The sequence below is a fragment of the Urocampus carinirostris genome, chromosome 10, assembly GCF_059441175.1.
Source record: "Urocampus carinirostris isolate Australia breed hairy pipefish chromosome 10, RoL_Ucar_1.0, whole genome shotgun sequence".
Lineage (NCBI taxonomy): Eukaryota > Metazoa > Chordata > Actinopteri > Syngnathiformes > Syngnathidae > Urocampus > Urocampus carinirostris.
The window spans coordinates 31627473-31915830 of record NC_142358.1 but is presented as its reverse complement, the minus strand read 5'-3'; the positions used below and the strand labels follow the sequence as shown (position 1 = coordinate 31915830).

The 288358-nt window shown below is 40.7% G+C and overlaps 4 protein-coding genes, 1 long non-coding RNA gene and 1 pseudogene across 10 annotated transcripts; 4 read left to right on the top strand and 2 right to left on the bottom strand.

The window, feature by feature from the left end:
* The first annotated feature begins 22772 nt into the window (after positions 1 to 22772).
* Positions 22773 to 22910, top strand: LOC148358754 (U2 spliceosomal RNA; annotated as a pseudogene).
* A 4092-nt stretch (positions 22911 to 27002) lies between these two features.
* On the bottom strand, positions 27003 to 83975 carry LOC148358753 (uncharacterized). Of its 2 annotated transcripts, XR_015851586.1 has the most exons (4): positions 83784 to 83975; positions 83578 to 83629; positions 29516 to 29725; positions 27003 to 27543 (listed from the first exon to the last, which is right to left on the bottom strand). It is a non-coding gene; the product is annotated as an uncharacterized LOC148358753 (long non-coding RNA). The 2 variants fall into 2 exon arrangements; XR_015851587.1 differs by lacking the exons at positions 83578 to 83629; positions 83784 to 83975 and adding an exon at positions 30367 to 30487.
* Positions 83976 to 142298: 58323 nt separating this feature from the next.
* ccnl1a (cyclin L1a) lies at positions 142299 to 154842 on the top strand. 2 transcript variants are annotated; one of them, XM_088345172.1, is made up of 10 exons: positions 142299 to 142645; positions 142847 to 142921; positions 144663 to 144832; positions 148195 to 148315; positions 148396 to 148460; positions 150534 to 150633; positions 150699 to 150803; positions 150872 to 151125; positions 151872 to 151970; positions 153912 to 154842. In XM_088345172.1, exons 1-10 carry the CDS (start codon positions 142400 to 142402, stop codon positions 154366 to 154368), a joined length of 1692 nt encoding a protein of 563 aa, XP_088201298.1. In that variant the 5' UTR covers positions 142299 to 142399; the 3' UTR covers positions 154369 to 154842. The 2 variants fall into 2 exon arrangements, with proteins under 2 accessions (XP_088201298.1, XP_088201299.1); XM_088345173.1 differs by having other exon boundaries at positions 142300 to 142645; positions 144723 to 144832.
* An 11760-nt stretch (positions 154843 to 166602) lies between these two features.
* Positions 166603 to 271951, bottom strand: veph1 (ventricular zone expressed PH domain-containing 1). 3 transcript variants are annotated; one of them, XM_088346356.1, is made up of 16 exons: positions 271820 to 271927; positions 253797 to 253874; positions 253369 to 253731; positions 252997 to 253215; positions 249741 to 249915; positions 228870 to 229033; positions 226748 to 226957; positions 219736 to 219956; positions 217509 to 217709; positions 215094 to 215479; positions 207442 to 207581; positions 207196 to 207330; positions 197361 to 197478; positions 176034 to 176170; positions 168097 to 168150; positions 166603 to 168025 (listed from the first exon to the last, which is right to left on the bottom strand). In XM_088346356.1, the coding sequence occupies exons 3-16, from the start codon at positions 253504 to 253506 to the stop codon at positions 167843 to 167845; spliced, it is 2481 nt and encodes an 826-aa protein (XP_088202482.1). In that variant the 5' UTR covers positions 253507 to 253731; positions 253797 to 253874; positions 271820 to 271927; the 3' UTR covers positions 166603 to 167842. The 3 variants fall into 3 exon arrangements, with proteins under 3 accessions (XP_088202482.1, XP_088202480.1, XP_088202483.1); XM_088346354.1 differs by lacking the exon at positions 253797 to 253874 and having other exon boundaries at positions 271820 to 271951; XM_088346357.1 differs by lacking the exon at positions 253797 to 253874 and having other exon boundaries at positions 207442 to 207530; positions 271820 to 271951.
* On the top strand, positions 239489 to 246042 carry ptx3a (pentraxin 3, long a). Its single transcript, XM_088346375.1, has 4 exons — positions 239489 to 239828; positions 241659 to 241818; positions 241993 to 242405; positions 244328 to 246042. Exons 1-4 carry the CDS (start codon positions 239690 to 239692, stop codon positions 244993 to 244995), a joined length of 1380 nt encoding a protein of 459 aa, XP_088202501.1. The 5' UTR covers positions 239489 to 239689; the 3' UTR covers positions 244996 to 246042.
* Positions 271952 to 273877: 1926 nt separating the features above from the next.
* On the top strand, positions 273878 to 287962 carry LOC148358749 (lysosomal amino acid transporter 1 homolog). 2 transcript variants are annotated; one of them, XM_088346371.1, is made up of 8 exons: positions 273878 to 274055; positions 274174 to 274553; positions 279115 to 279244; positions 279585 to 279672; positions 279998 to 280107; positions 282581 to 282682; positions 284118 to 284303; positions 284488 to 287962. In XM_088346371.1, exons 2-8 carry the CDS (start codon positions 274351 to 274353, stop codon positions 284605 to 284607), a joined length of 939 nt encoding a protein of 312 aa, XP_088202497.1. In that variant the 5' UTR covers positions 273878 to 274055; positions 274174 to 274350; the 3' UTR covers positions 284608 to 287962. The 2 variants fall into 2 exon arrangements, with proteins under 2 accessions (XP_088202497.1, XP_088202498.1); XM_088346372.1 differs by having other exon boundaries at positions 273878 to 274553; positions 284491 to 287962.
* Positions 287963 to 288358: the final 396 nt, after the last annotated feature.

Sequence of the window (288358 nt, the reverse complement as noted above, 5' to 3'; positions counted from 1 at the left end):
AACTGAAATTTTAATATACTATTGCACGAAACTGTGAACAACTCGGGGCAGTTTTTCTAAGCACTGTGTTGTAATTATTATTTTGGGCTGATGGTAATTCAGCTCTTTTCTTTTCAAAGTCTCTATTAAATGTTTTACCCTATCACTACATTGATATCAATGACAATAAAGGCCATAGATATTCCAATTCTAATATTTACAGACATTGGCCTTCTGACCTTCATGCTTAATGTCTTAATACTTGCAGTTCTGACTACTGTAAGGGAAGACATACTCAAAGCTTAACATTTCCCTCTCTTGTTTATCTGATTTTCAGCAAAACCACAGTGTCCAGGTCTTAATTTCGGAAATCTGACAAACCTACTGTTGACGCAAACTGTATTTATCGGATTGAGTTTGTTTGCGTGCGCTATGCTAGATTGGGTGCGGGCGCTCGCACGCATGTTTGGTCAGTTTTTTGGTCAGACGCTTTGGTCACGGAATGCATGTTTGGGCATACTGTAGTTGGCTGGAGTTGGGAAGAGAGGGGGGTAGGGTTAGGACGGGCACACTGTATAATGCGTATTCATGTGTGTGTCTGGTGTCTGAGCATATATGTGCACGTGCCGGTGACCCACTTTTGGTGTTTTGATGATCCAGATGGATCACGGCATCTGTAGGCGAGGAGGCGGAGGTGGACAACGGAGAAGAAGAGGAAGAAGTGGGAAGGGGAGACAACAAAAGAGGAAGAAAGGAACAAAGACGGATAAATAGAATGTTTGCATGCGAGTGCAAGAGTAAGATGTTGTATGTGAGAGTTGGTACGATTTACTTTTTAAATGGTATGTTTGTCATACCAATACTTGAAGTATGATCTACTTCTCAATTGGCCTGTTTGAGAGGTAATTCATACTTGCTCTCACAAATAACATCATACCGTCACGCATGCACAACTATACTCTCATACAGACAGTCCCTCATGCAACAACCTTACTATACTTTCTCACACATAATATTACACTCTCTTTCACATACTACTACACTAACACATACTTCGATACTATCATACACACACTCCAATGCTTTCACACACGTACTTCTATACTCCCACACACATACTGCTATACTCCCGCTCACACACAATTTTAGACTCTCACACACACTATCATGCTCTCTCACACACTACGAGACTCCAACACACACACTACGATAGACTCTCACACACGCAATTATAACTTTTCCCGCACACTACAATTATTTTTTCACACACTACAATAGTCTTTCACACATACTTCTGTTCTTTCATGCACACTATTATTCTTATACACATGTACTACTATACTCCCACACACATACTGCTACCCCCCACTCACTACTATCACACTATCACACTCACTATTAAACCCTCTTACATAATACTATGCACTACTGTAGACTCTCACTCAGAGTATTATACTCTTTCATACGCACCATTGTTTTACCCATCCTATTAAAATTGCTATTACTTGTGGGTTTTTTCACAACCTAAACCTAACATCCTAAAACCTAGCCTTAACCTTTAAAAATAGCATTGTAAATGTGAGACCTGGCCATGATATATGTGAGGCCAGTTGAGAGGAAAATCCTACTTTCTCTCTCATATGACATCATACCATCACACGTGCACAATTATACTCTCATACATACACAGTCATACCCATTCAACAACACTACTATACTTTGTCACACTACTTTTATACTCTCTTACATACACTACCATACTCTCTCATATTTACCTGTATGGTCTGCATTTATATAGCCTTTTTATGTCACTGAAGACCTCCTAAAGCACTTTACAATGTGCTTCACTCTTACCAATTCTCTCTCTCTCTCTCTCTCTCTCTCTCACACACACACACACACACACGCACACAAACACACACCACTTTTGACTCTCACACACTCTATTATACTCTCTTCCACAAACTACCATTATATCTCACACACAACTATACTCCGTCACACGTACGTGTATTCTCTCATACACAATACTAACCTTTTACACACATACTACTATACTCCCACACACATACTGCTATACCCCCCACAGACTACTATAGACTCTCACTCTCACTATTATACTCTCTTACACGCACCAAACCGGGCCTTGACTCTTAAAAATACAATGGCAATGTGAGGCCTGTCCATATTATATGTTAGGCTGTTTGAGAGGAAAATCATATGTGCTCTTACATATAACATCATACTGTCACGCATGCACAACTGTAGTCTCATACAGACCCTCACACAAATACTGCTATACACACTCACCACCATAGACTCTCACATACACTATTACAATCTCTCACCCACAATAATAGACCCCCCACAGACACACAACACTATAGACTCTCACACACATTATTATACTCTCTCTCACACACTGCTATTCTTTTTCACACACTACTATACTCTCTCACATATACTTTTATTTTCTCATGCTCACTACTATGCTTTCACACACCTACTACTATACTACACAGTTTATCGGCAGAAGAGGAATGCGCGCACACTCGATCCGGGGATCGATGGTCGCTGAAGTAGAGTGAAATCAGAAGTAAGGAGTGGTCAAAATCAAACGGATCAGGCCGAAAATAAAACAGGATCAAAACACAGGCAAAAATGGAGATTCACAGGACTTGGCATGTCACACAGAGTTTAGCAGGAGTTTCGCAGACCCTCTGACACCAGGGGCCAATTGGGCGCCGTGGCAACCGTGACAGAACCTGGCGCCACACGCCGGGACCAAATGGGCGTCATGGCAACCATGACAACTATACTCTCTATTTCACACTACTCTCACACATGTTACTATACTTTCATTCGTACACTAATATACGTTCACACACATACTACTGTACTCTCACCATACTACTATGCTGTATGTCCACACACACACTACTATTCTTTCTCACACACCATTAAAAATGGCTATTACTTTTGGGGGTTTTTCACACCTCACCTCACACATCAGTGCTGTTTTACTTTGGGTACTTTTGCCAACCATGGCGATCGATGCACGCTGAGTGTATAGGTTTTGCAGTTTGACGTCGAACTAGATTTGCTCTCAGTAGTATGTGTAAGAATTTAGTACATGTAAGAAAGTATAGTAGTATTTGTGTGACAGCATAGTAGTGTGTGTATGAGAGTATCATGGTATGTGTGAGAAAGTATAGAAGCGTGTGTGTGAGAGTATAGTGGTATGCATGAAAGAGAATAGTAGAGTTTGTGTATGGGTATAACTGTGTTTGAATGAGAGTATAGTTGTGCATGTGTGAGAGTATGATGTCAATGTGAGAGCAACAACGATTTACTTCTCAAACCACCTCTCATATGCGCATGCTACCTCCCACCCCCGAGACGGCGGGAGTAGACTTTTCAGACGGACACACACAGACAGTCAGGGAGTTAAAAAGGCATCATGTAAATTAATGATGTTTTTCATGGCGGCAAATAGACGGAAAGCGCCCATTCCGTGCCCCCACCTGCCTCCCACTCTCACCTAAATGTCTCACATCAGGCGAGAGGTAATATCAGCATGTTTAATTGATGGGGCATGGAGGCATTGTGGTGATAACATGGATTCTGGAAAGAGTCCAAGTTCCTGGTCACGCACGCTATTTACACGCCCATGCACAAACATACACACGCATGTCTTATAGACATCCGTACAGTGTGGCAATATACCTGAAAGATAGTTTTAGGCTAGTTTTAGGCTTAACTTGTAGGTTGTTTGCTCAGTGATGAACCACTCTGTCAAAGCTTGAAATTGTTACAGAACTGAAGTGCCTATTAAGCTGTGGTTAGGGTTTTTTTTTCCTAATTTCTCAAATTTTATTGATTGTAGCATATTGAGAAGCAAGGAAAAAAAGAAAAAGAAACTGGTAGGGGTGGTTATCTAGCTGATAAGAGCAGGGCTTTAATGAATGAATGGCTTGACTTGCTGATAGCTTGCTGTTACAATCAATAATTCCATTGTTTGGGGTATAAGGTGCACGCCAAATCACAGTCCTAGGCATTTCTGACTCTTTTTGGGAGATTGATACAGAGGAGGGGAGTCATTAAGTGACCAAACCCCCCAATTCCAACCCTCAATGCAGAGCAGGAAGGCAATGAGTAGTATGTTGTAAGTCTTAGGTATGACTCGGCCGAGGCTTGAACCAGCGACCTCCCAGTCTCGGAGCGGGCGCCCTACCATCTAGAGCTGGTATAAGTTCTGTATCTTACAACCGACTAAATAAGCCCCAAAAATGTTAATATTATGGGACAAAATATATCAGGAAATAAAAAATGGATATCTTGTGAAAGGACTTGTAAGAACAAACGACGTTTGTAGACTGTACAACCTTTGCAATAGTACATGAGTCAATTCATTCAAAAGAGAAAAATAATTTTACATTGCCGGAAACTCAGCAAAATGTAACTTGATGTCAAGTTTTGGACATGTTTGATAATGAATTATCTTGCCACAGTTGGGTTTATGGTTGCTCACTGTTGTTTCAAGCGTTGCTCACCGACTTTGTGTGAACGCTCAGACCCGTGGAAAATTAGAGGGAACATTGGCAGTAACACGTTACTGTACGCGTTTCCGGGGAAGTAATTGTGTTACACCCAACATTGTGCATGGGGATTCCCAGTGAGGTCAAAGTCAATCACAGGAGCGCTTATTTACATGAATATATGTTTCATTCTGCTGTGTAAAGTCTCCTTCTGGTGCATTGCCAGTTTTGTGAGTGTGCTCAGGCTTCTCTAAGAGTGTGTGTCTGTCTGTGGCACGACTCGGCCCCCAGGTCACTCAAATGTTGTGCATCGTCCCCATGTTGTCTGTCTTCATAACCACATCACTTGCACGAAGAAGCATCCCACCACGCACATTTTCATACATAAGCATTTTTGGAGGGCTTCACTCGCAGCTAATAAACATTGTTGCACTTACACAAACTGACACACACTATTTTGCTGGGTGGACGCCTGCAGGATCCATGTGGACATCTGCACAATAAACACTAAAGCCCCTCCTCCCCCGAGTCCCAAATTTTGCCCAAACGAGCACGCACTGATGTTCCCTCTCAAGCGTGGAGCATACGGTATACACGCTAACTTAACTCATGACATTTTTACAACATTCTTTGGCAAAGTAATGTGATAGGCAGTTTTTTGTCCCTCAATCAAAATTACGCACTTTCTTCAATTGAGTCAAGATTTAAGCCCAGAAGCTTTGACTGTGACTTGTGGATTCTGGTATAATGTCATGACCAGAACGGAATCAGGACCCAGTTGCGTAACGTTTACCACCAGTTTATTGAAAGAAAGAGGAACGGCTGCGCTCACAATCCGGTGTTCGCTGGACGCGGGGAGCAAGTCGCTCTCGCACTCGGATTGTGATCCGAATACGGAAGAGGATCTTTCGTAGCGAACGATAGCGGTGTCGGGGACGGGAAAATAGGTCGGGAGCCGGGACAGGGAGAGCAAAAATGTGTTCGGGGTCGGAAACGAGTCGTACGCCAGGACGGGGGGGGGCAGACGTGGTCGGGATCAGGACTGGGTTTAAATAGGGACAAGGAGCCAATCAGAACCCGCAGCGGTTAGTGCCAAATGAGCGAGCACAGGTGATTCACATCGGTAATCATGACATATAATACTTGGACCGGATACCGGAAAACCCACAAACGTTTTTTTTTAGTAATGTTAATAGCTGTATTAAAATTACACAAATTTGTTAAAAACAACCAGAAACACTGGTATTATGCACAGTGTTATGTTTTACTTTTACCCCTCTCATCCTGTTTATAACTAACAAAAGATACATTTTGACCATCTGAAATAATGTAAGTGGCAAATCAATGGAATAAAAATTACAAAATAAATTAATAATAGGCAAAGTTTGTTTATTTAGTAGGGGTTTTCATTTTACTTGTATTTTTCTTATAATAATTATTTTAACTGTTATTATTTTACATTTCCACCTTTATTAAGCTATTCTCAACTCATTCGAATTGCTAAGTTGCTTCTAAACAAAAGAATAATAATTGTAAATGACTGAAAATATCTCTTAGTCCGTTTTTTAAGATTAATATAAGCTTGTTTTGCATTAAAATAAGAAATATATATCATTTGAAAATATGTAGGTTATCTGATAGTAATGTAATTAAATTTAATTTAATAAAAAAATACAATAAAAGTAACATTTACAATATTTTTACTCAAAAATATGCCTATTATTGTATGAAATATTTCTTTCTTTTGTGTGTATTTTTTACACATTCAAACCATCCACAAAACTAAAACAAGTGTTTAAGTAAATAATAGAAATAGATATATAAAAAAATAAATATTAATAATATATGCATTCAATAAATTACAGTAATAACCAAGTTTACTTATTTTACTGCAATTTTTGAATTCAACATTTTGCTGTGAACACACATTACATATTATAAATGCTTTTTAAAGGGACAGTAATATTTAGGCCTTCCCACTGTTTGTAGTATATATATATATTATTCCTGATTTGAGAACAAATACCTTTAATGGCCATATCAGCTTAAACAGTAATTATATGGTGGACCTGTATATTTGTGCCAGTGTATATTTCCAAAGGTAAGGGTGGGAAAAATATATATCCACTATTGTCCGCCGTGTCCACAAACACTCACCTTTACAGGTCCCCACTTCCTGTCAGCCTGCGTTTGTTACGCCCCTTCTTTTTAATTCGCCCGTCATACATATCAGAATAAGTGTCCAAAATAAATACAAATAAATACATTACAAAAATATACAGTTGCAAATACATATTATACATGGTTACACATATTTACAAAAAAAGACGGTACACCGAGAGAGTTTTCAAAGCTTTAATAATAATAATAATATAACTACAAATATAACTTTCATCCGGGCAGTTAATGGTAGCAACACGCTAGCAACACGCTCGCAACACAGTAAACGGGTCTGTTAAAAAAACATACCGTACTTGTAAAAATCACGGTAAACCGTCCTCATCCTTCCTCCTTAGAACTGAAGCCATCAAAGTCGTCTTCCTCAGTGTCGGAAAGAAACAATGTCATATAGACGTCGTCCCACGCTCCCATCCACTCCTGATTCGTTGCCCTCCTCTCCGCAGCAGAACGGCTTTTCGGAACCCGTTGGTGATAGTGGAATTTTTGATGCTGCCCCACGCTGTCAGGATCCACTCGCAGACTTGCGAAAAAGTTGCCTTTCGCATACGGCCAGTTTTAGTGAAAGATTTCTCGCCGCTAGTCAAGCCAAGAAATTGCAGTCTTCCTCGGCGCATATAGTCCACCGGTCTAAATCTTACCTTTTGTACTCGAGCGCCGCTGGCGGCCGTTAGGAAAATTGCATAAATTGGCCGCATTACTGAATAAGCCACAGGGTTGAAAGTCTGGGGAAAAAGTAGCGGCTTATTGTCCGGAATTTACGGTAATTATAGGGATGAAATTGTCGGCAGTACTCTTTTGCTTTCCAGTGAAAGCTATGACTCTAGCGCTTAAATCCCTCTTATTTAGAAGACCAGCGCCGTGGCTCCTCATGGTTGACAATGAAGGTAGCAAGATTGAAACACTTAAAAGTATAGTTACCTTCTTCAAGGGGAATCGATTAAACAGAGCTGTGATTGCTCAAGGGTACAACATCATTGTGAAACTCCTTCACTCTTATCCCTGCAATTACGAGATGTTCTTGGCGTCCTCCGCAGCCTCGTTTGCCCGAACATGATGTGCTGTGGGATTTTGTACATTTTTTTGTCTCTCTCCTCCAGTTTTCTCACGTTTACGACAGTTTCCATGGGGAAACGGAATGGCGATTCTTTTGTTGTCCTCATTCGATCCAGAAAAAAAGAGATTGCCATGCCCTTGGAACATCATATGATTGCAGCTTTACTCTTCTTCAAAATGAGTTAAAAGGTACTCCCAGTACAGTTATTTTTTCTTAATTAGGCACAGGACATTTAGTGATCCTCTCCACAATTATTCAAATATGTTGCAATATATTCCACGAACTTGAGAAATGTTGTCTTAAAGTTAACAATTTGAGCAAATCCCACCAACAAAGTGGTTCTTAAATATCGTAAAATCCGGACTATAGAGCGTAAAATCCAGACTATAGAGCGCACCTGATTATAAGCCGCACCTGATTATAAGCCGCACGCACTACATCTTACGGGCATTATTGGTTTTGTCCTCACACAAACCACACCTGTATATAAGCCGCATGCGCCCACATTAAAACATGTAGCAAAGTCAAAAGCCTATCCCAAATTTGACTAGGTGCTGCGATTGTACCTATAAATATAGTAGACAATCCAAACACCACAATCGACAACATGAATGGAAAATCTCATCTCATCTCATCTCATTAGCTGCACCGCTTATCCTCAGTAGGGTCGCGGGGGTGCTGGAGCCCATCCCAGCAATCATCAGGCAGTGGGCAGGGGACACCCTGAACTGGTTGCCAGCCAATCGCAGGGCACACGGGGATAGACAACTCACTCGCTCATTCACACCTAGGGACAATTTGGACTGGCCAATTCACCTGAAATGCATGTTTTTGGAATGTGGGAGGAAACCGGAGTGCCCGGAGGAAACCCACGCAAGCACGGGGAGAACATACAAACTCTGCACGGGAAGTCTGGAGCTAGATTTGAACCCACGCAGGAGGTTCCCATGACTTGAACTGTGCCGCACATGCGCCAACCACTGCGCCGCCGTGAATGGAAAATGATACCTGTAATTAGAATTTAATGCAGTCCGGGTCCCGTTGAAAGTAATCCAATGAAAAAAATGTATATTTCCAAAGTTAAGGGTGGGAAAAATATATACCGGTATACACTATTGTCCGCTGCAACAACAAACAGATTTAACTCAGCTTCACCTCACTTCCCGTCAGCCCGCGTTTGCTCCGCCCCTTCTTTTTGATTCGCTCGTAGAAAACATATCACAATAAGTCTCTAAAATAAATACATTACAAAAATATACAGTTGCAAATACATATTATACATGGTTACACATATTTACAAAGAAAGACGGTACACGGAGACAATTTTCAAAGCTTTAATAATAATAATATCATTTTCATCCCAAACCGTGCCTGTGAAAGATACCAACGCGCTACTGATAACACGCTCGCAGCACATCATGCATATGTGTTAAAAAAAAGCTCTACCACAACTGCGAAATTCACAGTTAGCCGTCCTCATCTTTCTCCTTATAACTGCCGCCATCAAGGGCGACTCCCTCATTATCAGAAAGAACCTTTGTCAGACTGACAATTCGTACGCAAACTAAGAGGATGCCGTCTTCCTCGGCGCACTTATTCCACCGGTCTAAATCTTACCTTTTGTACTCGAGTGCCGCTGGTGGCAGTTAGAAAAATTACATAAAACGGCCGCTTCACTGAATAAGCCGCAGGGCTGAACATTTGGGAAAAAAGTAGCGGCTTATAGTCCGGAATTTTCGGTAATAGAGCGAGCCCCCCTGGAGGGGCTTGAGGCTCTGTGAAAGGGGCATGTTGTACTTCAGGGATATTTTTTTTTTTAATATTTTAACCGTCCTAGAATGAAGTGCAATTGCACCTCCACTACACTAGGGGGCAGTGGCATGCTCATTTGGGGATGGAGCGTGAAAGGTTTTCCTTTTCCTAGGTGGGGGCGTGACATTATAGAGAAGCACTGCATTGACACTATATGTTGGGGTCAGAAACAGACGCGATTGCAGTGAACATTTAATCATATACTTCTCATTTCTGCCAGGAGGTAAATGATTGTGGCTTTTCATTTGTGTTTTCAGCCGCATGTAGCGCAGTTGGTAGGATTTTGACCGGCAAGCTCTTTGGTAGTGTCCGGGCGGCCGAGGGCTTTCCTGTTTTGTTTTCTCCGGGTTGGTGCTCGTTTTTTGCTAAGATTGAATTGGGCCCTATATACGTCACTCTAGACACGGTGTTTTTAAAATATTGCCTTACAATATGAAAGAAAATCCTGCCGATCTATCTATCAATTCCTCATTGGTCCCGTTTGTTTTTATGAAAAAATATGGGCTGTTAAAGTGGATGAGAACTCTGCAGAGGAATCTTTTTTTTAAAAAGACCAAAGCTAAGTACAGTGGAACCTCGGTTTCGAACGCCTCTCAGTTCGAACAAATCGGTTCTCGACCAAAAATTTCGAGAAATTCTTGCTTCACTTTTCGTTCAAAAAATCGGGGTTCGAACGCCGGTACGCTAGGGGCGATGCTGAGCGGCGTGCGGGTGTAGATTTCCCCCACCCCTCGTGAAGAACTGTTGTCACGTGAGCACGCACTTCTTTTTGCTTTTGTTTTGAATATCGGTGAACAGAGTGTTTTAACCCCTAATTATGCCTCGGAAGAAGTTCGGTGCAAGCAGCAAAGTTGCTACAGGTGAAAAAAGAAGAGTGGTGCGCACAACTATTGCATTTAAGAAAAAAATAATAGCAAAATATGAAGAAGGTGTGCGAGTTTCCGATCTTGCTATACATACAGCATGGCTTCTGCTGAGCACCACAAAGGTAAGAAATCCTATTCATAATTCTTTTCTTTATCCTTTAACCGCTCACCACTTGTTGTGGAGACCCGGGTGCTAAATGATGTGTAAACGACCTGATTTTTTTATTTTTACACGTTCATGTTAGCGTAATCTTTTGTACGGAAGATTACGATAATACGAACGTACGATTAGCCTGGGTTAGCTTCATGTTTACGTTCTTGCTAAACATTCAGGGTGTTGGAACGGATTAAAACGATTACATTACTTTTAATGGGAAAAACGATTTTCCGTGATCGACCGAATCGGTTTTCGAACAGGGTTCTGGAACGGATTATGGTCGAGAACCGAGGTTCCACTGTAAAGACGTTTTTAGCGGGGAAACCTCCAGACCAAGAATTTGAAGAACGTTGTTAAGTGTAAAAATTCCACTGACAGCGGGAAGACAGATGAGCTTTATGTGTTTTTATTTTCCATTCCTGGTGTGAAACAACCTCTTTTTCATTGTGGTCTATTATCTTGTGTGTCATGCAAGCTGTTATCAGGAAAATGTGTAAACAAATCAGGTAAATGTGAAGACAGCACACGAAACACTGTCATCATTTTGAAGGTTAAAATGTTCAATTACTCTCTATATGCACACAGTTAGTGTGGTAAAAGGAAACTCCTTGGAGGTCTATCTTTGCTGCAGAGAATTAGAGATATAAATACACAACTATAAAACTTCTCTAATATTGTCCCCTTCTTTTTAGGATATTGAACTCCACATTGTGTCATGATTTACCCATTGCTCTCACCTGTGCCCACTCCAGCCCCAGGTGCTGCTCGTTTCCTGATTGGTTCCCCTGCTATTTAAACGAATCAGTCTCATTCACACCTGGTCAGTCCGTCTGCAAACCTCAGCGCATGCAAGGCAAGTACTTTTGACTCCGGCTCCTGTTTTGATCCCGACCTGTTTCCTGTATCGATCCCGATCCAAGCTCTGTTTTCCTGTCCTGGCTACCCGTATCCTGATTCCATTTTCTGTATCGACCCCCGATCCAAGCTTCGTTCTCCTGTTCCGGCTACCCGTATCCTGACTCAGTTTCTGGTATCGATCCCTGATCCCTGGCTTCCCGCTTGTCCCGGCTTCCCGACTTGTTCCAATCTCTGACCAGGCTCTATCTCCCGTCCTTGCTGGCCCACTTGTTCCGATCTTCGACCATGCTTCGTTCGCCAGGGCTTCCCGCTCTTCCTGCCCAGCGAGCACCAGATTGCTGCCTTTTTCCCCTCGCCCTGACTTCCCCGATCCCTTAATAAAGTATTACGTGAAACGTTACACATTTGGGTCCCCTACTTGTCAAGCCAAGTTGTTTCCCTTTGTCCAGCTCCTCATAGTTTTCAGTATCAGTTAATTCCATCCGGGCGGGTTTGGCCACCTTTGTTTAAGACTCATGTCGATGGAAGCTGAATGTAAGGCATTTTTGTTCCTGCACCAAACGACTTTATCAGTAGTGCCCTAACATCATGCGTAATTGTTCCTTTAACTTACCTTTTACATTTTCTATTTCAACTCAATGTTATCTGTTCTATTAAAGCATAAAAATACCCAATCGGCAGAAAATGGTGTCTATTATAAATTTATTTTTCTTCTATTGCTGCATTTTACTTGTTTTAATCCTAAAATAAGAAGAATACTTGAAAACAAAATACGCAAAATCAACTATCACAGATGACATTTTCTTTTTCATATCTTAGCAGAATCCATCCATCCATTATCTGCACCGCTTTTCCTCAGTAGGGTCGCGGGTGTGCTGGAGCCCATCCCAGGTATCTTAGGGCAGGGGACACCCTGAACTGGTTGCTAGCCAGACAACTCATTCGCTCAATTACACCTAGGGTAATTTGGACCGGCTCCTTAACCTGACATGCATGTTTAGGGAATGTGAGAGGAAACCGGAGTGCCTGGAGGAAACCCACGCAAGCCTAGGGAGAACATGCAAACTCCACATGTGGAGGCTGCGGTAGCTGGAGTTGAACCCTGAACCTCTGCACTAACCACCCAACTGCAGTGCCGATTCTTTGTAGAATATAATTCATTAAACCCTGCCCACTGCCCGGAGATGGCTGGGATGGGCTCCAGCCCCCCCCGCGACCCTGATGAGGATAAGCGGTACGGCTAACGAGACGAGACTAACAATTATGGCCCACCTGCCATATCACACTTCTTGATTATTTTAAAGGAACTTGGTGTATTATTGATAATGGTTAAAAAAAAAAACGCTATTTATTAAAAATCAATATTAATTGAAATAAAAAAAATGAATTATCATAAAAACACGCTTTTTTTTTCAAGATACTCATATTTCGATAAATGTGTTGCTAATAGTACCCCTAAAAACAAAAACTTTGTCAAAGGTTGGCCCAAAAAAAAAAGTGAATAAAAATGTTGCGGTTTGGTCACTCTGAGTCACCATGGTCTGAATTCTTCCTTGTGATTTGTAGCACTCGTTTTTCGGTTGCTCTACACAACACAGCGACATGAAGTGGTCAAATACTACACAGTGTCCCTTCAATATTTAAATATTAAAATTTTACTAGAGAAACAATAGTACAAACATATATTAATGCCCGAGTGTGTAATATTTGACCACTAGATGGGATGGTATTGTGTAATGCATGCGAAAACCAGTAGTACAGAGTACAGCATGGAAGCAAATTGCCAGACAAATATGGCGGCAACCTTAGGTTGGGATTCCACTCCAAAAGAAAGACTATTTTCTCTCCCTATGATTTTTTTTAATCAAATTAATGTTGGTACCATATTTAAGGTATTTTTGCCCAGTATTCCAATCAATGTTTTACTGAATTAAAGTTTTTTTGTAGCACTAGAGTACTGAATATTACACCCTGTCGCTTTATAATTGTCATGATTACTCATTACACTCACCTGTGCCCGCTCGTTTGGCACCAGCTGCTGCTGGTTACCTGATTGGTCCCCTGTCCTACTTAAGCTCAGTCCTTTCACTCGCCTGTTGTCAGCCCGTCAGCGAACCTGTTTTCACAAGGCAAGCATTTTTGACTCTGACTCCCGTCGAGACCGTTTTGTCACCCGTTTTCCACTCGTCCGTTCCTCATTTCCCAGTTTGTCTCCTGCTACGACCCGTTTTTGACCCCGACCACGTTTTTATTTCCCGTCCCGGCGAACAACCTGTTTTTCAGTCTCCCGCTCCGGAAGATCCACTTCTGCATTCAGACCACGCTCCAATCCCGTGAGCGGCTTGCTTCCTGCGTCCGAGCACCGGGTCGCTGGCACTGCCTTTCCTCTATATTTCAATAAACTTGTCACGAAACGGACCGGGAAGCAGGCAGTCGGAACTCATATTCGTAGACGATCTGTCACTTTAATTAGGAAAGAAAAGTTGTCCAACACACTAACGGACCGAAAACAAAACAAAACAGGTTCAAAGGCAATCAAAATTACAAACCAGGAGTTACTCAGATCAAACGGGCATAAACAGGGTTTCTTTGGGGGTTAAACAATGATCTGGCAGCGGGCAGTTCCAAAAGAAGCGCTTAAGTACTCCATAAGCAATCAGTCCAATGCGTCTCAGCCGGTGTCAAGGGGCGGGGCCAGCTGGGCGCCATGACAACCAAACAGGACATGACAAAACATGTGAGTAACGTTACGCATCTGGGTCCTACTTCTGTTCTGGTCGTGACAATAATAGGAAAACTAATAAAAATTCTCAAAATTATATTCATCTTTCTAGAACACAGGTGTCAAACAGGCGGCCCACGGGCCAGACCAGGCCCGCCAAGGGATTGAATCCGGCCCGCGAGACAACACTCAGAGAAGAACAAGAGAAAAAACAAGCTGCAGGTTGAAATATGTCAACTTGATGTTGTCAAAGCCAGGTCCCTCTCACAAAGACACTGTACTTGTATTTATTTCTATCTCTCTGTCTCTCTCTGTCTCTCTTTCTCTGTCTCTCTGTCTCACTTGCTCTCTCTCTCTCTCTCTCTCTCTCTCTCTCTCTCTCTCTCTCTCTTCTCTCTCTCTCTGTCTCTCTGTCTCTCTCTCTCTCTCTCTCTCTCTCTCTCTCTCTTCCACACCTTTTCTCCCACTCTCTGTCTCTGTCTACTTCACTCTCTGTGTCTCTCTTTTTCTTTTCCTTTGTTGCTCTTTGTCTCTTTCTCTCTCTCTATCTTTTTAACTTCTATTGCTCTAACTTAATTTTTCCTTTTCTCTGTTTTGTCTTTCTCTCTTCCTACCCTCCGCGCTTTTTTTCTCTTTTCTCTCCTTCTGTCTTTCTATTTCTCTTTGGATTTCTTTCTTCCTCTCCATTTCTTTCCCCCTCTCTCACGACTTCTCTTTTTATCTCTTTAGTTTCTCACGCTCTCTCCCTCTCTCTCTTTCTTTGTCCCGCCCTCTCTCTTCTTTTCCGTCCTTCTTTCTCTTATTTCTTTATACCTTTTTTTCTTTCTCTTTAACCTACTAGTCCGGCCCCCAACAGAATGTTTGTTCTATCGTGTGGCCCCCGACCTAAAATGAGTTTGACACCCCTGTTCTAGACTATCTATATAAATAGATGGTGCTTTTTAATGCTACGCATAAAACCTCAATACTATGTTTGTTTGTTTTTTTTGTCAAAATTTTTGTTTTTTTAATATTATGAGTTTGATGTACTATGAGGGTTTTTCATCAATATCAACAACTTTTACTTCGGCACTATGCAGCATCACTACCTATTATGTTGTTAGATCATAGACATGTGACGTTGGTCTGTTATCGTGTGTACGGTAGCGTGGCTGGGCCAATCCACTATCTGCTGTAATGTAAGCTGCTTACTTGTCTTGTCCGCCCGCTTGCTAGCTCTTCATTGAGCCTAAAGCACATGCAAGGCACAAATAAACACATGGTGTGCGTGGTTGTGCTATGGGGCCAAGCACAGGTCAGCGTGTTAAAGTTCAGCCGGAGATAATGATGCATGGTACACTGTTACAGTGAAGTGCGAAAACACTTCATACTTTGACAGTTGTGGTTGTTTTTTTAAGGGACACTGTGTAATATTTTACCACATGCCGCTGTGTATTGTATTGCAACTGTAAACATGTGTTCCAAAGGACAGGGAGGATCACAAACTACGGAGACTCGATGTGACCAAACAACATCATTCTACTCCAGCATTTCACACGGTTTTGGAGGGTACCTGTAGTAAAAAGATGGCGGCCAATCATGGATAGGATAGGATTTTAAAAAAAAAATGCATGTATGTATTACAGTGTATGTATTATCTCATCTCATTAGCTGCACCGCTTATCCTCAGTAGGGTCGCGGGGGTGCTGGAGCCCATCTCAGCAATCATCGGGCAGTGCGTAGGGGACACCCTGAACTGGTTGTCAGCCAATCGCAGGGCACACAGGGACAGACAACTCGCTCATTCTCACCTAGGGACAATTTGGACTGGCCAATCCACCTGAAATGCATGTCTTTAGAATGTGGGAGGAAACTGGAGTGCCCGGAGGAAACCCACCCAAGCACGGGGAGAACATACAAACTCCGCACAGGAAGTCCGGTAGCTGGATTTGAACCCACACAGGAGGTTCCCAAGACCTTAGAACTGTGCCGCACACGCGCTAACCACTGCGCCGCAGTGCTGCCTTTATGTATTTTTGTTAATAATTAAATTTTAGTTTTTTTATTTGATTGAATAATGCTTGGGCAGTGGTTAGCGCGTGTGCGGCACAGTTCTGAGGTCATGAGATCGAACCTCCTGTGTGGAGTTTGCATGTTCTCCCCGTGCTTGTGTGGGTTTACTCCGGGCACTCCGGTTTCCTCCAACATTCCAAAAACATGCATGTCAGGTTAATTGGCTGGTCCAAATTGTCCCTAGGGGGGAATGAGCAAGCGAATTGTCTGTCCCTGTGTGCCCTGCGATTGGCTGGCAACCAGTTCAGGGTGTCCCCTGCCCACTGCCTGAAGATAGCTGGGATGGGCTCCAGCACCCCCGCGACCCTACTGAGGATAAGCGGTGCAGATAATGGATGGATGGATGAATAATGCTTTTCTTTTACCACCAGGGCGTGTTAAATACGACACAACTGGTTTCCAGTCGCAGGGCACACAGAGAAAGACAAGTCACCCGCTTATTCACAACTAGGGACAATTTGGACCGGCCAATTAACCTGACATGCATAATTTGGTTGTATGCGAGGACACTGGAGAACCGGGAGGAAACCCACAAAAGCACGGGGAGAACATGCAAACTCCACACAAAAAGGTTTGATCCCATGACATAAGAACTCTGCCACACAAACGCTAACCACTGCGCTGCCCTGCTGCGCTGCATTTTAATTGTTCAATAAAAAAATGGAAAAAATGTGGGCACTTTCTAATTCTAATTACAAACTAACTCAAGGGGGGAATGGTTCAATTATTCAATGATGATAATGTAAAAATTAAAAAAAAGGATAAAGAAAAGAATTATGAATAGGATTTCTTACCTTTGTGGTGGTCAGCAGAAGGCGCAGGTGGACAGTGGGGTATTCCCTAGCAAGATCAGACACTCGCACACCTCCTTCATATTTTGCTATTATTTCTTTCTTAAATGCAATAGTTGTACGCACTACTTTTCTTTTTTCACCTGTAGCAACTTTGCTGCTTGCACTGACTTTCTTCTGATGCATGATTAGGGGCTAAAACACTTCGTACACCTATATTAAAAGCGAAAGCAAAACAAAGCAAGTCCGCACGCGATAACAGTTGGTCAGGAAAAGAGCGATCTACACCCGTACGCCGCTCAGCATTGCCCCCTAGCGTACGCACTCACGCATTACCGGCGTTTGAACTCCGATTTTTTGACCGAAGAGCGAAGCAATAATTTCTCGAAATTTTTGGTCGGACTCCGATTTGTTCGAACTGAGAGGCGTTCGAAAACCGAGGTTCCACTGTAAATGCAATCGATTCATCTATGTTTACATTTTGTCTTTTTTTTCTCATTTATTTATTTCAGTATCTATTTTGTTTAGTATTCACGTATTTTCATTATTTTCTATTTTAATCAAGAAAAACGTACAATTTTACTATGGTGGTAGTGTTTGTTTGATTGTTTGGATCCCTTATACCACTTGGGTCATAGGGGCACCGTTTTACTGTGGTGTGTCGTAGGCAACTACAGCCTGGTGGCGCCCATACCTCTCCAGGCCAACATATGTTTCCATTGTACATGTTTTTGTTTATATTGAATTGCTGTATCATGATACAATTATTGTCACGTTGCCACATTTAAGCCCAGGAGATGCGAATTGGCACTGTCCGTTTTATTGCCCAGCAATTAATAGTACCTCCTGGAGGCTAACAGCGGGAACAGAAGGTGACAATGGGCTCCATGAAGGGCACATGGCTCAAGCGAGAGCCAATTTATCGGCGTGATGGATACGCGATACCAAAATGCCACGGACTGAAGTTTCCTTCGACACCCGCACCTCCACCTGTTTATCCCGAAGCGCCGTCAGTCATGTTTGGTGGAAATAGACAATGAGCAAAGTGACTAGCAAGCGCGGGCGGGCTGGCGGGAGGCGGCGTGCATGCGGGTGATAATGAGGATGCTCCAAATAGCTGCCTGCTCAGCAGGAGCATGACTCTTGTTAGGGAAGATGTGTCTATAATTGATAGCAGTTCCTTTCCCCTTTTCAGATGATATTTTGAGAGATGATGTAATTGTACTACACCAAGGAAACCCGTGGACTATGGTGGTCCCGGCATATCCGCTTCCGTGACATATTTTGTCGAGAGAACATGAATCGGTTTGGTTTGGACCGTGTTCAATTTTAGGTCGTTTGTAACGACACTCGAGCTGTCATCATGGGCTAAAAATGGTATCTCTTTATCTTTGACCCCTTTTTTTCCACACAACAGGGTCAAAATATTAGCAATTGACAAAAGGATGTGTTGTTCAGCACATAAAAAGGAATTGTGGATTTTGTCACGTTCTGAGAGGCAAATAAACAGAGGCTCGGTATTATTGGTGCTATTTTAGGTCAGTAGACAGGAAATTAGTTTGTCGAAAAGGATGCTGGAATAAATACAATTTGTTTCTGTTTAAAAAGACTTGAGGCTCAAAAAATAAAGATTTAATTGGTTGCTAAACAATGTTCCCTGTAATTTTCCACGGGTCTGAGCGTTCACACAAAGTTGGTGGGCAACACTTGAAACAACAGTGAGCAACCATAATCCCAAGTGTGGTAAGATAAATAATTATCAAACATGTCCAAAACTTGACATCAAGTTCCATTTTGCTGAGTTTCCGGCAATGCAAAATTATGTTTCTCTTTTGAATGAATTGACTCATGTACTGTTGCATAGGTTGTACGGCCTACAAACGTTGTTTGTTCTTACAATTCTTTCACAAGATATCCATTTCTTTTTTTTTCCTGATATATTTTGTCGCATAATATTAACATTTTTGGGGGCTTATGTAGTCGTTTGCAAGATACAGAACTATAATTAGTCACATTTCTTAGTGGAAGTACAATGTTGGCAACAAGATTCACTTGATACAATTTGAAATTATTTCAACGCAACGCAAACTTTTTCTTCTTTTTTCCGTGTTTTTTCTACTATTTTTAATTCCTTTAAAAAAAAAGTCTCATTGTGTTTATTTTTTCCGAACTGTTACTTTTTTCTTTTTGTTCTCCATTTACTTTTTTTCCTACGTTTATTTCTTTTCTATTTTTCTGGCTTTTTTCTAATATTTTTCTCTTCCTTTTCTTTCTTTTTTTCCCAGCTCTTCACTACTTTTTCATTTTGGTATCTTTTTTTCTTTTTTGTTCTATTCCCCCCTTCTTTTGAGTCATTTTGTACATAGTTTTAGATAATATTTGGTCATGTTGGGATTAAAGAAGCAAAAACAACCTGAAGAGCCGTTTAGGACCCGAAAGAGCCGTTTCCTTTTAGTGAGCCGAGCCGAAGAAGCCGGTTCTCGACAACCTCTACTAACTTTACTTTTCAAATTGTTCGACATTGACTTCAAAATACCGGATTTAGGACACAGCGTCAGGGGAACCCGTGTATTTTTACCTTTATGCACTGTAACTTTGACTTAAGTCGCTGCTTTGAGACTGAGAGGTTCGGGTTCGCGCCCCGGCCGAGTCATTCCTAAGACTTAAAAAGTGGTCGGCGGCGCCCTCTCTTGGCTGCGGCTGCATCGGGTCAGATGCAATCGACATTTCGTTCTGTGTACATTGTTACACAGAATGACAATACAAGGAAATTATTATTATTATTATATTCTTAATTAGTAATTTTGAGCCCTGATTTTTGTGCATTGGCTAGATTTTCTTGTGCGCTGAGAATGTGCGAGCAGTGCGCAATAGTGCACGCACGCAGTTTAGAGGAAACACTGTTGGTAAATATTTTTATGATTCCCTTTGGGATTAGAATGGTATTCTTTCCAGTTTACTTTCTGTTTTTAATGCATTCTTTACTTTTTTTTCCCTTGCATTAATTATCATCTCTTTCCAAGCCAAGAAGTGGAATTTTTCTTCCGAACTCCACAATAATTGTTTCACTTTGACGATTAGCTTATTTATTTACACTGAAATCTGGCGAACTCTTCTTGGGACATTAATCGTGCCGTTGCTGTCAACGAGACCTTTTGCGTGATTTTTGTTATTACTTCTATTTACTGTTGATGATGACATCAGTCGCAGCCTGGAAATCCTGGAAGCGGCATTACCTCATGTGTGACCCCTTCTTAAGGTTTCTTAATTTTCTTCATGCTGAAGGATATTGTAATGTTGGTCTCTGCAGACTTTTAGACTTTCTTGGATTAAGGGTTACACCAAAAAGTGGAAAAGTGACTTGACTGTCAAGAGCAGGAATAGGATCAGGACCCAAACGCTTGACGTTTTCTCACAAGCCTTTTATTTTTCGGGAAATAGGGAGTCATGCACGTTGGGCAGCGGTCTGGCGTGGAAAGACAGGAAGCCAGAGACCGGCAAGATCGATTCCAATTGCCTGAGCAGATATAGAACAGATGGGGTCGATACCGGACGGGACGGGACAGACAGGAATGATAATGAAACAGGATACCAAAATAAACAGGACAAACTAGACGGGGACAAAGACTGGAGAGAATAATAAACAAGACAAAAATAGACAGGAACGAAACTGGAAACCGATATTTAACAGTACAAAATCACGGGAACAATACCTGACAGGAAATACCAACAGGAAAACAGGACCGAGTCAGAACCCACGTCTTGCGGGACAGAGGTTTGTTGACGGACTGACAAAGGAAAAATTAGAGCACTCACCTAAGAAAGACGTAAAGCCAATCCGTCAATGAGCAGCAGCTGGAACCACACGGGCGGGGCCAATTGGGCGCCATGGCAACCGTGACATTGACCTGACATAATAGCATGACTCTCCTCCACATTTACTCATGCATTTGTGAGTATGGGTAAAAAAAATGCTGCAGCGAGGCTTTTAACCAAGAGAAGAAAATTTGATCACATTACCCCGATTTTAGCTAACCTACAATGGCTCCCTGTTGCCTTAAGACGTGATTTCAAGGTTCTGTTGGTATTACACAAAATCATACATGGACTTGCTCCCTCATATCTTTCAGATTTCATTTCCCCCTATATTCCGGTCCGGAGCCTTTGCTCTGAAAATGCTGGTGTACTCGGGATCCCAAGGGCCAAGAAGAGATCCGCAGGTTCGAGAGCGTTCTCCATTCGGGCCCCGGTGCTGTGGAATGCTCTTTCCCCTGAGATTCGATCTGCAGTCTCAGTGGAAATGTTTAAATCTAAGCCTTAAACACACTTCTATTCTATAGCATATGAATAACCTATATTGTATGGTGACAATATCTGTGTATCTGTGTATTATTTGCCCTCATGTAGGTTTCAGGTGATGGTGTCATAATAGTCTGTGGTTTGCAATAATCTGTTGTCTATACAGCCCTTTGAGACTCTTTGTGATTATGGACTATAGAAATAAACATGACCTGAATTGACTTGGCTAAGGTATAAACATGTGTGCCTATCTGTTCTGACGATGACTACAACTACCAGACAGGATTTTCTGCTACCCCACTAAACCCAGCATTGTAATTTTACAACATTCGTATGAAACTATGCAAAATGATATATTTTCTATGTTAACATTTTACTTGCATCTCTAAAGGCTTCCAATTTATGACATCATGAATGAATGAATGAAAACTTTATTCGAACATCAAAATAAAAAACAGAACAAAAACAGTAACTCAACAACAAAATAACGTTACATATTATGTTCAAACAGGGGTAGTAAGAAGCAACTCATCTCACAGTTCCCATTGTTTTTTAATATTTGGGTCTTAAACTACCGTAAATTCCGGACTATAAGCCGCTAATTTTTTCCCAAATGTTCAACCCTGCGGCTTATTCAGTGATGCGGCCAATTTATGTATTTTTTCTAACAGCCGCCAGCGGCGCTCGAGTACAAAATGTAAGATTTAGACCGGTGGAATATATGCGAGTGTGTTGCTAGCGTGTTTTTGAATAGAGGAGCGTAGGACGACGTCTATATAACAAAGTCTCTTTCCCATACTGGGGAAGACGACTTTAATGACGTCAGTTATAAGGAGGAAGATGAGCACGGTTTCCCATGATTTTTACAAGAATAGTATATTTTTTAACAGACCCGTTTCCTTGTGTTGCGAGTGTGTTGCTAGTAGCGTTTTGCTACCCTTCACAGACACGGTTTGGGATGAAAGTTATAATATTATTATTAAAGCTTTGAAAACTCTCTCGGTGTACCGTCTTTCTTTGTAAATATGTGTAACCATGTATAATATGTATTTGTAATTGTATATTTTTGTAATGTATTTATTTTAGACTTATTCTGATATGTTTTCCACGGGCGAATCAAAAAGAAGGGGCGAATACAACGAGGGCTGATGGGAAATGGAGTAAAGGTGAGACGTGTTTGTGGACGCAGCGGACAATAGTGGATATATATTTTTCCCACCCTTACCTTTGGAAATATACATTTTTTTTCCTTGGATTATTTTCAACGGGACCCGGACTCTGCAGGTCTGCGTCATATTTTAAGTACCGGTATCATAATACGTTCAATTTGCCGGCTGTTGTTTTTGGACTGTGTACTTCAAGTGACGGTCCTTGTTTCTCTTCATTTCGAATAAATCTTTCGCCAGAGTTTAAACTCAAGGAAGTGCAACGGAATGGCTTGGTGACTTTGATGTGCTAGGTCCTTAGCTTGGCCCTTTTGTGTACTTTCTATGAAGTCACCATCTTTGATTTTTGCATTTCGGAGATGGAATATGAGCTTGCTCTGTCCACTCCACGCATCGGCCCGGTATTGCAGTACCTCCGGGAACGGTGCATTCGCAATGATCGCAGCATGGCTTTAGGACTAGGACCTTAGCTTGGCCTTTTGGCTGAGAGTAAGTGTCCCGGCTCCTAGGCTTTGTAGCGTATTATGAACTGACCGATAACGGATAATGGATAATGAATAACGAAGATAGATCAATAACCCTTAAACCCCCCCCCCTTAGCTTCGGCCCGGTATTGCAGTACCTCCGGGAACGGTGCATTCGCAATGATCGCAGCAAGGCTTTAGGGCTAGGACCTTAGCTTGGCCTTTTGGCTGAGAGTAAGTGTCCCGGCTCCTAGGCTTTGTAGCGTATTATGAACTGACCGATAACGGATAATGGATAATGAATAACGAATATAGATCAATTTTTACGGTACATCACCCTTTGATTTTCCTTTTTAACCGTTGCTTATCGTATTTATCCAAACTGTTTTTTAGTGTTTCCCTTTGTATATGACTATGATGCTCTCCGTGTGATCAACAAGGGTGTGTGAGCTCAGCACACACTTGCACCTGCCATCGTTGCACACAACAAACAACGGATTAGGCAGTTACGAAGGACGAAAAACTAAAAAATAGTAGTGTGCGTGTGAGAGCGTGGGCCAACACACATATGCAAAGACGGGTACTCAAAGACACGTACTCAAACACACGTATGCATACACAAACACAAGCGCACACCCAGGGTTGGAAAGATAAGATGCTCGCAGGTGCAAGAAACAGACAAAAAAAATCAACGGCGAGTGATGGATGACGAACACTGAAGTGCTCAGATGTAAGTGTAAGGGCGGCAAATTACCAACACACTCATGGTTTGGTTTCATTTTCTGGTTTCCACTAGCAACTGCAAAAACAGGCAGGGCTCCGCCTTAGGTTGAGTGCCTGCTAGGTATTAGGTGTCAAGGCGTAGGCATGACGGGCATGTCTGAAAGACGAAGGACAACCAAAGGAATCCGTTTGATGTGATGTCCTTTATTTTCCTAGCAGTAAAAGAAACAACGGCCCAAGCGGCCACCTTTCGGTGTCGTTTGCACCCGGTAACGGCCCGCTCGACGTTGCCGTGGGCCTCCTGACGACAACATAAACACAACAATGCAATCTGTGTGCGCTGTTGACATGCAGACAATCGACAAAACGACAGGGGACCATAGCAACGGATCCATACAGACCAAACACAGAGACCGATCCGCTTTTTGAATATGGTTATGGATCGGCCTTCTCAGGCCAGTAAGGTTAGAGCACTTAAAATATTTAAGCCACATTTAAAGCGGCAGTGCTTATTATTCAGCACCTCCCCTCCTTTTGCTGCAATCTCAGCAACTCGTCTTTTTATGTATGTTTCATTAAGTTTTGCACATCTTGAAACAGAAATATTTTCAGATTCTTTCTTACAAAAGAGCTCAAGTTTGGGCAATGGTTAATGTTGCCAATTAAATATGCTCGACATTGAATGCAACAGGATTAGAGCCTGGATCACGGCAATGACAGCACCGTTGATGACATAGATAGATAGATAGATAGATAGATAGATAGATAGATAGATAGATAGATAGATAGATAGATAGATAGATAGATAGATAGATAGATAGATAGATAGATAGATAGATAGATAGATAGATAGATAGATAGATAGATAGATAGATAGATAGATAGATAGATAGATAGATAGATAGATAGATAGATAGATAGATAGATAGATAGATAGATAGATAGATAGATAGATAGATAGATAGATAGATAGATAGATAGATAGATAGATAGATAGATACTTTATTCATCCCCGCAGGGAAATTCACATTTCCAGCAGCATCCCTTCGCTGAGAACAATACAATATAAGGCAAAAGGAATACAATATACAAATACCCAATGTGACGTGCTAATACCCACTGTAGCGTGTTGTATAGAGTATTTAAATAGTGCTACATAAAATACACACTGCAATAAAAGTACGGTAATATGCAATATAGGGGGTGTGGTTTAATGTGGGCCTTTACTCCGCCGGGTGGAGTTAAACAGCCTCATGGCAAGAGGAAGAAAAGATCTCTTCAGTCTGTCCGTGGAGACAGCCTCTGGTGTACTTGAGAATAATCCACTGGAAGCAATTTATTGTTACAGGGGCCAAGGTGACAGGCCTGTAATCATTAAGGCAGGTGGGAGATGTCTTTTTCTGTACTGGGACCATCGTGGAAGATTTGAAACTCACTGGAACCTTGGACAGCTGCAAGGACAGGTTGAAAATGTCCAGGAACACTCCTGCTAGCTGGTCAGCGCACTTTCTCAGAGTTCGACCTGACATCCTGTCCGGTCCTGCAGCTTTGGGGCTGTTGATTCTCTTCAGGGTGAATGTCACCTGATGCAGCTGCAGTACGAGGAGTTGATGATGCTCCTTTACAATAAAGCTGCATCACTGTCCCTTTAAGCTTTCATCAGAATTCCTGACCTAGTTTTACTGTTTTTTCTGATCACTAGTGTAAATTATATAGCAACCACTCGTGGTGTAAATGATTTCATTCATTGATAAATAAAAAACACTTAAACAATAAGAAAAAAACCCTCACAGTTATTAACAAATACAAACATTTCTAAAATACTCAAGGTCTAGGTTTGAAAATGGCCTTTTTAATAGCTTATTTTTAGATTAAAGAAAATAAAAATCATGCATGGAAAAAGCAAGTTTGTCTTCAAGTATTGATGTCAAAATAATGAATTTTTTTTCACCAATAGGCATGGTTATGGAAAAACACAAAGATACAACAAGTGCAAAAATATATTAAAAAAATATAAATATATAAATATGTTTTTTTTTTCTACAGAATAAAATGTCTGAGTGGGGGCTTGCCCAAGACTAAGGATTCCATACTTTTTGCTTGAGGGTTGAATCAGCGCTGTCGCCCCCGCACACAATACCATTTTCAAAGATGCTTAAAGTTGTGTCAATCACATTTTTGGGATCAAGTGACCATTCAAAAGGTGCATATCGGTTACTTAAGCGTTTACGTTTTCTGCGGGTGGGAAGAAAAGGCAAAGTCCGACATACTATCTTCCCCTAGGAATATTGGAAATACCTTAAACATACATTTCATACATGTTATATTAAATCCAACTTCATAAATACAAAAACTGGGGATAGGATCCTATATAAAACTGTTTGTTCTTAACCTGGTCCCAAGAAATTAAAGGTAGGGGAAGTAAATTCAAAATATTCTATTTGCTGACGCCATCCTTTGGCTGAAATTATCCTTGCAGACTTTTGGACACAAAATGTCATTCTGGGCATATTTTTACATAATATTTGGTCATGTTGGGATCAAAGAAGCAAAACCAACCTGAAGAGCCGTTTAGGACCCGAAAGAGCCGGATCCTTTTAGTGAGCCGAGCCGAAGAAGCCGGTTCTCGACAAACTCTACTAACTTTACTCAACTTCGTTCTACTTCGACTCGACTTCAAAATACCGCGTTTAGGACACAACGTCAGGGGAACCCGTGTATTTTTACCTTCATGCACTGTAACTTTGACTTAAGTCGCTTCTTAATTAGTAATTTTGAGCCCTCATTTTTGTGCGCTGGCTAGATTTTCTTGTGCGCTGAGAATGTGCGAGCAGTGTGCAATTGCGCAAGCGCGCAGCTTAGAGGGAACACTGCTCCCAGGTCACCCAACGTAAAAGTAAGTAGCCTACATAGCAGAATAATTTTTTGGCAGACGATGAGCAAAAAGTGTTTTTACCGTTAAATGAACAGAAGATGGGTCGTCGGAGATCGTCTGGGTGTTTATCAAGGCAGTTCACAAGTGATCTTGGAACCATCTGTCTGCCAATTGAAGCTAGACAGATGATGACTGATGCAACAGGACAGTGCCCTAAGGGACATTTTTTTTACAACCGAATGGCTTAAACTGAGAAAAGTGTCATCTACAAAAGCCTTGTCAGAGCCTTGATCTCAATCTTAATCACATGCTATCAACACATACTCAACTAACCCTTGAATTCACCCTTGATACGGAAATATTACACACCAGGGATATTTTAAAATGTGTCCTGAATTTGGAGTTTGGATCTGAAGCGCCAATGATATCGTCACGACCAGTACGAAAGTAGGACCCAGATGCGTATCACTAATCACAAGTTTATTGAGGTATAGAGGAAAGGCAGTGCCCGCGATCCGGTGCTCGCTGGATGCGGGAAGCAAGCCCCTCACAGAATCGGGCCGTGTTCCGAATGCGGAAGTGGATCTTCCGGAACGGGAGATCGTAGTGTAGTAGACGAAAAAAACAGGTCGTTAGCCAGGACGGGAGAGCAGAACGTGGTCGGGGTCAAAAAACGAGTAGTTAGCCGGGACGGGAGATCAAAACGTGGTCGGGGTTTAAAAACGGGTCGTAGCCGCAGACAAACACGGAAATCAGGAACGGATGGTTGGAAAACGGGTTAAAAACGGGACCGACGGGAGTCAAGAGTCAAAAAGGCTCGCCTTGTGGAAACAGAAGTTCGCTGACGGACTGACAACAGGCGAGTAAAAGGACAGAGCTTGAGTAGGATGGGGAACCAATCAGAAAGCCAGCAGATATTTATATTAAAATGTTACTTAAGAAGGCTTACCACAAGTAAACAAGTCCCAGACTTATTCCAGCAAGTATCAGGAAATTCAGATGGATTCTGTAAAACATCAAACATACTGTTTCAATATTTGGGGTAGTTTTAATTTTGAAATCCATAAACATTCGTCAACAATCAAATACATTCCACCAGAATCCATTCGCAAAGCTTATTTTATCTTTTGTCAAATGCCAAAGCGCATGCTTTAATCTTCTTTAACGCAAGAGTCAAAGCAACTTTAGTGCTTTGTCTTTTCAGTAAAAGCCTACCTACCTACCTACCTACATAGCTACCTGATCCGCCTAAAACATTTGGGGAGAAAACGAGAAAATAATATTTATGTGCTAGACTTTTGCTTTATCTTATTTCATATTTTTGCAGTGCAATATTAAATATCTTAATCAAACAAAATAAATTATTTGATGTAATGTTGATAACTGTTATAGTGGACACCAAAAGAGACAGTATTTGTTGGTAATTTCGATTATCATACTTCACTGTTGTTATTTATGTACTGTCATTGTCACTATCCACAGACATGTTGCTCTTCTTTGACATCCACACCCTTAAGGGGGAATCTGCTTTTTGTAACCAATGAGATTTAATTGAAGACCGGGTTCAGTTGATCGCTTTTAGGACAGACTTTGATCTATTTTCTACTTATTTTGAGTAACCACTAAACTGTAAATGTATTACCGTATTTTCCGCACTATAAGGCGCACCTAAAAGCCTTTATTTTTTTCAAAAGCTGACCATGCGCCTTATAATACAGTGCGCCTTATTTATGGATCAATTTTAAAATTGCAAAGTTTTCCAACTAACTTGCAGCCGCCGACTCGATTTTCCCCCGAACGCCAAGTAGTACGCGGTGTATGCTGGGATTTATTTACCGGCGTTTCATTGGCTAACCAATGTGTCAATCATCATTTGAATCAATCACTATTGGCTAAAGTTATTCGGAGGTCAAGGGGCGGATTCTTTTTATCATTTACAGGCTGGCATTGGCTTAAACGGCAACACAAAGCCTGCAATTGGCCAAAAAAGATGAATGTTAATGGCACGTGGCTGACGGCATAGAGAAAGCATTTTTTTCTATTCTGTATTTGAAATTATTTTATTCTCCTGGATTTACTACCCTCACGGATATAAGAGGACATTGGCTGCACATTATTATGAACACAACGATTTCGGTGAGCTACTTCGGGTTTTATATTGTCCCTGTATCTTGTTTCAGACTGAACTCGATGTTTCTGTGATAAGCGGTGCAGATAATGGATGGAATGGAGTGTCTATTTTTAAATTAAACTCAATTCCAAGTGTTTATTGTCATATGCACAGTAAAGTTGCGAGCGAAAAAGAAAATAGTAACTCAGGAATGGTTGGCATTTCTTGAATCCCAAGACTTTAACCTTCCGAATGATGGAACGATGCATTTGAGTGACATCGTACGGACACCGCATCCGCACGTGTTCTCGACACGTATTTGCGTCTTTGCAAGCTTTGGGAATGTTAAGGGGGTAATAAGTTGGACTTAACTATCTGACTGTTTTGTCCACATTCCCATTGTAGCGCCTTATAATCCGGTGCGTCTTATCTATGTCAAAAATTGGACCAAAAACTATTTTTTCGGGGTGCGCCCTATAACCCGGTGCGCCTTATAGTGCGGAAAATACGGTAATTGTACTACCTCATCTTGCATATACATGGAGAAAATTGTCTTACTTCTAAGGTTAAATGTTGCAGTTATCTGGGTGATCACTGGAAAGATTGTCAAAATACTAAACAATGGTGAATTTTCTTTGCAAAGATCAAATTGAACAGTTATCTGCAGAACACTAGACAAGATCTCGGGACACACTAGTGTGCCCCGGTACTCTGGTTGAAAGATAATGGTCCACACCATATTTTTAGGATAAGGACTTGGTTTGAGAAATAAGGTTGGACTTATGTTACTTTTAGGGTTAGGATTAGTGATCATTTGTGATGTTAAGGGTGTGTCAGGATCAGAACGGAAAAATTGCGTAGCGTTTACCACAAGTTTTATTGAAGGAAAGAGGAAGGGCTGCGTCTACGATCCGAGACGTCGCTCTCGTGTCGGATTGTGATCCGAACGAGGAAATGGATCTTCCATAGCGAGCGATGGCGGTGTCAGGGACGGAAAAACGGGTCGGTAGCCGGGACTGGGAGAGCAAGGCGTGGTCGGGGTCGGAAACGGGTCGTAAGCCAGAGCGGGAGAGTAGACCTAGTCGGGGACAAAAACAGGACATAAGCCAGGACAGGGAGAGCAGACGTGGTCAGGAAAAAAACAGGTCGTAGCCGACAGATGGGAGCAAAAACGGGACAGGAGGGAGTCAGGGTCGAAAAAGGCTTGCCTAGTTTACACAGAGGTTTGCAGACGGACTGACAACAGGGGAGAGACAGGACTAGGTTCAAATAGTGACAGGGAGCCAATCAGAACCCGCGGCAGTTGGTGCCAAATGAGCGGGCACAGGTGAGTCACATCAGTAATCATGACAGGTTGGCGTATTGGGATAGGAAATGCTCAGTGTCAATGGGATGTCTCAATTAGGTTAGACAAACAAAACTGTGAGTGTCAAGTCAATATATTTTAAAATCAGTATGGAAAATGTCCTTGGACTACTTGATGCATGCAGGCACCATATCTTTGACGCTTATATTAAAGTAGAGTGGCTTTAAAATTTTAAGGTGTACTGTATTTTGCTAAAAAAACGTTTTGTGGAGGGGAGTGCATCACGCGAGGCACTAAGAATGGCTTGAGCACTTGTGCGTGTTTCTAGTAATCCCGTGTTTGATTGCGTGTGTGAATTAGAGGCCATGCTGGTGTGTTCCGACAAAATAAGTGTGCGTGCAACAAAAGCTTACCCGATGCCGTGTCTCCGACGTGGCCAAAAGATAGAAACGGTAAGAGTTGTACTCGGCGTGAGCATCGCTGCCTGTCTCTTTGTATATTTGCTACTTTCTGACTGAGTTTGCCCTGTGTGTGTGCAAGTATTGTGTGTGCAATATAAAATGTGTGTATTTGTGCGTGCATGCCTTTGCTTTTCAAGTGATGGCAGCCCAGACTCCCACTGTTCACCCATCTGTCCCCACCAGTCCAGAAGCGAGATCAGAAAGAACACTGTCTCGAGAACTGTGTGTGCGTGTGAGAGTTTGTGTGATTGTACGGGGCTGTTTGAGAAGTAAATCATACTCTAACACGTGCACAACTTTACTCTCATACGGATACATTCATACAGCATGCACAAACACAACTATACGCTTTCATGCATACTACTATACTCTCATACACACACTGCTATAGTCTCTCACACATTCTTCCATACTCTAATAATACACACACGACTATACTCTCTCACACATACTCTCATACACACACTATAATACTCTGTCATACAATGCTATGCTCTCGTACACACTACTACATTGTCACACACATGCTACTTTACTCTCTCACACATTTATTTTAATTTTTGTTGTTGCTAAATGAAGCTATGAAAATCTATACTATTGCACGAAACTGAAAATATAGATAGATAGATAGATAGATAGATAGATAGATAGATAGATAGATAGATAGATAGATAGATAGATAGATAGATAGATAGATAGATAGATAGATAGATAGATAGATAGATAGATAGATAGATAGATAGATAGATAGATAGATAGATAGATAGATAGATAGATAGATAGATAGATAGATAGATAGATAGATAGATAGATAGATAGATAGATAGATAGATACTTTATCCATCCATTCACACTTCCAGCAGTATCCTTTTGTTGTTTATTAACAGATTAACAGGATGGCCTCAGGGTGCTGTGTTGCAGTTAGCAACAGCGGAGTGGATGACGTCACACGCTAGTTCAAAAGTTCGATATCCCTGCAGCAGATGGAAATCTTTGTGCCCATGGTTACACCACCTTGTGTTCACATTTATAGCGAGTCCACCTCCTCTCCGCTTCCCGCAGGCTTTTGTGTTTCTGTCCCTAACAGCGCTGAAGTCAGGTAGCTCCGGGTAGGTCCGGGTAGCTCCGGGTAGCTCCACGTTAGCGTCCGGGATGCTAGACGTGAACCACGTTTCCGTAAAACACAGCAAACTGCACTCCCTGTACGCTTTGATGTTTTTCACCAGCACAGTCAGTTTGTCAGTCAAATTTGGTAGAGAGTACACATTTACCATGATTATTATTATGATTATATGGCATGATTACTGATGGGACTCACCTGTGCCCGCTCATTTGGCGCCAACCGCCGCGGGTTCTGATCGGCTCCCTGTCACTATTTGAACCCAGTCCTGTCAGTCCCCTGTTGTCAGTCCGTCTGCGAACCACAGTGTATACTAGGCAACCCTTTTTCGACCCTGACTCCCGCCTGTCCCGTTTTTGCTCCTGTCTGCCTCCGGCTACGACCTGTTTTGATCCTGACCACGTCTGTTCTCCCGTCCCAGCTTACAACCTACGTCTACTCTCCCGTTCTGGCTTACGACACGTTTTCGACCCCAACCACGCCTTGCTCTCCCAGTCCCGGCTACCAACCAGTTTGTCTGTCCCTGACACCGCCATCGCTCGCTACGGAAGATCCACTTCCGTGTTCGGATCACAATCCAAGTACGAGAGTGACTTGCTTCCCGCGTCCAGCGAACACCGGATTGTAGGCACAGCCCTTCTTCTTTCCTTCAATAAAACTTGTGGTAAACGCTAAACAATTGGGTCCTGATTCCGTTCTGGTCCTGACAGGTACCTATTCTTACGGGCTTCGTTTGTTCCAGGATCGTGCTCATACTTCGAATTGCTCAAGTAACTAGTACATTTTCCCCTATATATGATTCCGTTCTGGTCCTGACAATATACCATGTGACTTATTACGATGCACTATTCTTTTTCATTGCAATATTATTATAACTTACGCTAGACTACTAAGCACTATTTTGTAATAATTTTTTTCCTATTCATCCAGATAGTCTTTTAAATACCGTATATGTTTTTCCTTATTACCGTACATGTTTGACCCTGGAGTTTCATGTCTAATTTTTGCATACAATGTTTCACAACGTTGATATCAATGACAATAAAGACAATTCAATGCAATACTACTATACTGAGATCAACTCCTGTTTGACATCAAACTGTACAACATATGCACAGAGATGGTCACCATGGTTACCAAAAGTCCCCAAAGTAAAACAACAGTGAGGTGAGGTGATCATTAGACTAGGTGTAAAAAAAGCCCGATTGTGATTGCAAATTTTAATGGTGTGTGAGAAAAAAAATTGTAGTTTGTGAGCGATAGTATATCAGTATGTTTGAGTATAGTAGTATGCATGTGAGAATATAGTAGTATGTGTGAGAAAGCACGCTATCATGTGTATGTGAGTATGTTAAAATGCGTGTGAGAGTATAGTAGTATGTGTGTGAAAGCATAGTATTGTGTGTATGAGAGGGTCAGCATGAGAATCGTATTCATTACTGTGCTGTTACAACAAATTAGGGTTGCACTCCGGTTGCCAATGTACTGTCGACAATATAAAAAATAATAGAAAACTATAGAGTATACAGTTTTCACCTCTATAGTAGTATGTGTATGAAAGCACATACTATTGGGCGAGAGTATAGACATATGTGTGTGAACGCATAGGAGTGTGTGCGTGAGAGTAGAGAAATATAGGTTATGAAAGCATAACAGTAGTCTGTAGTCTGTACTGTAGTCTGTACAGCCCTTTGACCGCTATACAAATAAACATGACTTGACTTAACTTGACTTGACTAGTGTGTATATTACAGTATAGTAGTACGCGTGAGAGTATTTTAGTGTGGATTTAAGAGTGTAATACGTAGTGTGTGTGAGAGTATATCAATATGTGTGATAGTAGTGTTTGTGCATCAGTAAGACTGTGTCTGCATGAGAGTATAGTTGTGCACAGGGTTGGGTAGGGTTACTTTAACTTGATTACTTTCAATTACTTTTGGATTACTCCAATACCAAATATCCTAATAAAAGACAAAAGAAACTAAACATGAATAAAATTACTAATTTTGTGCAGGCTTGGGGAGTAACGGAATACATGAAACGGCAAAAATGATGTTGGCATGCTGTTTGGATTTATTTTCATTTTGTTTCTGTCGCATTTTATGTTAGTTTTGCCAGAGATCAAAGAGATCAAAGCCAGGAGAGAAAGCTTACCACGTGTTGTGAGTCATCATTTTATTTATATTTAGTTTCTTCTGTCTTTTATTAGCATATTTGGAATTGGAGTAATCTAAAAGTGATTAAAAGTAATCAAGTTAAAGTAACCCTACCCAACCCTGTCTGTAGTCTGTACTGTAGTCTGTACAGCCCTTTGTCCGCTACACAAATAAACATGACTTGACTTAACTTGACTAGTGTGTATATTACAGTATAGTAGTATGCGTGAGACTATTGTAGTGGGGATTTAAGAGTATAATAGTGTGTGTGAGAGTATATCAATCTGTGTGCTAGTCGTGTTTGTGCATCGGTAAGACTGTATCGGCATGAGAGTATAGTTGTGCATGTGCAAGAGTATTATTTCATATGTACGTGTGAGAACAAGTACGATTTAACTCTCAAACGGCCTCTCATGTGTTTGCACGAATGCATGAGCGTATTTTCGGCAGAAAATCTGCGTGCACTTTGAGCTGCGTTTGAGCTCCCGTTCCCAGGGCAGCGACAGTCTGTGGAATAACTAGGTAGCACGGTGCCAGCGAGTGCGTGCCGGATTAGAGTACCCCCTACCAGCAGCCCAAATCAACTGCCTCATCGGGACATGTCAAGTACAAACACACACACATTTACAACGGAAAATGTCATGCACACATTCATTGTCACGCTCGCGCATCAACAATGCTGGCATGACAAAATATGGAGTTCACGCGGTCGGCCGGGTGAAAAACGTTTGCTTTCTGGAGAGGGTACAAGAATGTGTGAGTTTCTTCTTTGTGCGCCTATGCATGTATTAGGTTTTGTGCTGAAAAAAATGCAAAGATTAACTCATTTGAAAGGCTTATCTTCAGCACAAAGCTGAATAGCAAATGTGTGTCGTGACATCTGGTTGTTATCGTTTTACATCTGTGCTAAATTACAATAACCCTTAACGTCATTGTGATTTGGAGGACCCTGAAATTTTGGCACGCCCATCTGCTTCTGGTGCGATTAGACCGATAAATGAAAACTCTAGAGCCATTAACACTAATTGTATTTGACTTTTCATTATTTCTTTCGATTTTTGTTCAGGATTAGAACGGAGACAGAACCCACTTGCGTTACGTTTCTCTCAGTTTTATTGGGAAGAAAAGAAAGGATTGCACGCACGATCCGGTGATCGCTGGTTGCGGGAAGCAGGTCGCTCTGAACGCGGAAGTGGCACTTCCGTGGCGAGCGATGGCGGTGTCGGGAACCGGAAAAAACGGGTCAGTAGCCGGGGCAGGAGAGCAAAAAACTTGGTCGGGATCAGCAACCATTTGAAAGCCAGGAGAGGAGAGTAGACGTAGATCAAAAAAACGGGTCAAGGGAAACAGACAGGAGCAAAAACAGGAGTGAGTCAGGGTCGAAAAGCTTGCCTAGAGTAAACTGAGGTTCGCAGTCGGACTGACAACAGGTGACAGATGTGGGTTTAAATAGTGACGAAGAGCCAATCAGAGTCCGAGGCAGTTGGCGCCAAAGGAGTGGGCACAGGTGCATCACATCGGTAATGACAGATTTTATCATTTTTGTTTTCTGAGAGCTTTTTGCATTTGTAAGTACTTGAAAATGTTTAAATGGACTCTGTAAGAATTGAACACTAGATGTTGTTGAATTGTTGTCGTGCAAGTGTAAACGCGTGCTACAAAAAACAATTAGGTTTGTGAACTAAGGAAACTTAAATCGACCAAAAAAGCATAAAATGAATAACACATTCCACTGTGTTTTGCAATAGAATAGTGTTTAAGTTTTTTGGTAAAATAAAAAATGTAATGGTCATGATTACTGACTAGCATCACCTGTGCCCGCTCATTTGGCACCAGCCGCTGCGGGCTACCTGATTGGTTCCCTGTCCTTTTTTAAGCCCAGTCCTGACACTCTACGGTTGTCAGTCCGTCAGCAAACATCCGTTGTTACAAGGCAAGAATTTTGACCCTGACTCCCGCCTGTCCCGTTTTTGCTCCCAATTTGTCTCCGGCTCCGACCTGTTTTTGATCCCAACCACGTCTGCTCTCTCGTCCCAGCTTACGACCCGTTTTTGATGCTGACCACGTTTTTGATCTCCTGGCTATTGACCTGTTTTTCCGTCCCTGACACCGCCATCTCCCGCTACGGAGGAACCACTTCCGTATTCGGATCAAGATCCGATTGTGTGAGCAACTTGCTTATCGCCTCCAGCGAGCACCGGATCGCGGGCGCTGCCCTCCTCTTTCTATCAATAAAACTTGTGGTTAACGTTACGCAATTGGGTCCTGATTACGTTCTGGTCGTGACATTAATGAATTCATCTGTATTGAGGTAATCTAATGCAGCAGATGGTCGATATGACTTCTTATTTTAATAATTATTTTTCATTAAAAATAATTGAAAAAAACAAAACTATCAATCATAAAATACTGATTTGCCTTTTTTATTTATGATATCTATCTTACCTAAGAGTAGCTAGAAATCATTAAAAAGGGCAGTTCATTGCACATTTCTAAACAGACTTGTCTCATCTCATCTCATCAGCTGCACCGCTTTCCTCAGTAGGGTCGCGGGGATGCGGGAGCCCATCCCAGCAATCATCGGGTAGTGGGCAGGGGACACCCTGGACTGGTTGCCAGCCAACCGCAGGGCACACGGGGACAGACAACTCACTCGCTCAGTCACACCTAAGGACAATTTGGACCGGCCAATTCACCTGAAGTGCATGTTTTTGGAATGTGGGAAGAAACCGGAGTGCCCGGAGGAAACCCACGCAAGCTCGGGGAGAACATACAAACTCCGCACAGTAAGGCCGGGAGCTGGAGGTTCCCACGACCTCAGAACTGTGCTGCACACGCGCTAACCACTGCGCCGCTGTGCTGCTAAACAGACTTGTGTTTTTAGTGAAATCATTATTTTTTTTTATTTTTTAATACGTGTGTTTTTTCAATCATTCATTAAATGAAGCTCAGGAGGTAGAGTGCTCGTCTTGGGATCAAGGGATCCCAGTTCGAATCCCGGCTCGTCCGTGTTACATGTCGAAGTGTCCTTGGGTAAGACACTGAACCCCTAATACCCCCAATAAGCAGGTTAGCGCCTTACATGGCTGCACGGCCGCTATTGGGAAATGTGAAGCACACTGTAAAGCGCTTTGGGAAGTCTTGGTTTGAAAAGCGCTATATAAATGTAGATCATTTCATTTCATTTCATATTTTTACGGACACTTGTATGCGTGTGTGCTGGTGTTGTAAGGCGGATTCAGTAGAGGACACCACGAGAACTTTAAAGGGTAAAGTGTGGGCGTGTGGATTGTATATAAAGCCTGCTTCCTATTATCAAGTTTGCCTTATGTGTTTGGTAGAGTGGTACATCAACGAACTTGTGCAGGAGAAGAACTGACAGCAGAGGAATTGAAAGAACTACAGTCGATTCAACATACAGGGGTGCTTCAAAAACAGCTAAGAGTCAGAAGAACCACAGAAGCCTGAGTCTACAAAGGAGATTAGAGAGATGCTTGCTAAGTGGGAAAAAGTTGCTCCATTCTTTGAAAACAAAAATCCAGAAAATTGGCAAATGGTTGTGAGACAGCTCTTTTCGGCGACACCTGCCTGGCAATTCCCTAACATTTTGAAGCGGATGTCATGATTATTGATGTGACTCATCTGTGCCCGCTCATTTGGCACCACCCGCAGCGGGTTCTGATTGCCTCCCTGTCACTATTTGAACCCACTCCTGTCAATCCCCTGTTGTCAGTCCGTCTGCGAACCACAGTGTATACTAGGCAAGCCTTGTCCGACCCTGGCTCCCACCTGTCCTGTTTTTGCTCCTGTTTGTCTCCCGCTACGACCTGTTTTGATCCCGACCACGTCTGCTCTCCCAGCCTGACTTACAACCCGTTTCTGACCCCGACCACATCTTGCTCTACCAGTCCCGGCTAGTGACCAGTTTTCCGACCTTGACACCGCCATCGCTCGCTACGGCAGATCCACCTCCGTGTTCGGATCTCAATCCGAGTACGAGAGCGACTTGCTTCCCGCGGCCAGTGAACACCAGATCGTGGGCGCAGCTCTTCCTCTCTCTTTCAATAAAACTTTTGGTAAATGTCACGCAAGTGGGTCCTGTTTCCATTCTGGTCCTGACAGGGGAGGCAGAGACAAATATACAGGCATCGTTTTTTATTCAAGGTATCTGTTGAAAGTGATAATGTTGCGAGTCGAGCTAAATGGGCAAAAGAGAATGATGGATGAAAACTAAAATTGGCAAAAAAATATGTGCTGTTGAGAAAAATGTGTTCACGTTCATTTAAAGTTACAGTAACTTTAATTTTAAGTGTACAGTAAGTGACTACCTATCATCAAAAGTCACGCCCTGTCACTTATTCCGTTTGGTTGATGGTCGGTTGTTTGTTTGTTTGTTTGTTTGTTTGTTTGTTTGTTTGTTTGTTTGTTTGGTTGGTTGGTTGGTTGGTTGGTTGGTTGGTTGGTTGGTTGGTTGGTTGGTTGGTTGGTTGGTCGGTTGGTTGGTCGGTCGGTCGGTCCGTTGGTCGGTCGGTCGGTTGGTCGGTCGGTCGGTTGGTCGGTTGGTTGATTGGTTGGTTTAGCAGTGAGGTGTAAAATATTGGCCACAGTAGATGTTATTTTAGGTGAAAGCCATTGATGAATGTAACTCAAAGAGTATATTTAGGCACTTTTCCACTAACACCAGCCTGCCGTGCCTCGCCTTGCCTTTTTCGGTTAACCATCATGCAAAAGTACCTGGTTCTTGGTTCCTGATACCACCTCTGTCAAGGTATCAAAACAGGGTCCTGGGGACTAAAACGTCAAACCAGTCACTGCCAACCAATGATTGGTCAGAGAGCTTCACACCTCACCTGCATCCAAAACAAAGCTGCCATTGTGTGTCCTTGTATTACCTGAGCAAAATAAACAATTTTTTAGCTATGCCTGGCATGTAATTCTGCCCTGTGAATGATGGCGAGGTGCAGTCGATGAACTAATAGTTCGAACAAGCAAGAGGTTAAGCTAATATTGTAGCTATGAGCTAACATTTTGAATGTGTGTTTAATTGTATTTGTTACGATACAGTGTTGACCTTTTCCTGTGGCCATTAAATCTAATTTTATGAGCAGATTACCGGGCTCCACTTCCATCCATCTATTATCTGCACCACTTATCCTTTGTAGGGTTGCAGGGGTGCTGGAGCCCATTCCAGCTATCTTCAAGCAGTGGGTAGGGGACACCTTGCCAGTTGCAGGGCACACAGAGACAGACATCTCACTCGCCCATTCACACCTAGAGACAATTTGGATCAGCCAATTAACCTGAAATGCATGTTTTTGGAATGTTGGAGGACACTGTAGTGTTGGTTTAAAATCAGGTAGTTGTGTAATTGTAATCCTGTGCAGTCTTTTGAGACATATTTGTGATTAAGGGCTACATAAATAAATGTGACTTGACTTGACTTGACTGGAGGAAACCCACACAAGCACGGGGAGGACATGCAAACTCCCAGAGTAAGGCTAGTAGCTGGATTTGAACCCATGACCTCAAATCTGTGCCATGCGTGTGCTAACCACTACGCTTCCCTGCCACCCTGCCACTACCTTACAGATAAAATGAGTCAGTTTAAGTCCAGGCACCATTTTTTTTAAGCTTGAATTATACTATCATCTAAAATTAAGGTATATACTCTAATTTAGCCTACTCACTTTTTAAGTGGAGTCATCGCAAGAGTAACTCAACCTTTGGAATTTTTGTTGTCGTGGGATGAATCTACAAGTCCTAACAACTGCTAAAGCCAAGTGGAAAGACAGACGCGATGTGCAGGTAATCATCGAAGAAGGGGATTAAGTTGTCGACGCTGCAAGCTGTTAATTGTTTACAAACCATCAATTTTGACGTTTTTTTTCTCCGTCTCAGCACTTTATCGTCCTGACAGATTGGGCCTGTATCTATTCTTCATTTAGGTGCTGCCAAACCACTTGATATATGATGTCGGCAGGGTTGGGTAGGGTAACTTTAACTTGATTACTTTCAATGACTTTTGGATTACTCCAATACCAAATATGCTAATAAAAGACAAAATAAACTAAATATGAATAAAATGATGACTCACAACACGTGGTAAGCTTTCTCTCCTGGCTTTGATCTCTTTGATCTCCGGCAAAACTAACATAAAATGCGACAGAAACAAAATGAAAATAAATCCAAACAGCTTGCCAACATCATTTTTGCCGTTCCATGTATTCCGTTACTCCCCAAGCCTGCACAAAATTTAGTAATTTTATTCATATTTAGTTTATTTTGTCTTTTATTAGCATATTTGGTATTGGAGTAATCCAAAAGTATTTGAAAGTAATCCAGTTAAAGTAACCCTACCCAACCCTGGATGTCGGACATCAAAAACCTGGCTCTCGTGACCTGATGTGCCCAGTTCCCTACTCTCCACACGCACGGACAAAAACGTACATCCCTTTGTTTCTGATCACCTTAAAATCACAAATATCCGCTCAAACTTGCTTAGCTCTTCAAAACGGTGCTCTAACCTTGCATGCCCATGTTGGGAAAATTTCGCCAAGTGCACCCCTCTAGGTATTCTTTGCAAGTTTGCACACTAATGTTACTTGTGTTGGCGCTTCAACACATTCAGCTTGTGTGTGTGCCTATTTGGAAACGGTGCAGTTTGCTCATAGCAACGTGTTCCTTCAAATGAGGCCTCAGAGTAACTGAATGTTCTCTTCTAGTACTGACTTCTGCGACCTCAGTGTGTCAGCTTGTGTGTTCACGTGTGTGTGTCCAAGAAAAATTGTGACCACTGGTGTTTCACAGGCATGATGTGTGCAAAATCAAACTCCAGCCTGGTAGACGTTGTTGCATTCATACAAACTAAACTAACTTTCTATTCCAATACATTGGCAAACTATTGATAATCTCAAAGGAAAAGTTGGTTGTTCATGTGAAATATGTTTCAATGTGGGGGTCATGTATTTTTAACTTGGAATTCTAATGCGTATCTCAGTGTTCTCGTTTGCCCGCTTCCCTGCGTCCTAGGCGCATAATTTTTTCCTGGGGACGCATAGGTTCAAATCAACGTGTGTCCCCGGGACGCAACCTTTTTGACACCAAGCTGTCATTATCACCCGATTACTTTTTTTTTTTAACAAAGATTTACCGCACTCCAAACTTTTTGTTAGGCAGATCCGCCATTGTTGTTTTGGTCTCGCGGTTCGAGTTTTCGTCTGCACGCCGATCTCGGCAAACGAGATCTCGTTGCCTCGAGATTACATCATTGTTGTGGTGGTTGTTGTCGAGTGAAGGTGAAAATCAACACAAAATTGGTAATTTCTTCAGTGTCGGTAATAAGTCGAAACATAATGCAGAAAGTGATAACAACGGCAATAATTCCGGCACGAAAAAACGGCGGAGAAATTCTTCAGAAGATCGCGGAGGCAAGGAAAACACGTGTGTTGAAGCGAACAATTCAAAGAAAGAAAATAAACAAAAGAATACTCCTAGCAAGAAGAGGACTTTTCTGCCAAAATTGACTAAATTATAATCCTGGTTACGCTATGAGGAGGATGATAATGGATTGGACCTTGAGAAGCCATTATAACTGTGGCGAGACAGCAAACCACGAAGAATATATGAAAAATCTGCTAACTTGCTTTGTATTACCAATTAACTGTGATGATTAAAACGGCATGAATATACAGTATAGACTAATATTTCAGCAATATTATTTTGTATAATGTACAATATTTTTGTGAACTAAAAAATCTGAAGTGATAACTGCTTTGTATTACCAATTAACTGTGATGATTAAAACTGAATGAAAATATAGATTAATATTTCAGTAATATTATTATGTATAATGTACAATATTGTGAACTGAAAACTCTGAAGTGGTAACTGCTTTATATTACCAATCATTTGTGATGATTAAAACTGAATGAAAATACAGATTAATGTAATTATCCATCCATGCATCCATTATCTGCACCGGTTATCCTCAGTAAGGTCGCAGAGGTGCTGGAGCACATCCCAGCCATCTTCGGGCAGTGGGCAGGGGACACCTTGAACTGGTTGCCAGCCAGTCTCAGGGCTTAATATAATTATTTCAGCAATATTATTTTGTATAATGTACAATATTGTTGTGAGCTGAAAAATCTTGAAGTGATAACTGATTTGTATTACCAATAAACTGTGATGATTAAAACTGAATGAATATATAGATTTATATTATATATTTGTTGCCGATTTACAATTTCAACCTCGATAACACTAAATTTTGGGGACCCATAGATCTCTGTTGGGACCCATAGGTTTTTGAGCATGCGAGTCCCCGAAACCCATCACTTTTCAGAGGTAAAATGAACACTGATTTCTGAATAGAAACATATTAGATAAATACAGCCTTATTCAATATGGGGATATATGTAGTCATTATATGGAGCTCATTAACAATGAGCAAGGGTCTCCAACATGGTGCCCAGGTAGCCCCTTAATAGCCCCTGAGTAGCCCGCGGACTGGTATTGAAAATAGCTGACCAGTGATGGTTTATAGCGATTTGCTTGAAAAATGTATTTTTATTTGGCATTCAAAATCATTGACATGATTAGTGGATTTAAAAACAATGTTTTAGTGTATGACTGTTTATTTTAACCCCACTTCCAATCATTATAGCCTGGTAATAGCACAAAAATAACATTTTAGCAATGTACTCATAAAATTATTTGCGATTTTAGAAATTAATTTCAAACTGGTAGCCCTTCGCACTAATCAGTACAGAGGCTCCCCTTCTTACGACCATTCGACTGATGAAAAACAGGTGATACATTTTTTCGGGATGTCGAAAAATACCCGGACATTTCTGTAAGTTAGATTATCTATTGTGTGCACCTTTTTCCGAGTACAGGACATTACTGTAGTGCTTCTTTCCGCCGCTATCGGCATGTGGCGCTGTGAGAGCACACCCAGCATCCACCCCGAAGAAGAAATCCGGCTTCCTCTTCCTAGTTCGTATACAAACATTCTATACTGTATCTCCAGCACAGTAAGAACTTTGACATTTTTATTGTTTAATATCTCGTGCAACCATTCAAAATGGTTGGTGTAAAGTGTAAAGAAGAGGCAAGCTGTTTCTTTTGAAATGAAAGTGGAATAAGAAAGATTGATGCGGTTGAGAAATGTTTGGATCGCTTTTCTTCGCCCACTTTCTACCACAGAGGAGGATGTCGCCTAACTCTTGAAGCCCATCTTCCACAAGTGAGTTGAACTTCCTTGCACAGCATATTATTTTATGAAATGTTTACTTTTTAGTACAAAACAATACAAGTTACTTATACAAGCCTTAAACATTCTTATATAAACCTTAAACATGCACTCCATACAAAATATAGCACTGAAGGAACTTACGATCAAATTCAACTTACGAACGATCATTCTTAAGTAAAGCAGTGTCTGTAATTAAAAAGTACCTCTCAGGGTGAAAAATGTTGGCGACTGCTGGAGTAGACAGAGTAAAAATTTCAGTTTATTTTATCTATACTTGCATTTTGCAGCTAAAGTTTTTTGCAGTCTTCTCAAAACAAAACAACATTTTTGAAATACAAAAAAAAAGATGTATTTTTATATGTCTCATCCAATGTCAAATGGTTCACCATGCACATTTTGATTTAAAAAAAATCACGCATTTGCTTTATTTGAATTAAAAGTTGTTCAAAAAATCATCGTGTGTGTTTATATTTCAGTACAAAAACAAGAGGAAAATTGACGAAAATGTACAAATAAGTGGAGAACAATTATGATCGCATTTCATTTCATTATGATTTTGTTTAGTTTATCACCTTTTTGATCAGAATAATTGGTCCCAAGAAGGTAAATGTTAAGGGGAAGGAAAAGTGGAAAATAGTGATAAGAACGATCGAAATCATAAGTACATTTGTACAAGTGTCTGCCATCAAAGTGCTGCTTAAAGGTACAGTATATGGTTTAAAATGTTATTATTGTTATCATTAATAGTGGTATATCTTTTTTATCTACATATGGGATAAATTATTGCATTTTCCTAATATTTGAAACCAGAGGATTGAAATACATCCCGGCAATGGTATTGCTGACACGGTATATGTGCAGATCTGCCAGTTCCCAATTGTTATCTTTTCTTTGTGTTCACTCAAAAGATTACATGTCAACTGATGAATACACGTTGCGTAAATATCTCTTTTGTACCTTTGCATGTATGTTTATGTCTATTTACATTCAGTAAGTACACATGTACTGTGAGCATCTCTGTTTTTACATACTCACATCATTGCCGTCTATGAAATAAACATTTCCTCTGGGAATCTAATTGCCAGACAATGCAATAGGAGCAAGCAAAGCACACATGGATGAATCTGAGATGCTGTTAACAAATGGTACACGTATTTCTCTACAGTAACATCTGAATGAGGGATCGAACAGATGGGGAAACATCGCAAACAAACAGAAAGATAAGCAGGCACCGAATTAGAACCTATCTATCTATCCATCTATCTATCCATCTATCTATCCATCTATCTATCCATCTATCTATCCATCTATCTATCCATCTTTCTATCTATCTATCTATCTATCTGTCTATCTGTCTGTCTGTCTGTCTGTCTGTCTGTCTGTCTGTCTGTCTGTCTGTCTGTCTGTCTGTCTGTCTGTCTGTCTGTCGGGAAACGGACCTGGAAGCAGGAAGTCGGAACTCATATGCGTAGACGATCTGTCACTTTAATTAGGAAATAAAAGTTGTCCAACACACAAATGGACCAAAAACAAAACAAAATAGGTTTAAAGGCAATCAAAATTACAAACTAGGCATTACTCAGATCAAACAGGCATGAACAGGTCTTCAACAAGGTAAAGCAATGGTCTAGCAACGGGCAGTCCCAAAAGGAGCGTTTAAGTACTCCACCAGCAATCAGTTCAATGCGTCTCAGCCGGTGTCAAGGGGCGGGGCCAGCTGGGCGCCATGACAACCGTGCAGGACATGACACTATCTATCTATCTATCTATCTATCTATCTATCTATCTATCTATCTATCCCTCAAGAGGGGTGATCGACAGCAAGACAAACACATACAATAACAAAGAAAATAAAAAGGGGGAAAAAAAAGCAAAAAACACACACAAATATTTTTGGACCATGGCCAACCCAATTGCCAAACACCCAAACAAGTTAGGCACCTCGCCACCTAAGTTGGTCATGCTTTCGTCCCTCCAGATGAAATGGGACACCAGAAAGCGGCCATGTCACTCGGGTCAGGGTGACACAACACACTCTTTTGTCAACAGCAGCTTTCACTGGTTTACCCCTGCCGCATCATCCTTAAGAACGCGTCCACAATCCCACTATCCTTTCACAACACCTCTCCACTCCTTTCTATCACCAACAAAAACTCTAGCTTCCATTATATTTAGACCTCTTTCCTGCAGAATTAGAACCACACATCAATATTCCACACACAAATACCGTTTTGTTTTTTTCTAAATTCCAGAATGTGAATTATTTTTCCCATGTGGTCTTCATTTGTGAAGCCCGAGAAGAACAAAACAGATTGCAGTGTCTAACTCAGAAAAGGATTTTGTTGGAGAATAATTATACAGTATTGTGGCCTTGGGGACCAGTAACTACTGTCTTCTCCCTTTTAAAACATCACCAAGTCTGCTGAAGCAACTGAGGATTATCCACACTTTTTTTGAAGAAAGTGTTTCAAAGAATGTGTTAAGGAGAGTTTTCCCTGAATAATTTGTCTTACTTTTGTGGCTTTTCAGAGCCATGCTTTTAACGAAGGATGTTGTTATCTGCTGGCATGAAAATAAAATGTTTTCTCTTTCATACTGGTTGCAATTTATAATGTGATGCCACCTTCATAACATCCTAATGGGCAATTACATACAGTCAGGGGAGGAAGGTGAGGCTGTGACCAGGGTCACCCCAATTCTTTATGAGGCCCAAAGCAGACTATGATTTGGGGGCTGCCTATTACTTGATCATTTGCATACCTAAAATAACTCATTCCGTGTGATACTCTGTCATTACCAATACACTTAAAATAATAGATTCGAGATGTTTCTGTTGGAGTTAGATTGTTATACGCAGTCGTTATGGTGGGGAAGATACTGTAAATGAGGGCCCAAAAACATCTTATTTCTCAGTGTTACGTGAAAACGTATATATACGATGGAAAATCCAGTTCATAAGCAGTCGCAGAGGCTACCTTTAGCTTACCTGCTAGAGAACGCTCACAGTTCATGACTGATAATTGCCAGAATCAGGCAAAAAAAGGAAATTGTGCTGTATGTTTTGATTACCGATATGCTTCACCTGCCTTGGACTCTGATTGGCTCCCTGTCACTATTTAAACCCTCGTCTATCTGTCCCCTGTTGTCAGTCCGTCTGCGAATATCAGTTTACTCTAGGCAAGCTGACTCACTCCTGTTTTTGCTCCCATCTGTTTCCCGGCTTTTACCCAATTTTTTGATCTTGATCACGTTTTTGCTTTCCTGTCCCGGCTACTGAGCCGTTTTTTTCCGTTCCCGACCCCGCCATCGCTTGTGACTTTGAACTTTTTCATATCATGTCAAGCAACTCAGAATCTCTGAAAAACAAACAAAATGTTAATTAAAAATATTGACTTTTCAGTGCAACAATAAATAAGTATAAACTTTACCTGTGTTATGTCAAACAAATTATTGAAAACAAAGGAAACATAACTTAAAATATTTACATATGTACAAAAAAGATAAAGTACAAAACCATTTTAACCTCCTTTACACCCAACAAATTATAAGTCAACAAACAAGATCCCTGAATAATACACAGCCCGCCACTGGTTTTTATGACTTCATCTGGGGAAAATGTGCTTGTTACTCGAGCAATTCCAGCTATGAGCACAATCTTGGAATGAATGTAGCTCGTAGGAATAGGTACCTGTCAGGACCAGAACGGAATCAGGACCCAATTGCGTAACGTTTACCACAAGTTTTATTGAAAGAAAGAGGAAGGGCTGCGCCCACGATCTGGTGTTCGCTGGATGTGGGAAGCAAGTCGCTCTCGACCCGGATTATGATCCGAATACGCAAGTGGATTTTTCGTAGCGACTGATGGCGGTGTCAGGGACGGAAAAACAGGTCGGTAGCCGGGACAGGGAGAGCAAAAACGTGGTTGGGGTCGGAAACGAGTCGTAAGCCAGGGCGAGAGAGTAGACGTAGTTGGGATAAAAAAATGGGTCGTAAGCCGGGACGGGGGAGCAGACGTGGTTGGGATCAAAACAGGTCGTAGCCGGACACAAACAGGAGCAAAAACGGGACAGGCGGGAGTCAGGGTCAAAAAAGGCTTGCCTTGTAATAACAGAGGTTCCCAGACGGACTGACAACAGGAGAGTGACAAGACTGGATTCAAATAGGGACAGGGAGCCAATCAGAGCCCGCAGCGGTTTTGGCGCCAAATGAGCGGGCACAGGTGAGTCACATCTGTAATCATGACAGTATCACTGTTTTCAAATAAAATAGAAAAATAAATATGAGAAACAAATGTGTCAGCAACTGGGTCCACCCTGCATAATACATACAGTAAGAAACATCTAACTTTCAAATTATTTACTAAATCAAAACAGAATGTTGGCACGAACATCCGAAATGCAAAACCTCTTAAGTTGCTGACAACCCAAAGTTGAGCTAACCTCCATCTGACCTCATGGGTGTGTTTTCTCTCCGCTTGCATGTTCTCAACAGCTGCCAAGTGTTTGTGTGTGCGCCAGCATGCAAGTGTGGCTTTGGCAGAGGCAAAGAAAAAGTTTGGATGATCATGTTTTCTGCGGCATATCCTATTATTAAATTAAACTTTCTCGCTGCAGCTTCCCACAGAGTCAGCATAATTATGGTTGGTAACGGCATTGTCGGCCCAATTTGGTCTGCAAGAACTTGACTCGAACACACACAGACTTGACCTCATAGCCATCAAACGCGTTTGGGAAGAACTGGAGCAGAGATTGTGAGCCCAGCCCATAACGTACAACGTACCGCAGTATTCTTTCTGTGAATGAACAGAACATTTCCAAGATTCTCTTGAAAAAAGTTGCAAGTTGTTGCGGTTTCGTTGACAAAAAAAAAAAAAACAGTCGGAAGAATGCAACATCCAATGGAAAGCATCTATCCGAGTGAAAGTATCGTGCTCTTCTTGTACATAATTTTACTCATTTAAAAGTTGTTCTGAATTATTCTATGATTTATTTCAGGAAGTACTTATAGTACAATAAGAATTCAGAAATAAGGATATCCAAAAAGCAAGAATTATTAGAAATAAATATGTAAATGTGATATTCTAAAATGAATTTTGAAATAGTACAAAATACACTGAAATATGATTAGAAAGTAATACAGTACATGAAAAAAATGTTTTATTATGATACATGAAAAATGAGTTAAAATATGCCTAAACATACTTAAAATGAGTACATTTTGGGGGATTATTGAATATTTTTATATTATATATATATATATATTGTGCAATAATGTGTTACATGTTTATCTGGAGTGGAAAAAGATTTACAAATTTAAAAATCATTAAAATATGCAGCAAAAACATCTGCGTTAGATCGTTTTTCTAATTTTAAAGATTTGTGTGTAACAAAAAAAGGAGAACAAATACTGCAAAAATAATACCTCTAATTAAATTATTTTTTTTCTAATTTGCATTAACACAACATCAACAAATTTAGCTGTATTTTTAAGTGTCAAATGTTGAATTTTAGACCTTATTGTCTTTTTTTTTTTTTTTTCACCATGCCCGGTTTCTTTTCTTTTGTTTCAGGTTTCAGTTTGTTCGGAGTTTGTACCTTTTCTCCCATTATTTTCTATTCCCGGTTTTGGACATTGTTTTTGGTTTGGACTTTTTCAGCTTTGATTTTGTGCTCCCTTGTTCGTTTGCTACTTTGTTCCTTGTTTTGTTTACAAATACTCTTCTTACTTTGAGCACCCCTGCCTCAGTCCCTGCCTCCTCCATAGGAGTCCGCCCGCAAAAACCTAACACTGACTTTTAGGTTGTAAGAATGCAGACTTGTCAGTCTCGCATACGTCATAAACTGATATGGGTGTTTGCCTACAATCAAACTGTAATCCCCTCCTGTCACTATTGTGTGACATCAGAAAAGAGGCGAAGACTCTGAAAAATGCGGTGGGAACATGGCTCATGTTGCTGTCGTTAGCGATTAGGTGGGGTGCACTCAAAAACGAATTGTAGGGCGTGGAATTTACAGAAGAGTCGTAATAAAACCGGGTTTCATTGTGTGAAATCGTCAGGAGCTGATTCGCACGTCTCATATGAAAAGTGATGAACAGAGTGTTAATACTCAGTCATTTTCGGCAGATTTGGGGAGTGAGGACAGATGGATGACGTTGAAAGCCCATGGCTGTTGCGTGACTAGGAGTGTATGATTCCGTGCTTGTGTATGTCTGAGTTTGTGTGACCTACCCTTGAACTGTAGCCATCTGCCAGCACTTTGGCCTATCCTTAAAACTGCCAAATATGCTATCTACGTCCTCGGAAGCCATATTTGCGTATGCAGGTTTACTATGGCAACAGTATCCCAAAATATTTAATATGTTGCCAGACAACTCGAAGGAACACATTGTCTTTCCCTATTTGTATTTTGCTGTCCATCCAGATAAATGGACAGCCCATATTCCCAAAAGGGAGCAATCAATATTATTTTAGAATATATACTGTGGCCCCTCAACATACGAGCTACTTGAATTACAAATATTTGAAGTACTTCAAAAATTTTGCCCGACATAATGATGTAAAGAATTTCCAATTCAAAGAGTACCTTAACCGGGGTCTCCAACATGCCTGCAGGCAGCAGGGAGCCACCTAAGACCACTTGAGTAGCGGACTGTTTCTTCAAATATATCACGGGCAGGGTTGGCTAGGGTTACTTAAACTGGATTACTTTCAATTACTTTTGGATTACTCCAATACCAAATATGCTAATAAAAGACAAAAGAAACTAAATATAAATACAATTATGACTCACAACACGTGTTAAGCGTTCTCTCCTGGCTTTGATCTCTTTGATCTCCGGCAAAACTAACATAAAATGCGACAGAAACAAAATTAAAATAAATCCAAACAGCTTGCCAACATCATTTTTGCCGTTCCATGTATTCCGTTACTCCCCAAGCCTGCACAAAATGTAGTAATTTTATTCATATTTAGTTTATTTTGTCTTTTATTAGAATATTTGGTATTGGAGTAATCCAGTTAAAGTAACCCTACCCAACCCTGATCAGGGGTCATTATGATTTTTGGGGTATTTGGTTTATGAAATGCGTGATGTTTAATTGAGGTCACAGCCTATTTCAACCTTGAATCATTAATATCTGGTAAAAAAATAACATTAACTTAATAATATGTTATTTTAGAAATGCATATAAAAATGGTAGCCCTTCATGCTAACCAGTAACAAAAATATAGCACTCAGCTTCAAAAAGGTAGGGGACCTGTGATCAATTCCAAAAATAGCTGTCAATTTGATATTGATTCATCAATTAGTTGGTGTACTTTTAAAGACAATTCATCTCTATCTCTTTGACAGAGTTTTTGCTTAGGTTATTTCCGTTAAAGCTAGCCGGGCTAGCTGGTGTTTTGTTATTGTGGAGTCTTAAAGCTTCACGCGCAGTTTCTCGAGATATTAATGAGTATTTCTAAAGGGCGCATTGTCCTGCTTTGTGTGTGTGTTTTGCTTCACCCTCAAGAACTCATTCATGTCACAGTGACCAGAAAGCAATTATCTTCTGCACTGTGAGGAGGGCCTTGTTGGCTTCTCTATCCCCGGAGGGAAAGTGAACAAGCCACAGTGGAAGAAAAAAGAGAGTTAAAAGAAAACAAAGCCCTGCTTATATGTGAGGGTAAAGAGGGAAATAATTGCGAGGACCTGGTGAAATTAGGAACCATAGAGAGGGGAGTAGCGAGAGATGGGAAGGGAAAACACACTGCTAGGCAGAATGTCAGTCTGACATTGAGGGCTCCAAAAAGCCAATGTGCCCTTACCGCCTTGAAGGACCCTCACACACAACACTCACAGTAGACACACAACACTCACAGTAGACACAAAACACTCAGCAAACATCCTCACCACTGACTGACGTCTCCAGTCAGAAAGTTCCTTGATAGAGACAAAAAGGTTTGAATATGTCGAACTCGCTTGTTGGTTTGGACCAGTTGTTTTTCAAATAGTGGAGTGGGGCCTCCTGAGAGTGCGCGAGGCTCTGTCAAGGGGTCGCAAGTGCGTTGACTTATGGGAATTTTTTTTTAACGTTCTAAGAATAAAGTGCAATTGCACATTCACTACACTAGGGCGCAGTGGCATTCTCATTGGCAGTGTTTTGTGTACAATTTATCCTCAACACACTGTAGACTTAAGTGTAAACACGAAATGTGACAGAGGCTCAAGTGAACCCATGAAAAATATTTAACATGGATGCGGAGGGAGTCAAAAAGAACCGGGGTAAAGAAACAAACAAAATTCCCCTCCTGAAACTAAGACAAGCGTCGCACTGCACTGAAAACACAGAGGGAGATGAGCAAAGACTGTGTTTGCTACGTTAAGAATGTTAGCAGCGGAAGCACGAAGCCAAAAAAATGAAACTCTCACTGAGAGACATCACAACCCAATCACGCTATAGAATGCTTGATTTAAAAAAAAAAAAAATTCAGCCAAGCTGTGCCAAAGGGCCTATTTTTGGCATGGAGAGGTAATACCACAAAATCAAGCAATTGTTTTTATGTCAAGTCAAGTCATGTTTATTTGTATAGCCTTTAATCACAAGGAGTCTCAAAGGGCTGCACAGACCACAGATGAGTGCAAACTACAGACTATTATTACACCATCCCCAGATCCAAAACCTACATGAGGGCAAGGAAAAACTCAAAAACCTCAGCATGACACTTACAATATTATGTGATTACTTAAAAAAAAAATTGTGGGGGTGTGAGATCTTCTCCTCCGAGTGGGGGTGCATCAAAAAATAATTGTAAAGCACTAATTTAGACCAATGAGTGTCAAACATTTATTCCATTGGGGCTGATCAGGCCCACCAGCGGATTCAATTAGGCCCGCGAGACAATGCTGAGGGATGCACAAGAGGAAACTAGACCACATCTCGTCAAACAGCGGCCTGTAGTTTTAGATATGTCCACTGATGTTACCAAAGTCAGGTCCCACACCCAAAGCAAACCACACACTGTAGCTGTACGTCTACTACCATTTATCAACCAGAGAACATTTGAGGAAACAACTCAATATCACCTGACCTCCATCATTCTGCCACTCTGTCTATCATCTAATTCAGACTCAAAACCTACCTTTTCAGACTTGCGTATATATCCTGAACTGCTTCACACGGTGGCCCCATTTCAACTATTTTGAACTCCCGAATTTACAGCAAAAGAGCCAACATCATCGTATACGACTCCTCTCACCCCACCCACTACCCTTTGACCTGTTGTCTTTTGGTCGGCACTACACGTCCCTTAAAACAAGGATTAAGAAGCTCAGACAGTTCCTTCCTCAGGGACATTACCACTTACTTTTCTTTTTACAAATAAACAGTTGATAAACACTAAACGAGATTAAATCTTAGTGAAGGGGGAACAAATATTTTTGTTATCGAATTTTGATTCAGTGATGAATTATAATCTTAATTTCATTATGAGGATCCAAAAGACCCCTAGCCCTACAGCTTAAGGACACTTTTTATGCCATTTGTTTGGCAGTATGGCCCCCATGTGAGTGTTTTTCCCACCATGTGGCCCCTGAGATAAATTTTGTTTGGCACCACTAGTTTAGATGAACAAAAGATGAAAATCAATCACACAGCCTTCGTCAGTTGGCACAGGTAGCAAAGCTAGCGGCTTTTCTGCGGTCACAGTTCTATTGATGCCAAACAAGATCACTCAGATCTGAGTGAGAAACAACAGGATGTCTTTGCAATGGGACCGGGCCTGGGACTGAATGTTCCTGTCCGCTGGTTTTGCTAGGAAGTGTAATTTCCATTTCATTGGCAGGGTTTTCATTTTTTTGGGTTCTGTTTTTTCAGAAAGGGTTATTTTAAACCACTGGAGGGTTTGTGAGCGTCTTTCTTGGTAGTGTTCAAAGGCGTTACCATTTTTCTCCAAATTCAAATAACAATTTCACAGAATATCATAACTTTCTAGACAACATTTACAAACTGAAGACAAATTTTGTTGTTGTTGTGGAAATAGTACAAACTGAAAAAAATTAAAATATGTATATACCTTTATCAAATGCACAGCAAAAACAGTGTGTACGGAGATGTAGTGGCACAGATTATGTACTATGGACATCCCAACTTTCAATTTTCAACTTTATTGTCAAATATGCTCTATGCACAAAATACAGCACAGGTTTAATGACCTCCTTCTCCCTGTGGTCAAACACAAAATAAATCAGACACAAATACAAATAAGAAGGAACAAGAAAAAAAGCATGCATAAATGTATTTTAAAAAAATCTAAGGTTTTTGAATAAAAAGTGTTGCAAGGTAAAAAAAAGGTGAAAAGAATAAGCTGGAATCTAAATAGAGTACTTTTGCATTGATTTGGCAAATCACAGCTCAAAGAACATTGCAAGTTGAATCATGTTTATTTGTATCGCCGTTAATCACAAGGAGTCTCAATGGGCTGGCTGCACAGTTCACAGATGAATGCAACCACAAACTATTATTATACCATCCCCTGATCTAAAACCTACATCAGGGCCAGGAAAAACTCAAAATCCTCAACATGAGGAAAATGAAGAAACCTAGAGAAGGGACCGCACATGAGGTAATCCCCTTTCCAGGATGACCAGGCTGCAACAGATGTTGCAATAACAAATAATACACAGATATTGTCAATATGAAATCTGGGTCATTCAGAAAACAAAGAATATACTGTAAGTTTGTTTTAAGCCTAGATTTAAACAGTTCCACTGAGGTTGCAGATCAAATTCCAGGGGCAGAGCATTCCACAACATCGGGGCCCGAAGGGAGAACGCTTTGGAACCTGGGGTTCTCTTCCTGGTTCTTGGGATCACGAGTAGACCAGCATTTTCAGAGTGAACAAAAATTGGAAGCAAAATGTTCATGCCTGAGAAGCAGCTAATTTTGTTCTATTTATATATTACCTTTATTATTCCCCCCCATGTATTGCAAAACATATTTAAATTTATTATGCAAATTAATTCAAAATTGCAGTTAGAAAAGAAAGATGATAAATAGAAAATATCTGCAAGTGAAACGAGAATTTGAAATAAAACAACAATTAAAGTGAGAAGTAAAACTATCTGCGGGAGACTTTCAGATTATTTTGGTAATTTTAAGCATTTTTAGTACAAATAACGGAAAACACATTATCGTAATAACTACTAGTTAGTCGCTGCCACAGTTTGAAAATCTGCACAGTTGAAGGTTTGAATTTACATTCATTTTATACTGGTTATGAAAACACCTATAATGCAAAAACGGTAAAATCGTAAAAAGTAAACTGTGATACAGAGAGGTACACCTTTTTTTGCATTTTGCAGATTTTACATTGCCCCCTTGTGGTTATGTTAGCACGCATCAGAATGAGAAGCACATGTCCATTGAGTTGGAGCATAAACTGCAGTGTTCATTTGACCCGTGAAAAGTGATGGGTCCCGGGGACTCGCATGCTAAAAAATCTATGGGTCCCAACAGAGATCTATGGGTCCCCAAAATGTAGTGTTATCGGGGTTTGAAATTGTAGATCGGCGACAAATATATAATAAATCTATATATACATTCAGTTTTAATCATCACCGTTTATTGGTAATACAAATCAGTTATCACCTTAAGATTTTTTAGTTCACAACAATATTGTACATTATACAAAATAATATTGCTGAAATAATTATATTAATCCATATTTTCATTCAGTTTTACTTATCACAGTTAATTGGTAATACAAAGCAGTTATCACTTCAGATTTTTCAGTTCACAATATTGTACATTATACAAAATAACATTGCTGAAATATTAATCTACATATTCATGCAGTTTTAATCATTACAGTTATTTGGTAATACAAAGCAGTTATCACTTCAGTTCATATATTCTTTGTGGTTTGCTGTCCCGCCAGAGTTGTAATGCCTTCTCAAGGTCCAATCCATGATCATCCTCCTCATAGCGTAACCAGGAATATAATTTAGTCCACTTTGGCAGAAATGTCCTTTTCTTGCTAGTATTCTTTTGTTTATTTTCTTTCGTCGAATCGTTCGCTTCAACACACGTGTTTTCCTTCCCTCCGCGATCTTCCGAAGAATTTCTCCGCTGTTTTTTCGTTATGTTTCGACTTATTATTGACACTGAAGAAATTACCAATTTTGTGTTGATTTTACTTAGCCTTCACCTTCACTCGACGACGAGCACCACAACAATGACGTAATCTCGAAGCAACGAGATCTCGTTTGCCAAGATCAGCGTGCAGACGAAATCTCGAACCGCGAGACCAAAACAACAATGGCGTATCTGCCTGACGAAAAGTTTTGAATGCGGTAAATTTTTGTTAAAAAACAAAGTATTCGGATAATAAAGACAATTTTGTTTCAAAAAAGTTGTATCCCGGGGACGCCCGTTGATTTGACACTATGCGTCCCCAGCAAAAATGATGCGTCTAGGGACACAGGCAAACAAGAACACTGAAACTGTAATAAAATATCACACTAAACTGTACATTGACTTTTTGCATTATACAAAAATATGTTTTTGTGGTATGAGAGCTGGAATATATTAACACAGATTGACTTGTACTTGCCCGTATGCAAAAAATTTCTGTTGAGGGCAGAAAGTACACTGGCGTGACTTGGAACTTGAGTGCCTTTCGCTCGCGTGATGTGCACTTGTGCCTCAAGCTGCACTAAATCCGGCGGAGGCCGGCAAGTCGTCGGCCTCACACAAAGCCCAAATGTTGCCGTTCAGCATTTCTCTCAAATCTGTTTTAGTTTTTCTTTTTAATAAACATTTACCGTGTCCCGCAACCCGCTCGTGTAACGAGAAAACAACACCGGGGAGAAATGTGCTCGACACCAGTTTACAGATTACCTCATAAAGTATTACAAACGAGCCCTGTACATGCATGACTTGAATTTAGTTGGCATCGTAAATCCATCTAGGTGGGAAATTCTGTCCACAGTGATAAATGTGGATGTGAGGGAGGGGGAAACGGTAGCTGCTCAGAAGCTACGCGGCAACAAAGCCTGTCAGACTTCGGTGTTGTATTTCACCCCCCCCTGCCTGGATGTGGTCCTTTTACTGCTGCTGCCTCACTGAGTGTGCTCCATCTCTTCAATCCTGCTGTTTTTTATTGCTCCTCTCCCACACCTTTTGTCGGGGTTTGTATTCCAACGTCTCGTGTTTGACTTTTCCTGCTGATTTTGTACCAAACGGTTTTATGGAGGACCAGTCCTTCTGTATGTATAAATAAATAAATAAATACCTACAAATATATGCCATGTAAATAAATTAACACATAAATCAGGTCATACGTAAATATATGACAAAAATGCTATTTATTCATGTTTTTAAGCATTTTATCTTTTTTTGTCATTTGTTTTCTCATTTATTTTGTCATATATTTTGTCTCGTATTTTGTCAAAACACAAGGTTATTCAAGAAAGGTCAAACTGAGCTTTTTACCTATAGCCGTTTCGCTCATCACAGAACAACTAATGAGTGAAAAATTAAGGCAACTAGGCTTCATTTGAATAATGTTTTTGTGACAAAATATACAATAAAATATAAATAAATAAATATATATTTGATTTTTTTAATTTTCATCTGGGTGGTTTTTTTTTTTATCTAAATTTTTTTAGTTTTTTTTCTTAATTTTTGTCCTTTTTTAAACACATTATCCTGTAAGAGATATCCAGTTTTTGGGTTAATTACTAATAGCCACATTTTTTAGTATTTTAAAGAAAAAACACCAAATTAGGGGATATTTATTCTGAAAAATACGACCTGTGTTTTATTTTGTTTATTCTTAATTGATTTAAAAAGGGTGCTCTCGAATGTTTTTTTTCATACATTTTCTTAGAGGAGAATGAGCTACTTTTGGCTCTATTCTTTTATTTTTTCCCATATTTGAGTGGCTTAAGTGTGAAGTACATTGTAAAGCGCTTTGGGAGGTCCTCATTGACTTGAAAAGCGCTATATAAATGCAGACCATTTCCATGACAAACTACACGACAAAATATACGCCAAAATACACTACAAAATATACAAAAACACGTGAAAAAAAAACGTGACAATCGCACAACAAAATATAAGGGATGACAAAATAAAATATAAGACAAAATACACAACAGAATACATAACAAATACAAAGCAAAATACAGGACAAAATAAATGACAAAATACTCGACAAAATACAAAGCAAGATGCGAAGCTTCATGATTTTTATGATTATTAAATTGCGTCAGACCTATTAAGAATTTAATACAAGACAAAATACATGACAAAAAACTCCAAAATATACACAGCAATAGAAATAATCAAATATGTGACAAAATACACAAAAAAAATACATGAGAAAATAGAGGATATAATATATGAGAAAACACACAACAAAATTTCCGAGAAAATTCATGAGAAAATGCAGGACAAGATATACGACCGTCACGATTGCCCATTGCCTTCACCTGGGTCCGCTCGTTTGGCGCCAGCTGCTTCTCATTACCTGATTGGCTCCCCTCCTATTTAAACTCAGTGCTCCCATTCACTCCTGGTCAGTCCATACTGCCAGCACCCAAACAGACGGTGGACCCAGACGCGTAACGTTTTCACACAAGCTTTATTTTACGGTAACGGGGCAGTCATGCGCGGGAACACAAACGCCAGATATTCAGCGATCGCTGGGCAGAAGTAGTGAGACAGAGAAGTGAGGCGCGGGAAAACAGGAAGCCAGGGGCAGACGAGATCGAAACCGGACGGGCTCGATACCAGAAACAGGATAAATGAGCAGATACCGGACAGTATAGGACAGATGGGATTGATACCAGTTACAGGATACACGAGCAAGATACCGGACAGGACGGGACAGACGGGATCGTTACCAGATACTGGATACAACAGCAAAATACCAGACGGGACGGGAACCCCTGCCCACTTCCCGAAGATGGCCGGGATGGGCTCCAGCACCCCTGCGACCCTACTGAGGATAAGCGGTGCAAATAATGGATGGATGGATATATATTATATATATATATTGGGCATTTTTTATGTGTTCATTTACTCATATGGCATATATTTGTAGGATTCATATGGCAGGATCGGTCCTTCATACTGTTTCTCTTTCGTATTGGGTTTTCCTTAACCTAAGTGCAAAGTAAAAACGCTACTGAAAACTCAGCTTGCTGTATCTTTTAGTTTAGTTTTTTTCATTACTCTGTAAATCATGCCTTATAACAGCCTCTGGTGACAAGTCTGCTTTAGAGGCGGTGTAACTTATACCGTGTGTGTTTGGAAGTGCTGAGAGATGACTTGGAGCATTCCAGTGTGCAGTTTCACTAGAAAAAAACGAGTGCCGTTTCACAAGAAGACGCATCCAACTTGGCAGCTGATGTAAGCGCGTACAGAATGTGAAAATGCCGACACACACGAACATGAAAAACATGCACATGAAAAAACATGCACATGAAAAAACATGCACGCTTTCACAGTTGGTAGCACAGGTGGATCGCGGTATGCAGAATGTGCCGGGTGAGGAGCAGGTCAGGCCACTGTGTGCTTTTCCACAAGCAGTTGAATGTTTGTTATTACCTCACTCCCTGCCCCGAACAGGAAGTACAGATATTTCCAGTATTGCTCTGATGCAGTGGTCGGCAACTGCTGGGCCGTGGACCGGTGTAAAAATGTAATGTAATACCACAAAACTTGTATTTCAGGCTGATACTAATTGATGTAGGGGATCTGTAAACCATGAACAAGTTTGCGTATTTGACTCTTGAGTAGTCCCGACGGATCACCACCTTATCGTGGAGGGGCACTTTGCGCGACCCCTAGAGCTATGTCGGCGGGAGTCTCATACTCCTGGTAGGGTTACCCAAGCCGAACAGGTCAAAGGGTAGAGTCCAGACTAAGAGTGATCCCAAAAGCTGGTGGCGGCACGCTTTGAGGCGGTTTCCCACAGACCCGGATCCCGGCAGCCGCCTGCAGTTGTAGGAAGATGCCGGTTGTCTAGGGTCTCCCTTGCCACTGGAACCATCTTCTTTACAATCAAGATAGTGGCGTTGGGGAAAGCGCACCCTTTACGCCACTTTAAAAACCCTCTTTGCGCAGGTATCCTCTTTTACCTGAGTCTCCGACCACAATCCAGGATCGGACTGTTCAAACATCAGCAGACAGATAAAAGAAGATGGTCATCATCGAATCGATGGACAACCCCAACAAGTCACAAGACCAAACACAATTACGAGTAGAAGTACTTTTAAATAGGACAGGAAAGGTACTGAGACTAAGTATTGGTGCTGATATGTAGCCTGATCTTTACAATTACAGAGAACTCTCGGTTTTTGCAGTTAACAGGGACTGGAACCAGCCGTGAAAAGTGAAAATCCGCGAAGTAGCTACTCACCTTCATAAAAGGTTTACACTTACCTTGAGATTATGTCATTACCCACTGAGAATTCTCGACTCTCACATTGACTGTGCATGCCTAAACTGGCGGTTTGACTGACAGCTTACAGAAGCCTATAGCACAGACAGTCACACCCACCCAACACAGTGCGCCCTCCCTAATCTTTCCTTCGCTGTCTTCTGTCTATTAGAAACACAATGACATCAATGAAAATAAAGACCCATCAATTAAATCAACAATTCACAAAGGAGTGAACCAGTGATAACCGAAGCGTGAAGTCGCGAGGAGTCTCTGTATTGGCTTGATTAATTTAGAATGAGATATATTGTAGATAATCAATTGATTAATTGATAGATTTGTCCAAACTGATGTCAATATCTGTCCCCTACCATCCCCAAATTGTTGTTTACATATCTTTATCATATCATATTTTAGGAGAGGATAATGGACACATACTGTATGTACTTTAAATAGCAATTGATATCTGCATGGGTTCTACAAAAACTCATATACAACCTTCAGTGTTTCAAAAATATTGATCCCGATAAAACCTTTTTTGTTTTCTTTTAAATAAAACAGTTTTCCTGATTTTCTATTTTTGTATTATTCAATTTCCTGGTATCAGCTTAATTTTGATCATCAATCAATCATGAGAAAAATTCACAACTTCTTCAGAATTTTTTGCACTAAAGGGACAGTGAGTAAAGTTTGACCTCTAAATGTTGCTGTATAGTGTAGTGAAGCAAAACGAGTGCTAAAATCTACAGACAATCTACAAATAACTACACAATCCACATCATTCTTTTTCATTTTTTTTGCACCTGTAGCAGCAAGATGACGAACAATCTTATGTCAAATAAATGCCAATTTCTTGACCTACGGGTATTCAATAAACAGTTCATGTATCTTGTCATTAATCCATTTTGTTTTCTTTTAAAATGAATTTAGTTATTTACCACTAGGAAGCACTAAATAATACACAATGTCCCTTCAGGAAAAACACTCGATTAGGAAGTTTTCCTTTAAATAATTTGATCATTCAAATGTGTCAAAATTTCCTGAGATATCAATATATACTCAAGATTTGAGTAATTGTTTTTAAAAATTGTGGGGAAAACCTGCAAACTATTTTAATTTTACTACTTTTTTTCAATTAAAATCTGTTAGAGTTTCATATCAAATATTTAACTAACATCAAAATATTCAAATGCCTAGACAAAATAAATATCTAACCCCCAAAAAACACTTCACGTAGGCCTTTGTAATACTGATACTATTTATAGATGACAAAACCTCATTTTTCCATCAATATCAATAGAAATGTCAAACACTTCCAACGTGCTCTCACACCCTGGCAGGAGTCCGCGTTGCCAGATCCTCGCTCCCACAAACATCCCCCTACTTGGTGAGGGAGTCAATGTAAAATGTTGCCTCTATCTGCTTATCAAAGCATTTAAGGACTACTTGACCTAACTGACTGCAGATGAAGAACTCATTTGCTCGCTAATGTTTCCTCCCTCTCCCACTTTAAGTTCATCACCGCCTCCTTCTTCTCTCCTACACTTTGTGGGTTGTACCAAAAGCTTTTTGTAGTCCTTATCCTGTTTCATGATGAGCACCTTCATTGAGATATATAGTGAAGTTTCTTGGACTACAGGGTGCGCCTGTTTAACTCATTCAGTGCCAGGAGAAAAATAAAGTATGTTTTTACCTTTTTTCGTTGTGAATAACAGTTAAACATTGCTAAGTTTCTTGAATGGTCACGTTTCCAAGAAAACTTCCAAGAAAAATGGCTTTTTGTGAATAGAAGCATTTCAAGCAGAACTTTCACTTTAGTGCTATTTTTGCATTTGTGATTCCTCCAATATCCAAACAATGTCTTCCATAAACACAACACCTTGCTTGCAAAATAAGACTTTATTGCAAGTAACGTATGCATGTGCAAGCACTAACTCCTCAGCGCCTGATGTTTCCGGAGACGTGATTACACAATTTCTGCGATTCGAGGGCCGCCCAGATGGTTTCAATCGCTGAATAAAGGAAGCAACACCAGAAAGTGGGAGCTCCTTTATGTGTGGACAAAGATCTGATCAATGCCATTTCTGCAATCTAGTGGGGATTTGTCATACTGATATAAATCCCAGAAGCTTGATACAGGTGCATCACATCGGTAACGTCAAAGTCTTTAGAATAGATTAGAAAGAAAACCAGCAACATATTGTTACAATTGGCAATCAGGAACAATGCTTATAAAAATGTATTTATATATTATAGCACTGAATTAATCAAAATCTGCATGCTCAATCTCTAAGAACAAAACTCAACTCAACAAGGTAATAAATGCTTTACAAAATCATTTGACATTATCCTCTTTAACATTAATTGTAGAACTTTACAACTTTTCCTTTGAAAAGTAAAAATGTATTTTGTCAAGACTAAATGGGCTACGAAGTAGGGAAAAAAAGCGGCCTTTGAGCTCAAAAGCATTGCAATAGATGTGTTTTATACAGTATTTTACACTGGTTTGTGTATAAGGATAGGAAAGACATGTTGCGGTTGAGAAAAGTAAAGTCATTTACCGGACAGTGTAAAGTGCCTTTGAGCCTTTGGTGTCTCATAGAGGGTGGCCTGGCGTCGTCCCTGCCGCAGGGTTTCTTTTTTTTACAAGGATGTGGGAGAAGATGTTGTTCGTATTGTGCGATTTCATACTTAAAGTTCGGCAACAGGATGATTTTTTCTCGTGTGATTTGGGATATAGTGTCAGTGTTGTTTCTTGCGTTGCCTGTCCGTGCCACGGAGCAAACGCCTACCCAAAGCAACTGCCGGTTGTCTCATCTCATCTCATCTCATTAGCTGCACTGCTTATCCTCAGTAGGGTCGCGGGGGTGCTGGAGCAAATCCCAGCAATCATCGGGCAGTGGGCAGGGGACACCCTGAACTGGTTGCCAGCCAATGGCAGGGCACACAGGGACAGACAACTCGCTTGCTCATTCACACCTAGGGACAATTTGGACCGGCCAATCCACTTGAAATGCATGTCTTTGGAATGTGGGAGGAAACCGGAGTGCCCGGAAGAAACCCACGCAAGCACGGGGAGAACATACAAACTCCGCACAGGAAATCCGGTAGCTGGATTTGAACCCACACAGGAGGTTCCCGAGACCTTAGAACTGTGCCGCACACGCGCTAACCACTGCGCCGCGCCGCCCATCTGCCTGTTGCCACGATGTATAATCACAGAAAATAAAATAAATTGAATTTATCAATGAAATATATATAGATTTTATGCAAGAAAAAACATGTACTATTTCCTCACATTTTGCATGTTTAAGAATGTCTGACTACCTTTGAAGCAGCAGTGTTTAAAATGTAGCAAATATGCAGCGACTTCTGGTATGGAAATTACGATACTGCATTACCGTAAATTCCGGACTATAGCCGCTACTTGTTTCCCTAACTTTCAACCCTGCGGCCTATTCAGTGATGCGGCCAATTTATGTATTTTTCTAACGGCCACCAGTGGCGCTCGAGTGTTGCTACCATTAACTGCCCTGTCACAGCCACCGTTTGGGATGAAAGCTATGTTATTATTATTAAAGCTTTGAAAACTCTCTCGGTGTACCGTTTTTCTTTGTAAATATGTGTAACCCATGTATAATATGTATTTGCAACTGTATATTTTTGTAATGTATTTATTTGTATTTATTTTAGACACTTATTCTGATATGTTTTGCACGGGTGAACGAAAAATGAGGGGCGGAACAAACGCGGGGTTCCGAGTTTAAGTGGGGACCGCTAAAGGTGAGGGACAAACAAGGAAAGAAGAGGGGGTAAAAAGTTGGTTAAAGAAAAAGGAGTTGCGTGAGTAAATGTGTTCATCTGATATATTTTTCCCACCCTTACCTTTGGAAATATACACTTTTTTCCTTGGATTACTTTCAACGGGACCCGGACTCTGCAGGTCTGCATCAAACCTTAAGTACGGGTATCATTTTCCGTTCATTTTGCCGGCTGTGATTTTTGGACTTTGGACTTTAATAAAGGACATTTAGTTTCAATCGCGGGACTTGAAGTCGGGTTTGGGTTATTTTGTGTTTGTGAGACATGTTTAAATGTGGGCGCATGCGGCTTATATACAGGTGCGGCTTGTGTATGTACAAAATCGGTTTTCCTCTTAAAATGTGGTGGGTGCGGCTTATAATCAGGTGCGCTCTATAGTCCGGAATTTACGGTAATTATTTGTATTTGTCTGGCTATTAAAAAAATGACACTGAGTAAACGGTGTACAATGGAACTGTATGTGTGTGTGTCTTTGTGTGTGAAATGTGCATGCATGTACACCCAAGACAGGGATAAGAGTCACAGACTGAGAGGATGGTAGGGTGGTTTGCAGCCGCACGCAACCCACCCAGACATATGGACATATGCTATAGGGAGAATCAGCCTTAAGGTCATGTTGCATCATGTGAGAATGCAGAGGATGATAAAGGAGGAGGAGTAAGGTGGAGGCTCAAGTCTGGGACTTCACACTGTGACAAGGAGTAAATAGGCGCCATCTTGAGTGTCTGCAAGTTAATCTCTACGTTACAGTACCGTGTATAATAGCGCACACATCTAAAAAGTGTTCGGTTCAATATTGGATGTTTTCTGCAATGGACAGTTGCTGTTAAGAAAACAAATAATATACAGCTTTTGAAATCCCAGTTTAAAAAAAAATAATGGGTCATATTTGATGGCCCAAATAACAACGGATACATCAAGAATAAAATTAACTATTGACTTGTGATTCATATTGTGATACCAGGTCCCTACTACAACCTTTTTCAGTTTCTTAGCTCTTCAGGGGCAGCACGGCGGCGCAGTGGTTAGCGCGTGTGTGGCACAGTTCTGAGGTCATGAGATCAAACCTTCCTGTGTGGAGTTTGCAAGTTCTCCCCGTGCTTGCGTGGGTTTCCTCCCACCATGCATGTTAGGTTAATTGGCCGGTCCAAAATTGACCCTAGGTGTGATTGAGCGAGTGAATTGTCTATTTCTGTGTGCCTTGCGACTGGCTAGCAACCAGTGTGTTCACTCACCGCTGCCCGAAGATAGCTGGGTTGGGCTCCAGCACCCCCGCGACCCTAGTGAGGATAAGCTGTGCAGATAATGGATGGAACTTGGTATGATGGATGGCAAATAGTTGTGTTCATTTTAAGATTTATTCCTGGATCTTGTAAAAAATAAATGAGAGATATATCAGCCATTGTGATGTGCTAAATATTTTTTTAAAGAATTGTATAGTACATTTTTGTTCTTATTTTGTTAAATAAAGAAAAAGTAAATAATTCAAATCATACTTAAAATGTTTTGGTTTTTTTATCCAATAGAGTAACACTGTTTTAGTCCATTATCCATCATCCTACATGATTGGTTGATTTTTTTATTCTATTTTATTTTTAGAGAAATGGAATTTTTAAAAAATACATATGTCATAAATGGCAGCGAGTTTGCCCATTTTGAGATACATTTTTCAAACTAGTAAAAATAATTCTTATGATGAAAGACATATCATGATATGTTACATCATTTTGTAACAAAAATAATCTTATTCTACACCCATTATCCATTTTCTGTGCTGCTTATCCTCACTGGGGTCGCAGGGGCGCTGGAGACCATAATTCAAATTATACTTGAAATGTCAAACCTTTTCTTCTCGTAGAGTAAGGATGTTTTGGTACATCCAACTCTCCATTAATCTTTAATCTTACCTAATTGCCTTTTTAGTTTTTTTTATCTTATTATCAATTCCAAGAGAAATCTAAAAAAATTGTCTTTAAAATCAGATAAATATATTTTTTATACATGCATATATATATATATATATATATATATATATATATATATATATATATATATATATATATATATATATATATATATATATATATATATATATATATATATATATATATATATATATATATATATATATATATATATATATAGTAAATGGCATATAATTAGAGCCATACTACATAATTTTGTATATATATTTTTCTTATTGTACGTTTTTATATTTTTCTTGTTTTATTAAATAAATACATGAGACCTATAGTGAACAATTAAAATGATACTGAAGCCCCTTATTGGCTTCGATTTAAAGACCATCTATGAAAGCAAGTGATGCAAGTGATGTACAATGTGTTATTGAAAAATACTCAAAATTGTTTTTCCTTAGTGATTTAGGATGTAGTATCAATATTGTCACATGTTGCTACCCATGCCAAAGTCTGGCTTATTTCCAAAGACCGGAATGAGACTTTTCACCAACAAAACAACGGCGACCAGATGATGAGCGTGCTGTTCCTGAGTCAGATCAGGAGGGTTCTTCTCCAACTGGTAGCCATACAAACCAGTACTACACATTTGATGGGGAGGGGGCAACCCCCCACGCAAATGAACGGCCTTTAGTGCACTGCCAGGCTGTGCTTGCCCAAGACATACCACAGGAAATGGTGCCCAGACAACACTGGTGGTTAATGTGTATAAAAACATGTAATGTTTTCCTACTGTTGGAAGTGTAGGGAAATTCATAACAATTACTTTTTTTTAAATGTAATTCGCAGGATTTTGTCGAGGTCTTGGCAGGCCATTTTGACTGTGTATTATTTTCCATGCAATGGAGTAAGAATGTTTTGGTCCGTCTGTCCATCCATCCCACCATCCATGCATGACAAAATGGTTGTGGAGATCCTTATGCCTTGCATCGCAAGTAAAGACTCACATGCTCACCATTAATCCTTTGATGCTGGCAATTTTGTTTGAATTCATTCATGGGGGGAGCTTTCGCATTTGAAGTGGGGGAATACTAGCAACAATATTAATGCCGTATATGATAAGAGGTTTCTTCCACCATGACGTAAAACGCTGCAAATCCAACTCCTAGCGGGTGTAATCAGGCAGTGATCTGACCCACGTGTGGCAGCCAGTCGTGCAAAGTCTAGACTGAAGTCCAGATGGGATGACCGAGATGATCGGCTCACCCTGCTTTCACTGTCCAGTCCATCATGATTGGTTGTCTGTTCACCAGTCTGAAGTAGAGGTTCAGATCAGACCTAAATAAATATTCCAGCCTGACCTGGCCCGGCCCGTGGGTATATGAGCCTGAACCCACCCTAACCCGACTAATTAACTCAATTTGAGGGTGCCCAAAGTAAAGCCGAAGTTTTAGTGCGCGCTTCGGGTTTATCTGAGGCCGAGTCTTTTAAATCAAGTGTGCACGTCGAAGTGCGCATTTCAGCGAGGTTACACTGAAATGAAACTGAACGAAATCTTCTGCAAATTACAAGATGTAAATAGTGAAATATTTGGCTGAAGAGCAGAAAGTTTGTAAAATTTGTAAGCTCTAGGCGAGAAGCGGAAATGACATATGACGTGAGGCACGTAGAGGTGGAAAGAGGAAGTGGCGCATCTTATACCATGACACAGAGAATGAAAATGTTTAGGGATTTAGTGATTGAGTTAAACTGCTAGTATGGTAAGCATGTTTTATATGATAGTTATCTGAATAATACAACTTGAGTGCCAACCCTCATGTAAAAATATTGTGACTTCAGAAAAATATGACTCAAGTAGAAGTAAAAAGCAGTCATCTTAATATTCATCTCATCTCATCTCATTAGCTGTACCGCTTATCCTTATTAGGGTCGCGGGGGGGCTAGAGCCCATCCCAGCCATCTCCGGGCAGTGGGCAGGGGACACCCTGAACTGGTTGCCAGCCAATCGCAGGGCACACGGGGACAGACAACTCACACGCTCAGTCACACCTAGGGACAATTTGGACCGGCCAATTCACCTGAAATGCATGTCTTTGGAATGTGGGAGGAAACCGGAGTGCCCGGAGGAAACCCACGCAAGCACAGGGAGAACATACAAACTCCGCACAGTAAGGCCGGTAGTTGGATTTAAACCCACGCAGGAGGTTCCCATGACCTCAGAACTGTGCCGCACACGCACTAACCACTGCGTCGCCGTGCTTCCTCATCTTAATATTAATTTGATTAAAAGTAAGTGCAGGCTGTGCAGATCTTCCACAAAAAAAGAAAAAACGTCAAGAACATAGCCTGGACTGGCGCAGCCCTGCTTAATGATTGACATTTTAAGGCTAAACCCGACCTGAGCCCAAGCCCAAGATCTTACCTCTCGTCCGAATACTCTCAGCCGTACAATCCATCATATCACTCCCATAGACTTCCAAACCTTTTAGTACCCATCAAAATCCCCGATTGTTTGTATGTCGTCTGTGTTGCCGGAGCAACTGCCTACCCTTTTGCCTCCCACCTTGGCGTTCCCCACCTGTCGTGTTTTTGTGTCGCCGGCCCATTGCCATAGAAACGCGTGCAGGCATATCTGAGGGGCAGTAAGGACAGCTAGCAGCAGCTGCGGAATCTCTCTGATCCTGCGTGCAATCTGATCAGCGTGCCAGCCAGCCACTCAATGGCAATTTGTTTGTCGTGACCACATATATCGTGCCTGCTTTACCCCTGCGTTGACTTTCGCTAAGGCACGAGCATCCTTATCCTTAATTTGTTTATCCTTTCACCTGGGTCTTGTATTTGCGGCCTACGTGGACCTAATGGGACTAATGCTACTTTCCAGAACGGCTTTAGGGCATGGATGCAAATCTTACTGATAAAGATTTTTAGACCAAATGGGTGACACTTTCGTAAAAAACTGTTTCAAGTAGCAGAATGGGGGCGGCAGTAGCTCAGGAGGTAGAGCGCTCGTCTTGGAATCAAGGGATCCCAGTTCGAATCCCGTCTCGTCCGTGTTACATGTCGAAGTGTCCTTGGGTAAGACACTGAACCCCTAATACCCCCAATAAGCAGGTTAGCGCCTTACTTGGCTGCATGGCCGCTATTGGGAAATGTGGAGCACATTGTAAAGCGCTTTGGGGAGTCATTGACTTGAAAAGCGCTATATAAATGCAGATCATTTCATTATTTCATTTCAGAAAAGCAAAAAGGTACAGTGATCCCTCGTTTTTTTAGGGGACATTGCATCCTCAGTAGTGCCCCGACGACCCAGCCGGTTAAGGGAGGGTCAACTGTGATAGGCAAAACCCGTAAAGCAGAAATCTTTAGGGTTTTTTTTGCAATCATTGTTGTAATTTTGCGGTGGACCCAATTGCAGCAAGCCTGATGCATTGCAAGGTGCTAAAAAAAGATAGCATTTAACAAAAAATCAACAAAGTAACAAACAATTGTTCAAAAACAACAATAAAACTGTCTGAACTAGAAAGAATAAAACAAACCCCAGAAAGCATTATGGACTGGAGGAGGTGACGGTGGAAAATGAAATTCAACTGACCCTCGGTGCTGTCTAAATGTCTTTATGAAGGGTCAGGCTAATTGGTAAAAAAGTGTGATCGAACGCACCTCTCCTAATTACCAACGAATTAGGCTCCTTCTGATGGACAGAGGCGTGGCAGACCCTAACAATTATTATACAATTAAATACTTGACACCAAAAACTAAACCCTATTCACAAGCTATATCGTTTGTTTAACAAATAAAAGTAGTTTACTTTACTAACATTTTTTTTCTACAAATAATGTCTGTACTGTCAAATTATCACTAAAACTTGAATAATTTAATTGAACAGTAGAAAATGAATAGTTGAACAAATCTAACTCAGGTGTATTTCATCTTGGCTCCAATCTGTAGGGTTTTCTTCTTCGGAAGTCTTCAATGCAGGTTTGTTTTTTGACATAATATTGGTAAGGACAAAACAATGATTGCTCGATATTAGTGGGAGCTCGTCACCTCTGTCCATGACAAATTTACCGACATGTGACCAATGTTCCCTCTAATTTTCCACGGGTCTCAGCGTTCACACAAAGTCGGTGAGCAACGCTTGAAACAACTGTGAGCAACAGCAACCCCAAGTCTGGCAACTAATCCATTATCAAACATGTCCAAAACTTGACATCAAGTTATATTTTGCTGAGTTTCCTGCAATGCAAAAAATGTTTGACTTTTGAATGAATTTACTAATGTATTATTGCAAAAGTTGTACGGCCTACAAACGTCATTTGTTTTTACAACAATTCTTTCACAAGATTTCCATTTCTTTTTTTCCTGGTATCTTTTGTCGCATAATACTAACATTTTGGGGGACTTATTTAGTCGGTTGCACGATACACAACTGTATTTAATCATCATTTTTGAGTGGAAGTACAATGTTGCCAACAAGATTCACTTGATATAATTGGAAATTATTTGAATGCAACACAAACTTTTTCTTCTTTTTCCATTTTTTTTTTTTTTAAATTAATTCCTTTAAAAAAATCTCATTGTGTTTATTTTTCCGAGCTGTTACTCTTTTCTTTGTGTTCTCTATTCACTTTTTTTCCTTTGTTTCTTTCTTTTCTTTTTTCTGGCTTTTTTTCTGAATTTTTCCTTCTTTTTTCTCAGCTTTTCACTACTTTTTTCATTTTGGTATTTTTTTCTTTTTTGTTCTATTCCCCCCTTCCTTTAAGTCATTTTGTGCATAATTTTACATAATATTTGGTCATGTTGGGACTAAAGAAGCAAAAACAACCTGATGAGCCGTTCAGCACCCGAAAGAGCCGGTTCCTTTTAGTGAGCCGAGCCGAAGAAGCCGGTTCTCGAAAAACTCTACTGACTTTACTCAACTTCGTTCTACTTCGTGTTTGACTTCAAAATACCGCATTTAGAACACAGTGTCAGGGAAACCCGTGTATTTCTACCTTCATGCACTATAACTTTGACTTAATTCGCTTCTTAATTAGCAATTTAGAGCCCTCATTTTTGTGAGCTGGCTAGATTTTCTTGTGCGTGGAAAAGCTCTAGGTAGTGCGCAATTGCGCACACAAGCAGCTTCGAGGGAACATTGCGCTGGATATATTGTGCGCTGAGAAGGTGCAGGCGGTGCGCGATTGCGCAAACATTGCATGTGACCATCCATTACAATGGGAAATGTATGAAACTGCTCATCAAAGGGTCCTATTCACAAATGTTTACGAAACATGAAATTTAACCAGATTTTTCACTTACTGTACGTAATGTAAATTTATGCAAGCTGTTTTACGTATATGTACGTACGGTATTAAACTGAAACATTATTGACGCAAGGGTCGAGAAGAGGCAGAGTGACCAATAAGCCACTCAAAATACAGAACACAATGTTATGTTAAGTCATGTTTATTTTTATAGCCCTTAATCACAAGGAGTCTCAAAGGGCTGCACAGACCACAAACTATTATCACAGCATCCCCTGATCTGAAACCTACACGAGCGCAAGGAAAAATTCAAAAACCTCCATAGGAGGAAAATGAAGAAACCTTGAGAAGGGACTGCACATGAGGTAATCCCCCTTCCAGGATGACCAGGCAGCAATGAATGTTGCAATCTCAAATAATACACACATCCATTATCTGCACCGCTTATCCTCAGTAGGGTCGCGGGGGTGCTGGAGCCCATCCCAGCTATCTTCGGGCAGTGGGCAGGGGACACCCTGAACTGGTTGGCAGCCAGTTGCAGGGCACACAGAGACATACAACTCACTCGCTCAGTCACACCGAGGGACCATTTGGACGGGCCAATTAACCTGAAATGCATGTTTTTGGAATGTGGGAGGAAACCGGAGTGGCCGGAGGAAACCCACGCAAGCTTGGGGAGAACATGCAAACTCCACACAGGAGGTTCAATCTCATGACCTCAGAACTGTGCCGCACACGTGCTGCCTATAATACACACACATTGTCAATATTAAATATAGGTCATTCATCAGCTAAAATCCTCAAAGTGGCATAACGGTGAAAAGTAAACCTCAAAATAGCAAGAATTACTGTTATGGAATGATAAGGATTTAAAAAACATCAATCTCAAATGTTTCCAATAGAGTTTTTACACTCTCTTGTGAGGTGTCAAAAATTAACGGTGGGGTGCGGTATTGGAAATTTTATGGCTGCAATCATGACTTTAGGCCAGGAGATGGCAGCAAAGTAAAACATATTTCACGGAAAGGAACACGATTTTTTAGATGCACTTGGAAAAAAACTCTTCTTTTTTTAATCTTTTTGGGGGTTTGTTCCGCCGTGAAAAGGCCTGATAAAACAAGTTAAAAGCAGGTAGGCAAAATTGAAAATAAAGCATAAAGGCTCTTAGAACTCAGTTGGGCATTGTTAACACAAACTTGATAGAGAAAATACTGAACTGACAACTCAAACAAGGCTCCCACCCTTTAACTTTTTCACAAAAGTGTAATCAAAGAACTTTTTTAAAATGTTACACCTGTCCTGTGATCCAGTCACCTGACATATGCTAAAAGACATGATAAGCAATTATATTTTGTGGGATATTTTAGTGAACATTGATATGAAAGAATGCAGCAATACACAAATATAATTACACGGAATATTACAAATGAGTTAAATTTGTTCCAGGATCAAGTTTGTATTTAAAATTTGTCATATCGCTAATAAATTTTCCTGATTAGAAATAACTGAAAACCAGTTAATTGTCATGATCTGCCCATAGCCCGCACCTGTGCCCGCTCGTTTGGCTCCAGCTGGTGCTCGTTTCCTAATTGGTTCCCCCCCTATTGAAACTCAACACTTTCATACACTCCTTGTCAGTCCGTCAGCGAACCTCTGCACATGCAAGGCAAGCATTTTTTGACTCTGGCCCCCGTCCGACCCATCCTATCCTGTATCCTACTCGTCTGCCCTTCACTTCCCGATCGTCTCCGGCTACCTGACTTGATCTCTTCCTCCGACCACGCTCCGATCTCCCGTCCCTGCTGCCTGGCTTGTTTTTGCTCACCGACCACGCTCCGATCTCCCGTACCAGCTGCTTGACTCATTTCCGCCCTCCGACCACGCTACGATCTCGTGGGCTTCCTGCTTCTCCTGTCCAGCGATCACCGAATCACGGGCGTTTGTTTTCCCACGCCTGGGTTCTCCGCTTCCGCAATAAAGCTTGGTGGTAAACGTTAAGCGTTTGGGTCTACCGTCTTTTCTGGTTCTGACATTAATGTGATCTCAGCCACCCAAAATCGTCCATGTTAATGAATAGCTATAAAACACATTAATTACTAAAAACACATTCAAATAGGATGGGCAGCACGGCGGCGCAGTGGTTAGTGCGTGTGCGGCACAGTTCTGAGGTCGTGGGAACCTCCTGAGTGGGTTCAAATCCAGCTCCCGGCCTTACTGTGCGGAGTTTGTATGTTCTCTCCGTGCTTGCGTGGGTTTCCTCCGGGCTCTCCGGTTTCCTCCCACATTCCAAAAACATGCATTTCAGGTGAATTGGCCTGTCCAAATTGTCCCTAGGTGTGACTGAGCGAGTGAGTTGTCTGTCCCCGTGTGCCCTGCGATTGGCTGGCAACTAGTCCAGGGTGTCCCCTGCCCACTGCCCGATGATTGCTGGGATGGGCTCCAGCATCCCCGCGACCCTACTGAGGATAAGCGGTGCAGCTGATGAGATGAGACATTCAAATAGGAACAGTACATGAAACTAAGGTAATAAGATAGATTAGACGATATCAACATAATGGAATGTGAGTTTATTATGAATACTTACTATGGAGTTGGTCGTTGCTAACAAAGGGGTTAGGGAGCATAAGAGAGCACGAAAAAACAACAACACACGTAGAAACAACAACACAAGATTGCGAGATCAGGTCTGTATGCTGGTCGTGAGCAGCAGTGTTTGCGTATTTCGGACATGTTTTGCTCAAAAGACATCTTGTAACTCAAATTTCTCTTAACTATAGTGGATTGTAGTTAAGGAGGCCACATTTCAAAGATAGCAATAGTCTTCCCCTTGTTCTTCACCATCTGTTTAAAAGGTTTGTCATCTTGGCTGTTAGTCTCGGCTGCTGTCATCTTCAATATTTTCTTCTACTTGGCCACCTTCTTCTCCTACAGTTCCATCTTTTTTTACCAGTCGATAAACCCCGCACAATTATTGGGAATGGTTGAAAGATTAAAAGTGAAACAACTCAATAAAGACCATCCGCAAGTGGAAATTGTTCTTTATCGAAATCATTCAAATGCGGCTCGTCTTTAACGAAAAACTATAATAGAACCGCTGCTATTGTACCGTCAGCAAACGAAGAAGGACGCGGATCAATCAACGCAGGCGAAGAACAAACTGAACCGATGGATTAGAGGGGGTCGAGGGACGGATGCTCACAGAGCGGGACGAGAGATGAAAGAGTAGATGATGAATGAGAGGGAGGTCAAGAGAGCAAGAGCGAAGGGGTTGAAGTGATTGATGTGATACAGCTTGTTTTCATAAGGGCCACAGACTGCTCTACACTTGGCCGCGTCAACCTCAAAGCGCGTCGTTTGTACCACCGGGACTGGCTGTTACATTACAGACCGTACTATCTATTTATCTGCTATATCATGCTTTTGAGATAGACTGTGATTAAAGCTGTATTAACTTGAAAATGGACCATATATCGTTTTAGTATTACTTATCCTGCTCAAGGGGATGAGGAGAAACAATAACTTTTACCCCCTTTTTAGTAACTACATGTTATGCCGAGAAATGCATCCCTTACCTCGTTTTATCTCACTTTTCGGGAATGTAATGGCGAACCTAAAACAAAAACCACTTTGTCATGCATTTGTTGGGAATGTAATCGAACGTTAATGCACACCGTATATAAATCACTTTTGAGAACTGTTGGGCACTCTACCATAAAGCTTATTATGCTGAAATAAGCTTTATGGTACAGTGCATAACAGTTTCAATACGAGCGATTTGAATAGAAAAAGGCAAAATAAACATCTGCTCAAAAGTGATTTGTATAGGGTGTGCATTACCGTTCGATTACATTCACAACAAATACAAAGACGAATGGTTTAAGTTGTATTACATTCCCAACAAATGCAAGACAAAGTGGCTTTGGTTATATGTTCGCCATTACATTCCCGAAAATTGAGATAAAAGTGAGATAAAACGAGGTAAAAGTGGTTATAGTAGCTAGGGGATGCAAATCTCGGCAGGGATGCATTTCTCGGCATAACACCGGTCAAAAAATTGTCAGGAATCAAAGTCAATCCCTATGTACTTGTTCTATATCAACTATATTTCAGAACACATGAGTATCCTGCAGACAGATTCGGAAAATACCTCACCCGTGATTGGTCATAGATAGATAGATAGATAGATAGATAGATAGATAGATAGATAGATAGATAGATAGATAGATAGATAGATAGATAGATAGATAGATAGATAGATAGATAGATAGATAGATAGATAGATAGATAGATAGATAGATAGATAGATAGATAGATAGATAGATAGATAGATAGATAGATAGATAGATAGATAGATACTTTATTCATCCCCATAGGGAAATTCCCACTTCCAGCAGTATCCTTGTGTTGAAAATAATACAATAATAAAGTAAAAGGAATATAATACATAAATACCCAATGTAACGTGTTGATATAGAGTATTTAAATAGTGCTACGGAAAATACACACTGTAATAAAAATAGGGTAATATGCAAATGTGGGGGTGGGGTTTAATATAGGCTTTTACTCCCCCGGGTGGAGTTAAAGAGCCTCATGGCATGAGGAAGAAATGTTCTTGTCATGTCCTGCACGGTTGTCATGGCATCCAGCTAGCCCCGCCCCTTGACACCGACTGAGACGCATTGAACTGATTGCTTGTGGAGTACTTAAACGCTCCTTTTGGGACTGCCTGTGGCCAGACCATTGCTTTACCTTGTTGAAGACCTGTTCATGCCTGTTTGATCTGTTTGTAATTTTGATTGCCTGTAAACCTGTTTTGTTTTTGGTCCATTTGTGTGTTGGACAACCTAATTAAAGTGACAGATCGTCTACGCATATGAGTTCCGACTTCCTGGTTCGTTTCCTGACAGATCTCCTCAGTCTCTTCGTGGTACAAAACAGTGACAGCAGTCTGTCACTGAAGCTACTTTCCTGTTTGGAGATGATGCTGTGTAATGGATGTAATGAATTGTCCATGATTGACCGCAGCTTGTTCAGTGCCCGTCTCTGAGCTACAGTTGTCAGGCTGTCCAGCTCTGTGCCCACAACAGAGCCCGCCTTCCTCACCAGTTTATTAAGACGAGAGGCATCCTTCTTCTTAGCACTGCCTTCTAATTATTACAACCTGGTAATATCACATAGTAAACACAAAGTAATAACATAGGTTGTTATTTTAAAATTGTATATCAAAATACACCAATCAGTATCAAAAAGTATCAACTTTAAAAAGTTTATGAACAAGATCCTGGATATAAGCGGTTGGCATGGGTATCCTTCGCAGTGTGGCTGGGCTCTCCCTTAGAGAGAAGTTTTACATATCAGTCACAAAAAAATGTTAAACGTTCAAGATACTTTAAAAAACATTTTCAGAAACCGGTTAGAAAAATACTTAAAAAGATGAATACCTAAATAATAAAACATATAAAAAAGAAATATCAATACAGTAAAATTTTTAATTAAATGGGTTTGGTGTGCTCCTGTATTGAACAAATCAGGTAATAACACTTGTGTCATGACTACCGATGTGAATCACTTGTGCCCGCTCATTTGGCGCCAACTGCCTGGGACTCTGATTGGCTCGGTGTCCCTATTTAAACCCACTCCTGTCTGTCTCCTTTTGTCAGTCCGTCTGCGAACCTCAGTTAACACTAAGCAAGCCTTTTTCGACCGTGACTCCGACCTGTATTTTGCTCCCGTCTGTCCTCTGGCTTCGACCCGTTTTTGATTTTGACCACGTCTACCCTCCTGTACCAGCTTTCAACCTCTTTTTGTCCCCGACCATGTCTTCTCTCTTTTCCTGGCTTACGACTCGCTTACGACCCCGACCAAGTTTTTGCTCTCCTGTCCCGGCTACGGACCCGTTTTTCCGTTCCCGACACTACCATCGCTCGCCGCGGAAGATACACTTCCCGCGTCCAGCAATCACCGGATCGTGGGCGCAACCTTTTCTCTTTATTCCAATAAAACTTGTGAGAAACGCAACGCAAGTGGGTCCTGTCTCCGTTCTGGTCTTGACACTTTAATGTTTATCATACCAATAAACACAGAAAACTTCCAAATTTTTCCACAAACCAAATACTATTTTTATTCATATCTCTAGTAAAGGTGTGAACATTTGTGTCGATAGTAAAACGTGGAAAGTAATACGTATAAACTTTTTGGCTTTGTTAGTTTCTCTCTTTATAGGTTAACAAATACTCACAACAGATCGTATGCATATCTACTTGTCGTCAGGAGTCTGAACACCTGTGTCCCAATTTTACGAGACATTCTTCAACTGCGTCTAATTACATAGATATTTTCTTCCCCGTCTCTGATGACGGCAGAGAAAACAGTCTGAAGATGGATGTTTGATTCCTCAGTGCGTATGTCATCCACAACAGCTGATTAACGGTTTTCACAGACAGCCGACTGTTGCAGGTATGCGCCCTTCTGCAAGCTATAATTTGAGTGATGCATGATGCTGTGCTGCCATCGCACAAGCGAGATTTATTCTAGCCGTAAGTTAAATTTGACACAGCTATTACATTTACTCTCTTAGACTGGCAGATTGTATTTTTTTCCTGGCACAATCTATTTTGTGTTAGTCATCCTGTGTAGTGATCAAAATGATTTAGAAAACATTGTATCAAAACCTAGAAAGTCTGAGAAAAACATTTTGATGTCCTGAGCAAAAACGGGATCGTTGTAGTCCTTTCTAGGATCTAGGATTAATTGTCTGTCAGCATTGTTTTAGATCAAGGGTGTCAAACTCATTTTAACTCGGGGGCCACATGATAGAACAAACATTCTGTTGGGGGCCGGACTAGTAGATTAAAGAGAAAGAAAGAGAGATAAAGAAATAAAAGAAAGAGGGAGGGAAAAGGAGAGAAGGCAGGACAAAGAAAGAAAAAGAGAGAGGGGGAGAGAGGGGGAGAGACAAAAGATAAAAGGTCGTGAGAGAGGGGGAAAAGAAAGGGCGAGGAAGAAATTCAGAGAGAAATAGAAAGACAGAAGGAGAGAAAAGAAAAAAGAAAGCGCGAAGGGTATGAAGAGAGAAAGAGAAAAGAGAGGAAAGGAGAAAAGGAAGTTAGAGCAAAAGAGGTTAAAAGAAACAGAGAGAAAGAGACAAAGAGCAACAAAGGAAGAGAAAAAGAGACACAGAGAGTGAGAGAGAGAGAGAGAGAGAGAGAGAGAGAGAGAGAGAGAGAGAGAGAGAGAGAGAGAGAGAGAGAGAGAGAGAGAGAGAGAGAGAGAGAGAGAGAGAGAGAGAGAGAGAGAGAGAGAGAGAGAGAGAGAGAGAGAGAGAGAGAGAGAGAGAGAGAAATAAATACAAGTACAGTGTCTTTGTGAGAGGCATCTGGCTTTGGCAACATCAAGTTGACATCTTTCAACCTGCCGCTTGTTTTTCTCTTCTGCTTCTCTGGGTGTTGTCTGGCGGGCCGGATTCAATCCCTTAGCGGGCCTGATCTGGCCCGCGGGCCGCCTGTTTGACACCTGTGTTTTAGATCATCTTTTAGTGCTTGCAACGTGTGTTGAATTTAACATTACGGGTGTCCAATATATGGCCCAGGGGCAATTTGTTACCGCTTGTCCGTAATTAGATGGCCTACATTTCGGGCAGCATTAGCTCAGGAGGTAGAGCGCTCGTATTGGGATCAAAAGATCGCAGGTCGAATCCCGGCTCTTCCATGTTATTTGTCAAAGCGTCCTTGGGTAAGACACTGAACCCCTAATGCCCCCAATAAGCAGGCTGGTGTGTGTGAATGGGTAAATGTGAAGCACATTGTAAAGCGCTTCATTGACTTGAAAAGCGTTATATAAATGCAGATCATTTCATTTCATTTGACTAATGTGTTTTCACGCCCATTAGGCGCACAAAAAGGTTTCAGACTTTCTTCAAATTATAAAGTGGGCTCTATCAGGCAATGCGCCCTGTCTCTCATTCAGGGGGCAGACATTGACCAGCTTGGTGGACTTAGGGTTCAGCGCCTGCTCCCGAGACTATGAGGTCAGAGATTCAAGCCTTAACCTAGTCAAGACTCACAACATTTTTGGGAGAAATACCATGTTTTTGAGAGATGTTCACATTTCTCTTTAATGTGACTCTGCGTCTCCGGTGACTTTCAGGCATCTCTTGTTTGATTATCATTATAGCCCACTTGCATGAAAGTCAATGCATCGTTAGAAGAAGTGCTAATGGATGCTAACACCGTAGCGTATCTAGAAATTTGAATATACCAGGGGTTGCTAACCTATTGTTCGCAAGCCATATATGGTTCTTCTCTTGAGTACATATAAAATGCTACCTATGCAAACCTGTGAAGCTTCTCTGTCAAGGCAAAGTGCTCCCTCCAGTGTATAAAGGGCACAGTCTTACATATAGTTTACGATGAGGGTGTCACACCAACAGACCCCATTTTGGCTGGACGTCGCCAAAGAATCCTTCATATGGAAGCTCTTTAAATGATGTGTGTTCATGTATGTAAGACACTTTATGATAAAAAGACAAAACGAACTGTTATCACCCCGAAACGCTAGCCAAGCACATGTTGTGGTAAATACACTTGCATTTGTAGAATAGATTTGCATACATGTAGAAATTTAGAAAGACTTGCTTACAGTTGTGGGAAAAGGTCGGGTAGACATCCTTGAAGATACTCTTGGCAGACATTAAGTTTCCTTGAAGATAGCGTGCAAGGGACGGGACGCTCTGTACTTGATACGTGATACAGGACCGCCTTTTGGGGTGTACTCAATCGAAGCCTAATCGTCACTACCAGCTTTAAATACATTGTCATGTTCCCAGCTCTCTGAGATCTTCATTGACGCATCAATAAAGTGACATCTCCCTCCGAACGAGGCTGGCTCCTGTCCATTTTTCCTTATCCACATATGAGAAGACTTTTCTCTCGATTATCGAACCTCCAATTTCTCCAACACACACAGAACGGGGAGCGGTAGGGGTTGGTGGAGCTATGTACACACAGCAAGCTCCTCTTTGTCTGATACACGCCCACTGCGCTGAAGGGAAATACATCCATAAACTTTTCGTTTGCAGGTTTTTGGTACATATTTACAAAAGAACTTTGCTTGCACTTTGTTTTCAAACCATTTATTCTAAAAAAAAAAATAAGGTCAATGATCTCAAATAACTGTGGGAGGGAGAGACCTTTAAAGTGGTATATTTGTTGATATGGGACACAAGCTTCGGCATTATTTCATACGTTTTATCAAATCATTGCACACAGTAAAATAAAATGTGCTGAAAAATTAATTTTTGGCTGGTGAGTGGGTTTGGCAGTTTTGTTGAATTTTGTCTTAAAATATATTGTATGACTGTCTCTGAAATAAAAAAATAAAACATTTTGCTATTATGGCTCTTTGGGTCAAAAAGGTTCCTGACCCCTGATGTAGACTAATCTAAAAATGTTGCTTAATATTACAGGAAATGTTTTTATTTTCATGGAATTGAGATAAGCAAGGAAGAGAAAGAGTAATAGTAGGTGATAGTTAGTGCCAGGCAGTTCGGGATTTCCCATTTCCAAACACATCAGACAACAACATGAAAAGCTATCATTATAATTAATGGAATAAAATGAAGTGACATATTTGAGTAAGTCCAGCGAAGTAAAAGGTACAAATGAGTGCACGTATGAAGACGATGGACCGCGAAAACAGACTGCGTGTTTGTGAAATCAGACATGCAAGCACTCTCGTTGCATATCCTCATTGCATGTGATCGCAAGGTCATGGGGCTAGACAGCCAGCCGCACACACAAACATGCTCACAACAAACACATTAACTTAGCATGTTGTCCTCAGCGGGATTAGAGCAGGGGAGCTAACATTGTTCCAGGGTAAGGGTGAAGTCTCGCTACTCCGCATATTGTCACTGCACGCAAAGTTCGAGTTAAAAGAGATTTCCAATTTCCTTTCTCAAGAGCGGTACCGCAGATGCACATAAAAGCAAAAACGTCAGGCCACAGTGCTTTCACTTTGTGTTTTCTGTACTAATTGGATGTTCCAATTTCTCACAAAAAGGACTGTGCAAGGAAACCCATCCACCAGTGTTCCTTGCTAAAACTCAAACACTGTTGTCAAGTGCAGAATGATTTCTTCTAACTTTTGTTGATCCCAGTGGGAGGATTCAAGTTTGATACCTCCCTGTTAAAGTTAAACATTATATAAACTCTTTGGTGGCAGTATTACCCAAGTGAAAGCAGATATTAAGTTTTAAAATCTCCCTGGAGGATGAACGAGCCCTGTCGGGATGGCATGTTGCAGAAAACGTGTCTCCGACAGAACTGGGGACTTCTGGTCAGGTGTGGTTTTATTGACACAAACAGAAAAAGGAACACACATGAGCGCAACTTCACAATAAAAGAATATAAGATTGATAAACGCAAAGATATAATTAGACTGATGTTTGAAAGGTGACTCTATGTATGTGTGTGTTTGAGAAAGATTGTTTTTATATTTAGGAATATAAAAACAAGTTATTTTCATTGCATTGAATTCTGAGAAATACACATATCAAAAACGGCCAACTTTACACTCCCACTCAGAGATATAGTTGTTGGAATGTACACTGGAGTTTTCAAAAACCCTTACAGGATTCAAAGCATCGTTTTCTTGAGGATCAGATTCATGTCCTTCACAGGTTAAGAAAAAACTCCATTCCACAATTTGAAGAATGACAAGGTAAATGTAAATGGTCTGCATTTATATAGCGATTCTCAAGTTACTGAAAACATCCCAAAGAGCTTTTCAATGTGCTTCACACCATTAATGTATTAATGCCTTTTTATTTAAATCATTTGTGTTTGGTACCATTAGGAGGTGCTAAATAATACACACAATCCCCATGAGTTTAGCTGGTTTTGGGCATAAGGTTATGGTTAGCCACTCGGCATTGTTTAAAATTAAACTAACAAATTATTTAAAAGGTGTGTTTCAAATGACCAATGGATACAAACATAGAACCATAACATGTACTCAACTAAGATGAAGTGAGCCCTTGTTTGTATTCGCCAACACAAGCCTGCCTCAACACGCACATCATCTTGACTAGCGAGCAGCTGAAGCTAGCTGAGCTAGCATGCGAACAGCGATTCACTAAAAAATAAAAAATGAAGTATTTGAAGATTAAGGCTTTGTTTTCTAGAACAACTCTCTACTTAGACCAGGGGGATCAAGACTAAACATTTTAAAGATCGAGCCTGAAACATGATCTAGACTTTTATCTGGTAATGGTAAAATGGATGTTTGTGACGTTATGTCCTCCAATGTTGACTGTACTTTCATGTTCTATGGAAACCAAAACAAATCCATCTTTTATATCCATTTATATTAATACCACAATGAAACAAATCTGCATTCCTCATTAATCACTAGAGCACTTCTAGCTCTTGACCAGTTTTTGTCATACATAAATTCAGAATACACCTCAATAAATTTTGATTCCAAGATCAAGATCCATAAAGAACTGCTTTAGAGATCCCTCTTGGTCTAAGGCAGGGGTGTAAAACTCAATTATACAGAGGGCCAGAACTCAAACCACACCTTTGGTCGCGGGCCGAACAGGATAAATATTTATTGAATACACTTTCCTTTAAAAAAAAAAGAAAAATAAACAAATATGAATTTAAAACAGTCAGGAATGTTATTCCAGAATAAACAAACGTAAACATTAAATGAATTAAAAATCATAGCTCTCCATAAAAATATATCCTGTCAATACTATAAAAATGAAAATATGAAAAAACAGAAAATATGGTTTTCACTTTGGGAATTTGCTTTAGTGAAAAACATCTTCATATTCTTCTTTAACTCTTCAACTTTCTGTATCCTTTCTCTGGATTCAAGGTTTTTCAGCTTACTCTGAAGTTTTGTCTTGTAGTGCCGTTTTACATTAAATTCCTTAATTACGGCCACAAAATCTCCACAAATAAGACACATGGGTTTACCGGCAAAGTCAGTTTACATAATTTTCTCGGCCATTGTGGTTTTTAGTATCCGAGTATAATTTGAAAGTTATCAGTGTTACATAGACCCAGGCCATGATAGTAGATGTATATAAAAGGATTTCACGGGCCGGATATAATTGTACGCCGGGCCGGATGTGGCCCGCGGGCCGTGAGTTTGAACCATGTGGTTTAAGGGGACTTACAGTATGTCTTTTGGAACTAGTCATTTTGAGGACTTCTGGTCAAATTCTGAGGATTGATGCGGAATCCAGAGGAGGAGTACAGGAAATTGATTCAGGACTATGTCCAATGGAACGACGCAAACCACCTGCACCTGAACACCACCAAGACCAGGGAGATGGTGGTGGACTTCAGGAGAACTAGAACTCATCCGGTTCCTGTAACCATCAAAGGAGAATGTGTAGAATTTGTCCAGACCTACAAATACCTGGGTGTGCAGCTGGACAACAAACTGGACTAGACTGCCAACACAGAAGCTCTATGTAGAAAGGTCAAAGCTGACTTTACTTCCTCAGAAGGCTGGCCTCCTTCAACGTCTGCAAAAAGCTCCTGAAAATATTCTACGAGACAGTTGTGGCAAGCGCCCTCTTCTATGCGGCAGCGTGTTGGGGAGGCAGCGTCATGAAGAAGGATGCCTCTCGTCTCAATAAACCAGCGAGGAAAGCGAGCTCTGTTGTGGGCACAGAGCTGGACAGCCTGACAACAGTAGCTGAGAGACGGGCACTGAAAAAGCTGCGGTCAATCATGGACAATTCATCACATCCACTAAACAGCATTATATCCAGACAGAAGAGCAGCTTCAGCGACAGACTGCTGTCACTGTCTTGTACCACAGACAGACTGAACAGATCTTTTCTTCCTCATGCCATGAGGCTCTTTAACTCCCCCCTGCAGAGTAAGGGCCCCCATTAAACCACACCCCCTACATTGCATATTACCGAATTTATTGCAATATGTATTCTGTGTAGCACTATCTAGATACTCTACAGTATATAACACGTTACAATGGGTATTAGCACGTCACATTGGGTGTTTGTATTTTGTATTCTTTTTGCTTTATTAATGTATTGTTCTCAGCGCAGGGATGCTGCTTGAAATGTGAATTTCCCTGCGGGGATGAATAAAGTATCTATCTATCTATCTATCTTTGAGCTTACTGAACTAACTGAAGGATCAGGTGAAAAGTGAGAGGCTCAGAAAGAGCAATATTGCTTACTTTGTTTCTCCAGGGAGCAGAGTGGAGCAGACACGAAAGAGAGGGGGAGCATCTGTATCACAAAGAGAAACACAGAGAAATGCGAATCAGGTATATCTTTGTCCCGTCCTCTGTCCTGTATCCAATGACTGATTTCCCTTGATCTTTCCTTGCGTCCCTAATTTCCTACGAGCTAATTAAATCCCTGTCATTTCCCTGCAAATCACCTTCTTCCTCTACTTCACCGCTTCTCTTCATCTCCTTCCTTCCGGACAGATGGGAGCAGAAGGGTGGGGCGGGAGTTGGGGTGTCCAAGTCAGTTGAGATCTCCCCTCGGATCAGTGAGGAAGATCGCGGCCTCTGTGAAGTGTCAGTGAGGGTAGAGTCCTCTGCGAGGCGTGCGCAACAGATGGAAGCGCTTCTCAATTGGCGCGGAGTCCTGTTTCTCACACAAGGCTGTGCATAGATGCGTGCTCACGTCGATAAGCCAGGAGACACACATCCGCCTGCATGCATGCACCCGCACAGCGGAGGCGTCTTTCCCTACGGACGCCAGGGAATGCAAGATGCTGTGTGTGTGTGCACGTGATATCTGCAGCAAATTCTTTTTGGAAGCCACTGGAAGCCTGGTGTGTTCAATCAAACATATTAATTTTCCCTTAAACGGCCAGTCTCTGAACCCTCGCCGGCTCTAGTATCCTATATGATGCGACATTTGATTATACTCAAGGGCATTGGCAAAAAGGCTGTGAAGTCAAGTCAAGTCAAGTCATTTTTATTTGTATAGCCCTTAATCACAAAGAGTCTCAAAGGGCTTCACAGGTTATTACACAGAGTATTTTTTCAGACTATTATTACACCATCCCCTGATCTGGAACCAACATGAGGGCAAGGATAAACTCAAAAACCTCAACATGAGAAAAATGAAGAAACCTTGAGATGGGACCGCACATGTGGCATCCCCCTTTCAGGATTACCAGAGAGCAAAGGATGTTGCAATCACAAATAATACAGAGATATTGTCCAAGAAAAGTATAGGTTATTCATATGCTATAGAGTAGAAGTATGTTTTAAGCTTAGATTTAAACATTTCCACTGAGGTTGCAGAAGGGATCTCAGAGGCATTCCACAGCACCGGTGCCCGGATGGAGAACGCTCTCGAACCAGCGGAACACTTCTTGGCTCTTGGGATCACCAGGAGACCGGCGCTCTCAGAACGAAGGCTTCAGACTGGAAAATAGGGGGAAATCAGATCTGAAAGAAGGAAGAGAAGGAGAAGCTTATTGTTAAAAACACTTATGGAAAACAAACTAGGCAATGCAATGCCATTGATTTGTTGAAACCAAACAGTTTAGTTAAGACTAAACCCGTTTTATAAGTGTCACAGACCAGAAACGGACACAGGACCCAATAGCACTCGTTTTCTCAGTTTTTATTGAAAAAGAGGGAGAGTAGGGCTTGCTTCCACGATCCGATGGCTGACGGACAAAAGGAGCGAGTGGTGCAGAAGTGGCACTTCCGTGTCTGACGAGGAGGATCGGAGACAGGCAGGAATAGCAAGTAGTTGGCCGGGACTGGAGATTAAAGGTGATGTCGAGTTTGTAAGCAAGGTCGGTAGCAGGAGGCAGGCAAGTCACGGGGCAAAACTGGTCAGGTAACAGGCAGGCAGAACGGGGCGTAATCAGGTACGGAAACAGGTCAGCAACAGAGATCAGGCAGAAAAAAAACAGGGCAGGAACAGAGTCGGACGAAAAGGCTAACTGAGCTTCCTCTTGGAAGCCGGGGGTTTAAAAAGAGAGTGACAGCCAATCAGCTGTCCGGGCTGTTGGCGCCAATTAAGCCGCCGCAGCTGCGCTCAATCGGCAATCATGACAATAAGTTTATCAATAGTCAAGTCAAGTCAAGTCATTTTTTTTGAATAGCCCTTAATCACAATTAGTCTCTAAGGGCTTCACAAGGTATTACATATAAGAAGTTTAGGTTATTCGTATGTTATAGAGTAGAAGTGAGTTTTAAGCCTAGATTTAAACATTTCCACCGAGGTTGCAGATCGGATCTCAGGGGGAAGAGCATTCCACAACACCGGTGCCCGGATGGAGAGCGCTCTCGAACCAGCGGAACACTTCTTGGCGCTTGGGATCACCAGGAGACCGGCGCTCTCGGAACGAAGGCTTCGGGCCGGGACATAGGGGGAGATCAGATCTGAAAGATATGAGGGGGAAAGTCCATGTATGATTTTGTATAGTAGTAGGAGAACCTTAAAATCGCATCTTAGGCTAACAGGGAGCCAATGTAGGTTAGCCAAAATTGGGGTGATGTGATCGTACTTTCTTGTCCTTGTTAAAAGCCTTGCTGCAGCATTTTGTACCAGCTGAAGACTCTTGAGTCTGGTCATCGGAAGACCGGAAAGTAGTGCATTACAGTAGTCGAGACGGGAGGTAACAAACGCGTAAATTATGATTTCCGCATCCGACTGAGAAAGTATAGGACGAATTTTAGCAATGTTACGGAGATGGAAGAAAGCGGTTCTAGTAATTTTCTTCACATGTGTTTGAAAGGACGGATCGGGGTCGAAAATGACACCTAAATTTTTAAGTGAGTCGCTCTGTGTGATGTGGCAATTGTCTATGTTCACAGCGGTTTTAGAGAACAAGTCACGGGACTTAGATGGACCAATAACTAACATTTCAGTCTTTTCAGAGTTGAGACGCAGGAAATTGAGTGACATCCACTCTTTTATCTCAGTGAGGCAGGCCTCCAAATTTCCACAGTTTAGTGTGGCAGATTCCGCCATCGGGAGATAGAGTTTAGTGTCATCTGCGTAGCAGTGGAAACTGACATTATACTTGCGAATAATATCACCCAGTGGAAGCATATAAATGCTGAAAAGAAGGGGGCCAAGCACTGAACCCTGCGGAACACCACAAGTAACACTAAATGGCTCAGATGTCAATTCGCCATATTTAACGCAGTGTGTCCTATCTGAGAGGTAGGATCTGAACCATAATAGGACGTTTCCTGAGAGACCAATCCATTTTTCCAACCGTTCTAGCAAGATATTATGGTCCACTGTGTCAAATGCAGCACTAAGGTCCAGCAGCAGCAAAAGTGATGATGCGCCCGAGTCCATTGCCCGTAGGAGATCATTGGTTACCTTAATCAGAGCTGTCTCAGTAGAGTGGTTAGCCCTGAATCCTGATTGCATTGATTCAAAGAGATTGTTCTCGGACATGAAATCATTCAGCTGCTGTGCCACTACTTTTTCAAGTATTTTAGAAAGAAACGGTAGGTTTGACACAGGTCTATAATTACTTAAGATTTCTAGATCAAGGTTGGGTCGTTTCAGTGTGGGTTTAATGACGGCGGACTTAAAAGCAGCTGGAACTACACCTGAGGAGAGTGATATGTTTAAAATATTTAGAACTGAAGGTGCAAGAACGTCAAAGAGACCTTTAATAAGTGAACCTGGAAGCGGGTCGAACTGGCAAGTCGTCGGTTTGGCCGTATTCACCATCTGTTTAAGATTATCGAGTGACAGTTCATTAAAACGGGACAAAACCCCTGGACAGCCACGGGGGTACCCTCCTCCGACACCGGGATAGGATACGGAAGCCGCGAAGGGATCCTTCCCTCACAAACGGGACATGATACAGCCCTTGGGACAGGATACGTAAACGGCCGAGAGGACCCATGCCATTGCCACATAGACAAGGATGTCCATACGCTTTCCTTTTGTTACTGTGTTGTATCATTCCTGTGATTTTCAGGTAAGTCTCCAAACAATATGTGACATTCTGAGTTTTTCTTTGCCCTAATGTAGGTTTTAGATCTGGGGAAACTAAAATTGATGATAGGTAGTTGTTCTGTAACTGTCTGTGGTCAGTGCAGTCTTTGGATACTTCCTGTGATTTAAGGCTATACAAATAAACATGACTTGACTTGAGTTGACTGGACTTGATTGATGTTTGGGTCATTCTGTCACGTTTGCGGAGGTGAACCCAAATGAAGGAGGCCGGAATGGAGGTAGGTATGCTCGACAAAGGATGGTATTTATGGACATAAACTAGGAAGAAAAAACAAAAAGAAACCTGGTCTTAAAATTAGTAACATGGGCAGCACGCCGACACAGTGGTTAGCGCGTGTGCGGCACAGTTCTGAGGTCATGAGATCGAACCTCCTGTGTGGAGTTTGCATGTTCTCCCCGTGCTTGTGTGGGTTTACTACGGGCACTCCGGTTTCCTCCCACATTCCAAAAAGGTTAATTGGCCGGTCCAAATTGTCCCTCGGTGTGAATGAGTGAGCGAATTGTCTGTCCCGGTGTGCTCTGCGACTGGCTGGCAACCAGTTCAGGGTGTCCCCTGCCCACTGCCCGAAGATAGCTGGGATGGGCTCCAGCACCCCCGTGACCCTACTGAGGATAAGCGGTGCAGATAATGGATGGATGGATGGTGTCCACACTGGAACCAAAAACCAAACCTGACATGGTAACCGAAGACAGAATGAAAGTGTGTGGAAATGGCAATAACCCGACCCAGTGTGCTGTCCAAACAGTCATTATAAAGGGTCAGGCTAATCACCATCAGTTGTGGGGAGATTGGGTGCAGTCCCACTTCCCCTGGTTGGCACCCTCTGCTGAAAGCGGCCTGCAAGAACATGACAAATACAACTAGTATGTAAAGTATTACTATGATGAGCATCTGCAGCTGCAGTGTGAGGCACACATTTCTTTTGCCTTTTTCAGCAAAAATGTGCCGAAAGGCATCCTTTGGCACGGACCTCGGTGACGTGTTACCACCAATATTGAACAATCGTTGTTTTGTCCCTACTATTATGGGGTGCGCGAGAGATTTTTTTATTTCGATGGGGGGACGTGACAGAAAGTAATTGAGAAGCACTGCGCTAAACTAAGATTGGTGGTCAGTGGTGGTCTGATCCCTTAACCATTTCCTGTTGTTTGTCTTGGTAAGGTTTACTCAAGTACCGTAATTTCCGGACTATAGAGTGCATCTGATTTTAAACCGCACCCACCACATTTTAAGAGGAAAACCGATTTTGTACATGCACAAGCGCACCTGTATATAAGCCGAATGCGCCCACATTTAAACATGTAACACAAACACAAAATTAACCCAAACCCGACTTCAAGTCCCGCGATTGAAACTAAATGTCCTTCATTAAAGTCCACAGTCCAAAAAGCACAGCCGGCAAAATGAACGGAAAATGATACCGGTACTTAAGGTTTGATGCAGACCTGCAGAGTCCAGGTCCCGTTGAAAGTAATCCAAGGAAAAAAAGTGTATATTTCCAAAGGTAAGGGTGGGAAAAATATATCAGATGAACACATTTACCCAAGCAACTCCTTCACCTTTAGCGGTCCCCACTTGAACTCGGCACCCCGCGTTTGTTCCGCCCCTCATTTTTCGTTCATCTGTGAAAAACATATCAGAATAAGTGTCTAAAATAAATACAAATAAATACATTACAAAAAAATACAGTTGCAAATACATATTTTACATGGGTTACACGTATTTACAAAGAAAGACGGTACACCGAGAGAGAAATGAAATGAAATGAAATGATCTGCATTTATATAGCGCTTTTCAAGTCAATGACTTCCCAAAGCGCTTTACATTGTGCTTCACATTTCCCAATAGCGGCCGTGATCTGTGCAGCCATGTAAGGCGCTAACCTGCTTATTGGGGGTATAGGGGTATCAGTGTCTTACCCAAGGACACTTCGGCATGTAACACGGACAAGCCGGGATTCGAACTGGGATCCCTCAATCCTAAAACGATCGCTCTACCTCCTGAGCTACTGCCGCCCCGAGAGTTTAAAAGTTAGGGGAAAAGTAGCGGCTTATAGTCCGGAATTTACAGTATTCAAATCATGCTTGGTCTAAGTGCACATGAGCTTTCTACTAAGGAAACTTTGTTGCAAATCAGTAAAACATTGCACATAAATCCCTACGCTGAAAGAAACAAATCAAAAAGATCTTCCTCGTCCCTCATTCCTTCTCAGTTGCAAGCCTGCGAGATGAGTCACTGGGGGTGTGAGATGATGTCAGCAATGGCCCTCGTTAATTGTTGATTCATAACCAATTACAGCTATTCAAATTTGGCCTTTGGAGTTTTGCGGTAAAAACGTGAACATCATCTTCCGTGCAGTCATCCTTCTTTGTGTGGACGCACACAAAGATTGAATCAGCAGAAAGCTTAAAAAACGGAATGTGCCTCTTGATGAAGTGGCAGCCGCACACACACAAAATACACTCCACACATTCGCTTGCCCTTAAAAGCAGCCTGCCGTGTGAGCAAATGAGAGAGTGCTCCCAGATTTTCCCATCATTCCTCCCTGTAATCCCCCCAGACCTCCTTCTGAGGGCTGAGTTTGCACGATCGCACTCCTCGGGGGGTCAAGCACACGCACAGACACACATGCCAATGCAAACGCATGCATGCTTACAGGCAGAACACTTTGTTTTCTATGTCGTTAATTCTTTTGTCTGCTTTTTGAAACGCTAAACTGCGAAAAATGAAAAAAAAAACACGCACCCAATCAGCAGAATTTTTTTTTCATTTTAGGTACTGTATTATATTATTAGATGACACAAATAATTATATACTCTACCTCTATTTCTATAGTAAAACATAGAAATGAACATTATATAAGTCCTAGGAAATCTAATGATAAAAATTACTATAATATGTATAATAATGAGCAAAATTATCTCACATGGCAGCAATGTCTCTTCTAAGCTGCGCGCGTGCGCAATCGGGCACTGCCCCCATATTCTCAGCGCACAAGAAAATCCAGCCAAAGGAAATCATAAAAATATGTATTCACCCTTTAACTGACCTTTTTGTTTACTGGTCCTCAGCAGTTTTTTTTTCTTAAAAAAAAACTGATCCAATGATGTCTGCTATTGCCGGCTTTTGAAAATTCTGCGGGAATGCTCGAGGTAGACGTCATCAGGATGAGCAATAGCCCGACCTGTCAACACTTTTTCTGTGAGATTCGTTTTCACAAATTCTGACAATACATGGAACTTTGCTAAAATGTCTTTAATTTTGGCCGATGGAATGATGGCTGGATTCTCCTTATTGTGTCTGAACTCCTCCTGCATGGTGGTGTGTGTTTTCATATCTTTCATTGTTTTGATTGCCAGAAAAAATCGCTTTTCTTTTTTCTTTGTCCACTTATCTGCATGTCTTCCGTGGGGTCCATTGTGAATGATAGTTCTTCGTGGCTTTACCATACAGTAGACTGTTTAGAGCGGGGGGGACACTAAAAGCATTCCAGGAAGGGGACATGAAGAGCATGCCGAGAATCATGTATACACACAGGACTGGAATGTGTTAACCGAGCGGGAAGGGGACATGAAGAGCATGCCAGGATTCACACATTTACACCGAATTGCCAGGTAGAACCCAGGGAGCGTCGAATGGCGGCACACACTGTACTGTATTTTTGACTGTGTATAATACCTGTCAACTTCCACTGCTCCATGCCCTTACAAACTGTCGTATTTTCCCTTACAAAATACAAAATAATCTTACACCATATTTTGTTTTCAAACGTGTTTATTTATGTAGTTTAACATGTTTTATTGTACATGTGTTTCGTTATATCATATACCGTATTTTCCGCTCTATAAGGCGCACCGGGTTATAGGGCGCACCCCCAAAAAATAGTTTCTGGTCCTATATTTTCCATACATAAGGCGCACCGGATTATAAGGCGCTACAATGGGAATGTCGACAAAACAGTCAGATAGTTCAGTCAAACTTATTACCCTCTTTACATTCCCAAAGCTTGCAAAGAAGCAAATACGTGTCTCAGACATGTACGGAAACAGTGTCTGTACGATGTCACCAATCACTCAAATGCATCGTTCCAAATATCATTCGGAAGGTTAAAGTCTTGGGATTCAAGAAATTCCAAACATTTCTTAGTTTCCATTTTATTTTTTGCTGGCAACTGTGTGGACAGCAAAGTAAGAATTTTATTGTGCAGGGAAACGGGGTTCTTTACTGTGCATATGACAATAAACACTTTGAATTGAATTTAGTTTAAAAATAGACTCGTCACAGAAACATCAAGATTGTTCTAAAACAAGATACCGGGAAAATATAAAGCCGCATAGCTCACCTAAGTTCTCTTGCAAACATCACGTTCAATAATGATACGTTACCATGGTCTTCTTACAACCGTGAGTGTAGTAAATCCAGGAGAGTAAAATATTTACAAATACAGAATAGTAAAAAATGTTTTCTCTATGTCGTAGTGCAACCCAACGTGTAATTTACATTCATCTTTTTCGGCAAATTGCAGGCTTTGTTTCGCCCCTTTAGCCTATGCGAGCCTGTAAATGATAAAAAGGATCCGCCCCTTTTACCTCCGAATAACTTTAGCCAATAGTGACTGATTCAAATGATGATTGACACATTGGTTATTAAATGAAACGCCGGTATATAAATCCCAGCATACACCACGGACTACTTCGCCTTCGGGGGAAAATCTAGTCGGCGGCTGCTTGCCTTAGTTGCAAGACTTTGCGACTTAATATTGATCCATATATAAGGCGCTCTGTATTATAAGGCGCACGGTCAGCTTTTGAAAAAAAGGCTTTTAGGTGCGCCTTATAGTGCGGAAAATACGGTATATTGTTATTTTGTTGTGAGATCCTGAGTTGCTCGACATAAATTTAAAAAAAAGTTCAAAAACTAAGTAGCTTGGACGTTCACTGTAGAGCAAAAAGTACATGCAAATATAATTAAGTAGAATAATACATTTTCTTATTCAAATTATGAATTCATTTTCTGCATTAAATTATTGTTGGTAATATACTGATTAAAGGGATAACCACAAACCTCATCTCATCTCATCTCATCAGCCGTACCGCTTATCCTCATTAGGGTCGCGGGGGGGCTGGAGCCCATCCCAGCCATCTCCGGGCAGTGGGCAGGGGACACCCTGAACTGGTTGCCAGCCGATCGCAGGGCACACAGGGACAGACAACGCATTTGCTCATTCACACCTAGGGACAATTTGGACCGACCAATTCACCTGTCTTTTTAAATTTTCTCCTTTTGTACTTCCTTATTTTCTTTAACTTCTTTATACAACATAATAATTCGTAATATAATGCATCAAAGCAAGTGAGCCGTTTGAGAGCCGGCTCTCTTTAATGAGTTGAGCCGAAAAAGCCGGTTCTCTAAAGAGAGACGGACTTCCTTTCACTACATCAAACGAAAAAAAACGATACCGAGATAAAGGCTTCCGCAGCGAACTCGTTTGACTTGATTGATTTGTCGTTTCGTGATAGTCGGTGTATAGCGGATGGTAGCCATAATTGACAAATTTGCGTTTTTTCGTACAGATTTTCTTCGTAAAATGCATAATAAACGTACTTTGTACGGCAAAAACGTACAGGTTGACAGGTATGGTGTATCCAAAACACCTTTGTAACTAGAGGCCATATTTTCCCATTCAGGTTTTCTGTAACCTGAAACTTTCGTATGTAGACATTTGTAAATAGATGTACCACTATACTTGCTTAGTATCAATAATATCAATATTTGGATCGATCCACCCACCCTAAAATAAATCCCATTAAGTCAAGTCCAGTCAAGTCATTTTTATTTGTACAGCCCTTAATCACAAAGAGTCTCAAAGGGCTGCACAGGTTATTGCACAGACTATTATTACAGACTATTACTACACCATCCCCTGATCTGAAACCAATATGAGGGCAAGGAAAAACTCAAAAACCTCAACATGAGGAAAATGAAAAACCTTGAGAAGGGACCACACATGTGGTAATCCCCCTTTCAGGATGACCGGGCTGCAATGGATGCTGCAATAACAAATAATACTGTCAAGGGACTAGACCAGATCGGAGGCAGGAGGCAGGAACGGTGAACTCATTCGCGTTAAGGATCAGTTACTTTTATTAAGGAAATAAAAGTCGTCCAACACTCAGGGACAAAAACAAAAACAGGCTTACAGGCAAACAGGAACTCAGACTAGGAACACTCACAAAACAGGCTTTTACTCAGAACAGGCAAGTACAGGTTTCCTCAAGTCAAACAGAACAGAATAATGCAAAGTAATGCAATGCACCCGCAACCGGCAATCCCCAAAACCCGCCCTTAAGAAGCACACACGCAAATTAGAAAATCTGCTACAGCCGGTGCCAAGGGGGTGGGGCCAGCCGGTCGCCACGGCGACCATGCTGGACATGACAAATACACAGATATTGTCAACAAAAAATATAGGTTATTCATATGCTATAGAGTAGAAGTGTGTTTTGACCATTAGCAATCAACATTCCCAAAACATGTTTAGTGTGTGGTTTCTTCAGATTGTGTAGCCTGGTCTTGAAAGAATCTTTTTAACTGCTTTTCACTAGTTCCTAATTTTTAATCAGGTCACAAAATTTTCTTAAGGACTCGTTATTTCAACAGTTACCAAGCGGATCCATGCATTTATTTAATCTAAAGACGGATGTTTTTGTGTCCGGGCGTGTTCGTGAGTGTGCCTTTGCTTATGAGTAGGCTGATGTGATTAGCCAGAGCCAGTGGAGTGAATAATATGTCTGCCCCGACTTGGAGGCAATGGAATGTAGATGCTGCTCTGTGTTATACTTAAGGTTATGTAGCGCTCTATCAGATAGACATGTGGCGCTGTATGTGTGTTTGAAAAGAGACACACCAACACACACACAGGAACTAACCTCTGTATGTGTGCTTTATGTGCATTGAACTTGCAGACTTATTCAATTCCTCATCCAAAGAAGATTCAGAAGCATCTGTAATGAATAAATGAATAGCTTTATTGTCATTATGCAAAACTGGAGGGCTTCTCCTTTCAGTGCAAGTTAAAAAGACAAAAATGTGTAAAAGGATACAAATGTACAAAAACAATGTATTAATTATATACAGCGAAAATTCCGTACCATAGAGCGCACGTGAATATAAGTCGCACCCAGTACATTTTTAAAGGAAAAAACATTTTGTACATACATAAGCCGCATGTGCCCAAATTGAAACATAAGATATGTACAGAGAAGATTTTTTGTTTTTTTAGGGTCCCTGTAACAGCAAAATTGCGGATAATTACGTCAGCTTCCTCTAGGTGTTACGATTGGAACAAGCGGTGGACACAAATGCGTAACGTTTCACACAATGCTTTATTAAGGGATCGGGGAAGTCAGGGACAGGGGAAAAGACAACGTTCTGGTGCTCGCTGGACAGGTGGAACAGGAAGCCCCCGCGGCCGTTGACAGATAGCAAGGCGAACAGGCGGGGCCGGAGAGCGAATCGTGATCGCATATCGGAACAAGTCGGGCAGACGGGACGGGAGACGGAGCGTGGTCGAAGATCGGAACACGTCGGGGCAGCCGGGACTGGAGACGGAGCGTGGTCGGGGATCGGAACAAGTCGGGTAGACGGGATGAGCGGGAAGCCAGGGATTGGGGATCGCTACAGGAAATGGAATCAGGCAGGATACGGTTCGTTGGGACAGGAGAACGGAGCTTGGATCGGGGATCGATACAGGAAATGGAATCAGGCAGGATACAGGTAGCCAGGACAGGAGAAGGTCGAGATCAAAATGGTCAAACGTGCTTGCCTTGCATGCGCTGAGATTCGCTGACGGACTGACCAGGAGTGCACGAGAATGACGTGCTTAAATAGGAAAATGTCTACTTGAAGGTACGAGTGGCAGCTGGGGCTGAAAGGGTGAGGGCAATTGACAAATCAAACTCTAAGTAAGGTTCATGTACTGTAAAATAAATTTAAATTATTTGACTTACAAGTATTTAAAATAAACAATACATGTCATGTATTTTTGTTTTTTTAATATTTGATGTTTTTTCAAAAAAAAATCCTACCTCTAGGAGGGGCTAAATAATACACACTGTCTCTTTAAACTTTCATATTAGGGTGGTGGCCTCAAACTATCATCTCACTAGACTCAATTGGCCACTGGACCCTGAGGACTCTGACCATTGGTCAATGATGAAATTTTGGTCGGATAGTCAATTAATGCTCCATCTGTGACTTTGTTTTTGTTTCTCCATCAACTGTTTTATTTTGAGCTCCCGTTTTTCCTTTGTTCTCTAGAGTCAAATTGGCTGGTTCCTTATTGTGTTGTGCAAAATTAATTAAATCAGAAATAGAAATGTGAGTGAATATTATCAAGTGGCTTTCTTCAAGTCTGTTGCAGTGAATAGGAATGTGCACAGTCTCATGTGGGTATCTTAAGGCAGTTCTTGCATATCAGCTTTTAGAGACAGATGGAAGTCATATCAGGCGAAGGAATCGGTTATTTACTCCCAAGGCGGGTTTCAAATGTCGCAATTGACCTAGTGGCAAATGTTAACTCCCGTCACAGGATATTTGATCTTTTAAGTGTTTCTTGTTTTTTTGTTTTAAGTTCAGTCTTAATTAGGGATGAAGCGTTACACAACCATCAGGATTTGATAAATATCACAATGGGACCTCAAAATATAATAATTATTGTCAGTAAGTTGTCAAAATATAAAAAAAAACATTAATAATTCTATAAAAAGTATTACACATAAGACAAAAATATACAATATTGTGTCATTTTAACGTAGTTATGATGTAAAATACTCGCTTGGTGTTAAGACCAGAAGGGAAACAGGACCCAATTGCGTTACGTTTCTCACAAGATTTATTAAAGGGAAGAGAAAGGGATGCGCCCACGATCCGGTGTTTGCTGGGCGCTGGAAGTAAGTTGCTCTCGTACTCGGATTGTGATCCGAACACGGAAGTGGATCTTCCGTAGGGATCGATGGCGGTGTCAGGGACGTAAAAACGGGTCGACAGCCGGGACAGGGAAAGCAAAAACGTGGTCGGGATTGGAAACGAGTCGTAAGCCAGAACGGGAGGGTAGACGTAGTCGGGGACAAAAAGAGGTCGTAAGCGAGGACGGGAGATCAGATGTGGTAAGGATCAAAACGGGTCGAAGCCGGAGACAAACGGGAACAAAACCGGTACAGGCGAGAGACAGGGTCAAAAAAGGCTTGCCTTGTATCAACAAAAGTTCGCAGACAGACTGAAAAAGTCATATATTCCAAATTCACTTCAAATAACTGGAATATCGCAAACCTTAATATTACTGAATATGACTTACAGCTCAATCGTGTACATTTTTAATGTATTGTAATATGTAGAGTTTGAAATGATAAGTTTTTGCCATAATCCACCATATTAAAACGATACAAGACAACATTTCAGTTCATTCTGGATGTATGGCATTTTTTTCTTTTGTCAAGAACAAGGACAGGACCAGGACCCAAACGCGTGACGTTCTCACACAAGCCTTTTATTTTACGGGAAATGGGGAGTCATGCACGTTAGGCGTGGAAAGACAGGAAGCCAGAGACCGACGAGATCGATTCCATTTGTCCGAGTTGATATCGGACAGATGCGGTCGATACCGGACAGGACGGGACGGACAGGATAGATAATGAATCAGGATATCGAAAATAAACGGGACAAACTAGACAGAGCGAAAACTGAAGAAAATAATAAACAGGACAAAAATAGACGGAAACTGAACTGAAAACCGATATTAAACAGGACAACATTAATGGGAACAATACCATACAGGAAATACCAACAGGGACAGTACGGAGTTGAAACCCACGTCTTGCGGGGCAGAAGTTTGTTGACGGGCTGACAAAGAAAGCGTGAGAGCTTAAAATAAACAGAAAGCCAATCTGTTAACGAGCTGCAGCTGGCGCCACAAGGGCGGGGCCAATTGGGCGCCATGGCAACTGTGAGATCTTTACATAGAATAAAAAACTATATCAACAATAGTCTAATTTTCCTAGACAGTCAACTTGAGATTTTAAAGGTGTTTTGCAATGTCAAATAATGATGAAAGAATGTCAAACATTGCATTGAATCCCATGGTAGCTCTAATTCAAGCATTTAAAGCGATTGAACTGTCTGATGTGGCACTGGGCGTGAATATGGGGTTTGGTGGTGTCTCGCATTTGTCAAACAAAGGGACAATCTAGGCTGCCTTGACAACCTCCCTAAGGAGGCCTGCCAGAGCTGTGGAAGACCCCTCCCCTCACCCAACAGGAGGCAAGTGGGCGTCACGAGGGGGGCTGTAATCACCTGAAGGTCAGTTTTAATTGAAGCCAGCAAGACAAAAAGACACCAGCTAAACAAGAGACAAATCACTTCTGAAATGCTATCGAAGAAAATATTGCATACAATAAAAGCTCGGTCGGAGCAAGCGGCTAGCGAGAAGCAAAGGACCAAGTTCTGTTCAGTAAGCAACCAAAAAGGTTCTAAACAAGTCCTGTGAGCAAGGAGCAAGAACGCCTTACTGAGTCAACGTCCAAGTCTTGATCGAGCCAGAAGCCAAGTCGGGGGGACTCAGCCAGCCCTTGAGACCAATAATGGACCTGCGGCGAGCCAGGAGATAACCACAGTGTCAACGCACTGCACCCGGGCCTCCGGTACTTCAGCGCTACCCCTTAGAACATCAGAACCGGCCTCCATCATCAAAGAACCAAAGCCAAAGTCCATTGAATGGTACTGATTGTTGTGTCTTTGGGGGAATTCCATTAAATTATAATAATGCACAGTTGCCTTCAGTTATACAATTAAAATTAAGCCAACTATGATGTTTTTCTGTCCGAATGGTATCAGCCAAGATCCCAACTTCTTTTTTTTCTTTGTATTTTTTTTTCTTACCCTTGTCTTATTTGTTCTAGTTCAAGTTTCCTCTGTAGACGATTAGTAAAGACAATACCCTAAATCCAAAGTGTGAGTCTTGATTAAAGTATGTTGAAGTGTCAAAAACGCTGAAAATAATTCACTTAGAAATATTGTGTAGCCACTCCTTCAGATCAACTAAAACAGTTTTTCATCAGTTTTCCTGATAAAAGTATCTAAAATGTGTGTGGCTCTCCAAAACCGCAACATGAGTGAAGAAAAAACAATTTAATTGGTCAAATAATTTTTTAATCAAATAATTTATTGACCACCCAAATTCGCTATATTAGTACTAGTTAAATCTAATGGTTGAGTGGAAATTCCCACTATCACCGTAATCTGTGTTTCGTTTTCCTGCCCTGCCAATAAAAGAGTGCTTATCAACTATTTTTATTTCCTGAGGTTTTGGATTTACTCTTTGTTCTCCTTCCTAAGATTAAAGTAATTGTTTTCGGTTTTTACTTTACACTTGTTAATCCCAAAGCCATTGTCATGTAGCTCATTTGTGGCCGGAATATTCTGTAGTAGAACTTCAAAGAAACTGATCTCAGATTTTGCGCCTGTACTTCCTGCGGAGGATGAGGAGAGCCCACCTGCCCCTACCCTCCCTCATCACATTCTACAGGGGCACCATAGAGAGTATCCTGACCAGCTGTATCTCTGTGTGGTGTGGAGGCTGCAGGACTTCTCTCCCCTCCATTCAGGACATTGGCCAGAAGCGCTGCCTATGCCAAGCCAAGAACATTATCAGGGACCCCTTTCACCCCCATCATGGACTGTTCACTCTGCTAGCCTCTGGGAAGAGGTACTGCAGTGTGCGGTGCAGGACCACCAGGTTCCACAATAGTCTTGTCCCCCTGGCCATTAGACTGTTAAATGTTCAATCAAACACATAGTAAATCTAAACTGCTGCTAATCTGTACATCTGTTGGTTTTGTTTGACTTTTTTGCACTACTGGCAATTCTTTATAGCTAGCCACTCCTTGCACATCTGTTCTCCTCTGCACTATTGTACTACAGTGTTATTGTTACTGTTTACCTGACTTGTTTACCTGACTGCCCATTTTGCACATCTGGTTAGCTGCTCCTCTTGCACTCTTTGCACTACTGTAAAATACTATACATAGCCATAATTATCTAGTATATTATTAGTACTCAATACTCCAACTCAACACAACATTTTATTTATATTTATATCTGTACATTCAAGGAAACTGTGCGGGTCAGATGTATCGACATTTCGTTCTGTATAAACGTGTGCTAGAATGACAATAAAGTAGATCTGAATCTGAATCTCTGAATCTGAATTTTATTTTGGGTGTCTTGGAACTTGGATACAGGACAAACACATAGAGAAAGAAAATTCAATTCTTTGTTCAAGGCCAGTTGTTTCCAACATGAAGCCCAGAGGCTGGATCAGGCCCACCAACTGATTTATTCTGGTTTGCAAGACAAAGCTGAGAGGAGTACAAGAGCAAAAAAGCCAAATCCCGTCAGACAACAACATGCAGTTTTAAATCTGTCCACTTGATGTTGCCAGAGTCTGCCACTACTCCAAACTGTAGTTTTCATTGCTCTCACAGCCACATTTTTCTGTACTTTCTATTTTTAAAATTAATTTATTTATGAAAATATTAAATTACATGCAACAAAACCCTTCTAAAGTAGGTCTTTCAACAAAAATGATCAAATTTAGTACATTATAAAGGGAGATACTGTACTACTAACTACTCTATTGGTTCAAGTAAAGCTGCAGTTTTACTTTTGCGTTCAGGTAAAAATACCAAGTAAAAAGCGGTGGACTTTTTTATAATGGGAGAAAAGCGGTAATCTAATGAGTAAAACGGTAGTGTTGGTGAGTATGCACTCCCTGTTCAAGGCCTTTTATATATAATATACACACTAAATCTGCAGACAGTACAAACCATACGTCAAATCTTCCTTCACTTTAATTCATCATCGCAACGATTTTCAACCGCTTTGCCGTGGCACATCAGCCTGCCTTGAAATATATTCCACCATGTGACGGTACCTGATCCCTTTTCAGGTAATTGGCCAATTATGAATAAAGAACACTCCGATGCCAAACGTAAAGAGCAGGTGCATGAATCCCTCACAATGTATCATGACTGAGTTTGACATACGCTGCATGCTACAGTTTTACTTTACGGCGTAAGGCCTGCGCTTAAAATATTGTCTTTGGGCAAAATGGACTTTCACTCCCGCCCAGTGTTCCCTCTAAGCTGCGCGCATGCGCAATCGCGCACTGCCTGCACATTCTCAGCCCACGAGAAAATCTATCCAGCGCAATGTTCCCTCGAAGCTGCGTGTGTGAGTTTTTAGAGTTTTTCGAGAACCAGCTTCTTCGGCTCGGCTCACTAAAAGGAACCGGCTCTTTCGGGTCCTAAATGGCTCTTCGGGTTGTTTTTGCTTCTTTCATCCCTATATGACCAAATATTAGGTAAAATTATGCACAAAATGACGGGGGAAAAGAACAAAAAATACAAAAATACAAAAATGCAAAAGTAGTGAAAAGCTGAGAAAAAAAGAAACAAAAAGAAGAGAAAAAAGAAGGAAAATTTCAGAAAAAAAGCCAGAAAAAAAGAAAAGAAATAAACAAAGGAAAAAAGTAAATAGAGAACAAAAAGAAAAAAGTAACAGCTAGGAAAAAATAAACACAATGAGATTTTTTAAAAGGAATTTAAAAAATAGAAAGAAAACAGGGAAAAAGAAGAAAAAGTTTGTGTTGCATTCAAATAATTTCCAATTATACCAAGTCAATCTTGTTGCCAACATTGTACTTCCACTAAAAAATGTGATTAAATACAGTTGTGTATCGTACTACGAATGATTTAGTTGCCACACTTGGGATTGCTGTTGCTCACTGTTGTTTCAAGCGTTGCTCACCGACTTTGTGTGAATGCTCAGACCCGTGGAAAATTAGAGGGAACATTGCTCCCGCCACAGATTTTCTATTGGGTTGAGATCTGGAGACTGGATAGGCCACTGGCTGTGTGTTTGGAATCATTGTCATGCTGAAAGACCCAGCCATGTTTCATTTGTAATGCCCTTAATGATGGAAGGAGTGTTTAACTCAAAATCTCTCACTCCATGGCCCCATTCAATCTTTCCTTTTCACAGATCACTCTTCCTGGTCCCTTTGCAAAAAACAGCCCCAAATCCTGATATTTCCACCCCCATGCTTCACAGTGCCTATGGTGTTTTGTTTTTTTTCCTCCAAACACAAGAACCTGTGTTTCTAACAAAATGTTTTGTTTTGGTTTCACTGGACCATAACACATTATACTAGTCCTCTTTTGGATCATCCAAATGCTCTCTAGCAAACCTCAGATGGGCCTTGACAGGTACTGGCTTCAGCAGGGTCACACGTCTGGCAATGCAGGATTTAAGTCCCTGGCGGCGCATTGTGTTACTAATGATAGCTTTTGTTACTGTGTTCCTGTCTCTCTGTAAGTCATTCACTCTGTCCCCCCGTGTGGTTCTCGGATTTTTGCCCACCATTCTCGTTATCATTTTGACGCCACTGGGTGAGATCTTGCATCAAATTGAGGAAGTTTATCACTGGTCTTATATTCCTTCCATATTCTAATAATAGCTATCACTGTTGATTTCTTTACACCAAGCGTTTTACCTATTGCAAATTAAGTCTTCCCAGCCTTATGCAGGTCTACAATTTTGTCTCTGGTGTTCTTCGACACCTCATTGGTCTTGGCCATAATGGAATTTGGAGTGTGACTGATTGAGGTAGTGGACATGTGTCTTTTATACTAATAACGAGTTAAAACAGGTGCCATAATACAGGTAAAAAGTGGAGTCCTGTTAGATCCTTTTGGAGAGAACGTCATTGGGTGTCGCCCCAAAAATACGCAGAGAGGAGATATTGTCACGAACCAGAAAGGAATCTCGGACCCAATTGCGTTCGTTTTAAAGGAATCTTTATTGGATTGAGCTGACAGAGCTTGCTTTGGAAGCCGATGGTTGTCGGTCGCTAGCAGCGTTGGACGGAATGGCAACTCCGTGACAGGTAGGCAGAATCGATACAGCTTAGCGGCCAGGTTGGTGGCCAGGGCAGGAGAGTAGTTCGTAAACGTGGTACAGAAACAGGTCGAAACAGGAGGCAGGCAAGAATCAAGCAGGAGAAGTCTTTGGTACTGGTAATCTGGCGAAACACACAGAGAGACACAAGTACGGTCTGACACTCCCCTCTGGGTGCTGACTGCTTAAGAGGGGAGTGCCAGCCAATCAGAGAGCGCGCTCCTTAGCGCCAAACGATTGCGCCAGGTGTCTTGAGTTTGGCAATCATGACGATATGGCGAAAAGGGAACGCGCTTTATTGCACTCGGGACACGTTCAAAGTTCCAGACGTTCAACATTGGCTTTTATCGTGTTCTCAAATAAAGTTACGATATTTCTTGAAGGTCGTCCGCCCTGGCAACAACGTCATCCCACGACCTTCACCAGATGCCTACACACTTATCATTAGTTATTATCCACATTCCACAACAATCTCATTAGTCAAGTCAAGTCAAGTCACATTTACTTGTATAGCCCTTAATCAGAGAATCTCTTAAAGGACTGCACAGGTTACAATTATACCATCCCCTGATGTTTAAACAATATGCTGGCAAGGAAAAACTCAAAACCTCAGCACGAGGAAAATAAGAAACCTTGAGAAGCTTAATAATCCCCCCTCCAGGAGAGCAATTAGACCTTGTGAAAAGAAGTTAGATCTCTTTGACAGACAGAAATTTTGCTTGTTCCTGGGTGACCATATACTTATTTCACACTCTAATTTGAAAATAAATGTTTTAAAAATATAACGTGATTTTCTGTTTGGGGTTTACCCATAGGGCAGCACGGCGGCGCAGTGGTTAGCGCAAGTGCGGCACAGTTCATGTCTTGGGAACCTCCTGCGTGGGTTCAAATCCAGCTCCAGACTTCCTGTGCAGAGTTTGTGTGTTCTCCGGGCACTCCGGTTTCTTCCCACATTCCAAAAACATGCATTTCAGGTGAATTGGCCGGTCCAAATTGTCCCCTAGGTGTGAATGAGCGAGTGAGTTGTCTGTCCCCGTGTGCCCTGCGATTGGCTGGCAACCAGTTCAGGATGTCCCCTGCCCACTGCCCGATGATTGCTGGGATGGGCTCCAGCACCCCCGCGACCCTACTGAGGATAAGCGGTGTAGCTGATGAGATGAGATGAGATGAAGTTTACCCATATTGACAATTACAGGCCTCTCTAATATTTCCAAGTAGGAGCACAAATATTGGTTTGACTAAATACTTATTTGCACCACTGTAAATAGATCATTACTTTTCAGAGTAGCGCACAACCTTTTAGCGTCAGTAATTAGGCAGCTGAGTGGGAACATGGCTGCGGCACAGTTCTGAGGTCATGGGTTGAAATCCAGGTACCAGCCTTCCTGTGCAGAGTTTGCATGTTCTCTCCACGCTTGCGTGGGTTTCCCCCAGGCACTCTGGTTTCCTCCCACATTCCAAAAACATGCATGTCAGGATAATTGACTGGTCCGAACTGTCCCTAAGTCTAAAGATACCGGGATGGGCTCCAGCAAGCCCCGTGACCCTACTGAGGATAAGCGGTGCAGAGAATGCATGAATGGATAACTGGTGTTGGAATTTCTTCTTTGATCAACACAAACTTAAATTAATCATCTGACTCTAATTTGTGACCTTTCCCAATCACCACTCATCCAAACAATTTGCGCGCTCTTTTCTGCATAGAAAGTTCTCAGAAGCCGGCATTTCACCCACGGGTGGATTTATTTCTAACACACAAATCACTACATCTCTGCACGCTTCTCCTTCCAAAAAAACTCAGCAAAGCATCTCCTCCGCCCCATCGCTGGCTCCCATTGGCCTCCCGTCCCGGAAGAATGGCGCGTCAACTCCTCCGCTTGTCAACTCCCTCTGCCTGAGAGCTGCCCCACGTCAAAATTTACTCCAGAAATCTTTGGCACAAAACACAGAGAGTCCAACAGACAAGCCCAAATTCAAACTTCCATATTCCTTTACTGGTAACTGTAACTCATTACTGTTTTTTTAGTAAGGCGCCCAACATCTTTATGCAACACCTAACATCACAAATCGGGCCCATTCATTTCAGCGTTTGACTTCCAAATAACCTTGATTCAGCTGCGCAAACACATTTCACCCCACAGACAGAGCAAATGGAAGCTGAACACACTCACGCATTGATAAGAAAATAGTAATGTCATCATCATCTCGGACATGAGTCGCAAATAAAGAGCATGCCGCGGGCCGTTTATTGTGTTATTGTTCCATCTGGCTTTTCCTGACCTGCACCCGTGGAACAGGAAGAGCTCACTGTTGCAACACACCCAACAGCTGTGTACATAAGCACGCACTCTCACGCAGACACTACAGGATATAAACACACACATGACGCCGCTCACACGCACACTTACCCAATAAAGAGGAAGTGTTGTTTTCTCATTTAAAGCGACTCACGCAAACGGAGCATTTTAAACAGTGTCGCCAAACCACCAGCGTGATGCACGCACATGCGTGTGCAAATACTCGCACGGGATTTTTTTTTTCCTTCCTTGACACCCGCTCCTGTTTTTTTAAGGCCACACTTTTAAAGCTCCATTGTGAGGTGTACAGCGTCCCCTACTGACACTTTTCTTCAAAGGGACGATGTTTATTCTCGACCATAATACGTTCCATAACCCTGTTCGAAAACCGATTTGCTCAATCACCAAAATCATTTTTCCCATTAAAAATAATGTAAATCGTTTTAATCCGTTCCAATATCCTAAATGTTTACCATGAATGTTTAACGCAAACATGAAGCTAAACCATGCTAATCGTACGTTCGCGTTATCATAATCTTCCGTACGAAAGATTACGCTAACATGAATGTGTAAAAATAAAAAAAAGAATAAAGAAAATAATTATGAATAGGATTTCTTACTGGGCAGCACGGCGGCGCAGTGGTTAGCGCTTGTGCAGCACAGTTCATGTCATGGGAACCTGTCGTGGGTTCAAATCCAGCTCCAGACTTTCTGTGCGGAGTTTGTATGTTCTCCCCGTGCTTGCGTGGGTTTCCTCTGGGCACTCCGGTTTCCTCCCACATTCCAAAGACATGCATTTCAGGTGAATTGGCCGGTCCAAATTGTCCCTAGGTGTGAATGAGCGAATGAGTTGTCTGTCCCTGTGTGCCCTGCGATTGGCTGGCAACCAGTTCAGGGTGTCCCCTGCCCACTGCCCGATGATTGCTGGGATGGGCTCCAGCCCCCCGCGACCCTACTGAGGATAAGCGGTACGGCTAATGAGATGAGATAAGATGAGATGAGGATTTCTTACCTTTGTGGTGGGCGGTGGGGAGAGAAAAATCATCAAAAGTTTTTCAACCTCTTTCAAAACTTGCGGCAGTTGCTTGCTTATAGCACTAACTTCTTTAGCCGCATCATTCGATTTCAGAGCCTCCTTATTCTTTACTATCGTACTGATAGTAGATTTAGCCATGCTGTATTCCCTAGTAAGATCGGAAACTCGTACACCTCTTTCATATTTAGCTATTATATCTTTCTTAAAGGCAATAGTTGTACGAACAACTTTTCTTTTTTCACTTGCTCGAGCAATTGGTATCGATCTCGCCGGCCTCTGGCTTCCTATCATTCCACGCCAGACTGCTGCCTAACGTGCATGACTCCCCATTTTCAGTAAAATAAAAGGCTTGAGTGAGAAACGTCACGTATTTGGGTCCTGATCCTGTTCTGGTTCATGACATTGACAGACGGTGTGCTTCCAATTTTTTTTACTAAAAAATTAATAATAATGTGCCTTTGCTCAAAAATGGTTGAGAAACACTTTTACATGACATCGCTTAAGATACCCTTTCAAGAAGTTGACAAGATTTGGCACCGTTTAAAAGTGTTTCTTTCCAAACCGATTCGAAAAATCCTGTACATACGCATTGTGGAAACATTTGTTTTTCGCCCCCTCAAAAGAAAAATAATCATCTGCTTGCTATTTGGATGCAGCCACATAAGTTCTTGATTACTGATAAAATTAGCGAGGTGTCTTTTAAAATTTTACACAAATTATACCCTGTCAAATATTTGGTGGAAAAAAAATTGAAACCAGACATTGATACCAGGTGTTCTCTTTGCTCAGCTTTCCCTCAAACTGTTTCAAGCCCCGATCACATGAGCAGCTATCTGCTAGCTTTTCTAGCATTGAGAGTTTCCCAAGAAATTCTGAAAGAAGCTTGTTGGAGTTTTTGTGATCATCTTACTACAAAAGTATTCATAAGAGTGTTTTTCCTTTAGTTGATAGGATTTCGAAAGAAAGGCAACGAAGAAGTATTTTTCATAAACATTAGAAACCTTATAAAATCATTAAGTTTTTAATATTGGACACCTGAAATAGATATTGCATAGGATACCAGTTTTTTATTTTGTGTATTTGGTCGTTTGATTATTATGAACTGTACACATCATTCTCACTCTCGGCTAATAATTTTGCTATTCTTGATTTCCACAATCTTAAGGGGGTAATCCGATTTTATAACCAAGAGATTTAAAAAAACAAAAAAGAAAGGGCTCAGGAGAGGGCATTTGGAACAGGTTGGAATTTCTTGTCTAAAGGCTTTCTCTCCTGTTCTCCTTGCAGGTTTAAAATCTATAGATGTCTTCTCTCCTTACCTTGAGTGACTACTGAACTTTAAATTTATCAAAATCCCAACATATGTTTTCAGTTTTGTTTTGTTTTTTTTGTTTGTTTTTTCCACAAATATTTATATTTGCAATAAGCACGTGCCTTCCAAAACAAGAAGGCTCTTGGACTATTGAACTGATTTCGACCGTGACTCCTACTTGGCCTGTTTTTTGCTCCCGTCTGTCCCTGGCTTCAACGCCTTTTTTGATCCTGACTACGTCTGCTCTCCCGTCCCGGCTTTCGACCTCTTTTTGTCCCAGACTACGTCTTCCCTCCTATTCTGGCTTACAACTTGCTTACAACCACGTTTTTGCTCTGCTGTCCCAGCTACCGACCCGCTTTTTCTTTTCCCAGACACCGCCATCGCTCGCCACGGAAGATCTACTTCCGCGTTTGGAACATAATCCGAGTATCAGATTCCTGCTTCCTGCGTCCAGCGAACACCGGATCGTGGGTGCAACCCTTTGTCTTACTTCCAATAAAAGTTGGGAGAAACGCAACGCAAGTGGGTCCTGTCTCCGTTCTGGTCCTGATACCGATAAATCATAAACACATCATTTAGGACCATTTTCTGACCATAGAAGTTGGAGTAATGATACAGTTTTGCAAAGTTAGCTTGTCCCAGTGGTGCTTTTAGCTCACATTCAACGGTCACTTATGGTCCATTTTTGGGCTATGCTATGATGGTCGCAAAGTCCCGTTATTCAGGCATCTGCCGATTAACAGCTTCTACTTTGCTCTCACAAGCTTTTCAACCTTTTCCCCTGCTAACCACATGGATACTGCCTATTGCTTGCTACTAGCTGCTATGTTGGTAGCCTATTTTTTGCTGTTATATGCAAATATTGTCATGATTACTGATGGAAGTCACCTGCGCCCGCTCATTTGGCGCCAACCGCCGTGGGTTCTGATTGGCTCCCTGTCATGAACCCAGTCCTGTCAGTCCCGTTTCAGCCCGTCTGTGAACCTCGGTGTATACAAGGCTAGCCTTTTGCGACCCTGACTCCCACCGTTTTTTGCTTCCGTTTTGATCCCGACCACGTCTGCTCTCCCGTTCCGGCTACGACCTGTTTTGATCCCGACGACGTATACTCTCCCGTCCTGGCTTACGACTCGTTTCCGATCCCGACCACGCTTTTGCTTTCCTGTCCCTGCTATCGACCTGTTTTACCGTTCGTAACACCGCCATCGCCCGCTAAGGAAGATCCACTTCCGTATTCGGATCACAATCCTATTGCGAGAGTGATTTGCTTCCCGCGTCTAGCGAGCACCGGATTGCGGGTGCTGCCCTTCCTCTCTCTATCTCAATAAACTTGGGAGAAACGTTATGCGATTGGGTCCTGTTTCTGTTCTGGTCCTGACAAATATAGCTTACTTCTTCCTTGAAACCCGCCTTCCATAGTCGGTCATGCAAGTAAACGTCTTTGATTCAGTGTCCCTTCACCTGACAACTTTTGCTATTCTCTCAGTAGCTTTTACTGGGCTTTTTAGTAGCTTATTCTGCTAGCCGCTAAGGTTAGTGTTTGCTGCTGTGTGTAAATAATGCTTACTTCATCTTTCGGTATCACTCGTTTTTCATTGCTGGGAATGTAAGTTGCTAAGTTCTGTGATTCAAGGTCCGTTTGCCTGACAACTTCTGTTGTACTCTTGTAAACTTTTATTGGCCTTCTTAGTCGCTCGGTCTGCAAGACACTAAGGGTTAGGAGCTCGGCAGTGGCCTACCCCCCAATTTCGATCTACTCCAACTAGTCTTTCTTCAGTAGCAGGTCCAGAAAAATCGAACGCACTGGCTGGATTCACACTGGCTTTCATGTCTTTTCACTAGCTGAAACCTTTTGAGACTTTTTGCGATAAATGGTTAGACAAATAAATACGATTTGACTTAAAGAAAATTCGGAACTTGGCTTGAAAATTTAGTTAGGTGGAATCCTTTGAATTCTGTAATGTGACTTACTTTTGGCACAGCGAGCCTTTAACTGTGAGTTATTGCAGACCGCCACTTCAAATGAGCAGATGAACAAATGCACCAAACACACAAGGCAGGAATGAAAGTTTATGTGAAATTTGTCTTCATAGAAATAATAATAATTCGTTTTCATTGGAATTGTCACCCATTTAGTGAATTGTGATTGTCCCCAAGCATTTTAACAAGGCCAGCAACTATCTTATTTTTATAATAGGCTATAAAAGTCGGGCCACCGTCCAGCCTCGTTTGTTTGTTGTTTTTCGTTTTGTCACATCCTATTAAAACATCCTGTTTACTCTCCCACAGAGCCTCGAGGCGCCGTTTTAGCATTGTGAGAGCTGCATTTTCGCTAAACTCAATAAAAACATGTTGCTGAGGTGAATGAGTATGGCTATAACATATGACACACTGCTGGCCTTACTGCTTTTATCGTTATTTTGTTGACTGAAGCCGTTGTAGCGAAGAGAGGCCAGGATACAATGTGTCAGCACTATGAGCTAGAGTAGCTTTAAAGGAGGAAAGGTCCAGCACTTCAAAATGAGAAGAAATGGTTGTTGATTTGAAAGCAAATTGGGATTACATAAAGTTGAAATAGGATATAACACTAAAAGAAACAATATGAAAGACGGATGTGGGAAAACTACAGCCCACGGGTCATATGTGACCCCTCGGGTTTTTAAATACGGCCAGCCAAATGGACATTGTCAAAATATACTGAAAAAAAAGCCTTTACAATTAATCATGACTTGACTAGACTTGAACCTAAAGAAATATTATAACCGAAATACTACAAAAATATAACCACTGTAATACAATAATACAAAAATACTACTACAAAAATAAGATGTTAGAAATACTACAAAAATACTACAGAAATACTACAATAAAAATACTACAATAATACAACTACAGTAATACTACAAACTATTTCAAATGTACTACAAAAATTATACTATGGAAATCCTATGAAAATATTACAATGGAACTTATACAAAATTACTACTACAGAAATACTACAAAATAAATCAATTCTACTACAAGACTATCTATCCATCTACCTCAAGAGGGGTGACCGACAGCAAGACAAACACATACAATAACAAAGATAATAAAAAGGGAAAAAAACAGCATTTTTGGACCATGGCCAACTCAAATGCCCAAACACACAAACAAGTTAGGCACCTCGGCACCTAAGTTGGTCATGCTTTCGTCCCTCCAGATGAAACGGGACACAAGAAAGCAGCCGTGTCACTCGGATCAAGGTGACACAACACACTCTTTTGTTCAACAGCAGGGCCCGACAGCTTTCACTGGTTTACCCCTGCCGCATCATACAGGTGCCCTGCGCATCCCTTAGAACACGTCTAAACATCCCTCTATCCTTTTAAAACACCTCTCCACTCATTCCTATCACCAACAAGAGCTATAGCTTCTACTATATTTAGACCCATTTACTCCAGTGCACTCATGACACCATCCATCCACGTCAATCGCGGCCTTCCTCTTGGTCTCCTTCCATTGACTTCTGCTCTGTAGATCCTCTTCAACATTCGCTCCTCATCAATCCTCTCCATGTGTCCAAACCAACCGAGTACTCTCTTATTCACACACTTGCTCAGTTCCAGTACTACTCCAGTTCTGTCTCTCACAATTTAATTTCTCATTCTATCCATTCTTGTCACTCCTAACATACTCCTCAAACAATTCATCTAAAAAACATTTAATTTCCCTTTCAAATCTGCGTTCAGGCTCCAAGTCTCTGCACCATACAACACAGTTGGCACAATCACACTCTCATACAGTACCCTCTTCACATCCATACTCATACTCTTGTTGTTCATCACTCTCCTCAGAGTTTATTTTTTTTATCCAATATGGTTCTTTCAACATTTTGGGTTGCCAAAATGCCGAAAGGAAATTAAGAAACCTTGAAAAGGGGCCTCACAAGTGGTAATCCCCCTTCTAGGATGACCAGGGTGCAATAGATTTAGCATTGGGTAACGGTACACAACATAGTAAAGATCAATAAAACTGTAGATAATGTGTTAAAATTTGTCCAGAAAATGCATGACAGCAACATGGTTGGTAATTTTCCTTAATTGTAAGAATATTGTTTATTGATTCCTAAAACAACTAAATCATTTGCCACATCAAATAGCTTTGCTCATTTAAAGCATTTTTTTTATTTTATAAGAAAAAATATGTATTTTTCTTACTGCAGGAAATAATTTGGATCATTCAGTACAGTTTTACTAGAATCTATATAATAAAAAATTAAAGTAAGACAGAAAACTACGCTAGCACAGGGGTATTGGCAGCCTTGCATTTCACAGAGCGGCACAATAGAGAGAAACTTGAATCACTGCAGAGGAAGTCATTGGCATTTTGTGCATCCGCTCCCTAGTTTGCTTGTCCTGGTGCGTTGCTTATTTCAGCAATAAATGTTCCACTGCGTCAATGGAATCCCTACAAAGAGGGCACACTCCCATTGTGTTCGTACTAAAACAATACCGCAGGAAAAGGAGAAAAAGAATCAGCCGAAAAGACCCTGAACATAAAACAAAACTCAACCTTGAAATGTGGAATGAAAGAAAAGAACAATGAATTGAAGGGAAACCTTTCAAGTACAGTAGATGGGAAATATTCTAGTAAAAAAAATGGCTTTTGCACCTGGAAAGACTTTGTGAGGCCATGTACAGAATTAAATGTACTGTGCGAATAAATAAAAACCTATACTGTCATGATAACCGATGAGAATCACCTGTACCCGCTCCTTTGATGCCAAATGCCTCGGACTCTGATTGGCTCCCGATCAGTTCTTGTACCCACTCCTGTCGGTGCCCTTTTGTCAGTCCGTCTACAAACCTCAGTAAACACTAGGCAAGCCTCTTTCGACCCTGACTCCCACCTGTCCCATTTTTTGCTCCTGTCCGTCCCCCGGCTTCGACTCGTTTTTTGATCCTGACCACGTCTACTCTCCCGTCCTGGCTTTCGACCTCTTTTTGTCCCCGACCACATCTACTCTCCTCTCTACTCGCTTCCGACCCCGACCATGTTTTTGCGTTCCTGCCCCGGCTACTGACCTGTTTTTTTTTTTCGGTTCCCGGCACCGCCATCGCTCGCCACAGAAGATCCACTTCCGCGTTCAGAGCGACCAGCTTCCCGCGTCCAGCAATCACTAGGTCGTGGGTGCAACCCTTTCTCTTTCTTCTAATAAAACTTGTGAGAAACGCAACGCAAGTGGGTCCTGTCTCCGCTATGGTCCTGACATATACATGTATGCTAAATAACCAAATAAACAAATGAATAGATCACGTAACACCTAAATATGGCTCATAAATTCAATGTATTTATGGATTTTAACATTTATTTAATCATTTATTTCTTAAGGTTTTATTATGTTGTGCATTTTGTCACAACACAAAATGTTATTTAAATGAGAAGGCTGCCCAGTTGCCAAACCTTTTCACTTACTGGTTGATCAGTGATGAATGATGTGGCTATTGGTGGAAAGCTAAGACAGTTTTACTAGCCCCCTCATTTGAATAACATTTTGTTGTTCCAAAATAAATAAAAAATACATACCAAAATAAATAATATGTTGATATGGCATATATTTGCAGGTATTTATTCATACATTTACTTCTTCATCTGGCAGGATTGGTCCTGCATACTATATAACATGATTCTGCACTCAAGTACCTGTTTCTTTGCCTTTTCTCCCTCACTCTCTCTTTGTCTCTCTCTCGCCCTCTCTCTTTCTCTCTCTTGCTTGCCCTTACCTTATTTTAATTCTGATTTGGTGAATCACTTGTCTTAATTTTCCCATTGTTTCCCATCCTATAACAACTCTCCTTTATCGCAATGAAAACACTCTGTCTCCTTGGCTCTGTGCTGGTTCATTTTTTTTCTCGCAACGCCCCAAGCACTTTTGTCTCAACTTCTTGTTATTTCAGTATACAGAACCCTTGCCTTCCCTTCTGGAACTTGAGTACCGCCTGATGAATTCTTAGACTTTCAGCTTTGAAACTTAGGTTTACTGGATCACCAAACCTTCAACATTCTTTTGGATGACAATTTTTGCCTCTGGTGTCCTAGATATTGTTGCCTCGAGGCCAGATTTCCCGTGTACTGAACTCTGCCCCTAAAAATGACCTTCCTTCATCGTTCTAATCCGTGTTTCTGCGTTTTTCTTTCGCAACACACTGAGTAGATTCCACCTGTAGACGACATTGCAACTTTGGACATCCTCACCTGCCCATTTTCTTTCCTGGCACGCTTTATTTCTGAGGATGCGCAAAGAAAGCCAGTATCAATGAAGGAATGTTTAAGGTCTGGTCAATTTTCTGCAAAAATGGTGATTTCAAAGTATTTGCTTTCAAAATTTGTCCAATGATGTAATTCTGAGTGAATGTTACAACCAGATCACTACCTGTCATGTCCTGCACGGTTGTCATGGTGCCCAGCTGGTCCCGCCCCTTGACACCGGCTGACCTGCATTTTCCTGATTACTCCTATGCGTACTTAAACGAGCCTTTTGGAACTGCCCTTGGCCAGATCATTGTTTACACTTGTTTGAACTGTTTAGGTTAATGCTTGTTGTTCTTGTTGGACTTTGTGGAACTTCGGTGTAAGATTCTGTGTGATTCCCGCAAGTTCTGTTTAATCCTGTTAAATGCCTAGTCTGTGAATCTGCCTGCGTTTAAACCTGTTTTGTTTTGTTTTTGGTCCGTTTGTGTTTTCTTTCTCAATTAAAGTGACAGATCGTCAAATGAGTTCCTACTTCCTGCTTCCCGACCCGTTTCAAGACAGTCCCGATCCGTTTCGTGACACTACCCCTGATTGTTCAAAAATTGCCTTAATTTACAATGTAATGCTTCCTCCGCCAACCAAATACAAGAGGATGAGAGTGGTTGCTATGTGCGTCACTAAAGGCCTATTCTGTATGCGGAGAAGGTCAAAGTTCTAACCACGTGATTTTTACTCCCTAAGGACAATGGGAAGTTCGTTTATCAATTCTTGTGAGCCACTAATTAGATGATGAGGTAATTGTCTACTCATGTGAGTCATAGTTACTTGCTTCATTGTCATTCAGACCACTTGGCAGAAATCACATTGTGTCATCACCCGCCACGTGCCCTGGTTATGCTTTGTTTAAATTAAATAGTCGGATTCCCCCTGGTCGGCACCAGTTGTCAGGTGTGGGGACCCGCCGGCGACACCCCACGCCTATGGACGCCCCACGCCTCTGGACACCCCACGCCTCTGGACCCCTATGCTTCTGGACGCCCTCCGCTTCTGGACAGGGCTGGTAGTGTTGCCGCGTCAATGTGGGGAGATACCCGAAGGGGCCTCCAAAGTAGAGTAGCCGGCATATGCAAGCCTGTAATATAGAAAAATAGTAGCGATTTACAGTACATAAATTCCCATTGAGAAGGAAATTAGATGTTTTTAAGATGAAGTGTTTGAGGAGTATGTTAGGAGTGACAAGATTGGATAGATTGAGAAATGAAATTGTGAGGGACAGAACTGGAGTAGTAGTGGAACTGAGCAAGCGTGTGGATAAGAGAGTACTGGGTTGGTTTGGACACATGGAGAGGATGGATGAGGAGCGAATGTTGAAGAGTATCTACGGAGCAGAAGTAAATGGAAGGAGACCGAGAGGAAGGCCGTGATTGACGTGGATGGATGGTGTTATGAGTGCACTGCAAGAATGATGTCTAAATAGAGCGGAAGCTAGAGCTCTTGTTGGTGATAGGAATGAGTGAAGAGGTGTTGTGAAAGGATAGTGGGATGTGGACAGGTTCTAAGGGATGGCCAGGGCACCTGTATGAGGCGGCAGGGGTAAACCAGTGAAAGCTGTCGGGCCCTGCTGTTGAATAGAAGAGTGTGTTGTGTCACCCTGACCCGAGTGACATGGCCGCTTTCTTGTGTCCCGTTTCATCTGGAGGGACGAAAGCATGACCAACTTAGGTGCCGAGGTGCTTGACTTGTTTGGGTGTTTGGGCATTTGGGTTGGCCATGGTCCAAAATTGTTTGTGTGTGTTTTTTTGCTACTTTTTCCCTTGTTTTATTTTCTTAATTCTTGTATGTGTTTGTCACCCCTCTCAAGGAATATAGGTAGGTAGGTAGGTAGGTAGGTAGGTAGGTAGGTAGGTAGGTAGGTAGGTAGGTAGGTAGGTAGGTAGGTAGGTAGGTAGGTAGGTAGGTAGGTAGGTAGGTAGGTAGGTAGGTAGGTAGGTAGGTAGGTAGGTAGGTAGGTAGAAATTCCCTTTGACTCCATCCCTGCAGTTATAGTCAGTCTGTCTGATCCAAAAAGGTCAGTCTCTCTTTGAGTACAATCCCCAACTTTTGACCGGCCCAATTTTCCTGACATACAAGGCAAAACAAACAGAGGTGCTAACCGCAACGTTCCGCCTCTCGTGCGTACGCATCCTAGTACGTGAGCTGACGAGGTGGTGCAACTGCAATTCGACTAGCTGCCGGAATGCTTTTTACAGCGGAAAGCGGCCTGTGTTCGACTCCCATCTTGTAATCCTGCTCTCACTTAAGTGCCCACTAATGACGGCCGTCTCTTCGAACGGCGAGACGCCGCCTGCACCCTATGACGCATGTGCTAAAGTTCCATACAATGGTTCGACGTGTGAGCTTTGGGGTGCATTAGCTGCGACGTAGTAACACATATGTAGAGAATTAAGGGCCCATTAAATAAGCCACGCAACACAAATGAAAGTCCTATAGTGTTACACAGCATCATTGGGATTCCCCGCAAACTAAGGAACAGATGTTGATGCGGACACGGCTATACATGCATACCATTTTGACACAACACAGTAACTTTTCTTGGTACCGATTAATGTAATGCGTTATTAAAAATTGTAACTCAAACACCGTCACAACATGATGCGTTACTGTGCTAAAACAGATCACAAAATTCAATCCCATCTAATCGATACCTGTTCCACCTTTACTCACAATCAATGTTCCCTCTAATTTTCCACGGGTCTGAGCGTTTACACAAAGTCGGTGAGCAACGCTTGAAACAACAGTGAGCAACCATTATCTCAAGTGTGGCAAGATAATTAATTACCAAACATGTCCAAAACTTGATATCAAGTTACATTTTGCTGAGTTAACGGCAATGCAAAAAAAAATTATCTTTTGAATGAATTGACTCATGTACTATTACAAAGGTTGTACGGCCTACAAACGTAGTTTGTTCTTACAATTGTTTCACAAGATATCCCCATCTCCCATCTAATCTCATCAGCCGTACCGCTTATCCTCATTAGGGTCGCGGGGGGGCTGGAGCCCATCCCAGCCATCTCTGGGCAGTGGGCAGGGGACATCCTGAACTGGTTGCCAGCCAATCACAGGGCACACAGGGACAGACAACTCATTCGCTCAGTCACACCTAGGGACAATTTGGACCGGCCAATTCACCTGAAATGCATGTTTTTGGAACGTGGGAGGAAACCGGAGTGCCCGGAGGAAACCCACGCAAGCACGGGGAGAACATACAAACTCCGCACAGGAAGTCTGGAGCTGGATTTGAACCCACGACAGGTTCCCATGACATGAACTGTGCCGCACAAGCGCTAACCACAAGCGCTAACCACTATTTTGTCGCATAATATTAACATTTTGGGGGGCTTATTTAGTCGGTTGTAAGATGCAGAACTGTACTTAATCACATTTTTTAGTGAAAGTACAATGTTGGCAACAAGATTCACTTGATATCATTGGAAATTATTTGAATGCAACACAAACTTTTTCTTATTTTTTCTGTGTTTTTTTCTACTTTTTTAAAATTCCTTTTAAAAAAATCTCATTGTGTTTATTTTTTCCGAGCTGTTACTTTTTTCTTTTTGTTCTCTATTGACTGTTTTCCTACATTTCGTTCTTTTCTTTTTTTCTGGCTTTTTTTGCTAAATATTTCCTTCTTTTTTTCTCTTCCTCTTGTTTCTTTTTTTCTCAGCTTTTCACTACTTTTTCATTTTGGTATTTTTTTCTTTTTTGTTCTATTCCCCCATTCCTGTAAATCATTTTGTGCATAATTTTACATAATATTTGGTCATGTTGGGATTAAAGAAGCAAAAACAACCTGAAGAGCCGTTTAGGACCCGAAAGAGCCGGTTCCTTTTAGTGAGCCGAGCCCATTCTAGAAAAGCCGAGCCGGTTCTAGAAAAACTCTACTGACTTTACTCAACTTCGTTCAACTCGATTCAAAATACCGCAACCTGTTTATTTTTACCTTCATGCACTGTAACTTTGACTTAAGTCGCTTCTTAATTAGTAATTTTGATCCCTCATTTTTGTGCGCTGGCTAGATTTTCTTGCGCGCTGAGAATGTGCGAGCAGTGCGCAATTGCGCACGCTTGCAGCTTAGAGGGAACACTGCTCACAATGGAGTTTTTAATCCTTAGTCCACTAGCATCACACTGCTAATCACGTCGTTGAAACGGAGTTGGCATGTTTATATTGTCCTACAAAGTACAACTCAATAGTTACGGTGGTACAGACTCAAGCACAGAGTAAAATAATTTTTTCCTATTGATATTTTCCCGACTGTATATACTCGATAAACTGTATTTACCTCTATGAAATGAAATGCTAAAATCAAGGGGGCAGTTTTAATGCACAAATGGTAGGCACAGCATGGTGATGGGTGTGGCTTATACAAGAACAACGAACCAACGGGAAATCAATAGGGCGATATGTAAGCACAGAATTTAATTAATTTAAATTCAAACTTTTGAGTTTTGGTCTTTTTATTTGCAATATGCAATGCCTGGGAAAAAAGAAAATGTCTTGGACAATAATCAGCAAGTCACGTTGCCATGGCGCTCAATTGGCCCCGCCCGTGTGTGCTTTCCATCTTTTTAAGCTCAGTGCGCTCTCCCTTACTTTTTCTGCCCGTCAACGAACATCTGCCCCACAAGACGTGGGGTTCGACTCGGTCCTGTCCCTGTTGGTTTTCCTGTATGGTATTGTTCCCGTTTATTTTGTCCTGTTTAATATCAGTTTTCAGCTTAGTTTCCGTCTATTTTTGTCCTGTTTATTATTTTCTCAGGTTTTCGTTCCGGTCTAGTTTGTCCTGTTTGTTTTCGATATCCTGATTCTTTATCTATCCTGTCTGTCCTGTCCTGTCCGGTATCGACCCAATCTGTCCGATATCAACTCGGGCAATTGGAATCGATCTCATCGGTCTCTGGCTTCCTGTCTTTCCACGCCAGACCGTTGCCTAACATACATGCATGCCTACAAATACCTGGGTGTGCAGCTGGACAACAAACTGTACTGGACTGCCAACACAGAAGCTCTATGTAGGAAAGCTCAAAGCCGACTTTACTTCTTTAGAAGGCTGGCCTCCTTCAACATCTGCAAAAAGCTCCTGAAAATTTGAGACAGTTGTGGCAAGCGCCCTCTTCTATGCGGCAGCATGTTGGGGAAGCAGCATCATGAAGAAGGATGCCTCTCGTCTCAATAAACTGGTGAGGAAAGCGAGCTCTGTTGTGGGCACAGAGCTCGACAGCCTGACAACAGTAGCCGAGAGACGGGCACTGAAAAAGCTGCGGTCAATCATGGACAATTCATCACATCCACTACACAGCATTATATCCAGACAGAAGAGCAGCTTCAGCGACAAACTGCTGTCACTGTCTTGTACCACTGAAGAGATCTTTTCTTCCTCATGCCATGAGGCTCTTTAACTCCACCCGGCGGAGTAAAGGCCCACATTATACCAGACCCACTACATTGCATATTACCGTACTTTTATTGCAGTGTGTATTTTATGTAGCACTATTTAAATACTCTATACAACACGCTACAGTGGGTATTAGAATAGAATAGAATAGAATATACCTTTATTGTCATTGTTACAAATGGGCTAACATATTGTGACAACGAAATTGGGCATGACACTCCAGTTTTACACATAGTGAGGGTATGAGCAAGAAGATAAAGGAACAGAGAAGATAATGTTATAAAACAAGGGGAATAAGGCTATAGTTATAATTTACATGGTATTTACACCACAATGTCAGCATGTGGGATGTTACATACAGGGTTGTCGTGATAACGTTGTATCGTAACGGTTGTGCAATATTGCATTTGGTGCAAAGTCATCATGGTGCAAAAATAGTCCGCATATACATTGGTGCAAGCATAGACATCATAGTGCAAAAAAAGGAATGGTCAGACATTGTGCATTAGCATGTCACATTGGGTATTTGTATATTGTATTCCTTTTGCTTTATTATTGTATTGTTCTCAGCGAAGGGATGCTGGTGGAAATGTGAATTTCTCTGCGGGGATGAATAAAGTATCTATCTATCTATCTATGACTCCCCATTTCCCGTAAAATAAAAGGCTTGTGTGAGAACGTCACGCGATTGGATCCTGATCCTGTTCTAGTTCTTGACACAGCAAAGTGGAGGAATATTTAAGTGGTTTGAAACCCATTGACAAAATGGATTTGGATTGTCTCTGCTTGTTTCTTCTACCCATTTTATTATGTGGTTATTTTTAAGCAGTTTTAGATGGTTGGTTTCAATGATAGTATACACTGTATTTCATAATCAAATAGTTAGTTTGAGAGTAAAGTACTTTTAGGTGTCAGTAATCCAGGGGATAATTATTTTTTTTTAAGTAACCCGGCCAACACTGATGCATACACAAAGCGGCTTGATCGACAAGCATCATTGATTTATAAGCTTTGTGTCAGAAAATCACTGACGCTTAACTCTTGGTCTCCATGGCAACCAGACCCTCTTCTCCAGCGGTAATGTTCTGGCTTTAAGGCATACATTGGACTCATTGTCAAGAGTCACATGTTTGCAATTAAAACAAGCCCAGAGAGCGGCGTTTACGGTCGCGTCCCGTATTGCTTCGGGACACATGTCGCATTACAAGAAAAATCTGACCGACAGAAACATTTTTATCTCCGACGGGCTGTCACATGACGAGACTTGGTTTGTAATCACGCTTGATTTAGTGAGGGGAGGTCGGTGACACCCATTTTTAAGATGTAAACAAAAATGGTGTTTATTGCACGTTGATGACTCGTTGCCAAACCGCTGTAATTGTGGACACAGCCGCTCGCATACTTTACAAAGACGCTTGGCTGCTGACCTTATAGGAAAGGTCTTTTTTAGGGAGGCATGACAACTGTTTATCCTACTGATACCGATAACCGAGGATATCCTGCCTCTGGAAACCAATACTGATAACCCGGTGACTGTCATGATTACCGACTCAGACTCTGATTGGCTCCCTGTCACTATTTGAACCCACGTCTATCTGTCACCTGTCCGTCTGGGAACCTCAGTGTACTCTAGGCAAGCTTTTTCAACCTTGACTCCCACCTGCTTTGTCTCCCGTCTGTTTCCCGGTGTCACGTAACAGGGCGGGGAACAGGAAATAAGAACTCATTTGCGTAGACTTACTCACACAATTTATTGGGGAAGGATGAGGAGGGTGCGCACGCTCGATCCGGGGATCGATGGTCGCGGAGTGGAATAGAAATCCAAACAAAAGAAAAGTTGTCCAAAACACAAATGGACCAGACCAAAAACAAAGCAGGGTCAAACGCAGGAAAACTAGGCACTTCTCAGAATAAAACAGAACTTGCAGGAATCTCACCGAGGTCTCACCAAAGTTTAAAAGGTATAACAAGGTTTAACAAACGAGCCGGCAAAGCAGAGTTCAAAGGAGCGCGCTTAAGTACTCACAAGAGCAATCAGTCCAATGCGTCTCAGCCGGTGTTCATGGGCGGGGCCAACCGGGCGCCATGGCAACCACGCAAGACATGACACCCGACCCATTTTTTGATCCTGACCACGTCTACTCTCCTCTCCTGGCTTTCGACTCGTTTCTGATCCCGACCACGTTTTTGCTCTCCTGCCCCGGCTACTGACCCTTTTTTTTTTCACGTTTCCGACACCGCCTTCGTTCGCCACGGAAGTCACACTTCCGCGTTCAGAGCGACCTGCTTCCCGCTTCCAGCGATCTCCGAATCGTGGGTGCAACCTTCTCCTTTCTTCAAATAAAACTGAGAGAAACGTAACGCAAGTGAGTCCTGACTCCGTTCTGGTCTTGACAGTGACGTGTGGTGAGGTTCATGTCTGATGAGGCACAGCCAGACTTACAAATAGATGAACCTCAAACGTATTCATAATTTTGGTTGGCAGAGCAACAAACAAACAACACTTTTATCTGTGGTAATAAATCTTATACATACAATTAGAGCTAAGATTTATGGCCCGAGCCCGAACCCGAACCCGAACCCGAGGCAATTTCGGGCCGGGTCGGGCCTGAAATGTCAGTCATACGGTCGGGTCGGGTCGGGTTCGGTCCTGCTTTTTTTTTTTTTTTTTTTTTTTTTTTTTAAATTAATTAATAATGTGTTAAATGTTCATTAAAAATATATACTTAAACTATGTATGGATACTAGACCAAGGAATACTTGTTATAAAATAAATAATTTGGATAAAACGGAGAAGGAGCTGTAATTGCTTTTAACGGAGCCAGAGCATGCTCTGTGCACGTGACGTGACGTGAATGCTGTCCTCTTAATAATCTTCCCCTCCGCAAATTCGCGTGATTTTGGCCTGGTATCCCCGATATGGAGTCGGACCAACAAGAAGTTAAGGATAAACTCAAAAGAGGAGAAATGACGAGGAAAACGCACTCTGGTAAGAGTCAAGTGTGGAGCAATTTCAAATTGATAGTAGAAAATGATACACAGACTTGCGTTGGCTTCGCTGAGTGTCAATGTGGCAATTTGCTCGCATACGATAGCAAAAAGACTGGGACCTCGACGCTGATCAGACATTTAAAAAGCTGTCCTTGCAAAAGTAATGAACGTCAGACATCTATATTATCATTCGTCCCAAAGACAGTTATTATAATTAGCTCGCTTTATTGTTTTAATAAGCGTTTTATATAGAATACGATCGGGGGGGGGGGGGGTATTTTGCATAGGAGTCGGAAAAGGGCACAACACGTCAACACCCCCTCAATGATAGTGCCGCGCTAAAATCTTAAGGACGTACTACTACTGCTGCTGTGGATTATGGCCCAATGATCAAGTCGTCAAAATGACGGACGCCCTTAAATGTTTTCGCTACCTCGAAAAAAAAACCGTCAATGACAGATTGTCGCTTAATGTGACATCTGCAGTGCAGACACAGAAATATAAAAGATGTGAATGTTTATACAGTTTTATTTAACTTAGGCCTAGATGTTGTAACAAAAGGCAGAGTTTAATTTGTTATCATAAATCACCCCTCCTTATAAATAAAATATGTAATTTCGGGCCCCTCGGGCCGGGCCAGCAAATCCAGTTAATTAGTCGGGCTCGGTCCGGGTCGGGTTTATTACCCCTCGGGCCTGCGTCGGGCTCGGGTGCTTTTTTTGGGCCCGATCTTACCTCTACATACAATGTTTTGAAATTTGAATACTGTGTGAACGATCGAGACGCATGAATGCGACCAGCGTGTTAAAATGGGCAGCAGATGTCACTATTCTGCCTTCAACCAAGCGGGAGGAAGCGGAGAAAAAAACAACAACCACGGTGATAGAATACTCGGAAGTTCATTCAATTAGACGTTAATGGAAGATGAACACTATTTCGCAACTCGAGGATCAGCCAACATCGCATCGCGGATTCAAAACATGCCGCTCGAGTTCATTCTTAAAGCGATAGTATCCTCTAGCACAGGGGTCGGGAACCATTTTGACTGAAAGAGCCATAAAAGCAAAATATATTAATTTCATTTTCGGAAAGAGCCACACCATATATTATGAGACAAATTTACTAAATTGCTAAACCCGCGCCCCAGACAAAAGCTTAGTCTTCAGCACATTTATTTTGATGATTTGATAAAAATTATGAAAAGAGAATAATGCCAGAGCCCGTGCCTCAAAAATCAACAAACATACCACTTTAAACTTGTCTCTTTCTTTCAATTACTCAAGATCGGTTAAACACATTTTGACCCTTTTTTTTCATACATATTGGTTTCAAAACTAGATGCAAGCAGTTATTTTGTAAAAACGTCACAACATTTTGCAAACAGGGAGCCTGAAGTGCTTACCTTTGGCAGACGGCGTAGGGCGAGAGATGGGAGGGAGTGCTTGCACTTTTTGCATAGCTCCACCCATCCCTCCCACTCACCCAACCAAATGACTAAGTTCTCTTCCGGTGTTTTGGCGTATTTACAGTTTGTTCTGTGGATTCATCATAAGGTATCTGAACACTGAACACAGATTATGAAATGAAAATGAAATGATCTGGATTTATATAGCGCTTTTCAAGTCAATGACTTCCCAAAGCGCTTTACAATGTGCTCCACATTTACCAATTGCGGCCTTGCAGCCATGTAAGGCGCTAACCTGCTTATTGGGGGTATTAAGGGTTCAGTGTCTTACCCAAGGACACTTCGACATGTAACACGGACGAGCCGGGATTCGAACTGGGATCCCTTGAACCCAAGACGAGCTCTCTACCTCCTGAGCTACTGCCGCCCCTTTATATGGTAAGCTTTTTTTATATAAAGTATTCTTTAGCGTTGTACAGACAAAACAAGCTTTTTTTGTGTGACACCTTGGCTGTAAATTGTAGTGAAAAACGTGCCCTATATATTCTACGAAGTACTGCTTTTTGATTCAGCTTTGGTTTGGCTTTGCGTGTATCTGAATAGGATTAATGGCTCAAGTTTTGAGCTTGATGGATGGAGAAAATTTGCATGCAATCAAATTGTCTCTGAGCCACAGGTACTCACAAAAAGAGCCAAATATGGCTCCCGAGCCATAGGTACCCGACCCCTGCTCGAGCAGTAGTTAACAATATTTACATTCAAATCCCACCACACGGACCGCATTCAATTGGGGATAGCGATGTTTTCGATTTAATTCATATTTGGGGGGCAACGCGCCGCTGTTAATATCCATGACTACTTCCGCAAACAAGAGTGCACTGCGTGTGACGTCACGTGTCCTCTTGTGCGCATGAGGGGCAGTTGTGTTATTGCTCAAAGTGACCAATAAGCTCTTCAGTGTGAACTAGTTAGTCTCACTATCACCCCCTGACATGAAGCAAGTGAGCTGCGTGCCTCATTCTGCATCTACTGAAACTTAGCATAGTAATGGATTACATTAATTATGTTGATAACATTCATACTATAACGTGAAAATTTAGTGATTTTATAAAATAAATTCCAGTTAAATGAGAAATAACTTTAACACTGAATAATTACGTCACTGCTTGTGCACATTATGAAGAGGTAGGGATGGAATACCAGGTATTAGTATTGATGCCAAAACCAGCCATGTTTAGTATCTGTACTTGCAACAAAAGCTTAGATCCGTATCGGTTGTGTTTTGTTTTGTATTTAAAAACCAGAAGCCTACATTTTCAAGTATAAGTAAATCGCCCCCAAGTGAGTTCAGTATTAAGGAAAAATGTTACATCACACTTTAAACAAATGTGTATTGAAATATCAGATGTTTTATGTAAAATGGTGATATGTGGTATTGGTATTAATGACTACTCAAAATTATTGTTCTGAAAATGCGGTATTAAATATTCTTAATCACAAAATAAAATAACTTTAATTTCTATTTACTGATTATATAACGACATCTTCAAACTGGTTAAGAGGGCACAGCAGCGCCTGTACTTCCTGCGGAGGATGAGGAGAGCCCACCTGCCCCCACCCTCCCTCATCACATTCTACAGGGGCACCATAGAGAGTATCCTGACCAGCTCTATCTCTGTGTGGTGTGGAGGCTGCAGCGCTACTGACTGGGGTAGTGTGAGGAGGGTAACGAGGACAGCAGAGAAAATAATCGGGACTACACTTCCCTCCATTCAGGACATTGGCCAGAAGCGCTGCCTATCCCATGCTAAGAACATTATCGGGGACCCCTCTCACCCCCATCATGGACTGTTCACTCTGCTAGCCTCTGGGAAGAGGTACTGCAGTGTGCGGTGCAGGACCACCAGGTTCCGCAGTAGTCTAGTCCCCCTGGCCATTAGACTGTTAAATGGTCAATCTAACATATAGTTAACCAAAATCTTAACGGCTGCTAATCTGACTTTTTGCACTACTGGCAGTTCTTTATAGCTTGCCACTCCTTGCACATTTGCTCTCTGCACTATTGTACTTACAGCGTTATTGTTACAGTGTTAATGTTACTGTTTACCTGACTTGTTAACCTGAATGCCCATTTTGCACATCTGGTTAGCTACTCCTCTTGCACTGTCGGCACTATGGTAAAATACTATACGTAGCCATAATACAATACAACTTTTACTTATATCTGTTCATTCGAGGAAACTGTGCGGGTCAGATGTATCGACATTTCGTTCTGTATACACGTGTACTAGAATGACAATAAAGTAGATCTGAATCTGAATCTGAATCTAAATCTGAAAATAAGCCTTTATCTGCACTCTTCAAAACGTGCCGGGGATGTAAATTCAAAATAAAGGGACAGTGTGTATTATCTAGAACTGTGGTCTTCAACGTTTTTCTAACTGAGAGCCACTTTTTGTTACCAACTAGCGCAAAGGGCACTAAGTTTGACAAGTATATCAAAAGTAACAATTTATTGTGTTATTACTTTGTTGTTACTATGTTACTACCAGGTTAAATAATGGAAGTAGGGTTAGACTTAGTCAATCACTAACATTCCACTACAAAATATCAATTACCCAGCATTTTCAGAACTTGTCCCTGGACACCTCAAGTGTCCACATGGGGCACCACGCTGGGGACCTCTGATCTAGAGCCCCTAGTGGTAAAAAACAACAACTTTTCCCATTAAAAAGATAACAATATAGATTTTTTTTTTTAATTAAAAATACATGAACTGTTATGAACGTGCATTTTTTTTAATACTTACAGCTCAATAATTTAATTTGCATCACATAAGCCTCATCAAAAGGTGACAAAATGATCCGCCATCCGACCGCTGTGGATAACCATAACTCCTAAAAACTCACAACAGGCTGAGAAAAAAAATGTTAAGAATTTTTTTTTTGTTTTGTCACTTTGAGTCTCTGTAGTTTGTATTGTTCCTCATGCTTTTTTCATTTGTTTTTGGTTGCACTACACAATACAACTACATCTAGTGGTCAAATAATACTCACAGTCAATGTTCCCTCTAATTTTCCACGGGTCTGAGCGTTCACACAAAGTCAGTGAGCAGCGCTTGAAACAACAGTGAGCAACCATAATCCCAAGTGTGGCAAGATAATTAATTATCAAACATGTCCAAAACTTCAAGTTACATTTTGGTGAGTTTCCGGCAATGCAAAATTATTTTTCTCTTTTGAATGAATTAACTCATGTACTATTGCAAAGGTTGTACGGCCTACAAACGTTGTTTGTTCTTCCAATTCTTTCACAAGATATCCATTTCTTTTTATTTCCTGACATATTTTGTCGCATAATATTAACATTTTGGGGGGCTTATTTAGTCGGTTGTAAGATATAGAACTGTACTTAATCACATTTTTTAGTGGAAGTACAACAAGGCAACAAGATTCACTTGATATAATTATTTTTTCCGTGGTTTTTTTTCTACTTTTTTTTTAATTCCTTTAAAAAAAATCTCATTGTGTTTATTTTTTCCGAGCTGTTACTTTATTCTTTTTGTTCTCTATTTACTTTTTTCCTATATTTCTTTCTTTTCTTTTTTTCTGGCTTTTTTCTAAATTTTTCCTTCTTTGTTCTCTTCCTTTCTTTTTTTCTCAGCTTTTCACTACTTTTTCATTTTGGTATGTTTTTTTCTTTTTTGTTCTATTCCCCCCTTCTTCTAAGTCATCTCATCTCATCTCATCAGCCGTACCGCTTATCCCAATTAGGGTCGCGGGGGGGGCTGGAGCCCATCCCAGCCATCTCCGGGCAGTGGGCAGGGGACACCCTGAACTGGTTGCCAGCCAATCGCAGGGCACACAGGGACAGACAACTCATTCGCTCATTTACACCTAGGGACAATTTGGACCGGCCAATTCACCTGAAACGCATGTTTTTGGAACGTGGGAGGAAACTTTCTAAGTCATTTTGTGCATAATTTTACATAATATTTGGGCATGTCAGGATTAAAGAAGCAAAAACAACCCGAAGAGCCGTTTAGGACCCGAAAGAGCCGGTTCCTTTTAGTGAGCCGAGCCAAGAAGGCGGTTCCTCGACAAACTCTACTAACTTTACTCAACTTCGTTCTACTTCGACTCGACTTCAAAATACCGCATTTAGGACACAACGTTAAGGGAACCCGTGTATTTTTACCTTCATGCACTGTAACCTTGACTTGATTCGCTTTCTAGTTATTTTGAGCCCTCATTTTTGTGCGCTGGCTAGATTTTCTTGTGCGCTGAGAATGTGCGAGCAGTGCGCAATTGCGCACGCGCGCAGCTTAGAGGGAACACTGCTCACAGTCCCTGCAAGATATTCAACCCTAAACGTTGAGCTTATAGAGTTAAATCAATCACAGGGTGCGTTTGGCAGAAGGCAAATGACAATGGACCTGGTTTTAATATTCTGAGTTTTCCTCTTTTGCTTACACAGGAAACATTATAAAGGATGCTGTCGAGAAGCATGACGTCCTTCAATACCTGCGGCACCAAACAAAATAGACACTTTGAAGGCGTGACATCATTGACACGAGCGAAGGCCTTTCCGTCCTCGCGTGTCTTCTCTTTTCTTAACATTTGGGATGAATTGGGAGACGGGCGCAAAGTGAGACAAGTGCGTGTGCGATCATCCAAGAACTCATTTCCCGTCTGGTGGGCACACATGGAAGCTTTTTGGTCTTCTCTCCCTGCGATCCCACTTTTCCACTCCAGCTGGGAAAACGCACATTGTCCCCATGGAGAGAAAAGACGGTGAAGATTTTGTCCATTTGCTGTTGCAAAAGTGCAGCGGGGCATCGAGCCACCTGGAGCACATTTATTAATAGATGGAGAGGTTTTAGTTTTGTTTGAAATGGTTCAATCAAAGGGCAACGCGTTGGTTAAGAATAGGGGCTTGCAAACTTTTTCAGCCACGGGCCATATTGGTTTGAAAACAATTTGCAGAGGTTTCAGGCTGAAGAATAAGAATAGCAGATTGATCTATTCTTTTTTTGTCAAAAAACAGAACCGGATCAGGACCCAAACGCGTGGCATTCTCACACAAGCCTTTTTTTTTACGGGAAATGGGGAGTCATGCACGTTAGGCAGCGGCCTGGAGTGGAAAGACAGAAAACCAGGGACCGACGAGATTGATTCCAATTGCCCGAGTTGATATCGGACAGATGGGGTCGATACCAGACAGGACGGGACAGACAGGATAGATAATGAATCAGGATATCGAAAATAAAGAGGACAAACTGGACGGGAACGAAAACTGGAGAAAATGATAGACAGGACAAAAGTAGATGGAAACTAAACTGAAAACCGATATTAAACAGGACAAAATAATGGGAACAATACCGTACAGGAAATACCAACAGGGACAGGACTCAGTCGAAACCCACGTCTTGGTTTCGCAGAAGTTCATTGACGGGCTGACAAAGGAAGCGTGAAAGTGTGAGCTTAAGATAGACAGAGAGCCAATCTGTTAACGAGCTGCAGCTGGCGCCACACGGGCGGGGCCAGTTGGGCGCCATGGCAACCATGAAAAATGTATATATATGTATAGAGTTAATTTTGATACCTCTGCAATGCATGAGGAAGATATGTAACATTAGTATACACATTGTTACCCGTGCAAGTTGTATTGCGCTCCTCTGTGATCTGCTACCTTAATGTGGTGGAGGAGTTTGTGTGTCCCAATGATCCTATGAGCTATGTGGTCGGGGGATTAGAGTTCCTAGTAGGGTCACCCATGACAAACAGGTCCTAGATGATGGCCCAGACGAAGCACAGATAACAGACCCCTTATGATCGAAAACAAAATGGGAACACAATTTCCCTCACCTGGACATGGGTTACTGGGGGCACTGGTAAACTCCTGTTGGCCGGGCCTTCGCTCACAGGGTCTGGCCGGGCACAGCCCAAAGGAACGACGTAGAACCCCCTTCCCATGGGCTCATCAACTGTGGGATGGGCCAAAGGGGTTGGGTGAGCAGATACCTGTGTAACAGCCAAAGGAGGGGTCCTTGGCACACCGATTACCGACCCAAGGAACTGGCTTTTGGGACATTGAATGTTACCTCACTGGCAGGGAGGGATCTCGAGTTGGTGTGTGAGGATGAGAGGTTCCGACTAGATAGAGTCAGACTCACTTCCACACGCAGTCCTCTCAAGAGGGGTTGGCGCAGAGCTGGTGTGGGCATATTTGTTTTGCCACGGCTCAGTGCCTGTACATTGGAGTTCACCCTGGTAGACGAGGAAGTAGCCACCCTGTGCTTTCAGGTTATGCACCAAACAACAGTTCAGAGTACCCACCCTTCTTGGAGTCCTTGGAGGGTGTCCTTAAGAACGCTCATACCCGTTGGCGGCCACTGGCGGTAAGGGTAACTTAGGGATGGGCGTTTTCACAGATGTTCTCTGTTTGATAGTTGGTAGTCAGTATATACAGCTGCTTTAGGTGCTGTTTTAGGAGTGGCGTGTGGATTAAATCTGTTGGCACGACTGGAAGCCATAGTTTGGCGACCCCTGGTTTAGAATGTAATAAAAGAACATCCGTTTTGGATGTATCAAAGATTATTGGACCATTTTCAAGTTTGTTCCATTTTGTATCCTGTATAATGTTTTTTTTGTTTGTTTAATTTCACACTGACAGGGTACTGTATCGGGATTCACTTCAAACGTTGTTAGAGAGCAATTAAGGAACAGAGGCTAAATAACTCAAGAATGAACCAAATAAATCAAATTTAACTTCCCAAGTTACTTTTAATTTATACAACCAATAAACAAAACAACCCAATTTCATGGGTTTGAATCAAAACGTCTTGGCTGAGTTTGTTTATTTTTATTTTTATTATATTTTTTTATAGAATGACCCAATTTTTGGATGTTTGTTTCATAAAATGTGACAGAAATTCTGACGTTTGAAACAAAGGCACCATTTTGGGAGGGTTTAATTGGACAGTGCATATTATTTAGTGATTCCTAGTGGTTAAAACAATTGTTTATTAAAAAAAATATTATTGATTTGAATAAACTACAGGAACTATGATTTAAGTGTGTATTTTTTTCCAATACTCGTAGGTGGAGGGATTTGTATGTATTCTACATAACGAGAGCTTCGACTAGAGAGAGCTAATATGATTGTCGGCCATTTTCCCGCTATAGGTCCCCCAAAAGTTCAAAAAGGTTAGGGGAAAATGATAAGTAAAATGGTGCGTTTTGGTCACTTTAAATATCTGTAGTTTGTATTCATCCTTGTGCTTTTTAGCACCCTTTTTTGGGAAGGTTTTAGCAGTTGTTTGTAGTTGGGGTTTTTTTTGTTTTTTTTTTTGGGGGGGGGGGCTATATTGTGTCCAAAATAACTCAGTTTTGTAAGTTGTTTTAAACAGATTAAATAATTTGGGGGGATTTTTTGAGGGTTTTTTTCTGTTTTGTTTTTCAAACTACCCCAAGTTTTAAGTATAAACCAAAACCACCGCGTCCTGAATCGTAATAAACTTTGAAACAAATATTTTATTGTAAATTACCTCATGTTTTATTTAAACATTTTTTATAATTATGTTGAGAGAGAGGGTGTTTGTATTAAATGACCCAATTTTCAGTGAGTTAGCTCAAATAGTAAATCGCTCTACCCTTGACCTGAAATGAGTTGTATTCCGTTTTTAGAGTGTAAAGGTACCTTTGTATGTACTTTCTTGGTACCTTATTGTGGCCCATATTGTTTTAATGAACGGGTAACCAAACACAAACATCCACATGATGTTTTAACTGACTTGTCCTCTGGCACGTGCATGTTTAAAACTCAATTTAGAGAGCACGGTGCCTACTCTTCAAACACGTTTCATCGTTGCACACTCGCTGCAAATGTGTCAACGTTCTTTGAATCTCTTTGGTTACTCACCCCTTCAGTTTTACCGCAGACATTTTCATTTTTTGATTTGTTCTCCTTCAGAAATCACATGAATTGCTTCAAAAGGTTTCCCAACATTCCCCAAAAAATTGTCATTCTTTGATGGCAAAGCCATGTGATTCGTGATGAATCTTTTGTGGCCTTTTCCTTTTTGACAGGCCCTGTGTAGCCATTGAACTTGTGTCCTTCCTGGTATGCGTGTGTGTATTTAAGGCCTCAGGGTGAGTGTGTGACGGATCCATTATGAAGTTTTTTTATTTATTTTTTGGTAAGTGTGCATGTTCTTACTTCAAAGGCAAGGCTATATCTCCTCAGAATTTATCTTTGTCAACTCGGAGAACTGGTAAACTCCAAAGAATCCCCTTAGGGGGGAAATTAACCCAAATTTGGTCAAATTGAACTGATGAAGCTGCACGGTGGTTGACTGGTAAGCACCTCTTTCTCATGGTTCAGAGGTCCTGGGTTCGATTCCAGCAACCAACCTCCATGTGAGGATTTCCCATGTTCTCCTGTTGGTTTTCTTCATGTATTCTGGTTTCCTCCTACATACCAATAACACGGCGATTTAAAAATCGTCCCTAAAAATGATTGTGTGAGTGTGTCAGCTAGGATGGGCGCCGCAACCGCCACGACCCTTGTGAGGATAAATGGCTGGAAAATAAATGAATAAATAAATTAATGCATCATATCCTGTCATATTTTGTGGCCGTTCTATAAAGTTCAGTTTTTGAAAGACATAAATACATTATTTGTTGCAGGGTGGGGTTGTTTTGTTCAAAACAGCTTATTTTTGAGAGTTGATTAATTCACTTCTTTTGGGGGGCTGTAGGGTTTTTTAGCAGATTGAACGCTTTCAAGCCAAGTGTTTGTAGGATGTGTGTGTTATGAGCGTGTATTTGGGGGGAGGGGTCAATCAAATTACTCGGGTTTTGGGGGGATTATGTTGTATTAAAAACAGTTTGGGATATTTCCTTTAACAAAATGTTGCGAATGATGCAATACGTGTTTTTTTGAGATGTTGACTGTTTTTGTGGGTCTGTTTTCTATGAACCTTGACAAATGTAATGTCAACCACAGAATCTTTGTCATATTTGACTCTTACCTGCCACTTAGATCACATATGAAAAATAATAAGCTTATTTTAAGCTTCGCGATATTGCAAAGATTTGATGGATGTGGTCTCAAACTGATTCTGGGATTTCAATTCATGGGTTTGTTACATCTTGTCTTGTTTACTGTAATGTATTGCTCTCTTTCTCTAAGACGAAAATAGTTTGATCATACTACCTTTAATTTAGTTGATTTGCAATGACTCCCTGCCCATTTAAGAAGTGACTTTGAGAATAACATTCCATGAAATTTTCCTGCTTGAAGGCCTCCGCTCAGAAAATGCTGGACTACTTGTGACTCCAACAGCCAAGAAGAAATCTGCAGGCTCAAAAGCGTTCTCCATTCAGGCCTCGGTGATAATGAATGCTAACATCTGTGGAAATGTTTAAATCCAGACTTAAGATATATTTTCATCTGTTGCACAATTCCGAATATTGCTTATGTGTATTTTTGATTATGTTTTGTGCTTTGTAGCCCACTCAACATCTATTGCAGCCTGGTTGTCCTGGAAGGGGATTACCTCATGTGTTGTCCCTTCTCAAGGGTTCTCATTTTTCCTCATGCTGGGTTTATTTCATTTTTATAGTATTATTTTTTCCTTGCCCTCATGTAAGTGTCATATCAGAGGATGTTGTAACTAGCTTAACTGTGGGCTTAGGAAGCCCTTTCAGATTTTCTGATAAGGAGCTATACAAAACAATAAACTTGGCTTTAGTAGATCAAGTGTCCCATTTTTGTATCATCCACACCAGGGGAGAGCCGCATCTCCTGCATGTTTTGGAGGTTTCTCTGCTCCAACACAAGTGATGTCAACTTTCAGCTTGTGAGCAATCTTTGTGAGAGCTTGATAATGATCCAGGTGATTCAAATCACCTGTATTGGAGCGGAGAAACTCCAAACACATGCAGGACATGTGGCTCTCGAGGACCGGGTTGGCCACCTCTGATCTACACTATTGCACATTTTAGATTTTTCATTTTCACAAATGAAACCATTTTATTTATCCACCATTTTTTTAATTTATGTATTTATTATGTACATATTTCAGACAATGTTTTGTACATTTGTTTTTTTCTTTTCAATAAAATGACCCAATTTTAACAGGTTAAAAAAAGTAAAGAAATAGGGTCATTTAAAATAACGATCCAATTTTGAGCTTTAGCAAAACAACACTATTTGTGAGGTTATTTAGCACACTGAATATTTTTTTACTTTGAAATCTATGAGACAGTTTTCTGATGAGAAATCATATGCTACCACACCTAAACTGATTTTATGTTTAACAAAAAGACAACATTTTTAATGGTTGTGTAATGATGTTTTTAAACACAGTTTGTGAGGAATATCCCTGAAATAACTTAACTTCCTGGTTGCTCTATGCAAGGAATCTCAAACTCAGTTTGGCTCTAGGTCTAGAACCTGACTTTCAGTTATGAGGCAGGCAAGATAAGTAAAATAATGTAAACTCAAAATTATTTTTCTTTCTTTTTCAGTTTTACGCTTTATAGTTCAGCCTAAAGTTGTACTCTACCCTAAATATTATATTACGGATGACAAGGGATCTTTTCTAATACATTTATCCACAAACAATGCGGGAAAAAGATTTCCATGTTAGGCATTGAATGTGTTAACTGGTTAAATTTAACAGTTGAATCAATGCTTTACACCTAAACCAACACACCATGCTATACAAGCTCAACACTGCCCTCCGGCGACCTGAGAGAGCATTTGTTGCACATCTATTTAAAAATCATAACTTTTGATAGAAATGACCGAGAGACTCACTTCTTTCCTTAGCATACTCAGAAATGTATGGAGAGTTGGATTAAATCACCCAACGTACCTGTAAGTTTTGCATTTGACATGCCTGCTCTAAGCAAAACCACCCATTTTGAGAGATTGATAATGGGAAAAAACACAATAAATTAGATTAAATTAAGCCAAGTAGCAGATGTGTCCACCCTTGACCCAAATTAGGTTATTTTTTGACGGAACTGTTTTTTGAGTGTGCATTGAATGTGATGTGTCTGGGCATGCATGCACGCATGACCCCAGATAATTTGTGCAACTTGCTTGTCAACACACACGCGACAGGGAGTGGCTTGCATGCGTGCGTATGTATAACTAAGCTCTTGTTCGTCACCGGGTGTCCCTGAACGCTTTTCTCCTGCGTCGTTACGGTCACGTCGGAATTCTGCCATCCCCAAGCCCTCCCACACCCTGTAATTAAAGTCATTCGGGCCACGCGAGAAAGAATGCTCCGTATTCTTGTTGTCCTGGTAACTGCATGAGTGCCACAGTGGGGAGGTGCTGGTCGTAGGTGTTGGTTAATGACGGCGACAATGAGGCCTCAGTCTGCCACCTTGCATGGTGTGATAATGAAACAGATAAAACGTGAGGGGGTGTGCTCATGCATTATTCCATTGACGCCCCCTTCTGTATGATTAAGGCTAACAATTGCTTTGAACAAACATTTTTAACATCATGACAGGGCTGGGCTCTCTCACAGCAATAAATAAAACGTCACTGGTATTTTGAATGATTGTATGCTATGCGGATTGCACGATGCTAATATGAACTAAACGGGCCTACTCTAAATTTCAAGAGAAAATTGTTTTTCCCTAGTGATTTACGATCTAGTATCAGTATGGTCAAAGCCAACATCATCTCTCAAGAGTGGGATGATGTTTTACACCGGGAAAAGAAAACGGCGACCAGATGATGAAGGTGCTGTACCTAAGTCAGATCAGGAAGCTTCTTCTGCTACTGTTAACCATGGAAACGAATAGTAACTGTATCATCTGGGGGAGCAAACCCTGACCAGAAAAAACGTCCTGGAGAGGAATGGGCAGTGCCAGGCTGTGCTTGCCCAAGACACACCATTGGAAGTGGTGCCTCACGACCCTGGTAGGTAAGAAATCTGTGAAATGCTGCCTCAATATCAGCTGACCCCCTAAAACTGCTTTAAAATAGCCACATATCAAAAGAAATACGTACCCAAAATACTGTATGAATAAAATGTGTTGCTAAACACAGATCACTCAAAAGTGTATGTAACAAAGATTTATATTCTTGTAATTAAGATAGAAATGACAAAACATGCAAAACCATTTACTCTACTTTAAAAGGGACCTTGTGTATTATCTAGCGCTTCCTTGTGGTAAGAAAAATGTCATTTATTTTAAAAAGATGCAATATATTTGATCAAAAAGCAAAAACACATTATTTATCATATAAACGTGGGTTTTTTTTTTTTTAAACTCGTAGGTCAAGAAATGTGCTTTTATTTTATAAAACATGGGGCTCACCTAGAGGAAGCTGACATGATTCCAGACCAGCTTGCTACTAAGGGTGGCCCCAAGAAACAAAAGACTTGTGAAAGGCTAGGCCAAAATACGAGAAGAAATATCTGTTGTTTGGTCACTTTGACTTTCTAGCTTGTGTTCTTACTCATGCTTTGTATCAACCCTTTTACAATACACAATAAAGCGGCATCAGGTGTCAACTCGTGCACCACTTTTCTATTTTTCAAATATATATTCTTCATTGTGTTTTTTCCTGTTTTCCACTTTTCCTTCCAATTATTACTTTCTTGGGGCCCGTTAATATTGGCAAAAGGGCAATAAAAGGCACTAAAATACAATCAAACGAGATGAGGTCCCTCTCAAACACTTTCGTGACGCCTCTGATTGACTGAACTGGAAGAATAGATCCGCGAGGGGGGAGCTTGAGGAAATGATAGTATTTACAGACATAAGATGGAGGCTGAGATTCGGGGTCCAGGCAAAGCACCGGACTTGGCAAGATAGTCTAAATTTCGGAATTTGATATCGGCAGAGCTAATTTCGATATAGAGTCAAGTCAAGTCATGTTTATTTGTAAAGCCCTTAATCACAAAGAGTCTCAAAGGGCTGCACAGATTAAAGCCTATTGCAAACTACAGACTATTATGACACGTTCCCCTGTTCTAAAACCTACATGAGGGCAAATAATACACAGATATTGTCAACATAAAATGTAGGTTATTATGCTAGAATAGAAGTGTGTTTTAAGCTTAGATTTAAACATTTCCAATGAGGTTGCAGATCGAATGAGACTTAGAGGGCTCTGTACATCTTACGTCCCCTTATGTTCATTTTTTTATGCGCATATAAGCTGACCCCCTGATTTCAGTATTGTATTTTGTAGTTCTAAATTCTGCTTTCACTCCAGTATACATGGTATGCAAACTGACCCGGCAGGCTGGACTCATTGACTATCAGTTTTCTGTATATGATAATTCAATGGGTTGCTGTAGCAGAGCAAAATTGAGGACGCATTATGAATATATACCACCTTATGGGCCCTCAAGTGAAGACTACCTTGTGAGCATCGGCCCTAAATAACAGTGAAGCCACTGATCATAGTAAAAACATACCTGTAAACTCATACATGTTCCCTGGATTTCATATGTTTTTAATCATTTCAAATACAGAAATCATTTCAAATTATGTTCGCTGTATGACAATTTTTGAACGAGAAAAAAAACAACTTGTTTTTTACTCTAATCGTCTTGGACACTGGTAGCAGACGACAACGTTATCGTAGATTGCTAATATTGTTAAGGTACACTTGCAAATGTTATCCTTGGTCAAGTATTTATTTTTAACTAAATTGTGACCGTTTCTGTTAGACAGTAAAACCATCTGTAGAACAAATAAAGTTTGAGAATCCCTGCCCTGGTACATCAAACAAGCAACACTAAATTGACTTCAAACAGAAAAAGTACGAAGAAAGATGCTAAAAGAATCATTTGTGTTTATTTGGCAAATAAAATAACTTGTTTTCAAAAATAAATTTTGTTTTTATTTTACATAGTCTGTTGGGAATTATTATGTCACTGTGTTTTTGGAAGGTTTATCATCGCTTAACCCTTCTGTAGTCTTCGGGTCATAATGATCCACCACTGCATTGCTAAATCCCCCAAAAAATCCCCTAAATGGTAATCTATTCAACTTTAGATGTTATGACTTTTCCCAGATTGGTCCGAACAGTAAAACAAAAAGACATGCTGTCTTTATTTATATTTCAATGTAAGTTGTATAAGAAAGTACAACGATCGTCCTTAAAAAAGGCCAACATGAGGGTTAGTAAGGGAAATTGCAATCATTAACAAGGGAAACAATTGGTTGAGGCTGACTAAAAAGAAAAAAAAATACTAGGGAAATACTACAAAATACTAAGACAGTAATACTATAAGACAAAATACTACTAGTGTAATATTGCAACAGATATACTACAGTAATATTACAAAATATGAAATTGAAACTTAAAAAAAAAACGAATATGGATATAATACAAAATACTACCAAATTACTATAAAAACACTACCATGGAAATACTTCAAAAATACATCTATAGAAATACTAAAGAAAATCATTATAGTAATATTAAAATACAAATATACTACTCCAAGAATATTTCGACAGAAATACTACAAAAATACTACTTCTTCATAAAAGACATACTACAAAACACACCTAAGACAGTAATACTATAAGACAAAATACTACCAGCGAAATATTGCAACAGATATACTACAGTAATATTACAAAAATGAGAAATTGAAACTTAAAAAATATGACTATGGATATAATACAAAATACTACCAAATTACTATAAAAACACTACCATGGAAATACTTCAAAAATACATCTATAGAAATACTAAAGAAAACCATTATAGTAATATTAAAATACAAATATACTACTCCAAGAATATTTCGACAGAAAGACTACTTCTTCATAAAAGACATACTACAAAACACACATACACTAATTCTACAAAAATACTACAGAATATTATGGTACTATTGAAATACCACAAAGAAAAACTAGATTCTCTCATCTCATCTCATCAGCCGTACCGCTTATCCTCATTAGGGTCGCAGGGGGGCTGGAGCCCATCCCAGCCATCTCCGGGCAGTGGGCAGGGGACACCCTGAACTGGTTGCCAGCCAATCGCAGGGCACACAGGGACAGACAACGCATTCGCTCATTCACACCTAGGGACAATTTGGACCGGCCAATTCACCTGAAATGCATGTTTTTGGAACGTGGGAGGAAACCGGAGTGCCCGGAGGAAACCCACGCAAGCACGGGAAGAACATGCAAACTCCGCACAGGAAGTCTGGAGCTGGATTTGAACCCACGACAGGTTCCCATGACATGAACTGTGCCGCACAAGCGCTAACCACTGCGCTGCCGTGCTGCCCAAAACTAGATTAATAATACAAAAAATACATGCTGGTTTAAGATCAGGTAATTGTGTAATTTTGTAATTGTAATCCTGTGCAGTCCTTTGAGACATTTTTGTGATTAAGGGCTATATAAATAAATTTAACTTGACTTGACTTGACAACAGAAAGACTACAGAGTAATCCAACTGCAGGAAAAACTACAAATACAATAAAAAATACAACTACACTGACACTTCAAAACTAAAAATCTAATTGAATGCCTCAAACAGGGACCTAATATATAATTTTGCATTGATGGAGTGTCTCAAAGCCAATTTTATGAATCTATTTAAAAACAAATACAAAGAAATAGGACATTCGAGAAAAAAGGTTTAATGATAAAATATTCGAAATGTTGGGTGGGTAGTTCCATCTGCTGCATCTCCATAAGTACTACAACGTCTTGACTAGACGTAATATGGGCTGTACTGAGGTGCACAGCATTCATATCAGAAGCAGAATTCTTCTCAGTTGAACAATTTACCGGGATTGGCGATGGACTCACAACATCATTATGCCAATTGAAGGATCGGTGTCAAAGTATAAATATATACATCCATCCACACATAAGACTAGAATTTGGTAACACTATACGCGATCATGTAAGCACGTGTGCGGAAGGATATGTTCGAAAGGTAGAAGGAAGAAGTCCGGACTAAATTCCCGTAATCTTACGTCATTTTAGCAGTTTGGATTTCCGTTTTTCACTCGTATAGTCATTTCTCGACAGTGACACACTTGAATTTCTGTGATTTTTTTTTTTTAATAAATATATTTTTTTGTTTACAAAATCAAACATTACAACGCAGTGAAACATCACGTGACAAACGTCTGTAATTAAAAAAAATGTTGGTATTCAAAATCAAACATAGTGAAACGTCACGTGACAAACCTCTGTTATTTAAAATAAATACATAAATAAATTTATATAAATGTGTGTATATCAGGGTTGGGTAGGGTTACTTTAACGGGATTACTTTCAATTACTTTTGGATTACTCCAATACCAAATATGCTAATAAAGGACAAAATAAACTAAAAATGAATAAAATGATGACTTACAACACGTGGTAAGCTTTCTCTCCTGGCTTTGATCTCTTTGATCTCCGGCAAAACTAACATAAAATGCGACAGAAACTAAATGAAAATAAATCCAAACAGCTTGCCAACATCATTTTTGCCGTTCCATGTATTCCGTTACTCTCCAAGCCTGCACAAAATTTAGTAATTTTATTCATATTTAGTTTCTTTTGCCTTTTATTAGCATATTTGGTTTTGGAGTAATCCAAAAGTAATTGAAAGTAATCCAGTTAAAGTAACCCTACCCAACCCTGGTGTATATACTGTACATATATATGTATATATATATAAATATCGTATACAAAAACAAACATCTCAACACGGTGAAAATTCATGTGACAAACCTATATAACCATGTACATTGCATTCAACAAAACGCTCATTAAATTAAAATCTTGTTTGTGTGGAGGGATTAAATTGCTCCTCTAAATTTTGTATATTTTCTTGTATTGACATATTTTAAAATTATTTTACCAGTGAAATAAATAATATAGCACCAGGCAGATGGTATTGATAATGTCTGTCTCGACCAGAACAGAAGTAAGTATTTTTATTTGTACGATTTATTTTTTATTTTTTGCAAAAGAACATGACTGGAAAAAAAAAGCTTGGACCGTACACGGAAATAGGTAAGGAGATCTTTGAGTAGTTTGAATCCCAGAGACAAAATTGATATGGAATACATCAGCTGAGTTCTGGTTTGCAAACTTATAAGACTGCACAAGCCAATAAATATAAAGATTCACTTCTTCCACATGTTGGTGTACACCTTTTCTCCAACTAATATAATAATGTGTTTTTAATCAGTATTTGTCACGACCAGAACAGAAGGAGTACCCAGATGTGTAACCTTACTCACAAGTTTATTGAAATATAGATGAAAGGCAGTGCCAGCAATCCGGTGCTCGCTGGACGCGGGAAGCAAGCCGCTCACGGGGTCGGAGCCTGTTCCGAATGCGGAAGTGGATCTTCCGGAGCGGGAGATCGTATTGCAGTTAGATGGAAAAACAGGTCGTGGCCGGGATGGGAGATCAGACCGTGGTCGGGGTCAAAAAACGGGTCGTAGCAGGAGACAAACGGGGAAATCAGGAAAAGACGAATGGAAAACGGGTGACAAAACGGGACCGACGGGATGCTTGCCTTGTGAAAACAGAGATTTTTTTCAATAAAAATATTAGCTTTGAAAAAAGATAGCAAATAATTTAAAAAAAATTCCATTTTAATAAAAAAATATTTCTCAAAAATGTGAGGTTTTAAATAAAGTAAGTCCTTACATATACACTTTAACGATAATGCACTGTAAACATTGGAAAATTCCTTTGAAAAATTGCACGCTGTTCAGCAAAAAAATTGTCTTTCTTGTCATTGTAGTAAACCTCGTTTACAACGAGATTAGACATGGCACTCCAGGATAAACATTTACTTGAAACAGAAAAAATAAGGTACAAAGAAGGTCAGGATAAATAGTCCAAATGTTACGTGTGATAGCTTTTGTAGGAATTGTTTCTGCCTTTTAATTCAGGCAGAAAACCCCAAAAACATTATCAACCTATGAATAACAAATAAAACAACAAGATATCCGCACAAAAACAGCTGTACCATACAATAATTGTTGGTGCCGAAATTCAATCTCCCGCCGCGTGTTCAATTCAACTTCCAAGATTCTGCCCAAGTATTAGGACAAAGGAACAAGAGCTGACGAGAGCAGTTCTGGACTTTTATGAGACAGAAACAAATAACGAAATAAACTGAATATTCTGGTTTTGTGAACAGGACAAAGTCGTAACTAGAGGTGAGACCTTGGGCCCGAAATCCGGGTTCATGCATAAAATGTCAATAGTTAAGTCGGGCCGGGGTTCTCAACGTTTTTTCCCCTTCGTGGAGGACCTGCACAGCATGCACGCTGTTTAGTGTATTTACTTTTGCTGAGGTAATTATTTAGATGACTACTTTTAAATTCTACTTGTGTGATATTATTCTAAAATAACAGTACATTTTGGCCTTGCATTTCGGTGCTGAAGTGCAGCTTTGGGTTTCTTCTATTTATTTATTTTTGCTACTAAATGTTATTGCGCTTCTTTTTATTGTACTACCGATACGATGCACTTTTCTTTTTAGTCAAAAACATTGCACTATTATTATTACTATTATTATTCTATTCTATTCTGTTCTATTCTATTCTATTCTATTCTATTCTATTCTATTCTATTCTATTCTATTCTATTCTATTCTATTCTATTCTTTTCTATTCTATTCTATTGCTTGCCCTGCGGCTGGCTGGCAACCAGTTGAGGGTGTCCCCTGCCCTCTGCCCGAAGATAGCTGGGATGGGCTCCAGCACCCCCTCGACCCTACTGGGGATAAGCGGTGCTGATAATGGATGGATGGATTATTATTGCTATTATTATTATTATTATAACTTTGACCAGTCTCCAAGCACTACGTTGAACATGTTTTTTTCTGCCTTTTATCCTGATAGTTTTTATGTATTTTTTTTATTTATTTTAATGTCTTTATTACATGTTTACCCTGGAGTGCCATGTCGTATCTCGTTGCATACAATGTTTCACAACGTTTATATCAATGACAGTAAAGACATTTCAATTCAATTCCAACTAAATTAATAAAGTGATCACAAAATAATAACGCAATGATTAAATAATAAAACTAATTTAGTTGGAAAACCAATGAAATCATGACTAAATGTTCAGAGACAAATAAAAAAAAATCTAACATGTGAATTTCAAATGATTCCGCGAGACTACTTTTTGTCTCGGATGTATACTAACGTGCGAGCCTCGTCAACCCTGTGACGTCACCCTCTTAGACCTGCGCCCTGTTTCGTCGTGTAGTTTACTGTATCGCCGCGGCCCGTTGTCGGATTTTTTTGAATGATTATGGCCGCAGGTCCCCTTTCTGTATCTTCTACCACGTCAACGAACAACGATGGGATCCTTATTGGCGATAAAGTTTACTCCGAAGTTTATCTTACGATCGACAACTCGCTCATTCCCGAGGATAGGCTCTCTCCCACGCCGTCTATGCTCGACGGCCTCGACCTCCACACCGAGACCGACCTTCGAATTCTGGGATGTGAGCTGATACAAGCGGCGGGCATTCTTCTACGTTTACCACAGGTTAAACATTTTATGTATTAATCCACGTTTTGTATTTTTAGTTTTTAAATGTTAACGTGAAAACAAGCCATTCGGGCCTATTAGCAGCTAGCTTGCCTAGTCTTACTCGTGTGGTAATCAAAATGGCGACGGGCCATTGTGTTCTTTCGAGGGGGGAAAAAAATAATCGAAAAATGTTTATTCATGATGTGGTTTCAACAGGTGGCAATGGCAACGGGCCAGGTGCTTTTCCATCGTTTCTTTTACTCCAAGTCCTTCGTCAAACATAGTTTTGAGGTAAGTCCTGTAGTGTTATTTGAATTACTAGGCCGCTGCTGCGTTTCGTTGTTGTAACGTTGGCGGGCGCCATGTTGAACACATTTCAAACGCGGGGTAATCCCTGCTCAAACGTTTCGTACAAGGGTCAAATTATAAACTTTTTAGAAATCGTTCGTATTTTGTCGTGTTCAGATACATGTGTATTCAGTTGAGGCACTATTGGGGCTGTAACGACTATTTTCCTCGTTGATCAGTCACCGGCTATTAAAGTAATGAGGCAAATAATCGGGTAATTGCTATTGTTTCGCATGAAGTTGATTCAATCATGTATCTAACGGTAACAAACAACAATATTTCGTACATTGTAATAATTATCTGGTAATGAACATACTACGGATCCGTATAAAATAACAAGAATTCGCTGTCTAAACCTAGGTGCAGTGACTGGTCAGTAAAGACAAATCTATTATTGAACCAGTCTGTTTTTAGGGATAATCGAAATTAAAAAAAAAAAAAAAGTCAGGGTAACAAATATCCTTGTAAACATGGGGTCAGAAACCTTTTTGACCCAAAAGCCAGTTACGGCAGATTTTTTTTAGTAAGCGTTGCACTACATATTTTAGACTACATTTCAAATGCTGACAAACAAGATTTCCAGACAGAAGCTAATTATCCAGTGCATTCTATTTCACTCTGACGTCTCGTATGCATCTCATAGGTACGATATAATGCCTGAGCCCCATATGATCAATTTTCTCACTTACATTTCTATCTCCTGCATAACTTTAGTTGTGAATAATGGTTTCAAAAACCGTGCAAACGTGGTTTCTGTGCAAAAATAGCAGTTAGTTCTGAGATCTGAAAGGATAAGGATGTATTTGCACTCAGCTGTGATTGTGAATCTTTGACATTTGTCTGTGGATCGTTCCTCCTTCATAATTTTTCTCGCGTAAACCATACACCCTCAAAAGTATCCAGGGAAGGGTAGAAGACTAGCATCTCACTTGCGTCTGTATTCTGATGTATCTCGTTGGCTAGGAACACTAATACAAAAAACTTGTAATTCTTCTTACCAGCCGTAAAGGTAGCTGTAGCCCTTCTGCCAGGAGTGGTACAAATATGTTGTTGCACTCCAGGTCTAAATGTGTAAAAATAGTGAATTGTGTCCCTGAGCCAGAAGTACTCAATATTGAACCTGTTGCGCAAGTAACCTGATCTTAAACCCTTATGTAAACCAAGAACAGATTCATTAGCAGCAGTCGTACCGTAAATAGAACAAGTGTGTGCATTTTGTAAAGTACAGTCAGTGGTTAACTACAAAGTCTGTAACAAAAGTACATAATGATTCTCAGCAATTTGACATATGGCGGTTTTAACAACTGACAATTGTCATGTTCAACGTTTCAACAACTGGTATTTCTTCTTTGGGGCTGCATGTATTTATTTTTAAATGTTTGTCAGGCACAGTCGAGCATAATGTCCAAGCTTTTATGGATAAATAATTGTGTATAAAACTCATTATACGTAAGGTCTGCTTTGAAAACTTCGCAAGTGGTCTTTTTATTCGCCGTATCCAGGCTAAAATTCCCCCGAACTTTTTAAGTTTTTTTTCCCCATACTTTTTGTTGACACTGTTGTTGACTCTTCTCAGAAATTATGATTGTGTAAAATGTGTCTGGCAACAATCGTGGACAATGAAATTCATTGTTTACTAAATCTATCATCGGTTTACGTCGACTAACCGTAGTGCTATTTACAGGCTCTTGGTGCTGTTTTCAACGACCTCCCTCTTGCAATTTTGTGCTCCGTTTGTATTCAGATTGTTGCAATGGCTTGTATTAACTTGGCCTCCAAGATTGAAGAAGCACCCAGGCGAATACGAGATGTCATCAATGTTTTTCATCACTTGAAGCAGATCAGAATCAAAAAGTAAGTATCACAGATTTTACAAAATATGTTTCTTGAAAAGCAAATTTAATGGACACATTCTAAGCCTATTTCTGTAAGTTATGATTGTCTTTCAAATTTTGGACAAAGTACCATTCTGTTCATCATTGTACTCTCAGGTGTTTAAATGCTTCTGTCTCTCCCCCACATTTTAGTTTTGATTAGCACAACAATTTGTGTCCCATCAAAATTCAGGAGCGCCTTAAGACAGTGGTTCTAAGAGGGTGGCAGTTCACAGCACTTATGAGGGGTTTGTCAGATTTTAGAATCTATTTCAAAAGTGGTCATATAAATGTTGCACACTGAAATAATAATTAACAGGGATGACCGTAAATGACAGAAATATTCAAATAGTTCACCCCAAAAACTTAAGTCAAACTGATATGATTATACTTGGGTCAGATATGGACCCGACCACTACTTAAGTCAATTTGTAAAACATTTAGTTTAGGCACCAATGACAAAACAAGCAATGTAAACCAGAGCTGTAACAATTAATTGATAAAAAGCGTTGACAACTAATTAGATCATCGATCCGCTGTATTGCGTTCTTTATGGGCTACCAAGTATGTTAAATCAATTTAAAAAGAGGCTTCACTCAATTCCGCGGTGACGCTGGGAGTTGTACTGCTTTGGTCATGCAGGGAGTGCCAAGGCCATTTTGTAATAATGTTATCTTACATTTAAAAATCCAAAATATTGAACATTGCACCATAACAAACAAAACTGGCATGAAAGTTTCAACTCATCATGAAACAAAGTTAACGATTTTTAAGGGAACAGACACTGCTGCAGAGGGAGGGAAAGAAACGGAAACTATGTATATAAAATAAAGTAAAAACAGTAATAATAATGACATTTTTAACTACACAAGGGGCAGATTCTTGAGCATATATTATATTAATATTGGGAATGTTAATCATATTCCAATATTCAACCCATAAACAAATGTGTTGACAAGTTCTGAAAAGGGGGTTTGTTTATATTTTTGTGGGTAAATAAATTGCAACACGTAAACGAAATACATTGCCAATTTTTGTTTTCTTTGATGAGTCCAAATATAATCTGATCTTCGGATAAGGCGGTAGGGAACAAAGTTTCTTACATATTTGTAATATTGTTAATTGCTGTCGGTCACCACTCTTGAGGGATATGACCAAGGTAGATAGTTAATTGTCAAGTTAATTGACAAATATTTATATATTTTTTGTTTTGTATTACAGTATATGGTGTTGTTTTGTATACTTTTTGTATTTGTCAAATACTTCACAATATTTGAATAAAAAGAAGGAAATAAAATTGTTTTGGAGAAATCAGATTCATCAGAAAAAATAATCGACCGATTTATTATGAAATTAATTGTTAGTTGCAGTCCTAATGTAAACCCGAAATAAAAAATGTGTCAATGGTTCACACATATCTACTTTTTCGGTTAGTATTGTAAAGAACACCCAATCTTGGTATTTCGGTCAAAAGGGTTTACTTTAATTTGAGTAAAACCACACTTTGTTTAATTTACTAAAACATAGAATAATTTGTTGATTTTATTAGGAAGGTTTAGGTCAAACAACTTGCATAATTGGATGAAACAACATCTGATCTTTACATTTGCCAGTTTTTAACCCAATAGTTTTTCGGGCGGAGTTAAATGTTTTTTTCCCTTTTTAATCCCTGGTTCAGGGGTTCCCGGCTAGGAAAAAAGTTGCAGCAGGTACACTGATCTGAAAAGGTTGAGAAACACTGTCTTAAGACATGGCACAATTGCTTCGGCAGTGAGAATTTTGTATTAGAAGTGTGTTCTTGGCAGCACTCTGAGACCTTGGCATTAACTTGGCTTCTTTTTTCCCTTGCAACCAACTAACAGCGACCAGCTACATTTACCAAAGCCTGGGTGATGTGGAATGGTACGTAAGATGAAGCAGTCGGCATGACAACCATGATCCAAGGGGGCCAATCTCCTCGCCCAGGCCCCTTCCTGTGGGAGACGCCCGTGGTCTGCGCCACCTCGGGGCACTGGGATCGGGGATGACAGGTTGGCCGCTGGTCCTTGGCCCCCTGGGCTCCTTGAAGACTTCTGTGGTTCAGTCTTAAGTTTTGGGTCTCTGTCCTTCAAGCTACAGAACCTTGGGTAACGTAGTTCTCTTTTGACTACTGTTTACCGTAGATTTTGATTGTGCGATTAGCGCAACGCACCGTTCACAGCTATTGAAATATCATCTTGTTTGTTGCCAACAATTTACTTTGTTGTAGGTACATAAGTAACATTTTAAATCTGATTTTTTTGTGCGTTAATTTTATGAGCGTAGATGCCAGTTTCTTAATTGAAGATTCAATTGTTGACATGCAAAGGAGGTGTACGTAATGGGGAACTTTGTTGCTCTCTGCCAACATCTCCTGGCTTTATTGCAGCCTTAGTCCGCTCTTTCATGATGCACGTGTAAATGGCATTAACAATATCAATAAACAATTACAAATGCAATTAAAATAAAACCGTCAGGAACGAGCATGACATCACTGCAGCACTCCCTCAATCCGCATATCTCAGACCTAATGTTTTCAGCCCCGAAAAGCTCTAAAGCAGATAGGCGCTATGGAAAATAGAGCTCAAGTGCTTTTTGGGCATTGATGAGACATATCGAAGAGAAAAAATATTTACACCTTAAATGGCGCGTCCCGACTAAATATAAGATTAATTTGTTGAATTTTAAGATGAGACTAGCTTCTTTTTTAGTAAATTTTAAACAGCTCTTTTTGTGTCCTTATTATTCTTTATTCCTCTGTTACCAGTTTCAGTAAAATGATATGAACTTAAGACTCACTTTTACAGTTTCCGTATGCTTAATGTTGTGTGACTTGGATTTGTACTTGGTTTTATTTAACACCTGTTTTATGTCTTTGTTATTCCTCTACTAGTTATCAATTTCAGTAGAAATACTATTTACGGGTATGTAAAACTAACATTTACAGTTTGCATATACTTGGTGTGGTGTGACTTGGGTTTGCAGTCTTACCAAACTTTTTTAACTGATGATTTTGTCTATAGTAGGGAGATTTTAAACCTTTGTCATCATAAGAAATGTGTGGTTATACACGTTATGTGCAAGGACAATTGATGATATTTCAATGCTGTGACAGGTGGGGATTCTTAACATCGACAGCTCCCATAAATTTACAGAACCACAGGAGTCTTCAAAGCCCAGCAAACTGTCAGAGGCATGCAGTTAACAGATCTGCTGAGAGTTGGTTGTAATAGAAAACTGAACAATAGAGTACAAAGAAACAGAATGGTTCTTAGTTAGATTTGAAAATGGGACGATCCTTTATTTTTAATCCATTTTAAATAGGACTCCAAGTTCATTGATTCTTGATCAGAACTACATAAACACCAAAAATCAAGTCATCAAAGCTGAGCGTCGTATTCTCAAGGAACTGGGCTTCTGTGTGCATGTCAAACATCCGCACAAGGTAAGATTAGACCCAACACACATCTAACCATTCTACTTTTTGCAATGTTTATGAATTTGATGTACCCTTTTTTTGTCTAGATGATTGTTATGTACTTGCAAGTCCTGGAGTGTGAGAAGAACCAAACCCTTGTCCAGACAGCGTGGTAAGTTTCTTATTTGCTTTCAACCTCATCTTCAGTCGCTTCCTTTTTTTGTATCAGAGACAAGTCTCACCTGAAAGAAAGACCCGGGCTAAAGATGAACGTTTAAAAGGCCGCCCGATTCTGTCCCAGGACATCATTAAAGTCAATCTATGCTGGAAAGCTGTAGCTTTTAGATCAGTGCTATTTAGCATCCTTGTTGTTTTGAAGCGTATTATAAAGTACTGCCATTTTTACCCAGTTGACATATTGCTGCAATTCGTATTCTCACCCCCCTGTGAAGTTTCACGCCTGTGGACTTGCTGTAAATTGTTGACGGTGTCAGGGAGCGTGATTTAACTTTGTCCTTTCTCTCTACTCTTTGATTAAAGGGTAGTCCGTGCTGGTAAGTCACAAAAAGAACCTCTGAACTCTGCCTCCTTCAACCACATGACCTGGGGAAGTCTCACTCCCTTTGGCTGGCTGCCCCTCTCCACACAGCCAGTCCCAATGCTGAGAGTCGTTGAAGGGGGTGCTCGGGCCTTTCCCAACAGCCTACATCATCTTATTTTCTCTTGGCTCTCCACAAGGATTTGTATTTTTCTTTGTGCCAAGCCTTTTAGATTACTATGTGACACTGTTTTTGCTACTTTTTAGTTGACAATGATTATGAATTGAACACAGTTAGCTTTTTGAGAAAGTAGTAGTGTCATGTCCCAAATTGGCGTGTTGTCCAGACATGTCCGTTTTGCAGGCGGATCCAGTTTTCAGGTTTTGCCTTCAGGACCCTTTTGCTATACACTAGTTGTAATGCAACAAAAGTGGGATGTTGTTGCGGTCATAGTTTCTCTTGTTGAGCCATTTAAGTAGCTTGTGGCTCATGAAATGGTGGCTGGTAGATCTGAACCACCATTTACGGCCTAACTTGCTGGATTGCAGTGTTAAGATGAACCTAAAAATATAATTGGGGAAAGGTTTCACATAGTTTATGCATACTTTGCGATGGGGAATATTCTTAGTGAGGGTGTGGGTTTTGGGATTTGTAAGTTGTTTCGATTGAGAAACTATTTTTCAATGTCTTTGTTTACTCATTTTGCCCAACATTCTCAATATTTTCTGATGTCACCGCATGTAGTTTACGTTAGAGAAAAACGATTAAATGCCTTATTACGTTAGTATATGCTGCACTTTTGACTTTGTGTAACCAATTTTTAGGCAATCATCTTAAGTCAATTTTGTTGCTGATTAATGAACGATGGTGACAATGTTTAGCCATGTAAGCTTCCTCATTGCTGACTCCCTAAAATGTCGCTTCTGCATATGGACTTAACATTCCTTTTGCATTCAAATTTCCTTTTGGGTTATAATCCAAATGTAGCGACCGTCAGACACGTTCCTACAGTTTCTTTTGTGCATGTTCTCATGGCATGTCGTCACCTCATCTGCACATGGCAGTTTGTAGTGTAAGCTGGGCAGGTTGTCAGAAGGACGTTTGTCATCCCAAAAAATTTAAGATACCCTGGAGAGAAACGGACAAAGTTAAATTTCACAGAAACAAAAGTTCTCACTTGAGCTTACCCTATGGGTCTTTATTGGCTATTGTTATACAATGGTACCGACAATCAGGCAATAAAGCAAATCTTTCCATTTTATTACAAATTCATTTATCCCAAAGTTGACAATATAAATTGGTATGAAATTTAGGAACACACAAAAGCTAGCGATGACAACCAATTATTACTGATGTATTCAATAATAAATCTTAAAGTGTAAACAATTATTAAGCACTCCCGAGCCAGGTCATAATCACACAAAAAAAACAAGAGGCTTCCGTTGACGGCGGCTAGAATAATAACTAATTCTTATTGGAAGACATTTTATTTGCGTTGTCATGAATGCCCTCAAAGTTTTAATATATAGTTATATTTTTTCAGAGACATATTCATTAACACCAGGTTTGTCCTCAAAGGTACCATTGTATTTTGGCAATAGTTAGGTGAATGTTGACAAATTGTTTATATTTCAAATCATGAGCCCAAGAGTGGCTTTGTTTAGAGAAGATGCTATGTTTTTGTTTGCTCTTTTTTGTCTTGAAAGGAATTACATGAATGATAGCTTGAGGACCAACGTGTTTGTGAGATTCCAAGCAGAAACCATCGCCTGTGCCTGCATATTCCTGGCAGCCCGAGCTCTGCAGGTGAGAGGAAAACTAGTCATATGGCACTATGGAGTTAAGATGTAACTTCTGTTTTTCTGCCACAGATCCCCCTGCCCTCAAAACCGCAGTGGTATATGTTGTTTGGCGCAAGTGATGATGACATCAAAGAGATCTGCATCACTACCCTTAAACTGTACACGAGGAAGAAGGTATAACAGTTTTTATGCATGAAAACTTAGATGTTCGATGTGTTGACTCACAGAGCTATGTTTTACAGCCCAATTATGAGCAGCTCGAGAAGGAGGTGGATAGAAGGAAGATGTGCCTAGCCGAGGCCAAGTTGAAGGCTAAAGGGCTGAATCCAGATGGAACCCCGGCGTTGACAAGCGCGGGGGGCTTTTCGCCCGCTTCCAAGCCCTCTTCCCCAAATGTTGTCAAAGTAGAAGAGAAGTCCCCCAATAGCCAAACCGTCAAAACTGTTAAGAAAGAGACTGATGGTCGCTCTCAGGCGACAAAAAGTCCACACAACGGGTAAGATACTGTGATGCTTTGCTGGGACATTGGAATTCAATTTTAGCTTTTAAATTGCTAATGTTGTCTTAGTTCGGTGAAATTTGATCTCATCTCAACTGGGAATGGGTTCCTCCAGCATTTTTAGTTTTACTATCCCTATTCTTTGTACCTGTTAACATTTATATATAATATATATAATTTAGTACAAATACCAGCCCGGTGGCCTTAGGGGTATGGCGCCCGCCCCGAGACTGGGAGTTTGTGGTTCAAGCCTCGGCCGAGTCATACCTAAGACTTAAACATTGGTACCCGTTGCCTCCCTGCTTGGCGTTCAGCATTAGGGGTTTGAATTAGGGGGCTTGGTCACCTAAGGACTCACAACACCTCAGTTGGGTTGAGCGAGGGGGCTGGGAATCCCCTCCTCTGAATCAATCTCCCAAAAAGAGTCAGAAATGACTCTAGCCCCATCCTACTAGGGGGATATGGCTAACATTTAAACCGGTAAACATCATCAATTTTTTCGGGTATTCTTTCTGCGGTTGGTAATAAGAGATAATATATTTAAGATAGGGTGGTGATTTTTGCATGTTTTTAGATAAAATCATTTTTAGTGTGACTAGTTCAAAGCCAGGTGGCTCACTGAAGTCTCTGCACTGCAGATGCTTTTTTTTTTAAGAATGGTATCATGTGAAATTGCTGCTAATAGTTCCGTTCGGTACCCAGCTATGGTTTCAACACAAACCTTTATGCTGTCTTGCTGCCAGAATTCGAAAGGAAGCAAAGATTGGGAGGAACAGTCGGAGCGGCAGTCGTTCACAGTCCAGGACGCGGTCGCGTTCCAGATCTCGGTCCCCCCGGAGGCAGTAAGTCTGTGTTTGTCGCTGTTCAGACACCTTTGCACTTCTGCCTCACTAATATGACACCAGTTCTGATGTAAACAGTAGCAATGCAGACAGAATAAAAATGTAAATGTTGATGCAGACTTTAATGTTGCAACCCCTGCTTTGGTTCCACCTCTGGCATCAACTTTGCCAAAGCTATTTTTAAACTGTTGCATGAACCAAAAGTCGCATCGACAGTTTAGGGTTGTACTTGTTTTCCGTTTGTCAGTGATGTGGGCTGCAAATTGCAGAGAACTTACTTGCAGCTAATGTTCGTACTGCACTGTCACATTGACTCCTTTGAAGCAACATGTGGGTGGCTGTCCTGGCCAGGCAGTACGATGGTTTGATTCTACTTGTACGTCATATAGCATTGGCGAAAAAAAAGCCTATTTGACCGCACCACTATCACAATTGGCTGTGCCGGTATGGTGATGTAGGAAATGCAGGACATAATTGTTGAAAATCATTGGTTGAAAAAAGATGAAATATTTAAGCTCACGTTATCTGCTTATGGTAAGATTTAAATGACCAAACCTGTATTCAGAATTTACTCTGTTTCATTGTTTTTAAAGTTGAGGAATTTCCTACGTAGATCACCGTCTACCTGTCGATTGCAATGAAAGTACTGGGGACCCTGGGTAAAATTTATAAGAGTTCCCATGGATCCTTAGTCCTAAAAAGGCTTTGAATTCATTATTTTATAAATAAGGTCCTTATTGGCGTTTAAATGTCCTAAATCCAATTTTCGAAAGTCTTCAAAATGTAAACATGGTAATTAATCGAAGATTTATATTTGTTTGAACTAAAAAGGTTAAGTAACATTTAACAATTGTCTTTTTTTTTTCTTTTACTTTAAAAGTAACAACATTCGAAACGGTGATGTGGATTCGGTCCGCCCACAATACACATGGCCACTTCAGACCGAGATGTTGACTTTGGACCATGAGCAAGTGTAAATTTAATTAGAAGTAGCTGCTGACGAACGTTTTTCACCATGGAGCTAAAAGCCGTGCCAGGTTATGTGTATGAGGCACAATGTATATCGTGTGCTAGAACTATTAGTGTTTTTATCTTTGGTTTCAATTGTGGTTGTTTTTGTTTTGTGTCGACTTGCTTATATTTGATTACAAAGGGCATTAAGGCTTGATTTTAACTTGCCCTAAGCTGTAGAAACCCTGTTTATTCACGGCTTTGGATTTTTTGAACATGCTGCCATTTATTAAAGGCAGCATGGAACAGGAAAAAATTGGAGATCTTCAAATATTGTAGATGAAAGCTATAATTTAATACAAATACACACTTTTCATGTTTATTTAGGATTCAATGGGTGATAGTTAAAATGAAATGCTAGGAACATATTAATCGATCGTAAAATACATGTTGGTCAATATGCCTTGCAAATGGAAGAACAAAAACTAGAATGTTCCGTTAAGTGTGTTGGTAGTGTATTGGACAAATGTGTTTTCATAATTCGAGTACTGAGCAAACGAGTTTTGTAACATGGAAAAACAAAGCAGCAACACAGTTCTTAGAAAGAAACAAATGAATACATTAGCCTCATCTGTGCTTAAACACGAGCTTGAATGTTTGACAAAAGTTACGGTGTATAGTTGGGAAATAGCTGTCATTAGGTTAAGCATTTTTTGGCAAAGAGAATTATTATGATTTGAGAACCTAGCTGCGTGTCCTGCATGTTTTGGAGCTTTATCTTCAACTTTCAGCTTGTTAGCAAGCTGTGTGGGAGCTTGAAAATGATCCAGGTGCTTGGAATCACCTGTATTAGAGCAGAGAAACTCCAAAAACATGCAGGACATGCAAGGACTCAGTCCTTGGATGCCCCTTGTGGTAGCAAATATAAGCATCAGTCTTGTTAAAACCTAGACGCTCATGTCGCCTGTGTGTCTTCTGTGTCTTTTCCAGCTACAACAACAGACGAAGTCGCTCGGGTACATACAGTTCTCGCTCCCGCTCGCGTTCTCACAGCCGGAGTCCGTCGCCCCGCAGGCATCCCCCCTCGCCGCTTCTCCCGCACATCAAAGCCAAACTCAGCCATCACGCCAACAGCGACTCCAAAAGCGGCGGGCGACACAACAGCAGCGGACACAAGCGCAAGCGTACGCGCTCTCGGTCGCGAACGCCGCTCAAAAGCGAACGGGAGCGGGAACGAGAGAGGGACCGGGACAGGGAACGCGGCGGCGCCTTCGACGCCTCTTCCAAGAAACACAAACACGAGCGGGGAGCCGGTCACCGCGGAGATCGCAGAGACCGCGAGCGCTCGCGTTCCTACGACAGGGAGCGAGAACGCGAACGGGGACACAAAAGCAAACATCACGGCGGCGGCGGAGGACATTCGGGGCACGGAAGACACCGGCGCTGACCAAAACCAGAATTTGCTAAATGTAAATAAGACTGGACTCTTCACACCAGCATTGACCATTTTATTTTGTTTCAAAGGAATCGTTCATTTTCGTTCTCGGGTGGCCACGGGTTTCGTCGTCGACGTGATTGGGCTGCCCTATGGGCGGTCTCCCCAAACTCGCTGTAAAGTCGCAAAGCATCTTTTGTCCAGTGTAAAATCGGGTGGATGTCCTCTGGCCTCGTGTCAATGCTTTAATTTTTCAAAGCGGACGGCACAGAGGATAGCTGCAATGAAGATGAAGCATTTAGGAGTATGCGGAATGTTCTTGTTTTCAGAGTTAAAGACCCTATTCGATTAACTGTTACATGCAATTGTCTCCACGATGTGACACAGACTTCGATCGAGTATGACCTCGGGCTATCGACTGGCGTTTTGTCTACAAAATACTCGTGTCCGATTTTTATTCAATAAATGTTATAGCACTAAATTCAACTTGTGCTTTGTTTGAACTTGGCCTTTTTTAGGGTAAGAGCTACTTTTTGTTACTAATCAGCACAAATGGCAAGTACAGTACTGTTTGATTTGCATTTCTAAAACAGCAGATAAAGAAATTCCCACTCTATGTATTCCTAAACTATTCTGGGAAACAAAGCATTTTTGAATATAATGGGTTTTACAATTTGTAGATTCACCTCGTTATTGAAAGCAATTTATTAAATATGGTAAATGGTCTGCATTTCTATAGCGCTTTTCAAGTCAATAAAGACCTCCCAAAGCGCTTTACAATGTGCTTCACACTTACCCATTCACACACCAATAGGGAGTCAGCTATATTATTGGGGGTATTAGGGATTCAGTAGGGGGCAGTTATTGAAAGCAACGTTTTCCTGAAAGACATTTTTGGATAATATACTAATTTTCATTTAGGAGTTTATATAAAGACTGATCCCCTCCATCTGTAATCATCCGATTTAATGTTTCTCAACTATGAAGGGAAACCTGATATTAGACCTCTTCATGTCGCTGTATTGTGTACAGTGGGACCTCGCTACTTCGTGGTTACATGTTCACGGGTGCAGAGCTTCGCGGGTCAAAAAAATAAAAATTTATAAAAATATTTTTTATTCTAAGCATATTTGAAGGGGCGTCGCTACTTCGCGGATTTTCACTTTTCGCGGGTAGTTTTGGTCCCCATTAACCGCGATAACCGAGCGATTACTGTACTAGTATTACATGGTGCAAAATGGGAAACTGCTTCTCCCCTTATAAAAACCCCTACCAATTACTGTATTCAAATTTAGAATAAATATCTCGAATCGAGACTTGTATTTAAGTATATGGCTGTTTAATATCGAAGCGAGTCTGTTTTGTGTGAATTAAACCGCTCCAACGACCGAATTAGATTTCCGTTATAGTAAAAGTTGGCCACTTCCGGTTATAATTAAACACGTTATTTTTATTATTTTGAAGACATAAACAGTGCGCCATAGCATCTGCTTTTTAATGTCTAAAGGTTGCCATGCATGAATATCGAAAACGTATGTTTCATTGCCAATTAAAAACGCCCAAAATGTGCAAATGCTGTACATTTGTCTCTGTTACTGTACTAGGGTACATATCCGCCAGGGGGCGATATGACATGAGTCAACTAATGGGAAGGTTAGCATACGTGCATCCCAAAATGAACAGATCTTCAAATTGGGTTGATAATGTCAAATTTGTCACAAAACACAATCTTCAAACCAAACATTTATAAAACGTATATATTTAATCGTTACGATGAACCAGCATATTGTCCCTGAAATCATCCTGTGTATCATTTTTAAGTGACAATCTGAAATGGGAGATTACAAAAACCTCACAAACACATTTTGTGTAGCGCACATTTCCAGTAAAGATTTATTCATAAACCGTGGATGAAAGCCCACGTTAGACATGCACATTTTATTATCAATACAAGCACTTCACTTTAATTGTGATAGGAATCCAAAAACAGGAAGACAGTCTCTTAATTTAGTAGCAGTTACTCTCGATCAAGTCTGGAATAAACAGTACTTTTTTTCAGACAAACTTCATTCGTTCTTGTTGCTCGAATCGCTCGTGTCACGAGAGCATTTTAACGATAGAAACTAATTAAAAACCAAATAGTCCGCTCCTGTCCTCCCCAAAGCATAAGTGGACCCTAAATAGATATAAACAGGGTTGGGTAGGGTTACTTTAACTGGATTACTTTCAATTACTTTTGGATTACTACAATACCAAATATGCTAATAAAAGATAAAAGAAACTAAATATGAATAAAATTATGACTCACAACACGTGGTAAGCTTTCTCTCCTGGCTTTGATCTCCGGTAAAACTAACATAAAATGTGACAGAAACAAAATGAAAATAAATCCAAACAGCTTGCCAACATCATTTTTGCCGTTCCATGTATTCCGTTACTCCCCAAGCCTGCACAAAATTGAGTCATTTTATTCATATTGAGTTTCTTTTGTCTTTTATTAGCATATTTGGTATTGGAGTAATCCAAAAGTAATTGGAAAGTAATCCAGTTAAAGTAACCCTACCCAACCCTGGATATAAAACACATCTTTTGTATGACTAAAAACACATTGAAATAGTAATTAAACACAAACAATACGGTATTAAGATGAATAAACTGATATTAACGAAATAAAATGCGAGTTTATTATGAGCACTGCGATAAATGTGTGTGCATGCTGCGGAGGAAGGTGGGCTGTTGCAAGGAGTCCTGGAGAATGCATACTTGCCAATTTAAGCTTTCTACGTATTATATATGTTTTTTTTTTAATCATGTCGGATTGTGTACCCCATTTATACGGGAAAAAATAATGCTAAAAAAGCCTGATCTCTTCATGGCCATTTTTGCTCTAATCTGGATCGTCTCTGTCCCTGGTAGAAGACAACAACGTTATCGTAGGTTGATCATATTGCAGTTATTACATAGGTATTACTTAGTCTGTCTTACTGTGAATAGGTGCTGCGTTGTGTTTGTAAGATTAGTCATCACTTAATAAGGGGAATTGCAACCATTTATAAGCGGAGTTATTAGTGGACTGATATGAAATTGTTGATACGTAAGCACTTAATTTACACTTAAAATTAAAGCTACTGTAACTTTAAATTTACGTATACACAAATATTTTACAGTACAATTTTCTTTGCCTGTAGTAGTTTGAATCAGGGTTTGTACACCTTTTCATGGCCAAATTCAAGGAATTTTCAAAGACTTTTAAAGCCATTTTTTTTCAATTTCTCCAGTAGCATTAAAAAGAATCCAGTGTGAATCGTGTATTTTGTAGAACCACAAATGTATCTGTAATTCACGTATGCAATTTTTAATATTGCGTTTGCTTATGGTTTTCAAATCTTGAGTAAATTGCAAATGTATTTGTGGATCCGAAAATAAATATTTCGAGACAAATCTCTCCCCAAATAGGTATTTGGTAGAATGTATAAAAATATAGCTTACATTTTCAGTTGCAGTAAGTTATACCCATTATAATTTACCACTGGGAAACGCTACCTTAATTTTTTGCATAGCCAATTTTTAATGTCCATAATTGAAACGTAATCCTTGTACGAATACACATTTCAAAGTGCTCTGTTTAGGTGTTGCATGAACCTGTCCACTTGGGGGCAACCTGCAGGGGGCGATGACGCTTCATAGGACATTGCCATACAAACTAATGAAAGCTGCAGTTCATCACGAGGGAATAAATGCAATGGCAAAGCAAAGACCGCAGAGAGAAATATCGGCATCTTTTTAAGCAGATTTGTTGTGAAACGATTTCAAGCATTTACAAGCACTTCACCCAAAATTCCAGCACTATTCAATCCCTAAAAACACATCAAAATTCTAGCATTTTCAAGGATTTCAAGCCACCGTACGAACCCTGTTCCATGCGGAAACTGGACAAGCTGATGTTGGCAGTAAGCAGTAACGATCGGTGAGGGGTCTTGAGCGGTCTCTAGTGGTTAGCCTCTGGGACTGCTCATGAACTGGATTTTCTTACGCATAGCAAGCAATATTTTTGTTAAAAAAATACTCAAACTGAAGTGTTCGTGAGCAATATTATTGATGAAAAATACTTATATACCGATATGTTTGAGTTAAGAAATGCTTACATTATGTGGTACCACAGTATTGAATCTAACCACTTCTACAGAAACTAGTCTTTACTACAATATACAGACGCTACCCCCTACTAAAATCATTCGACTTACAAAACGGTAGATTTTGTAATTTGTGCACCTTTTTTTAAGTAGAGGACATTACTGTAGTGATTCTTTCCGCCGCGTGGCCCTGTGAGAGGTCACCCAGTATTCACCTGGAGGAAGAAATCCGGCTTCTACTTCCTAGTTCGTGTGTATCACACTGCACTGTATCTCTACCACGCTAAGAACTTCAACAATTTTATGGTTTAATACCTCGTGCGTTCTTTCAATATGGTTGGTGTAAAGTGTAAAAAGGTGGCAAGCTGTTTCTTTTGAAATAAAGGTAGAATAAGAAAGCTTGATACGGTTGAGAAAATGATTGGATCGCTCTTTTTTGTCTCTACTTTTTTCCATGGAGGAGGACCTCTTGTAGCACATCTTCCAAAAGTAAGTTAAACTCAACTGTATTTATCTTTATAGTCAAGTCATCTTTACTTGTGAGTGTTAAAAGGCTTCACAGACCACAGAATGTCAATGCCTAATGTGTAGCTTTGTTTTTTATTACTATGCTTTATCATTCAGCCTGCTTTGTAACGTTATAGACAATAACATTTTATTAAACGTTTATTTTTCTGTTTCAAAACAATACAGGATACTTATACAAGCCTTAGACATACTTATATGAACCTAAACCAGTGTTTGAAATAACGTCTGCCCGGACGTCCGGGGCGTGTGGAAATTTCGGAATTTCGGTTCGTTAGGCAATTCGCATACTCGGCAACCAATCAGAAGACTGCATCGAATAACTTCGTGCTTCTGGACTTTCCCGAACCTTATACGGCCGTGCATTTGCATATCATTTTCCAAAGTAGACAGACAGAGAACACAAGAAAAATTGAGAATTGGTTAGGAATCAAGCCAAAACCTCAGCCCCAGAAGAAAGATTCAAAAGAAGCTAACAAAATTTATGACGCTACAAAACGTACACGTACATTAAAAGCATCATGGAAAGAGGAGTTCACGTGGCTTGTAGCAGACGACTGACGGCATATGGAAAACAGCGATGTCACATACATGCAATGAATGTTATAAGTAGATTTATAATAAACTTAATTTAAAAGTGTTTTTCTGTTATATATTCTGATTATCAATCCTTCATACTTTGCAACAATGGGTTTTTTTGTGATTAGTCGTCTTATTGTGTTTCAAGTTGTGAAAAATGGGGCAGGCAACTTTATGGCTGGGTAGGCAACTTGTCTGCCCTGGTGTCCGCTAACTTTTTGTCAAGAGTTTCAGACACTGCCTTAAACATACAAAATATAGTACTGAAGACACGGACAAATTCCAATTAAAAACAATCTTCCAGGATCTCCTTCGTGAGTGAGTCAGTGTCTGTAAAGTTTCAGGATGTACCACATGAATAAAACTAGAATGGAAGAACTTGATGAGGCCTCCAGAATGAGCTTGTCCAACAATCCAAAAATCCAATCCATACGTTTTTTTTCCCATTTCCCACCTGTGACCCCACCTACCACCCCACAACAGTGTAGCATTTCACGCCAAATTACGACCGACTTTGATGAAGAAGGCAGGGGTCGAAAGGAAATGGCCAAACAGAGTGCACCATGGGAAATTTGAGCCCATGTTATGTCTGCAGCTGTGGCGCAAAGATTTCACAAGACGATTGAATACCCATAAAGTGGTCAAGTTCAATTTGTCGAGTGTGGGGGAGAAAGCCTAAATATTGCCACAAGGTTCCCAACGAGGCTTTTAAGGGCGGGTTTAGTTTCGCCAAGCAGAGGTTCTGTCTAACAAAATGCAGTGTTGAATCAACACTAACATAGTGCAAAGCAATAACAATAATATTGCTGTTACTTGGACTGGAAACTGTGGTTTGGTTGTTAGCAGTGTTTTTTAACAGCTGAAAATTATCTATACGTGACCACACTCTTTAGAGGTGTTAATTTTACACTTCTAAAGAGGTTTCTTTTTTTACACCGACTTGTTGTTTCACTGTTTACTCTTGGAGATTTCATGGGAGGCCAGTTACTTATTTGGACTCACTAATGTTCATTGTTTTGACTATTACATCCTTGTCGCTAATGTGAAATTATGTTGCTATTCTTTGATATCCACACCCTTTAGAGCTGATCTGTTTGTTGTAACTTTGAAAATGTAATCAAAGAAAGGAGCCTGGAGGGCTTTAGGACGAGGTGGAATTCTCTTATCTGTAGGCTACTCTCCCGGTCCTCCTTTTGAGTTCAAAATCAATTGATGTCTATTTCAAATAGGTTAGGTTTCTGTCATGATTAGCGATGTGAATCGTCTGTGCCCGCTCATTTGGCGCCAACCACTGCGGGCTCTGGTTGGCTCCCTGTCACTATTTAAACCTAGTCTTGTCAGTTCCCTGTTGTCAGTCCGTCTGCGAACCTATAATTTTACAAGGCAAGCCTTTTTTCGACCCTGACTTCCGCCTGTCCCGTTTTTTTTCTCCCGTTTGTCTCCAGCTACGACACGTTTTGATTCCGACCACATCTGTTCTCCCGTCCCGACTTACGACCTGTTTTGACCCCGACCACGTCTGCTCTCCCGTCCCGGCTTACGACCCGTTTCTGACCCCGACCACGTTTTTGCTCTCCCAGTCCCTGCTTCCGACAAGTTTTTCCCTCCCTGACACCGCCATCGCTCGCTACGGAAGATCCACTTCCGTGTTCGGATCACAATCCGAGTACGAGAGCGACCTGCTTCCCGCATCCAGCGAACATCGAATCGCGGGCGCTGCCCTTCCTCTTTCTTTCAATATAATTGAGAGAAAACGTGACGCTATTGGGTCTACCCGGTGTTCTGGTCGTGACAGTTGCAAAGAAGTAGCTTTATTGGATTTAACTCGGTGTTTGATTAACAGTAGAAAAGTGTTTCAAATCATGACTACTATTTTCAATTAGAAATATGTTTTAAAGCATCGCCGTTTTTGTGGTAAAAATGACAATTTAAGATTATAAAAGGGTTTTGTTTTAAATACAGGTTGCAAGACATTTGAATAGCCCTGAAACTGATAGGTAACATTTTCCGTTCTTTTTTTCGTTTCTTTTTTTTTAACTTTTCAGTTAAGACTCAAATCACTTTTCCAGGAATTACATAATTGAAAATATCTGAAATATATTGGGAAAATAATAATACATTGGCCAAAGAAGCATTCAGAGGCACTATTTGATATCAAACCATTAGGGTCTGGCGCGCCTCCGTCCACTAGATGGCGCCTAATCAGAAGGTAATTACGACACACCTGCCCCTGATTAGCGTCACCCCTAACAAGGACATTTTGGACCGCACTCCGCGTCGGGTGATTTTCATTTTTCAATTCCGGTATCCACAGGGTTGGGTAGGGTTACTTTAACTTGATTACTTTCAATTACTTTTGGATTACCCCAATGCCAAATATGCTAATACAAGACAAAAGAAACTAAATATGAATAAAATTACTAAATTTTGTGCAGTCTTGGGGAGTAACGGAATACATGGAACGGCAAAAATGATGTTGGCAAGCTGTTTGGATTTATTTTAATTTTGTTTCTGTCGCATTTTATGTTCGTTTTGCCGGAGATCAAAGAGATCAAAGCCAGGAGAGAAAGCTTACCAGGTGTTGTGAGTCATCATTTTAATCATATTTAGTTTCTTTTGTCTTTTATTAGCATATTTGGTATTGGAGTAATCCAAAAGTAACTGAAAGTAATCAAGTTAGAGTAACCCTACCCAACCCTGGGTATCCACTATCTCCTTTTTCCAGTTTTCATCCTGAGTTGTGAGGTTTTGTGTTTGTTTTCTAGTTTTGACAGTTTTATTGTTGTTGTTTTTGTGATCAAACAACTGTCTTTTTTGAGCACCTTGCAGTGTTTTCAGCTTTGTGCGTTTTAGTTCATCGCAAAATCACAACACAAACTACATATATATGAAATCGTGGAGTGTTCAAGTTCCTTAAATACGTCGGAAATGAGGTGGACTCAAATGGGCAGCATTGAGCACAAATATTTATAAACAAAAATCGAAAATGTGCACAGAAATAATTTGAAATATGAATTATCAAAGAACATAAACCAAATCAATTTAGCATTCTTTTACATGCATCACTCAGAAAATAAATCACCATGGCAAAAACACTGATTAACCTTGTGAATGATCTCAAAGTGCTGAAGGAGATTTGAAATCATGAAAGAGAAAAATCATCTATGTACGGGTGGGCAAAGTACGGACCGCGGACACATGCAGGCTGTCAGATTTTTTTCATCAGGACCACCAAACAAGAATGTTAAAAATATAACGATAACATGTATAAAAATGGAAAAATAAGAAAACTACTCATGAAAATGTTTTGATTTGGTGCCACCCTTGTCCCCAGTATCCCCAAAATTCAAATAGCTAGCTCCTTTTCTGTACTTGCTATTTTTTTAGTGTACCATAAAATTTGACTATAAGCCGCAACTTTTTTTCCCAAGCATTTACCCTGCGACTGTGAAAGAATTCATCACTATTAAAGTCGGATGCTGAGATTATAATTCATGCGTTTGTTACCTCCCGGCTGTAATGCGCTACTCTCCGGTCTCCCGAAGTCCAAAATAAAGAGCCTTCAGCTGGTACAAAATACTGCAGCAAGGCTTTTAACTAAGACAAGGAGGTTGGATCACATTACCCCAATTTTAGCTAAGCTGCATTGACTCCCTGTTAGCTTAAGATGTGATTTTAAGGTTCTGTTGGTAATATACAAAATCAGGCATGAACTTGCTCCCTCATATCTTTCAGATTTAATTTCCTGCTATGTTCCAGTCCGGAGCCTTTGCTCTGAAAATGCTGGTCTACTCGTGATCCCAAGAGCCAAGAAGAAATCCTCAGGTTCGAGAGCGTTCTCCATTCGGGCCCCGGTGCTGTGGAATGCTCTTCCCCCTGAGATTCGATCTGAAACCTCATTGGAAATGTTTAAATCTAAGCTTAAAACACACTTCTATTCTATAGCATAAGAATAACCTATATATTATGTTGACAATATCTGTGTATTATTTGCCCTCATGTAGGTTTTAGATCAGGGGATGGTGTCATAATAGTCTGTGGTTTGCAATAATCTGTGGTCTGTGCAGCCCTTTGAGACTTTGTGATTAAGGGCTATACAAATAAACATGACTTGACTAAAGTTATCATGTTTAAAGCACGTCACTTTTACTCAGCAGTCTGATTGAAACAAGAGGTTGTCTCTTTGCTTTAACAGAAATGATCATGTGTAAAGCATATTATATTCACTCACACGGTCAGATGTTCAGTTAAAACAAGACGTTGTCTGTTTACTTTAGCGAAAATGATACTATGCTCACCGTCCGCGTCTGCAAACTCTGTAAAACTCCATTGTGACGTATTTTTGCTTGCTCTGCAATAAAAGGCTTACGAGGGGGAGAGCACTTTGGCAGTTTTGGTAAGTGCGCACTTGAGTGGGTTGCTCTGCTGCCCATTGCGAGTGACAAAGACAATCTTGGTTGTTCTGAATTCACTAATTACAGTCCTCAGGCTTGTCACAGTTGTTTTGAAGTAACTTCTCTGACAGCGGCTTATGCAACGATGCGGGCAATTTGTGCATTTGATGCACTCGATACAAGAGTTAGACAGGTGGAATATATGTGAGGACGAAGACCCCAATTTCATGTAACTTTGTGCTTTGTTCATGAATATACCCTCATCATGGAAATGTGTCATCAAAAGGGTAGGGCTAACTACCGTAAATTCCGGACTATAGAGCGCACCTGATTATAAGCCATACCCGCCACTTTTTAGGTGAATTGCCATTTTTGTACTTACACAAGCCGCACCCTTATATAAGCCGCATGCGCCCGCATCAAAACATGTGACATGATCAGTTTTAATGCAAACCAGACTGTAGGTTCCGCGATTGCAACTAAGTAGATTGTACACAATCCTAAAACCACAGTTGACATCATGAATGGTAAATGATACCCGTAATTAACGTATGATGCAGACTTGTCCGGGTCCTGTTGAAAGTAATCCAAGGAAAAAAATGTATATTTCCAAAGTTAAGGGTGGGAAAAATATATATCCACTATTGTCCGCTGCGACAAAAAACCGGTAACTCAGTTTTACCCCACCTCCCATCAGCCCGCGTTTGCTCCGCCCCTTCTTTTTGATTGGCCTGTAGAAAACATAACAGAACAAGTCTCTAAAATAAATACATTACAAAAATATACAGTTGCAAATACATATTATACAAGGTTATACATATTTACAAAGAAAAACGGTATACTGAGAGAGTTTTCAAGGCTTTAATAATAATAATATAACTTTCATCCCAAATCGTGCCTGTGAAATGTACCAACGCGCTTGTAGGATCACGCTCGCAATGCATCAAGCGTGCCTGTTAAAAAAAAGCATCCCGCGTTTGTGAATTTAACGGTAGATCGTCCTCAAGTTCCTCCACATAACTATCGCCATCAAAGGCGTCTTCCTCATTATCGGAAAGAACTTCTGTAATTCGGACAATTTGAAAGTAAACTAAGAGGATGCAGTCTTTCTTGGCGCTCATATTCTACTGGTCTTAATCTTACCTTTTATACTCTAGCACCGCTGGTGGCCGTTAGAAAAATTACATAAATTGGCCGCTTCTCTGAATAAGCCGCAGGGCTGAACATTTGGGAATAAAGTAGTTGCTTATAGTCCAGAATTTACGGTACTATATTGGGAATCATTTTACAATTCGGTTTATTTGTAAACAGAAATTATGTGGCGAAACAAGCAGATTACAAGAAGCAATATCCAACGAAGCAGAAATATGTAAGGCTGATTCCTATTTATCTGTTGGCATTATCATGAGTTTTGGAGTAAATACTTTACACGGGTGAATTCTAAGGATTGTCCGTGATGTAACACATTCATAGAAGTTGAAGACAGCCAGTGGACATAATGATAAGTTACCTTAGCTTTGGTTTTCAGGTATCTTGTTTCAGACTGATCGTGATGTCACTCTGGTGAGTATATTTTGAATCCCAAGAGTTTAAACTTTCTAATGATATGTGGCTTGAAATAATTCAGTGACCGTATAACACGTATTTTTTTATCAAAAGTCCAAGTTAAGGGGTTAAGGTACCGTATATTACTAAAACTCTGTGCCGTTTTTCTTTGTAAATATCTCATGTTTAAATAGGGGCACATGCAGCTTATAATCAGGTGCAGTTTATGCAGGTAGAAAGTGTTTTTTTCTGTAAAAATGTACTGGGTGCTGTCAGGTTCTGGACGGTTGCCATGGCGCCCAGCTGGCACCGCCCCTTGACACCGGCTGACTCGCATTTTCTGATTACTCCTGTGGGTACTTAAACGTGTCCTTTTGAACTGCGCGGGGCCAGATCGTTGTTGAAAACTTGTTTATGCATGGTTATACTTGTTGGACTTTGATGCACTTCGGTGTAACATTCTGAGAGATTCTTGCAAGTTCTGTTTAATTCTGGAAATGCCTAGTTTGTAGTTTTGCCTGTGTTTGACCCGTTTTGTTTTTTGGTCTGGTCTGTTTGTTTTGGACAACTTTTCTTTCTCAATTAAAGTGTGAGGACGTCTACACAAATGAGTTCCTACTTCCTGCTTCCCGTTCCGATTCATGACAGGTGCAGCTTGTAATCAGGTATTTATTTTATTTATTTAAATATCATTTCAATTAGGGCAGCACGGCGGAGCAGTGGTTAGCGCATGTGCGGCACAGTTCATGTCTTGGGAACCTCCTGCGTGGGTTTTAATTCAGCTCCAGACTTCCTGTGCGGAGTTTGTATGTTCTCCCCGTGCTTGCGTGGGTTTCCTCCGGGCACTCCGGTTTCCTCCCACATTCCAAAAACATGCATTTCAGGTGAATTGGCCGGTCCAAATTGTCCCTAGGTGTGAATGAGCGAGTGAGTTGTCTGTCCCCGTGTGCCCTGCGATTGGCTGGCAACCAGTTCAGAGTGTTCCCTGCCCACTGCCCGATGATTGCTGGGATGGGCTCCAGCACCCCCGCGACCCTACTGAGGATAAGCGGTGCAGCTGATGAGATGAGATGAGATCATTTCAATTTAATGGAAAAATATCTTCTGAGCATACTGTACTTCATTTTGAGTTTATCAATGCATATAATTAAATGTAGTCCTATGAAAAGAGACCTAATTTATGACTTTGGTTTTGAAACGTTTAGAATTAAAGCAACGTCATTAAAATGGTTTATTTAAGGACATTTAGTTTTAAATGTCTGCATGTTTGTTCATTCATAAATGCACATTGTCACTACAATTCTAAATAGGCTTATGGTAAAAAGACTAACCTTCATTATTTTGTCATTTTTAATGTTTGACTGAATGGAACATGCAGATAATCCAAAAAATGATACTTTCACTGTTAAATGGTCAATCACACACACAGTAAGCCTACACAGCTGCTAATCTGTACATCTGTTTGTTTGTTTTGTTTTTTTTGCACTACTGGCAGTTCTCTTATACCTAGCCACTCCTTTGCACATCTGTTCTCCTCTGCACTATCGTACTCCAGTGTTATTGTTATTGTATAGTGACTTGTTTACCTGACTGCCAATTTTGCACATCTGGTTAGCTGCTCCTCTTGCACTCTTTGCACTACTGTATAACACTATACATAGCTATAATTATTTAGTATATTATTAGTACTTCAATACTCTAACTCAGTACAACATTTTATTTATCTGTACATTCAAGGAAACTGTGCGGGACACGTGTACAAGAATGACAATAAAGTATATCTGAATCTGAATTATATTTTCCTCTCATGTATTGCCGAAGTATCGGTTACGAGACTGTATCGGTAGGGACTCAGAAAGACCCCTGATTTAGCAAGTACCATTAAACACTACCACAGTGCAGAGGTGTCATCTCAAAGGCAATTGTTCTGGTGAACTTACCGCAATGTTTTCTGACCTAACTGCTATGAAATGGACCCGTAGAGCATGAGAATAGGCGCCCAGACTCCCCCCCCCAAAAAATCCAGACAGCGATTGTGAAAGAAAAGCAACCTAAACCTCTGTAAAGACCCTCGTAGGAATTCCCTACATGTTTTTTGAAGGTAATGTGAGCTTCCCCTTTGGAAAAGATGAGAGGACATTTGCAAAATTATGATTTTCTTACAGGAATGTGAAACAGAATAAGAAACCAAAACCACAAAAAGGCAGGTTTAGTCTACATCAGGGCTAGCCACCAAAATAACACTGTTTGCTCCAACTTTCTAAATATAGCAAGTTTTGAAAATGTCAGCCGCAGGAGACGATGATCATCTCACAGGTAGGTGGTTGCCTCCCGGTTCTGACGCTCCCTGGCCTGAGCTACTGCCACGTTGATGCACTGCAGCCACTCCTCGGCGTGCTTCTCGTCGCTGGCCTTCAGCACGTACGTCTTGCTGTCCGTGAAGATCTCGAAGGCCCGAGGGAGGCCTCGGTCACGACGTTTCTTTGCCACGACCTGGCAGAAGGAAGCAGTTAGGCAGAAGCCTACTAGAGTCAAACCGACCAAGATAGGAAGCCAACGTTTACCTTGACGCTTTGCACTTTGTTAAGCTCGATGGGAATGTCGTCCAGATCGTCCTTCTGCAAGGGTTATCGTGAAAAATATCATTAAATAAGTCAGTGCTACCAAATACTATGAATATTCCTTAGTTCAATACGCAAGTGTATAAAAAATTAAATCTAAAATTGTCCTCTTAAAGGCTATTACCGGGAAAAAATGTCTTGTATCGTTTCTCAAATAAGTTTAGGGTAGGGCCAATATTCCCTCTAATTTTCCACGGGTCTGAGCGTTCACACAAAGTCGGTGAGCAACGCTTGAAACAACAGTGAGCAACCATAATCCCAAGTGTGGCAAGATAATTACATTTTGCTGAGTTTCCGGCAATGCAAAATTATTTTTCTCTTTTGAATGAATTGACTCATGTACTATTGCAAAGGTTGTACGGCCTACAAATGTCGTTTGTTCTTACAATTCTTTCACAAGATATCCATTTCTTTTTATTTCCTGATATATTTTGTCGCATAATATTAACATTTTTGGGGGCTTATTTAGTCGGTTGTAAGATGCAGAACTGTACTTAATCGCATTTTTTTTAGTGGAAGTACAATATTGGCAACAAGATTCACTTGATATAATTGGAAATTATTTGAATGCAACACAAACTTTTTCTTATTTTTTCCGTGTTTTTTTCTACTTTTTTAAAAATTCCTTTAAAAAAATCTCATTGTGTTTATTTTTTCCGAGCTGTTATTTTTTTCTTTTTGTTCTCTATTTACTTTTTTTCCTACATTTCTTTCTTTTCTTTTTTTCTGTCTCTTTTATAAAATTTTCCGTCTTTTTTTCTCTTCCTTTTGTTTCTTTTTTTCTCAGCTTTTCACTACTTTTTCATTTTGGTATTATTTTCTTTTTTTTTCTATTCCCCCCTTCCTTTATGTCATTTTGTGCATAATTTTACATAATATTTGGTCATGTAGGGATTAAAGAAGCAAAAACAACCTGAAGAGCCGTTAAGGACCCAAAAGAGCCGGTTCCTTTTAGTGAGCCGAGCCAAAGAAGCCGTTTCTCGACAAACTCTACTAACTTTACTAAACTTCGTTCGACTTCAAAATACCACATTTAGGACACAACGTCAGGGGAACCCGTCTGTTTTTACCTTCATGCACTGTAACTTTGACTTAAGTCGCTTCTTAATTAGTCATTTTGAGCCCTCATTTTTGTGCGCTGGCTAGATTTTCTTGTGCGCTGAGAATATGCGAGCAGTGCGCAATTGTGCACGCGCGCGGCTTAGAGGGAACACTGGGTAGGGCTCAAATTGTTTACAACAGCCACCTGCCTGGCCTGTGACTTTGCTCCTAAAAGGCAGAACTATTTTAACATAGGGGACATAGGAGAAAGTGGAAAGCAAGCGCAGGAGATATGCTCCGGAGTTTTGCATTGCAGATAAGTTCTCTAGGCAGGGGTTCAAGCCTGGGAGCCACGACTTCGTGTCACAATATAAAATGTTTCCGAGAGCAAGGAGACAACCTGTACCCGTGTTTCTTACAACTCAATACCAGTGAGAGAGTGGCAACCTATACAGTCCCACCCAAGAACTCATACCAGCGGATCTTACTTCTCATCTCATAGTTGTGTAGTTACACCCCTTGTTGAAATGTAATATTTATTTTACGCATTTTTACAGCACATAAAAAGTCTTTATTTACTGTTTTTTTCCAACCAAAGAAACCATATTAAAACAAAAATATATTTCCCTCGCCCATCTTTTTGATTTGGAAAATGTCACGAACCAGGAATGGAGACAGGACCCAGTAGCGTTTGTTTTCTCAGTTTTTATTAATAAAGAAGGAAAGCAGGGCTTGCTTCCACAATCGATGGCTGACGGACAAGATGAGCGGGCGGTGCGGAAGTGGGACTTCCGTGTCTAGCGAGGAGGATCGAAGACAGGCGGGAATTACGAGTCGCCGGCCGGGACTGGAGAGCAAAGGCGGTGTCAAGTTCGAAAACGAGGTCAGTAACAGGAGGCAGGCAGGTAACGGGGCAAAACAGGTCAGGTAACAGGCAGGCAAAACGGGGCGAAGTCAGGTCCGGAAACAGGTTGGCAACGAAGACTAAAAAAGCCCGGGAGCCACGGCTCTTCGGGTTGTAATATTATGCGACAAAATATATCAGGTAATAAAAAGAAATGAATATCTTGTGAAAGAATTGTAAGAACAAACGACGTTTGTAGGCCGTACAACCTTTGCAATAGTACATAAGTCAATTCATTCAAAAGAGAAAAATAATTTTGCATTGCCGGAAACTCAGCAAAATGTGACTTGATGTCAAGTTTTGGACATGTTTGATAATTAATTATCTTGCCACACTTATGATTATGGTGGCTCACAGTTGTTTCAAGCGTTGCTCACCGACTATGTGTGATCGCTCAGACCTGTGGAAAATTAGAGGGAACATTGGTTCTCGGTCCCATTATTTGGCCCCAAGCCTTGACAGTCAAGACCAGAACAGAGACAGGACCCACTTGCGTTACGTTTCTCTCAGTTTTATTGGAAGAAAGGAAAGGGTTGCACCCACGATCCGGTGATTGCTGGGCGCAGGAAGCAGGTCGCTCTGAACGAGGAAGTGGGACTTCCGTGGCGAGCAATGGCAGTGTCGGGAACGGAAAAAAACGGGTTAGTAGTCGGGACAGGAGAGCAAAAACGTGGTCGGGGTCGGAAACGACTTGTATGCCAGGAGAGTAGATGTGATCAGGATCAAAGACGGGTCGAAGCCGGGGGACAGACAGGATCAAAAAAACGGTTGGAGTCAGGGTCGAAAAAAAGGCTTGCTTAGTGTAAACTGAGGTTTGCAGACGGACTGACAACAGGTGACAGAAAGGAGTGGGTTTAAATAGGGACAGGGAGCCAATCAGAGTCCGAGGCAGTTGGCGCCAAAGGAGCGGGTACAGGTGCATAACATCGTGACATTGACAACAAATCCTGAATGGCTTTATCTAGCAGTGTCATGCATATGTCTAAAGATACCTAAGATTTTCCACAAATAACATAGAAAATACATAGTTAATTTGCTGTACATTTTTGGATTGGGCAACAATTGTTTATTTGTATGTCTCCAGGTCCTACATTCGTGCCAATTTCCATACCTCTTCGAAGAACGTGCCAGGCTTCTATCATGTTTAGCTACATCAAAAGGCGGGCAGCACGGCGGCGCAGTGGTTAGCGTGTGTGCGGCACAGTTCTAAGGTCTTGGGAACCTCCTGTGTGGGTTCGAATCCAGCTACCAGACTCCCCGTGCTTGCGTGGGTTTCCTCCCACATTCCAAAGACATGCATTTAAGGTGGATTGGCCGGTCCAAATTGTCCCTAGGTGTGAATGAGCGAGCGAGTGAGTTGTCTGTCCCTGTGTGCCCTGCGATTGGCTGGCAACCAGTTCAGGGTGTCCCCTGCCCACTGCCCGATGATTGCTGGGATGGGCTCCAGCACCCCCGCGACCCTACTGTGGATAAGCGGTGCAGCTAATGAGATGAGATGAGATGACATCAAAAGGCCCCGTGGATATGTTGTTCCCCCCATATACAGTGGAACCTCAGTTTTCGAACGCCTCTCAGTTCGAACAAATCGGTGTTCGACCAAAAATTTTGAGAAATTCTTGCTTCGCTGTTCGGTCAAAAATTCGGAGTTCGAACGCCGGTAATGCGTGAGTGCGTACGCTAGAGTGCGATGCTGAGCGGCGTACGGGTGTAAATGGTGTAGATTGCCCCCACCCCTCGTGACCAACTGTTATCACGTGTGCACTTGCCTGTTTTTGCTTTCGCTTTTAATATCGATGAACGGAGTGTTTTAGCCCCTAACTATGCCTCCGAAGAAGGTCGGTGCAAGCAGGACAGGTGAAAAGATAAAAGTTATTCGTACAACTATTGCCTTTAAGAAAGACATAATAGCTAAATATGAAAGAGGTGTGCGAGTTTCCGATCTTGCTAGGGGAAATACAGCATGCGCCTTCTGCTGACCACCACAAAGGTAAGAAATCCTATTCATTATTCTTTTTTTTTTACACGTTCGTGTTAGTGTAATCTTTCGTAAGGAAGATTGCGATAACGCTATAAACTGAGCCCAAAATTCAGGGTGTTGGAACGGAGCCCCCTTTCCAATAAAGCGCTAGCCACTTGTGGTGTTAAATGAGTTGTAAACGACCTGATTTTTTATTTTTACACGTTCATGTTAGCGTAATCTTTCGTACGCAAGATTACGATACCGCGAATGTACGTTTAGCCTTGGTTAGCTTCATGTTTACGTTAAACATTCATGGTAAACATTCAAGGTGTTGGAACGGATTAAAACGATTTACATTATTTTTAATGGGAAAAACGATTTCGGTGATTGAACAAATCGGTTCTCGAACAGGGTTCTGGAACGGATTATGGTCGAGAACCGAGGTTCCACTGTAGTAGAAAATTTACTTCAAAATAACTAAATGTTCCGGATGAGTTGTTAAATCCGGTGGGTTTATTGTTGAGTCCCCCCAAAACCAAATTAATAAGAAAAATAACAGATCTTCAAGACAGCAAAGTGATCCGCCAATACATTTATAGACACAGACGCACAACAGAACTGGTGCCAGCACATGGACTCGCACACAAAGTGATTAAATGGACTGAATGTTGAAACGTGCTGTTTTAAAGCGCCTCAAGGGCCGTAAACAAGGTTGCAAAATCCTTGTAAAACTGTCTGGAACTGTCACGGGTGCAGAACGTGCGTCGGCTTTTCTCGGGAAAGCCCGAGTGACGTGGCGCTAACCGCATAACTAGCTAGCCAGTGTGTTTGTTGACCGGTGTCGTTGTGGCCACACTCGCGGTTTTGTTGCTGTTTACCATCACGTTTTTTATTCACTATTGACTTCATGGAACATACAGTGATTCATCAACTGACTCATTGGTCGGAACATTTGAGATGGTAGAACCGACCATGTGCAAACTACGGCCTGTGGGCTTTTAAATCCGTTACGATAAACCGAAATAATTCCTATAAAACCTATTCTTACATTTTTCATTTTGCTACAATACCAAAATTTTACCACAAGATGGCCACTCAAATCACATTGAACTTTGTTGGAAGTACACCATCCGCTAGTCCACAGGTGTCAAACAGGCGGCCCGCGGGCCAGATCAAGCCCGCTAAGGGATTGAATCCGGCCCGCGAGATAACACTCAGAGAAGCGCAAGAGAAAAACAAGGTGCAGGTTGAAATATGTCAACTTGATGTTGCCAAAGCCAGGTGCCTGTCACAAAGACACTGTACTTGTATTTATCTCTCTCTCTCGCTCTCTGTCTCTCTCTCTCTCTCTCTCTCTCTTTCTTTTCCACCCCTTTTCTCCCACTCTGTCTGTCTCTTTCACTCTCTGTGTCTCTCTTTTTGTCTTCCTTTGTTGCTCTTTGTCTCTTTCTCTCTATGTGTCTTTTAACCTCTTTTGCTCTGACTTCCTTTTTTCCTTTTCTCTCTTTTCTCTTATTCTCTCCATACCCTTCGCGCTTTCTTTTCTCTTTTCTCTCCTTCTGTCTTTCTATTTTTCTTTGGATTTCTTTTCTCCTCTCCCTTTTTTTTCCCGCTCTCTCACGACTTTTTATCTTTTGTTTCTCACGCTCTCCCACTCTCTCTCTTTTTCTTCCTTTGTCCCACCCTCTCTCCTCCTCCCTCCCTTTCTCTTCTTTCTTTATCTCTCTTTTTCTTTCTCTTTAATCTACGAGTCCGGCCCCCGACAGAATGTTTGTTCTATTGTGTGGCCCCCGACTTAAAATGAGTTTGACACCCCTGCGCTAGTCTGTAGAGTGAGGCTACCAAATAATAATAATAATATTAATACATTGTATTTCAAAGCACCTTTCAGGACACCCAAGGTCCCTGTACACATGAGTAGGACAAAACAAAAAAGCAAGAGAAAAACAATAGTAAAACAAGTAATAAATAGCAAACAAAACATATTAGAGTTAAAAGAGGCGGTATGTGAGGCAGTTGGTCAAGAGAAGGCAAGTCTGAAGAGGTGAGTTTTGAGTCCGGATTTGAAAGTGGACAGGGTCACAGAATTTCAGAGGTAAGGGGGCAATGAGTTCCAGAGCTTGGGGGCAGAGTGGCTGAAAGCTCTGCTCCCTATGTAGCTGAGGTGGGCAGGGGTATCGTGAGATGGAGGGAGGAAGATGATCTGAGGGTGCGTGATGGCATGGCAGTGTGAAGGAGGTCAGAGAGGTAGGAAGGAGCAAGGTTTTGTAATTGATTCTATGGTAGATTGGGAGCCAGTGGAGTTGCTGAAGGACAGGGGTGATGTGAGAGGGGGTTTTGGTGGTCGGCAAATTTTATATTTTTACATAACGTGAGCTTCAACTAAGTGGACCTGACATAGTTGTTCACATTCTTGCTGCTGCGGGTACCCTCAAAGAGGAAAAACATTGTGAAATACTGGGAAAAAATAGCAGAAGAAAATGGTGTGCTCTGGTCAATTTGATTTTCCGTAGCTTGTATTTTCTTTGCCTGCTTTTTCACACTTGTTTTTGGTGAAATGAAGTGATCTGAAATGATCTGCATTTACATAGCGCTTTTCAAGTCAATGACTTCCCAAAGCACTTTACATTGTGCTTCACATTTCCCAATAGCGACCGTAATCTGTGCAGCCATGTAAGGCGCTAACCTGCTTATTGGGGGTAATTGGGGGTTCAATGTCTTACCCAAGGACACTTCGACATGTAACACGGACAAGCCGGGATTCGAACTGGGATCCCTTAATCCTAAAACGATCGCTCTACCTCCTGAGCTACTGCCGTCACCTACAGTGACATGGGAGGTCGCTGGTTCGCGCCTCGGCCGAGTCATACCTAAGACTTATTACATTGGTAAAAAATGGCGGCGCCCTCTGTTGGCTGCGGCTGCATCGGCTCGCTACAACGGGTCAGGTGTATCGACATTTCGTTCTGTGTACATTGTTACAAAGAATGACAATACAAAGGAAATTATTATTATTATTATTATTTAATGGTCAAATACTACACACTGTTCCTTTAATTAATATATTAAAGCATTTGCTGGGTTTGTCTTTTTTATGGATTAATCTGGGCAGCACGGCGGCGCAGTGGTTAGCGCATTCGCGGCACAGTTCTGAGGTCATGAGATCGAACCCTCCTGTGTGGAGTTTGCATGTTCTCGCGTGCTTGCGTGGGTTTCCTCCGGGCACTCCGGTTTCCTCCCACATTCCAAAAAACATGCATGTCAGGTTGATTGGCCGGTCAAAAATTGTCCTTAGGTGTGAACGAGCGAGTGAGTTGTCTGTTTCTGTGTGCCCTGCGACTGGCTGGCAACCAGTTCAGGGTGTCCCCTGCCCACTGCCCGAAGATAGCTGGGATGGGCTCCAGATAATGGATGGATGGATATTGAGAAGCTTAAGTCTTGAAATAACCAAAATCTTGGGTATTACTTTTGACATTTTCTTCAGCATTTAGTCTGTATAATATTGTTATTTTTGACAGTGTTAAACTTATTTTGTATGCTAAAAACCATCACTTGAAACATGACCGGTCCAGTCCATTATTTAAAAATGGCAACAGTGCGATGCTCAGATTGAGCAAGCTCCCAGTTGACAATCCATTGCAGCTTTGTGGTCCATAAATTTCGACATTAATGGGGAAAACGTGTTACTTGGATGCATATTTTCCCTTCGATAAACACAACTTGCAACTTGGTCACGCTTATATGATCTGCTTCATGTTAGGCTGTTAAAAAAATGACTCATACTGTTGAATCATCACACCTTGGCCTAGGGGATCCCCCAAGGACTAAGTCCCAAGGCCAAGACCTGCTCCGGTTGACTCGAGCAGGTTCTCCGCTGGGACATTCGAGCTGACTTTCCACTATTGCATGTACTTTGGTACTGATTACCATGACACTGAACGGTGTGTGTAAGTGTTATTTTCATCCCGCACATACCGATTTGCCCCTCCGGAAGAGCAGCTGGTTTCCCGCCAGGGTGAAGTAGCGAGTTTTCCAACGCTTGATGAACCTCCAGCGGACCTGCTTCTCCTTTAGCTTGCCTTCGATGAGAGGCTGGCCGTCCTGATTCACACCTGCGGGCACAGCAAAATAAACAGTTCAGTTCATAAACATCCATAGTATAGACGTTGCCCTACTGACTAATGAGATCGTTCGTAAGTTGCTTCAGTGCTATATTTTGTATGTTAAGTATGTTTAAGGCTTGTATAAGTAACATGTATTGTTTTGTACTAGAAAAAAACATTTCATAAAATAATATACTCTATAGATGAATAAAGTCGAGTTTAACTTACTTTTTGGAGATGCGCTTCAAGAGTTCCTCCTCCATGTTAGAGGGTAACCGGAAAAAAGTGATCGAACCATTTTCTCAACCGCATCAATCTTTCTTATCCACTTTTGTTTCAAAAGAAACGGCTCGCCTCTTTACACATTACACCAACCATATTGAACGAATGCACGAGATATTAAACAATTTAAATGTCAAAGTTCTTAGCGTGCTGGAGATAGTGTCAGCATAGAATGTGAGGTGTGCATGAATTATGTCAATAGGGCGACAAATGTCGCGAGAGTTGGTGCGAGAGTGTAGGGAAGCGCGAGAGTTTAGTTTTAGAGAGAGTTCGGTGTGTTTGGGTGTCTGGGCAATTGGATTGGCCATGGTCCAAACATTTTTGGTTGTGTTTTTTGCTACTTTTTCCGTTTTTATATTTTCTTTGTTTTTGTATGTGTGTCTTGCTGTTGGTCACCCCTCTCGAGAGATATGACCAGGGTAGATAGATAGATAGATAGATTTACCCCACGTCATACGAGAATTTCACTTAATGGCCCCTACCTCATTACAGATTAATGTGATATCCCGGGGGTCTACTGTACTAATCATCATGTTCTGTTTAAGTGGTCAGTAAATACAGTGGCATGTACTTGGAGACTACCCATCTTCCGAAAAGGACAGAGATGGGCATCCATCCGCACTGGTGACTAATTTACTGTCTTCAATTAAGCTAACGAGCATGTTTTGGGGATGTGGGAGGAACACACCCAAGCGTGGGCAGGGTGGTTGCAAAGAAAATGTATCGCCTTATGCAAGTTTGGATTTTAATCAATGAAAGTTAAAGGAGAATGTTTCCTTCGACTTTTACATTCAGAATAGGGATTAAATGAGGCAATCCAAAAATCGAAATCATTATTGTACGGAATATTCAATTTTATTGACAAAAATGTAGTGTAGAAAAAATATCGTAAAATAAGTAAGATATCAATTTTCTTGAGTCATTTTTTTTGTGATGAAATAACAAGTATTTTTTATCTTTTAAAATATTTTTTAAATCAAAATTTTATCAGGGCCAGAACGGAAACAGGACCAAATTGCGTTATGTTTTACATAAGGAAAAGAGGAAGGACTGCGCCCACGATCCGGTGCTTGCTAGGCGTAGCTCAGGAGGTAGAGCGCTCGTCTTGGTATCGAATCGCAGGTTCGATTCCCGGCTCCTCCGTGTCGAAGTGTCCTTGGGCAAGACACTGAACCCCTAATGCCCCCAATAAGCAGGTCGGCGCCTTGCATGGCTGCAGAGCCGCTATTGGTGTGTTAGTGTGTGTGTGAATGTGAAGTGTGAAGCAGATTGTAAAGCGCTTTGGGAGGTCTTCATTGACTTGAAAAGCGCTATGTAAATGCAGACCATTTACCATTTAAATTCGAACTGAAAAATAAACTAGAAAAATTTTTTTGAATGTAGAAAAACTATAAATAACAACACATATACCACAGGGAGTGGGATGACTAAGGGAGCTGGCCTGCTCAAGTACAAGGAAGCCACATAGTAAAAACTACCGTTACTCAAAAAGGGTGGATCCAGTTTTGGAACCAAGAACATGTAACGATCTTGAAGACCATCACACCCAATGACCAACAAGTTTAATTTGGATCTCAGTATGCTTTCAAGTTATATCGTGGACTGTGTTTTGAAAGTTGAGAAGCTTGAGCATAGATTAAGCATAGTTTATGATTTAATTATATTTTTGTCTTTTAATAAAAGAAGCTATGCAACGGCATGAATTGTCTAAACAAGGAGTATCAAACTCAATTTACTTGGGAACCACCGGAGCTAAGGTCTGAATGAGGTTGGGTGGCATTATCGGATCAAAAAAAATATCTTTCTATTACTTTCTGTTGCTTTGTCTTGTCAGGGTGGCCAACTTGGTCTTCGAGAGCTGCATGTCCTGCATGTTTAGGAGGTTTCGCTTCACCGACTATGTGATACAAATTTTCAGCTCGTTGGAATCACCTGTATTAGAGCAGAGGAATTACAAAAACATGCAGGACATGTGGCTCTCGAGTACTGGTGCTTTAAATCCAAGGAGTGTCATGATTGCTGATGGGAATCACTTGTGCCCGCTCCTTTGGCGCCAACTACCTCGGACTCTGATTGGCTGCCTGTCCCTATTTAAACCTACTCATATCTGTCCCCTTTTGTCAGTCCGTCTGCGAACCTCAGTTAACACTAGGCAAGCCTTTTTCGACCCTGACTCCCACCTGTTTTTTGCTCCTCTATGTCCCCCGGCTTCGACCCGTTTTTGATCCTGATCACGTCTACTCTCCCGTCCCTGCTTTCGACCTCTTTTTGTCCCCGACCACGTCTACTCTTCTTTCCTGGCTTACGACTCAGTTCCGACCCTGACCACGTTTTTGCTCTCCTGTCCCGGCTGCTGACCGTTTTTTCCGTTCCTGACACTGCTATCGCTCGCCACGGAAGATCCACTTCCCCGTTCAGAGTGACCTGCTTCCCGCGTCCAGCAATCACCAGATCGTGGGTGCAACACTTTCTCTTTCTTCCAATAAAACTTGTGAGAAACGCAACGTAAGTGGGTCCTGTCTCCGTTCTGGTCCTGATAAGGAGCTGACTTTCAAATACCGCGTTTAAAAACACAACGCAGACGGAACTTGCGTTTTGCAAGCTAATATTTGTTGTTACTCGCATTCATTTTGAGTTATTTGGTCTCACTTTTCAGCCCTGCCTAACTTGAGTTAACAAACAAAAAATACAGTTTGAAAACCTTTTAAATTATAAAAAAGATTCTAATTCAGATATACTTCATTGTCATTCTTGTACACATGTACATGGAAGGAAATACATTTGATTATGAAAATGTACTAAATATATGAATGTGCCAAGAACCAGAACAGGAGGAGGACCCAAATGCGTGACATCTCTCACACAAGGTTTTATTTTACGGGAAATGGGGCAGTCATGCACGTTAACCCAAACGCCAGTGATTCGGCGATCGTTAAGCGGAAGACGTAATGCAGCAATCTGGGGTGGAATGACAGGAATCCAGAGGCCGACGAGATCGATGCAAATTGGACGAGCAGATATCGGACAGATGGGGTCGATACCGGACAGTAAGAGACAGACAGGATTGATATCAAAACTGGATATCGAAATTAAACAGGACAAACTAGACGGGAACGAAACTGGAGATCGCTATTAAACAGGACAAAATAGATGGGAACAATATCGGACAGGAAATACAAGCAGGAAACCGGACACAGTCTAAACCCACTTCTTGCAGGTGCAGAGGTTCGTTGACAGACTGACAAAGGGTGAGTGGGAGCACTGAGTTTAAATAGAAAGGAGGCCAATCTGTCAACAAGCCGCAGCTGGCGCCACACGGGCGGGGCCAATAGGGCGCCATGGCAACCGTGACAGAATGTGCATTAGAGGATAAATAATTTTAGCTATGTGTAGACTATTAGTAATAATAATGCTAATAAATTATAAGGAAGGGATTCATACACAAATTATACTTGTTAAATATATATATATTCCAAACATTTCACGCCCTTGAAAAACAATGTTTTGTGTTTGTTCTCCTACAGGAACTAGATTTAAAACATATACTTCCTCCTGCGGCAGCACGGCGGCGCAGTGGTTAGCGCGTGTGCGGCACAGTTCTGAGGTCGTGGTAACCTCCTGCGTGGGTTCAAATCCAGCTCCCAGCCTTACTGTGCGGAGTTTGTATGTTCTCCCCGTGCTTGCTCCTCCCACATTCCAAAGACATGTATTTCAGGTGAATTGGCTGGTCCAAATTGTCCCTAGGTGTGACTGAGCGAGTGAGTTGTCTGTCCCCCTGTGCCCTGCGATTGGCTGGCAACCAGTTCAGAGTGTCCCCTGCCCACTGCCCGATGATTGCTGGGATGGGCTCCAGCACCCCCGCTACCCTACTGAGGATAAGCGGTGCAGCTGATGAGATGAGACTTCCTCCTGCTTCTTTTTCAGTTTTTTTGAAAAAGTTTCAAGGAGTCACAAGGGCGGCGCCAAAGAGCCACATGCGTCTTTAAAGCTGCAGTTTGCTGACCCCTGGCTTAACTACCGTATTTTCCGGTCTAGACCTATACCAAAGAAAACTCAAATTTGCTAGAAATTTGAAAGTGTGCCTTATAATAAATAAGCCTTATAGACTGAAAATACGTTACATGAAATCAGAAATGCATGATTACTTTAAAATTCTTCTATACAATTTATGAATAAATCAAGTTTTTTCAATTTCAAAATTAGATTTCCTAACTTTATTTTATGCAACCCATGCTTTCACTCTAGTTTTAATTTTGTATGCCTTATAGTGGGGTGCACTTTATATATGGAAAAAAAATCTCCAAAAAGATATATTTTGAGGGGTTTTCTTAAAATCTGGTTGTCAGGACCAGAACGGAGACAGGACCCACTTGCGTTGCAAGTTTTATTGGAAGAAAGAGAAAGGGTTGCGCCCACGTTCCGGTGATTGCTGGACACGGGAAGCAGGTCGCCCTGAACGCGGAAGTAGCGATGGCGGTGTCAGGAACGGAAAACAAATCAGTAGCCGGGACTCGAGAGCAAAAACGTAGTCGGGGTCGGAAACAAGTCGTAAGCCAGGAAAGAAAAGTAGACGTGGTCGCAGACCAAAATAGGTCGAGTAGACGTGGTCAAGATCAAAAACGGGTCGAAGCCGGGGGACAGACAGGACCAAAAACAGGTGGGAGTCAGGGTCAAAAAAGGCTTGCCTAGTGTTAACTGAGGTTAGCAGACGGACTGACAAAAGGCGACAGACAGGAGTAGGTTTAAAAAGGGACAGAGAGCCAATCAGAGTCCGAGGCAGTTGGCGCCAAAGGAACGAGCACAGGTGATTCCCATTAGTAATCATGACACTGGTATATCTTTTAGTCCAGAAAATACGGTAACATTCATGTTAAACTTGCAAGAGCTGCACTGACATTAAACTCATATTACCAGAGTTTAAGACCCCTTGATCTAAACTTATTATCGTAAATAAGGAGTGGTGCAAAATGCTCCTTTGCACTCAAATGCACTTCTGTTCACCTGAAGGTGACAAAATATGACCAACATTAATCACATAAGCAGTCATACTGTCAGTCAGGCTGCCAGACAAGACCACCATTTATCAAACGCGGCACTGTGTCGGCTCGTCTACTTCCTCTGAGAAATATCCTCAGTCCTTGTACGCAGGTATAACCTGCCTCAAGCATAAATCTCTGACACCTATCCCTGGCTTTGAAGCAGACACCTGTAAAACGGTCCCGAGATTTGTTGAGAGCCTTAGGCTGAGACTGCGGATCATAACCTTTTTTTGAAAGATGTGTTGATGTGAATTGACAGGACAAGCTCATTAAAAAACAGAATATTGCGGTCACGAATTATACATGGATTGTTGTAGTATTGAACAGGGTTGGGTAGGGTTACTTTAACTTGATTACTTTCAATTACTTTTGGATTACTCCAATACCAAATATGCTAATAAAAGACAAATGAAAATAATATGAATAAAATTACTACATTTTGTGCAGGCTTGGGGAGTAAAGGAATACATGGAACGGCAAAAATGATGTTGGCAAGCTGTTTGGATATATTTTCATTTTTTTTCTGTCGCATTTTATATTAGTTTTGCCGGAGATCAAAGAGATCAAAGCCAGGAGAGAAAGCTTACCACGTTTTGTGAGTCATCATTTTATTCATATTTAATTTATTTTGTCTTTTATTAGCATATTTGGTATTGGAGTAATCCAAAAGTAATTGAAAGTAATCAGGTTAAAGTTAAACCCAACCTGGCAAATTATATATGGATTGTTGTAGTATTGAAATATGTTAGTGCTTATATTTAGTCATGATACGTCTAATTTCTTCAATTATAACTGTCATTATTTAGTCGTAATCATGTAACAGTTGTGTTTATTATTAGTCAGAAGTGGTCTTAACAGCCATTGTTTGGTCATTTGCCTTACTTTCTTTAGTGGAATACACAATGAGAGTCAAGAAACATCAATTTAAGCTCATGAAGAGATGTGTAAACCAGGGTTGGGTAGGGTTACTTTAACTTGATTACTTTCAATTACTTTTGGATTACCAAATATGCTAATGAAAGACACAAGAAACTAAATATGAATACATTTACTAAATTTTGTGCAGGCTTGGGAATACACGGAACAGCAAAAATGATGTTGGCAAGCTGTTTGGTTTTATTTTCATTTTGTTTCTGTCGCATCTGTTAGTTTTGCCGGAGATCAAAGAGATCAAAGCCAGGAGAGAAAGCTTACCACGTGTTGTGAGTCATCATTTTATTCATATTTAGTTTCTTTTGTCTTTTATTAGCATATTTTGTATTGGAGTAATCCAAAAGTAATTGAAAGTAATCAAGTTAAAGTAACCCTACCCAACCCTGGTGTAAACAAACACATTCCTGAATGCCAGAATGTAAGATCACATCAAGCGAAGTCCATCTTTGGACCCCGTAGATAAAATTGAATTGATTTCCTCCGACAAAAGTTAAGGTGTTGAGTAAGATTTCCCCAAACATGACAAGGCTATCTTCAGTAGTACAGTGCTCTATTTCAGCGGTAGTACCCTTTTACTAGATAATCTTTAACTTTAAAATAAATTTACATCAGTATATGGACTGACCCTTTTGTATAAGAATGATAGTAAACCACATCAGCCTTTGCAATTGTGAATTCCTACAGCCATTGCCTGTGGTTCATTTATGCCCAGAATATTCTGTAAATAAAACTTTAAGGGAACTGCTCTTCTCCAGATATTTGCCGACCTCTCGTCTCATAACACAGGTATATCAAAGAACAAAGGAGGTCATTCATCAACAGTATGCATGGAGGATTTTATTTCAAAATATTATTTAATAATAATAATAATAATAATAATTTCCTTGTATTGTCATTCTGTGTAACAATGTACACAGAACGAAATGTCGATTGCACCTGACCCGTTGTAGCGAGCCGATGCAGCCGCAGCCAACAGAGGGCGCCGCCGACCACTTTTTAAGTCTTAGGAATGACTCGGCCGGGGCGCGAACCACCGACCTCCCATGACCACCACTTATCCTGCCCAGGGTAGTAAGATATTTTTTAAAAATTGTTAATATTTATAATGAGCAGAGGTTGTCAGGACCGGAACGAAAACAGGACCCACTTGCCACTGTCCAGTATCTGCTCGTGTATCCTGTATCTGGTATCGATCCCGTCTGTCCTGACTGGTTTCGTTCCCTTCTTTGTGTTCCCTCGCATGGCTGCCCTTCTTCCCGTAAAATAAAGCTTGAGTGAAAATGTTACGCGTCTGTTCGGGTTCTGACAACACTTTAGAGAAGCAAAACAATTTGCCATCAAATCCCCAAAAAAGTTAGTGAAAATTCGATTTTATGACATTTTACCGTTAGCAACATTGTAAATCATATTTTCTTTATTTATTTTATATGTGATAAATGTGATTAAAATGACAGCAAGGGAACTATCACAGCTTGTTTGGAATCCCTCAGGTGCAACCTCAACTCATGTTCATTGATGTCTTCGACAGGTAAAGGTTTCATTTCAAAGCTGTCATGCAAATCCTCACATCTATTCCATGATGAGCTGTTGCAGGAAAGCAAATAGAGGATGCCGTGTTTTTTTTGTGTGTGCTTGAGCAAGAATGAGGTGGATGCGAGGGCCAGCCAGGGTCAAAACCGCTAATGGTGCAATAAATATCGCTAAATTTGAGTTTGGTCAAGAAAGAAATGACTCAAAATGCAATAATGCTGCATCAAAAAGCTTAAACCACATCAAATAATCACGACAACGCCTACCACAAATTGCGTTTTTCTACGCTTACGTTTTTATTTTGGTGATATCCTCTTTTTGGACGCTGATCAAAAATGCAGAAAAAATGCAGAAGAATAAGCAATAATTGTCAATTCTTTGATGTTGAAGGGCAGCAGTGCTTATCCTGGAGGTTTTTTTTTTTAAACCTATTCATCTTTTTCACACAAAACTCAGTATCAAAAGTCATAAAAGAAAAGGAGTGAACGTACCAGTGTAAGTAACGCCCTCACAACCCTTCTCATTACATCTCACTTCAAAGGCATTCCAGTTGTTGAACTTGACCAATAATCAAAAGGCATTTTGACGTCTAGGAACAAGAAGCTCCTATTTAAACCATTATAGAAACACAGTCATCTTCCGACCAATTCTTCTTTGTTTCCTTCATCAAGCTAGCTTGCTCGTTAGCGAAAATATTCAGACAGATTCTTGTAATTTGCATTATAAATAATTGACTCGGTAACATTAAATACATGATCAATACTGTAATGCCCCTCGATGGCATCAATGATGCACTCAGTCGCTGATTGAGTCTCGCCACCAATTTAATAACAAAGTAACAAGAGGTGTGAACATTCACACAAGAGCTACTGTTGGTCGTAACTCGCACCGTTCAGGTGCACACACAGGCTGACTTCAAAGCACAAAATGTCCACATCTGTTGCCTCCCACCTCCCTCGTGTCACCTCCTATCCCAAAGGGTCTATTTGTGAGCACATACAACAGCAACAAAAGTACCAGACATTGCAAAATTATTTTTGAATTTAGGGTTAGTAAAACAAGTAGCAAAACATTGGATACAACATGGATCAAACACTGGTCATGGCCCTGAGAGTGCCAAACGTAAAAATACTAGACCACCGGTTATGTAATTTACATATGAAAAGGCATTATATTTTATCTAACTATCACATTATTTTGAATGGAGTGGAGAAAATAACAAGTCATCATGAAAGACAAAATGGCAAAACGAGGGAAACACCTCTTTAGTGCAACTCATGAAGAATTTTTAAGTCTTAAATTTATTGTTGTGTTGGGTTAATTAATAATTCATTAATTCATTCGTTTATTCATTCATTCCAGGCAATTACATTCTTCGTGTACACGTGTAAATATCACTTTAACGCATGTCAGAACACCTGAAAGGGAATGGGACTGAGTAAACTTCTCATCTCATCTCATTAGCTACACCGCTTATTCTCAGTAGGGTCGTGGGGGTGCTGGAGCCCATCCCAGCAATCATCGGGCAGTGGGCAGGGGACACCCTGAACTGGTTGCCAGCCAATCGCAGTAAAGCGCAGTAAAGCGCTTTGGGAAGTCATTGACTTGAAAAGCGCTATATAAATGCAGATCATTTCATTTCATTTCATTCAAATCCTACCCCTTCTCTCATATAAATAAAACCTATAAAACATAAAGTGAATTACATGTCTTGCCACTTTTGTTGGATTGATATTCCCAGCAGGTGTGAAACAAGTTGTACAGCTCACAGGTAACTCATAGACAACAAATAATAGTTTTGTAACAAGAAGAAATGTCATGACCAGAATGGAATCAAGACCCAAATGCGTAGCGTTAACCACAGGTTTATCGATAGGAAGAGGAAGGGCAGCGCCCGCGATCCAGTGCTCGCTGGACGCGGGAAGCAAGCCGCTCAGACAATGGGATCGTGATCCGAATAGGGAAGTGGATCTTCCAGAGCTGGAGATGGCGGTGTCAAGGACGGAAAAAAACAGGTCAATAGCTGGGACAGGAGAGCAAACGAGGTCGGGGTCAAAAACAGGTCGAAACCGGAGACGAACTGGGAGATCAGGAACGGACGGGTGGAAAAACGGGTGCAAAAAGCGTGACCGATGGGAGTCAGAGTCAAAATGCTTGCCTTGTAGAAACAGAGGTTCGCTGACGGACTGACAAAAGGAGAGTGAAAGGACTGGGCTTTAAAAGGACAGGGAACCAATCAGGTAGCCCGCAGCGACTGGCGCAACATGTTATACACAAGTGCGCGTTATACATAAATAAATACTGTAGTTAGCAGTTAGCTAGCTTGCTTGACAGCTACACCAATCTACCCTCCCATAAAGTTTTGTGTTGAGATACGTAGCTAGCTAGTTATTATTTTCCCTGATAGAGATAAGAATGAGGATGGAAATGAACACAAAAGGTTCAAGCCTAAAACGAACTCTATTATTACAAGATGAAAGTCCAAATTAAATTTACTACCCCAGAAGCTTAAAATAAAAAAATTAAATCACCCGTAGGATAACTGATCTGATAACTGCTGATTCGGTCAAATGATTCCCTTTAATGTTGTTTGATATGACTAACATTTAGAAGATCTTGTACTTGTACAATAAGGGATTTGCGAACCATTTTGCATTGAGGCTTCATTGGCCTGTTTGATGTAATGCCGCACCCGTTCTCACGCTCTTACAACTGCTAAATTCGAATAGGTGGAAATTGTTGATAGAAACATGGCTGCTGGGAAACATTTCTTGAAATGTGTCTACACTTTAAAAGCAGGGGTCAGGAACCTTTTTAACCCAAAGAGCCATAAAAGTAAAAAAATGTTTTAAAAAGAAATTGAGAGAGCCGTATCATATATTTTTAAACAAAATTGAAAAAACTGCCAAACACGCTCTCTAGACAAAAGCTAACTCTTCAGCACATTTTATTTCACTGTGTGTCATTTGATGATTTGATCAAATGTATGAAATGATAATAATGCCAAATCCTGTGTCCCAAATCAATGTAAATATGCCATTTACAATTTACCTTCAGTTAAGAGTATTGAGGCAATTTTTTTCCATGAAATTTGTCCTTAATAACGGTTTCAAAACAATGTGCATGCAAAGTTCTTTTGTAAAAATGTCACAAATTACTGCAAACGATAAGCATATCGTCATATTCACTTTCGGTGTAAACTGCACTGAGCGAGAGAAAGAGAAGGAAGTGCCTTCCGCTGTGTGCAGGGATCTGCCCACCCGTACTGCTCACCCAATCACAGTCGTTTGCCAACGTTTTTATTTATCAGTTTAAATTGTTTCTTATCGAACTTCTGCATTAAGTTGCTTCGGCTTTGTATGGGCGGCAGTAGCTTAGGAGGTAGAGCGCTCGTTTTGGGATCAAGGGATCGCAGTTCGAATCCCTACTCGTCCGTGTTACATGTCGGAGTGTCCTTGGGTAAGACACTGAACCCCTAATACCCCCAATAAGCAGGTTAGCGCCTTACATGGCTGCAAGGCCGCTATTGGGAAATGTGGCGCACATTGTAAAGCGCTTTGGGAAGTCATTGACTTGAAAAGCGCTATATAAATGCAGATAATTTCATTTCATTTTGTATGGACCAAAATCGGGATGAAATCACTTGACTTTGGAACGCCACAAAGAGATGTGCAATACTTACATTTTATTTCGAAGCCATATGTACTCATAAGGCAGCACGGCGGCACAGTGGTTAGCGCGTGTGCGGCACAGTTCTAAGGTCTTGGGAACCTCCTGTGTGGGTTCAAATCCAGCTACCAGACTTACTGTGCGGAGTTTGTATGTTCTCCCTGTGCTTGCGTGGGTTTCCTCCGGGCACTCCGGATTCCTCCCACATTCCAAAGACATGCATTTCAGGTGGATTGGCCGGTCCAAATTGTCCCTAGGTGTGAATGAGCGAGCGAGTTGTCTGTCCCATGCCCACTGCCCGATGATTGCTGAGATGGGCTCCAGCACCCCCGCGACCCTACTGAGGATAAGCGGTGCCGCTGATGAGATGAGATGTACCGGATTTTTCGCACTATAAGGCGCAGCTAAAAGTCTTAATCTTTTTCAAAAGCTGACCATGCGCCTTATAATACAGTGCGCCTTATATATGGCTCAATATTAAATCGCAAGGTCTCGCAACTTACGCAACAGCCGCCGACTCGATTTTCCCCCGAACGTGGAGTAGTCCGCGGTGTATGCTGGGATTTATATACCGGCGTTTCATTGGCTAACCAATGTGTCAATCATCATTTGAATCGATCGCTATTGGCTAAAGTTATTCGGAGCCTCGGATAGGCTAGAGGGCCGAAACAAACCCTGCAATTGGCCGAAAAAGATGTGTCAATCATCAGTCAAATCGATCGCTATTGGCTGAAGTTATTCGGAGCCTCGGATTGGCTAGAGAGCCAAAACAAACCCTGCAATTGGCCGAAAAAGATGTGTCAATCATCCGTTAAATCGATCGCTATTGGCTGAAGTTATTCGGAGCCTCGGATAGGCTAGAGGGCCAAAACAAACCCTGCAATTGGCCGAAAAAGATGACTGAATAGCAAGCTTGCTAAACTACGCCATAAAGAAACATGTTTCATTAGTCTGTATTTGTAAACATTTTACTCTCCTGGATTTACTACACTCACGGTTGTAAGAAGACCATGATTGCGTATCATTATTGAACGTGAGAACTTAGGTGAGCTATGCGGCTTTATATTTTCCCGGTATCTTGTTTTAGAACGATCTTGATGTTGCTGTGATGAGTTGAGTGAATTAAACTCAATTCCAAGTGTTTATTGTCATATGCACAGTAAAGTTGCGAGCGAAAAAGAAAATAGAAACTAAGGAATGGTTGGCATTTCTTGAATCCCAAGACTTTAACCTTCCGAATGATATTTGAAATGATGCATTTGAGTGACATCGTACGGACACCGCATCCGCACGTGTCTACGACACGTATTTGCTTCTTTGCAGGCTTTGGGAATGTTAAGGGGGTAATCAGTTTGACTGAATCATCTGACTGTTTTGTCGACGTTCCCATTGTAGCGCCTTATAATCCAGTGCGCCTTATCTATGGAAGATATAGGACCAAAAACTATTTTTTGGGGGTGCGCCCTATAACCCGGTGCGCCCTATAGTGCTGAAAATACGGTACTCATGAAAAGAGCCATATATGGCTCCCGAGCCATGGCTTCCCTACCCCTGCTTTAAAGGAAACACAAATACATAACAAAGGATCTCTTGCAGAACACATGACTGTCATGAGACCTAAATCTATTCTGAATGTTTATTAAAATATGTTCTGTGGAAACTCAAATACAAGCTAGGAGATGACATGTTTAAAAAAAACCCTCAAAGCACCTCAACAATGTACAATCACTAATTACACTTAATATTGAGGCACAATAAAATTGAGGGTCTACCCTGCGTGCTGGTCTTGACAAAAACGGCTCGTTGACAGATTGGCTTTCCTTCTATTTAAGCTCAGTGCTCTCACTCACCTTTTGTCAGTCCGTCAACGAACCTCTGCCCCGCTAGATGTGGGTTTTGACTCGGTCCTGTTTCCTGTTGGTATTTCCTGTCCGGTATTGTTCCTGTTTATTTTTTCCTGTTTGATATCGTTTTCCAGTTTTGCCCCCGTCCAGTTTGTCCTGTTTAATTTCGATATCCTGTTTTGATATCAATCCTGTCTGTCCCGTTGTTTAATATCGGTTTCCAGTTTCGTTCCCGTTTAGTTTGTCCTGTTTAATTTCGATATCCTGTTTTGATATCAATCCTGTCTGTCCCGTTGTTTAATATCGGTTTCCAGTTTCGTTCCCGTTTAATTTGTCCTGTTTAATTCCGATATCCTGTTTTGATATCAATCCTGTCTGTCCCGTTGTTTAATATTGGTTTCCAGTTTTGTTCCCGTTTAGTTGGTCCTGTTTTATTTTGATATCCTGTTTTGATATCAATTCTGTCTGTCCTGTTGTTTAATATCGGTTTCCAGTTTTGTTCCCGTTTAGTTTGTCCTGTTTAATTTTGATATCCTGTTTTTATATCAATTCTCTCTGTCCCATCCTGTCCGGTATCGACTCCATCTGTCCGATATCTGCTCGGGCAATTGGTATCGATCTCATCGGCCTTTTGCTTCCTATCATTTCACGCCAGACTGCTGCCTAACGTGCATGACTCCCCATTTCCCGTAAAATAAAATGCTTGCGTGAGAAACGTCACGCATTTGGGTCCTGATCCTGCTCCGGTTCATGACATTTTCGTGATCTGCCAGTTAGTTTTCTGTGCAGCAGTAAGGTGTTTTGTCAACTTTCTTTTTTTAGTCATGGACATTAGAAAGAAGTAAGACCTACATCTACCAATTATGATAATGCGACATTGTCGTTTAGAAAGTTTAGACCTTTTAACTTCCACATTTTCAGTTCTTTATAATAGCATAGTTTATTTCATGGACATTGATATTTCACCATTCTGGTAACCTTTGTGGTAAGTCATACAGGTTCTAACTCAAATTAGGTGTGTTGCAAGGGTAAGAAAAACCCTGTGAAAATGATTACACTTGTTTGTATGTTTCCTATCAGATTCACTAAAAACATTTTTTGAGGTTTCTGCTGAGTCAAAATGCAAGATGGACAAAGTGTGTCCAAGGTTTTGCCAAGACTTGAGATGAGTACACACTATGTAGTCCAACATTGGCTGGGATAGCGCTGGAATTTCGGCAACCCTAGAGTATAGAGGATGCAAATTTCAAGGGAAAAAATCCATAAATAATACTCGCTGAAACTCAACCTTTGCAGGTTTCCCCGCCAAGATCACATGGAGTACTTCCAGAGTAGAGCGCTGAGCACGTTTGGACAAGGATACAATCTTTATATTAAAACAATAATGCTTTTGACATTGCTTGCATGTGTACCATCTGCTCTTACTTTTCAAACAAAAGCTTTTGGTGCAAACGCAGTCAGTCGAGGACACCCGCAAACCCGCTTTTGTTCACACGCACACACTAACTGGCAAGAAAACGTCGAATGCAGCGGATTGGGAGATGACATTTTACAACTGTAAACCAATGAAAATAGGATTTATGATAAAAAGAAAGGCCAAAACTTGTGTTTACACTGCAGTGCTGGTGGGGAAAATCCCACACAAGCACATGCTCCACCCAGGAAGAGTAAAACCAAGAGTATTACCCCACATAATGTGATGCAGACGCGCCAAACCACTCAAACACATTTTTGCGAGTGAACATGGGACGCATTCGATTCCCAAAGATTTGAATTTCCTGTTTCAAATATTTAGCCCAAATTGTGTTTTTTAATCCTCTTTATGATAAAATATGGGCAGCATGGCAGCGCAGTGGTTAGCGCGTGTGCTGCACAGTTCTAAGGTCTTGGGAACCTCCTGTGTGGGTTTAAATCCAGCTACCGGACTTCCTGTGCGGAGTTTGTATGTTCTCCCCGTGCTTGCGTGGGTTTCCTCCGGGCACTCCGGTTTCCTCCCACTTTCCAAAGACATGCATTTCAGGTGGATTGGCCGGTCCAAATTGTCCCTAGGTGTGAATGAGCGAGCGAGTTGTCTGTCCCTGTGTGCCCTGCGATTGGCTGGCAACCAGTTAAGGGTGTCCCCTGCCCACGTCCCGATGATTGCTGGGATGGGCTCCAGCACCCCCGCGACCCTACTGAGGATAAGCGGTGCAGCTAATGAGATGAGATGATAAAATATGTATTTAAAAAAGCAATGAACAGTCCTGTCCATGAGCTGATGGAACCAAATGCATGCACCTATGGTCGACCCTTACTTGTATGTATATGTCAGGACCAGAACGGAAACAGGACCCAATTGCGTTACGTTTCGCACAAGTTTTATTAAAGGAAAGAGGAAGGGCTGCGCCCACGATCCAGTGTTTGCTGGACGCGGGAGGCAAGTCGCTCTCGTATTCGGATTGTGATCCCAATACGGAAGTGGATCTTCCGTAGCGAGCGATGGCGGTGTCAGTGACGGGAAAACGGGTCGGTAGCCGGGACTGGGAGAGCAAGGCATGGTCGGATCAAAAACGGGTCAAAGCCGGGGACAGACGGGAGCAAAAAACGGGACAGGTGGGAGTCAGGGTCGAAAAAGGCTTTCTTAGTATTCACTAAAGTTTGCAGACGGACTGACAACAGGGGATTGACAAGACTGAGTTCAAATAGTGACACGGAGCCAATCAGAACACGCGGCGGTTGGCGGCAAATGAGCAGGCACAGATGCTTCACATCAATAATCATGACAGTATATCATTTACAATTATTCTCAGTACTTTAAAGTGGGCACTTACCTGCTAATGCATGCCCAAACTAAATAATATAATTCGGTTTGGAAATTGGAACATGTCTCAGACAACTTTTCCTTCTACTAGACTCGCAAGGGTGTCCGAAAACATGCCTGTCCTAATTGGAACGCTACAAACAACAACGAACAAAAAGGGGTGCTCTACCAACAAAAATGTCAGTGTGGCCTGTTAAAAAAACACAGTTTTTAGCTCTCTTTCACTGCGATGTTGCTGCTGTATTAATGCCACGTTTATTTTGTTTGTTTAATTCACCCTTTAAAAGAAAACTAATGAAAGGAGGACAAAATGAATGTGTGACATCTACCCTTATGAACACAAATGAAAGAAAACATTCAAAACAAAAATATAAAACGAAAGCATGGTTTTGTGCTACACACCAATATTCATATAGCTTTACCAATCGTGTTTTGCATATTTGTTTAGATAGAATTTTATAGATCGCAGTTTGAACACATTCCCCCAATTTTAGCTAACCTGAATTGGCTCCTTGTCAGCTTAAGATGTGATTTGAAAGTTCTGTTGGTATTATACAAAATTTAGCATGGACTTGACCCCTCATATCTTTTAAATTTAATCTATATTCTGCTCAGAGCCTTCGCTCAGAAAACGGTGGTCTACTAATGATCCCAAGAGCCAAGAAGAGATTTGCAAATTTGAGAGTGTTTTCCATTCAGGCCCTGGTGTTGTGGAATGCTCTGCCTTCTGATTTACAACCTAAGTGGAACTGTTTAAATACAGGATGAAAACACACTTATATTCTATACCGTATGAATGCCCTATGTCTCATGTTGATGATGTTTGTGTATTGCAACATCCACTGTAGCCGGGTCATCCTGGACGGGGGATTACTTCATGTGCGGTCCCTTTATCACGGTTTCTTCATTTTCCTCATCTTGAGGTTTTGAGTTTTTCCTTGCCCTAGTGTATGTTTTAGATCAGGGAAGGGTGTAATAATAGACTGTAATAGTCTCTGCAGCCCTTTGAGACTTCTTGTGATTAAGGACAATACAAATAAACATGCATTGACTTTTAATTTTGTATTCAAAATAGTTATAGGAACTGTTTGGGAAGAAAAAAGTTGAAGTATGTAATTAAAACCATGAAAACTTTCTTTGTACTATTTTTGTTTGTAAATGTAATATCTCATGTTGCTATGTGGACAATGGCAGCTTATAGCCCAGAGTGGCTCATCTGTGTACAAAATGTTTTTCCTACTATCTTTGTTATTTTTGTCACTATATTGTTTTCCCCTTTTTCCTAAATTAAAAAATGCGAAAATGCTCCTTCTCAGAGCCAGAGTATATATTTACCTAAAACCTTGTACAATTCTATACTGATTGCTCTTCACGCAGAAATATGCAATTACCTGATTGAATGATTACATCCTCCTTTGTTTTTTTTATTATTTTGTCTTCATATGAGACCGTTTGAACATCCCTGAAGCAACAGAGCTGGATATTTTCATTTTCCTTATTGTTGGCTTCTTATTGCTTTAATCTCATGATCAGGTCATGCAGAGTATGACATGTCGAGTATGCTATTTAATAAAAGACGCTTCCGTTTTTTTCTGCTTTTCACCTCCTGCTACCGCTTTAAATCAGGCCATGTGTCTTGGTCTTGCTCCATAATTACTAAAGCAACATTATTGCAACCTGCCCTCTTACGTAACCTATAATGTCTTGTAAGTCCAAATGGCGAAAATAACCATGCAATTTCTAATGTTGAAAATCCAAGGTGGGAAAGAATCCATTCCTCTATAGCACTAACATTGAATTATTTGGGATTTGAGGGAAATAATCATTAGACGTTTTAAGAATTATTGACATATCCAATTTTTTAGCTCAGTGATATTTTGTATGTTGCATTTCACCACTCTTTTCTATTTTGCAGGTGTATGGAGAAGTACAAATAAATATACCACAGATTGTCACGATTACCCATTGTCCTCACCTGTGCCCGTTCGTTTGGCGCCAACTGTTGCTTGTTGCCTGATTGGTTCCCCTCCTATTTAAACTCAGTACTCCATTCACTCATTGTCAGTCCGTCAACGAACCTCTGCACTTGCACGGCAAGCATTTTTACACTGTCCCGTCCTGTCCGGTACCTTGCTCGTGGGTCCTGTATCCAGTATCAATCCTCTCTGTCCCGTCTGGTATCCTGCTCGTGTATCAAGTATCAGGTATCGATCCCGTCTGTCTCGTCCTGTCCGGTATCTTGCTCGTGCATCCTTTATCCGGTAGCAATCCTGTCTGTCCGATCCTGTCCAGTATCCTGTATCCGGTATCAAACCCGCCTGTCCCGTCCTCACCTGTATCCTGCTCGTGCATCCTGTATACGGTATCGATCCTGTCTGTCCCATCCTGTCCGGTATCCTGCTCGTGCATCCTGTATTCGGTATCAATCCAGCCTGTCCCGTCCTCACCTGTATCCTGCATCCGGTATCAGTCCCGTTTGTCCCGTCCTGTCCGGTATCCTGCTCGTGTATCCGGTATCGATCCAGTCCTGTCCGGTATCGATCCCGCCTGTCCCGTCCTCACCTATATCCTGCTCATCTGCCCCTGGCTTTCTGTTTTCCCCATGCCTGACTTCTCTGCACCGCTTCTTCTGCCCAGTGATCGCCGAATCGCTGGCGTCTGTGTTCCCGCGCATGACTACCCCACTTCCGTAAATATAGCTTGGTTTGAAAACGTTACGCGTTTGGGTCTATTGTCTGCTCAGGTTCTGACACAGATATACAATAAATAATTATTATTATAGAGTGACGCTTATCAGTCATTTTGACTGAAGACTTACATAGAAGCTTAACTTTGAATGAAAACCCCGACTGCTCACATGCATGCACTTCAGTTTCTCATCTGTGAAAATGTCGACAGACGGGAAATAACAAAGAGACGTTTAAGTTGATGTATATGGACCCATGCTGAGTGTATGTCATGGAGGGAGTACGTGTCGGATGAGATTATTGGAAGATGTTTTTCTCTAATAAATATTTACTGCTACTTATTGAAACCAAGGACACTGAGGCAGAATCCTCACACTTGTTTTTTTGTTGAGCGTGTCATTTTTCAAATAAAACTCAAGAGCACAACTAATATATTTATGTGGCGCTATTGTAACCCACTAAAGAAACGCTAAAAGTATACATTGTGAACCATAAAACAACAAATGGATATTAAAATGTACATAGGATTTCAAAAATTAAACCTCACAAACCACAAAATCTTGCTTTGTTGGCAGATACATTTTTTTTTTATTATACTATATTAGTTTTTCTTTTTTTACTCTTTAGTTTTACTCGTTTTTCTGAATTAAACTTTAGTACAAGAAAAAAATATAATGATAATGAGACATTTTATTGTAACTGATGATATTTCATTTTTTTTGGTAGGCTGTTTGCACAGAGGAACTTCAAGCATTGTTATGTCAGTGACAGGCAGTCAAACGGAGGCAGGTGAGGCATTGTGTCTATTATTTCATGTATTGTATATTATTAATACAATAGCAATATATTACTGTGCTGAGCAACTGCAGATGCAAACTGAGGCACACAACTATTCTGCCTCAAGGGTGATAGTACGATTTTGATTTGGCACACACCTCAGCCCTCAACAATTGTAATTCATCCATCCATTATCTGCACCGCTTATCCCCTGTAGGGTCGCGGGCGTGCTGGAGCCTATCTCAGCTGTCCTCGGGCAGTGGGCAGGAGACACTCCGAACTGGTTGCCAACGAGTCGCAGGGCACACAGAGACAGACAACTCACTTTCTCATTCACACCGACCGACATGCCCGAACACCCAAACAAGTTAGGAACCTTGGGACCCAAGTTGGTCATGATTTTGTCCCTCCAGATGAAACGGGACACAAGAAAGAGGCCATGTCACTCGAGTCAGGGTAACACAACTGTTCAACAGCAGGGCCCGACAGCTTTCACTGGTTTACCCCTGCCACATCATACAGGTGCCCTGCCCATCCCTTAGAACGAGTCCATACATCCCACTATCCTTTCACAACACTTCTCCACTCATTCTTATCACCAACATAGCTCTAGTTTACATAGCTCTAGTTTCCACTATAGTTAGACCTCTTTCCTGCAGTGCACTCATAACACCATCCATCCATGTCAATCGCGGCCTTCCTTTTGGTCTCCTTCCATTGACTTCTGCTCTGTAGATCCTCCTTAACAGTCGCTCCTCATCCATCCTCTCCATGTGTACAACTCCAGCCTCTCAAAATTTCACTTCTCAATCTAGCCAATCTTGTCACTCCTAACATACTTCTAAAACACTTCATCTCAAAAACATTTCATTTCCTTCTCAAATCTGTCTTCAGGCTCAAAGTCTCTGCACCATACAACACAGTCGGCACAATCACACTCTCATATAGTCCTCTTTTAACATCCATACTCATATTCTTGCGACTCATCACTCTCCTCAGAGCACCCAAAACCTTGCTTCCTTGATTCACTCTGTGCAATACCCTTGACTACAGCAAGGCATGTAGTCAAATTAAAAAAATATATATATTAAACATGACCATAATGATTTGTGTTGGAACCCTTCTTATTTTTCTTAGTTTTTCTCAAATTTTCTACTTACGTTTTTACATGATAGAAAATACCTGTAATACAATAATCGCCCAGGTTGAAAGTTATTATGTTAGAAACTGAACGTAGCATGCCATGTGTTCTGCACTTACACAAATAAAGAAACCAAGGCATCAAATAGACACACATAGGCACACTGATGCACACACACTATTCCTAATGCAATTCAGGAACCAAAACGCTCGAGCAAACATGACATCATTGGGGCTAAGTGCTCTTGGAAATGGGTCACTGGTCCAATGTCAACTAATCAGAGCTGATTGACTGACTACGTCGACCCTTCGCAATGAGCACATCAAGCATTTTCTTTACCGGGAATATTTAGGAAACCCTCAAGGGGATCAGGGTCACCAAGGCACGGACCATTGGAATAGTGTCAATGGTGCATTCCCAAAAATCAGGCTTCAACTGAGAGAGTGAGGAGAAATATCCCCCGGGGGAAATTCTTTCTTGTGTATGAACGTGCGTACCTGTGGCCTTCTCGGGGTTGTTGCACATGAAGCATAACCACCCTCCCTCCTCTTCACTGTAGCCAAAAAGGTCAAAGAAGCGCACCTCCTCCAGCTGCATCTGGAGACTGTCCAAGTCCTGAAGAAGCACAGATGCGCAGACAGAAAATTACACTAACCAATGTTTATTGTGCTACTTGAGGGAAGACCTCATTTCAATTTAAATGAGCTAAGGGTTGTAGGGTTTTGTTGCATTCATTCTAGTACTACAATAATCCCTCGCCACAACGCGGTGAACTTTTCATGGTTTTGTTACGAATTTGCATCGTGCACAGGGTTGGGTAGGGTTACTTTAACTGGATTACTTTCAATTACTTTTGGATTACTCCAATACCAAATTTGCTAATAAAAGACAAAAGAAACTAAATATGAATAAAATTACCAAATTTTGTGCAGGCTCGGGGTGTAACGGAATACATGGAACGGCAAAAATGATGTTGGCAAGCTGTTTGGATTTCTTTTCACTTTTTTTCTGTCACATTTTATGTTAGTTTTGCCGGAGATCAAAGGCAGGAGAGAAAGCTTACCACGTGTTGTGAGTCATAATTTTATTAATATTTAGTTTATTTTGTCTTTTATTAGCATATTTGGTATTGGAGTAATCCAAAAGTAATTGTAAGTATTTAAGTTAAAGTAACCTTACCCAACCCTAAATTTGTGCATTGTGTTCTGCAGTCTGATTGGCTAAAAAGTTTCCAGACTCTTTGTTTTTTGATGATTCAGTAGTAAACATTTATACAGTGCTTTTACCTTTTACTTAAACCTGCAAAAAGGGGTTTTTCTTTGGTTTCGGTGAACCTGACAGTATTAAATTCTACTATAAGAATACACAGGATTCTACGTCACAGGTTTCACCTATCACTGTCATGAACCGGAACAGGAGGAGAACCCAAATGCGTGATGTTTCTTACACAAGCTTTTATTATACGGAAAATGGGGCAGTCATGCACGTTTGGTTTTGGTGAACCTGACAGTATTAAATTCTACTATAAGAAAACACAGGATTCTACGTCACATGTTTCACTTATCACTGTCATGAACCAGAACAGGAGTAGAACTCAAATGCGTAACTTTTCTCACACAAGCTTTTATTTCATGGGAAATGGGGCAGTCATTCACGTTAGGCAGCAGTCTGGCGTGCAATGACAGGAAGCCAGAGGCCGACGATATCAATACCAATTGCCCGAGCAGATATCTGACAGAGGGGATCTATACCGGACAGGACGGGACAGACAGGGTTGATATCAAAACAGGATATCGAAATTAAACAGGACGAACTAGACGGGAACAATACCGGACAGGAAAGAACAGGCAGGAAACCGGACAGAGTCAAAACCCACGTCTTGCGGGGCAGAGGTTCGTTGACAGACTGACAAACGGTGAGTGAGAGCACTGAGCTTAAATGGAAGGGAAGCCAATCTGTCAACTAGCCACAGCTGGTGCCACACGGGAGGGGCCAATTGGGCGCCATGGCAACCGTGACAATCACAGGTTATTTTTGGAACAAAGCCCCTGGAATAATTGATTAATTACTGTACACTCCAAAAAAGTAAAGTAAAGAATGACAATAGATCATGCTAAAAAAAGAAAGAAATACCTGTATTATCCTTCCAAGTATAATTTTCTCGTTAACATGGCTTAATATCTTTTTTTGTTCCATTGCCTCAATAGACACAGCTCCATACTCGGGATTCTCTGTGAACTACTTTGTTAGTTAAAACCATAAAAAACTACACGTTGTACGGTGCTTCTATGTTTTTAATTATTAAATTTGGATATTTTAGCTGGAACTAGTAGTCCAGAAATGATTATCTACCCATATAATACATTGTTTGGTACTAAATGTAGATGAAACTGTCATGATGACTGATTAGTATCACCTGAGCCTGCTTGTTAGCGCCAGCCGCTGCGGGCTCCCTGATTGGTTCCCTGTCCTTTTTAAGACCAGTCCTTTCACTCATCTGTTGTCAGTCTGTCAGTGAACCTCTGTTTCTACAAAGCAAGCACATTGATTCTGACTCCTGTCGGTCCCGCTTTTTGCACCCGTTTTTTCCACCCGTCCGTTCTTGATCTCCCCGTTTGTCTGCAGCTACGACCTGTTTTTTGACCACGACCACGTTTGCTCTCCCGTCCCGGCTTATGACTCGTTTTTGATCATCTCTCCTGTCCTATCTACCTGTGTTTTCTGTCCTCGACACCGCCATCTCCCGCTCCGGAAGATCCACTTCCGTATTCGGAACACGAGCCGATTGTGTGAGCGGCTTGCTTCCCGCATCCAGCGCTGCCCTTCCTCTTTCTATCAATAAACTTGTGGTTAACGCTACGCATTTGGGTTCTGATTCCGTTTTGGTCGTGGCACAAACTGTGTTTTCCCCAGTGTTTTAAATCTTTTGTTTTATTTAATATTTTTTCCATTCTAAAAGTCGTGTATATTGGAAGAGTTTCTCATTGTGTTAATTTGTTATTTTCAGTGATTGCATTTCTAATTGAAAACAATAAAGTATTCAATCCAAAACGTAATTTGCTGGAAATTATTTTTGGGTACATTAGCTTCCTCTCACATTTCGAAATGATTGAATTGTACATAAGACTCCAATGATCAAATTACAAACTAGTTCCCATTAGAATTATACAATAAACGAACATCAGGCACATTAAATCCCCTTGCAAGCAAAATGAGACATAAATGTTGACTAATCAAACACGCATGCCTTTGTTTAAAAAGTGTATCGATGTCACTGTGAGGTTTTTCATGTGCGCAAGTTGAAGGCCTTGACTGCACCAGATAAAGGTCCTCAAGGCACACTTTTAGACGTGGAACATATTCTTAGTCCGACTACAAGATGTTGCCGAGAAGCGTGTTGGACTGCTGGCTGTCCTCATTTAGATGAAAACAAGATGTGAGACAGACCCAAATGCAGGACAATCAAACCCCAATAAGAGGCATTTATTTAAAAAGAATTCACTATTGATAAGGGAGAGTGGAACTGAGAATGCTGAGGAGGGAAGATATGAGAGGGAAACTTGGTAATACTTTTAGGAAAATGGTTGAAGTGGCAGGTCTTGGGACAAGAATAATCTTCGAACAGGGAGGGAACTGAAGAAGAAATTCTTGGAAGGAGCAGCTTGTTGTCTTGGCAAGTGGATGTCATAAACAGCAACCAAGAACGACTCAGTAACGTGAAGTGGGAGCCCGGAGTATTCATGGTAGAGATGGCTAGCTGTCTGGGAGCAGCTGAGCACATGAATTATGAGGACTTTAAAATTGGGTAATGCTGCCATCTCTTGGAGAAGGAGTGGGACTGCAGGCACTTATCCATGACAAACATACTTTATTGTACTATTGTAAATGGTCTGCATTTATATAGCGCTTTTCAAGTCAATGAAGACCTCCCAAAGCGCTTTACAATGTCCTTCACACTTACCCATTCACACACACACACACTCACACACCAATAGCAGCCATGCGGGCATGCAAGGCGTCGACCTGCTTATTGGGGGCCTTAGGGTTTCAGTGTCTTACCCAAGGACACTTCGACATTGTGGTTCTTAATTATTTACTTTAGTTATTTACCCCTGTGGAATATATTTTTTAGCCAAGTACCTCAAACCCAACTATCTCAAAGTCTAGCCCTGTGTGCCACATCTGGGCCCTTAGAAAGTTTTATTTGACTGAGATGAAATGGATTCATTATTGTATCATGCACCTGTCATGATTACCGATATGCTTCACCTGTGCCCGTTCCTTTGGCGCCAACTGCCTCGGACTCTGATTGGCTACCTGTCCCTATATAAATCCACTCCTATCTGTCCCCTTTGGTCAATCCGTCAGCGAACCTCAGTTAACATTTGCCAAGCCTTTTTCGACCCTGACTCCCACCTGTTTTTGCTCCCGTCTGTCCCCTGGCTTTGACCCATTTTTTTGATCCAGACCGCGTCTACTCTCCCGTCCCGGCTTTCGACCTCTTTTTGTCCCCGATCACGTCTACTCTCTTTTCCTGGCTTACGACTCGCTTCTGACCCCGACCACGGTTTTTTTCTCCTGTCCCGGCTACTGACCCGTTTTTCCGTTCCCGACACCGCCATAGCTCGCCACGGAAAATCCACTTCCGCGTTCAGAGCGACTTGCTTCCCCCGCCTAACAAACTGCGAATCGTGGCCGCAGCCCTTCCTCTTTCTTTAAATAAAACTTGTGAGAAACTAACGCAATTGGGTCTGGTTTCCGTTCTCGTCATGACAGCATGTTCCATTTTGTTGTTGATTTTTTTTCAAATCCTCAAAATCAAAATTGTATCAAAAATTACTTTAATCAAAGCAATGAAATATCCTGTAATTCATTTATATGTGTTGATGTTAAACTTGATGCAGTATCCGACAACAGAGTGATCATGTGATGCATCATTCTCCACAGCAGGGGTCTCTACTGTGGTGCCCACAAAACCGGTTCTAAAAAATAGCTTACCAGTGCTTGGGTCATTGTGATTTTCCAGTACAATACATATTTTTAAGGCTTGACTGAGTTGACTGAGTTTATTTAACACTACTTCCAATAATTAACATGGTAATAACATAGTAACAACATGATGGGTTGTTATTCAATAAACCATGGAGCGGCTGCTGCTGCACCACCTGAGGCTACAGGTCCGTCACGCCATCGACCCACTGCAATTTGCTTACCAGGAGAAGGTGGGAGTGGAGGATGCTATATTATACATGTTACACCGATCCCTCTCTCACCTGGATAGGGCGAAGGGGGCTGTGAGGATTACATTTTTGGACTTCTCTAGTGCCTTCAATACCATACAGCCTCTGCTACTGAGTAGGAAATTGACAGAGATGGGAGTTAGCTCACACCTTGTAGAAAGAATTACTGACTACCTGACAGGCAGACCGCAGTATGTGAAACAGGGGGGCTGTACATCGGACACCGTGGTTAGCAGCACAGGATCTCCGCAGGGGACTGTTCTCTCTCCGTTCCTATTCATTCTATATACATCGGACTTTAAGTACAACTCTGAGTCCTGCCATGTGCAAAAGTTTGCAGATGACACTGCGATCGTGGGATGTATCAGAAACGGGCAGGAGGAGGAGTACAGGAAATTGATTCAGGACTTTGTCCGATGGAGCGACGCAAACCACCTGCACCTAAACACCACCAAGACCAGAGAGATGGTGGTGGACTTCAGGAGAACCAGAACTCACCCGGTTCCTGTAACCATCAAGGGAGAATGTGTAGAATTTGTCCAGACCTACAAATACCTGGGTGTGCAGCTGGACAACAAACTGGACTGGACTGCCAACACAGAAGCTCTATGTAGGAAAGGGCAAAGCCGACTTTACTTCCTCAGAAGGCTGGCCTCCTTCAACATCTGCAAAAAGCTCCTGAAAATATTCTATGAGACAGTAGTGGCAAGCGCCCTCTTCTATGCGGCAGCGTGTTGGGGAGGCAGCGTCAAGAAGAAGGATGCCTCTCGTCTCAATAAACTGGCTAGGAAAGCGAGCTCTGTTGTGGGCAAAGAGCTGGACAGCCTAACAACAGTAGCTGAGAGACAGGCACTGAAAAAGCTGAGGTCAATCATGGACAATCCATCGCATCCGCTTCACAGCATTATCTCCCGACAGAAGAGCAGTTTCAGTGACAGACTGCTGTCACTGTCTTGTACTACGGACAGACTGAAGAGATCTTTTCTTCCTCATGCCATGAGGCTCTTTAACTCCACCCGGCAGAGTAAAGGCCCACATTAAACCACACCACCTACATTGGATATTACCGAATCTTACTGCATTATGTGTTCTGTGTAGCACTATTTAGTTACTCTATATAACATGCTAAAGTGGGCATTTGCACGTCACACTGGGTATTTGTATATTGTATTCTTTTGGCTTTATTATTGTATTGTTCTCAGCTCAGGGATGCTGCTGGAAATGTGAATTTCCCTTAGGGGATGAATAAAGTATCTATCTATCTATCTATCTATCTATCTAAACACATAGGTAGGAGGTAGAGCGCTCGTCTTGTGATCAAGATCAAGTTCGATTCCTGGCTTCTCCCTCTTAGATATGTCTAAGTGTCCTTGGCTAGACACTGAATCCCTAATGCCCCAATAAGCAGGTAGGCACCTTGCATGGCTGACTCCCTATTGGTGTGTGAGTGTGTGTGTGAATGGGTAAGTGTGCACATTGTAAAGCACTTTGGAAGGTCTTCATTGACTTGAAAAGTGCTACATGAATGCAGACCATTTACCATTTTGCTCTAATTAGAAACAAAAGGCAGCTCTTAGCTAGAAAGAGGTTGGAGATCCCTGCTCCACAGGAGGCGCACCATCCAACTTAGTCATTTTGATAGTAAGGTAATAAAGCTAATATCGATACATATGGCAAATTTTGCTTTTTTTTTTTATAAGGCGATTCATTTTTTGCTGCCCCAGACAAATTCCTTTTTGTTTTTCTGGTACAATATTGTTCTTTCAACATTTTGGGTTGCCGACACTTGCCCTAGACTATGAGTAATTTAGAAAATGTTCAAAATTAGATCAGTCCGGCCCTCGGCTTGTAGCTTCAGTTTTTGTATGGCCTTTCCATCCATTTGACTTTGGCACCTATGCTTTTACACTTAGTGCAAAACGAAAATACAATTTAAAAAAGAACCCAAATTGGTACGAATGACCCATTCACGGGTGCCATGGCGCCCTATTGGCTTTGCCCGTGTGGCGCCAGCTGCGGCTCGTTGACATATTGGCTTTCTGTCTATTTAAGCTCAGTGATCTCACTCTTCCTTTGTCAGTCCGTCAACGAACCTCTGCCCTGCAAGATGTGGGTTTTGACTCGGTCCTGTCCGGTATTGTTCCCATTTATTTTGTCCTGTTTAATATCGGTTTACAGTTTTGTTCCCGTCTAGTTTGTCCTGTTTATTTTCAATATTCTGTTTTGATATCAATCCTGTCTGTCCCGTCCTGTCTGGTATCGACCCCATCTGTCAGATATCTGCTCGGGCATTTCGTATGGATCTCGTCAGCCTCTGGCTTCCTATCATTCCATGCCAGACTGCTGCTTAATGTGCATGACACCCCATTTCCCGTAAAATAAAAGGCTTGTGTAAGAAACGTCACGCATTTGGGTCCTGATCCTGTTCATGACAGACCCAGTCTTTTTAGATTTATCAAACAAAATGAACCAATTATTTTTCTGGTTGTTATGAAATAACCAAACAATTGTATTCTATTTAAAATAAAACAGCATGCTTTTTTTTTGTTTTTTGGGGTGATTGGGGGTTTGTTTTCCTGAAACGATGAGAGCCATGACCTTTGACCAGCGGGCAGACATACGTCGCTGTCTCTCTTTTTAAAATATTTTTATCTTGTTTGGTTCTGCTCTTCCTCATGCTCCTTCCTCTGACCTGTCTTCGGCCAACCTCGCGCCTCCTCCTCCCCTGGTAAACTTTATCAACAGAGCAGCTATATCAACAAAGGTTTCCACTCAGGACACAGCTGAGGGGGAAAGGTGAAACAATAATTGTTTATTATCTCCTTCATCCCAGACTTCCACTTAGCGAAACCTCCCCTCGTCTCTTCCTCCTAGCCCCCCTTTTATCTTTCTCTGCTCACGTTTGAAAAGGCATAAAATACATTTGGGAAAATAACCTCCTCTTGCCGCCACTGCAATTTTTACTAACCGTTGTCTCATTTTTACGTTTAACTAATCGGTCTCTTTTCCCCCAGAGGTTTCCATTTTTGTCATAAAAGTGCTGAGCTGAGTCATAAAAGACAGAACTTTTCAATTCCAGAGGCTTAAAACATCCCAACAGTGTGAGCTTTAAATCTCTCCGTCACGAATAATATTATTCCAGCCTCCCAGGATCCTGTTCCTCCCTCACTCTCTTAATATGTTTTACTTTTTTTGTTAAAACACCTTGAGATTTATTTTTCACACCCCACACTCAGATAGGAACACTTCACGCCAAGCTTGCAGCAAACATGCATGTTCCCGCTTGATTTCATGAACACACAGTACTTTCCTTGAGTACACCAGGAGAAGCAATGTGCTGTATCATGAGATTTCGAAGGAAATTGAACAAAAAGTTCAGCAAAACCAGAATTGCATATGGACAAATCACTGCGGAGGACTCCTGCTTTAAGACATTTCAAAAATATGGTGGATGTTAACTGAAAAGGGAAAGAAAGGCTACAATTATCATAGAGGCACATAAGCCTGGATGAAATAATCAATTATACGATATGTATTACCTATCAAATTTATCTCCAATGTTGTTTATATTATTTTGATTGCATTTGGATGACAAAGTCATCAAATTCTTAATTCACCTATCCATTTTGTCGTCGATGTTGAAAAAATTACCGAATAAAAAATGATGACATTGAAATGACATCTTATTTGTCAGAACCAGAACAAATGGTAGACCCAAACGTAATGTTTCAAGTGTATTGGGATATTTATTAATAGTCATGGCTTTTACAGATCCAAAGTATTGTTTACCTTCCTAAAAAATTTGCAGAAAGAGCAAGTAGATTCTGATTTTAAGCTGCCTGCATATCTAACAAAGTAAAGTGCATTTTAAAAATTCACTAGAAGGATTAACTGTCACGGTTGCCCATTGTCCTCAATTGGCCCCGCCCGTTTGGCACCAGCTGCGGCTCGTTGCCTGATTGGCTTCCCTCCTATTTAAGTTCAGTGCCCTAATTTACCGTTTGTCAGTCCATCATCGAACCTCTGCACCCGCAAGACGAGTGTTTAGACTTTGACCGGTATCCTGTAAGGTTTCGATCCCGTCTATCTCGTCCTGTTTAATATCTGACTCCAGTCTCCAGTGTCTGGTATCGATCCCGTATGTCTCGTCCTGTCTGATCTCTGACTCCAGTATCGGTTTTGATCCCGTCTACCTCGTCCTGTTTGATATCTGACTCCAGTCTCCAGTATCCTGTCTCGTGCCCGTCTGTCTCTACCTCTCTGATATCTGACTCCAGTCTCCAGTATTGGTTTTGATCCCCTCTGTCTTGTCCTGTCTGACATCTGACACCAGTCTCCAGTATCCGATATCGATCCCGTCTGTCTTGTCTGATATCTGGTATCGATCCTCTCTGTCCCGTCCTGTCCGGTATCTGCTCGTGTATTTGGTATCGATCTCGGCGGCCTCTGATTTCCTGTTTTTCCACGCCGGACTTCTGTCTTACTTCTTCCGCCCAGCGCTCGCCGAATCACTAGCGTTTGTTTTCACGCCCATGACTGCCCGATTCCCGTAAAATAAAGCTTGTGTGAAAACGTTACGCATCTGGGTCCTCCTCCTTTTTGGGTTATGACATTAACTACACTTACCCTGACTTGGAAATTGTTTTTACACCAAGCCCATTCTACATCCAGTTACCAAATTCCCCATTGCCTTTCTTCAAATATTTTCTGTATTCCTATACTGTACTGTATATACATATTAAAAGCTGAATTTGTATACGATAGTCTGATAACCAGAGCAATAAAGAAAAAAAATAATCTTCAAGGAGAACAGCTTGAGATTCAGTCAAGCACCAAATTACGCTAACACTTTTGTCTACACTTAGTTAGAAGTGTCAAATGATAAATTAGGTTTAAACAGTTGACCTTGTCTCCGTTTAGGAGACCACAATAGTTAAGTTATATTTATTTACTAGCAGGAAAATTACCAGTTTTTGAAATGTGATTTTACTTTTAATTGCAAAAGACTTTTTCCAGTAAAGCAGTTCGACAATATGTGCATGATTTGTGGTGTGTGTTGCTGCAAGACTTTGCATAAAACGAATTGAAGTACCTTTCTGTGCGGGGTGGTGTGTTGCGTCATCGCCATGTGGAAGCTATGAGCTCCTTTGAGTTGAGTTTTGCCCCAAAGAGAAGCCAGCCTCTGAACAATTTCATCTCCAGAACAGAGCGGAACTTTGGACTTGCTCTGAAGAAGACAAATTAGCAACTGAGAGTAAAATAAACTGAAGTTAAAAGATGCATGGTCTGAGTTTTAGTTCAAATAATGCATTTTTTATAGATCAAGGGAAAAGTGCACCTGTAGATGGAGCAGCATGATGTGTATCCAAAGATTCGGCCGACGGCTGCTCAGGTTAAAGCTGGACTTTGTGTACAGGCAGTAATGACCTTTTAAGGGACAGGAGAACGACAGTTTGGCTACACAGCCTCTGTTTGATTCTGTAAAGACAATTTAGAATTAATTGTATAAACCAACATTTCTTTTAAATCAACAATTCTTTGCTCATTCACGGTGGAATGTGGGAGGAAACCGGAGTGCCCGGAGGAAACCCACGCAAGCACGGGGAGAACATACAAACTCCGCACAGAAAGTCCGGTAGCTGGATTTGAACCCACACAGGAGGTGTTTAGAACTGTGCCGCACACGCGCTAACCACTGCGCCGCCGTGCCGCCCCAATACATGATCAATTCTTCCCAAATTTTCCAAATTAGTCAATAACTGATATATGGTAACTACTCAGTCCGAGGTATGTAGTAATTCAGTACATTTATTCCATTACATTTACCTGTGGAAGATTAGGGAAGAAAAAAAACGGTACTTTTACTCTGCTACATTAGGCAAATTTGAGATCGTTACAGAGTAACTTAAAAATATACCCTCCAAGTAAGTACGCATCTGTCTGTCTCCGCTAAGGCACATTTATTTTGACGCAGAACTTTGCCAGGCTCTGCCATGTTTAACCAATCAAACGTAGCAGTTTTGTCACGTGACCATATTTAACTTCGGTGGTGGGGGCCTGGTTAATGATAAAACCGTTCGAAAATGATGCCTAACAATATGAAAGAAGAGGAGGAGCACCTGACACATCAAAAGCATGTTCCCCTTAAAAAGGCTGCGAAACACCAACTATAATATACAATGTCTCCTTCGCTCGAGTTCATAGGCTAGCTTGTTGTTCTGCTCGCAGAGCTTGTAGAAAATATATTGAGGCTAAAATATATCCTACTTGGTGCTACATGTGCTTAATTTATTTATTTCATTTATCTCATCTCATTAGCCGTACCGCTTATCCTCAGTAGGGTCGCGGGGGGGCTGGAGCCCATCCCAGCCATCTCCGGGCAGTGGGCAGGGGACACCCTGAACTGGTTGCCAGCCAATCGCAGGGCACACGGGGACAGACAACTCACTCGCTCATTCACACCTAGGGACAATTTGGACCGGCCAATTCACCTGAAATGCATGTTTTTGGAATGTGGGAGGAAACCGGAGTGCCCGGAGGAAACCCACGCAAGCACGGGGAGAACATACAAACTCCGCACAGGAAGTCTGGAGCTGGATTTGAACCCACGCAGGAGGTTCCCACGACATGAACTGTGCCCGCACAAGCACTAACCACTGCGCCGCCGTACTGCCTTATTCCATTTATACTATTTTTATTTTATTGTTTATCAAAGCACTTGAATTTACATTGATTATTTTAATCTATTTCTAAATTAAATGTATTTCTTGTTGATTGGATGGACTTTGATAATTTGATGATCTGATTGCTTATAATACATTTTTTCACCAAGTATTTTTTTACTTTTACTCAAGTATTTGGATGACTACTTTGACTTCTACTTTATTCTGAAGTAACAATACTTTTATGCTGGGATGGGCTCCAGCACCCCCGCAATCCTACTGAGGATAAGCGGTGCAGATAATGGATGGATGGATTGATGGAACAGTACTTTCAATTGAGTACAATTTTTGGCTACTCTACCTACCTCTGAAGTCAGTGCCCTTATTCGCAATTCTAATGATTACAACTTGGTAATAACATGGTAACAACTTATTCTAGAATTGCATTTCAAACTGGTAGCTCTTCATGCTAATCAGAGTTTGTAAACCTTTTTCATGGCCAATTCAATCAATCTTTAAGGACTTTCAAAGACAATTTTCCAATTTCTACAGTAAAATTTATAGGAGTACATTGTTAATCATGTATTTTGCAGAGCCACAAATATATTCTATATGAGATTTACATATGCAATTTTTAATATTGCGTGTGTATTTATCACTATACGGGGGCAATGGCTCTTGATCGATGCCATTCAAACTCATCTCAACTCCCGTTAATCACGAGGGAAGAAATGCAAAGGCAGGGCGAAGCCACCATAGAGCAGTGTCTGCGTTATTTTTAGGGAAAATTGGTGGTTAAAATGGTGACAGTTTCAAGCACTTTTCAATCCCTGAAAACACGACATTAAAATTCAAGTATTTTCAAGGATTTCAAGCACCCGTATGAATCGGTAAGAAAAAAGTAGCTGTCAGCTAACAAAGGAGACTGACACCTGCTATCGACATAAAAGACGTGTTGGGCTGACAGTGAAAATTGCACAGCATTCTGTGTAACTTTCTCCCCCCTAATACTTAACACAAGCCCTGTAGCTAGGAACAAGATGACATCATCTACAGAAAAGGCTTTAACGTGCAATGAGTTGTAATAAATACTCTATTTGATAACCGGTACATTCATTGCTCTTGGATTTGAAAGGCATTTATGGATGAGTTTTTGAAATTTGTTTCAATTTTTCTATTACGGCAATTATCGTTTTTTACCTGAGATAATTGCAGGTCAAATGAACAAATAAAATCATATCAATCTTGAGTAAAGAAATGGATCTCTAAAACATCACTTTTAGTCATTCAACATATCAAAATACAAATATACTTTTGTTCTTTAGTTAGCAGTAACTAACATAGTTCTGCTTTTTTGTTATGTTGCGACAAAATAGGGCTTTGCTTTAAAAATCAATTAACAGTCCTTTCTGTTATGATTACCGATGGGAATCACCTGTGCCCGCTCTTGTGGCGCCAACGGCTGCAGGCTCTGATTGGATCCCTGTCCCCACTTAAATTCAGTCCTGTCAATCCCCTTTTGTCAGTCCGTCTGCGATCCTCTGTTAATACACGGCAAGCTTTTTTTGACCCGGACTCCCGCCTGTCCTGTTTTTGCTCCTGTTTGTCTCCCGCTACAACCTGTTTTGATTCCGACGACGTCTGCTCTCCCATCCTGGCTTACGACTCGTTTCCGACCCCGACCACGCTTAGCTCTCCCAGTCCCGGCTACCGACCAGTTTTTACCTGACACCGCCATCGCCCGCTACGGAAGATCCACTTCCGTATTGGGATCGCTATTTGATTGCGAGACCGACTTGCTTCCCGCGTCCAGCGAGCATCGGATCGTGGGCGCAGCTCTTCCTCTTTCTTTCAATAAAAATTGTGAGAAACGCGATTGGGTCTACCCTTCGTGCTGGTCGTGACACTTTCCATCCAACATAGAAAGATTAGTCAAGTCACAATGAGCAACTTTCCCGTCTTCAATACTAGGTTGCACAGTTCCATTACATAAAAAAACATGCCTTTAATAACTAAATAGAGCAACTAAGAGAACAAAAGCATCCATGATATCACTTACTATAAGACAGCCAAATAGGCTGTTGAGAATTAAGCGGAATCTCAAATAAAACCACGTAACTCTAAAGAACAGACAATGAGAGGTGGATGCATCTGACCTGGGTGGAAAAGAATGAAAGACAAATAAGAAAGTTTTTCGTTTAGGCCTTTTTTCACATGAGCCGATGACCTCTTACTTCTAAACAAGGTGACCTGCCAGGACTAGAATTGAGACACCAACTCCCTCTCGCACATTTTTCAAAGTGTTTTCTTGAGTCACGTCAGTTTTTCTTCTAGGTATGTAACTTAATACAACTCAACCTTCTTTCTACGTGGGTTTTGCTTAATACTTACCAGACAGAGTTTCGTATATTATCTTCTAAGTTCTATGTATAATATCTTCTTCACATACCTTAACACGTGAATGTAGTAGTTTAGTACTTTTTAGGAAGAAACATATACCACTAATAAAATATACCTTTTTTGTACACATTTCTCAGGTGGGAGATTGTCATAAAAGAGAGTTATTAATCAGGAATGTAAACTTACCCCCACGTACCCGGCTCACTGCTCAGATTTGAGACAAATTTAATTCGAACTGAACTCTGGTGGCCCAGACCCCTTGTTAAAAGCATGCACATGTTGATATTGGATTAAATCCACGATGCGTTGAGATCACAAATCATTGCCCTCTAGATGGGATTATGATAACTATTATACTACATAACGCTTGATTTAATAAATATACTGTATGTCTGGTTGAGACCTAAATTTCAATGATGGAATTTTGAGTTTTTATACACTATAACATTTTTTTCAATTCCAGGATGCAAAGTGAACAATTTTAAAATTTATATGGTAGGGTAATTATGCACTTGCTCCAAAAATACCCAGCGCTGTCATGATTTGTCAATTGCCCTCACCTGCGCTCACTCTTTCTGCCCCAGCTGCCACTCATTCCCTAACTAGTCCTCCTCCTATTTAAGCATGTCATTCATGTGCACTCCTTGTCAGTCCGTCAGCGAACTTTAGCGCATGCAAGGCAAGGACTTTTGACTCTGGCTCCCGTTTTGATCCCGACTTCTTTCCTATATCAATCCCCGATCCAAGCTCCGTTCTCATGTATCCTGTCCCGGCTACCCGTACCCTGCCTAATTCTGATTCCTATATCAATCCACGATCCAAGCTTCGTTGTCCTGTTTCGGCTACCCGTATCCTGCCTGATTCCGTTTACTGTATCGATCCCTGATCCCTGGCTTCCCTCCCGTCCCGGCTACTTTACTTGTTCCAATCCCCGACCACGCTCTGTCTCCCGTCCCGGCTGCCAGACTTGCTTCCGATCTCTGACCACGCTCCGTTCTCCCGTCCCGGCTGCCCGACTTGTTCCGATCCACAATCACGATTCGTTCTCTGGTCCCAGCTACCCGACTTGTCTGGTCCACGATTACGCTCGGCTCTCCGGCCCCGCCTGTCCGCCTCACCATCTGTCATCGGCCGCGGGGGCCTCCTGTTCCACCTGTCCACCTGAGCACCAGATCGCTGTCTTTTCCCCTGTCCCTGACTTCCCAATCACTTAATAAAGCATTGTGTGAAAAATTACGCATTTGGGTCCCCTGCTTCTACCGTGACAAGCACCCTGTCAAAAGGAAGGAACTTCAAAAGACATGTTGTTCGTCCCCCAAGACACCCCTCCTTCAGACTTTTGGGGTACCTACGCTGCCTGATTGAAAGACCTATAATCGTCTCACTACACTCACCGACAGACGCACTTACACCTGTCTACCTATACCCCATGACAGACTTTCGCCAGTCTCTCTACTTCCCATTGACAGAACCCCACTTGTGTCTCTCCGCCTCTGATGGGCAGCTTCAAAGATGCACATGTGTTGTCCACAAGTATGCATCAGAACTACGAAGTTACAACTCCAGGAAAATTAAACACCTTCTTAAATTTATAGTTAAGATTCAAATCTGGGCAGCACGGCGGCGCAGTGGGTAGCGCGTGTGCGGCAAAGTTCTGAGGTCATGAGATCAGACCTCCTGTGTGGAGTTTGGATGTTCTCATGAGTTTGCATGTTGCGAGGGTTTCCTCCGGGTACTCTGGTTTCTTCCCACATTCCAAAGACATGCATGTCAGGTTAATTGGCCGGTCCAAATTGTCCCTTGGTGTGAACGAGCGGGTGAGTTGTCTGTCTCTATGTGTCCTGCGACTGGCTGGCAACCAGTTCAGGGTGTCCCCTGCCCACTGCCCTAAGTTAGCTGGGATGGGCTCCAGCACCCCTGCGACCCTACTGAGGATAAGCGGTGCAGATAATGGATGGATTCAAATCTTCAAAGTGTTTGCTTTTAATCAAAAGATTGGTGATTTGTCATGGTGTGATGATCCATGATTTATGTTTTATGCCTAGATCGCAGGAGTTTCTAATCCTTTGTAATTTATAATGGTGTGTTTGATAGAATCAGCCTAATTTTAGCTTCTAAATGAGAGCTTTGTTTTTAGAAGCGAAGGCTTCAATCGCCTTGCCATAAGAGGAAGTTGCAGGTTTGAATGACACAATTCCAGAGGTTGCTGACGTCAAAAGGTCGCTATTAAAAGCAGGCACTGACTCGTTCTTTTTCCCGGGACACCAGAACCGCAAACGCCCACGTTTGTGTCGCGTGTGCAGAAAACAGTCTCAAATACGCTCATGCCGCGAGTGTGTTTCTCAGCGCCTATCTCTCTCAACCAAAGCACGCCGAATCAACTCTGTCCCTCTCTCTCCCAAGGGAGCGATCTAGCCGGCCCGAGTCACGATATCGTTCTCTCTCTCAATATACTTAAAGCAACAAAACAAAAACATAACTGCCAATTTGGTGGTGGGGTCAAACGCTTAAAATACCTAACAGAAAATATCTGCTCATTTCTTTCATTACCTATTTTCACTTTCAATATATATATATCCACCACTTTTTCAACACTCTAAAAGTCCAACGTCATTCCAATTTGCATCCTGTTGAAATGTTTTGTTCATTGTCTTAAGTTTGAATAAATTTAGTTGTTTGTTTGCAATGTTTGCTTTTTTTGTTCAAATGAGTAATTTGTTGTCAAATTAATGAACTGTGAATTGATAAATAGCAGTGTCTGAAATAACGTCTGGGATGTGCATCTTTTACGTCGGGCGTACAACTAATAAAACGTCTCCGCCCGGGTGGCCGACAACTTTTTCAAGAAAAAACTAAAAATAAAAAAAATCTTTCTTTTTTTTTTCCAAATCAAAAGTTTGCTTTATTCCGATTTCGAAATCTTCGTTCAGTTCGGAAATTTAGGAATTTCGTTTGGCAATTTGCATACTTGGCAGCCAATCAGAAGCCTGCATCGAATAACTTCGTGCTTCCAGACTTTCCCGAGCATTATAAGGTCGTGCATTTGCATATCATTTTTCAAAGTAAACGCACAAAGAACACAAGAAAAATAGATAAGTGGTTAGGAATCAAACCAAAACCTCAGCCCGAAGAAGAAAGATTCAAAAGAAGCTAACAAAATGTATGAAGCTACAAAACGTAAACGTACATTTTGTCGGACTCTTAGTGGTAAACGCACAGAGAACACAAGAAAAATGGATAAGTGGTTAGGAATCAAACCAAAACCTCAGCCCCAGAAGAAAGATTCAAAAGAAGCTAACAAAATGTATGACGCTACAAAACGTAAACGTACATTAAAAGCATCGTGAAAAGAGTTCACGTGGCTTGTAGCAGATGACGCAACGCAAACATTGCATGAATAAGGATGAGTAAATACAGGTGCATTCTGATGGCAGATGGAAAACAGCGATGTCATATACATGCAATGAATGTTATAAGTAGATTTATAATAAACTTAATTTTAAACTGTTGTCCTGTTATATATTCTGATTATTAATCCTTAATACTTTGCAACAATGTTTTTTCTGCCATTAGTCATCTTATTGTGTTTCAAGTTGGGAAAAATGGGACAGGCAATTTTATTGCTGGGCAGGCAACTTTTCACAGTTGTCTGCCCTGGTGTCCGGTAACTTTTTGTCATGAGTTTCAGACACTGCAAATAGTATAGATATGTAGCTCCTTTAAAATTATGGGACTAATCGTCGTTTTATATAGTGGTCCTGGCATCCTCTTCAGGGTAACTCAGAAATTCAAAAAGTATATCCTTGTAAACACAAGATAAAAATGCTACATTTGTTTTGGATAACGTTGATTGTTATAGGGTTAAATGAACTGTACATTGATGCAGGTGCATCCTAATTTCAAACAAGCGCATGACTGTCCATCTTACCTTCAATAACACATTGTTCTGGTACGGGGATTTGTTGGACCATGGCCTTACAAAACTCCTGGATTAGCTCTAGATTGTCTCTTAAGTGGATGAAAAGTCTATCAGAAACCAACATTGCCTCGGCCTCCTCTTTGTTTTTCTGCCCTCCGCCAGTTCTCTCTGCCTCTTTGACCTCATGGTCTGGGGCTGAGGGTTGGGGAGAAGCGGGTGCAATGTCTGTCGGACTCTTAGTGGGAGGTGTCACTTCCTGGGGTTCTGCCAAATGCTGGCAGGGCAAAAAGCTGGTGAATGTGATGTCGTCTGAAGTCAGCTTCACTTCTTCGTCGTCCACGCCATCTGAGTTGATGGATTTTGAGCGCAAAGCGTGAAGAGCCAGGCTCTTGGACCTAAGAGAGAACAGAATGTCACCACAATAGAATGCAATATTAAGCCAAAAACATGTTTTAGTTGATCCCTGCTGCAAGTAAATAAGACAACCTCACGGGGATTCACTTTTGACCTGGGTAAAATACTCCCCACAAGCTGTACATTCAGAAAAAATAACATTCTTTGGAATCTAATAAAATAATTAACAAAATGCATCTGTAAAGTAAATATCTTCGGTTCTGTTGTCTGATCATTTATCTTGAATTAAAATGAGAAAATAATATTTACAAAATTATTATCTGTACTTTGTATTTTTGTATTTTTCACATTTATACAAACATCACTATCACAAATGTTAGTTTGCAAGGTCTCAAGATTGCACAGGCCAAGAAATATGAAGGCTTCACCGCTTCCACTGGTTAGTGTACAAGTTTCTTCCTAGTTATTTTATATTGTGGGTATTTTCAATCAGTTTAATACTTTTTGAATTAAGTAACTAGTAACTGTAACTGGTTACTTTTTTCAGTAACGTGGCCGACACTGCCTACATCGATATAAGTAATTAGTTAGTCATACTGTTTGAATCACCTATACATTTTATTTTATTTTCATTTGTCTATTTACTATCTGGGAACAAAACAACGTGTAAAACCTGAAGAAAATAACAGCAATCACACAATGGAGCAACGAATGGAAAAATTGGAGAAAGTATGAGAAGGGTCTTTTCTCATGAGACCCTTAAAGGATTTGTTTGTTTTGGGCTTTTAAGTGTATTGCTCTAAAAGTGTGAATTTCCCTACGGGGATGAATAAAGTATCTATCTATCTATCTATCTATCTATCTATCTATCTATCTATCTATCTATCTATCTATCTATCTATCTATCTATCTATCTATCTATCTATCTAAAAGTGTTCATAGAACTATCCAGAGTTTAACAATTGTTTAGCTTAGGGATGATATATTCACTTCATTCAGATTTTTTAAGTTCCCTACATTCAATGTAATCTATCTGTCTATCTACCCTGATCATATCCCTCATGAGAGGTGACCGACAGCAAGACAAACACATACACAAAAACAAAAAACAAAATACAAAAAAAGGAGCAAAAAACGCAAAGAAATTGGCCATGGCCCTCCACATGAAACGGGACACAAAAAAGCGGCCATGTCACTCGGGTCTGAGTGACACAACACACTCTTCTGTTCAACAGCAGGGCCCGACAGCTTTCACTGGTTTACCCCTGCTGCATCATACAGGTGCCGTTTTACAACACCTCTCCACCCATTCCTATCACCAACAAGAGCTCTAGCTTCCAATATATTTAGACCTCTTTCCTGCAGTGCACTCATAATACCATCCATCCACGTCAATCGCGGCCTTCCTCCTGGGCTCCTTTTTTTTCATTTACTTCTGCTCTGTAGATCCTCTTCAACATTCGCTCGTCATCCATTCTCTCCATGTGTCCAAACCAACCGATTACTCTCTTATCCACACACTTGCTCAGTTTTACTACTACTCCAGTTTTGTCCCTCACAATTTCATTTCTCAATCTATCCAATCTTGTCACTCCTAACATACTCCAAAACACTTCATCTCAAAAACATTTAATTTCCTTCTCAAATCTGCGTTCAGGCTCCAAGTCTCTGCACCATGCAACACAGTCGGCACAATCACATTCTCATACAGTCCTTTCTTGACATCCATACCCATACTCTTGTTAATCATCACTCTCCATAGAGCACCCAAAACCTTGCTTCCTTGATTCCCTCTGTGCAATACCTAACACTCCATTCCACCAACTTTCAGCATTTGCTTCGATGGCAATAGAAAATAACGTTTTGATGTAACTGAAACGCAGGAATAATCTGTAAAAATAGATTCATTGAAATCTAACATTTTATAGCCATACAATACTTTTGAGGGTTGAATTGATTCAGACATAGCACTAGTGAAGGCCTACATAGATGTGAAATGCAGGGCCCGGCCGGCACTGGTCTATAGTCATTCTAAGGTTATATACAGAACACAGATCATATTCTCCCCACCTGTTGAATCTGATCTCTCGTTGCTCATCCCTCAGCGCTTGATTCAGGCTGTATCGCCGCTGGCGGGCGGGAGAGTCCTCCTTTACCTCCGGCTCACCTTCCGTCTTCACCGGCTTCCCAACTATAGACCACGCTCCCTCTGTTTCTCCTCTTTCGTGGCCAAGTAATGTGTCGGGAGATGGTGAGCAATGCCCATTCTCACTGTAACCCATAAAATGTGAAGCTATTTATTTAGATTTATTCGTGTAGTTGCCTTTCTTTATAATCTTGCTAATGTTTCAGGATACGTCACATTTTCGCATTGGCTGGCATTCTAGTTCTCTGTCACTCATACTTTCCCTTTTTTCATCAACCCAATTCCGCTTGGCCTTTTTATGCTTCTTTTTTGGACTGCCAAGTATCCCCTTAATCTTGTTCTTCTTTCATGACTCAGTTTGCTCAGCCAAAATAGTTAACAATAATTGCAATGGTACTCAGCTGTACTGTTGAAAACAGTGAAAAAAAATCCAATTTAGGTTTGTTTATATCAATGTTTGTTTGTATTCCATCCAAAAGGTTACTTCCTGGTTCATTGAAAGATTAAAATAGGATTGAGTGGACAGGGTGTTAGAATCAGAACTAAGCCAGACTGCTAAATCCTCAATATAGCAATGCATGTTAGGTTAACATGTGCCAGAATAGCACACAGATGTGAACTTTAGTGTGAGAAATCACCTGTAACCCTAATAAGGACTAATACTTAAATGCACAGTATTTCATACTTTCTCAGCACAGAGACCACATGTGAACAGTTTCTGCAGATTTCATGAAAAACAAAACAATACATTCTGCTTTTATACTGGGCAGAGGTAAAATCAACTTAAGTTTTTCTACATCTCCCAAGTTTATTTTACCACCCCGTTCCAGTAATGTGCGAGGAGAAAGCCCCAAGCAAAGCCCTCAGTCTGCACACAATGCGTTTCACCCTCCCACTTACGCAAAAACACATGCTGACCTGTCATGGATGCATGCTTTTATTGCGCAACACTGTGTGCTTGGGGGGCAAAATTCAGATGTGATTGTGTTTAATCATTTCAGAGCTTTCCATCGATACAAATAAACAATTGATAAACACAAACACACAAACCAGATTGTTTTCAGTGTTGTTGGTTAACTTTGTCATGGGGTCTAAACTACAAACAGATGTTTCGTCACTGCCAACAGATTGGTGTCTTTACAGTCTTAAAACACGGGTCAAAATTAACCTACTGCACTTTGCATCCGGAAGGGATGAACATCGCACGGAATCAGCATAACGATCATGCACACCGCATTTGTAGCGTCTGCAGCATGTGTCTAGAACGTTGTTTCTAAACCTGGGTTCGCTCGAACCCTAGGGCTTCGGTAAGTCAGTCTTAGGGGTTCGGTGGAGCCTCTGCCGTGGAGGTCAAAACACACCGACTCATCATTCCCTGCTTGGCCATCACTGGCTGTAGATTACCATGGCCAATTAGCGCACTCAGTCGTGATCCAACGTGTAAAAGTCATCTTAGTACGTTGTGTAGTTACTATCTTCACATTTCAATACGTACTATATAGTATATGTAAATACTGATTCTCGTGTATCTCTGAAAGGGATGGGAGTCAACGTCCTATCTGAATGATTTGCTAAGCCAACTTAAAAACTCTAGCTTGAAAATAAAAATGCAAAATAAAGGAACTCCTTGAGAAGCTGCGTTGAGATGGGGACTATAAGAGCACAATGCTTGCTGAATTCAAGGTGAAGAGAGATAGATTATATGATAAAGCTACCCTGCTTTCTCTTGAATTTGTACCCATAACAAACCGGTCCTCACAGCATATGATTGGAAAGAAGGGAAAGCAAAAACCCGTTGGTGAAACAATTGTAATCCCAGCTGCGTTAAAAAGGGCAAATCTGATGCTTGGAACAGTGGCCAAAGGTAAATTAGCCCAAATTCCTCTTTCATATGACACCACCAGCAACATGATTGAGGGCACGGGTAAAGACATCTTGGCTCAAGTGGTCGCAGACCTCAACTGTTGGACAAGTTTAATAATTTAAAGAGAAGGAAAAGTCTTAACTAACCACAGAAAAAGACTTCCCCAAAAATACCTAAAGATAAGAGAAGATCACAGCTTTGTTTCATCAAGGAGCGGTCATTTTGCTACTCGTGGTCCAGTAAAATTAATATAACAGTAAAATAAAGATGCGTGTGCTTCCTCTGACCTCTGTCGTGCGGTAGCGCTTTCCTCCAGCTGCTTCGCCAGCAGCCTCGCCATGGCAGTAAACGAGTTGCTTTGCCGATAGAGGTCTTTACCGAAGCCTCCGAACAAAGATGGGTAACGGTCCATCAGGGCTCGGATCTCCAGGAGGAGTGTGTGATGACAGGCATGCTCCATGTTGCCCAGCTGAGACACCAGATAAACCGAAGAAGTGTGTGCATGGGCCTGCGGGTCATAAAAACAAGTTTCCGTCAAAAGAGAACGTGAAGGGGGAATTTTGAATAACACATTTGCTAAATAAATAGATAAATGATATAATTACAGATAAAACAGGCTAGTCACAGTTACAAACAACAGTAGCTATTAGCTGTTTGGCATCTGGTCATGACCCCCTGTGCTGGATCTAATAACAATATGAAAGCAAAAAAGCTGGGAAGATTCATTTTTAACTCTCCAAATCCCCTTTTATCCCTCTATCTACAGCTTAAAAACAGAATCAAGGATCGGAGAAAGAAAAGTTTTTGCAATAGCTACCTGGGATAAAACATTTTTACATAACTTCTGCCTCAGTCCTTATTTACATAATAGTACCCGCAATAAGTAGGAGGGAATAATAGTTATTTAGAGAAGTACAACTGCATTATTATGTCACATGCTTGAAAATCAAATAAATGAATCATATGTCATGATTACTGATGTGAACCACCTGTGCCCGCTCCTTTGGTGATAACTGCCTCGGACTCTGATAGGCTCCCTGTCCTTATTTAAACCCACTCCTATCTGTCCCCTTTTGTCAGTCAGTCTGCAAACCTCAGTTAACACTAGGCAAGCCTTTTTCTACCCTGACTTCTACCTGTTTTTCAGCTCCTGTCTGTCCCCCGGCTTCGACCCATTTTTGATCCTGACCATGTCTACTCTCCCGTCCCGGCTTTCGACCTCTTTTTGTCCCCGACCATGTCTACTCTCCTTTCCTGGCTTACGACTCGCTTACGACCACGTTTTTGCTCTCCTGCCGCGGCTACTGGCCTGTTTTTCCATTCCCGACACCGCCATTGCTCGCCACGAAGATCCACTTCCGCGTTCAGAGCGAACTGCTTCCCGCGTCCAGCAATCACCGGATCATGGGTGCAACCCTTTCTCTTTCTTCCAATAAAACTTGTGAGAAACGCAACACAAGTGGGTCCTGTCTCCATTCTGGTCCTGACATCATAGTTAAACGGGTAATGCAATGTTGGGCTTCATTGGACACGGGGACTACATTAATGATCACAACCATATAAAAGTGGCCCAAAATAAATGTTTATTGAAAAGAAAATAAGATATAGAAATGTATAATATATTAACACAATGTATTGATCTTTCATCACTTAATAAAATGTTTTTATTCCATTCTTTAATCCATTATTGATCCCTAACTACAGTAAGTAAAACGTTTGGTTCATTTTGCCACAAACTATTGGGAAAAAAAAATAATAAAAATAATATCAAACCTCATGCATTAACTATTTATCAAAATATTTGCTTAAAGCCTCCAGAACTACGCTAAAAAAAACACTTCTTGAAGAAAAACGTTATTTATTCACCTGATTTAAGGGAACCCGAAGCTGCACTTTGGTGGCACGCGTACATCGGTGCCTAAGTGCGTGCTTTGGCTGAAGTACGTGCGACGCCGAAGTGAAACGCCAAAGTGGGGCGATTGGTTTACCTCGGGCTCAATCCCTCAAATCAAGTGTGCACTTCGGCGCCGAAGTAAGCGCAGCCCTGAGATGCAGCGCCCGACTGTGTTACTCAGTAAAAGTACTGTTACTTCAGAATAATATTACTCAAGTAGGAGTAAAAGGTCGCCCTCCAAATAATTACTTGGATGAAAGTAAGTGCACGCTGTGTAGATACTCCACCAACAACAAAAAAAGATCCACAATCTTACCTCTAGCTTTGAGTCAATATTTTTTATCGTTGTTTGAATTTGAAAAAAACTGTAGATCATTTTTTTTTAAACGGTAGGCTTTTTAAGAGAAACAAAGCGGTACTCTAACGCATTTAACAGTAGTGTTGATAAGTATGCTTCTCCTAAAACAATCCAGAGAGGTTTATTTTTCATTCAGTCACCCACATTCTTTCTTGTGCCTTTGCATCCTTTGGTGTAAGACACAAACGTGTGTGATTAATGGCAAAAATGTTATTTCGGCATAGTTTAAGCATGCTTCACAAGGAGTCTTGGGAGCCTTACTTTAAAAAAATAATTACTCATAATTACTCACTACTTCTTCCAAAATGTAACTGATTTAGTAACTGTATTACTATGTAGTAAAAGTAACCAGTCACCAGTGAAAGTATTTTAGTTAAAAAGAAGTTGTATGTCAAATAATTTGAAATGTTTTGAGTAGTATACAGGTCAGTTAAACAGAAAATAACAAGACAGATAGTTGTATTAAAGAACCTTACAATATTTATTGCACCCCACCAGCAACAGATTGATCCTACACTTAAAGTGTAACAAAAATAAATAGTAAAAAATAGCAGTGTCTGAAATAATGTCTGCTCGGACGCCCGGGGCGTGCATCTTTTACGTCGGGCGTACAACTTACACAACGTCTCTGCCCGGGTGGCCAACAACTTTTTCAAGAAAGAAAGAAAAAAGAGAAATCTTTCGTTTTTATTTATTTATTTATTTTTCCAAATCAAACGTTTTTTTTATTTCGATTTCGAAAATAGCATAATATAACAATCAGCAGTAAACAATATAAAGTGAGTTTGATTAATTAAATCTAACCCTCACAACCTGAGACTACAGGTCAAGTCAACATATGCCACTGCACTTCAAGTATTTTGTTCACAGCAAAAGTCAACAGTAAAACAATATTACCGGTAAGTAAATTTCACTTTATGGAATAATTCACACTCTCTAGTCTGACAACTGCTCGAGTAGACATACACTGCTGTACTTTATGTCTTTTGTTCACAACAAAAGTCAACATTGAACAATATAAAGTGACTATTCAATCCATCTCCCACATTGACCACATTACCCATAATGCCACATTGTTACTGAGCATGCGCGGTCTGTCCCGTAATGTTTACAGTTGTATGTTATGGTTTACTTGCGAGTGAAACGAGAGTAAACACCCATCCACACCAACACGCCCCGTTTCAATTTATTAGAAATAACGCACCGCTTTCGACAGTCGGTAATAGCGTAATAGAGTTATCTATAATGGTGTTATTCCCAACACTGTTTACAAGAACCCACAGTGTGATAATAACCTCACGTGTGAATGTTAAACCCAACTGAGCAGAAGTCAGTAGGCTTCCACAAAACCTGCCAAAGAGGTATTAAGGAGACTTTATGGTAGAGCACAAGATTGAAAGGGAAGCTTATTGGGGTGAAGATCGTGAATAGAAAACACACAGGGCAGATTTTAAATAAGGTTCATTTTTTTGCATGATTACATGAACTGATAACATATAATAATGCAAAATCATGGGAACAGTTTTTGGTGGAAAACACCTGGAATGAACTGTAATCAAATCAATGTTGTTAATTTATTAGATTTTCTATACCACTCTTATGGCTTGCAGGAGAGCTGGAGAAAATCTCAGATAATGTTGGCCGAAACTGCTGTTCACCGAGGACTGGTCTTAGTTTGATGTTCTCCAAAAAATATATCCTGGATTGATAAAAGATAAGAGTCCTATTACACAGAGGGATTCAAGCTGTACTGAAAAAAGCTAATAAACGCAACTTTAAACAACGTGCCGAATTTAATCTTGCCAATCTGCTGCATGTGTTTTACTTTCGTTGAGGTTTATGGAGTTTAGCGGAGACATGCAAGCCGGCGTAAGCGGTGGAATGTGAAATAGTGGGGCACAAACGTGTTCAATTTTGGTTGCCACAAAGCAGAGTTGATCAGTCCAACCTCATTAATCTCATGCATTATCCAGAGTGTTTCGTATCTGTCAGGACCAGAACAAATGGTAGACCCAATCGTGTAACGTTCCTCAAAAGTTTATTGAGATCTAGAGGAAAAATCAGGGCCAGTGATCCGGTGCTCTCTGTACGCGGGAAGCAAGCAGCTCAAGGGATCGGAGCGTGTTCCGAATGCGGAAGTGGATCTTCCGGAGTGGGAGATCAAAGCATAGTTAGACAGAAAAACTGGTCATTATCCGGGACAGGAGATCAGAACGTGGTCAAAAACCAGGTCGTAGCAGGAGACAATGGGGGAAATCAGGGACGGACGAGTGGAAAACAGGTGACAAAATGGGACCGACGGGAGTAGGAGTCAAAATATGCTTGCTTTGTGAAAACAGAGGTTCGCTAACGGACTGACAATAGGGGAGTGAAAGGACTGAGCTTAAGTAGGACGGGGAACCAATCAGGAAGCCAGCAGCGGCGGGCGCCAAACAAGCGGGCACAGGTAAAATTAATCAGTCATCATGACAGTATCTGTATATATGCCCCAAACTTTGCTAATAAAAAGTAAAAAAACCTAGGAACTTCAGATACCTGAAGTGTTTCTTTTAATATGAATTTTTATCCTTGAGGTCTCAAGTTGAGATGTTTGGACTAAAATAAACAAAAACTCAATACTTGATACAAATGAAATCTTTTCAGATCTAATGGAAGCATAAGAGAGTTGTGCAACCAGTAAAGTGTGTGTGTAGGGGGATGCTCAAACAGGACCTTTCAGGAGGCACTGCCATCACTTGTAGGTCTCTGCAGAGCAATTTCCCAGAAATCAGGCTTTTAGTTTCCAAATGTGAAGAAATACGGGACACTGAGCTCCAAATGAACAGTAACAATGTGTGTTTGTAACAAAGTTGAACCTTGTGGGTTTTTCTTTTCTTTTCTTTTCAAAATAAATAAAATAAAAAAGTGTGGCACTGCTCTACTACTTTACACGTTTGTGAGTGAGTGCATTCGCTTGTATTTATCTGAGTCAAAAAACACGCACACATATGCTGACGCTTTAAATGTAAAATTTAAATGGTCTGCATTTATTTAGCGCTTTTCAAGTCAATGAAGACCTCCCAAAGCACTTTACAATGTGCTTTACACTTACCTATTTACACACCGATCGCAGCCTTGCAAGGCAACTACTTGCTTATCGTGGGCATTAGGGATTCAGTGTCTTGCCCATGGACACTTCAACATATAACACGGAAGAGCCGGGAATCGAACATGTGACCTCTTGATCCAAACCTCTTGAGCTACTGCCAACCCGAAAAAAGATGTAATCTAATTACAGGTATATTTGATCAAAATAAGGTAAACATTGCAGGATTACAATTGCATTTAAAAGTATATTTATTTTGCACGCTTCAGGGGACAACAATTAAGTCTGGTGCGGATTGTTTTAACTCTTTTTCTTATTTTCCTTGTTAGCATTATTTTTGTTTATATTAGCCATTTCCGTTTGCACCTCTCTGCCATCTCATTCATTCCACAAATGCTCACCAGTGCGCTTACTCTCAGGTCCCCTCACAGATACCCGGGTAAAATCAGAATTAAAAACTTGGCGAAACTAACGAAAAAGTGCCATGTAACTAAAATGCAACTAGTGAATAACAAAATAGTATGAACATAAACATGAAATAACATGAAGTGAAATGATAAGTGCATTTCAATGCCCGGGGGCATAGCATCCTTTATCAAAAGGTTTCTGTTGTTCATCTTGCTTGCATGGGATGAATCATGAAAGGTGGAGTAACCGCTCTTTCACCCAGAATTTATCAGGGGTCGCCAAGCTTTTTAAAGCTGAGAACTGCCGTGTTTATTTGTTATTTGTTTACTACATGCATTTCTGAAACAAAAACTGTTATATTACTCAAAAGAGCTGTACTTATTTTTTTTAACTTTTTTTACTCTCCTGGCTTGTGTCATCATTGTAGCTTTAGTCTGCTCGTTTATGATGCGCGCGCGAGTACATGCATTTCTTAGACACGCTTAAATAAACTCTTTTTTTTCCTTTTTCTTACTTTAAACATATTTATGCAACACAAATAATAGAAAGAAAAAAACCCCGCTGGGATGAGCATGATGTCAGTTTCCAGCTTTCTCCACACCCTCAATTCCTCCGAACTAATAATAAAATAAAAGCAGATAGGTGCAGTGGAAAATAAAGCATAAGGGCTCTTTGAGCTTAGTTTGGCATAGTTAGAAGATGTTTGAAAGAGAAAAAAAATAACTTTCGGGTGTTTTAAAGACACCTAAAAAGGGGCACAGAACCTTTATTTAGACTTAGTTGACTGAAAAAAAAATCTCGAAAATGGGCATCTGCCAAATTTATCTATATAATTGATAAGCTAATTCCCCCAAAATGTCCCAAGTTATTACTAAAGGAAAGGTTTGTATTATCTACCACCTCCTAGTGGTTAAAACAACTACTTGTTAAAAGAAAAAACTATATTGATTTGAATAATAAGCAATAGTTCATCAACAATCATATAACCATGCATTTTTCAAAACTCTTGTAAGTTGAGAAATTAGCATTTATTTTACACATCATGGGCCTCATCTAGAGGGAGCTAACATAAGTATCCGGCATCTTGCTACTTTGGGTACACAAAAAAAATAAAAAATAAAAAATGTCAAAACCCAAACAGACGGAGGAACCAGATAAGTGAGGGCAACCGTGACAAATAATGACAGCATGGGCAAAAAATACAGAGAAAAATGGTGCTTATTGGTCATTTTGAGACTCAGTAGTTTGTACTCTTCTTCTTGTGCTTTTTAATCATAATTTTTTGGTAGCAACACACAATACAGCAACATCTAGTGCTCAAATAACACACACTGTCCCTTTAGTAATTGATAATTAATAGAGACACTGACCCTGTTGGCTGCATTCTCCCCTACATTATTTGCCTTCTGCTTTCATTGTTTCACATTTTTCAATTGGACTCGCTTAAATGGAATCCTTGCAACTCAGCATAAACGGTCATCAATCCGGTTCACTTGTTGGTACTTTCACCATGGGTCTGTTGTCCATTGTTTATGCGTGCGTGTGTCAGTGTACCTCGCTGATGATGCCCACAGCGCCATGGATTTTGGCCACGTGACCCAAGAGAGCAGGCCATTGTTGTCCGGTAGTCCTGAGCCTTGGCAGACAGCTGACCAGTGAGGAGGGGCTGGCTTGAGACACATCTACCAGAATGCCCAAAATCGCCTCCGTTAGAGATGGGTTGCTTAGATAACTGACGAGAGCAGGCACCTGCGGGCTCAACATCTATACAAAAAAGAGATTTGGTAACTTTAGATGATGGTCGCCTGCAGATGAACCAATCTCACCGATGAGACTCTCTTTATGAGGTGAAAACCAGAGCGAGACGAACAGCGAGGTGACTGGTGATAAACAAAGACATGTTTGCAAACATTCTGGCAATGAACTGCTTCTCCTCATTATCCACATCGAGACAGGATTAGATCAGAGGATAGAAGAACATTCCTGCTGCTTCAGCTCAAATCACTTCTTCCTACTAATCACTTGTATATCAAAACAGAACCCACTCTTGTGGGTTTCTTTAATGGTTTTTATATACACGTTGTGCTGGGAAATAAAAAGATATATCACAACAGGAGCTCTTTTTGCTGTGTTTCTCAGATGCAACACACAAGAATAATACCAAGTCAATAGGCTTTTATGATACTTTTCTTCAGTAATGAGAGTGACAATCTTTTATATTTAGCGACACAAGTTCAATCATTTCACTGTTTATTTTGTCCTTGGCTGAAAACCCAAATTTAAATTGTGACGACTGAAAATTATTGTACTTTTTACTTCGATAAAACTTGTGAGAAACGTAACACAATTGGTTCCTGTTTCTGTTCTGGTCCTGACACTGAGGTTATTCTTACTAAAACAAGCAAATTTATCTCCCACTTTAATCAAATCATGTCATGTATATCTAAACTCTAAAATTATACCTCTAAAAATGCATTGACCAAAGCATAAAACAGATTGTATAGAATGATCTTATTGTGCATTAAAGTCAGCGTATTTTTATGACTTGCACACTTACTAAGAATTTTAAAAGAAATTAATCATAAAATAAGCTTTGATGCCCAAACAAAAATGTTTTGGTAAAAACTAAAACATGTGACAAATGTTTTTTTTTTCCAAATACAAAATAATATACCTTGACCATTATTAACACAAAAACTAAATACATTAATAAAAAAATAAGATGATTAATAATTGTTTAAGTAGTAATTTATTGAAACTTAATGTCAGGAACCAGAACGGGATCAGGACCCAAACGCGTGACATTCTCACACAAGCCTTTTATTTTACGGGAAATGGGGTGTCAATCAGGACCCAAACGCGTGACATTCTCACACAAGCCTTATATTTTACGGGAAATGGGGTGTCATGCACTTTAGACAGCTGTCTGGCGTGGAAAGACAGGAAGCCAGAGACTAACGAGATCAATTCCAATTGCCCGAGCAGATATCGGACAGATGGGGTCGATACCGGACAGGATGGGACGGGCAGACACGATAGATAATGAAACAGGATATCGAAAATAAACAGGACAAACAAGACGGGAACGAAAACTGGAGAGAAGACTATTGCAAACTATTATTACAGACTATTATGACACCATCCCCTGATATTGTCAACATAAAATATAGGTTATTCATATGCTATAGAATAGAAGTGTGTTTTAAGCTTAGATTTAAACATTTCCACTGAGGTTGCAGATCGAATCTCAGGGGGAAGAGCATTTCACAGCACCGGGGCCCGAATGGAGATACCGGACTGGAAATACCAACAGGAAAACAGGACCGAGTCAGAACCCACGTCTTGCAGGGCAGAGGTTCGTTGACAGACTGACAAAGTAAGAGACCGCACTGAGCCTAAAAATACGGAAAGCAAATGAGTTAATTAGCCGCAGCTGGCGCCACACGGGCGGTGCCAATTGGGCGCCATGGCAACCGTGACACTTAAGTCAGTTATGTTTATGGACATGCCTGGCATGTTTTTATGCCAGACGGTTGTATTTGAGTACTGTTTCCACGATGTATAATATTTAAGCTAGTATAAACCTTATCATTGAAATTCATGTGGTGTTATATGCTTTAAAACACTTTTAGGTTTATTCAAGCAACATGCAAAAAACTAATAAAACTAATATTACCAAAGGATGTTGCTCAGCCATTATTTGAAGAAGTCTTATGAGGTGTTGCTGTTCTGCTGAATCCAGCTGTGACATCAAAGCTGTGAGCTTGCCAAGGTATCGGTGGATGACATCTGGTTGTTTGGGGTAGACCGAGGGGAGAACTCGGAGCAGCATGTGGTTGCCTGTAAGGATACAATAGCCAACAAATTATTTGAGGCCAAAGAGCCACAGTCATTTTTTGTAAAGGTGAACAAAATTTGAGTAACTCCAAATGATCGGCAAATTATTGGTATAAAGAACCGATAAGATGAATTAAAGGGGCAGCGCGGCGGATGAGTGGTTAGCACGCCCGCGGCACAGTTCTGAGGTCCTGGGATCAAAACATCCTGTGTGGAGTTTGCATGTTCTCGCCGTGCTTGTGTGGGTTTCCTCCGAGCACTACGGTTTCCACCCACGTTCCAAAAACGTGCATGTCAGGTTAATTTGCTGGTTCAAATTGTACCTAGGTGTGAATGAGTGAGTAGTCCGTCTATGTGTGCCCTGCAACTGGCTGGCAATCAGTTCAGGGTGTCCCCTCCTTACTGCCCAAAGTGTCATGATTACCGATTTGGATCACCTGTGCCAGCTCATTTGGCGCCAGCCTCTTATTGGCTCCCTGTCCCTTTTCAAGGCCAGTCCTGTCACTCTCCTTTTGTCAGTCCGCCTGCGAACCTCTGTTGTTACAAGGCAAGCCTTTTTGACCCTGACTCCCGCCTGTCCCATTTTTGCACCCATTTTTCCACCTGTCCATTACTGATCTCCCCGTTTGTCTCCGGCTACAATCTGTTTTGACCACGTCTGTTCTCCCGTCCCGGCTTGCGACCCGTTTTTGATCCCAGCCACGTTTTTGCTCTCCTGTCCCGGCTATCGACCTATTTTCCCATCCCTGACACCGCCACCTCCGCTACGGAAGATCCACTTCCGTATTTAGATCACGATCCGATTGTGAGAGCGACTTGCCTCCCACATCCAGCGAGCATCAGATCGCAGGCGCTGCCCTTCCTCTTATTTCAATAAAACTTGTGGTTAACGTTACGCAATTGGGTCCTGATTCTGTTCTGGTCGTGAGACAAAGATGGCTGGGATGGGTTTGAGCACCCCCGTGACCCTATTGAGCATAAAGGGTGCAGATAATGGATGAATGGAAGATGAATTAATAATTTTTAAAGCGAATTTTGGATGCATTTCTCCGTGTACGATTTATAATTAGAGGGGAATGTGTCCCTTGCCTAGTATATGGCGGTTATAAATTAGTCCAATGTGTATAAGTGTTGTGTTGAAAATGAATGTAAAATTGTACAAACAAGCGCACAACAGCATGTGTTGCACGTAACAAACATCTTTAAGCAATTTGAGTCGCTGACTCAACTTAGTCACACTTGACTATTCAAGAGTAAAACCTTTTTGGGGGGCTTTGGTGTCCCACAAATAAATAAAAGGGTAATGATAATGGGCAGGAAAAAAGGTATATGTTTATTGTATAGTCAACTTAGGGATTATCCAGAATTGGTCCAAGAAGCCAGGGTCTGTGAAAAATTATCACGCTAATATTTTACTTCCTAAATCTGGATATTGACAGTAGGCCAATGGTTGAAATTGAAGAAAAATAAATTGAATATTTACGAAATGACAGATGAAAATAATCTTGTGTAACAGGAACTTTTATGGATGTGCTATGAAAAGGCAACACTGAACAAGCCTTACTGAATTATTAAGTTTAGTGATATAGAATTCTGTTTATCCATACGTCATTTGTGCTTGATCTACCTACCCACCGACCAGGGTTGGGTAGGATTACTTTAACTTGATTACTTTCAATTACTTTTGGATTACTCCGATACCAAATATGCTAATAAAAGACAAAATAAACTAAATATGAATAAAATTATGACTCACAACACGTGGTAAGCTTTCTCCCCTGGCTTTGATCTCTTTGATCTACGGCAAAACTAACAGAAAATGTGACAGAAACAAAATGAAAATAAATCCAAACAGCTTGCCAACATCATTTTTGCCGTTCCATGTATTCCGTTACTCCCAAGCCTGCACAAAATTTAGTAATTTTATTTATATTTAGTTTTTTTTGTCTTTTATTAGCATATTTGGTATTGGAGTAATCCAAAAGTAATTGAAAGTAATCCAGTTAAAGTAACCCTACCCAACCCTGCCACCGACTTATCTACCTACTTATCTACTCTATTTGTTTGTTCGTTAGTTTGTCCGCTCAATTTTTGTGTGTTTGGTATCTGTGTTTTCAGATTTTTGTTTATGTTATCGTGTCCTTACTTATTTTATCTAGTTACTCTTAGTTTGAAGTTACTATGTCTTACTTTAGGTTTTAGTTGATATTCAGTCGCTACATTTTTTTGTTTTGTTTTGTCATGGTGATGTAAGCTGCTATGGTCTTCGAATTTTCCCTGAATAGCTCCTCTTATTTTGACATTCTGGCCTTTATTCTGTCATACAGAATAGCACCCAATGTTTCTCAGCTCAGTGTTTTCTTAACGGTCATCTGAATCCAACCCTGTTTTTTTAGGGGGGTATTTTGTACTCTCGTACCTAACTCAGCACTTTTCCTGACAAAATAATTTTAAGTTTGCAGCAAAAAAAAAAAAAAGATTTTACATTTTTTAAAAACATGTCACAAAATAAACACATATTTTGATGATATATTATATATTGGCCCAATCGCTTTAGGTTTTACTATAAGGACACACATGAATAGCTAATGGATGCAGCAGTTATGTTTATTTCCCAGTCCAGGACACTTTAGACAGATATTCTTCAAGGCATATACAGAAACAAAGCATTTTACTGCCATAAATGCTAAAGATCAAACTTTTACTGCATTCTTCTGAGGAATTTTAAAGGTCTTCCCATAAACATGTTCAGGGTGATTTGGATCATAGGACCTTTAGGCATAAGCACATGTAAACACACGGAGAGCATGTGATAGAATAATATATACAGTGAGAAACTTTGCAACATCCCTCTTTTATGTTCTGCATACACCAGATGATTCCAGAGGTGTTATTTTGGAATCCCAACTCACACAGTAACAGTAAATCATCGATGATGAAACAGCATTAAGTGATCACTCTTTAGGGTATGGTTAGAGATGGTGCTTATACAGTACAGGGTTGGGTAGGGTTACTTTAACTGGATTACTTTTAATTACTTTTCGATTACTCCAATACCAAATATGCTAATAAAAGACAAAAGAAACTAAATATCAATAAATTTTTGTGCAGGCTTGGGGAGTAACGGAATACATGAAACGGCAAAAATGATGTTGGCAAGCTGTTTGGATTTATTTTCATTTTGTTTCTGTCGCATTCTATGTAAGTTTTGCCGGAGATCAAAGAGATCAAAGCCAGGAGAGAAAGCTTACCACGTATTGTGAGTCATAATTTTATTAATATTTAGTTTATTTTGTCCTTTATTAGCATATTTGGTACTGGAGTAATCCAAAAGTAATTGAAAGTAATCCAGTTAAAGTAACCCTGCCCAACCCTGGACTTATATTTATAGAAGATGCATCCAGTGTGCCATGTAAACATTATGCGGTAAGAACGAGACAGACCTAATAGGATGATTACTAATTCTTCACTCTCAACAATAAATTGGCCATGAGAAAAAGGAACAGATAAAGAATCTCAATATTTTTCAGTTATCTGGAAAATAACAATTTTGGCATGATTACTTATGTGATTCACCTGTGCCCACTCATTTGGCGCCAACCGCTGTGGGTTCTGATTGGCCCTCTGTCACTATTTCAACCCAGTCCTGTCAATCCCCTGTTGTCAGTCCGCCTGCGAACCTCAGTGTATACTAGGCAAGCCTTTTTCGACCATGACTCCTGCCTGTCCCGTTTTTGCTCCCATTAGTCTCCGGCTACGACCTGTTTTGATCCTGTCCACGTCTGCTCTCCCGTCTCGGCTTACGACCCCTTTATGTTCCCGAATACGTCTACTCTCCTGTTCTGGCTTACGACTCGTTTCTGACCCCGACCACGCCTTGCTCTCCCAGTCACCAACCGGTTTTTCTGTCCCTGACACCGCCATCGCTCACTACGGAAGATCCACTTCAGAGTTCGGATCACAATCAGAGTACGAGAGCGACTTGCTTCTTGCGACTTTCGGGGTCAAAAAACAGGTCTTAGCCAGAGACAAATGGGGAAATCAGGAACGGACGGGTGAAAAAAACGAGTGCAAAAAGCAGGACTAATGGGAGTCAGAGTCAAAGTGCTTAACTTGTAGAAACAGAGGTTAGCTGACAGACTGACAACAGGCGAGTGAAAGGACTGGGCTCAAAAAGGACGGGGAACCAAACAAGCAGGCACAGGTGATACTAATCAGTCATCATGCCAAGTATTAATATTCGGCATCCGTCTTGAGTGATATAGTTAAAACTTTTGAATTCTAAGCCTTAGATGAACGACATGGCACATTTACAAATGTTTTGATTTTGAAAATGACAAATTAATCTATAATTGGCTTACCGATTAATTGCTTAGACTCAATTTGAAGTTGAATGAACTTTTTCAAACACCTGCACGGACTTCTAAAAATAGGGTTATAATTCCACAATACCTTAATAATCCTCATACTGAAATTCACATATGTATGTTCTCAGCATTTACAACAATCACCAGACTGTATTTTGTGAAATTGTTGAATGACAGTCATTGTTGGCAATACTAAAACTGTATACTGTCTTGTACCACGGACAGACTGAAGAGATCTTTTCTTCCTCATGCCATGAGGCTCTTTAACTCCACCCGGCAGAGTAAAGGCCCACATTAAACCACACCCCCTACATTGCATATTACCGAATTTTATTGCAATATGTATTCTGTGTAGCACTATCTAGATACTCTATAGAACACGCTACAGTGGGTATTAGCACGTCACATTGAGTATTTGTATATTGTATTCTTTTTGCTTTATTATTGTATTGTTTCTCAGCACAGGGATGCTGCTGGAAATGTGAATTTCCCTGCGGGGATGAATAAAGTATCTATCTATCTATCTATCTATCTATCTATCTATCTATCTATCTATCTATCTATCTTTACACTTCTAATACACTCTGCATTTATCCCGTCTTTGCCTAAGAATCGATTTTCCTTTCCCTAATGCAATGATTAACTTGGAGCACCTGAAATGTGAGTCAATCCAATGTTAAGCAAGAACATGGTTTATTGTAACTTGCCATGATGCATGTCCGGCTTGGAGAGATTAGATGGCAAGCCCTGATTTACACAACCAACACAAACAACTTGTGAATTGTCATCACTAGGATGTCTTAGGGCCCCAGGTGAGTTGGAGCATTTGCCAGTTGTCTTTGAGTGGGAGGTGGGATACACCCTCAGCTCTTTGTTGGCCAAAGGTGACATATTTAGATAATTACACAATGGGAAGGAAAATACAGAAAATCACCATGGTAACATAACCAACAAATGACAAAATGCTTTGGTAAAAGTTCTGCATACAAACCATGATAGCTGTCTCAAAATGGATTTATGAAGAGGTTCTCTGTACATGCTCCTCTCTCAGACCACAGCTGCAAGTTTAGGCTTCTCTGCTCATTTTTGAAATATTAAAAAGAAACTGTCTGGCATTATAGCACCTTGCCCAGTTTGTCTTAAAATCGCTTGACATGGATCATAAATTAGGATGGTTTGCACTTTCTCTGACTTTATGTAGAAATGTTATATCCACTTTAAACTTCACACTTTGGCTTATTGTAGAGGAGCAAAGATGTTTATTTTTGTCCGGTTTAATATCGGTTTCCAGTGTCGTTCCCGTCTATTTTTGTCCTATTTATTATTCTCTCCAGTTTTTGTTCCCGTCTTGTTTGTCCTGTTTATTTTCGTTACCCTGTTTAATTATCCATCCGGTCTATCTGTCCCGTCCTGTCCGGTGTCTACCCCATCCGTCCGATATCTGCTCGGGCAATTAGAATCAATCTCATCGCTCTCTGGCTTCCTGTCTTTCCACACCAGACCGCTGTCTAACGTGCATGACTCCTCATTTCCCGTAAATTAAAAGGCTTGTGTGAAAACGTCACGCGTTTGGGTCCTGATCCATTTGTGGTTCTTGACAGATTGTTTGATAAACCCCCTCAGATGTAGTCAACATACAACTGTTGATGTCTAAATTGCTAGCAACAGTTTTGTAAATAAAAAAAATAATTGCATCCAAAGTTTTAAGTCACACGGTGTTTGTGTAATGATTTTCCTTCTCTTTTTTAAATTCGGATCCGTAATCTTTCAAATAATATAAAAAGGTCTGTGATGCAGCTTAAAAGGTCAATCTGGGTAAGCATTTCATACTTCTGAGTCAGCAGTGAGTATATATGAAAACATTTTTTAGTGCCACTTTCCATGCTTTCAACGTGAGTCAGTGTGGTCAAGAAGTAGAGGGAAAACATTCCCTCAACATCGTATTTAAACTTTAAAGCAATGCGAATGTGTCCGGACCAGAACAGAAACAGGACCCGCTCGCGTAGCGTTTCTCAGAGTTTTATTGGGAAGAAAGGGAAAGGGTTGCGCCCACGATCTGGGGATTGCTGGACGCAGGAAGCAGGTCACTCTGAACGCGGAAGTGGGACTTCCGTGGCGAGCAGAAAAAACGGGTCAGTAGCCAGAATAGAAGAGCAAAAACGTGGTCGGGATCGGAAACAAGTCAAAAGCCAGGAGAGGGGAGAAGACGTGGTAGAGATAAAAACGGATCGTTATTCGGGACGGGAGAACAGATGTGATTGAGATCAAAACAGGTCGTAATTCAGGACGGGAGAGCAGATGTGGTCGAGATCAAAGCAGATCGTAGCGGGAGACAAACAGGAGCAAAAGACCGGGACAGGCGAAAAAGGGTTTGCCATGTAAAAACAGAGATTCGCAGACGGACGGACCAAAGGGGACTGACAGGACAGAGTTTAAATACTGACAGGGAGCCAATCCGTCAACAAGCTGCAGCTGCCGCCACACGGGCGCGGCCAATTGGGCGCCATGGCAACCATGACAGAATGTGCTTGGACTTGATTTCTGTATACAAGACAACTACAAACTACAAAATATTTTCAAAATCAAATCAAGAAAGATTTTTAAAATAACATGAATAGTAACATTTACAACTTAGACTTTACAACAGATTTAGGGTCCTCTACCAAAATTGTATACAATGACAAACTAAACAGCAGTAGCAAACTACATAATTTTTCTAAAGCATAGATCAAATAACTGTTTCTGCATTGCACATGAATACAACACCATACAAAAAACAAACCTTGTCGCAGGAGATAGAGCCAAGTAGAAAAAACACGAAATAAACTTGAATGTAAAAAGCGGCAAGTGCCCCATTAAAATTTGCATTGATACAAATAGGAACAAAAATTCGTATTTTGCGAAGCTATAAATTTAAGTAGTGAATTTTGGACCCACATTTTTTACAAATATCGCAACCCCTGTGGAATTAGCATGTTCTGCCTGGTTTCCTCCCACATTTCAAAAACATGCATGCCAGGTTAATTATCTGGTCAAAATTGTCGCTAGGTTTGAATGAGTGTGTGAATGGTGGTATATCTCAGTGTGCCCTGCAACTTCCTGGCAACCGGTTCAAAGTGTGTCCTGCCCACTAGTCAAAGACAGCTGGGATGGGCTCCAGCACCCCAGCGACCCTACTGAGGATAAGCGTATGGATGGATAGATTAGTTTACTCCAGGCATTCTTGTTATGGATTTTCTGAGGCACAGGTGTCAGACTCAAGACACACAGACAAGATCCAGTCTGTTTCATTATTGTTTGTGGATGTGAAGAAAATGTATCTGAAATCAAATCATGGGCTCAAAAAACAAAAAAATAGAAACACTCTTAACTTGTAATAAAATCACTCTGTTAAAAGCATTCATCCATTCATTCAATTTCTAACCGCTGATCAATCCTCACAAATATTGTGGGGGGTTTTGATCCCATTCAAAACTCAGTGGTTGAATTGGTTCCTGGCCAGTCATAGTATACACAGTGAGAGGCAATCGTGAACACACACAATTATACCCAGGAACGATTCAAAATCACCAATCAGCCTCCGATGCACGTTTTTGGATTGTTGGAGCAAAACACATTAGCCTGCAAAAACCTACACAGGTGCGGGTAGAACGTATACATAGGATAGCTGCTATGTGGAATTCAACCCTGGATCTCAGAACTGTGAGAAGTATGTGCTAACCAAACAGTCACTATGCCGCCCCCTTTTAAAATCAATACAATAATATTTGAGTACAAGTATCCTTAGAGAAGGGCTGCAGAGGGCAAATATATAATAAGGAAGTCCTTGGGCCCATCTGCTACAACTTCCATCCATCAAGCCATCGATTTTCTGCACTGCTTATCCTCACCAGGGTCACAATCGGGGTGCTGAAGCCCATCCCAGCTATTCTCGGGCAGTGGACAAGGGACACCCTGAACTGGTTGCCAGCCAGTTGCAGGGCACACAGAGACATACAACTCTCTTGCTCATTAACCTAGGCCTTTTTGGAATGTGAGAGGAAACCGGAGTGGCCGGAGGAAACCCACGCAGGCACGGGGCAAACATGCAAACTACACAGGGGGAGGCTGCGGTAGCTGGAACGAAACTGAAGCCTGGACATCCGCACCGTGGGGCTGCGCGCTAACCACCCTGCCACCATGCAAGCCTCACCTACGTCATACATGCACAAATACACACAAACTCTGCATGGGGCAAAAATTTGAACCCTCTCTCTTCTTCCATTACCTGTTCCACCCTCCCTCCCTCTGTGTGTGAGCCATTGCAGCGGCTGTAATATCTGGTTACGACATGGAGGCTACCTCCAACGACGCATTACTCACTACCTCGCCACACTTGCTTTTAGGCTGTGGCACTGCTCACATTTCAACACAACAGAATTTAAAGCAGTCCTGAAGTTGGGATAATAATCTGGTTTCTTTTAAGTTGTCCAGTTTAAAGTGCAGCATCGTAAATTGAATAAACTGTGCCACAAGGATGTAGAGAAAGATGACTTGTTACTCCACCATCAAGATTTATCGGGGGGAAATGTAAATGCAACTCATACAATGCAATGACTGAGGAAACTAAAAATACAATATGACTCATAAATTTCTATTAGAAATACTGTAAATCATTGTTTTATTTGTTTCAAATTTCTTAGACCATATAATTACTGTATTTTTTGGACAATAAGGTGAACAAAAAAACCTAAATAAGCCAGAAGTTTAAACATGAGCCCTACAATCCAAAATTGGAAATGCATTATGATATTTGTGCAATAAGTGATCAGTTGTGGTCATCCCTGAAGCTGTATCCGGCCTGCTCCCTGCTGTAATCCTAGGACGATTCCTGTTGCTTCCAATGATATGTAATTGTGATCAGTGATAAATTTTGATGCACATAATCCAGTATTTGTTGTGCTACCCTAACCCTTATGGTAATTTTAATTTCATGAGTGTTACAGTCCGGTGCATCTTATATATGAAAAAAAAATAGGGGTCAGACCAGACTGTGACTGAATAATGCTATAGTATATGGAGAGAGATCACACAAAACACAAATTATAGATTTATAGATAAGTATATTTGATATTTGATGATCTTGTGAAATGACCAAACCACTAAACTGGTCACAATACAAGACCATCAAGGAAGGGCGATGATCAATCTCCACGGAACAGTCAAAGGGCGCAGACTTAGAGACAGACAGAACAAGAACTGTGCCGACAACATCAAGGAATGGAAAGTTGCAAACTTTTCAACAACCCAAACTTCGTCAGCAGTGAAAAGAGCTGTCCGGCGTTGTATCCTCGATGGTGCCCTGACAGCCCATGCGGTAAAGGAACCATGGATTGTGATATTATATATCTATAGTCTAGCATGTCAAAGAGCCACAGTCAAGCATTATTCAGGGGGCTACCTTTTTTAAAAAATTATTTCAATAAAAAAAAAGTTTAAAAACACTGGATGGATGGGGTGAATTAGTCATTATTCCAGTTTACTGTCACCAAAAAAATGCTAGCCACAGTTAGATGCCAAAAAAAGCCAATGGAGGCCCTTCAAGTCTTCAATGACTAAGAAGATTTATCTTTCTTCTCCCTAAAATTCGAAAAAAGTCTTTGTGAATTACTACTTAGAGTCTACGCCTTGACTCTGCCTTATTTTTGAATGTCATATTGAAAAAGATACAGGCCAGAGTGCTGACCATATCATCTCTAAAAGTAGAGATAATGATAAAAGGGAAACGCCATCAATTTTAAATCAGCAATAATGCTTAGCCCTGCATGTGTTGATGTGCTTGTGAAAATGTTATTGACTAATACAGTAAACGTAATAGTGCTCTCCAATAGTGTTGTTGATGAATCTGGAGGGAAAAAACTAGTTGAACACGATTTCAATTCAACAAGGCTCATTCTTTACCTCTGAATCTGTTTGGACCAGATGACACGGCTCGGCTTCCTGCCAAGCATTGCTCAGCATTTAACACGAATGAATTGGAGCGGTAGAGGGGGGAAGGAGAGGGAGGATTGTGGAGGAGGAGGGACATTTTTTGCATGAGGTATCAGAGAGGGAGAGCTTGAAAAAGAGAGTGGTGGACCGTAGAAAGTAAGAGAACAGAGGGGACAGCGGTCACTGACAGAGCATTTTCTCACATGCAGGCAAAAACAGAGAGAAACACAAAGAGGAAAGCCTTTTTCCTTATTCATTTTTTAAAATTTTCCCACCTGTGCTCACTCACTCACACCGACGCATACAAACACAGCAGAGCAGCATGTTGTACTGGACGCTCCCTCTGGCAGTGGGTGCCTGGTCAATGTGTTTGTGTCTGTCTTTGACTTATGATGACGATATTGAAGTGAACTACGCCGATACCTACTACAACGAGATCACGGAGGAAGACCCACCGGAACGTAAGTGACCGAAATGCTTCCTAGTCTGGGTTAAATTAAATTGTGGCTCCTCATTTTCACATTTACTTCAAGTTATGTTAGGATTAAATTTGTGAGGAGCAGTGTACAGTAGTTTAATGAGAAGGACATTTACTGTAAATGTTTTTAAGCGATTAAGAGAATTAAATTTTAGATCAAAATACAATGAAGGTTCAAAAATTGGAAGCACAACACTCTAAAGTTGAACATGAGTTCAAATCCAATCAGGCATTACTTGATAGGAGTTGTGCTCAGCATCTTTTATCTTTGCCTTTTTTTGTTCTTTCAATTAAAACAAAATGATTCATGTGGTGGTGATAAATGAAGAAAAATAATAATGCTCACCAAGCAATACCTAGCAACGAAGCAATCAAAATAATGACGCACTTCAACTTTTTAAAAGTTGCACAAGCAATATCCATGGAATACCATAAAGGAGTAGCACTGTATGTACAGAAACTTCTTTTTAATTATTTCCTGTACATTAAAACACTAGCATATATTTTTTCATTTTCTTATTTTTTGACTTGTAAATGTACAGGTATTTAAATACTAACGATAGACTAGTGTGCACTTTGACGCATGGATTCACACAGCTTGCAGTCTGTAGGTTTTTTTTTTTTAACCTAGCGGGAGGTCTTCTAGCACTGCCAATAGTTAAACAGCAGCAATTGTCCTACTTGGCACACACAGCCTTGTTTTGATAAAACTGACTGAATACCATTTTGGGTGTTATGAGAAATGATGAGGAATTGCGGTCGAATTCACAGAATACTGGTATTGTGAAAGAATGGGGTTCTAAGCAGACACACTCACACTGTTTACTGTCTTGAGTTATGTAATGAGTTATAAAGTTAAAAATTATGTAATTTAATTCAAAGATACTGATATCCATTATGAATGTTTGTCTGACCTGATTTAGTATGTCATTGTAACCAGCCCGAGCAAAATTTCTCAAAACACTATTTCTCAGACCCCTGAAACGAATCTTTTGCATCTAAATAAAGGAACTTGTTTGTTTCAAATCTGATCCTGATATACTAATGAGATGCCTCTGGGGTGGACGCTTCTGAGGCACAAGACATTGCTGGTTGGGGTTGACTGCTATTGCTGTTCAAAGCACCTGCCAGGTGTTTTGAATTTTTTTGTTGTACTTCGTTTCAAGTTTACGACAGTGCGTGCTTACATTCCTGCTAGGGTTTAGAAAGCTGTATTTTTGCCTAACTTTTGGCTTTAGCATATTACTGCTTTTAAGAAAACTGTCCATTGTTGTAAATTATCATTTCTCCCAGCTAAACAGTGTTAAATAGCCACATCTTCAAGACAATGGTGTGTTATGTCACAATTGATGAGTGGGCTAGCACTTCTGTAATTTACAGTTGTGTGGCTTTCAAATGTTTTACGAAGTTGTGTTGACACAGGTCTATGAAGGTTTCACAGTTCTGCACAATGAAACTAAAAAACAATAGAGTTTGTTTGCAAGACCACCTCTGAAAGCTGCCTGGATCCATTTGCTTGGTTCCCACCGGGTTCGGATGAATACCAGAAGTTCTTTTTCGACTAATAAAACTTGTGAAAGGCTAACACATCCTCGACGTTGAACATTGAATTTAAGTAATTCACAAATGTAATATTCTTTTCTATGCAGAAGTGTAAACATGACTCACATACTTTTACTTTACCCACACTACAGTCATTTTTGCACTTCGCTTCTATGTATTTTTAGAAGCAGAATAGACATCTCAGGAAAAACTTAACAGGAAAAATTAATCATGTTGAATCATTTTTTTCCCTTCCTTTACATATCTCTAGCTACACCGAGTGCTACACCGTGCAGTTCTCCAGACCTCACTAGGTGGGATAAAATCTTCTCAATGCTGGAAAATAGCCAGATGAGGGAGAACATGCTTCTGCAGTATGCTGATGACATTGTCAAAGTGGAGATGGGATCCCTGCGTGGGGAAATACTCAGGTCGGTTTCTTATGCAACAAAGGTTCCACTCACCACGATAATCAAGGTCCTGTTGCGAAACAATCCCCATAGAATGATCATCACTTGAGTCACCCAAAAGTGATAACATCATAATTGGTCATAATTGATTGAGGTCACTTCATACTAATCATTGATGATGTTTGCATTGGCTAGGTTTGTCGCCCAATACGGTGGGTCATGCGGGGTTGCAGTGGAGACAGCCGGAAGAAGGATGGCCTTGCAGCTGGAAGGACGACTAAGGGAATCACTTGAACGATTAAAGTTTGGAGATTATATCCCTAGTGCAGGTGGTAATTCTGTTGGGAATGTGAACAACCTGGAGTCAATGCTGCAACAGCTTCTCTCCGCTTCACGAAGCCAAGCAACCCGACTCGCCAAGCTAGAAACGAGCTGCTTCAGCAACCCGGAAGGTGTAAAAGCAACATCGCATTTTCCACAAGGGGGAAGAACTGGCCATAAAGACAAGGTCACAACACAGGAAGTTGTTTTGGAGGCAGCGTTGGCTGTGCTGCAGCAGACAAAAATGGAGATCAAGGAGCTACTAAGCTCACAAGTTCTGCCTGGAGGTACTGCCAACACAAGAATATGTCTACATCTATGTCATTTGGAGCTTGTCTTCATTTTTACCTTTCCTTAACCATTCAGTATCCAATAAGAAGACTTGAATGTTTCGCAACAGTAACTAATCTCACTTTTGATGTTTTACTTGGAAGCCTTGTTGTCTGTCTTTAGGTAACAAGCCACCCATTTGCTGAAAGCACTGCATTTTTCATCAATATAATATAGGTAGCCTTTTAAATAATCATGTTTTCATTAAACAACATATTTCTGGTAACTGAGCATTTAGGATTGCACACTTGAAAATGATCATTGTATTCACTAACTGAAATTTAAACAACCTGCTGGACAGGTAATAAAGTCAAACATCTTCCAATTAGTTTTAACCTCAATTCTGCTCAAACATTAGGATAAAATATATAATTATGTCATCAGTATGTCTTACAATTTTTCAATTTGAACTGTTGAAAAAAATAATGCTTCTTATAATATCTAAGTATTCACTGAAGGAGATTGGGTTAAATGAGGACAATTATCATAAACCATACAACAACCTCGGGGATGACCACAACCATATAAAACCATCACAATAAAACCCTCCTTTTAGTGTATCACCAGTATTTAAAGGACCTATACGGAATTTGGAGCTTTGTCACTCACTACTGCCATCTGCTAGTCTAAAGTCATGATTGCAGCCTTAGTCAGCTCATTAATAATGCGCGTGCAAGTGCTTGCATATCGTAGATAAGCTTGGGGTTTGGGTTGGCGATGGACTATACTAGAAGCAGGCCATTTTCCCCCAACTTTTTAATGTTATTCTAACTGACAAACAAAAAAATCTGTGGGGACGAGCATGCAAAACCTACTGTGTTCCACCCTGAATAGCTCTGACAAAAGGAGATAGGCGCAGCGGATAATGAAGGGCTCTTTTGACTTACTTGGACATTGGCCTAAAAATATCCAGCCCGACTCAACCTGGCCAACTGGCATAATATCCCGAACAAGCCCAAACCCAACTGATTAACTTGTTTTGAGGGACCGGGCCCGAAAAAAAAAAAACCTGAAGCTAAACTTCGGCGCCATGCGTAATCAAGCGCTGGAGTGTGGTTTAACCCCGAAGCGCGCGCTTCGGCTGAAGTACGCGTGGCGCCAAGATGCAGTGCCGAGGTTGCAGCTTCGGGTTTACTTGGGGCTTGGTTCCACAAATCAATAGTGCACTTTACTGCCGACATATGTGCAGCCCTGAAATCCTGCACCGAGTTACTAAAGTAAAATCACAGTTACTTCAGAACAATATGCCTCGAGTAGAAGTAAAACTGAGTCACCTAAATAATTACTTGAGTAAAAAGTAAGTGCATGTTGTGCAGATCCTCTACAAAGAAAAAAAACTGCAAGATAATAGAGTAAATATTTCACTTTCAGATTTTTAAGCACACCTAAATCTACGCACCTGGCCTTTATTGAATGGCATAGTAGTGAGAGTCTAAATTTCAGTGTTACTTTCAAAATATCTTTAAAGGATAATTAGGATGCAAAGGAATATTTGTCGTTGGCAGTTGGCTCCAACACTGACAATTTATGCTAAATAACACACCAAGAGAAAGAGAACATATGTTTAAAGTCCATATGTTCAAAAGGGTGTTTAAGAGAGTTCCATGTTAGGACAAATTTATCTTCTGAGAAAAATATCACACAACTGTTACATTCCATGTTGCTCATTTTTAGGGATTTAAGTCACCAATTTTTGTATCATTATGGCATGTTTTAGTTAGGTGTATCAGATGTATCTGTAGCTAACCTAAGTCTCATAAAATGTCCTTTGCAGTGGAGCATTTTGAAATATCATGACGTACTATGTTAATATTCTATTATTGTTATAATCAGAGAATGTAATAATTATTCATAATCGCGTTCATCTTTTGTGAAACAGGTAATGAGATGGCAATCCTATTCCCCATGCGTTCCCGTCGCATCTACACCTCAGTGATGCCCGATGTCCCTCTTTCGCTGTCTTCCTTTACTGTCTGCCTGTGGGTGAAGCCAGTGGCAGTCTCCAACAAAACGGTTTTGTTCTCCTACGGAAACCGTCGCAACCCTTACGAGATCCAACTCTTGCTAAGCCACACTTCGGCTCTGTTCACCATTGGTGGAGAGACACATCTGGTGGAGGCACGGGGTGTGGTCAAGCCAAAAGGTCCTAGAGAATGGCTCCACCTGTGTGGGTCGTGGTCCTCCGAGCAGGGCCTCGCGACCTTGTGGGCAGGTGGGAAAAGGGTAGCTTCCACACCTGGAGTGGCAGAAGGACACATCCTTCCAGATGGGGGTTCACTCCAGCTGGGCCAGGAACGGAATGGTTGCTGCCCCCTGACTTCGAGTGGCAGTGGGAGCGCGGTTCCAGGGTTTGAGGCAGGGTTTGATCCCAAACTGGCATTTACAGGAACAATGACGGGAGTGAATATGTGGGACAAAGTTCTGCCAGAGGACAAGATTTCCCAGCTGGCTTTGAAAGAGGGCCAGAGCTACGAGCAGTGGGGGAACATTGTGGCATGGGGTGTGACAGAGATGGTACCACATGGAGGCGCTTTGTTCATCAGCTAAAATTGACTGCATTTACTAGCGCTGTACTTTCCTATCAAAAACGTTTTAATATTTTTATGCTGAAAATGGAGAATCGTCATCTCTGGCAAATATATCACCACCATTTTTTGATTGAGGCCATCTTTCATGCTTACTGCTCACTGCAACACACAAACACGGTCAAGCATTCATCTTGGAGAACGAGTGTTGCAGCAGGAAACACGTGTAAGGCAATGTTTATCAAAGACTTAATTAAGGTGAAAGGAAGAGCCTGTTATGGAAGTGAGCAAGGTCTGAATCAACAAATAAAACTCAGCAAAAATGGGAGAGGATAAAAAGGGAATATCAATAAAATTTGATTGTAGTGCCACTAATTTACTTTGAATTGATACTATTTGTCTGTTTGTTTTTTCGCACATGGCAAAAATCCACTGCTGGCATGTCAAACTCGGCATGTGCTTTCTAAAGCCAAGAGTCATATGGAGTCATGGCCCTAGGTTGGACTAAAAAAGGTAATCTGTAAAAAATATTACCGATGTAATGGGCCATGCAACATGTCATACATCCAATACTTGTGACTGAAAACTGCTGTGCATGTTTCCTTCGCAAGCAAGTTTCCTGCCAAGCACAGTTAACTGTAGAATTGCAAAAGCAATGTAACATTTATTATTGACTTTTTGCATCAACAAGCCCCTTGTGCTGCTTTGTATTCACAACATGTTTACATACACTATATGTTAGTTATTTTATGTCTTTATCAGCTGACCAGTACTTTTTACACATAGTATAATATGTCCTTTTTGTTGGAAATGCCTTCTTCGATTTATCATGTGAGGTTTCATTTTCATTATATTTTTTTATAAATATATCAAAATGAGGGCAATGTTTACAAAGTCTGTTTTAAAGACTTATATTGTGTTGTATAATAATGTATATTAATTCAATGAGGTTTCCCTGTTATGTCAACCGGTAGAAATGAATGTACTTTGTACATAAATTCATTTTAAATGCAGACTGTGGTATAAATAAACCTACAAAAGTGTATTAGTTTGCCTAAGTTAGGCTTGAGCAACATTTTTTTCTTCTGTGGTTATGGATTTTCAAAAAACAGATAAGAACACAGCAAACACAGTGTGTCCAAATACAAGTTCAGCCAAAAGCAGAAATTCAGAAAATTACCCTATGCCTAAGTGGAAGAACAAAAGATCAGTATTTTGAAACTTAAGATAATTCAAATCAAATCTTGCTTGAAAATAAACTTTTTTGAGGTACATCTACTGGTGAATACAAAAAATTGAATCGTAGTTTAATGCAAAAGTTGAAGCATTGGCTGCTGCATGCACATAATAAAGTTAAGGATATAAGGAGTTACCGTGCTGCGACCTCTAATCAGAACCACTTGGACATTAATGACACCAATCCCTGAATAATCCGGAATTAACAGAACATTTTGCAAAACCCCAACTTGACATCGTTCAATGATGAGTACTTCGAATCGTGTTGCAACGTTTTGTTTGGGAATGCTCGATTCAACAGTGTTTTAACATCAAGATACTCCCTCAAAATCATTGAACGCACTTGCAAGAAATGCATTTTTTCACACAAAGTATGTTTCATTGAATTTTGCTCTAAAACGCTGGATTTTGCTGGAATCAACCTGTTTCTTTAACAGCAGATAACCGAAAAATTGAAACAATTAGAAAGAAAAAAAGTTGGTTTTATCTGGTTAAAGATGAGGTTCCAATCTTTTATTTTGTAGTCTTTCTGTTTATATGCCCATATCACACCATTTTTGAAAGCCTCAGATGATCAGTCAAATGCTCAAAATCGACCGGCAGAGGTAATTCCTCTTTTTGAAAAATAGGCGGCACTCTATAGGTAATATGAAACTAGGAAAACAATCAAATGATGGAAAGGACTTAAAAGACTGAGCGCAAATGTGAAAAATAAAAACAAAAACCATTAAAACAATGCTGTAAAGTTTTTAAAACAAAACCCTTTAGTTTGTTTTCAAAATGTTCACTGAATCTGCTATTTTAATTATAACTTGACAAAGATTACAAATTAAAGTCAAGAGCAAATAAAATAAACAAAGATCATTAAAACATTTGAAAACCAACAAAGGACAAAACAATAGATGAATGCGTGTCGAACCTTTAGCTTAAAGAGGTTTCAGCCTACTCAAAACCAAGTAGGTGCGTATGTTTCTCAACTGGGTGGTCAACGAGTTGTAGTGCTTGATTAATTACATTTTACAAATATAATCATGCTCATGTAATCAGAATCTCCATCATTCACCTCCCACATTACATCAGCAGACTTCCTTCATGCAGTGCTGCTGGGAGAGATACACGGGAGGAACTCATCTGTTTTTGCTTCTATGCTTTCCGTTCCTGTGTTTTGGTTGCCTAGTTTACATTCAGTCCTGAAGATTGTTGGCCATTAAAAGCAACCCCTATGAATCGAATAGCTCAGTTTGTTTGCCGTAACAGCAACAAAAGGAAAACAAGATTTCGGAAGTAGTACTTAAAAGTTGTCATCCGTCTACTGTGCGGTTGAGTCATTGTCGGGCTTACAAAACAGACCACCATGAGTTTGTCACTCCTAATGAGCTGCACTACTTGTGCAATTCTGTCGATAAGATCTATTTGGGATTGGTTTCCCTTCTTTCATTTCCAATTCAGCTTTACAACAGTGTAAAGCACAGAATGTCATCTACCAAGGTCAACCGTATCACATTAAAGGAGAAAAATAATTCATTTGATACAGCACAAATAAAGTGTACGGATTAACATAAAAAAACAGTGTTGCCACTCAAACGTAATGTTTAACAATCAGGCATGAGAATGGGTCAAGGCTTAAAAGGTTGAGAAGCATGTGGAGGAAATACTGTATTTGTGTATAATGCGCACCCCTAATTTTTGATTAAAAATCCATATAAATCTGTTTGACATTTTGCTCAGCTCAAACTGAGCATTAAATCATTAAATCAACAAGCGTTGTTGAATACATGCGGCTATTATTTAATAATTTATTAACAATAATCAACACAAAACTAATATAAAAGTTACAGTGTATTTATTCTATTTCTTTCAAAGTACTATTCGATATCAGATCACCAAAGAGTTGTTTCCCTATCTATGCTCTTTTGTGTTTATTCATATTTTTGAGGAAGTCCTTATTTTTTCTCCAATCTCAAAAATTTATTTCCGGTAGTATGAATAAAAATAGTGTGATAATGGATAATGAGATAAAATGTAATGCACTTTATACACGAATAAATACAGTTCTCCTGCCTGCGCAAACTTCACTGATTTTAATTCAAATGCACCACCTCAAAAACTCTAGGAAATCTCACAATTCTCCTCTCCCCAGCTCATTACATTTTCTCCTCTGATTTATACGATTCACATAGGGCAGCCTCATTATTACTTCAAGACGGTAAATGTGTCATAAAGGTAAGACATTTTCATGCCTGAACACTGTTTTAGTCAAGAAATCTGGCATTGTATAGCTAGACATACATACTTGTAAATTATATAGACGTTATATTATTGAATGGTGACTAAGCAAAAGTCAAATAGTTGTTTATTAGAATCAAAGTAGAATCAAAAATAATTTTTTACTGTGCCCTAACAAAGGGCTACAGTATATGTGGCATTAAGAATGTGACGTCATTTGATTGGTACTGTCAAGAACCGGAACTGGAGGAGAACCCAAATGCGTGACGTTTCTCACACAAGCTTTTATTTTACGGGAAATGGGGCAGTCATGCACGTTAACCCAAATGCCAGTGGTTCGGCGATCGTTGGGCGGAAGACGTAAAGCAGCAGTCTGGCGTGGAATGACAGGAAGCCAGAAGCTGACGAGATCAATACCATTTGCACAAGCAGATATCAGACAGAAGGGGTCGATACCGGACAGGACGGGACGGGCAGGACTGATATCAAAACTGGATATTGAAATTAAACAGGACAAACTAGACGGGAACGAAACTGGAGACCGATATTAAACAGGACAAAATAGACGGGAACAATACTGGACAGCAAACACCAACAGGAACCCGGACAGATGGGGTCGAGAAAGCCAGGATCAATACCAGATACGGGGGACTGGAGTCAGGTATCAGAAAGGACAAGGCAGACAGGATCAATACTAGATACTGGAGACTGGCGCAAGATATCGAGCAGGATAAGACAGGCGTAATCGATACCGGAGACTGTAGCAAGATATCAGACAGGACGAGACAGACGAGATTAATACCAGACACTGGAATCTGGAGTCAGATATCAAACAGGACGGGATAGACGGGATCAATACCCGACAGGATACACAAGCAGGATACCGGACAGAGTCAAAACACACAGGTGCAGAGGTTCGTTGTCGGACTGACCAACGGTGAGTGAGAGCACTGAGCTTAAATAGGAGGGAAGCCAATCTGTCAACGAGCCGCAGTTAGCGCCACACGGGCGGGGCCAATTGGGCACCATGGCAACCGTGACAGGCACAATGTACCTTTTAATATCAGAAGCTGCATACAGCCTAATTTGAAAAGTCGATGAACATGAAGACCTGGAATACACAGTCTTGTTTTACTGCACTGTGTTCTTTTACAATTATTTTCATATTTTTTCATAAGACCAAATCAGATCAGATCATGTCCTATATGTTATAGATACTTAACTAACAAAAGTGTGTTTTTATTACATTTTGCCGACATTTGCGTGTCATACCACATCTTCACAAAAATAAGAGTATTGTCCAACCTTTAAGCACGCTGAGCGTTATGGCCTCTGTATGATCAGCAAGTAGATCAACCTCGACGATAGCAGCCAGCGAGAGGTAACTGGACATGTTCCTGCTTAGCTCTCTGTTCCCTCGATGCAGGAAGCGCACCGCCACTGGGACAGCCAACACCAAGACTGAAGGACAACTGTAATTCTAAGGGGAGGAAAGATGTTGCAGAATATGGAATAAATGATTCAAGTAATCGTGTGTCAAGGAACATTAAAAGGTTTAAACTAGGAGAGTCTCCAAAAACTAAAATGAAAAGTCCAGAATAAAAATAGAAATATTTGGATGCGAGCCCATGTCAGTAAAACAAACCATATTTCCATGTCAGATGCAAATGAAGTTGCTACGAATGTGAATATAATCACATAAACTGAGAACAGTGAGTACATAATACATTACATTGCTATGAATAGAAAATAGGGTGTTTCATATCGAGAAAAGGGGTAAATTAGTGATACAAAACTATAAGACTGCAAGGAACTGTTTCTTTTTGTCCAGAAATGACATGGACACAGTTAAATTCGACAGAGAGATTTGTCAAGTGCCTCCCCCCTCCTCCAGCAGCAGCCCTCTTCTCTAAGTCCAACAAATGCAAGCAGCAGGGGAGACAGAGAGTAATAGCACCCTCAACTGGTGGAGCCGACCTAAGTAATTGATGCATGCATGAGTTTGGTTTATTTCCGAAAAATGGAACTGTGATTGACCTGATGTAAAAACGTGTTTTAAATCTTTAGATGCATGTGAGCAGTTGACTTGAGGGCTTCAAAATTATTTGATACCATTGTCATGTCCTTGGTTGCAAATTATTAGGTAGTCATATGCGAAAAAGGAGCCAAAGAACCAGAAGACCATCGCTCCAGCAAGTGGTCGCTTTATTTAATCATTCATTCGTTTTTTTTGACTACTTAATAACTGATAACTACTGTTGGCAATCCTACCACACAATGGGCCAAGTAAATGATTCTGAATTATTGATTTTCATTATGTTATGATTACTGATATGACTTACTGTGTCTGCTCATTTGGCACCAACCGCCGTGGGTTCTGATTGGCTCCCTGCACCGACGTAAACCCAGTACTGTCAGTCCCCTGTTGTCAGTCCGTCAACGAACCTCTGCCCCGCAAGACGTGGGTTTTGACTCGGTCCTGTTTCCTGTGGGTATTCCCTGTCCGGTATTGTTCCCGTCTATTTTTGTCCTGTTTATCATTCTCTCCAGTTTTTGTTCCCGTCTAGTTTGTCCTGTTTATTTTCGATAGCCTGTTTCATTTTCAATCCTGTCTGTCCGTCCTGTCCGGTATCGACCCCATCTGTCCGTTATCTACTCGGGCAATTGATATCGATCTCGTCGGCCTCTGGCTTCCTATCATTTCACGTGCATGACTCCCCATTTCCCATAAAACAAAAGGCTTGTGTGAGAACATGACACGTTTGGGTCCTGATCCTGTTCATGACACGATAATTAATGAAAAAAATTTACATCCAATGTTTCTGTGCATGTTCCATTGTATAAGTTATGTACAGTTATGTTAAGAACAGATATAAAATATAATATTGCCGCTGTAAAATTAGAAAAAAATAGACTTTTTGAAATAACTCTGACCATGTGCTATATGTAATATAAAATATGTAATATACAATAATATGACAAAATGAAAAAGATAATATACACTTATACATAAATGCATATATGAATAAATAGATTTAGTTTGAACACTATTCATGTACTCAACTGGCATATATTCCAAAAAGTAGTACATCCAGTCAAAGGAAGATAACTCATGGTGTGTTTTAAATTAACCTTCAGCTCATAGCATCTTACAAGAGAGAGACGGAGAGAGGGAGACCGAGAGAGAGCGAGAGAAATGCATGTTACAACCTGCTGTGCTATCAATGCTTGACCAAATGCTCTGTGTTTCAGAAAAAGGCTATTTGAGCATCTGTGGATCAAACGGCAGGAAGTCAACGTGAGAACAAAAGGACACAAGGGAAAAGACAGATGGTTAGAGGGCAAAGTAGATGAAATAGCAGCTGATGCTGATGGGATTTTGCAATAACTGTTGGGAGTTAGGAAGTCAGAACTCTGAGTTGCTGTCAACTTTGTATGCGTGTGTGTCATTCTTAAGACACCGCCTCACTACAAGGGTATTAAAACAGTTTTATTCCCACCGAGAATAAAGGTAGGACGAGGCTTTACAAATGGGGTTAGATTTTTTTTAGTTTTGGAGGTTTATGGGAATATCCGAGTTCTGTGTTTACCACAAGATGGCACCCTTTTGCTAAACCACTTTTTGGGGGGTAATTCCTTTCAACCACCTGTCATTTCTGTTTACCCTTTTCTTGTTCAAGGTGTATTGGCGTTGGAGCCCATCCATTTGGTCATTTGTCAATCATTGAGCACTGTGTGGGGATTGACCTTAAACTCTTTGGGATAACTGCTGATCATTATTTTAAAGTATGGATGTCATGATTACCCAAGTGGAGCCACCTGGGGTAATAATCTGACGCGCGGGAATGCGCTTCCTGATTGGTTTATGTTCCCTTTTTAAGCACGCTACGCCGAGACCTGGTTGTCTGAGGATTACTTCTGTACCCCGTATGACTCTCCCGATTACATGTGCCTTCTTGTTTACCTGATTCTGCCTGCCTCCCTCCGATCCGACCTGCTTCCGTCCCACGCTACGATCTTCTCTCCAGTCCTGGTAAACTCGACCTGCCTCCGTCCCACGCTACGATTGGCTACGTCTTCCGAAGTTGTCTTCACGGCGTTGCTGCTGCTGACGTTCGACGGTCATCGCGTCTCCCGCTAACCCTTACGCTTTCCCAAATAAAGAATTGTACGAACGCTCTGGGGTCTCCTGCTCTGTTCTGGTCTTCCTTGACAATGGATTTGACCTTCACAGGTGCTATGTTTTATAATAAAGCTATACCTGTACAAGAATATTTTAAGTAATAGTTATTAAGAAATTTCGCTCCAAGTAGAAAGTGTCACTGGTGCATTTTTACACCCGTGAATAGCATAGCTCAGGGGGAAAGAATAATGCATGATAAATGCTTCATAATTACAGGTTAATGTATACAGTTTCGTACAGTCAGCATGAATACACAAGATTTTAATCAGGGAGAAAGGGAGAACACAATTATAGTCAAATCTGCAGGTGCATGACTGTATAGCTGACTCATTGTTTATCTGTGTCAATGTTTGCGTGTGCATCAGTGTGAGCGTATACCTGCAGGATGCAGCTTGTAATGTCGGAGGCTATCTTGGTGTGCGGCGTGTCCTCGGTGTTGTCACCTTGAGGCGTGAGGTTATGTTCCAGACATGACTCCCAGAGCCCCACCAGGGCTGTACTGTGTCTCTCGATGGAGCTTGTCTCCCTGATGGCGGCGGTAATCCGGGTGATACAGATCTCGACCACGGCCTGGTCATTGTCATTGGTCAAATAATCCTGTTTTAGAGACACTGTACTTAATAAGCTTAGAGGGAAAGAAATGAGTAAAGAAAAGGCTGAAATAGATAATAGTGTTTACTGATTTAAGACAGTCGGAGCTAAATTTATTATTTCTGAGAATGTGCGTTGCAACTTGGCATGCTTACTAACCGGTGAGCAGGAGATGGACTTTATCTGATCCAGTGCCTGTGACAAGCAGTCTTCAATGGCAGCATCCTCCAAAGAAAACAAATCCCCGGCTCTAGACAAATCTCTTTGGCTCAGCACCTGGCTAAAAAGCTGGTGCATCCTGGTCTTTGTAGTCAATGACCCTTTGGCTGGCAAAATCTACAATGTCTTTGCCATTCTTCAGTGGGAATGGAGACGCAGGTCTTTGTAGTTACTGCTGTTCAAGTTTTCATCCCTGGCATCAGGTCTGTTGGAAAAAAGATCAACTTGGCCCGGTCTTCATGATACCAGTTACCACGGAGAAGAATCATATTCCAGAGATTGTAGTCATGCCACAACAGAATCCTGATGGAGAGAGTGATGAAACAATCACTAGCTGCAAACGCTGCCAAGTGAAGTTTTTATATTACCTTGTATGAACTAATTTGCATAAAACTACAGCATACTCAAACTGGGTCAGCATTTCACATATTGGCAGAAGAATGATGCTATAAAACCAAGAAAAAAAATTACATGCAAAGTTAATGTTTTCTACGATACGATATATTGATGATGTCCTTATAATTAAAGGACCAGTTATTGGGACGATACGTTTCAGTTATTAATTCTTTTTACATCAAATGTTAATACTTTATTCAGGGATGTGATTTGACCAAAGTGAAATTATCTGAAAATTAGCGGGGGGGGGGGGGGGAAACCAGGTAGGACCAGGGCAGTGCCCTGGTGGGGGGAAAAGTGGGGCGAAGCCCCCCCCCCGGAGCTCATGGGTTTTTTTAAGTACTTTCAATGCACTCAGATGACAAAGAAATAGACAAGACAACAGCATAAATTTTCAATGTATATTGAACTATCCCATATAAAATTACAGTTTAAGTCAACTCAAAATCAGTCACATTAAAAAACATTTCCCCAACGCCACTATCTTAATTGTAAAGAAGATGGTTCCAGTGGCAAGGGAGACCCTAGACGACCGGCATCTTTCTACAACTGCAGGCGGCTAACGGGATCCAGGTCTGTAGGAAACCGCCTCAAAGCGTGCCGCCACCAGCTTTTGGGATCACCTCATGCAGCAAGCTCTGATAAAAACACAATCATGCATTCGACTAAGATCATCTCTGTAACTGCATACATCAAGACACTCAACATCTTGAAACCTAAAAAGTGCAAACATGCAGCATTCATTTGAGTTTGTGTCAATGATTAACCATGTTATTAATATTAAGTAAATTATGTACCATAATAATATCGTGGCCATTAAGAAAATCAATGGTAGAATATCATACAAGTACTTAATTTAAAAAATATAAATACTGACAATAGTTTTGATTACTATTAGGCTTAATAATATTTTTAAATTTCCTAAATCATATTTTAAATGTAATAATTTATTTCTTTAATAGCAGCGTATCCAAGTATTTGATAAATGAAAGTACAATAAGTATAGGCCCTACAGTAAAGTGTTGGTGTAATGTACACATGAAAATCTATTATTGTAATTGTTAAATATTTATGGCCATTTTTATTACGTTATAATATTTTCGAAAAAAATGGGAAAACTGTCAAATAAATTTGAAAAGTTTACCACCTACCTCAAAATTCACGACTCTATCAGCAACTGGTACAGGTTGTTGGGGTGGATCACGTCTCTTTATTACCGCTTCCGATTGTGATGTCAATAAGGGATGGAGGCCGTAAAGTTTTGGAGTTTTCGTTTGGGCACCGAAACTTCCAGCGATGGAATAATTTGTCGTTCTTGACTGGAGTTCTTTCACGTGTTTTTTGCTCTTTGCGTGACTTTCAAGAGCTTTGAAACCTCTCCCACCATAGTCGATGGTATCATGACACCAAATGCAAAGTGCTTTCCCGGCACGATCGATCTTCCGAATAAAGTCATTGAACAAATTCGTCACAGTCTTCTTTCCAACATTCGTAGATAATTCCTTCTCCAACCAGTCCCATCGAAACTTGTTTTTTACAATCTTATCAATTTCTTTAGCTCGCGGAGCATCTTTGCGTTCGATCACGGACATCTTTCTTTAAACACCCGGCAAAAACGTGTGAGAAATGAACAATGGCACACTCCTATAACAAGCGCGTTTATTGGTCAACACGAGACTTCAACCAATCGCAAGTACGTTTCATTTCAGTTACGGAAACACTCAAATGGCATGCTGTCGAGACGAAATCGTTTTTTTTTACCAATTAAAACACCGGAAATTTTAAAATTTTATTTTTGGAGATAAAAAAAGCGGAATTCCGCGAATTAGCGGAAAAATCACATCCCTGTTTATTGTAGTTGTAAAAATACAGTACACTGGAGTCCAAATGTTAGCAACGCCAGAAAATTGCAACTCAGTTGAGAAATAGAATAGAAAATCTTGAAAAAAAAAAAAGAAAGAAATGCCAAACAAGTGTGCACCCACGTCTAAAAGGTTTTACCCTGGTCCACTTAGTGACATATATTGCATGATTTTGGACCACACAGTGATTCTCTATTACAGGGGTTAGGAACCTATTGCTCGCGAGCCATATATGGCTCTTTTCATCAGAACATTTGGCTCGTACATAAAATGGATCTCGTTTAACAACTTACTTTTTTGTTTCATGCAAAGCCATATTTGACACGTGCAAAGCCAGGACATCACTATGTATTCAATTGGTTCGGTCCAGTGTATATACATAGCCGACAATCTCAACTGCACTATTGAGTCAAGGTGGCACACCAACCGAGCATGTTTTGCCTGAGCATCACTAAATAATCCTTTATATGGACTGTGTTCACTTTTCAGACACTTTGGGATGAAAACCCACATAACAAACTGTAAACACCCCAAAACTACAGCAAGGCACCCAGAACAATTTCTGGTGAACGGTAGGAATGGGTGGAGCTATACAAACAGTGCAGACACTTCTCACCCTCGTCCATCGCCATCTGTATCCTAGTTTGCGGTATTTTGTGAGATTATTACAAAAGAACTTTGCTTATACTTTGTTTGGAAACCATTATGTGGGACAAAAATGCCAGTCAAAATGAGCTTCAACACTCTTAACTGCAAGAGGAAGACACGTTTTAGGTGGTATATTTATATTGATATGGGACACATGATCTGTCATTATTTTAATTAAATATATTTTATCTCATCACAAAACGTCCCACAGTGGGGAAAAATGTGCTGAAGAATTAGCTTTTGCCTGGAGAGTGGGTTTGGCTGTTAATTGAATTTTGTCTTAAAATATATGATGAGCCCCTTCAAAAAAAAAAAAAACAGTAGAAAAATCTAAATATTTTTGCTGTTACGGCATGTTGGGTCAAAAAGGTTCCCGGACCCTGCTCTGATAAAAAAAACTAAATAATGGGTGGGTAACAATACAATACATGTTGCAGTCTTGTAATGTAAAAAATGAATTACTTTCATGCACATATAAACATATTTGAGTCTTAAAAGAAAACACCCAGTGTGTCTGTTGTTTGTGACATGAATTTATTTGCTTCAAACGTAACTCAGCTCTAAGCATATGTATCTGTGTCATAGCAAGCACTTTGTTCCCCCTACAGGCAACCGCTCATACCCTTCACACTGGCGGAAGACCAAACAGGACCAAAGAAAAGCACAAAGAAGAGGTCTTTGGATAGCTTGCTCCTAGAGTTGGCTGTGGACACCCGCCCAAGTTTCCAGGGTAACCACATAAGGAATTCCTCCTAATGTTTGATGCAATTAATTCTGAGAAATAGTAAACGTTATGCAACATAGCCCTTCAAATCGCTTTACCATTTTAAAGTGATAAATGTTTTATATTTTAAACCATTCCCAATTAAAGTACTTTGTACGAAGACATAATTTAGGAATTACAATTTCATTTAGTAATGATTTGTATGTAGTTCTTTTTTCTTGCATACACTACAGTTCAAAGGTTTGGGGTCAACCAGATATTTTTATGTTTTCAATGAAAGTCTAACACTTTTATTCATCAAATGAGCTCTCCATTGTATGTGTTATTTTGCTCATAACAATACCTTTCTTATGCCACTGCTTTAAAGGCCAACATCATGGAGTCACCTCTTTAGTGGAAATGTTGACATTCAGATTTTAGGGGGACTACTATTCAACCAGGCTGCTAGTTGAGACCTGCAAGGTATCTATTTCTCAAACTACAGACTCTAATGTGATTGTCATCTTGCCACTTGTGTTTCTGGTTAGAGCCAGTTTATGCTGTTCCCCGAAGGGAGTAGTACACACTGTTGTTGGAGATCTTTAGTTTCTTGGCAATTTTATTTCTTAGAACAAGAATAGACTTACAAGTTCCACACAAGTTTTTTTTTTTTGGCCTTTCTGAAAGTTGGACCATACTTTTACAGTGAATAAATTACAATTTTAATACAACAAACATGAATAATCTTTCACTTAAATGAAAAACTATAAGTGCAAGAAATACAATTAGGCTTAGCAGCAACTTGTATAAATGTACATGAAAACTTAAATAGCTCCCCATTTTTTTTTACAATAAATAAATAAAAATGACAATAACAACCGTGACTTAAATTACCTTAAAACAAAACGTGCTTTAAAATGTCAACAGGGCTGGCGAATTAAAAAGTGTGGGCAATCCTGTTTTAGACCCAGATCGACGAACTAATAAGAGCTAATATATCAGTCGTCACCTGAACGTACCTCCTCTCTAAAACCAGTTTGCTACCATATTTACGCTATCTTTTTACACAGGCACATCGGGACAAGTTATCTGAGCTTTTGCTTTTGCTCTTATGTTCCTGTTTAGTGGCCCCGCCCCATGTTTCTTATCCAATCAGAAGGCGCAATGTGTGTAGCGAGGAGAAGCAAGGAGTAAAGGGGAGAAGTAGAATCAAGGGAGAGTCTCAGGAGCAAAGAATAGTCCCAGCTGTATCTGAGACTTAATAATCAGCCTATTTGATAAATAAAATGCAGGCAGAAGTTATGCAAGAACTCTGGCGAATGCTCTGTATCAAAACGCAACTTCACATGAGCCACCACCCTCAATCATCAGCACAGATGGAGCGGACTAAACGCACTGTAGTCAGAAAGCCTAATATGATAAAAAAAAACTTCACAGTCTTAGTTTCAAATAGGTGACAAGGTGTGGTACTACCTGTTCGAGCAACCAAACAGCAGCACCCCTCGAACCCACTGGGACATTAAAATTTTTACCTCGATGGGCTGGCTCCTATAAAATTGTAGGTATACCAAAAAAAGGTTAAAAAGGGACACCAAGACTAAAGGACATGAGAACCAAGTCAGCCCTGTGTTGTCCAATAGTATAGGAGGAAAAGAGAGAGATCAATCAGGGATTGTATCTTCCCCGACTCCACCTTCTCAACTAGGGTAGCCAGGTGGGACGATGCATCAGCAACAGTCTGTGATTAAGATGCCAGTTTAGTAGCTAGCCTGATTTTAGAGTCAGGGTAAGAGCTGTGTAATAATCTAGCATGGCTAATTTATGGGTCATGTTTCCCTCTTGTCTTTCTGGAAAAGATGCTGGTGGCAATCTTGGTCCTGTGCCTGACGGTGGACGTGGAACAGGCGAAAGTAGTTGAACCCAGCTCCGCCACCAGGATTGTCCTAAAAGATCAACAGGGACTCTTGATGACCAAGTGGTGAACCCACACTGTTAGAGTTTTTCTTAGCCTAGACCCCCAAATAGTCTACCGTCGGCAGGCACACCCAAGCTATGTCAGCATAAAAAAACAGCGCACATAAAGTCGTAGAACATGCAGCCCGCAACGTCGTTCACATGCTCCACAAACTAAACAAAGTTGTCGTCACTCAATCCAATTTAAGCGGGACCCCCCGGCACAACAAACGTTTTATTGGGGGGGTTTATTCAGCCGCCGCCTTATATGGTAATCTACTTAGTCTATGCACTGTTCACCCTGTGAGCCTAAACACCGTCCGACAACAAATTGGGGAGCTCCAAAAAGAATTGTGTAAACTCTGCTCAGCAATGCAGTTCCAAACGGGCAATTTACAAGCACTTGGGGAAACCATGAAAGGCACACTCCTAGTCGTTAATCTGCACAATGGCGCATTACACCAAACTAAATTGGCCTTGAAAGAACTTAACTCCATTATCAAAAATGACATTATGTATACCTGAAATGTACTTATGATAATGAACGATGTTCTGCTTGAAGTTGGTACCTCACTAGATTACTTAGCAACAGGGAAACTTCCTCCTTATCTGGTGTCACTCTAATTGATATGGGATTCCTATGCAAAAGCAGGCTTGAAGACCACCAATCCTGTCCAAACGGACCCAGAATTTGTGCTGGGAAGTGCCACGGTACTGCATGTCAATCCTCAAATGTGAGAAGTAGCTTTCTTGATTACTATACCATTGGTGAATGACCGCAACATTTGTTGCCTGAAAGAAGTTATAAATGTGGGCACATGGAAAGGGGAAACCTATTTAAAAATTAAGACCCCTGAAATCATCGCATACCATGATTGTAATCCAGAGCTGTATTCAATTCCAGATTTACAAATATGCACATTAACCAAATACATGCATTGTATGCATTCGAGCATTTAAATGAACTTTTAAACATATTTTTAAAAATTAATATTTTTCGAGCATGTTAAAGACCTATGGAATGGCCTCTACAGCCTCAAAACCAATAATTAAGGACAGGTCGATGGGCCAAGCTGAAGCTACACCTCGATCTGGACCAACAATCCCCAAGGTATCATCACAAACATCAGATTAAACCACAGAGACTACAACCTGCCACCAAATTTAAATATCTTAGAGCTGTCATATCAGAACAGTGTTCTGAACCAGAAATGATGGCCAGGATAGCTCAAACCACAGCAAGTACCAGACTTAAACCATCTGGATGGACAAGATAATATAATATAATACAATATAACATAATATTATATATATATATATATATATATATATATATATATATATATATATATATATATATATATATATATATATATATATATATATATATATATATATATATAATACGCAGAAGATCTAAAATAAAACAATCAAAAATTTATATCAAAATCAATCAATAAGTACTGTAATCATTTATCATTCAATGGGCTGCTTAATGTAATTAAAGGGACAATGTGTTTTATTTAACCACTAAATGTTGTTGTATTGTGTAGTGCAACCAAAAAATTGTGCTAAGAAGCAAAATGAAAAATAAAAACTACAGAGACTCAAAGTGACCATAAGGCAGCATTTTTCTTCTCAATTTTTTTGCCTAGCCTTTTACAAAGAAAGAAAAAAGAAAGGAAAAAAAAACAATGTAAACAACAGAAAAGCAAGGAAAAAAAGAAGAAAAGGTGAAAAAAATGAAAACGGAAGAACAAAAATTAAAAAAGGGAAGAAAAAGAAAAAAAAAGGTTTTCAGGTACCCTTGCCAGCACAATGTTGGACCATAAGCTCATGTTATGTCAAATAAATGTGAAATCCTTCGCCAACAAGTATTCTAAAGCATGCATGTTCATATCATAGTTAATGTATTTGTGCTTACCTTTAAATCAATATTTTTTTTTAAATGAAAGACATTTTACCACCAGGAGGCTCTTAATAATACACATTGTCCCTTTAAACTTGCATATCAAAGTGGGGGCTTCAAACTGTCCTTCCGTGGGCCGCAATTGGCTCCTGGGACGCCAGTTGGAGACTCCTGATTTAAACTCTCTGATGGTATTACTAATCACCCGGCTCCAGCTGAGTGAGCACAGGAATGCAACCTTTAAACGAGAACAAATTCCACTCGGACACTCACTATTTGATGCCCTAGGAATTCACAACTAAGTTGATTATTTGTTAGTTTTAGGATTTCAGTGAATCTGTGTGACGTTAGAATAAGTGATGCTTAAACTTTGCACTCAATAATAATAATACCAAATAGACAATCATGAAATGGAAATAAGGTCAAACTAAGGAGCAATTGTTTTAGCACTAGGTGAAGGGTTAATGTAACGGTTGGTGCTTGCTAGGGGCCCCTGAGAGAGTGAGGGAATGTGTGAGCACCGTTCGTCTTGAGGGTTTCCACACTCTTCCCGTTCATGTGGTCCACTGGCTTTCCTACTGTCTTCACTCAGCACACTGAGGGAGAACACTGGCTCTTTTGTACCAACTATAAGACAGACCCCTCCCTCGGTCAACACCCACCCCCCATGTCTGCACATCTCCCTCTTCGTTCAGCCTTGTTCAACTGTGTAAAGTGCACCTGCTTTGCCTGTGAGACAGCTCTCACACATACAAAATACGTAAAGAATAATGTTGGGTTTGTAATTACGTTACGCAGCCAATTACACAGTGTCTGAAATAACGTCTGCCCGTGCATCTTTTATGTCGGGCATACAACTTACAAAACGTCTCCGCCCGGGTGGTCGACAACTTTTTCCCCCCAAAAAAATATTATTATTATTATTATTTTTTAAGACGGTTGGAATGGTAGCTTGTTACAAACGTTTGCTTTATTTCGATTTTGAAATCTTCGTCCGGTTTGGAAATTTTGGTTCGTTGGGCAATTTGCATACTTTGCAGCCAATGAGATGCCTGCATCGATTAACTTCGTGCTTTCGGACTTTCCCGAGCCTTATAAGGTCGTGCATTTGCACATCATTTTCCAAAGTAGACGCACAGAAAACACAAGAAAAATGGTAAAGTGGTTAGGAATCAAGCAAAAACCTCAGCCCTAGAAGAAAGATTCAAAAGAAGCTAGCAAAATTTATGACGCTTCAAAATGTAAACGTACATTAAAGGCATCGCAAACAGAGGAGTTCACGTGGCTTATAGCAGACGACGCAACGCAAACATTGCATGAATGAAGATGAGTAAATACAGGTACATACTGATGGCAGATTGAAAATAGTGATGTCATATACATGCAATAAATGTTCTAAGTAGATTTATAAAAAACTTAATTTTAAAGTGTTGTTTTGTTATATATTCTGATTATCAATCCCTAATAATTTGCAACAATGTTTTTTGGTAATTAGTCATCTTATTTGTTGTGAAAAATGGGGCATGCATCTTTATGGCTGGGCAGGCAACATTTCAGAGTTGTCTGCCCTGGTGTCCGGTAACTTTTTGTCATGAGTTTCAGACACTGACATAACCTCTTACAAAGTTAGAAATGATTAAAAATGGAAAGTTTACCATTCAAACAAAAATGGATTGAAAAGACATTTTAGTAAATATTTGATCGTATAACTAAATTATCGGATGAAATAAATTATTTTACATAGTGAACAACTTTCTTAATAAAAAATTAAAAAAATAAAAATAAATAAAATAAATAAAAAAAAACAGAAAGGCAACATAGACATCATATTGAGTGGTGTTAGCACTTTTTAATCATTGCTTACTGCGGGCAATACATGTATGCCAGCGTAGATGACAGATATGACCTGTGATTATCAATAGAAATCGAGCGGTTGTCTTGAGACCAAGAGGTCACAGGTTTGATTTCCGGCTCCTCCGAGTTAATAGTGGAAGTCTCTTTAGGCAAGACACTGAAACCCTATGCCCACAAGAGGCAGGTAGGCGCCTTGCATGGCTGCCCTTGGCTATCGGTGTATGAGTGTGTGTGTGTGTGTGTGAATGGGTCATGTGTGAGGTACATTGAGAAATGCTTTGGAGGTCTTCAGTGCCTGATTAAAAGCGCTATGCAAATGCAGTCTATATACCATTTGTTGATTTTGTGGGCTACCTCTGAAATAGTACTACCTAGAAAGGTAAAGATAAGGATGGAAGGATGAAAATCTCCCATTTATGTAAAGACTAAAGCACGGTAAAATATAAATGCTGCAGAATGATCCCCTGAAGTCAAACATTATAGCACTTGTTGCTGATTGAACTTGAAGGGGGAACTATTAAAAGAGCAACTTCCTTTCTTGCTTATGCAATCAAATCAACCAAAAGAATGTATCTGTAATAAGATTCTAAAAAAAGCCTTTAGGTACAGCATAATTGTGAAATAATGCAAGTCAGCCTGCCACACCATTTTTGCATATTCATTTTAAGGAAATAATATGAGGTTCATTAAAATTTTAAAATATGTTTAAAAGTTCATTCAAATGCCAGATTCTAGTAATAGACTAGGGTTCAGTACTTGGCCCCCTTCTTTTCAGCATTTACATGCTTCCATTAGGTGATATTATTCGCAAGTTTAATATCAGTTTCCATTGTTACGCAGATGACACTCAACTATATCTTCCGATGGAGGAATCTGCCACACTAAACTGTGGAAATTTGGAGGCCTGCCTCACTGAGATAAAAGAATGGATGTCACTCAACTTCTTGCGCCTTAACTCTGAAAAGATCGAAATATTAGTTATTGGTACATCTAAATGCCGTGACTTATTCTCAAAAACTGCTCTGAACATATACAAATGTAATATCACCCAGAGTGACCTAGTCAAAAATTTAGGTGTCATATTTGACCCCAGTCTGTCCTTTCAAACACACGTTAAGAATATTACTAGAACAGCTTTTTTCCATCTTCACAACATTGCTAAAATTCGCCCTATGCTGTCTCAGTCGGATGCGGAGATTAAAATTCACGCGTTTGTTACCTCCCGTCTCAATTACTGTAATGCACTACTCTCCGGTCCCGCGCAGTCCAAAATCAAGAGCCTTCAGCTGGTACAAAATGCTGCAGAGAGGCTTTTAACTAGGACAAGAAAGTCTGATCACATTACCCCGATTTTAGCTAACCTGCATTTGCTCCCTGTTAGCTTAAGATGTGATTTCAAGGTTCTGTTTTTAGTACACAAAATTATGCAAGGACTTGTCCCCTCATATTTTTCAGATTTAATTTCCGCCTATGTTCCGGTCCGGAGCCTTCGCTCTGAAAACGCTGGTCTACTAGTGATCCCAAGAGCCAAGAAGAGATCTGCGGGTTTCGAGAGCCTCTCCATTCGGGCCCCCGGGCTTTGGAATGCTCTACCCTCCTGAGATTCGATCTGTAACCACAGTGGAAATGTTTAAATCTAAGCTTAAAACACACTTCTATTCTATAGCATATGAATAACCTATATTTTAGGTTGACAATATCTGTGTATTATTTACCCTCATGTAGGTTTTAGATCAGGGGATGGTGTCATAATAGTCTGTAGTTTGCAATAGTCTTTGAACTGTGCAGCCCTTTGAGACTCTTTGTGATTAAGGGCTATACAAATAAACATGACTTGACTTGACTTAAATTTCAACATATTTTATGTACAGAATCACATAGGTATCTGAGCCAAACTGTAGTAGGATTCTGGAGCAATACTACACTCCAAAAAGATCATTTCTATTTCCACTTTATTGTGTCAACTTCCTGTTGACATTCTCTGATGACACTGACAACCATTGACAAAGGAACATCCGTGTATACATGGTGTTTTCAAGTATTCCAAACACAAGGGCAAGCACAACGTCATTACGCAAATTCACGCAGTTTAAGTTTTGACTTTAAATAAAGAATGATTTCATTCAGGTCACTCACCAAATTGACAAAATACCGTGCCTATTTACCCTTGCTCTGGTGTTTGCATCCTGCATTGTTTCTATTATGTGGCTTGACAGGAGCATGGACTTACACTATTAATGGACGGATACAATAGTCAGATTTTCGTCGTAAGGGCAGAAAATAAAATGGGAATGTTTTAGAGAAAACAAGCAATACACTGGCTTATTTATTGAGTCAGCTGGAGTTTGGGTGTTTCATTTGTCTCTATAATACAAGTCCATGGTTCTTTGCAGCTATGAAAATATCCCCTATGAGGGAAACTGTGCAGTAATGTGCAGAAGCATTCAGACTAATCAGATTCGTAAACATGCACAAGAAATTGGAAAGGAAAGGACTAACCCTACCATTTAAATCGGAATATAGACAGTATTCACACTAAGACCATAATTGGATTTCGTGCACTTGGGTTTACATAATGGGAATCCTGTCAAATGTCCGATTAAAAAACAATAAAGATCCATTGGTGTAAAAAACAAACAGGCATAGAAAGAACACACACACACCAACAAAATATTCTTCCACAAATTCTGTATTCTACTCAAACCACCTTAATTGTATACTACTAATTTTTTATCACAAAATCAAAATGTACAATGTTCTTTGGCCTATACACAATTTTCATATCATTTACTGCGAATAATACATGCGGGGGCTGGTGCTAAAGTTTCCCAAATTGGGCCGTGACTGATGCAATGGATTACAATAATAGACACATAGAAAAAGTTACAAAACGCCTGCTTAAAAGACTCCTCGCAGCAGTGTGCCCATATGAGATTTGGGACAAAAGAGAAAGTTCTCAATTATTTATGCTCTCAGTTTGCTACTGTGAACAATTGTGACTTTTACGCCATCAAAGCCTGCACGAAATTGCTCGCTCCAACAGAGCAAGAATTCGCATAAGAAAAATAATGTGTCAAATTGTTGGTTAATTCGCTACCCAAGTCAAGTTAAAGATATCGTCTAATGATCTCACAATTAGTAGCCTAAGGAATTATCTATCCATGAGTTGTCCGGACCTGTTATATTGTAACTTCTAAATGCTCATGATTTTCTTTTAAATAAGCGCTTTGGGAAGTCATTGACTTGAAAAGCGCTATAGAAATGCAGATCATTTCATCAAAATCCAGCAAGGTCTATAATGTAACTACACAAAATCATTTGATTCCAAGTTTCTAGCGGGATAAATACATTAATTTAACAAAAAAATACCATTACCGATTACAAGACTGTGTTCCAAATTGTTACTTCAGACATTTGTCATTTTTGTTTTGCAATTGTATTTAAAACAATGGTCAAAATGTTATACACCTTTAATCAGATGTTTATGAATACTCAAGTTAGTGATACCAATACAGAGAAAACAAAAAGAATGCCAATTGTAAGTACCCATATTACCATTATTATTAAAACTTATTACCATTAGATTAATTTCCGATCCAATTTCCTATGTTCCTAATTTCTAGGTTCTGGTCTGAAAACAGACATAAAAGGACGGAAAATACAGAAGTTTTTACACATTTCGGTACACTTAAATAATGCTTGTACCAAAAACACTATGTATTTTAGATAAAACTGTTTATTTGCCAGTAGATTTACTGACCCTGATTTCCTGAAGCCTAGAGGATCCATCATTGGCTGATCCTTCTAAAATTAACCTTTAACTCCTTATATTTTTGGAGGAGGTCAGCTTCTATTTTCTGGTGTTGAAATAATTTCTTCACAGATATGTTCAATGTTTAATAAAACGATACTGAACATGTGAAAGTTTTGGATGTGTGTTGATTAAAGAAAAAAATCAGGATTGGCTAGAATCAAAATCGACACTTCTGAGAGATTCAGTATCTGTGAACGTCAGTAGAATGGTGCACCCTTAATACTTGGCTTGTATTAGAACTTACTGGTCCTTACAACATGAACCGTTCCTAAATAATACGCACCACACTTTTGAAAACCCCAAAGGTTGTAAAAAAAACAAACGCGATCTAAATTTTAACAGTTCTTACTGTTGGGATTTGCAATGCCTGGACAGTTTTAACCATTTTGGGCAAAGATCTATTGACATTTTCAACAATCTAATAAAGCTCTTCATCCAACATGCCATTACTCCTAGCCATCTTTGCTGATGTCACTCTTTGTACATGGAAGCCACTTACAGCCAATTACTGAGAACTCTATCCATTTGGGCCCTCCAATACAATCCATCTTTGACACTCTTAAACCATTTTATGCATGACAGTAAAAGCATTCATCATGAGGTTTCAGGCTTACAAGAGACAGAAGCAGTTTCTTAGACAGTAACTGCTTCATTCCGTTGGTGACTATGTAACAGGATGTTTATTGCACTGTAGTACAAAAGGAGAATCTTTTGGGACGCAGCAGTGAAGATGAGGCTGTAATAAACAAGTTTATGTTGTTTTATTAATTGCTTTACATCTATTAACACGATTAAACAAAACTAGTTGCATACCTTCTACAACAGAGAGCCTAATCATGTCTAATGGATATAAGACACCTGACTTGCTCTGCACACAATATAAAGTATATGGCACGCGACTCCATTGTCCTCACATTCAATTTGATATCTCGCCGTTAAATTCAATTACCCAAATTAATATCAAATGTGGTTGTATAATAATGTAAACGAGAGCGAGAGGTGTTTCTCTCCACACTCTTTACGCTGAGAGTATGTCCACAGTGGAAAGTGAAAACTCGATTGGGAGAGGGTCTCACATTCGCAGCGTATTCTAAAGGATTCATTATTCATGAATTCCCTGCTTACTTTCGCAGGCAAAACTCAGTCTCGCACTGTGGAGCGCAACATAAGCATGCTCGCTTTTCATCACTGTGAAATGAAATCACTTTTCAAGTACTCGCGATATACTGTATGCTTAAGTGTTTCTTGGATGAGCATATTTTAACACTACATGCACAGGCTGTTTCTCCTAAAAAACGTTTTTTTGTGATGCTTTACACCTCACATTGATATGATGATTATTGTGTATACTCGTGGTCCAAAGGATGTATGACATCGAAATAACTGTAGGCAGTCCGGAACGCTTGCCCATGTTTACATGCTGACTAGAAGGTAACGAGCCAAAAATAGCATTTCCTGTAATAATATGCAAAATGAAAGTATAGTCAGTTGATTTTTGTTTTAGAAAGGTTGTTTGCGCAACGACATTAGCCTTGCTGAGTAGTTTTAATTAAATTAAAAAGAATTTTCAGCACTTTTTTTTCTGCCCAAAATCAACAAAAGTGCGTTTTGGGTTTCATATGAAGAAAAAAAATTAAAACCAAAATGAATCTACCAAAAGAACAAGGTTGTAATGACATCACGTCTAAGGTGAGGCGATCCATGCGAAGCTTGCATTTACTCGAGGGCGTAACTCATCACAATACAGCTGCTTATTCCAAATTTTGCACACAAATGGAAGAAAAAGGATGCTGTCAAAAAAGGAGCCCTGCCAAGTTTTTAACTCAAGGCCTTTTTGCAAAACTTAGTTCGTCCCTCTGCTTCAAAGTTATTTTTAGCTGCTAGCCAGACTTCAGCTAATGTTTGTTTACATGCTAACACTACAGACTTAACTTACCAAATTTTAGCAGCTTTAATCTAAACACATATTTTACAAATATGCAAATGTGACTTGTTTGTTGCATGAGACTGCCGAGTAACACACTACCATCATATCATCGATTCCCTCCCTCGTTTCTCCTGTCCATTAAAAACTAAATTGAACTTAAAACTCTAAAAAACAAAAGAGTGAGATTTTTTCTTTTCTTTTCTATTTATTTTCAATATAACCAGCCACTCTATTCAAACTACGAGAGGAGTGTACCCATAATGATATTGAATGAATATATTATAATAGTAATATTTATGCCTCATTGTTTAAATCAGTAACCTCACTGCCCATTTTAGTTACTTAAAGGTGGGGTACATCCTTGAAAAGTTAAAAAATATTTTCTCTATGAAGTATGTGTTAACAATGCTAAACTGAGTTCAAAGAGCCTTTATATATTTTTTTACCGCGCTTATTTGCTTCTATCATACTTTTATGGCTACAGAGCGCATTTTTCTGGAGGAAAGGAAGCAGGGGGATAGAGGGGGGAGTGATTTTACGCGCATGCCAGCAATTTCCTTTTATTCTACAATGAAAATGGTGAAAGTAAGAAAAGAAAGGATTTAAACAGTTCAAATGCTAACACAAAGCCCAAAAACAATGAAAAATGAAGAGTTTGATTGGCCGCGTCTAAGAATTTCTGTCTCTGTGTGCCCTGTGATCAGCTGGCAACCAGTTCAGGGTGGGCTCCAGCACCCCCGCGACCCTACTGAGGATAAGCGGTGCAGATAATGGATGGGCAATCAATGGAATTTTTTGTTTGTATAAAAAAAAACCTATCAATTGTATAATTCAAGGCATTAAATAAGAAATGAGCGAATATTTTTTAAAATACAAAACTAGAACTGCTATTAGTTTATCTGGACAGCTTTTGCATTTCCTCTTATTTGATTTTGCTGGTGTCTCAAAAAAAGTTTTCATGTGAACAAGTGAATGAAGGAATTTGCTCCAAGCTGTGTGCTGAGGATCAAGAGAGATTTACAGTACAGGCATGGCACCGGAGTGGTCATTCACTAGACTGACAGATCACAAAAAAGGAAAGTTCAAAAGTCAGCGAACCTTGTACACTATCAGTTGCACTGGTGATTCTAAAATGGGGTACATGAACAATTATGACAAAATTAAATATTAATACATATTTCAGATAGTGTATGCAGAGAGTTATGAAATGAAATGATCTGCATTTATATAGCGCTTTTCAAGTCAAGACTTCCCAAAGCGCTTTACAGTGTTCTTCATATTTCCCAATAGCGGCCGTGCAGCCATGTAAGGCACTAAACTGCTTATTGGGGGCATTAGGGGTTCAGTGTCTTACCCAAGGACACTTCGACATGTAACACGGAGGAGCCGGGATTCGAACTGAGATCTCTTGATCCCAAGACGAGCGCTCTACCTCCTGAACCACTGCCGCCCCAAGTTACTCTCATATATATAAAAGGCTTCAAGATAAAAAAGTTTGAATAGACAAAATATAATCAAATTTGCATCAGCCTTGGACACGTGCATGGTTATATTTGTTTCAAAGAACCCCCAATAACTGGACACATTTGTTTGAAACTATGCCAAATTGTCTTTTAATAAGAACCTGCCTTTGGTCATTTCTTACAAAACAACCAAACGTTAATTTAAACTGGCCCAAGCAGTGGAAATACCCGTCAACCATGAGTAACCATAAGTCATACAGGTCAAATTACAAATAATATTTTTTTTTCCCCGCAAAATTGTTTTATTTCTTCTTTGAGGATTTTATTTCAAATAGTTAAAACACTGTAGAACAGCACCGAAGGTGTTCTTTCACCTCATTGCACTTGGACATAAGTGAGGTTCTTTGTTTTGATTTAATTACTTATTGTCATTATACCTGATGTGACTCAGCTGTGCCTGATTGGCTCCCTATCCCTACTTGAACCCATCCCTGTCAGTCCCCTGTTGTCAGTCCGTCTGCGAACCTCAGTGTATACTAGGCAAGCCTTTCTCCACCCTGACTCCCACCTGTCCCGTTTTTTCTCCCGTCCTGACTTACGACCCGGTTTTTTATCCCGACCACGCCTGCTCTTCCGTCCCAGCTTACGACCCATTTCTGTCCCCGACCAAGTTTTTCCTCTCCTGTCCCAGCTATCGACCTGTTTTTCCGTCCTTGACACCGCCATCGCTCGCTACGGAAGATCCACCTCCGTGTTCGAGAGCGACTTGCTTCCCGCGCCTAGCGAACACCGGATCGTGGGCGCAGCCCTTCCTCTTTCCTTTAATAAAACTTTTGAGCAACGTAACGCATATTTTATCAAGGCTTTCCTGTGGCGCCACTCTCTGTCAGTGTTTCTTTTGGATCGATAATGAATTAAAATTGAACGTCTCAGCCGCATCTCGACCTCTGTGATGGGTCCTTCCACACCAACATCAACAATCGGAACAGCGAACAAGCGTTACATATTTGTATTTGTATTTATTTATTCAGCAAGTGTAGACCATAAACATGATATATACCAGAAATCATTTGACACGCGAACCTTTCGACGTCGGTGCCGGCTTTTTAGACCCAACTGCTGTGTTAGGAGTCATTAGGTGACCAAACCCCCCAATTCAAACCCTTAATGCCGAGCGCCAAGCAGGGAGGCAATGAGTACCAATGTTGTAAGTCTTAGGTATGACTCGGTCGATGCTTGAACCAGCGACCTCCCAGTCTCGGAGCGGGCGCCCTACCATCTAGTCTACCGACCTGGCAACATTATTGACTCTCAGTTGAACAAGAATATGAAGGACTGTTTAGCCAATCAGTATGCAGAACACAATGCACGTTGCAAATCAGTAAAGAAGCGAGACCGTGAAAAGCAAGGGTTCACTCTATATCATTCAAAAAAAAGGTTGAGAACCGCTAGGTTACACCATCTCCCAAGTCTGACCTTGAAAAGTGTACCCCTGATCCCTTCTCGCCGCCACAACGTAAAACTTCAGAATCAACCGTAAACAAATAAAAATGTCGGTGATGCGACTGAACTCGCCTCTAAAACTCCAAACACATTCCGTAAGATTTAGGCGCCAAGGGGACGATGGAGGCAAATCAGGTGTAATACAACTGAATACAGCATTGATAAACAAGTTACTCTCAGTGCTTTCGAATACATAAATTCTTAAAATGATAATATAGGTGGTAAACAGACAACTTTCCTGAAATGGAAGGAACGTACAGGTCAGCGACATCCTCGCATTTTCTCCAGAACCAGCGCGTGTCGAATGACAGCGAGCTGATTCCTTCGTCCCTCGCCCCGCAAAGCGTCGTGACGCTTACCTGTGAAAGGAGAAAGCGCTGCCGGATAAATACGCAGTTTAGCAAAGCTTGGTGGGGATCCCAGACGAAATACGAAGCGACACCTGACACATTTTTTTATCCCGACGAGCCTCGCACAAGCTTGAAGTTAACCCTACAGAGAAGCCAAATTCGTCTCCGGTGCGCCATCTTGCGGTGGAAATGAGTGCAGCACGCAACAGGTGGACTCATCGGGGGCTTTGATGATGCCTTCAAGGACGTCTGAAAGTCAGACATTGATGTCACAATTCACTTGGCCCTTTTATTATATAAAGAATTATAGGATTCCGTTTTTTACATGTGACCCTTTTAGCGTTTTATTGAACATTGCATCAATACAAATACAATTCGCATGAAACAGTCAAATAACAATATAAATGTAACTATTTTCAAGGGACAGTAATTTAATTGTCGGGTGGCATACCCAGAAATAAGTCTTGGGGGGGTTCTGATTGGCTCCCTGTCACCATTTGAACCCAGTTATGTCAGTCGCCTGCGAACCTCAGTGTATACTCGGCAAGCGTTTTTTGACCCTGACTCCCACCTGTCCCATTTTTGCTCCCGTCTGTCTCCGGCTAAGACCTGTTTGGATTCTGAACACATCTGCTCTCCTGTCCTGGCTTAGGACCTCTTTTTGTCCCCGACTATGTCTACTCTCCCGCTCTGGCTTACGACTCGTTTCCGACCCCGACCACGCTTTGCTCTCCCAGTCCCGGCCACCGACCAGTTTTTCCGTCCCTGACACCGCCATCGCTCGCTACGGAAGATCCACTTCCGTGTTCGGTACACAATCCGAGTATGAGAGCGACTTGCTTCCCGTGTCCAGCGAACACCGGATCGTGGGCGCAGCTCTTCCTCTTCTGTTCAATAAAACTCGTGGTAAAGGCTACACAATTGGGCCCTGTTTCCGTTCTGGTCCTGACACTCACAAGTGGTAATCCGCCTTCCAGGATGACAGGGGGTACTATAGATTTAGCATTGGGTAACAGTACACAAAACATAGTGATCAACAAAATAAAACAACAGTTTATATGGTGAAATTTGACCAAAAAGTCCACAACAGTAACAACGAAGATTCCCATCTCTACCGGCAGGCGTTGACATGCTTCAGGTCCAGATGCTGGTCCGCTTACTCATCTCAAATCGTCTTTCTCCCTTGTATTTGGTGCATTTTTGAGGACAACCATAATGGCCCGGTGTTACAGGGCTTGGCATTGCTGGGCTTGGTGTTGCGGGGCATTCTACTTGAGCAAGGTTGTTGGGACCATGGTTTGTTTAAAAAGCGCCAGGGAGCAACTAGGAAGCGCCAAAGAGCAACATGCAGATTCAGATGCACTTGTTACCTGCTGGGGGATCAGGAATGTGTGAACAATGTTCTGATCAATGTAGTTCCTGCAATGAAGTGATTTATCATACTCAAATCATTCCCAGACACTTGATACTTGCTGATCAGCAGCGCCAACGCCTTTAGAATAGTTTAAAATGAAAAAGAAAAAACAGGGGAAAAACATCTTTAAGTTTTGGAACTATGGGACAATGCTTCTGAAAATGTTTTAATACGGCATGACACTGAAAGAGCTGAACTTTCGTGTAAAGTTTGGGGCTTCAAACTATCATCTCGCACACCGCAAGTGGCCTCCTTGCTTTAAGTCTGAGACCCTTGCTGTATGTCAAATTGATTATATGGTATCCTTGCAGTTTTTTTATGTCAAATACATTTAAGACTTTGTGCATTACAAAATTACTAATTTGTGAGGTGATAAATTTAAAAAAGCAAAGTAAATACATTACATGAGTTAAGTAATAAACAAATGAGAAAGTAATATTGTTAGTCATTTATGATAAAAATGCAATTATTGTACTACTATAGCTGCGGATACTATTATGTTACTACTACTACTACTACTACTTATAATAATAATGATGGTAATAATAATAATAATAATAATAATAATAATAATAATAATAATTGTGAAACTTCAATTATATTACTTTGAAAATCTAACCGGATCTTTACAGACATTTTAGATATTTTGACGCATGATGGTTACCATCAACAGACGCTAGCAGGAATGCTCGTTTTTGAGACAAGACCACCATCTACCTCGATATTTGACCACTATTAGCAAGTATCTGTTACAAATTCTTGCAACCATGTGGGGGAAGTTCAGTATTTACCGTAAACACTTTGTGATCTCCATTGTGTCCACCAGATGAAGTAAGCGGCATTCTCTCCTTTTTGGCAATGAAGACGTTTTTTTTTTCAAGTACTGAGCGAATGATCATTAGAGCTCAAAATACAAATAACTAAAACAAAATATTTGCTGTCCCTAAAGATCTGGACAGATTTTACGTGCTCTCCTGCAGCATCCTTAGGATTCGACACGAGTGGCGTCAGTGATGGAGACAGGAACATATCTGCTGCAGATATGCACGAATGCAAGTTAAGTAGCTTGAATTGTTAAACTTTTAGTTTTAAATTGCGGCATTGTGACAGCAGGTGAGGGCATAAAATGGCCCATGCACGATTTCCTGTAAAGAGTGTAGAGTCAACTAACGCTAACTGGAGCGCCCCGACACCAGACGGACCTTTGTGCGTGAACGGGACACCGTGGATCCTTCACCTGCTGGAGGAGTGTGTGGATAACGAGTGGGAGTACAGTAGCGTGGTGATTGGACTCGTATCTATGTTTTGCTTTCTGCTATCTACTTTACCGTAAGTGAAAATGCATTGTTAAAAATCCAAATACATTGCAGTGTTGTGCACAACATTTCCATCAAAGCTATTATTGACAAGCCCTACAAATGCATAGAGCTCGATCACAACAGCTTATGGTTTCTTTGCATTCTTCAATTCTATATTCAAGAAGAGTGGTTCTCAAGTGGCAGCACGGCGGTGCAGTGGTTAGAGCGTGTGCGGCACAGTTCTGAGGTCATGAGATCAAACTTCCTGTGTGGAGTGTGCATGTTCTCCCAGTGCTTCCGTGGGTTTCCTCCGCGCACTCCGGTTTTCTCCCACATTCCAAAAACATGCATGTCAGGTTAATTGGCCAGTCCAAATTGTCCTTAGGTGTGAATGAGCGAGCGAATTGCCTGTCCCTGTGACCGTCTGGCAACCAGTTCAGGGTGTCCCCTGTCCACTGCCCGAACACAGCTGGAATGGGCTCCAGCACCCCCGCGACCCTACTGAGGATAAGCAGTGCAGATAATGGATGGATGGTTCACAAGTGGTCTAGCTTTAGCACCGTCCATTTCGTCGTCATGACAAGCTGCGACCCAAATCAAGAAAAAATGCAGATAATGGATGGATATCTTCATCCTGGAATGTATTTTTTCTTGATTTGGGTCGCAGCTTGTCATGATGATGAAATGGTGGGTGCTGAAGCTAGACCACTTGAGAACCATTCAGCACCCACCATTTCATCGTCATGACAAGCCGTGACCCAAATCAAGAAAAAAACCCTCCCAGGATGAAAAGACAATATCCGTCCATTATCTGCACCGCTTATCCTCAGTAGGGTTGCGGGGCTGCTATCCTCGGGCAGTGGGCAGGGGACACCCTGAACTGGTCGCCAGCCAGTCGCAGGGCACACAGAGACAGACAACTCATTCGCTCATTCATACCTAGGGACAATTTGACGCAAGCACGGGGGGAACATGCAAACTCTGCACAGGAAGGCCAGCAGTTGGACCTGAACCCATGACCTTATAACTGTGCCGCGGACACGTTTATCCACTCAGCTGCTGTGCCGCCTACATAGTTGAATATATCCACCTTTTTTTGCCCCAAATACAAAATTACCAGCAAAACCAGAATGTACCATATTGACTGGCTTTTAAACCGACATCGCATATAAACGACCCCCTAAAACTGCTTTAAAATAGCCACATACTAAAAGAAATGTGTACCCAAAATACAAAACTCAATTCCAATGAAGTTGGGAAAGTGTGTTAATTGCAAATAAAAATTGATCCAAGTAAATTGCAAATTCTTTTCAACCCATATTTAAATGAATGCACAGCAAAGACAACATATTTATTGTCTTCACTCATAAACTTTATTGTTTTGGGAGAAAATCATCAACTCTGTAATTTGATGACAGCAACACGTGCCAAAATAGTTGGGACAGGTGTCAATAACTACTCAGAAAGTGGATGAATGGAAATCAACCAACTATTTGCAGGTGAACAGATGAATTAGCAACAGGTGAGAGTTGTTACTGGGTATAAAAAAGGGAGACCCGAACAAGCTAAGTCATTCACATGCAAGGATGGGGCGAGGTTCACCTCTTTGTGAACAACTGCGTGAGCAAATTGTTGAACAGTTTAAAAACAACATTCCTCAAAGTACAATTGCAAGGAATTTAGGGATATCATCATCTACAGTCCATAATATTGTGAAAAGGTTCAGGGAATCTGGAGAAATCACTGTGCGTAAACGGCATGGCCGTAAACCATTATTGAATGCCCGTGACCTCCGAGCCCTCAAGCGGTACTGCATTAAGAACCGACATCAATGTGTAAAGGACATCACCACATGGGCTCAGGAACACTTTGGAAAACCACTGTCAGTCAATACAGTTCGACGCTATATCCGTAAGTGTGGGTTAAAACTTTATGTTGCAAAGCGTAAGCCATTCATCAACAACATCCAGAAACGCCGCAGGGTTCTCTGGGCCCGAGCCCATCTAAAATGGACTGATACAAAGTGGAAAAGTGTTCTGTGGTCTGATGAGTCAGTTTTCCAAATTGTGTTTGGAAATTGTGGACGTCGTGTCCTCCGGTCCAAAGAAGAACAGAACCACCCAGACTGTTATGCACGCAAAGTGCAAAAGCCAGCATCTGTGATGGTATGGGGGTGCATGAGTGGCCAAGGAATGGGTAACCTGCACATCTGTGAAGGCACCATTAATGCAGAAAAGTACATTCAGGTTTTGGAACAAAGTATGTTGCCATCCAAACAGAATCTTTACCATGGGCGCCCTTGCTTCTTCCAGCAGGATAATGCCAAGCCACACACTGCACGTCTCACGACAGCGTGGCTTCGTAGTAAGAGGGTGCGGGTGCTTGACTGGCCTGCCTGCAGTCCTGACCTGTCTCCCATTGAAAATGTGTGGCGCATTATAAAGCGCAGAATAAGACAAAGGAGACCCCGGACTGTTGAACAGCTGAAGCTGTACATAAAGCAAGAATGGGAAAGGATTCCACTATCAACGATTCAACAACTAGTCTCCTCACTTCCTAAACGTTTATTGAGTGTTATTAAAAGGAAAGGTGATGTAACACAATGGTGAAGAAGCCCCTTTCCCAACTACTTTGGCACTTGTTGCAATTATAAAATTCTAAGTTTATCATTATTTGCTTATGGAAATAAAGTTTATGAGTTTGAACATGGATAATCTTGTCTTTGTGGTGTATTCATTTAAATATGGGTTAGAAAAGGTTTGCAAGTCATTCTATTCTAATTTTACTGACATTTTAAACTTTTTCCCAACTTCAATGGAATTGACTTTTGTATTTATAAAACGTGTACTAAACATGTATACGATTGATATTTATTATGCACGTAATAAATATCAATATACTGGTAAAAAGTTGAAAATATTATGTGAAACCATTTACTGTACCTTCCAGCAGTGCTTTAATGGCAGACACTCGCACATCATTTTCATATTTTGCAATAATTTCCCTTCTTCCACTCGATCATTGTTGTCAATCATTTCCACTTTTCCTTTCCCTTATTACTAACCTTCTTGGGACCCATTATTATGGGCAGAAAAGGGAAATAAAGCCAACCAAATCACAACAAAATGAGATGTGGTCCCTCTCTTACACAATTGGGACGATGCCGATTGACTGAACAGGAAGATGAGATTGAGCAGGGCGTTATTGCCATCTACTGTTAAAGAGTAAAATCGACACTCTGTTTTTACTTCTTAGCATTATTTTGCCAAGGCAAAGGCCCACGACCCACTGAAAACGGGTACGCAACCCAGTTTTGGGTCCCGACACTGCTCTAGAACAGTGACGTTCGGGGACGTTTGTGTCTGGTGAGGCACAGACAAATTTACAAATGATGAAACTGCATCTTACTATTTGATTGATAGCAAGAAAGCAATAGCTTAACTGTAGCATTTAAAAAAAAGTTTAATTGCCTTACATTAATTCATAAATAATGTCTATGCGCTTCTCCTTTAGAATAAAAGCATCGATAGATATGGCTTGTAGTGCTGCAGTGCATCAGGAAGGTAGTTCTCCCAGGGCGAGGCTTAGTCATTGCAAAAGAATTCCCTGCAGTGAGAAATAAAAATACTAATGTCGTGACCAGAAGGGAGACAGGACCCACTTGCAATGCGTTTCTCACAAGTTTTTATTGGAAGGAAGAGAAAGGGCTGGGCCCACGATCTGGTGTTCGCTGGACGCGGGAAGCAAGTCGCTCTGGTACTCGGATTGTGCTACGAACGCGGAAGTGGATCTTCCGTGGCGAGCGGTGGCGGTGTCAGGGACGGAAAAAGCGGGTGGGTAGCCGGGACGGGAGAACAAAAACCTGGTCGGGGTCGGAAGCGAGTCGTAAGCCAGAAACGGAGAGAAGACGTTGTCGGGGACAAAAAGAGGTCGAAAGCCTGGACGGGAGAGCAGACGTGGTCAGGATCGGGGAGCAAACAACGGGACATGTGGGAATCAGGGTTGAAAAATGCTTGCTTAGCGTTCACTGAGGTTCGCAGACGGACTGACAAAAGGCGACAGACAGGACTGGATTCAAATACTGACAGGGAGCCAATCAGAACCCGCGGTTGTTGGCACCAAAAGAGCAGGCACAGCTGAGTCACATCAGTTATCATGACAACTACATGGTTTAACTTTCTGTTCGCTTGCTAATACTATTGTTTGGGCCTAAGGTTTGCATCAAATCAGAATCCCTGGTCTCACTATCACCCTTTGTCACGAGGCAAAAGATTTGCGTGCCTCACACTACATTCAGAGGCTCAGCATACTAATAAGTTACATACTAACTGTCTTCAAATTATTAATAACATTATGTGAAAATTAAGCAATTTTGAAAAAGATAATAGTAAATTTGTGAAGAAGTTTAACACTGAATAAATATAAATATTTAATATATCTTTGATTTTATATTTCCATGATGACAGGAGAGGCACAGCATCACCTGCCTGACTGACTGCATGCATGCCCCTGCTCTAGAAATCATTGATCTACGATGCTTGAGGATTTCTCTGCCCTGTATTTGTTAATACATCTTCTTGTCTTTCATCTAGTCAGGTCCTTGAATCTTATCGGAATGGAAAAGTGGATGAGGCCTTGTCTTTTGGCTTTCTCTTCTTCCTCTTCAGTGGCGATGTCACCAGCTTTGCGGGTTGCTACCTTACCAGACAGTTGCCAATTCAGGTTTGCACACACACACAATCAACACACGGTTGCTTTAACCTGTTTCTGTTTTCATACATAATATGCAAATTCAAATAACAGAGTCATGGCATGCTTCTTCTCATGGCTCCAGCTAACATGTTGTATGACAAGCTTGCAATGTTATATAATTGTCATAGTATTTAAGTATTTTAAAGTTACATTAACACACCTTTACACCCGTATACTCATTGGTTAACCAATATTGATTTTGATACCCATATCGGACTGCCCCTATTTTAACCAAGTCTAAAAAGGAACCCTGATATAATCAACTCCGTATTTGACTGGTGTTAACATAGTTGCTATGCGGTCTTCGCAGGTGGTCACAGTGGTCTTCTACATCTTTACAGACCTGATTCTCATCTCACAGTTTATTTATTATAAGATAAAGAACAACTCGAGCAGAAGTAAGTGTGCTGATCTTTTTAGGTTGATTTACAGTAGATGTGCTTTATATTCACAAGATTACTTAATGTCCTTTATATAAAGTATCGCATTTCAGTTATGTTTGTAGAATCTTCATTGCTGATTACAAGCCATTTTTTGGCATTGAGATTTGGTCAAAAGATTTTGAAATACAACTTACCCAACTTACTCATGTATTTACATATTTCAACTGATGATATCATATTCTATCATTGTTAAACGTGACAGTAAACGGATTGACTGGTCGTATCTCACTTAACTGGTATTTTTTCTGTTCAATGTTATTGTTGTGTGTTTTTGTCTTAGAGCGACCTGTGTTGAAGTGGCTGTGTTTCTCCTGGTGTTTGAGTGCAACGTTTCTTCTGCTGGTTTTACCCAAAGTCATCATTGACAAAATAAAAAACAAAGAGTTCCTCGTAGGTCAATATTCACACATTTGTATGACATATTTTCTTAATCAGAGACCTAAACTAAAAAAAGAAGTTGTTCAAATCGATTTGTAATTTACTATATTTTAAACAAATAGGCTAAACTATACAGTGAAAAAATAAGTATTTGAAAACCCTGCTGTTTTGCTATTTCTCCCACTTAGAAGTCATGGAGGGGTCTGAAATTTTCATCGTAGGTACATGTCCACTGTGAGAGAGATAAACTAAAAAGAAAAATCCAGAAATCACGATGCAATATTTTTAACAATTTGTTTGTATGATACAGCTTTAAATATGTATTTGAACACCTGTGTGTCATCTAGAATTCTGACCCTTAAAGACCTGAATCAGATCCACCTGTTTCAGGTCGTCAGCTGCATAAAAACAACTGTCCACCCCAAACAACCAGTAAGACTTTAACTTGTAACTTTGGGAAGACCAAAGAGCTGTCCAAAGACACCAGAGACAAAATTGTATTCCTCCACAAAGCTGGAAAGGCGTGAAAGAGAGGATGACTGGGGGCTGTGTATTGTGAGATTTTGGGGAACAACCTTCTTCCCAAGAGCATTGAAGATGGGTCGAGGCTAAGTCTTCCAACACGACAACGACCCGAAGCACACAGCCAGGAAAACCAAGGAGTGGCTTCATAAGAAGCATATCAAGGTTCTAGCGTTGCCCAGCCAGTCCCCAGACCTGAACCCAATCGAAAATCTTTGGAAGGAGCTCAAACTCCGTGTTTTTCAGCAACAGCCCAGAAACCTGACTGATCTAGATAAGATCTGTCTGGAGGAGTGGGCCAAGATCCATTCTGCAGTGTGTGCAAACCTAGTGAAAAACTACAGGGAACGTTTGACCTCTGTAAGAGCTAACAAAGGCTACTGTACCAAATATTAACATTCATTTTCTCAGGTGTTCAAATACTTATTTGCAGATATATCACACAAATAAATTGTTAAAATATCATGCATTATGATCTCTGCAGTTTTCTTTTTAGTTTATCCCTCTCACAGTGGACATGCACCTACAATGAAAATTTCAGACCCCTCCATGATTTCTAAGCGGGAGAAATAGTAAAATAGCAGGGTGTTCAAATACTTATTTTCTTCACTGTATATGGTATACATAAATAATAAGATTATGTAATTTTACCTCATTTAAAAAATATTTTTAAACTGAAATAATAGAAATTGGAATGTTATGTAATTACACTCATTATTAATTATTATATAACATAAATAGCTAATGATCATTTCAACCAGTTGCTACTCTTAACAAACTTGGTCTGCTCCATTGGCAGATTGCATTTTGCTCTTTTTAAAAAGCAAACAAAAAAGTATTTTATATATTATATTTTCATGGGGAAAAAAACAAAGGGAGTATATCTTAAAATTACAAAATTAATAACACTTAACAATACCAACTGCATGTACTAATAGTTAATTTTTTTAATTACGTTTTTTAAAATACATTTTTATTTTAATGTTGAACCATTGCTGTTTTTCCAAAGCAAGACAAATGTTTTCAATGGGAAGCTCTTAAGCATAAGTGTATGTTTAGTTGTCACTAGTAGAAACTGAATAAAGGCACATTTGTGTTTGATAGAAAATAATCAGGTTAGTCATTTGGTTTCAGATTTATTAGTACATACTATGATCTGTATTTTCCTCTTAGTGGGACTGAAACAAATGATTTTATTTTTAACTGAGTACTTAATCAGCTATTTTTCATTCGTTGATCACATCATACTATGTTTTTGGCATTGCAGAAAATGCACAGATTGTTTATGATTATTTCACCTAATAGGACACTTCCAAGACTAAGCCCCAAAAAACAGATCCAGAAAATTGTGAAAAGGACAGTGTGTGTTACTTGATTACCAGACGTCACTGTATAGTAGCACGAATAGCCAACATGTCAGGTTTCTCTTCTCCAACTCAGGTGAAGCAAATGTTCAGCTTAGATAGCTAGCTGTTTGGGTTCTTGATAATGGTCCAGGTAATTGGAATCCCCTTGTATTGGAGCATAGAAACTGCAAAAACATGCAGGATATGCAACAAGCGAGGCCACCCTTGGTGTAGTGAACCCAAAAATGAATGCTAAAAAGTACAAGGAAAGGGTTAAGGTTTTATGCCCACCTTTTTTAGGTTTTTGGGTACCTGTCTCAGCAATATGACAAGACAATCACGTCAGCTCCCATTAGGTGAAGCTTGAGTTACGTAAAATAAATGCCAATTTCTCGACTGAGTATATTGAAAGTATTTTATATGATAGTTCTTGTATTCCTGCTTATTATTTAAATTGATATTGATTGTCCTTAATGAATTAATTTTTTTTTTACTATGTGTGGGTGGTAAATAACACACACTGTCCCTTTAATTTTGATGAAAAGATAAACAAGCGTTTTACATCACATGACTGCTGAAATTTGCAAAATGAATTATCTTTGTATTTTTTTTTCCAGGGGCCAACTTCATCTATATCATTGGAAATATCAGGCTACATATGTGGATACCTGGCCACTGTTTTCTACCTCTCTTCTCGCTTCCCACAGCTCTATAAAAATGTAAGTGACACTTTTATTGGTATAAGCCGAGAGTGTCAAAGTTGAATGGACAGAGGGCCAAATAAAACACTACAAGCTGAGGGCCAAACCGACCGAATGTCAGGACCAGAACGGAAAAAGGACCCAATTAAGTTACGTTTCTCACAAGTTTTATTTGAGGAAAGAGACAGGGCTGCAAATCGCTCTTGTACTCGGATGGTGCTCCGAACGCGGAAGTGGAACTTCTGTAGCGAGCGACGACGGTGTCAGGGACGGAAAAAATGGGTTGGTAGCCGGGACTGGGAGAGCAAGGCGTGGTCGGAAGCGAGTTGTAAGCCAGAATAGGAGAGAAGACGTAGTCGGCGACAAAAGAGGTCGAAAGCCGGGACGGGAGAGCAGACGTGGTCAGGATCAAAAACAGGTCGAAGCCGGGGACAGACGGGAGCAAAAACAGGACAGGTGGGAGTCAGGGTCGAAAAAGGCTTGCCGAGTGTTCACTGAGGTTCGCAGACGGACTGACAAAAGGGGACAGACAGGGCTGGGTTCAAATACTGATCGGGAGCCAATCAGAAACCGCGGTAGTTGGCGCCAAAAGAGCGGGCACAGCTGAGTCACATCAGTAATTATGACACCGAATGTTCAACATTTTTAAACACGCATACAGTCTAGTAGTGAACCTACCGAAAACCACAAATATGGTCCAATATGATCAGATAAATGAGGCAATATTTTCTTATGCGTGCATTTGTAAACTTTAATTTTCAAAAGACGTAAAAGACAAAATTAATTTATATGAAAATCCTCACAACAGGAACATTGAATGAAATAAGTCGTTATTATTCAGAAACCATCAGTGTATAACCTATAGTTTCTGTTATAGCAAGAGTTGGCTGAATGTAAATAGATTTTTTTTAATCATTCATTTAACTAAAATATTTTTTAAAAGTATAATTCGATTTAAATAAAATAAAATACAGTTCCAAAATGTATCAGACAAAAAACTTTCTTCAAGGACGAGTAACGTACAGAAAAAAAGAAAATATATGATCCCTTGTGAAGAATTGGGATTGCTTTGATAGTCATTGATTACAATGTAGAGAACATCGAGGTTAGACAAGGCACTCCAGGATAAACGTGTAATAAAGACTTAAAAATAAAATATAACACAATAATGAATCATGATCAGCTCACGTGGGTCCAGAAAACCTTGCAGAAGCCGCCCGCAAGCCTTGACTTTGACATAGGTAGTTTAAGAAGTCTGTTGGCTAGCTGATTATGATAAAGATGATAGTGATTTCGTTCTAAGGAACTCATCCTGTTTCAACTTTTTATTATTGCATTTTCAGTCGTCGTTACTGAAACACTGAATTTAACAATTTATTATCTGGTTTTTCTTTCAATTTTTTCAGTTAACGTTTTTCTTTTTAATTGACAAAAATGGTTGTTTTTGTTGTAGTTCCAAAGGCAGTCAACCGAGGGCACGTCCTACTTGTTGTTTGCGCTTGCTATGATGGGCAATGCGACATATGGGCTGAGCGTCATAATGGTCCTGCCTACACTAAAGGACTCCAAAAAGAACTTCATCGTCAAACATCTGGCCTGGCTCATCGGCAGTCTGGGAGTCTTAGTCCTGGATTTTTTTGTATCCTTATCACAAAATTCTTGTCATACGTTGACGTCATAGCCTTAAGCCCATCTTCCATCTGTCGGGCAGTCATTCTCCCAACGTAACCTCAGACTCATTCATTGTCAGAGGTTTGAATGTGTTTTTTGCTGATGAATCGGACATTGAATGCATCACTGTAAAAACCTTGACCGTTGTTGAGCAGGTAACAATCCAGTTTGTTTTGTACAGAAAGAATAACTCGTCCAAAAGAGGCGCATCACTCACTGCACTGGAAGTGGAACCTCTCCTGTGTGACGAGGAGGAGCTCTCTGTCTTGTAACACACTTAAGGTGATTGGTTAGTTCGGTTGGATCACTAGGGTCGTAGGGGCACCATTTCCTGTGGTGTATCTTGGGCAAGTACAGGCTGGTGGCACCCATCCCTCTCCAGGCTGTTTCCACCCAGTCTCTAACTTGGGACTTTTTGCGAGTTAGGCGAATGTGCTAACCACGGCACTACAGAAACACTACACCTGAGATGATTTTTTTGGCTTGATGCTGTTAACAGGGAAACCAGAAAAAGAATGTCATGTGATACAAGAAATTATCTAGTTTTAACGTTTGAGTTTTCTACATTTGTGAATCACCAGTTCCCAAATAGGTAAATAGAGCCTTAACTTAGTAATTGCCACTATCGGTGTCAGCTTGTATCTTCACCGCAGTTTGGATTATTGTGGTTGAAGACTTTTTAGCATTTTTTTGGGTGGGTTTTTTTTTCATTCTTTATTTGTATTTACAGTTTTGTTGTTTGGCACGTCACCTTCCACAGACTCGCACACCTGTTCCTCACAACCCACACCTGACTAACAAAAAAACAAGTATTTGATGACTGTGCCTACAGAAAAAGCTGTCATTCATTGTTTTTCCACTTCTATTTTAATTGTGTTCCATTTCAGTTTAATTGTTTTCTGACCCCTACTTGTTTGTTGTGTTTTTATTGTAAAGTGGTTAGCTCAATGGCCTAACATGCGAAAGGTTCCCGGTTTGAGACCAGGTGGAAACACTTGTTGGCCAAGACACACCATAGGAAATGGTGCCCTACAACCACTAAGGTTGGTGGGTAGGGCACGCACCCACCCACCATTTGTCTGTTACTCTGTTCCTGTGCTTTTTTTTAAACAATAACCCATATTATTTGAAAACACACACTTTGTATCCTGCTTCCCAGCATTTGGGTCCACTCTGAGAATGTGACAGTTGTAGTTACGTGGCGCCATGCAGAAGCTTAAAACATAATCTGCATTTGCTAACAAAAATTAACATTTGTAATTGCAAATTGCAAAAGAACTATTGGGCAGATTTCAATGCATTTTTATTATCAAGTTAATTGACAAACATTATAATATATTTTGTGTTTTATATCATAGAATATTTCGTTTTGTATCTTTGTATCTATCTTTCCAAAACTTCAATATTTAAATAAATTGGAGGGAATCAGAAATCTGATTCATCGAAAAATAATCGACCGATTCATCGATAATGAAATGAATCGTTAGTTGCAGCCCTAATTCCTATAATACTAAAATACAAGACTTATTTGACTTATCTGTACTAATACTACTTGCTAATTGTACAATACGGAAGACAAGCAATTCAGAAATTGGATCAATCGAAGCTATGAAACACAGATTCACACATGTATGAGCTGATATTTAAGAAATTAAAATAATTTGCTCGTATATTCAATGAAAATCTAATCATTCAAATTTGTATAAATAAAACAACTGTATCAATAAATGTGTATTACTCTTTTCAATAACAATCATCAGCATAGGTGTTCTATGTACATAACGTTCACTGCCAGCAGAATGTCAAAACCTGAATGAGCAACACCATCAATATTTGCTCGTCCCTTCTCTATTTACAATGCAAAGAAAAGAGGTCACATGGTATGTGCACGATTCTCCTGAAACATGCCTTTGATACATATTAGACTACATGACATGTTTTAATACTAAATGCTAGTCAATATTATGTTCTTTCTATTACGATAAACTGCCGTCACATCAAATTACTAAATCCTCGGATATCGTGTTAATCAGTAATATCACCAACCTGTCATTTACCTATGGAAGATTTGTACTGATAAACAAACATGATACCTTGACAACATGATCATTTTAATGTGTTTATTTGTGTAAACATGTACAGCTGAGCCTCCTTTTAATGATTAATTTCTGTAAAGCATTATTATTTGCTTTTGAATTGTATATTTTGTGTGTGCAAGGGATAAATGAAATGTTTATTGAAGGTTTTGTTGGATACATTAATCAAAACATGACACAAAAAAAAAAAACTAATGCTGAGAGTGAGCATGGCCAAATATGGTCACCTTAAGCCCCCTCCCCTAAGGAAATTTGACAGATCTGTTTCTGCCAACCTTTGCTTAAAGGTTTGCACCATATTTGCACTAATAACCCGGTCAGGCAAAAAATTCCAAATTTTTGGTATCCTGAAAGAAATAAAGTTTCCATGCAAGTTGCTGGTAGGTCTAGGCACCCGTAACTTATATCTGTGACCACGTAAACCATCAACACGACAGAACTCAAATGATATAAAGGATATGGAGTTATATGACTTCCTTCAAGCTATTGTTGGCTTAAACATAAAGGCCTTTTTTTGCATATTTTGAACAGCTTGTTTTACCCACTTTACACGATAACCCACTTTAATGGTAATTATATTACACAGTCGGGCATTGTTTGTTTCTGTTGCAAATACGGTACTGTACTTAAATTTTAGAATTTAGATTATACCATATTTTCACGTACCCGCAAAATTATTGCGGTTGAGCGGTATTTATTAAACCGAGGAAGTTAAAATGACAGTGTGTATTATTTGACAACTATATTTCACTGCATTGTGTATGTGCAACCAAAAATGAGTGTTAAACAAGACAGCATGCACGGAGAAAAAGAAAAACAATCACGGGTGGATAGTTAAAAAAAAAAAAAAAGCAGGGGAGAGGGAAACTCAGCCCGATCAAAACGTAATGATTGATATTTTAGACACAACTGTCTAAAATTCGGGTTGGGCTCGGGCTCAGGCTGAATATCTTACCTTTAGGTTGAAAGTGGCGGACAAAAACTTTCCTTGTTTGCAAAAGGCTTGCTCTCTACAGAGTTATACGACCTTTTACTTTTCAATCAACACAACAATATATTTATTTGTGCAGCTCCGTCTCTTCAAGTTTAACGGCTGTTGGCGCGATCGCTTTGGTGTTGGTCGAAAGCGGTGCGTTACTTTGAATAAAGCGTTTTTCTGCCCTCCCCCAAGTTGTCACGTCTTTTCGGATTATGTCACCATTCAAAATAGCAACTACCATATAGTTAGATAACGATAAGGAATACAGTATTCACGACTGTGCCGAAAGAAAAGGCAATAAGGGCTGAGTTTTGACAGAACAGTTTGATCGAAACGGCTCTATGAGCTGGCTCTCAGAAAAGGGAGCCATAAAAAGAGTCGGAATCCCCATCTCTACAACAGACCTTACGAGTGATTTAATTTACTAAACTTTATATTGTTTACTACTGATATTTTATTATATTGTTTACGGTTTATTTCTGTTGCTCTTCAAGTGCAGGTTAATCTGTTGCTGGTGAGGTGCAATAAATGCTTCAAGGTTCTACAACACAACCACCTGTCTGTTCTTCTCTTTTCAACTGACTCAAATACATTTTGACAGATATAATTTGACATACAAAAACTAATGGAAATAATTACTTTCCCTAGTAACTAGTTACTTTTACTATTGAGTAATTGAGTTACTAACTCAGTTACTTTTTGAAATAAGTAGTGAGTAACTTTAACTAATTAAATTTTCCAGAGTGCTCAACACTAGTACCCAAATAAATTGGTCATTACTAGTAAACTGGGCTATTTGGTAATACTAAGATTTGACAAACATTATTGTTGATCTTTTTAATAGGTAAGACATCTAACCCCTTACCTGCCCAACTGCTATTTAAGGTCTGTAAATTATTCATTCGGAAAGAGGGAAATTATAATTTAAGGGGCTGTAGTGAATTCATA

Excerpts from the sequence above, each read along its gene's own strand:
- ccnl1a (XM_088345172.1), top strand. The coding sequence starts at position 142,400 with ATGATTATGGCCGCAGGTCCCCTTTCTGTATCTTCTACCACGTCAACG. Across the intron at positions 142,646-142,846 it reads TTCTTCTACGTTTACCACAG|GTGGCAATGGCAACGGGCCA; the intron begins GTTAAACATTTT and ends TGGTTTCAACAG. Across the intron at positions 144,833-148,194 it reads AAGCAGATCAGAATCAAAAA|GACTCCAAGTTCATTGATTC; the intron begins GTAAGTATCACA and ends CATTTTAAATAG.
- ptx3a (XM_088346375.1), top strand. The coding sequence starts at position 239,690 with ATGTTGTACTGGACGCTCCCTCTGGCAGTGGGTGCCTGGTCAATGTGT. Across the intron at positions 239,829-241,658 it reads GGAGGAAGACCCACCGGAAC|CTACACCGAGTGCTACACCG; the intron begins GTAAGTGACCGA and ends ACATATCTCTAG. Across the intron at positions 242,406-244,327 it reads CTCACAAGTTCTGCCTGGAG|GTAATGAGATGGCAATCCTA; the intron begins GTACTGCCAACA and ends TTTGTGAAACAG.
- veph1 (XM_088346354.1), bottom strand. The coding sequence starts at position 253,506 with ATGCACCAGCTTTTTAGCCAGGTGCTGAGCCAAAGAGATTTGTCTAGA. Across the intron at positions 226,958-228,869 it reads TGGCTGAGCAACATCCTTTG|ATGTTGAGCCCGCAGGTGCC; the intron begins GTAATATTAGTT and ends TTTTTTGTATAG. Across the intron at positions 168,026-168,096 it reads ACAAAGTGCAAAGCGTCAAG|GTCGTGGCAAAGAAACGTCG; the intron begins GTAAACGTTGGC and ends TCCTTCTGCCAG.
- LOC148358749 (XM_088346371.1), top strand. The coding sequence starts at position 274,351 with ATGGCCCATGCACGATTTCCTGTAAAGAGTGTAGAGTCAACTAACGCT. Across the intron at positions 279,245-279,584 it reads CCAGACAGTTGCCAATTCAG|GTGGTCACAGTGGTCTTCTA; the intron begins GTTTGCACACAC and ends CGGTCTTCGCAG. Across the intron at positions 279,673-279,997 it reads AAAGAACAACTCGAGCAGAA|AGCGACCTGTGTTGAAGTGG; the intron begins GTAAGTGTGCTG and ends TTTTTGTCTTAG.